Source organism: Lagenorhynchus albirostris, chromosome 11 (assembly GCF_949774975.1).
Source record: "Lagenorhynchus albirostris chromosome 11, mLagAlb1.1, whole genome shotgun sequence".
In the NCBI taxonomy this organism is placed as follows: Eukaryota; Metazoa; Chordata; class Mammalia; order Artiodactyla; family Delphinidae; genus Lagenorhynchus; species Lagenorhynchus albirostris.
The window spans coordinates 17,275,552-17,519,344 of record NC_083105.1 but is presented as its reverse complement, the minus strand read 5'-3'; the positions used below and the strand labels follow the sequence as shown (position 1 = coordinate 17,519,344).

The window sequence follows — 243,793 nt, the reverse complement described above, 5'->3', positions numbered from 1 at the left end:
CGACATGGTTCCTCTTCTTAAGAAGCTGTCGTCTAACCTTATTTGCCAAGCAGAAATAGAGACACAGACGTAGAGGACAAATTTATGGATACCAAGGGGGTAAGGGGTGGGGTGGGAGGAATCGGGAGATTGGGATTGACACATATACACTATTGATACTATGTACAAAATAGACAACAGAGGGGAACATACTGTGTAGCACAGGGAACTCTACTTAATGCTCTGTGGTGACCTAAATAGAAGGGAAATCCAAAAGGGAGGGGATATATGTATATATATGGCTGATTCATTTTGCTGTGCAGTAGAAGTTAACACAACATTATAAAGCAACTAGACTCCAATAAAAATTAATTTTAAAAAGTTATAGAAATATTTTGAAAAAATTATAAAATGTAAAGTACTTTAAAAAAAGCAGCATGTCGTCTAGTTAGACACTAGCCTTCCATCAGTTTCTAGAGTAGAACAAGCTCATTCTCTCCTCAAGGACTTTGCATTTGCATCTCCTTTGTCTGAAATGCCAAGCCTCCGTAGGTTTTCACATGTGGCCCTTTCTAGAAACACAGATTGTAGCTCAAAGCCCTACTGAGGGCTTCTTCTCTGAACATCTCATGGAAGGTACTCTGCTTCCCTCTGCTCTACTGATATCATCATCATCTGACTGATTTTCAATCTCCACTCTAGAATATAGCTCCCATACAGACTTTATTATCTGAGTTGTTTACCAATGTGCCCCAGGTCCTAGAATAATGCCTAGCATAAAAGAGGTGCTCAATAAATATTTAAGTTAAATTGAATCAATCGGCTAGGTAGATTCAAATATTTGTTGAATTAAAAGGCTAGGATGAGTGATGTGGCCCACTGACACACAGCTAGGAAGGGGTAAAGCTGGGATGCGAGCTCTGCTTATATCCTGCCTGTCATTATATCTAGGAAACCAAAGTCATAAGTAAGAAAATCTTGGCACACCTGAGATGTAGCCCAGAGGTCAAAGAAGATGAGGAAACAGAAAAGGTCATGGGGTGTCAGGTGCAAAGCAGAGAGGAAATGGTGAGGGAGAGGGGGCAGGAACAGCCCACTGTACAGAGACATGGCAACTTGACAGGAGAGGGGACAGAGTCGCCAACTCTCTGGACAGCAGGCTTCTCCTCTTCCTCGCCATTTCCTCTTTGCACCTGACAGCCCATGATCTTTTTTTTTTCTTCTTTTTAAGAGACTAGATACTAGATAGTATCTAGTATCTAGATACTAGATAGTATCTAGATACTAGATAGTATCTAGATACTAGATACTAGACTAGACTAGATACTCATTAGAGATAGGAATTGATTGTCTAGAAAAGTAATAATTATGAAGGAACTCAAAAAATAATGAAAATTTGGACAATCCAGAAGAGTTCTAAAAAGAAAAAAGTATCTGTAATCATCTCATCCAGAGGAAAAAACATTTAAAATATTTTGATGATTTTAAAAATTGGAATCATTCCATCAGTCATTTTGTAAACAGTGCTGGTCGCACATTGTCACAAATATTTCTCTAACTCATCAAAGGATTTTTCAAATATGAATTCATTGACTGTATAACATACTGTATCTAATCTTTAAATATTTAATCTTTTTTTAACTTTTAGGCTGTTTGCAAATGAGAAATTTCAAGCTGAAAATTGCTGCAATGTACATTCTGATTATTCGCTTAGAACAGATTTCTAGAAGTGGGAACAGTAGGTCAAAGAATATATTTTTCAGGTAAAAATTTTGCATTATTATTATTATTATTTTTTGCGGTACATGGGCCTCTCACTGTTGTGGCCTCTCCCGTTGCGGAGCACAGGCTCCGGACGCGCAGGCTCAGCGGCCATGGCTAACGGGCCCAGCCGCTCCGCGGCATGTGGGATCTTCCCGGACCGGGGCAAGAACCCGTGTCCCCTGCATCGGCAGGCGGACTCTCAACCACTGTGCCACGAGGGAAGCCCTGCATTATTTTTTGAAGAAGTAATACCCACACGGTTCAAAAATCAAAATGACATAAAAGGTATGCACTGACAAGTCTTGCTCCTGTCCCTGTCCCTGAGCACCCTATTGCTTTGTCCCCATAGGTAACAATTCCCCCGCCCCCTTTTTCCCTTCCAGTGTTTCTTTCTCAAATATTTATCCTTATTTCCCTCATTCTTACAAAAAAGGAGAATATTTTACACACTTTTCCATGCCTTGCTTTTTTCACCTCATTCTTTCTCCTGGATGTCTCCCCCTATCAGTTTGTAGAGATAATTCTCACTCCTTTTGTCTCCCAGTTGTGCTATGTGCAGTGGTGTGATTGTACCACAATTTATTCCACCAGGACCCTGAGTTGTTTTCCTTTGCTATTATAAACAAAGCTACAATGAATAACTTTGAAGTACACCATTACATAGATATTTGGGAATATCTGTATTTAGATTCCAAAAATTGGATGTCGCGTGACCTCTAGGGTGTGCGAGGCTCCAGGAAAAGTTTTGCAAGGCCCTGGACCTCATAAGCAATTTGAATTTTAAACATTTTACAAAAGTCTTGGGCCCATGTGAGGTATAGCTATATTGATGAAAATTTGGTATAATGAGTAGAAAAGAGGTACTTACATCTTTGTTGATTGTTCAATGAATGCAAAGATTCTTCATAGGGTCCAGGCACTATCTTCTGTGTTCTTTATCGTCAAATGTGTCATTCCTGGCTAATGTCTCCCACTGTGAAGATAAAGAGAGTAAAACTGTTATTACTTGCAATGCGCTGGCTCTTCAGGACCTATTTGTATGGAAACAGTATAGATTTTCTGGCCTCTGCAGTTCCCTAATACCATTTATTTACTGCTGTTTGCGACATTCCTCGTGTTGCCGCATCATCCATCTTACCCCAGTGAATATGGACTTCCAACAGCTTTCTCAAAGGTCGTTCTCGTGCTTTGCTAATGGCAGCCACAAACACTCGTCTTACCAGAGGTGTGCAGGAAACCGTGAACGATAATTTGTTTTCTGATCATATAAAATTTGCCATTTGGAATTCTATAGTGTAAATGCAGAGCCAGACGTTTTCCAACCATGCCGTCTCTTGAACCCTTAGGCTGTGGTTACTGCATTTCTAGGTGTGATTTCTTTCAGTGTTGACTGCACCCTGACAAAGATTCAAATTTTTGTCAGGCTCTGGAAACTTCTCCTAGGTCCATCTATGCACTTCCTTGTAAAACCCAGTTTTAGCAAGAACTCTAAGTCAGTTTAACCAGAACCCCTTACCCTTGATATCTGATCACTCTCGATATCTGATGGGTTCTTCATCCTCCACCTTCTCCCAGGCAGTGTTTGATCACCCTGGCCTGTCTTCAGCAAAGAATCCCGTTAGGTCAGTTTAGCCAGAATTGCTATTATTCCTGATGTTTCCTCGTAGTAATTTTCCATCCACTCACACCCACCCTGCTCTTTTGCTTGTGCTGTATTTGGAGTTGAGCCCCACCTCTCTCCCTCACTGTAAAATCCCACTGCAGTTGTCCCTGTATCTATCACGATGGGCCTGAGTCAAGACGACACCTCACCATCTTTAACAAATGTCGTTGGATATTTTGTTAACAACCCCTGCCTTTCACACACTGTCACCAGTGGGGAGCCTAGGCGAGGGCCCAGGAGCATATTGAGAAGAATGGTCCCATCCACACAGTGAATGTCTGTCCAGTACAATTTAAGACTGACCTGGGAGAGCATGGCAGTACCACATCAACTGGAGGCAAGAAAGGACACCCATTGGAAGGGCCAATTGTGGAGCCTTCTGGGGAGAAAGCAGTGGCCAACCCCTGGAGGACTGCCTGATATACAGCATGGAGCCTGTAGGAGGGTGGGGAGACCCTCCTGGCTGCAAGCAGTGGGGGCAGAGAGTAAAGGATGCCTGCCACCACCTCCCCACATTTGGATGCTCTAGGCCAGAAATGATGCTGCAATCAGAATGCTGACGAAAGAGATCTGAGGTTCAAGTCCAAGGACTGTCTGTTTCTGGCAACTGGAGCCCATACAGGACCAGATTCAGGTTGGGCAGCCTACCCGGATGGCACTGCTGATCTTGGCTAGTCCAGGTACCGGAGGGGGACTTAGAAGTAAAATCTGAGGAAGCAGGGGTGGGGGAACTTTTTTGTGTGTAAGGCCCAGAGAGTAAATACTTTAGGTTTTGCAGGTTGTTTGGTCTCTGTCAGCTACTCAATTCTGCTGTTATAGAGGAAAAGCCGCCAAAAATATTTGGTTACAGTAAGCAAATGGGCATGGCAACAATCTAATAAAACTATTTACAAAAATAGGCAGTGAACTGGATTCAGCCCACTGGCCATACCTTTATAATCACTGCACGTGGCAGAGGGCTCAGGGCAGGGGCTTCACTTGCCTGGGTCTGATGGTGGGACTACAGGGTCAAATGGTAAGTGCATCTGTAATTTTACTAGATATGGCCAGATTCCCCTGTACAGAGTTATCATCTTATCATGGTAAATTTATCATTTACCACTAACAATTTTGTCTGTTTCCCTACAGCCTTGCCAAGAGAATGCTCTTTGTATTTTTGCCAATTTGATAGGTAAAAAGTGGTATCTCAGGGTGGTTTTTTTTTTTTAAGGGATTAGCTTGGGAAGAGTGAGGGGAAGAGCTTTCAAAGATATGGGTGCAGCACAGGCAAATGCCCTGGGGAAGTAAACAGGTTGTCCAGTTGAAGAAATTTTTTAAAATGTATTTATTTTTTATTTAATTTATTTTTTTGGCCCTGCTGTGCGGCATGCGGGATCTTCCCTGACCAGGGATGGAACGCATGCCCCCTGTAGTGGAAGTGCAGAGTCTTAACCACTGGACCACCAGGGAAGTCCCAGTGTGGTTTTAATTAGCACTTCTTTTATTTTGAGCAATTATTGAGCATCTATTTGGTTTTTACGATGAACAATCTGTCTTTGGGTATTATACTATTGGGTTGTTGGTCTTTTTCTTCCTGATTTACAGAAGTTCTTTATATATTAAGATTAGCCCTTAATGTGTATTCTGTAGTTGTTGGAATAGTGGTCTATACATGTCAATTAGGTCAAAGAGGTTGATACTGTTGTTCAAATGTTTAAGATACCTAGTAGTCAAGTGGAGTTGTTCAGCAGGCATTTGGAAATACAAATGTGTTTCCTTAATTTCTCTTTCTGAGCTTTCATTGTTAGTGTATAGAAATGCAAGAAATTTCTGTGTATTAATTTTGTATCCTGCAACCTTACCAAATTCATTGATGAGCTCTAGTAGTTTTCTGATAGCATCTTTAGGATTCTCTATGTATAGTATGTCATCTGCAAACAGTGACAGTTTTACTTCTTCTTTTCCGATTTGGATTCCTTTTTTCTTCTCTGATTGCTGTGGCCAGGACTTCCAAAACTATGTTGAATAAAAGTGGTGCAGAGTAGACATCCTTGTCTTGTTCCTGCTCTTAGAGGAAATGCTTTCAACTTTTCACCGTTGCGTATGATGTTAGCTGTGGGTTTGTCGTATATGGCCTTTATTATGTTGAGGTATGATAAAACCTGGAGATAAAAACTCTGGAGAGTTTATATCATAAATGGGTGTTGAATTTTGTCAAAAGCTTTTTCTGCATCTGTTGAGATGATCATATGGTTTTTATTCTTCAGTTTGTTAATGTGGTGTATCACACTGATTGATTTGCTGATATTGAAGAATACTTGCATCCTTGGGATAAAGCCCACTTGTCCTGATCCTACTTCATCAGGACTTCCTTGGTGGTCCAGTGGTTAAGACTTCACCTTCCAATGCAGGGGGTGTGGGTTCGATCCCTGGTTGGGGAGCTAAGATCCCACATGCCTCATGGCCAAAAACCCAAAACATAAAACAGAAGCAATATTGTAACAAATTCAATAAAAACTTAAAAAATTGTCCACATAAAAAAAAGTCTTTAAAATAAAATCCCAGTTGATCATGGTGTATGATCCTTTTAATGTATTGTTGGATTAGGTTTGGTAGTATTTTGTTGAGGATTTTTGCATCTATGTTCATCAGTGATACTGGCCTGTAATTTTCTTTTTTTATGGTATCTTTGTCTGGTTTTGGTATCAGGGTGATGGTGGCCTAATAGAATGAGTTTTGGAGTGTTCCCCTGTAATTTTTTGGAATAGTTTCAGAAGGATAGGGGTTAACTCTTCTCTAAATGTTTGACAGAATTCACCTGTGAAGCCATCCGGTCCTGGACTTTTGTTGGAAGTTTTTAAAATCAGTTTCAATTTCAGTGCTTGTGATTGGTCTGTTCATATTTTCTATTTCTTCCTGGTTCAGTCTTGGAAGATTGTACCTTTCTAAGAACTTGTCCATTTCTTCCAGGTTGTCTATTTTATTGGCACAAAGCTGCTTGCAGCAGTCTCTTATGATCCCTTGTATTTCTGTGGTTTCAGTTGTAACTTCTCCTTTTTCATTTCTAATTTTATTGATTTAAGCCATCTCCATTTTTTTTCTTCATGAGTCTGGCTAAAGGTTTATCAATTTTATTTTTTCAAAGAACCAGCTTTTAGTTTCATTGACCTTTTCTGTTGTTTTCATTTCTATTTCATTTATTTCTGCTCTGATATTTATGATTTCTTTCCTTCTACTAACTTTGGGTTTTGTTTGTTCTTTCTGTAACCTTAGGTGTTCTTTCTGTAACCTTAGGTGTATTCTGTAACATAACCTTAGGTGTAAGGTTATGTTTTTCTTGTTTCCTGAGGTAAGACTGTATTGCTATAAACTTTCCTTTTAGAACTGCTTTTGCTGCATCCCATAGGTTTTGGATCGTTGTGTTTTCATTTTCATTTGTCTCTAAGCATTTTTTGATTTCCTCTGTGATTTCTTCAGTGATCCATTGGTTGTTTAGTATGGAAATACAAATGTGGAACTCGGGTGAGAGTCTAGACTGAGAAATTTAGGAATAATAGGTATAGAGGGCATTTGAAACAATGAGATAGGTGAGGTCACCTAGGGATAAAAAATAGAGAAATGGTAATAAAAACTGAGCTGTAGGTCATTCCAACACTTAGAGATTGAGAGGTGGAGGAACCACCAGCAAGACAGAGAGGAGGCTTCCAGCGGTGCAGAAAAGAAAGCAAAAGGCAGATGTTTTTGTAAGCCAAGTGAAGAAAGTATTTCAAGGAGGAAGGAGACTCTGTCATATACCTTTAGAGGCTGAGTAAGATGAGGATTTTTATTGAGAACTGATCTCTGGATTTGCAACATGGAGACTGCTGGTGACCCTGACGGGGGTACTTTCAGTAAAGTGGTGGGGACAAAAGCCTGATCTCCCAGAGAGTGAAGTGATTAGAGAAATAGAGGAGGCTGCTGGGCAGTTGAGGGTTAACTTGATGTCTGAGGTTATGAATGTAAAGATCTGTCCTAGCAGTCATGGGTTCTTCATGAACCATATTCAGCTGTTCAAATGTAGGCAAAGGATAGGCAGAGAGCTGTATTTAACCAGACCTGTCCAGTAAGTATGAAGGAGGCAGTTGAGGATGTATTGGTTGATGGGCCAAAGAACCTAAGCTGAATAATGAGGAGAGAACCTAACAGTGAAAAACTGGTAAAGCAATGGAGTGGAGCTCTAGGTATGGTCAAAGCCCAATTTATTATGCTCATAAACACAACGTATATACACGGACCACCCAGTCTCTTCTGGGTGAGTTCCACACAGGCTCAGTGTTCATCTGGTTTATCAAGAAGTAAGTACAACAGGCTGGGTAAATACATCTTAAATTTTATTATTTGGTTTACAACAATTCAGAGATGGCAGATGCCTTTTATAAATGGGTATACTATACTAGAGCTATATTATAAGGCAAGGAAGCCCAATTACTGAAAGGCCCTTCAAAATGTACTTCACTTGGCTACATCATTGATAGTCTACGTCGTGGAATTTTTGATGTCTCCCAGAAGATACATTACCATCAGTTTCTATTGTATTAGGTTCTAAGAAACTTTATTTTTTAAAGAAAAAAATGATTGTAGGGAAAAATAAAAAATGTCTTTGAAAAGACTATCTGTATTTAAATAAAGTGCCTGATAAATTCGTGAAGGGAAGAAGTTCAGAAAGCAAACTTACGTTGTATAAAAATAAATATTGTGAATTCGCTGTATGTAAGACTGATAATAAATGATTTTTGTGGGTAGGCAAAGTTATCTTATTGGTTCCATACTTATGTGAAGGCTTTCAAAAAACCGGTAAAATTTTTTAAAAGGAATTTAAACCTCTTTTATAAATTAATTCAGCTGATTGGTGACTGATTTTTCCATGTCTTTATTTTTTTTCCCATTACATGTCTTTTAGACATTTTGTTGCTGTAACCAAGATTGGGTAGCAAAAGAGAGAGGGGACAGAACTCATATCAGTCATCCTAGTTATCTATTAGCATCTCATGGAAAATGGCTAGATCTGGGAAGGGTGGTGGCAATTAAATATTCTATGAAATAAGGCATTGTTTTTTTCTTCCAAAGTATTCATTTATCTTTGATTTCCTTGGTCTTAGGAACTTGAATAATTTAGAGTTGGCTATACTTACCATCAAGATATATTAAATGAAGATTTCCCTGTCTGAAATTGGAGAGATGTAGCAATACTCTATTCTACTTTAGAAAATCCTGTTTCTCTAGTTGATTTCCTCTCAGTTAATGAGTTAGGTACTCTTGGTACATTTGGAGGGTCACAGAAATAGCACTGGCTTAGGAGACTGGAGACCTGTACTTAATCACAATGTGGGTACTCTGTAGCTGTGCAACATTAAAAATGTACCTTCTCTGATTTTCAGTTTCTTCTGCTGTAAAATAGAGATAGGAATATCTACCTATTTCACATGTACTGTTGTGAGTACTAAATAATACATGTATTTGAATGTGTTTTGGAATATGTAATGCACTAAAGTTGTTGGTAAATGCTTTAAAAATGTGGTTTGCTGTGCACTTGTTTAGGTTAAAAAAATGAAAATAGAAATCACTGGGAAACATAAATCCTTCTGAATCATATAGCCCAAATGTAAATAAGTAATTTACAAATGCTTTACAATAAAATCAAATTATTCATGGATATTTTAAAAATAAAAAATCTTGCAGCTAAATATTCATCAACTTAATCATTCTTTCTTTTATAAGAATGTTCACTATGTGACAATATAACTCTCCAAAGGAGAAATTCTATAATTAGTTCAGTTCTCTGCCTCAGCAGCTTCATTATAAGGCAGAAGAGTGGAATAAAGTTTCAAAATAAGCAAAAATATATAACTCTAAACCACAGTCCCCTTATTTTAAAGAGCTTAATAGGAACACTTCCCCCAATATATTTATAAACAACCTACTACTTATATAATGTTAACACTAATTGACAACTTAAACCACACGATCAAAGTCAATGTGCATTTCTTCTTCCCTTTATCAGTTAAATTATTAAATATCTGACAGTCTTGAGAGATTCCACTGCATTTTTAAAAAAATGAACTATATGTAATATAAAAATGCTTACCTATTGAATGACTAAGGTGTTGGTCAAGTGTTCAGAATACAATCAGAGTTTTAGAAAAATATTTGAGAAACATAGCAGTGTACCTGATAGTCTCCCACGTAGAAATCAGCCTGTGCAAACAGATGATGTGCACAGGCATGAAAAATAACCAAAGTAACCCCACCGATTTCTCCTTTAAAATGGTAAGCCTACCAGTTTCAATCGAGTTCTTAAGAGGAGCGAATGAATCATTTGCTCATTCTAAATCTTATGATAGCTTGGTTATAGTAAATGGTACAGTTTTTTTTAATGAAAAGAAAGTATTAATTATAAGGTAGGTAACAAATACTAAATTCTGGCCAGTAGCAAAATTTTTGCACCGCATGACAAAAGCATACCAATAAAACACGCTAAAGAATAACCACAGAATGCTAATATCCCACTATGATCTTTGCTATCAACAATTTTTAGCAAAGATTTAGCTCTCCATCAAAAGCTTCTGTCTCTCTCTTTCACACCACACACACACACACACACACACACACACACACACATGCACACAAGCACGCACGATTTCTCACACCATCTTGTTTCTACAAACACAGCTCAGGTTATCTTATTTTGGACTATTAAGTCTTCAGAAAAAGATCAACATTCTTTCAACAAATCAATGATCAAAAATGACCCACTGATGGGACGTCCCTGGCGGTCCAGTGGTTAGCACTCTGAGCACGGGTTTGATCCTTGGTCGGGCAACTAAGAGCATGCCACATGGCATGGCCAAAAAAAAAAAAAGACCCATTGCTTTCATTAAAGGCCATTCTGTGTTTAAAGGGTAGCCTGCCGAGAACTTGCAGAGTTGAAATTAAATTAGCATCAGCACAGGGATTCATAAGAACAGGTAAAAGTGAGTTTATCTCACACTCAGCAGAACATACTGAGGTCAGGTTAGGAGCAAAGTAATTGATAAATGGATCCTCAGCTGGCAGAGAGGTGGGCATAGTTAGAACTGTTACAAGCTTGGTTGGGCTCCTTTCATTTTAAAGTCTGCTTTGCAGTACAACACATCTGTGAGACAAGAAAGGCTAAACCAGAACTCTGTTTCCTTTAACGTGGCATTATGAGTTAAACAGTAATACATTACATTTCTGCTACGTCTGTGGTCTTAAAATTATTCATTGTAAACATCCTATATTCTTTCCTATTTATTTCAGAGCTTGAGTCTATGTCTATGTCAAATTATCATTTATTCTATGAAAAGCAGCACAAATACTGTTCATTCTGGTTTCAGCACAAATTCTTTAAAAATAAAATGTTAAGGCCATTTAATGGAATCAGGGCCAACTGAAGATTACCCTCGCAGAAGACAAACTACTGAAATAAAATTTTTGAAAAAGAGCTATAAGTGGTTGTCTTTGTGTTTTCCTTCTTGGTAACTTGAGGGCGGTTTGTAGGATTTATTAGTCTCCAACATCTCCATCTCGATCTCCGATAAGCCAAAGAAAATGAAAACTTAAGGCTAACAAGGCTGTCCCGAGCAGATCACCCAGTGCCGTCAGATAGGGGATGGAGAAGCTATCCGGGTCCTTTCCTTTCCTCCAGAAATGATGGACCATCCAGTCAGCAATCCACAGCAAGGTAAACACCTAGAAGAGAGCACCAAAGATTACTCCTGTCGCCTGGACAGTCCTAGCCCAGTAAACACGGCCATAAGCCTAAGCCACTGCTCTCTGAAGGGAACAGAATGCGTCTAAGTCAAGAACCTCACTGGAAAAGAAGAAAGAGTTAATTGACAGTAACATTTTCTTTTCACAGGAAAATACTATGTATTGCTGCAATTAATATTTTTCTTCAACTTGTCACATATATCTTCTCATTTTCTTCTAGCCTTCCCCAAACCACCATGTTCCTTATATTTAATAGTATTGTGCATTTTGCCAAACCACTGTTGTTTCAACTTCTTCCTATATGATAAATCTGTGAAGAAGGAAGAAGACATACGAAGAAGGAAATAAAAATAAGGAATAACATTCTCCTATTGCAGGTACAATCAAATAAAATAAAGATGGAGAATCGACCATTTACTTACTAATTATAAGGCCATTGGTGGTCAAGGAAAACTTCGTTTCCATGGTAAGAACAGTCACCAGAAGGTAAGGGCACTGAGGAATGGCTTGTTGATACAGATACAGATATAGTTATAGATAGGTAGGGTCAAAATATTTCAAAGGGCTATTCAAACACTAAGGTGATATAAGTAAATATTTTCTAGGATATCAGGAGTATTAAGACCTTTGTAATGCTTTGAATTTTGGGATCAGATAAATGATTTTTTTCTTTCATCCATTTAGAGTAAGAGGATTCTCTAGTTTTCAAACACCTAAAGTATTAAAAGGGATTTGGGATTAGAGAGGTTACTATTCACTGGTTTGGGACAAGTTGGCAAATACAGGATACTGGTTAAGAGCATATTTCTATACCTGCTGGCTAACTATAGGCAAGTTACTTAACCTCTTTATGTCTCTAAATGAACATTAGAGATGATAATGGCATCTACTCTCATGAGCATGTTGTGAGGATTAAATAATAGACTGAGTAATTCAGTGCCTGGCACACAATACACTTTCAACAGACGTCTGCCATTAGTTGATTTTAACCGTGTCATTGCTATTACTTTGCTATTTGTGGTAGTGAGAACACTGGTACGTATAGGAGGAAGCCCGCCTAGGTCTAGCCGAGCCCAGGGTCTGTGACCTTTTACTACTCTGACAAGTAGGCCATGAAGGTGAGGTGTCTGCCTTGGGTTCCAAACTTCTGTGCTGTGGTTTAGCTCTGACACCTTTACCAGGAAGGACGGTGGCTTGTCCAAGCTGAGAGCCATATACTTAATCCAAAGGAGGGAACTTCACATGTCTTTGGACATCGGTCAGAGAGAGAGGTTGTACTTTAAGTCCTGTTTTCTTTTGTATGAGGCTGGTTCTTCCTTAGTGTTTCATGGCAAAGACTGTTTTGGAATCATATTGTCCTGTTCTTCAGGACAATCTGTTTTGCGTGTGGAGGAAGCATGGAATGTTAGAAATAATTCTGGATTTGGAAGTCATAAGATCTGGATTTGATTTCCACTTTGGCCATTTATCAGCTATATGACTCTGGGCAAGCTTCTTACCATTAACCCTCAATTTCCTCATTTGAGGAGAACAAAACCAAAACGGGCCTCATATCTGCCACACTTACTTTGAGATAATTAATAAGAGCATCAGTTTAGGAAGATGAAGAGAAATGTAAAAAGGCAGCACAGTCTCAAGTTACATTAATAAAAGCATAGTGTACAGACCGAGAGAGTGTCACCCACTGGACCCTGGATGGGTCAGGCCACAACTCGGCAGTGTGTTAGGAACTTGTTCACCCCTGTGCTTCCAGCACCTAGCAGAGTGACTAGCTCACAAAGTAGACCCTTGATATCTGATTGAGGGCATAAAAATCAGCGGGAGACACGGTCATTCATATAAGAGACTCCTATGAGAACAAGAACTGTTTGTCCTGGGCAAGGAGGGCAGGAGATGTAAACTTAAGAAGGTTATTGTGTCAAGAGACACTGGCTTATAACACACAGTGTCATAGGGTAGAGTTTTAGGGTAAAGGGTAAAAGTTACCAAAACAACTTAAAAAAAAAAAGCAATTTGGGCTGTCTATATCTGTAACAAATTATGTAGTAAACTCTGTATTACTGGAGTATATGAAGATTCAATAAAGAAATTTTTTGATTGTGTGAGTAATACGTGCTGGAGGAAACAAAATTTTTAAAGAGAATGAGGGTAGCTATTTTCTCTGGGATTGGCAGGAAATACAAACAAATCCATATTGTATATTTTTTATAACATTATGTATTTATATATTAATAATATGAGTATATTTATATAAATTTATATAACATACATCATACATATGTGATATATAATTTACTAATTCGTGGTATAACATTTACACTGAATGGGAGATTTGTCTAGAACGGGGGTTGGCAAACTATAGCCCATGGCCCAAATTCAACCTGCTGCCTGTTTTTTGTAAATAAAATTTTATTGGAACACAACTCTACCCGTTTGCTTACTTATTGTGTATTTAGTCTATTATTTAATCCTCACAACCTTCTTATTAAGTAGGTACTGTTATCATCTCTAATGTTCACTTGGAGAAGGTGAGTCAGAGAGGGTAAGAAACCTGTTTTAGTACTACGATGACAGAATTATGTAGTTGGGACAGAGACCATATGGTCCACAAACACAAAACAGAACTAAAATGGCATCCTTACCTCATACTCCCAAATAAATTCCAGGTAAAGACAAATATAAAAAGCAATACTTGGACTTCCCTTGTAGCACAGTGGTTAAGAATCCACCTGCTAATGCAGGGGACACAGGTTCGAGCCCTGGTCTGGGAAGATCTCACATGCCGTGGAGCAACTAAGCCCATGCACCACAACTACTGAGCCTGTGCTCTAGAGCCCACAAGCCACAACTACTGAGCCGGCGCACCTAAAGCCCGGGCTCTGCAGTAAGAGAAGCCACCATAATGAGAAGCCTGCGCACCGCAACGAAGAGTAGCCCCCACTCGCTGCAACTAGAGAAAGCCCGCGTGCAGCAATGAAGACTCAACGCAGCCAAAAATAGATAAATAAATTTATTAAAAAATAAAAACAATATCTGCCTAGGCATATCTTACCAAAAAAAAAGCAATACTCAAAAAGTTTTATAAGAAAATGTAAGAGAAGGTCTTTAAGACCTTGATGTAGGGAATGATTTCATAAATAAAATGCATAATATATTAAAGGAACTGTTTATAACTTACATTAAAGATTCCTGTGGTTCAATAAATACCATAAATAAAAGTTAAAAATCATGCCCCAGGCTTGGAAAAAAATCTCTTCACTACACATAACTGACAAAAAAATTAGTATTCAAATACTAAGAGAATATCCAGAGAACTCCTACAGTTCATTAGAAAAAGAAACAATTCAACAGAATAGAAGAGGAAACCTAAAGCTCTAATAAACATATGAAAAGATGCCCAACCTCACTAATAATATGGGGATGTACATTAAAACCACACTAAACTCCATTTCATATCCATCTGACTGACAGAAATCACCTTTTAAACAACAATAATAGTGAACATTGATTTTGAAATGGCCCTTTATGGGGCCATGCGGTATTCAAAGAGGTTAACGTGTATGAATTGATTTAATTTTCAAAACATCTCTGTAAAATGCTATCGATTTTTACTATCCCTCTTTGAGGTATGAGGAAACAAAGGCATTTATAGAGTATAAGAAGTCTGCCCAAGATCACGCAGCTCACAGGGAGTCAGGCTCAAACTCATCCACTCAAGTTTAGTCTCACACTAAAGCCCAAGTTCTCATCCATCAGTGAAGTACATTGTCTTGGTAAAAAAGAACTCCACATTGGCAACATGCACAATTATTAATACTTTGGAGAGCAATGTGGCACTGCGTGTTAAGTGTGAAGATGTGCAGCTCCTTAGTTCTGCAATTCCACTAGAAACAATGATTTTTTTCCCTCTTGCAACCCTAAAAGGATAAAACTATGTAGGCTAAAGGAGGCTAGCCTAAGGGGCTCTGCTGGGCCCAGGTCCCATGTGGCTACCCAAGGACCAGGAAGACCAATATCTTGGTGTACTGTATGCATGCATACTAAGAGAGATGTGCAAGGATATTCACTGCATCACTGTTGTAAAAGCCGAAAATTGGAAATAACCTGAAATGTCTATTGAAACAAGAAGGGCTAAGTTAACGCTTAGGTCATACAACTGAACACTTATATAGAAGCTAAAATGAATGAAAAAGAGGGACTTCCCTGGTGGCATAGTGGATAAGACTCTGCGCTCCCAATGCAGGGGGCACAGGTTCGACCCCTGGTCATGGAACTGGATCCCACATGCATGCCACAACTAAGAGTTCTCATGCCACAACTAAGGAGCTGGCAAGCTCCAACTAAGGAGCCCTGGAGCTGCAACTAAGGAGCCTGCCTGCCGCAACTAAGGAGCCCATGTGCTGCAACTAAGGAGCTGGCAAGCCACCACTAAGGAGTCTGCCTGCTGCAACTAACACCTGGTGCAACCAAATAAATATTTGAAAAATAAACAAAATGAATGAAAAAGAGCTACATGAATTAATATGAGTATGTCTCAAAAGCGTAAGGCTGAGTGAAAAAAGCAGTATAAATAAATGATTCTAATAAGGTTTATAAATATTAAAAACAATACGTTATTTATAGATACACACATCTGTAGCAATAGTATAAAAACATGCATGGCAACGATACATACCAATTTAGAATGCTAATAACTGCTAGGAAGAGAATGAAATAAGACCAGGAAGGGATATCTAGGAGGCACCAACCATAGGTATGATGTATTTTTATTGAGCATTTTGAAATAGTTGCTTAAATAATTTGCTAATGGTTGATAAAGCTGGGTGGTAATTACATGGTTATCTTATTTCCTATCATTTCCTGTACATTTGTGTTTCGTAATACAAAGTGTAAGCAGCTGGGGCAGTGGCAACTCACTGACCAGGGCTGCCCGGGCTACTACTTAAATACCTACCCAGGGGGATGCCTGAGAAAGGAAGGCAATAAGTGTGCCCTGTAGAATCCATGACAAGCTTGGACTTGTAAGGACCAAGTAGCGCTGAGGCTAACACCAAAGGATTATTTTAAAGTCTGTGAATGACTTTTCATGAAGATGGCGCCGCAGGGGAAGAAGGAAGCCCCTGACCTCCCAAAGCTGAAGCCAAAACAAAGGCTTTGAAGGCCAAGAAAGCAGTGTTGAAAGGCATCCACAGCAACAAAAAAAGATCTGGATGTCATCGGCCTTCTGATGGCCCAAAACACTGTGGCTCAGGAAGCAGCCCACATATCCTCAGAAGAGCGCCCCTAGGAGAAACAAGCTTGACCACTACGCCATCACCAAGTTGCCCCTCACCACTGAGTCAGCCATAAAGAAAACAGAAGACAGTAACACGCTGGGGTTCACTGTGGACGTCAAGGCCAACAAGCACCAAATTAAACAGGCTGTGAAGAAGCTCTATGACGCTGACGTGGCTAAGGTCAACACCCTGATCAGGCCTGACCGAGAGAAGAAGGCATATGTTTGACTGGCTCCTGACTATGATGCTTTGGATGTTGCCAACAAAACTGGGATCATTCAAACTGTGTCCAGCTGGCTAATTCTAAATATAAAAGTTTTGACTATAAAAAAAATAAAAGTCTGTGAATGGAGTAAGCAAATGTCTGCAATCTCTCATCATTCTTTCAACTGCCCTGCCCAGGTGGGAGAATAAAGGGATGTATTCTAGAGAAACTGAATGGGAACGACTCAGGTCTCAAGGATACCAGACACTACGAGGTACTGGCAGAGGATGAGGATGAATTGGAAGTCTGCACAGTTAACAGTGGGATTCTTTCAGACCTTTATTTTGTTCCAAGAACAGAGGCAGGCGGGAGTATAACTCCCCAGAGAGGAGGTTAGATGTTCAAACTTGGAGGGCTCCCCGTGAAATGGCCAACTACCCCAGATCCTCCAACAGTAAAGTGCCCAGTCAACAGCCTTCTCCCACCTCCAAGCTACTTAACCTCTCCATGCCTCAGCTGCCTTCCTGTACAATAGGGAAAACAATCCCTCTCTCATAGAGATGATGAGATGAGCATTAAACAGGGCAGAGCACTTAGAACAGTGCTGGACACATAGAAAGAACATAATAACTATTTGCTATGAATTAAAAGAAACCAGGTCATATATGAGTAACAAGAATCTGACTATTCAACAGCTGCACTAGTAGAAAAGGGAGCAATACCTTCAAAATCCTGAGAGAAGAGTATTTCCAGTCTATAAGTCTGTGCCCAATTTATCAACTGAGTGTTGAGGGTAAACTACAGTCAACTTAAGACATGCAGACACTCAGAAAAATTATCCCATGTTCTCTTTGGAACTTTCTTAAAAACGTTTTGATGCAAAATGAGGGAGAAAACCAAGAAAGAGAAAGACCTGAGATCCAGAAAATAGAAGTGCCAACCTAAGAGAGAGTGAGGGAAACCTCCAGGGGAAGAGCTGTGCAGTGGGCTGGCGACAGAGTCCAGACAGAGCTAGAGGGTGGACGGCTCTGGAAATGAAGTCCCAGGATAAAGGCAAATTGGTAAATTATCTGAAATAACAGAGTTCGGGGAAGGGACTAATTATAGGTGGGTGATAGTTGTGACGGAACACTTGAAAAAAATTAAGGATAGGGCTTCCCTGGTGGTGCAGTGGTTGAGAGTCCACCTGCCGATGCAGGGGACATGGGTTTGCGCCCCGGTCCGGGAAGGTCCCACATGCCGTGGAGCGGCTGGGCCCGTGAGCCATGGCCGCTGAGCCTGCGCGTCCGGAGCCTGTGCTCTGCAATGGGAGAGGCCACAACAGTGAGAGGCCCGTGTACCGCAAAAAAAAAAAAAAAAAAAAAGATACATGCACCCCTATGTTCACAGCAGCACTATTCACAATAGCCAAGACGTGGAAACAACCTAAATGTCCACTGACAGATGAATGATTAAATGCTCCAACCAAAAGACACAGACTGGCTGAATGGACATAAATACACGACCCATATATATGCTGTCTACAAGAGACCCACTTCAGACCTAGGAACACATACAGACTGAAAGTGAGGGGATGGAAAAAGATATTCCACGCAAATGGAAATCAAAAGAAAGCTGGAGCAGCAATTCTCATATCAGAGAAAATAGGCTTTAAAACAAAGGCTATTACAAGAGACAAAGAAGGACACTACATAATGATCAAGGGATGAATCCAAGAAGAAGATATAACAATTGTAAATATTTATGCACCCAACATAGGAGCACCTCAGTACATAAGGGAAATGCGAACAGCCATAAAAGGGGAAATCGACAGTAACACAATCATGGTAGGGGACTTTAACACCCCACTTTCACCAATGGACAGATCATCCAAAATGAAAATAAATAAGGAAACACAAGCTTCAAATGATACATTAAACAAGCTGGACTTAATTGATATTTATAGGACATTCCATCCAAAAACAGCAGATTACACTTTCCTCTGAAGTGCTCATGGAACATTCACCAGGATCAATCATATCTTGGGTCACAAATCAAGCCTTGGTAAATTTAAGAAAATCGAAAGAGTATCAAGTATCTTTTCCAACCACAATGCTATGAGACTATATATCAATTACAGGAAACATACCTTTAAAAAATACAAACACATGGAGGCTAAACAATACACTACTTAATAACCAAGGGATTACTGAAGAAATCAAAGAGGAAAACAACAAATACCTAGAAACAAATGACAATGAAAACATGACGACCCAAAACCTATGGGATGCAGCAAAAGCAGTTCTAAGAGGGAAGTTTATAGCAATACAAGCCTACCTCAAGAAACAAGAAACATCTCAAATAAACAACCTAACCTTACACCTAAAGCAATTAGAGAAGGAAGAACGAAAAAACCCCAAGTTAGCAGAAGGAAAGAAATCATAAAGATCAGATCAGAAATAAATGAAAAACAAATGAAGAAAACAATAGCAAAGAACGATAAAACTAAAAGCTGGTTCTTTGAGAAGATAAACAAAATTGATAAACCATTAGCCAGACTCATCAAGAACAAAAGGGAGAAGACTCAAATCAATAGAATTAGAAATGAAAAAGCAGAAGTAACAACTGACACTGCAGAAATACAAAAGATCATAAGAGATTACTACAAACAACTATATGCCAATAAAATGGACTACCTGGAAGAAATGGACAAATTCTTAGAAAAGCACAACTTCTGAGACTGAATCAGGAAGAAATAGAAAATAGAAACAGACCAATCACAAGCACTGAAATTGAGACTGTGATTAAAAATTTTCCAACAAACAAAAGCCCTGGACCAGATGGCTTCACAGGTGAATTCTATCAAACATTTAGAGAACAGCTAACACCTATTCTTCTCAAACTCTTCCAAAATATAGCAGAGGGAGGAACACTCCCAAACTCATTCTACGAGGCCACCATCACCCTGATACCAAAACCAGACAAAGATGTCACAAAGAAAGCAAACTACAGGCCAATACAACTGATGAACACAGAAGCAAAAATCCTCAACAAAATACTAGCAAACAGAATCCAGCAGCACATAAAAAGGATCATACACCATGATCTAGTGGGGTTTATTCCAGGAATGCAAGAATTCTTCAATACACGCAAATCAATCGATGTGATACACCATATTAACAAATTGAAGGAGAAAAACCATATGATCATTTCAATAGATGCAGAAAAGGCTTTTGACAAAATTCAACACCCATTTATGATAAAAACCCTCCAGAAAGTAGGCACAGAGGGAACTTATCTCAACATAATAAAGGCCATATATGACAAACCCACAGCCAACATCATTCTCAGTGGTGAAAAACTGAAACCATTTCCATGAAGAACAGGAACAAGACACGGTTGCCCACTCTCACCACTATTATTCAACATAGTTTTGGAAGTTTTAGCCACAGCAATCAGAGTAAAAAAGGAAATAAAGGAATCCAAATCAGAAAAGAAGAAGTAAAGCTGTCACTGTTTGCAGATAACATGATACTATACATAGACAATTCTAAAGACTCTACCAGAAAACTACTAGAGCTAATCAATGAATTTGGCAAAGTAGCAGGATACAAAATGAATGCTCAGAAATCTTTTGCATTCCTATACACTAATGAGGAAAAATCTGAAAGAGAAATTAAGGAAACACTCCCATTTACCACTGCAACAAAAAGAATAAAATACCTAAGAAAAAACCTACCTAAGGAGAGAAAAGACCTGTATGCAGAAAACTATAAGACACTGATGAGAGAAATTAAAGATGATAAAAACAGATGGAGATATACCATGTTCTTGGATTGAAAAAATCAACATTGTGAAAATGACTATACTACCCAAAGCAATCTATAGATTCAGTGCAATCCCTATCAAACTACCAAAGTCATTTTTCACCAAACTAGAACAAAAAATTTCACAATTTGTATGGAAACACAAAAGATCCTGAATAGCCAAAGCAATCTTGAGAAAGAAAAACAAAGCTGGAGGAATCGGGCTCCCTGACTTCAGACTATACTCAAAGCTACAGTAATCAAGACAGTATGGTACTGGCACAAAAAAAGAAATACAGATCAATGGAACAGGATAGAAAGCCCAGAGGTAAACCCACACACATATGGTCACCTTATCTTTGATAAAGGAGGCAAGAACATACAATGGAGAAAAGACAGCCTCTTCAATAAGTGATGCTGGGAAGACTGGACAGCTACATGTAAAAGAATGAAATTAGAACACTTCCTAACACCATACACAAAAATAAGCTCAAAATGGATTAAAGATCTAAATGTAAGGCCAGACGCTATAAAACTCTTAGAGGAAAACATAGGCAGAACACTCTATGACATAAATCACAGCAAGATCCTTTTTGACCCACCTCCTAGAGGAATGGAAATAAAAACAAAAATAAACAAATGGGACCTAATGAAACTTAAAAGCTTTTGCACAGCAAAGGAAACTATAAACAGGATGAAAAGAATGGGAGAAAATATTTGCAAATGAAGCAACTGACAAAGGATTAATCTCCAAAATTTCAAGCAGCTCATGCAGCTCAATATCAAAAAAACAAACAATCCAATCCAAAAATGGGCAGAAGACCTAAATAGACATTTCTCCAAAGAAGATATACAGATTGCCAACAAACACATGAAAGAATGCTCAACATCACTAATCATTAGAGAAATGCAAACCAAAACTACAATGAGGTATCACCTCACACCAGTCAGAAGAGTCATCATCAAAAAAATCTACAAACAATAAATGCTAGAGAGGGTGTGGAGAAAAGGGAACACTCTTGCACTGTTGGTGGGAATGTAAACCGATACAGCCACTATGGAGAATAGTATGGAGGTTCCTTAAAAAAACAGAACTACCATACGACCCAGCAATCCCACTACTGGGCATATTCCCTGAGAAAGCCATAATTCAAAAAGAGTCAGGTACCACAATGTTCTTTGCAGCACTATTTACAATAGCCAGGACATGGAAGCAACCTAAGTGTCCACTGACATATGAATGGATAAAGAAGATGTGGCACATATATACAGTGGAATATTACTCAGCCATAAAAAGAAACGAAATTGAGTTATTTGTAGTGAGGTGGATGGACCTAGAGTCTGTCATACAGAGTGAAGTAAGTCATGAAGTAAAAAACAAATACCGTATGCTAACACATATACATGGAATCTAAGAAAGAAAGAAAAAAGGGTTCTGAAGAACCTAGGGGCAGGACAGGAATGAAGACACAGACGTAGAGAATGGACTTGAGGACATGGGGAGGGGGAAGGGTAAGCTGGGACGAAGTGAGAGAGTGGCATGGGCTTATATATACTACCAAATGTAAAATAGATAGCTAGTGGGAAGCAGCTGCATAGCACAGGGAGATCAGCTCGGTGCTCTGTGACCACCTAGAGGGGTGGGATAGGGAGGGTGGGAGGGAGACGCAAGAGGGAGGAGATATAGGGATATGCGTATATGTATAGCTGATTCACTTTGTTATAAAGCAGAAACTAACACACCATTGTAAAGCAATTATACTCCAATAAAGATGTTAAAAATAAATGGATGAATTGATGTCTCCACAGTCTGTTTTAGCTCTAAAGTACAAGGGTAAGAAATCTGTGGTCATAAACCACATAGTGATTGCTCTCCTTATCCCTGCATTTCTTCCTCCATCCCTCCCACATTCTTAGTCTCATAATTTAAGTTCCCTTCCCATGCAATTTCTTTTTAAAGGTATTGTGATGACTTAAAGGTCAAGCAGGTTTAAATTTATTAATTTTTTTACAAGTTAACAAGGATATCAGTGTTTCCTTGGAACACTGTATAAATGAATTATTAAAAGCACAGTAAGTATCAGATACTTCTTAATGAAACATGCTTTATTTTCAAACTAAAAGATTATTTAAGGAATGTATTCTTTTTTACTGGGAAAACACATCAAAAATCTAACCAAGCGTAGACTGTATTTTACATGGTCTGTTTGTTTTTTATGAAATATGCACAACTTCTTTGGGTAAATATACCTCCTTAAAAGGCAACTTTGTTGCCCCAGCTAATTATGCATGTTCTAGATGTATTACTTGGAATTTAAATAAATATATAAAACACACGAATATATATTTGCTTTGGATGATTGATTCTCTCGGCCAGCTCCTTCTCTGAGCTAGAATCAACATTCCCATCTACTAGCATCCCTTCAATGCCCCATTGCCAGTAACAGCCTTGTGTATCATGTGATGAAAGATGATTTCTTTGGGAGAGGAGTGCTTAGAAATATGATACAAATAAACACCAGGAATAGCAAATTAGTACATTTCTTCCTAAGCCTTACAAAAGCTGAATTCAGTTTCCCTATAAAAATATGCTTCCCTAATCCAGTTTCCAGACTGCTAATGCTACTCATTAAAATCTAATATTTAAATGTCAGCTAAGAATTTAGGATTATCAGTCAACAGGAAATCAGTCTACTCCTGATATACAGATAAAATGTCTTTTCTTTGGCCTGAATTATTTTTGTGAGGTGGCAGGTGGGGGAAGGTAGGAAACAAACAAACCTTATTTCGAGGAGTCCCTAATAATCACCAAACTTCCCAAGGAGTCCATGGCACAAAAATGGTTAAGACTTTCTGTCCGAAAGAAACCCTCAGAATGTGTTCAGGAGACAATATAACAATACTCACAGTCTTGATTTTTAATAGCAAAAAACTACAAACAACCTAAAAGTCCATTAAAAGAAGAATAGATGAAAAAATCATGGAATATCTACACAATGGAATACTATATAACTAAAATAGATGAACAACAGTTACCCATATGAATGAATCTCACATACAATGCTGAGCAAAAGAAGAAAGACACTTAAACACAAATGCATTGATTCCATTTATAAATTTCAAAACCACGCAAAACTAAAACCATATATTTTTAGGTATCCAAATAAATGCATAATCATAGGGAAGAGCAAAAACTTTTTAGCCATACAATTCTGAATCAATAGTTTGCTTTGGGGAGGAGGGAGGAGCAGATAGGTAGCTTTAGAAGGTATAGGTACTAGGGTATTGGTAGTGTTATAATTCTTAAGCTGACTGGTGAGTGTCCTGGTGGTCACTGTATTATTACTCTTTATACCTTGTACATGTCATTACTGTTTACCTATTCAATATTTAATATGCAATTAAAAATTTTTAAAGGGAATTCCCTGGTGGTCCAGTGGTTAGGACTTCACACTTCCTCTGCAAGGGGCACAGGTTCGATCCCTGGTCAGGGGACTAAGATCCTGCAAGCCGTGTGGTGTGGCCAAAAAAAAAATTTTTTTCTTAAATACAATAATTTTTGGCTGGGAGTTCATTAACCCTGGCCTAGTGATCCTCCCTCACGTGACCATATCATTCTGTTCCAATCATGCAAAGAACCAGTGATAGCCAATGTCACTTAGTATTATGAAATGACAACCTCAAAATCAAGAATAAAGTCAAACTGAAGACGTTTCTTAGTTTAGTAATAATAAGCAAAAAAGATGATAATAAAACATATACAAACTGCTAGAGGAAACTAACATTTATTGACTATCTCTTACATGCTAAATAAAATTACTTTAATGCTGTTAATATCCATAGAATATTAAGGAAAGATGCAATCAGCAGAGATCAGGCCCTGAACAACTTAGGTGTTCCCTCTTCACCCTCTGCCTGTAGCCCAAAGATGGCTCTGCTTCTAATACCATCCCTTTTCAAGTAGGAAGACTTCGTTGCCCAGCAGAACATTTCACTGGAAAAAAGAATATTCATTCATTTAAAACTATTTATTGAATGCCTTTCTAATATATTACTCAAATTTGAGAAATAATTTTTTGAAGTAGCACACCAAAATATTTGTGGTGGTGGTCTTGAGTATGGGGATTATGGACAATTTTACAATGATGAACATGTATTGCTTTATGATAAGAAACAAAACTCAATAAACTAAAAAAAATCCCCATAAAACAAGACCAAAAACCACTTCCTTGTCTAAGCTTAGCATGGAGGTCTGTTTTTTCCCTTTACTAGGTGAGGTATCATCTCAGAGAACAGATTTAAAAGGATAACTTTGACATCTATAGGAATTTAGTAATGGATATTGCTAGAAAATGAAACTACCTGAAAAAAATTTTAATTACAGGTAAAAGGAAAAGAGTCAGAAATACAGCTCTGAACTTCTTTGACATAAGTAAACAAACCCTGAAAAGAAGACAACTTATTTTTATGGGAGGGGATAAAAGTAAGGGGCAAAGAAATAACTGAGATATTTGAAACCTAGAAAATCAATCTTTTCTTGATATTAGAAGGGTCTACAGTCATTAGTTAGAGACAGAATATGGAGAAGAGCAGAGAATAGAACTGGATGTACAAAGGCAAGGAGCATGCTTAACTAATTAACATTTTAGAAGAAGCAGCTATGAGAAGTGACAAGTGTGAAAACCCAGATATGATCAACCTGGACTTCTGTAAGGTTTGAGATACAGTATCAGACAAGGATTCATAAATATAATTACTGCTGCTGTTGAAATGCTAGCACACTAAGAACTCTATGCTAAGCGTAGAGAATAAAAGGATGTTGATTTGGAATCACAGAGAGAAACACATCTACATTAGATTTGATTGTCTGGCATATTTATACCTGTAAAAGTACAAATACTCATGAAAGTGAGCTGAGATCTACATAAAGAAGAGAGTTTGCAATTAAAAATTTTTTAGAAAAGTTAAGGCTTAAAAGAGAAGAGCAGCAAAAGAATAGACATATAAATCTATGGAAAAGAATACAATTTAGAAATAGACCCACATATAGTAAATTGGTTTTCGACAAACATACTAAGGTCACTGAAGGTGAGGAGGACAGTTTTCCCAACAAATGGTGCTGCAACAGCTGGGTATTCACATGGAAAAATATAAACCTCAATCTGTATTTCACGCCATATACAAAAATTAACTCAAAATGGATCAGAGATACAAATAAAAGCTAAAACCAGAATATTTCTAAAATAAAATATCCCTAAAACTCTAGGGATTGGCAAACATTTCTTAGGACACAAAAAGCACTAACCATAAAGAAAAAATTGATAAACTGAACTTCATTAAAATTGAAACTTCTGCTATTAAAATACATGATTAAGAAAATGAAATGACAGTGCACAGATTGGGAGAAAGTATTTCCAATGCCTATATCTGACAAAGGACTTGTATCCAGAATATATAAAGAACTCTTACAACTCAATACCAATTAAAAAAATGGACCTAAGATTTGAACTTCACAGAAGAAAGCATGAATGGCCAATAAATCCATGAAAAGATACTCCATACTATTAGTCATCAGGTAGCTGGAAATTATGATCACCATGAGATTACCACCAATACACCCATGGGAATGGGTAAAGGTAAAAAGACTGACAATACTAAGCAGTGGTGAGGATGTGAGGCACATGAAACTCTCAAGCTAATGGTAAGGCAGATGGTATAATCACTTTGGAAAACAGCTTGGCAGTTTCTTATAAAGTTAAACAAGCATCTTCCACGCGATCCAGTAATTCTACTTCTGGGTATTTACTCAAGGAAAATAAAAACATATGTCTATACAGAGACTTGTACAGAGACTTGGATATACTCATCCAACAGAATGCTAAGGAGCAAAAATGAAACAAATTACTAATACATGTAACAATATGGATAAATTCCAAAAATATATGCTGAGTAAAACAAGGAAACAACAAAGAGTACATACCTAGGTTCATTTATATGAAATTCTAGAAAAGGGAAACCTAATTTATGGTGACAGAGAACTGATCAGTGGCTGCCTAGAGCCAGGGATGGATGGGAACTGACTGCAGAGAAGCAGGAGGGAGCTTCTTGGGGGTGAAGGTAACGTTCTATATGTTGACTGTGGTGGTGGTTATATGGTTGAACACATATGTCAAGACTCATCAAACTCCACACTTTACATGGGTGTATTTTACTGTATGTAAATTATATCTTAATGTTATTTTCCTTTAAATTGCTTTTGTAGGTTGGAGAGGTCATCTTTGTATGTCAAGTAGCAGTGGAGCACACAGGAAGGGTTTGACAAATATCTGTTGAGCTTTTGAACCTGTTTAGAAAGGGAATGCCTAAATATATACAAGGACTCTGGTAGAGTTTTCTTCCCAGCAAGAGCCTAGAGCAGGAGTCAGCAAACTACATACAGCCTGTAGGCCAAATTTGGCCCACCACCTGCATGGCCCATAAGCTAAGAACGATTTTTACATTTTTAAATGGTTGAAAAAAATCAAGGGAAGAATAGGATTTTGTAACCTGTGAACATGATACGAAATCCAATTTTCAGTGTCCATAAGTAAAGTTTTTTGGGGACACAGCCACGTTCATTTATTTACATATTGTTTATGGCTGCTTTTGTGCTGTCTTGACAGATTTGAGTATTTGTGACAGAGACCATATGGCCCGCAAGGGCTAAAATGTTGCTTACCTGGCCCATTACAGAAAAAGTTTGCTGATCCCTGCCCTAGTATAGAGCCTCTTCCCATCATCCTCCACTAATGAAATTACCAGGTTAAGTTCTTGACCCTTTTACTTACCCTGTGATGGAGTAGACATAACAAAGTCTTTGAAGTAATACAAATCTAAGTTCAAATTTTATCTACTACTTAACTACTTCTATTACTTGGGTAAATTTTTAACGCTTTCAGTTTTTATATTTGTCACTTGAGGAGTAGGGAAGACAATACATATCTCAGAGGACTGCTCAAAGGATTATATGAAATAATGTGAATAAAATACATATTGTCTGGCAGTTAACAGACATCATAAATATTAGTTCATATTGTTCTTCTAAATGAGCCATTTAAGAACAGTGGGTTGTCAAATGGGGCAGAGGAAGAAAAAGAATCTGATCACCCACCAGAAGTTACTGTTCCCTACTTTGCCTCAGTTCTACTCTGGCAGAAGTTAGTTATCAACCTTCCTTTACATTTTTTTTAAGCTCTTAATGCCTGTTTCTATACTTAATATAAATGCAATCCCGTATTATGTGCTCTTTTTGTGTCTGGCTCCAACCTTAGGTTTGTGGGATTCACAATATTGTTGTGAATATACTGTTGCATAAAGGTGTAGATCATTCATTACCCTTGCCCTATTCATTGTGAAATACATTTTATTTCATTGTGAAACTTTACTTTTTAAAATAACGTTAAAGTTTAGCATTCTGATCAAAAAGACTAAAATACCTAGGAATAAACCTACCTCAGGATGCAAAAGACCCGTACTCTGAACACTAAGATGCTGATGAAAGAAATCGAAGATGACACAAACAGAAGGAAAGATATATCATGTTCTTGGATTGCTTAGAGGAATCAATATTGTCAAAATGACTATACTACCCAAGGCAACCTTCAGATTCAATGCAATCCCTATCAAACTACCAATGTCATTTTTCATAGAGCTAGAACAAAAAATTTTTAAACTTGTATGGACATATAAAAGACCCCGAATAGGGCTTCCCTGGTACCAAAAAAAAAAAAAAGACCCCAAATAGACAAAGCAATCTTTTTTTTTTTTTCCTGTGGTACGCGGGCCTCTCACTGTTGTGGCCTCTCTCGTTGTGGAGCACAGGTTCCGGATGCGCAGGCTCAGCGGCCATGGCTCATGGGCTCAGCCGCTCTGCGGCATGTGGGATCTTCCCTGTCCGGGGCACGAACCCGTGTCCCCTGCATCGGCAGGCGGACTCTCAACCACTGTGCCACCAGGGAAGCCCCAGACAAAGCAATCTTGAGAAAGAAAAATGGAGCTGGAGGAATCAGGTTTCCTGACTTCAGACTATACTACAAAGCTACAGTCATCAAAACAATATGGTACTGGCACAAAAACAGATGTTTAGATCAATGGAACAGTATAGAAAGACCAGAAATAAACCCACGCACCTATGGTCAATTAATCTAAACAAAGGAGGTACAAATACACAATGGAGAAAAAACAGTCTCTTCAATAAATGGTGCTGGGAAAACTGGACAACTATATGTAAAAGAATGAAATTAGAACATTTTCTAACACCATACATAAAAATAAACTCAAAATGGATTAAAGACCTAAATGTAAGGCCAGATACTATAAAACTCCTAGAGGAAAACATAAGCAGAACACTCTTTGACATAAATTGTAGCAATATTTTTTTGGATCCGTCTCCTAGAGGAATGGAAATAAAAACAAAATACACAAATGGGACCTAATTAAACTGAAAAGCTTTTGCACAGCAAAGGAAACCATAAACAAAATGAAAAGACAACCCACAGATAGGAGAAAATATTTGCAGTTATGCAACTTATAAGGGATTAGTCTCCAAAATGTACAAACAGCCATGCAGCTCAATATCAAGAAGGAAACAACCCAATCAGAAAATGGGGAGAAGATCTAAATAGACATTTCTCCAAGGAAGACACATGTGCTTCTCCAAGAAGCACATGAAAAGATGCTCAACATCACTAATTATTAGAGAAATGCAAATCAAAAGTACAATGAGGTTATCATCTCACACCAGTCAGAATGGCCATCATCAAAAAGTCTACAAACAATAAATGCTGGAGAGGATGTAGAGAAAAAGGAACCCTCCTACACTGTTGGTGAGAATGTAAATTGGTACAGCCACTATGGAGAACAGTATGGAGGTCCCTTTAAAAACTAAAAATAGAGCTACCATATGATCCAGCAATCCCAGCCCTGGGCATATATCTGGAGAAAAACATAATCCGATCAGATACAAGCACCCCAATGTTCACTGCAGCACTATTTACAATAGAAACAACCTAAATGTCCATCGACAGATGAATGGTAAAGAAGATGTGGGACATATATACAATGGAATATTACTCAGTCATAAAAAAGAATGAAATAATGCCATTTGCAGCAACATGGATGGACCTAGAGATTATCATACTAAGTGAAATAAGACAGAGAAAGAAAAATATCATATGATATCACTAATATGTGGAATCTTAAAAATTGATACAAATGAACTTATTTTCAAAAAGTAGAAACAGACTCACAGAATCAGAAAATAAACTTATGGTTACCAAAGGGGAAGGACAAATTAGGAGGTTGGGATTAACATATACACACTACTATATATAAAATAGATAATCAACAAGGACTACTGTATAGCACAGGGAACTCTACTCAATATTCTAATAACATCTATGGGGAAAAAATCTGAAAAAGAATAGATATATGTAAATGTATAATTGAATCACTTTGTTGTACACCTGAAACTAAAATAATATTGTAAATCAAGTATACTCCAAAATCAAAATTTTAAAAAATCCATTAAAAATAATAAAGTTTAGCATTCTGTTTAAGTGGTTAAGATGTTTAAAAAACCTACTGTTAAGTAGTCATTTATAGAATATTTTGTTTGTACTTGTTAAACATGTAATATTATGTTTTTAAAAAGCATCATCTTCAAATTGTTTTATGTATATGTTTCACCTCTCCATCAGATTTATTCTCTCTTTTAGATGAGAAATCTTGTCAAATATTTGCCCTATCACCCAAACAAAGTACACTCAATATATCTGGAATCCAATTTAACAAATATTTATCTTTATCTAACATAGAAAACACTGTGATAAGCTTTCTGGAGCATTTAGAGAAGAATAAGACACGGTTATTGCTTTCAGTGAGATCAGAATCTAAATGAAGAAATATAATTGAAATGCCAAAAATAATCCAAGAATAATATAAAGCTGAATATTCATTTTATAAATATTTACTGTACCAGGCAGGGGCTGAATGCTGAGTCTAAGATGATGAATAAAACATAATCCCTGAATGCGCCTGAACTGGCAACACAGTCTGCTGTCCTCTGGGAGAAAAACGGAAGAGATCTTCAGCAGAGCTGGAAAGTAACACCACAGGGAACCTAAACTGAAGTTCTCCAGAGCACTTCCCAAAGCAGATGACTCACGGAGGTCGATTATTAACCAAAGATTCTCAGAGCAAAGAGATGAGCCCACAAAGTAGACAGCTTCCACCTAAGACCAGCAAAGTAACAGTTATGGTTACAGATAAAAGAATGGTTTTGGACTTTCTTTTGGCCAACCAGAACCATTGCCAACACTTCATATTATACCTGAATTAATGTTACAGATGAAATAAAACAATCTGTATCTAAGCTAAAAGAAAAGGCAGTCTGGCTACCTAGGGAATCATTAGGACATGTTTTCTTGGTTAGGCCTGAAAAATCTTACGTTATGGTAGTGAAATATATTCCACTCCCTTCTTACAATACTTCTAATTATTCTTTATCTCACACTTAATGTTTATTGTCCAGTGTCTCAAATGTTTCAACCCAGCCACTGTCCCATCAGATGTTTCAATAAATAATTCAAAGACCCCTCCTCCCAAAAGGAATTACACTGATGGACTCAAACTGAAAATCAGATACCCCATCTTCAAGAAGAATCAACAACAGAGGTGAAGGTCTGGACAATCCTTAACGAAATCCTGCAGCTTTGACTGAGTGAGGAACAAGAGTGGAGACTGAGAAAGTAAGAAGTTCCCACACTCCCAGGAAAAGACTGATCTTTAGCCATGGTAACAAGAAGCCACCAGAACTGATTTTAAATTCATTCAATCAATAAACAACTTGCCGTACTGAATGCATTTAGAAGGCAGCCGATCAATGATAGTCCTTGCTTCTGAAGTAGGCAATTAGGAACAAATCCGGTCTAATAAATACACCTCTGAGGAGCAACTAACAACAGTAGTCACACCCAAGTATCCACATCTCTACAGATGACATAGGCCTACTCAAGCTTTTGAATATCTGCCCATCCCTGAACTCCAGGCATCCCTAAAACCCTACAAATGATCAGTAATTTGCGCTGCTTGGAGAGATTTCCCCTGATCCTTTACAACAGTGAGCAATAAATTCAATTTTGTTTATTTACTTTGGATATTGAATGACGGTCTCATCATCTTTTGACACCCTTTAAACACCCCTTTTAATAAATGCAAAAATCTTTAGAGACCTTTTGCTTTTACACATTTCCCTAGATGGTACAAAAAAATCACAACTTAGGTTAGCCTTGTTACGCGGAACTAACACAGACATTTAGCTTTAAAATAAAAAAGAAGTATGGAGCTAAACGTCTATTTTTTTAAATAGCAAAAAAATTTAAATTATCGAATCATTCAAGTCAGTATTTTCTGGCTGAATATTCTGGGGTCACAATCAACCAAGATTTTATTCTGGCAAATTTCTTGAAAAATAGTTTTTATGCTTTCCAAGTAAGTGCTTTCACATAGCTGTGTTATAAGATTTTTTTTTTTTTTTCCCAGATGATGTGAAAATTCCTCTAAGTCACGTCTGCAATTGCAGCAGAACTCGGAGCACAGGCAGTAACATCCTAACCAGCACGCTAGAAAAAGAGGACTCGGCTTCCCTGGTCCTAACTGCGTCCTTGTCAGGCTTGACAGGATGGAAGAAAGCTCCCTTTCTGAATGCCTTGCTCCACAGGGCTCTGGCATGCCGTGCCTCCAATGAGGCAGGCAATCATTTCATCTTCTGTGCTTACTGGCCTGGAGCCCAATCATACCTGTCCAGAGAACTAATCATAAATATGGATTTAGGAAAGTGTATCAATTTTAAGACCCTACAACCTAAGCTATAATAGCATAACACACTATTGTATCACAAAAAGACAATCCCAGGGCTAAAAAGGAATCTCAAAAAATCACCTGTTTCAACTTCCTTCCTTCACCATATTAATCAACTCCCAAAGTTAAAGTAGCTATTTTTACAACTAGAAAAAAAATTCTTAGAACTGTAGGTCCTCCCTTTACATTTCCTTTATCATTCTCTTCACACTTTCCATTCAATCCAAGCTGACAGACAGAAACCAATTAAGAGACAGAGGCAGAACAGTCACAGAAAGAATAAAGAGATCCTTACTTTCCCGTTGGAATCTGGTGGACTTAAATCCTGAGAAATGAGGAAAAAATGTGAGTGAAGTCAGGCAACCTGTTAAAATTTCCTGGTCGCTTAGCTCTTTCCTTTGAGATGCCATCCGGGAATAGGATTTGACTCAATGTCGTAATAAAAGAAAAGACATAACCACACCATTTAATAGGGGCCTACTATGTGCCAGGTATTACACCTGCTGTGCAAAGAGGAATCATTATCCTCATTTTACAGGCAAGAACAATAAGACCCCCCAAGGAATTAAGTAACTTGCCCAAGGCTAAGCCAATTAACTGGCTCAGCTATTGGGTGGGTATCCTGGGATTCCAATTATGGCCACATTACCACCATATGTCTACATTTTCCTTACATAGAAGAATGACTCCAAGGATTGAGTCGAGTATTAGAATCATGGTAGAGACTCAATGCTAGATTCCACAGGATCTGACCCACTCAGTGATACCCTAAGAGACTCACTGCGCCAGTAATCCACAGCTATTAGAGATGATGATATTAAAATGATAAGACAATAACAGCACCTTACATGCATTATCTCATTTCATCCTTATAACAACCCACAAAGCAGGTCTATTCGTAGCCTCTTTTTACAGCTGAGAAAACAGACGAGAGATTACCTTGATCAAGGTGACACAGGCAGTGAGTGGTGGCAGTGAGTGGTGGAAATCAAAGCTCAAGCCCTTCCACATTATATGACACTGCATCAGAGGAATGTGTCAGATCTCTCAAGTTTGTTGGGAGTGGGAAAAATGTTGAAAATCATCGTTCTATAGAATAAAATGAACTCTTCAGTCTGGTCTGCAAGACCCTTCATGATCTTGTCACAATCTGTAGTTTTCAACCTTATTTTCTATCACTCCCTTTCATAAACCCTATGCTCCGGAAATTTTCTTAGTATTTCTGTAAATACCCTGAGTCTTCTCAGTTACTTAATGCTACTTCCTTTCTGCTGAAGTGGCATTTTCTGTGGATTCCACAAAACAAAATTTTATCCGTTATAAAGGTTCCCTCCCTCCCTAGAAATATACTCTCCCACTACTGAACTTCCGTAGCACTTAGTCCTTCTCTCAGGACCTATTCACGTCCTTGACTGGACTCCTACTTGACTTCAGTAGGCACAGATTCCATATAAACTCTGTGGAACGAATGCAATTTGGAGGCAGAACACCTGGCTGGAAGAAATATGAAGATCTAATGAAACCAGAGAGAAGAGGCAGCTTTAAGCCTCCAAGAACTGCCATCCTGAAAACTATGACCCTCCCTAAGAGCAAAACAAAATGTCAAACTTGTTCTTGTAAAACACAATTGGTTAGGATTGTAGACTGGATCTGGACTCCGTCTTGCTGAGTGGACCTGGACCAGCTACTCAACTTCTCTCCAGGTCGAGTGCCTCATGTGTAAGTGGGAACTAATAGTATAACTTACCTCATTGGGCTGTGTTAAGTACTCAGTGAGTTCATACATGTAAAGTACCTAGAACAGTGCATGGCTCAGAATGAATGCTATATAAATATTTGCTATCACCATTTTGGAAACTCTTAAATATATATACTGAAAAAGTGGCTCAGAACACCAAACCTCAAGAAGGGATCTGTCAGAGACGGAAAATTTTCAGAATGAACAATTTAGGGGATAAGGAGATAAGCCGGCTTTTAATATAAGAGAGCCAGTACTCTTTTCCTCTCAAAAGTTGCAGATCAAGAGGAGATAAAGCTGAACACTATAAAATAACAAAAGTCAAATTATGGCAGAAAGAGGCAAATACAGACTTCCAGGTAAAATACAGAGATATTAGAACACAGAGGGCACCCAGGAACCTGAAAGAGACTGTTTTAGGCTGAACAAATGTAAAAATAGATAGCTTCTAACTTAAAAAGACTAATTCAAAATTAGCTGTTCGGACTTGAAATACAATTTTTAAGGAAAACAACATTTTATGTATTGCCTGGGTTCTCTGGCTAACCCATAAAAGCCAATTTAACTTAATATTACCTTAGCAGCAATTATAGATTTTAATATTAAAGACTGTTTTAGTTGCCAAATAATGTTAATATTAGCATATACATTATTAATTATGTACAACAATGCTTTGTAACAAATCATCTTTACTGTAGGAGTGGGAATTCACAAAGTCAACTATTAGAAATGCAGGAAGGGATCTGAGTGATAGCTAGGGCCACTCTACTTCCTGGTTTGCCCCGGATAGTCATGGTATGCTTGTGACTCTAATCATAATTATTAACAGCTCCCTTTCATTCTCAAAAGTGTCCTGGTTTGGACTAAAATTATATGGTTACCTTAGTGTTAGTATCTTCACCCTTGTGTTACAAGTGAGGAAACCAAGCCACAGAGCAGGGCTGTGACTTAGACAAACTTAGGGACTTAGGAAGGGACCAGACTTAGAACCCAGAAATATCTAGGAGTCTTCCTATTACACTGCCTGGACTCACCAGTAACAAGGTAATGGCAATGACTGAGATGGGCAGGATTTGGACACCAGCAATACACATGAGATATAAAGTCTATGCGAGCAAGGCTCTCCCCATCCTGGAGGAACTTTACAGGGTCAGATGCTGAGGGCTGAGAGATTTAGGGGATCTTTGTGTACCTAAGCCTGGCCTAGTTCTCTGTGCACTTGCGGCTTCTTGTCCACCACCCCTACTGATGTGGGAAAGATTATGAGAGAAATAAATTAGTTTTGGACATGTTAAATTTGAAACAACATTTCAACATTTAACTGGAGATGTAGAATAGGAAGCCAGACTGGAGATATCAGTTTGGGAGTTAGCAATGAAAGGGTGGTATCTGAAGCTTAGGGCACTCATGAGAAGAGCAGGAAAAAGAGTCCTGCAGTAAAGAACAGGGGTCAAAAGGAAGGTGAAGGGTGAGGAGATGAAAAAGGCCTTAGGACACTGAATAACCAGCTCCAATAATGAGAGGAAGACAAAAATAATGTCTACAACAATAATGATGATAAACTGCAGCTACTACCATTACTGGAAACTTTTTACGTTCCAGCAACTTTACCAAGTACTTTATATACATTAGCTTAGTTCTCATTACTATCCTCTGAGGTAGGGAAAAAAATAAGGCCAGAGATGTTAGGAAACTTGACTGAAGCCACAAAATAAGCAGCAGAGCAGAAATTCAGACTCAGCTCTGCCTCTAAAGAGCTCTGTGATCTTTCTACAATGTTCTGCATATTGGATCTTATCTTCCCTCTTTTCCACTTTGTCCTTTGTATGTGATGATTTATAAGGCTTATAAATATTTTTCTTCTGTGAAAACATTTATTTGTATGTCTTTGTAGTTAAAATAATGACACTGAGTCATTGTGAATGTGACTTCAGAACTAAGATGTTGCCAATGCTTCTGTTAGCAAGTACGTGGACCATATTTCTGCCCCAAGCATGTTCTACTAGATGAGAAATGGAAGCTGTTTGCTCTTAATTTGCACTATTTGTGCTGTGGGTGTGTTCATGGTACAAACATAGGTTTCAAAACAACCACGAACTATTATTTATAAAACAGAAACACTTCTTAGGAAATTCATATTCAATACCCAGATTATTAATTTTATTATGAGGGTCACTCATTTGCTCATTTAAGTTTGGCTTGGGCTTTGCTGACAATAATTTTTCTTAAGAACACGAACTTGTTGGGAAATGTTAAGATGGTGCAATTTGCACATAAGTATAAAATGAAAAAACAAACACTGCCTACTGAAAGGCAGTAATAAAAACTAAGGAGACTTCTGCTTTCAAAATTATATTAGTAAGAAGTATAAGTATTACTATTTTGCTAAGAGCAGTTTCATATTTATTGATATTAATTCAAGTTTCTCATCAGCTACAGTATATATTCTGATCCTCCCCTCCAAAAAAAAAAAAAAACCTATTAAAGCACTTTTAAACAATGAAATCCAGGCATAAGCACAAAGTGTGATTCTGAAGTTACACAGGAAGATGCTTATAACTTACTGTTATAAGGAGGTAAGTCTTATTTAGGCTCCTCTCTAATTATTTTTTGCATTTAAGTCTCATCTCCCACAGCCAAGAGAAGATCCTAAAGGGCAGGGACAATATCTTCTATTTCTTTTGTACAGAGACTAGCAAGATGATGTGCACTATACAGTTGACAAAATCCCGATATTCATATTTTTAATTTTACGAAATGAGAATTTGTCATTCCACCATTTAAGGGAACCACTTTGTCTCTCCCAATTAAAAAACAGATACAGCCAGGTTTTCCACAAGCTTTCACATGAATTTCCCATGGAATTTGGTGCTGCTAGAAGTTTAGAAAAGTTCTTAGTAAACTAATTTTCTATATGAAACAATCAGTGCCTAAAAGAGGGAATTAAAATTTTCATTTAGAAGTGTTTTTGAGTCATTCTTTATGAATTATATTAACGAACACTATGTTGGAATTTAGTAGGCCTCTAGGGCTAGAAAAGTCTCATTTTTCTTTCCCACTGAAATAGTTTATAGCAGAAAAAAAATTAATATACTCCATACGTGCCTATCTTTTTGCCTTTTGTAGGTTATGTCATCCAAAGTTTAAGCTTTTATCTCTTCACAGACAAAGGAAGCATATTTAGCAATTCAAACACAAAGGAGAACTAGCAGAGGGTTTAAATTAAGTAGGGAAATGAACGACAATGTACTGCTCTTCCTTCTTTGCTCAAGAGATCATCAGTCTGCTTATTTGATTGATAGTTATCATTGTACCTTCTCAGGTTTATTATGCGGTCCAGGTACTATGTCCTTGAAAAAAACTGCAGGGAATAAGGCAAATAAAAGAATTAGAAACAGAAAACCCTGAGGAAGATATCAAAATTCCCTTCTGTACATCTTACTTTTTTTCCGGTACACGGGCCTCTCACTGTTGTGGCCTCTCCCATTGTGGAGCGCAGGCTCCGGACGTGCAGGCTCAGCGGCCATGGCTCACGGGCCCAGCCGCTCCGCGGCATGTGGGATCTTCCCAGACCGGGGCACAAACCCGTGTCCCCTGCACCGGCAGGCGGACTCTCTACCACTGTGCCACCAGGGAAGCCCCTTCTGTACATCTTAGAAGGAAGGCCAGCAAGGTCCATCACAGCCTGGAATTCCTTATTACGCTTTTGATATCACAAATTAACAGGTTTTGAGCAGTCAATAGAGCATCTGAATAAGAAAGACGTGAAGGCAGAGGAAATGACTGCTTAGAGAGAAAGAACCCAATCATCTCTAAGTTTGTAGAAGAAAGTCTACTCTGGTTCTGTGAAATCAAAGTTGTGGGTTCAGTGGGCTAATCTGTTGACACAGATGAAAAATTCTGTTCTAAAGCCAGTGACTGTACCCTTAGCCACAGCTAGCAGTCTCACAAATGCTGACTCATGGCACAGAAGGAAGAATGGGTGATCAGCATGGTCAGCTTGGTGCTGACCCATCCTTAATGCTGAAAAAAAAAACCCTTAAAATGCAGTGTGGTTGGTGGTGTACTAAATATGGATGCCTTTTGCACATTACTCCAGCCTTGACATATTCCAACTACTCTGACTGCTCTTGGGCACCGGGCAGGAACAGGAGGAAGAGTATAATCCGTCACACCTACTGACTGTGGTTCAGTGGACTTAATGACACAACAAAAACACATTTGTTATGTTCCTTCTAATTTCAAGACACATAATAAATACCTAAACAATGAAATGTGTGACATGTAAGCAGATTTTTAAATTTAAAAAATAGCTTCAAAAAACGGAGTCAGTGTGCACTTAAGATGAACAAGACATGAACTCGACTATTCTAAGTCTCAAACAATTTCAAACTCAAGTTTACTTTTTACTTTTCACTTTAAGTAAGAAATAGTCAGCTACAGGACCAAAATTAGGAAGTCAATATGCTCTGAAAGGGCTTCCCTAGTGGTGCCGTGGTTGAGAGTCCGCCTGCCGGTGCAGGGGACACGGGTTCGTGCCCCGGTCCGGGAAGATCCCACATGCCGCGGAGCGGCTGGGCCTGTGAGCCATGGCCGCTGAGCCTGCGCGTCCGGAGCCTGTGCTCCGCAACAGGAGAGGCCACGACAGTGAGAGGCCCGCGTACTGCAAAAAAAAAATGCTCTGAAAAACCTTAATTTAAAAAACTCCTTACTATGTAAAAATTCAAACATACACAAAAGTACACAGAATACTACACATTATCCCCACAGCAGTCTCACATTCCATCCTTCAGCTTCATCAATTTTCAACTCATTTCCAATTCCCTTTATCTAAAGCCAACCTTGCACTTTCCCTGGATATCAAGTCATGTCATCTCTAAACATTTCAGTAAATCCTTGTAATTTTGACTGAACCCTGATACAATTTGTGATATTTTGTGTTTTACTTTTCATTGCCTTTTATTTCCTTTCTTTTTTTTTTTAATTTTAAATACCTAGGTCAGTGAAAGAGAGAAAATTTGAGCAAGAGAAGAAAATTCAGATTTTTCAGTTTTTCTGGAATTTCTAGTACCTAAATACAGTTGTAAACTTTCTTCTTCCTGAAGGGGGTGACAGAGCTAGCAAGATACAGTCATTCAGTTTAACAAATACTAATTGAGCACTAGGAATGGGGCTGGGTGCTAGAGATTAAAAAAATGTGTAAAACAAAGACCCTTTCTCTAGAATGGGTGAGACAGACACAGGAACAGATTATGTTAATGTGAAGTAGAAAAGCTAGGATAATGGTATTCACAAGGTACCATGGGAACAGAGAATAAAGGCACCAAATTAGGTATTCAAGAAAGGCTTCCAGGAAGATGACATCTGAGTAAATGCAAAAATACTGCAAAGAACTGTCATGATGTCATTATAATAAATTCAATATAAAGTTTCTTCCAAATGGATTTCCTTCATTCAGTTGGCTGGGGAAATTAGGTGGTGTGGGGAAATTTCCTTAAAGAACATTAGTCTGGGAAGAGAGTGAAATATCAAGAATTCAAAAAACAACGACTCTATCATGTCTTGTGGAGAATATCAAAAGAAAAAAGTCTTGGTCTCTCCCCTCAAGGAGGTAGGAATCTAGGCGGAGAGAAATTAAACAGGCATTAGAAAATTTTACTATATAATATTCAATCAAAATATAGAGTCTAGTGATGGGAAGACTGGTGTGGACTGAAATATTTGAATAAGGGCTGGGACTTAAACCAAGGTTTTGAATATAAATTTAATCCACATCCAAAAAGGAAGTCAGTCAAGTAAAGGATATTAAAAGATGAGTCTTAAGTGGTGAAGGAGTCTTTGTCTTTAAAAAGTACATATTTAGGGACTTCCCTGGCAGTCCAGTGGTTGAGACTTCGTCTTCCAATGCTGAGGGTGCGGGTCGATCCCTTGTCGGAAAACTAAGATCCCACATGCCTCATGGCCAAAGAAACCCAAAAAAAACATAAAACAGAAGCAATATTGTAACAAATTCAATAAAGACTTTAAAAAATGGTCCACATCAAAAAGAAAAAAGTCTTAAAAAAAAAGTACTTATTTATTCTGTCCATCTTTGGACTGAGTGAAGTAGGCAGGGAAAGGTCAAGATTTTTTATCTCAACCTCAGTCTCTAAAGAGATGTGTGAATGTGTGTGCTCATGTATGTGTTATATATGTTAGTCTCAGAGCATGAAGATTTGATTTGACAATTTACAATCTCATTCTAAGCTATTGCATTGAAATAATGCACAATGTCAGGTGCAAAACCAAAGATCTACTCTGGCAGATTATCTGATTCTTAGGGAGAAAATAAAAACTAAAACCCATAAAAATGAAAGTTGTAAAAGACACATAAGAAAATTCAGTCAATACTATAAAATTAAAAAAAAATCCAACTGTTATTCAGAGATTAATGGCTCACCATTTACAATTCCATGTTAAAACAACAACAATAGTGTCAGCTAACACACATATAGCATCTACTATGAAGCAAGCTTTATGTAATTAATTCATTTAATCCTCAAAAGTGACTATGAGGTAGGTAACACTATAGATCTTCCTTGACTTATGATGAGGTTACATCCCAAAAAACCATGATAAGCTGAAAATACTGTAAGTCGAATATGCACTTAATACAACTACCCTACTGAATATTGTAGCTCAGCCTAGGCTGCCTTAAACATGCTCAGAACACTAACATTATCCTACAGTTAGATGGGCAAAACCATCTAACACAAAACCTATTTTATAATAAAGTGCTGAATAGCTCATGTAGTTTACTGAATCCTGTACTGAAAGTTAAAAACAGAATGGTTGGGTACAGAATGGTCTTAAGTGGATCGGTTTATCAGTTGGTTGCCCTCATGAGCACGTGGCTGACTGGGAGCTGTGGCTCGCTGCCACTGCCCAGCATCATAAGAGAGCATCATACCGAATATCACTAGCCCAGGAAACGATCAAAATTCAAAATTTGAACTACGGTTCCTACTGAATGCGTTATCGCTTTTGCACATCATAAAGTTGAAAAATCGTTAAGTCGGACTGTCTGTATCCCTCCCACTTTATAGAGGAGGTAACTGAGACACAGAGAGATTAATAATTACTCTCCTCAACTCTAGTTTTTCAAACTTTACTGGTCAGAATTTGGGTCAGAGGTTAACAGAAGACATATAGGAATACTGTGAGCATAAGGTTGAAATCTAATATTTTTATGAATTCAGAATAATTTCTTATATCCTTCATGAACTTAAGAGAAATGATGCATGATAGTATGTTGGCACAGAACCATAAACATAAACATCAAATCCATCCATGAAGTGAAGAGGGATAAGAAAATATATTTGAAATATTTGCTCTAAATAGGAACTTGCTCTAAAAATGGCATGCTTACAAACAGACCAAAGAATAGTCTCTTAAATATTTCCCATAGGATTGAGGAATGCATCTTTTTCATAATACTTACACACATGGAGAACATAAATTATAATAAATGGCCATATCATATGTAGCAATAAAGATAGCCAGTAGTAAAAATGCATTTGAAGTAACTGTTGTCCCTACTGAATAGTAGAAAAATATAACTCCCGAGGTGGAATTAGCTGCTTTTTCTTCCAAGCTCTGACAGCAAATTACGCGTAGCTATTCCCAGCGTTTATATTCTATTACAATATAATATAGTTATTTGTTCATGTAGTAGTCTTCCCTCCAGGCTGTGAGTCCTTGAGGATAGGGTCTGAATTTATTCATCCTGGGATTTAAAACCCATCCCTGCACCTAGTAGAATGAAGGTTTATTGAATGAATGAATGAATGATTTGATAAGTGACTTTTAACAAAATCTTGGGTGCTATAAAGCATTATAGAAAAGTTAAAAATATCAATTAAGTCATAAGCATTTTTGTTATTTTATGAGCGGATTCTTGTCTCCTCTGCCTGGCATTTAAAGCCTTTCTACATTGGCCCTAATCTACCTTCTTAACCTCATCTTCTCTTCTTTTAGTTATATCCTCTGTATGAATTACTTGCTCTTTCTGGCATAAGCTCTGTGCTTTCTCATCTCTATGCTTTTACTCAGTAACCTCCAAAAGTTTTAGCTTATGCAGCCCTTTCAATATAAATGAGTATACTTACGTAACACTGTGCTAACGTTTACTGTAAAGCGATCATAAAAATAGGAGAAAATAGACATTTTAAACAAATGAGGTAGACATATATAAATAGAAGTTTTAATCTTCTCTTTCTGCACACAATGCATTGTTTTGCACGTACTTCACTTTAAAAATCACTGATTTACACCAGGAGGACAAATCTCAGAGAGTATTTGTGAGAATGAAGTAAATCTGTACATGTAAAGCACTTAGAACAATGCTGGTCATACAGGAAACACAGTAAATGTCAGTTAATTTCATTAACATCATTATCATCAATGCAGTTTCTTTCCACATACTTACCCTCCAGCTCCACTCCTACAAACCCCCTGAAGGCCAAATTCAAATGTTATCTTTTCAAAGAATTATTTGAATGCATCTCTTAAATTAGGATTTCTCACTGTAGGAGGTACCAAATCCTACAAAGCTTAGCAAGAAGCCATGGCTAAGAAGCCAAAATAAAGCTGCAACAGTTGGAAAAAAAATTTAGGATGGGTTTATGGAAAATGAGGCAAATGGAAAAAGATGTGATTATTAACCCAAAGAAAAGTAAAATACACAAAAAGGAAATATAATACATTATCTGGCTCTATAGTAAACAATGTTTAGATAGACCCAATAATAGAAACACTGACTACTAATTTAACCAAAAACTGTTATATAACCATATGGGAAAGATGTGGCATTATAACAGCCCCCAAACCCTCAACTTTTATTAGCAAAAGTCTAAAGAAGATTAATCATGAACTAGAAATTTAGGCATATTACTTTAAAACTTATAGATAAATACCAGAAGAAATTTAAGAACAATAGGGAAAAAGAGAAGATTTTCTTTCTAGAAGCTTCTAGAAAGATAAAAGTAGTTCTGTACCATGAGATCAGCAGTGAGAATGGCATGTGTTGTTCTTTTCAATGGTAGCAGGAGAAGTTAAAAAGCAAGGAAGCAATGCCTTCAAAATTCTGAAAGAAACAATTCTATATCCAGTCAAGCTATTCATGTAAAAGCATTTTACAAAATGCAAAGACTCAAAAATTTTTCTCCTATGCAGCAGTCTTTCTCAGGAATTTATCTGAAGATGTGTTCATACAAAAGAAGAGAACAAATAAAAGGGAAGACACAGAGTCTAGGAAACAGGAAATTCAACGGTTCTATTGATCAAATCATATTAAAAGTTATTGGTTTTAAGAAGATCAAATCAATATGAAGGCATTCAGCTGATTTTTGAAATGTTAAAATATTTCTTATGCCTTTAGATTTACAGTTACACTTTTACATCAATCTGAGCATAAAAGAGATTGCAAGAGGTTTCAACTCTTACCTGTAACACAGCAGCAAATAAGTATACTACTACGAAGATTATAGTTAAAGAAGTGTGACCACTTTTCATCAAATGAATAGTGTAGAGGAAAATTAAATGCCCAGGTATCACTAAAAGCAGTAGAACTTGAGCAGACTTATTATTTACTCCTGTAATATAAAATGTAAAAGTTGTTAAAATCATATTTTGGTGAATAATAGGTCACAATTGTTAAAATTTGAGGATTACTTCTAGTTACTATAGTGCATAGAATCACATAAAATTCAGTTGCTAAAAATAAATTTTAACTATTTACAATTCACTTAATTTTTAAAAATTCTCCCGATACGTTATATATTAATTAAATAAAAGGTGGTTGATAAAAACATGCTATGAAGAACACTGGTCAAACTATAATATCTATTATAAAAACAAAGGAAAGACAAAAGAAAAAATATGAAGTTCTTAAAGTACTGAAATGTGGTTTTTTTCCCTACATCATTTAATTCCTTTTTATTGACCATTTTAATGACTAAATGACATCTTCTAATAGAGGATCTTTGGTTATGAAATAGAGGAAAAAACTAATAGAGGATCTTTGGTTATGATCTTCTAATAGAGGATCTTTGGTTATGAAATGTTTTAATTTTATTTTTCCTTTAGAATTCTTTCACTGCAATTAAAAGACTGGGCATTTCTGATCCTCATTCAAAAGTTACATTTAGAGGATCTTTGGTTATGAAATGTTTTAATTTTATTTTTCCTTTAGAATTCTTTCACTGCAATTAAAAGACTGGGCATTTCTGATCCTCATTCAAAAGTTACATTTATTACATTTATTTTCATCAGAAAAAAAAACTGTCAAGAATTTAAAATTGTGGTTTAGTTTTTTGGATATCATACGCCTGGGACAAAATAATGTCCTTGTAACTGAGGTTATCCCCTCTCATTCTGCTTGTTTGGAATCAAATGCCTACATTTAGAAAGGTCCATAAGATTAATATACAAAAGACAGATGGTATATCTGTCTCCCTAAATCACCTAACGGTGCTTTCTTACATGCACAAGGTTCCTCTTTCCTGACTCCTAAAGCAAGATATCCCAGAGAAAGAGAAAAACTATATAAAGCTCCTCAGCAACTGCAGAATTGATCCAAATTGTTTTTTTTTGTTGTTCACTGAGATTTAGTGAATACAATCTATTCTAGTATTTAAAATCTATTTAGCTCTCAGAAATGGAAAACTATGCAATATTCACAAACAAAATATGTATTCAACAAATGTTGCCTGCCTATACTCATAGAGAGCAATAGTTCCAGAAATAAAATATGCAAGAATCCACAAGCACCTACCTGGACCAAAAAAAGTTCTAAATGGGTAGTAACCACCTTTGGGTTCATCGGGCAGTTCTCCTGGAATGCTGTGTAAATGGAGGTAAGTAGAAATCCTGCTAGCCTGAATGGCTACCAAATTACCACCAATACCTGAAACATAAGGAAAAACAAACAAGGTAGTTATCTTCATATTTTAAATAATGTGCATACATTCAACTGAATACAAGCCTCTTTATGTCACATCCTGGGCCAAGAAAATAAACAAACAAAGAATTCTTCTGAAATGTTGATTTATTAAATGCTGAGGTAGATATTCCAAAGACAGAAAATCACTGCTGTGAAAGACTCATTCATTATTTTTTCAAATCTAACTCACTGTTTGGTCTGAAAGCAGAGTAATTAATTTTTAAAAATTACTATCACAACCAAGATATAAAACTAGGTAACAAGATATTCCATGTTTATCATCTTAATGACAGGGAAAACAAGCTAGATTTATTCAAATAGACAAGGCTTGATACATGTCTCTCAGGTTACTAAAGAAATGGGTATAAGACACTGAAAAAATTACTCAAGAAAGTCATCTTTTAACCTAGATTATCTTCTCATATACTCAGAGGAAGGGGAGTTGATGCCTAGAAGTGAAATGAATTCCAAAGGGTGGTAAGTGCCCCCAAGGTAAGTTAGGACACCCAAACTCTCCTTTGACAGATTATGGGGAGGAAGAGGTAGTAGTCATAAAAGCAAGTAGGAAGGAAACAACTGAAAATTTCAAATTCTTTAATGCTGAGTGTGGACTAACATAACCATCTAGAACACCTGGGAACCCTAGACACAAGGGGAGTCTACATTCACGGGTCAACTATTTCTGCAAGCCTCCCCTGGGCACTTGTGAGACAGACTGAGGTAGGACAGAACACTTGAGAGAGCCGACCTTGGTGGCACACAGCAAGAAATCACATCCATTTCTGACTCCCTCTCTCATATGAAACAAAAGCTGCTTGAGGTGATGAAGGAAACACTCCAGCTACCCGACCCCAGGCAAAGATCAACTGCCACTGGAGGAAAAGTAGAAGCAAAAGCTGTCTACTGCTGGAGAAGTGGAAGGAAATCTTCCTGCTTAAGACCAATCTGAGTAATTGATTGGTCTTAAGAAACACTGAGAAGGCCTCACCTCTGTGGACCAAGTGTATAAGAACTGCCTAAGATTGAAACTAGTGCAAGAGAATCCCAAATCCCATCCCATGCCTTGCACCATGTAACAAGCATCAACAACCTACTGTGAGAAGAGAAGCAAGAGCACAGATAGTTAAGCCTTTCATGCTCCAGGCATACAGTGCTCCAAGCTTCACACTGAGCATAAGGTAGCAGGCGCTCATTGATAAATCTGAAGTCAGTGGTGCACTGAAGGTAACTATAACAACCACAAAAACCAGACCCGGCTCAACTACTGATGAGACTCACACAGTCCTCCATACTAATGACCTAATAGAAGAAAAAGCCTGCCTTTAAGGTGTAAATAATATTTATCTCAATCTCCAATGTTCTTTTATACACAATGTCCAGCATTTGATAAAAAATTTCTGAGACAGTAAAAAGCAATAAAGAAAACAGACTACTGTCAGGAGTTAAGAAGTCAATAGGACCAGACTCAGGACTCAGGTGTTGAAACTATCTGACAAGAACTTTAAAATTACTATGATTAATATGTTAAAGGATCTAGTGGGAAAGAGGTTACAATATGCATTATTAAAAGATGGGAACATAAATAGGTTAAAAGTAAAGGTACGGAAAAAGATATACCATATAAACACTAGGGGAAAGAAAGCTAGAGTGGCTATATCAATATCAGAAAGATGAAAGAAAAGACTTTATAACAGGGGATATTACCAGAGAGAAAAACAAACATTGAATAATGGCTGAGGAGGTCAACTCATGAAAAAGACATAACAATCCTAAATGTAGTTGCACCTAAAAATAGATCTTCAGAATACCCACAGGAAAAACTGATGAAACTGAAAAACAAACAAACAAACAAAAACCAGACAAGTTGGTATTTATACTTGGAGACTTTATCACTCTTCTCTTATTAACTGGTAGAATACACAGATTTTTTAAAAATCAAAACTATACAGGAGATTTGAACAATAATAACAACCAACTTGATCTACAGGACATTTATAGAACACAACACCCAACAAAAGCAGAATACATATTCTTTACAAATATACACATGGAACATTCACGCAGATAGACCATACTATGAGCCATAAAACAAGTCTCAATCAATTTGAAAAAACTGGAACACATAACGTATGTTTTCTGGCTACAACAGAAAAGATAGATATCTGAGAATCCCCCCAAATGCTGGAAAGCAAACAATACACTTCTAAATAACCCACAGGTCAAAAAAGAAATCACAAAGGAAATTTTAAAATAGTCTGAATTTAATGAAAATGAAAACACAACATATTGAGATTTGTGCACACAACATATTGAGATAAGTACTGCACATAAAGTCGTCCTTAGAAGTTCACAGCATTAAATCTTATATTAGAAAAGATGATCTATTATCAATGATCTAAGGTTCCCATCTTAAGAACCTAAAAAAAAAATAAAAAATTAAACTGAAAGGAAGCATAAAGAAGGAATAAGAAGTATAAGAGCATAAATCAATGAAATAGAAAACAGAAACAATAGAGAAAAGAAATGATACCAAAAGCTGCTTCTTTGAATAGATCAAGAATAAAAGAAGACACAAATTTCAATATTAAGAATGAAAGAGGAGTCATTACTACAGACTATGCAGGATTAAAAGAATAATATGGTTATACCATGAACAGCTTTATGCCAAAAAATAATAGCTTGGGTGAAATTTTTAAATTCCTTGAAATATACAAACTGTAAAAACTCACTTGGCAAGAAATAGGTAACATGAATAGCCCTATATCTATGAAGCAGTAGTGCTCAGCTGGGGGTGATTTTGCCGCCAATAATCGACCCCCAATCCAAAAAAAAGAGATTTGGCAACATCTGGAGACATTTTTGGCTGTCGTAATTTGGGATGTTTCATTGGCATCAAGTGGGCAGAGGCCTGAGATGTTGCTAAACAACCCACAGTGCACAGGATCCCACCCCCCACAATATGAAATTATCTGGCCCCAAATATCACGAGTGTCAGGATTGAGAAACCCTATATTGAGGAAATTGAATTCATAGTTAAAAACTTATTCATGAAAAAAAACCTTCAGGGCCTGATGCCTTCACTATCTGGAAACTGAGAGAACATGCCTTTAAATAACTTGTGAATTAAAGAAGACATCATAATAGAAAATTTTAAACATTTGTATTTGAATGGAAATTAAATATTACATACAAAAGCAGGTGGGGTGCAGCTTAAGCAGTAGTGAGAAGCACACTTAAAGTCTTAAACGCACATACTTAAAAAAGAAGGAAGACTTACTGACCTAAGCATCCATCTCAAGAAGTTGGAAAAGATAGAAATATAAACACAAACTTGAATAAGAAAAGTAATGAAAGAGAAAAAAGTGAGAAGATCAATAAAGCTACATATCAGTTATCTGAAAAGAAAAAGAGAGTAGGGAAAAACAATAGGAAGAAAAAGGAAGCCATAATTCCAATTACTACCAATATCTTAAAAATAAGATTATGAACAACTTTATGCCAGTAAACTTGACAATTTAAATGGGAAAATATTCTAAAATATATATAACTTAACAAAATTAACTCAAGAAGAAATACAAAATCTGAATCATTCTATGACTAAAGAAATTAATCTAAAATTTTAAATCTTCTTCAAAAAATCACAAGGTCCACATAAGTTGTTTGCTTTGTTGTTGTTGTTTTTTTCAAGTGAGTTCTACCAAATATTTAAGTAACAAATAATAATAAAAAGAATAGATTACAAAATCTTACATTACTTTACAGTATAAAGTGTATGAGTAAGTATATCTAACTCACATAATGAGACTAGCATAACTCTGAGTTCAAAATCCAACAATGACAATATGAAAAAGGAAAATTATAAGCCAATCTTATGAATAAAAATAAATGTAAAAAAGATATCAAACTGTTGGCAAGCCAAACCCAGCAAAATGTTAAATGTGTAATACACCACAACAAAACTGCATTTATGCTAGGAATATAAGGCTGATTTAATAATTGAAAATATAATATGGTACATTAACAAATAAATGAAGGGAAAAATAATATGATTATATGAATAAATGCAGAAAATTTGATAAAATTCATCATTTTATTATTTATTATTAAAAACTCTTAGCAAACCAGGAATTGAGGGGTACTTTTTTGTTGTTGTTGTTGTTGTTGTTTTTGCGGTACGCGAGCCTCTCACTGCTGTGACCTCTCCCGTTGCGGAGCACAGGCTCCGGACGCGCAGGCTCAGCGGCCATAGCTCACGGGCCCAGCCGCTCCGCGGCATGTGGGATCTTCCCGGACCGGGGCACGAACCCGTGTCCCCTGCATCAGCAGGCGGACTCTCAACCACTGCGCCACCAGGGAAGCCCGAGGGGTACTTTTTTAACCTGGTAACTACACATGCACACACGCACGCATACACTTGAAATCTGTGATATACAAAAGAGGTACTGCAGATCAATAAAGAGTGGTATAGATTTTTCAATAAATAGTACCAAGACAGTTATTAATATGCCAAAAAAATACCATGAAATTGGACCCCTATTCTCATACTATACACAAAAATCAGTTCCAAGTAGATTAAAGGCATCATGTGAAAGACAAAATAATTAACATAACTAGTATAGAAACTTATTAAAGTTTTAACCGCTCATTAAGTTAAAACCCCATCATGATCTCATCATGATCACCGGTTATATTTTTAAACTATAGCAGAATTATTACCTTGAATAGCTTCCCTTAATGTCAGAAATGCTTTCTCGCTATCACAACATACTCTACATTTCTATTAAGAGCAAGTCTATCAGCATTTCTTTTTTTTTTAGCGGTACGCGGGCCTCTCACTGTTGTGGCCTCTCCCGTTGCGGAGCACAGGCTCCCCTGCATCGGCAGGCGGACTCAACCACTGTGCCACAAGGGAAGCCCCCAGCATTTCTTTTAAATTACTTAAATTCCTCACAGACTAACTGCACTACTAGAGCTAGTAGAGAGCTTTTAAAGATTGTCACATAAATTAATAACATTAATAAAAAACAGATTTTCAACATACTAATTAGTGAGAGCTTTCAGTATCCATAAGACCTAATTTCTAAGTGCCTTATTGCTAGAATGAGCTCCACTGATAACAGAAAGTTTGATAGTATGAACAAATTCAGAAGGTTCATCAAAGGACTGCTTTAAAATCCAACTTCATGTTTTATTAAATTTAGAAATATATGTTTCCAGCAAATGTTTAGCACAGAACAGATTTCACACCATAGAATATATTTCAAATTATGTCAATAATTCTTTTGGGCATTCCTAAGGGAACCTGAAATAAAAGTTCATTTTGTTCAAAAGCAAAGCCTTATAATCAACAGCACAGCAGATCTAGTATCTTCCATATATACCTACATATTTTGGCCATCTCCACACATCTCTGCATTTTCACCTCTCCTCCTTTCATGACTCCTTATCAGAACTCACACACAGGAACTGCTCTTTTAGTTTCAAGAAATGCAAAGGGATAGTGGAGATGTGTCTTCCATTTTTTTTTTTTTTTAAGAAGAAATACATGTAAGCCCCTCAGAGTGAAGACCCTTTCCTCTAAATGAGGGCAGGCACATTCACCTCTACCACTTCCTTCCAATGTACGTGTCGGCAACCTGATGAGTGACTTACGAGGTCTCCAAATTTTCTGCTTCCCTTACCCTAGATCATGCATTCTTAGTGGGGACAAAAATTTGTTCTTGGGGGGAGAAAAAAATTTTTCACTCATTTTATGTATAAAGCACGGATATACATACGGTATAGAAATGGATAAACTGGATATCTGTGATATTAAAATTTCATGGGTGGGAACATTTAGGGGAAAAAATGTTTTAAATGGTTCCCTCAGAGGGTCATAATGAAAAAAAGGTTGAGAAACACTGCCTCGATCGGAACTTCCCAAACCAGGATGCCTTGAATAGTTTACAGCTGTGTCAAGATACTGACCTTCGAAGCTCTGCAGGGGCAGGCTGGTTGCCTCTGGTTCCAAGTGGCCTCCTTCTTCTCCCTAGTGTGCCATCTAATATTACAATTTTCTGTGTGTGTCACGACATGAAACAGGTTGGGAAATCTATCTACCTTCTTGGGACAACTGAGAATGTCATTATAGGTAAGGCCCTTCACCTTAGTCTCTCTTCAGGACTCCTTTTCTTACCACATTGAAGTAATAAGGGGTATCCTTTCTTTCCAAGGCTACTTTGTAGCCCATCATTCTGTGGACTTTGCCCTTTCCTTCTTCACCATCTCTCATGCATCCTCCATCTTTCCTTTTCTATTATTCCTTTGCCTCCTTGTCAATAAACATACCTATATCCCTCCTACCTTGGAAATTCTTCATTTGGACACCTAGCTGTTATTCTAATTCTTTTCTTTTCATAGTCAACCATTTAATAAGAAATCTAAAAGTGCTACTTCCAGGATTTTTATTTTGTACTAAATATTTAATAGATACAGAAATATTTATAAAATACACATAAGCTATAAATAACCATATTGCAAAAACACCCATGTACCCATCACCCAATTTAAGAAAAGGAATATAGCATGATTTTTACATTTGAAGTACCCTATGTGCCTTCCCCAATCCCATGTCCTTCCTCGTCAATCAGAGTAACTATCCTGAATTGTGTTTTTCATTCTCTTGTTTTCTATGTTATGACCACATATATGTGTATTCCTAAACATGCTTTTGAACTTTATAGAAATGGAATAATTCACATATATTAAGTTCCTAAAATTCATCTTTGTTGTTATGTGAAATGTAATTTTTTAATTTTGATTGTTCATAACATTCTATCTAAGGCTATACCTTCATTTATTTAGCCATTGCTTCTACTCAACAAAAACTGAACTCTCAAATCCCTTCCAAAACACTGAAGAAATGGTTCCTTCTGCATCATTTCCCCTGGCTACACTAACTGAGCTCATCCCTCTTCTAACCAATTGATCTCTAGCTCAACTCTTTCTGTCCACAAAATATTCACTCCTGGGATTGCTAACTTCTTTCAGTGTCTAAAGAGCTCCTATCTAAATATTCACTCCGGGCATTCCTGGTGGCACAGTGGTTAAGAATCCACCTGCCAATGCAGGGGACAAGGGTTCGATCCCTGGTCCAGGAAGATCCCACATGCCGTGGAGCAACTAAGCCTGTGTGCCACAACTACCGAGCCTGCGCTCTAGAGCCCGTGTGCCACAACTACTGAGCCCGCAAGCCGCAACTACTGAGTCTGTGAGCCACAACTACTGAAGCCCACGCGCCTAGAGCCCGTGCTCCTCAACAAGAGAAGCCACTCAATGAGAAGCCCACACACCACAACGAAGAGTAGCACCCACTCGATGCAACTAGAGAAAGCCCGCGTGCAGCAACAAAGACCCAATGCAGCCAAAAATAAATAAATAAATAAATTTATAAATATTCACTCCTATCTAAAAAGCTTGTAGAATATACCAAAGAGGAGGAAATGCTGAGAAACCAATTTCTATGGTTACACGCAGGAGAAATTGTTAAGGAAAGTAATAAACGTTGCCATCACTGCTAAGTTTTTTATACAAATAGTAAGAACCATTTTTCTATTTATTTATTTATTTTTGCCTTTTTTTAATGCACTTCACCAGTTCCTAAGTATATGAAATGTTTCGGGTATAATCTAAGTTGTGTTATTTAATAAGATAACTTCAAATTCGGTGACATGTACTTTGCAGCAAAACAAAGCATGTTCCTTAAACTCATGCATTTATTCATCCAGCAATTACCAAATCCTAACATGCTAGGCACTATCTCTAGGCACTAGAGAGTCATACAAAAAAGAATCATCATATAAAATAATTATGTATGTTAAAAGTATGCTGTGGAAGCATAGAAAAGAGAACTTTTTTTTTTTTTTTTGGCCATGCCGCATGGCTTGCGGTATCTTAGGTCCCCAACTGGGGATCAAACCCATGCCCTCGGCAGTGAAAGTGCAGAGTCCTGACCACTGGACTGGCAGGGAATTCCCAAAGGGAACTATTTTGCAGAAGAGGTGACATTTTAATTGGGTCTGAATGAATGAGCAGAACTTGGTAAGTAAAAGAAGGGAAGTGAGACAGAGGGAACATCGGGTACAAAGGAATGGTATAGAGAAATGACATGATCTTTTTGAGAAAGCAACAAAAATTCAACAAGATGAGAGTTTTAAGAATTGGTGGAGTGGTGGAGAAATGAGATTAGAGAGGGTGATTTTAGGGCAGATTGGGCTTACTGAGATTGGGCTTACTGAGCTAGATAATTTGTACTTTATCTCCAGGAAACTTAACTGTGATCTTTAAGTAAGCAAGGGACAGGATCAGCTTTGTTGATCGGGAAGCTAACTCTAACAGCAGTATGGAGGACAGACAGGTTACAATGGGTGATAGTAGAGGCAGGGAGACAATTTATGCAGATGTACCCAGGGAAGATGAATGAACAAAAACCAGGGAGCACGGGGAGACAAAGGGTTGAGACTAACTCAGAAGTTATTTCAAGAGCAGATAAAAAGAGAGGGCATTTAGAGAAAGGGAGTATGTGACTTTGGGATGTTTTGTTTGTGTAGATAATAATACCACTAACTGACAGGAAACCCGGAAGGAAGAGCAGGTTTGGGGGGAAGATAATGAGTTCAATTTGGAGCTTTGGATCTTCCGTGTGGAAATATCTGTTTAAAGTATGGATCTGGAAGTGAATGAAGGTCGAGACAGGGGATAGAAAGCTGAAGTCACATAACTAAGACAAATGGTTCTCAAACATTTGCATGTGTCAGAATCAATTGCTGGGTTCTACACTAGACTTTCTGACATGGGAGGTCTGGGCTGAGGCCTGAGAATCTGCATTTCTAACAAGATCCCAGGTGATGCTGCTAGTCTGGGGACCACACTTTGAAAACCTCTGAACTAGACAATATCCCTCATAAAGAAGGTGAAAAGTGAGAATAGAATATGATCAAGAACAGAGTCTGGAAAAATACACATACTTAAAGAGGCAATTAGAAAGGAGGAGTTAGTGAAGGAAAATGGAGAAGAATTTTCAGAGAATGGGAGGAGAATTGGGAGAGTTGCAAAAGGGCAGATTAACTAGTATCAAACAGCTGAACAGAATGAAGACTGAAAACAAGTTACTGGATAAAGTAATTAGGGGGTCACTGTGGAGCTCAGTAAAAAAAGTTATGTAGAGTGAGAGGGATAGAAGACATTGTAAGAAATTTTACAAGTACAGGCTACACTTTGAAAAGTTTGGTTGTAAAGAGTAGATGGGAGAAAACAGAAGCTTGAGAAGGCAGAACACTGTGGGAAAGGTGATTTAGAACGAAAGAGTCGAGTACAATTGTAAACTAAAGAGGAAACATGAAAAAAAAAGAGGAAAGATGGAAGAGAGGAAGGTATGGAAGATACAGGAAAAGTTAAGATAACTGAGAGTAAGGATCCCATTGGAGGTGTAATGGTCTTAGATAAAAGAGTCTGCACTTCTTCTGAGATGGAGTGAAAAAGGTTAAGAGTAGACACTGTTAGAGCTGAAGGGAAAGGAAGGAGAAGGAAGCTGGGAGACACCTGCCTAAAGCCTCTGTTTTCTCTGCAGAGCTGCCCTGTAAGACACATTAAAGGTGCTTCTTCTGGAAGATGGAAGGCAGTGCCAGATGGAAATCTGAATCTACACAAAGGAAAGAAGAGTGCTGAAAATGTGAAAAATCTGGGGAAATGTACAAGATACCACCCCCTCATTTTTTATCTTTTTAAAAAATACTTGTTTAAAGCAAAAATAATGTTATAGGATTTATAGCAAAGTAAAATGTATGACAAAAAGAGCCCATAAGAAAGAGTGAAAATCCAAGTATACTAATATAAGGTTCTTATCCTTTATATAAAGTGGTATATTATTATTTGAAAGTAGGTGATAAGGATATAATAAGACCTAGATCAGTAGTTCTCAAAGTATGGTCTAGGGTTTAGAAAGAAGATTAGATCCAGAAATTCCAACCCCTCTCTAACAAAAGTTCCAGAAGGGGAGACTCACAGCATCCTGTGGAAAAGAAATCTTTTTAACCTAATGTTTCCAAAACTTAGCTGACCACAGAACTCACTTTTCAACACCTCAAGAACTATTGTTACATGAAATATATTTTTTAAAAATGTTACTGGTTCTGAGAGATGTTAATAAGCATTAAAAGATACCCTCATCACAGTATAAACACAGATACGCCTTTAAACAAAGTGTGTATTCCCGTATCTAATATAACAGATAAATTAGTAGCTGTTCATTTTGAAGGAAAGAAGTCACAGGCTTTGGGATATCAAGCAGATCTGGGTTTAAACCATCATTTGCTAGATATGAGACCTTATCTTTATTTGAGGATTAAATAACATGCATAAAAGAACTAAAAGTAATCTGCCACAGAGTAGGTACTCACTAAATAGCAAATGATGGGGACTTCCCTGGTGGTACAGTGGGTAAGACTCTGCGCTCCCAATGCAGGGGGCCTGGGTTCGGTCCCTGGTGGGAAACTAGATCCCGCATGCATGCCACAACTAAGAGTTCGCATGCAGCAACTAAAGAAAGTCCGCATGCCTCAACTAAGAAGCCCACATGCCGCAACTAAAGATCCTGCACGCTGCAACGAAGACCCAGTGCAGCCAAAATAAATTAATAAATAATAAATAAGTAAATAAATATGGAAAAAATAGCAGATGATGACGATGGTGATAAAACAGGGAGGGGTCTTTTAAATAGTACGTCTCAGCACACTTAAAACGAAATTCAGTTCTCAGAAGTTACAACTTTTTTGAGAAGCATGGAGTGAATCTTCTCAATCAATGTTTTTAAAGAGCATAATGTAACATAAAATGTGTTCACTGTGATACCCAACTAAGAGGTTTACTTACTGAGACAGAAAAAAGATTTTACCACTATGCCATGCCATGCACAGACTTCCAATGAGGGCACTTTAGCAAACTGTTTCTCGTAAAAGGCAAAATAACAGAGATACTCACTAAAATCTTACTAATAACGGGGTTGTAATTTAAGTTAAATTTCTCACTGAGATGCTGGGCAATACAGTTCTAACAGTCATTGTTGGGTAATATTCATGCTAGTGAATTCATCAAGTAATAGTCACTGAGAGGATTCGGACAGGGGGAAAGAAAGTGATAGTTATTCCAGGCAGTGAAAATTAGATCTCTGTATGGCCACAATGCAAGAAGCAAATCGCAATGATAAAGGATAAAGTTGTGTGCGTCCAAGAGCATATAGAGAGAGTCTTGATAGCTAGGCAGAAGAGTTCTAATTTGATTTGACAGGCAGGAGGAAACCACTGTCAAGTTCATCAGCTTAAAACTAATGCAATAAAAACGATGTTTAAGGTAGACCCATCTACTAGTGACGTTCAACTTGCATTGAATAGGGAGTGAGTCAGGAAGCCTACTTTATTACTTGAATGATGGTTGAACTGAGACATTAGTAGACTACAGTAGTAAGACATACTTGTTATATAAATAAATGAACAAGTGAATTATGTTAATGTACAAATAGACAAGACTTGGTCATTATCTATTCAAAGAGGATGAAAGAACCAGGTTGAATCAAATGGGTCCATGATGTTAAGGGCAGGTGATGGGGAGAATGGTGCTACCAGGAAAACTGGGAGGGGCATCTCTAGGGGAAATTTGTTCAGGTACCCCAAAATTAAAATGTTCAGTAAAAATTGTAGATATGAAATTAGATTTTAGAGAAGTTGCCTTTGTATAACATATTTCCTTATTCATAAATATACAAAAGTAATTTATATTAAATGTGTCATATATCCTGTGATACAGTTTTCCCCAGGTAGCATTATTTTAAATTTTATTGGCTTAGGCTATACCAAAATCCAATTTAGTGAATGTCAGCCCAAAAGCCAGTAGGACTGGATTAAATCTGTCTTTTTAAATGGAATTTATATAAAAACCCCTGTGAATTTAAGTATTATAATTCCCATTTTATAGATAAGAAAAAATATAAGGCAGATTTGAAAGGGATCAACAGAGGAGTGATAGATTTTAATGGAGTGAATTGACTCCAGCAGTGCTTAAACCTAGCTAACTCTAATTTATCCACAAAAATTGACAGGGACAGCAACACAGCAGCACAAGAAAGCAGGTCAGCCCAAAGTTAATGATAATATAGAATTGGAATATCCTATTTTGCCACAGGAATCTTAAAAATCAGGTATGTCTGATTCTCAAACTAATACCTAGAGATAAGATTAAGTGAGAGTTCTTTTCAAAAATGTGTTCTGCATACTGAGAACATACAGTGTAGTTTCCACCATGAGCAACAACCTGGGATTGAAAATCAAATGAATAGAATGGGAAGATAGACCTCTTAAAATCTGAACCCAAAGGTTCCTGTTTGTACCTAAGGATATAGAGAGATAGGATATCGTTATGAAACAGTATATCTAATTCTTACCATTAATAACTGGTGTGTAGACAACAATCCCAGCCAAGTTTGGATCAGATACAGTTGTGTCCAGAATAAGGCCCCCGATGCTGAAAGAAGCAAAAGCATATAATTTAGGGAAGAGGAAAGGAAATGGACTAATTGGAAGTTGTTCTTGATATACAAACACCCCTACTTTTAAACATAAAATATTTAGACATTTGAAAAATTGAATAAAAAGAAAAAATATTCAAAGTAAAAATCACTGTCAAAAGCAAAATGGTGAAAACAAAACATGGCATAAGCTGTAGCCCCACGTTTCAGGGCTCTCCTTCTGGTCTACGTGTTTACATACGTTACACGTAAAAAGGAAAAAAGCATAGACTGTAAGTGCATTAAAATGTCTGGAAGGACATGTAAGAAATTATTAACAATGTCCACCCCTACAGGTGACACTGACAGGAGACTCATGGTCATTTTGTATCCTTCTGTACTTATTAGTTTTTTAAAAACCATGTGCATTTATTACCCTTATAATTTAAAAGAAGGTTTAAAGAGTATCTTTTCATATTTGAAGTAAGCAAGCCATTAAAGAGATGACTTTTATTGTGTTAAAACTAGATATAGTAGATTACAGTGTCTGACCATTGGTAAATTAAAACAATGAGTTGCAGCCATAGAAAGAGCTGATCTGAAGAACAGAGGTCTGGAAAAATAACATACAGCTATACAGTGGCAAGATATACACTCTCAGTGTCTCAATGGAGCTTGGAGATTTTTTGTTTGTTTGTTTCCAAGACCATTAACAATTGGTTAACTTCAGTCTGTTGGTCTACGTACTATAAAACAGTGTCAGTCCCAGTATTTCATGGGATCCTGTTGCCAAATCTTCCAGGAAAATGCAATTCACATTACAGAAAAATGAACTATATGCTGTCAGAGAACAGGGTTGATGGTCAACTATCAGATCAAATGTTCTTACCACTACCTGATAGTTAATATTAGGAAATTATTAAATCTTTACTATTTTAATTCTTTAATAATATAAATGAATGGCTAAATATGCCTAAACTGCTAGGAGTTCCCATTAAAAGGTATACTATAAAGTCTAAAAACAGTCATCCTTAGAAATATTTTACTACATAATTTAAAAAACTATGTATTTCATAGAATAAACTAGTTATATGTCAAAGAATAAATCTCCATGCCAAAACACACAGATCATGCTGTGTATATAACATGAACACTTGCTAAAATACATTTTTAAATATTTTTATTACCCAGGTGATAAAAACTTATCATAGAAAAATTAGAAAATACAAACAAAAAGAAGAAAATAAAAATCAACCATAGGGCTTCCCTGGTGGCGCAGTGGTTGAGAGTCCGCCTGCCGATGCAGGGGACACGGGTTCGTGCCCCAGTCCAGGAAGATCCCACATGCCGTGGAGCGGCTGGGCCTGTGAGCTATGGCTGCTGAGCCTGCGCATCCGGAGCCTGTGCTCCGTGACGGGAGAGGCCACAACAGTGAGAGGCCCGCGTACCGCAAAAAAAAAAAAAAAAAATCAACCACAGTTACATCATTCAGGGTTATACTGTTACCATGTTGATATATAGCCTCCCAGACATTTTAAAACATATATATATATTTTTAAATAAATTTATTTATTTTTGGCTGTGTTGGGTCTTTGTTGCTGCACGCAGGCTTTCTCTAGTTGAGGTGAGCGGGGGCTACTCTTCATTGCAGTGTGCGGGCTTCTCATTGTAGTGGCTTCTCTTGCTGTGGAGCACGGGCTCCAGGTTCACGAGCTTCAGTAGTTGTGGCACGGGGGCTCAGTAGTTGTGGCTCGCGGGCTCTAGAGCGCAGGCTCAGTAGTTGTGGTGCACGGGCTTAGTTGCTCCGTGGCATGCAGGATCTTCCCAGACCAGGGCTCGAACTTGTGTCCCCTGCATTGGCAGGCGGATTCTTAACCATTGAGCCACGAGGGAAGTCCAAAACATGTATATTTTTAAAAATAAAAACTCAAATTGTAAAAGTAGTTTTCTTCACTTGTATTAAATTTGATTTTTATCAAACAAACATACATGCATCATTTAAAAGGCGAAAGTACCACAAAGCTTATAAAATAGCCCCTAGCCCTAACAACACATCCTGCTCTCCACTAGCAATTCTTTTTAACTTCTTTAACTGTTTCTTCTGGCATTTAATCCTCTATTTCTAAACAGCATATTTATACTATTTCTTGATTTTTAATTTTAGACATCTACCTAATGACGTCCACTATGGCAGGTGAGCATTTAGTCTCTCTTACCCTTCCCTCCCCACATTAGTCCCTTCACAATTCCCTTCCTTCCTCTATCCTGCCAATCTGGTTATATTATAATTTTTGGTGAAATATTTAGGTTTTACTTTAACAGTGAAATCATTATTCACAACTGGGCCACAAAGTGTGTTGAGATCTCCCCATTTGTACTGTTTTGCCTTGTTTCATATTTTTCTTAATTTTTTTAGGTACTTATTACTAATTCAGAATCAAATTTGGAACAAAGTTAATGAATGGCCTCTGAATACATACTTATTAGGTAACCAATCAGTTCCCTTTTTTTTCCCTTAGAGACATTCCTTCTTAAGGTCACTGTCTTGCCAACCTGGACAGTTGCTCTATAGGTCTGATGCTCAGCTGTCATTCTGTACCTTCCCTTCACCTCCCCACGATGGGTCTTGGTTTATGTACTATGACCAGGTCCCAACATTTCATGGGATCCTGTTGACCAAATCCTCCAGGAAAACACAATCTACATCATAGAAAAATGAACCACATGTTGTCACAGGTTTCCTCATTCCCGTGTCATCTTATTTCTTGATTATTTCCTCATTTTGATAGACATCTTCTCTCAGCTTTTATATGAGAGGGTATACGGGAAATAAATTTTTTGAGATCCTGCATGTCTGAAAGCTTCTTGAGTCTACGCTTATGTTTGCTTGATACAAACGTGAGCACGTTTTATGTTCAAAACAATTTTCCCTCAGAATTGTGAGGTAATTACTTGGTGTTGCAGCTGGACATCATTCCAATTCCCAATCCCTTATATGCAACTGGACTTTTCTCTCTGGAAGCTTTTGGGATTTATGATAATGTGCTTTGCTTGGGGTCCCTCCTACTCATTGTGCGAGGTACTCAGGGGGCCTTTTAAATCTGGAAGCCCATGTTCTTCAATTCTGGGGAATTTTCTTGTATTATTTCTTTGATAATTTCCTCTCCTTATTGTTTGCTCCAACTGTCCACCTCTTTGCTTTCTGGTCTACTTTCCAGGATAGTTCCTCAACTCTACCCTCAAGATTTTTCTTCTAATTCTTTTTGTTTCTACTATTTATACATTTTTATATTCCCAAGAGCTCTTCCAATTTTTCAAATCCTCCTTATTAGAAAATTCTGTTCTTACATTATAGATGCCATAACTGCTCTAATTTCTCTGAGGATACTGGTGATCGTTTTTGGAGACTTTTCAACTATGCCTGCAATTTTGGGGGAACGTTTTTGTTTTTTGTTTCTTGTCTCTGTCATGTTAAAAGCCTTAACCAAATGTCTGGCGACCGTTTACTGTCTGCTCCTCCTTAAGGGATACTGCAAAGCATATCTGGAGCTCTCTGTGCACAAGGGCAGAACTTGTCAGCAGGCGGGCCTCACTGAAGAATGATCAGATGGGCATGTAGCTCTTTCACTAAAGGATCCACAGGGTCAGTTTTCGCAGGTTTTTCTTTTGAGCTGATGAGTTTTCCCAGAAAGGAATTATCTAATTTTTTGCCTGGGGGTAAAAGCCAGAGTGCCAGCATTCTATGAGAAAAGAAAAGGAAGTGGGATCGGGTTTTCATTGTTCAGCATGTAGACTTTTCCTTAATTCTTGTTTTTTTATACAGTGTTTAATCCACAGCCTCACTGGTGCAGGTGATTCTAAATCCAGAGGATCTATGATTTACCCTCTCCAGGGTTAATTCTTGTCTTCTATAGAATGGGAGGGGGCAGTCACCTGGGTGGTCAAGCTAGCAAAGGGCTTTTAGGTTCTAATTGCTTCTTACTTTAACTTTCAACCAATCCCCTTCATTTCAGCTTTCAGAAGTTCTAAGTGCCTCTAAATCCTCCACCTTTTGGGGTTTCTGAGGCTCAGTTCAGCTTGCTTCTTATCGGTGTCCCCTTGTCCTGCAGACAGTTAGGTTTTAGCTTTTTTCATTCTGATAGTTCAGTTAACAACCATAGAATCGATTCCTATCTTACTGATTTTGGTAAATCTTTCACCTACTGTCCTCTCTGCTCCCCTTCTGTTTTTGTGGTTGTATAGCTTTTTTATTCTTTTACTGTCATTTTAATAGCTTCAATAAGGAAGAAGATAAACGTGTCAATCTACCATCTTTAATAGGAAATTCATATTCTTTTCTAGCTTTCTCCTTTCACCAAATGTATAATGAACACCTTTCCACATCAAAGGAATGTTGCAATGCTACTCTTGATGGCTGACTAATATTCCATTTTGTGACTGTGCCACAATTTATCCAATCAACATCTGATTGCTAGACATCTAAGGTGTTCTCTCTCTCTTTTTTGTTATTAAAAATTCCACTGTGATGAAGATTCTTACAACTTAATCACTTGAATAGATCCATAATTATATCTTTAAGTCCTGTCGGAGTCCTAGAAGTGGCGTAGTCAAATGGTATGTACATTTCTAAGGTTTTCTGATACTTATCTGAGCACTTACTGTTCAAAATAAGTAATGTCCTTGTCAGGTTAAAACTCACACAGACAAAGACAAACACCACTAAATTTTAATCATCAATCTGGTAAGGATTTGGTTGGGGAAAAGTTTGAAACTGGTAGCAAATGAGGTTCCATACATCCACTGATTTCAATAACTCTTGTCACTATATCCCTATTACTTGGGATAATAAAGAACCGACTGTATAAAATGATTGACCTAAGAAATAAAAACAGGCAATTGGTTTGTTTTAATATATACATAGATACATGCATATAGAATAACTGCCCCCCACATGCACGCACAAACACACACTTTAATACTAACCTACTTACAACCATAGCTGTTATCACAGGCTCCCAGCCTGAGTGCAGAACCGTCCTTGTGGCTGGATGTTTGGCAGCTATTATAATCCAGATAGGAGTTAGAGCCAAGAAAAAGACACCAACTAATGGAGGAATGTAGTAATAGGTCTCTAAAATTCAAAAAGAGACAACATTTCAATCTCTCTTATAACCATATAGCAAATGTAAGTATTAAAAGTTTACCAGAAGATATGTTATCAAACATACTCATGCTATATACTTTCTATAAATTTCAAACAAATTGAAAACTATAGATAAGGTAAAAATGTTAAATAATGTAACTGAAAGCTAACACATTAATTCAACATTTATTGAAATAGTTATGTGACCTAGATGTGAACAACAACAGTAATAATAACAAGAGTAACAACAGTAAAAAATCTAACATTACTTGGCTCCTACCATTTTCCAAATATTGTGCTAAATGCTTTATGTTCATTGTCTCACTTAATTGTCCTCACAAGTATGAGGTAGAAACTCATTCCTACCTTATGAAGAAACTGAGGCTTAGGAGCTTAAGAACACCACTAAGAAATAGCAAGAATTGGGAGAAAATGGCATCTGTCTGACACTGAAGTTAGTGCTCTTAACTCCAAACTATAAAGTCTAATAGGACATTGTTTTTACCCATCAGGATCTTATAGCACAAGCATTCCATGGAATATTGGCCAATGGATTGATAATAGATATCCTCCTAATTCTGAATAGTGTTCCAATATCCAAAATGAAATTGAAATACTAGGTTTAATAAACAGATTTCTCCACTGCAAAATTACTCAGAACCTTTAATATGCAAAAATATGCAAACCAGAGTTTGGCCAGACTACTTAGTTTCACATCTGATGTTACAACTTACCTTGGACGAGAAATTTAACTTCTAAAAAGAAAAACAAATATCGTATATTAACGCATATATGTGGAACCTAGAAAAATGGTACAGATGAACTGGTTTGCAGGGCAGAAATAGAGACACAGATGTAGAGAACAAACGTATGGACACCAAGAGGGGAAAGTGGCGGGGGCTGGTGGTATGGGGTGAATTGGGAGATTGGGATTGACATATATACACTAATATTGTATAAAACAGATCACTAGTAAGAACCTCCTGTATAAAAAAATAAATAAAATTTAAAAAGAAGAAATTTAACTTCTATAAATTTAAATTTCCTTATCTATAAAATGGTAAAAATTATTATAACTATTTCATGGGGTTATTGTGAGTCTTAAGAGAATTAACACATGTAATTTAACTAGAATAGCACCCAGGCACATAGCTAACATTTACGGAACACTTACTAGCAACATAATCATCATTGCCATTGTTATTAGCATCTTTCTATTTGTGATATACTCAGATAACAGAGTGCCAGGATATTTTTTTATACCTCTCTGTGGTAGATTGCCTTACTTGATCATAATTATTCATTCTCTCCCCATTCTTGTTAATGCTTTCCTATAGAGAGAGTTTAGGAAAGCTTATTGACTTTGGGCTTGGCTATTTGTCTAGCTTTGTAGACATGATGTATGCCATCTCTGAGCAAAATCTGAAATGTGCTTTTGGAAATTACTATAAGATTTATAAATATATGTAGATAGACAGATAGTAAAGTGTTTTCAGACACTGACAACTGGTATTGCAGGACTGTGATCCCTGAGAGAGGGGAAAGAAATGAGATAAGCCCTACAATAGCCTGAGCTTTCTGACTAAAGGCACATTCCAGACCACAGCTCAGGAAGGGAGAATTTCAGCAGAGTGAGTCTAAGGCAGCAGGAATTTACAGGGAAGAATACTGGAGAAGAGGAAGCTATTAGAGAGGGAGCTTGCAAACTGAATACCAAGCCATGCATGCATAGGGTGAATTCCACAAGGCTAAGCCAAGACAATTGGGGATTTGTAAACTACAAAAATTCCCAGAGTGTACAAAGGGCTAGAAGTCATTTGAGATCTAACCCCCTAGATAGGAGCACCTCTTTGAAAACTGAGAACATTCAGTGGAGACCAGAGAAGGGATACTTCTTAGTAGTAGGGCTAGCCCTATTGTAATGTCTACTCTAGATCTATTCCACAATGCAGGGTACTAGCCACTATATGATCACAGCTAGATCTAGTCCAGTGAAGCTTAAAACCAAGCCCTGTAAGGCTCAAACTAATCCACAAACAGCTGCCTACAAGAAAAAAGGCCATGAAAACTATAAGATGCTGATGAAAGAAACTGAAGACAACACAAACAGATGGAAAGATATACTGTATTCTTGGATTGGAAGAATCAATACTGTTAAAATGAGCATGCCACCCAAGGCAATCTACAGATTCAACACAATCCCTATCAAATTACCAATAGCATTTTCCACAGAACTAGAACAAAATTTTTTTTAATTTGTATGGAAACAGAAAAGACCCCAAATAGCCAAAGCAGTCCTGAGAAAGAAGAACAAAGCTGGAAAAATCACACTCCCTGACTTCAGACTATACTACAAAGCTACAGTAATCAAAAAAGTATGGTTCCAGCACAAAAACAGACATATAGATCAATGGAACAGAATAGAAAGCCCAGAAATAAAACCATGCACTTATGGTCAATTAATTTACAACAAAGGAGGCAAGAACATACAATAGAGAAGAGACAGTCTCTTCAATAAGTGGTGCTGGGAAAAGTGGACAGTTACATGTAAAAGAATGAAATTAGAACATTCTCTAACACCACATACAAAAACAAACTCAAATCGATTAAAGACCTAAATGTAAGACTGGATACTATAAATCTCCTAGAGGAAAATGTAGGCAGAACACTCTTTGACATAAATTGCAGCAATATTTTTTTGGATCTGTCTCCTAGAGTAATGGAAACAAAAACAAAAATAAACAAATGGGACCTATTAAATTTAAAAGGTTTTGCACAGCAAAGGAAACCATAAACAAAACAAAAAGACAACCCACAGAATGGGAGAAAATATTTGCAAATGATGTGACTGACAAGGGATTAATTTCCAAAATATACAAACAGCTCATATAGCTTAATATCCAAAAAACAAACAACCCAATCAAAATATAGTTAGAAGACCTAAATAAACATTTCTCCAAAGAAGACATACAAATGGTCAACAGGCACATGAAAAAATGCCCAACATCGCTAATTATTAGAGAAATGCAAATCAAAACTACAATGAGTTATCACCTCACACCAGTCAGAATGGCCATTATGAAAAAGTCTACAAATAATAAATGCTGGAGAGGGTGTGGAGAAAAAGGAACCCTCCTACACTGTTGGTGGGAATGTAAATTGGTACAGCCACTATAGAGTTACCACATGATCCAGCAATCCCACTCCTGGGCATATATCCGGAGAAAACCATATTTTGAACAGGTACATGCACCCTCAATGTTCATTGCAGCACTATTTACAATAGCCAAGACATGGAATCAACCTAAATGTCCATCAACAGATGAATGGATAAAGAAGATATGCAATGGAATATTATTCAACCATAAAAAGAATGAAATAATGTCATTTGCAGCAACATGGATGGATCTAGAGATTATTATACTAAGTGAAGTAAGTCAGAGAAAGACAAATATCATACTATATCACTTATATGTGGAATCTAAAAAAATGATACAAATGAACTTATTTACAAAACATAAATAGACTCACAGACACAGGAAACAAACTTATGGTTACCAAAGGGGATGGAGGGGGGAGGGGTGGGGGGATGGGGGGAGAGATAAATTAGGAGTTTGGGATTAACATATACACACTATTATATATAAAACAGGCAAACAACAAAGACCTACTGTATAGCACTGGAAACTATACTCAATATCTTGTAATGACCTATAATGGAAAAGAATCTGAAAAAGAGTATATATATATATATATATATGTATGTATGTATATGTATAACAATCACTTTGCTGTACACTTGAAACTAACACAACATTGTAAATTAACTATACTTCAATCTTTTAAAAAAAGCAAAGAGCAGAACAAATACTCTGTAAGGAAAAAACAAGTCAAGCACTTAACATTACATTCACTATGTCTAACATCCAATCAAAAATTATTTTTAAGAGTTTGAAATTATATTTGGTTGCATTTATAAACCTAGTTAAATACCAGGAAATATTCTATTTACTTTAGACATTTCACTTATCTCACAAAAGTTTCCTAGTACTTAAAGTAACCTTTCTAAATCTAATAAATTATATGTACAAATACGGTGAGTCTTATGTTTTCATAAATATTCATGCAATGTATATAAATTTGGTAAGATTTCTATTTCACAATCACAAGAATAAATTAATTACATAATCATTACTTTTAAAATGGAATCAGAAGACTGGCATGTTACTGTAATGGGCTAAGTAACAAGTATATTTAAAAATGTGTACTGCCTCTTTACCATAAAATCATTCATACCATAAATTTGATTCTCAAATATTTTTATACTTAGTTCTAAATCTCCCTAGGGTTAAAAGTTGCCTACCCATTCTTGAAACAGTTGCATCATCCCAAGACATTTTTGGTAATATCATTTTAGCTGATCGAGCTTTTATTATTGTCAGACATCTCAGCCAGGACATTCCTGCATTTTTCTCAAGGACTCTAATACACATTTTGTATGGTAGGGAATTCATAACTTAAACACAGAGTTGATCTCACAGTCTTTGTAGCCTACAGCCTTAGATTTAAGTTAAATGTTACTAAATTTTTCTGACGTCTCACAAAATTCTTCAACTGTTATTCACACCCTTCTCTTGGACTGAATTTTATATTTTATCATTTTAACATATTTAAAGATCTCCTCACCTATGATTAAGATGTTTAAATTAAATAGAAACTCAATTTTTTTCAAATTAGGTAGGAACAATTACTATAAATATTAAAATAATACCCAAACAAATTTTACACTCATGGCTTTAGCTGGATTTGCCAACACATCTTCAAAATAATTATGCTAACAAAATTCACTTAAATATTTCCTTCCATTTAAAGGGACATAACTAGTGCTACATATAGAGTCATTTTCTCCATAGCTTTTTAAAACATGAAGAAACTTTTATTGGATGGATTTCCAGTTCTCCTTGCTAAACCATTAGATAGGGATAAATAACATTCCAATTAGGAAGCATTCTTACCTCCTAAAACAACTAAGGTTACCAACAATCTCTTTATAGACTCAAACAGCAAACTAAAAGCATTAAAACCCACTAAACACAACTGAAAAGAACTATTCTGCTAGGTTGTCTTAGTATTTTCATCTTCAGGTAAAGAGAGGAGCACCATGCCAGGCTTTTAATTTATTCTCAACATCACATCTCTGGAAGGACATCTTAAGTTGAAGAAAACGCTCACCATCCTAACTCCAGAATCATTGCCCTGGACTGTCAAAGAGACAGTCAAAGAGGGAAAAATTTCTCAGGAAAGAAATAAAAAATAATGAGTGGGCAGTTCCTCAAAAAGTTAAAGAGTTATCATATGATCTAGAAATTCCACTCCTAGGTATATACCAATAGAGTTGAAAACATACGTTCACACAAAAACATGTACGACAATGTTCAAAGCAGCATTATTCGTAACAGCCAAAAAGTGGGTGCAACCCAAATGTCCAACTAATGGTAAATGGATAAACAAAATGTGATATATCCATACAATGGAATATTATTCAGCCATATTATTAACCCATACAATGAAATATTATTCAGTACTGCATGGTATTCAGAACTGATTTATGCTAAAGCATGAACCTTGAAAACGTACTAATTGAAGGAAACTGGATATAAAAGGTCACATATTGTATGATTCCATTTTTTGAAATGTCTAAAATAGGCAAAGACAGAAACTAGATTAGTGGTTGCCAGTGCTGGGGGGAGGGTGGAATGGGGAGTGACTGCTAAAGTTTCTTTTTGGGGTGATGAAAATGTTCTGGAATGAGATAATAGGTTTCACACTCTTATAACTATGCCAAAACTACTGAACTGTGCACTTTTAAAAGGTGAATTGTATGATGTAATTGAATTATACCTCAATTTTTTTAAATTCCCACAACGAAAAAAAAGGAGGGGGTACTATACTCTTTAAAAATGTCAACGTTATAAAAGATAAAGAACATACATATATTCATACAGACAGATGGACAGAATAAAAGAGAAAGTAAATGGACTAAAACGTTAACATTTGGTGAACATGGGTACAGGGTATACAGGGTTTTTTGTACTATTTTATTTTTGCAACTATTCTATAAGTTTAAAATTATCTCCAAATAAAATTTTTTAACATTAAAAAAAAAGAATGGGAAAACCATGGTAAAATCAAAATATCTAAAGTGATTTACTGCAAATGTATTCAATTTCCTGCAAATCTAACATGCCCACTCCCACCAAATTAAATCGTATGTTTAATTGTATAGGACCCTCTTACCTTTTCCCTGGCTAAATTCTAATCCAATAGTTAGGTGGAAATTACAAATATACAAAAAGAGAAAGGTGCTAAAATATTCCTCTTTTTAGGATATATTGGTGTTTTATAGATAATTAAAGAATTACTTTTAGAAAACCACTATGACACAATCAGTGAGGGAAACTGGTTGATTAAAAGCCAACCATGAACTTCTGCATTAATATCAAAACCTAAAAGTGTCTGCCTTCTAAATTAAATACATTTAAATGACCCTAGTCAAAATAATATTTTGTATTAATTTCTGGGGATATCATCTTGTGTAATGTGGTAGGATGAATAATGGTCCTCAAAGACATCCACATCCTAATCTCCAGAACCAGGGAATGTTACCTTATATGGCAAAAAGGGGCTTTGCAGATGTGATTAAGTCAAAGATTTTGAAATAGGGAGATTATCCTGGATTATTTGAGTAAGCCCTAAAGTAATCACAGGTGTGTACTTATAGGCAGGAAGTAGACAGGAATTTGACTACAGAAGACAAAATAATGTGACCACAGAAGCAGAGATCAGTAATGTGGCTGCAAGCCAAGGAATGCTAGCGGCTACCAGAAAATGAAACAAGTTAAGGAACGATTCCCCCTGAAACCTCCAGAAGGAACAAGCCCTGCCGACACCTTCATTTTAGCCCTGAATAACAAACTCATTTTGGACTTTGACCTCCAGAACTGTACAAAAATTAATTACTGTTGTTTTAAGCCACAAGGTTGTGGTAATTTGTTACAGCAGCAGTGGAAACGAATACAGGACTATAGATAAAACTGTAGAATTTTAAGCCTAATTAATGTCTGTGTACCTCGGTACTGATTCCATGATACAGGTAAACTACAGAAAGGTAAGGATTAACACGGTTAAAGTGGTTCAAACTGCTATGATTCCACTTAACTGCGAAACATAACTGCCATCTTTTTGATTCATGGCTTTCACATTTATCTAGATTGTTGGTGGCATTTTGTAACTGCTGTTACATAATTTCATTAATAGCATTCATTATTTTCACCCTAAATTCTTCTGAAATATGTAGCTGCTATGAGTGACATTTTTATATATTAGCTGTTTGTGTGCAAACAAGAAAGCAATGGGCATGGAAAGTTGTAAACACTTTTTAAAATGCCCTTTATAATAACCATCAGAATTTCCTCACTAGACTGACCTTCTAGGAATCACTCTAAACTGAGATCATATGGTGCTACAGAACTCTGTAGAAGAGTGACATGCACGATAATTTTACATTCTACTTACATCACCACATCAAGGCAGTGATACTCTAGAATGTTTTGTACATATCCCTGTTAGTCTCCACAGGACCCAAGTAACAATCTGAGGCGGACTGTTATTGCTCTTAGAGCTTATTGCTTCTTAGGCCATCTTTTTAAAGTTAACCTTGAGGAATGAGAAATGAATCAACATTTTGCTTCTCAGATCTTGCCTAAAGAGAGAAAAGCTGATAATTTTTCAAATCAGTATATATCATGTACATACAAGAATTACATAGCCATGTAGTTATAAAAAATTGAAAAAGAGTCTTTAAAAACCTCTTAAAATTATGCAAACAAGAAAAAGAAAAGGCAACAATCATTGCGTACAGGTATTTCAGTTACTGGCCCAACGTTAGATCCTTATAATAGTTTTTAAAAATAACTACATGTTTAAAGATTACCATATGGATGAATAAATGCCTTTATACTTTCTCTACAAGTCATACCTAAGCATATCATAATCTAGAGCTTAGATTACTCTCTAAACTGACTTTCTATTTCCTCTTCTATTTTCTTTTTTTTTAAGATTTTTTTTTTGATATGGACCATTTTTTTCTTTAAAGTCTTTATTGAATTTGTTAGAATATTGCTTCTGCTTTATGTTTTGGTTTTTTGGCTGTGAGTCATGTGGGATCTTAGCTCCCCAACCAGGGATTGAACCTGTGTCCCCTGCATTGGAAGTTGAAGTCTTAACCACTGGACTACCAAGGAAGTCCTTCCTCTTCTATTTTCATTTGAAATAGATTTTTTCTAGCCACATGTTGCCATTTTTATTTTTTTATGGTGATACTAATGTCTAAATACTTTCTGCTAAGGCAGTATACTCTATTTTCCTAATACTATGTCCTCATTGAAAGGATCATTTTTTCATTACAATCTATTATGTTATTGGACAGGTACTGTGGCAAAGTCATTTAGAGGGATAACTCTCCTTCATTTTCCATACATATGCCACTTCCTAAATAATTTCTATTCACATTAATTGGATAGCTTTCAAAAGGAATAAAACATTTGGTGAAGTGCTATTTATTTAACATCCACTATGTATATGGCACTATGGAGTCAACAAAACAAATAAATAAAATAAAGACACAGTTTTGTCCTCAAGAGGCTTAGACCATCATAAGGGAAGATACTACATTTACTTAAAAAGCTATAATGACTGGCCAAATATAAAGAATGACTTAAGAGAAGTGTCAATAAAGTGTTATAGGAATTCAGAGGAGAAAAAATTACCTAAGATTAGGGAAATATATGAATTTAGTTTTAAAAATTGAGGATTCTGACTGGGCTTCATGGAGGAGGGCAATGACATAAGAAAGAAAAGACAAAAATCACAGGTGGCGTATGAGAATCAGTAAATGGCTGAGTTTGGCTGGAGTACAAGAAAGGCAAGAGGTACAAGAAAGGAAGGAGCAGGCAGGAGCTTGAGAATGAAGACTCCAGGAGGCCTGAACACCAAGTTAAAACTTTAACCTTGTTCACTAAGCAATAAAGACTTCCTCTTTTGTAAAAGACTTTACAAAAATAAAGTCAGTAACCGTAAACAAAGCTTTGTTTCTTTTGTCCTTTTTTGGAGAACTGGAGAGGTGAGAAGGGGGGAAATTCCATATTTACTTCAGATATCAGAAATCAGCACATTTTATCAGGAGTGAAAGAAAGGTAGCACACTGAATGAATGTAGAGTGAGCTTGTACCGAAGCTAGCAGAACGCCAGCGGAGCTGTTCAGTCATTTCTGAATATCCAAAGCTCTACATGAGGAGTTAAGTGAGACTTTTCTCAATGTCCAATTCTTTGAGAGCCACATAATTCATGGCCTCTATTTATAACCAAAGTGTATGGCTGCCATGAAATCCTCTTTTTATCTCTAAAGACAGCTAAGTATTTCCAATATAGTTCAGGAATTGAACTCTGTCTCCAAGAGCTAGGCATCCCACTCAGCAGGATGAATGGGATCTTGGAATTTAAATATGCCCATGCCTAATCTCTGTGTTCAGAATACCTCCAATAAGAGGCTTCCAACTGCTGGTCCTATGAGGCCCCCTAGTGCTCAAAATGCAAACACTTTATTGTAGAAATCCAAAACTGGCACTTCAGAAACACCTTTAAATTAACTGAGGAATCAATCAGTAGCCCATTAAAAAATATTATTTTAGGGAAACAAATGATACAGACGAAATGTAAAAGACCCTGTTTTAATTAGTTCATCTTGAATTACTTTGAGTCAACTTTCAGAAGACAAGTAAAGGCCTAGAAAAGGCTAAGCAATATTTAATAATAAAATTATTTTACAAAATTATGGTCTCATTACACTTCACTTTTCAAATTTCCTGATCTAGTTAAACTACTAATATATCATCTGTAACACTCAAAATATTGAAAGCTTTAGACAATAACACATTAAGTCTTTTATAAGGAGTTTATCACTTGTGTAATTTTTAAAAATAAATTCCTCAGAAGTTGATTTATCTTATGGAATATCGTAATAGTCTGTATCATTATAACAATTGTCATATTTATTATGGTAACATTCTTCAATGGCTTCAACTTGTGGAGACATCCTGGTATTTGGCAGGCAGCTGACATCATGGTAATTTAAGTACCCAAGTCTGCAAATAATACACTTTTCTTTTTTATGGGAACAAGATCTTACATTTGGGCCATTGATCATTTACTGTCTTCCACCTTACTTCAACTAGACAAATCTTACTTCTATATGAGAATTTTCCTTTAACATACATATCAAGTCTTAATGAGTATTGTTTTTATGTCATTAAATAATTTATGGTAATTTTATATACTACATGAAACTTCTCTTGATATCTCCAAAAGTAGTAGAAAATGACTGCCTTTGACAGGTTAAAGCCCTCTCTTTAGTTCAAAAACATTTATCTGAGACTCTTACTTCTACAAACCAAATATACTTTAGATTTATTCTAAAGTATACCATAAATCTGTCTAGAATCCATGAAAATATATGAGGATATGTGATTAAATGTTTGCTTCTGGCTTGGCTTATAAACTCTCTCTCTCTTTCTGTCTCTCTCGCTCTTTTTTTTTTTTTTTTTTGTATTACTGTGGGTTTCTGTTTTCTTTTAATTTTTTAAAAATTTGGCATCAAAAAAGATGAAACTACAACCAACTTTTAGCACTAAACCTATGCTCACAAATCATATACATCTACATTGACAATAGCCACACAGTATAAATTTGCATTAAAACCATCCATTACATTCTCTAAATACCCTATTACTATTATCAGGAATCACATATATAAGATGACTCCAAATTCACACAGCACTCAGGCTCATTTTCATGGTGATTTTTGGTTGTTAGTATTAATTGCCACGTTGGTTTCTGAAAGGTGGAAAAATCACTAAATTTCAAACTCCACCATAACCTTATGTTTTGAAATAACAGTGCAACACACATATCAGAATCCTGTGGGTTGACCCATCAGTGGCTACACATTCAGAGGAAAGGGCAGAATTCATAGACTATGACAGATTTGTGTTCAACCTTCCTACCACCAGTGGGTAACACACATAACCTTTATGATCCTCAGTTTTCTCATCTGAAATTAGAAATGATAATCCTTATCTTTTGAGTTTTAAACTCTTTAAGAAGAGAAAAATATGTGAGGACCACAACACATAGTAGGTGTACAACAAGTAACACTTATTGTTCTAATCAGCCTCAACTACAGTTCTAACATAGATGAAGGCCACCACGGAGTCATGACATTGCTGCAACAATATTTATTTAAAGAGACTGAATAATGCATTATAGTTAATTTCAAGTCAACTTACCAAGACAGGAGTACAAACCCTGACTTATCCAAGCTAATATGGCAAGAGTTATAAGGTCGCCAAAACTAGCAGCAATGGGTGTAGCAACATTATCGGGATTTATCCCAGTCTTCTTTGAACCAACGATAACCCCAACCATTATTATTCCTAGAAAAAAATAAAGCTCATTACTTTTTTTGCTATAATTTAAAGAAAATCAATCCCCCGAAATATTGAAATACATAGGCTAGACAAACAGTTATCACTTCCGGTTAGACTGCTTAGATAAGCTGACTAAAGCAAACAAAACATTTTACTTGAATGCTTTGGCAAAATGTCTTTCAACAAATTCCAAGTGGGGATCACAAAAGATCTGAGAAGTTCAATGCTGCATTTAGAGACCTGAAGAGCTCCTGTAAAATAACATTAAAGTTCCAAATTTAGTAACATGCATGTCTTAGATGTAATGTATTCATGTGTATCAAAGTCAAAGATTTTATTTTAACCCTCAAAGTATGAAAATGTCAAAGAAAGGTGAGTCATACTTAAGGACTTCCCTGGTGGCACAGCGGTTAAGAATCCACCTGCCAACGCAGGAGACACGGGTGCAAGCTCTGGTCTGGGAAGATCCCACATGCCGCGGAGCAATGAAGCCCATGCGCCACAACTACTGAGCCTGAGAGCAACAACTACTGAAGCTCGCGCACCTAGAGCCCATGCTCCGCATCAAGAGAAGCCACCGCAATGAGAAGCCTGCACACGACAACGAAGACCCAATGTAGCCAAAAATAAATAAATTTAAAATAAATAAATAGGTGAGTCATATTTATACACATAGCAATTGGGAAGAAGGCCAACAAAACCAGATTTGTTTACATAGTGGTAGCCAGAAATGCTTGCTTCATTTTATTATTAAAAAGTGTTGAAGTATTAAGAAGAGGGAAGTAATTAAATTTTGAACACTGAAGGCCAGAATACAAGAAGCAGTCTTTGTAAAGGATATTCTTTAAACCCCAAGTTTCTGTCTATGAAGATGAAAATGTGACTGTGTACTTATACTTTTAAATCCTTATATATATATATATTTTTTAATTTATTTATTTATGGCTGTGTTGGGTCTTCATTTCTGTGCGAGGGCTTTCTCCTGTTGTGGCAAGCGGGGGCCACTCTTCATCGCGGTGCGCGGGCGTCTCATTATCGCGGCCTCTCTTGTTGCGGAGCACAGGCTCCAGACACGCAGGCTCAGTAGTTGTGGCTCACGGGCCTGACTGCTCCGCGGCATGTGGGAGCCTCCCAGACCGGGCTCGAACCCGTGTCCCCTGCATTGGCAGGCAGACTCTCAACCACTGCGCCACCAGGGAAGCCCTCCTTATATTCTTGAATACAGAAATGGGAGAAAAATGATAGCATTACAGCCATACCCGATTATATAGATTTTCTCATGCCAACACATTTAAGAGGATGCAGGGCAGAGAATATTTAAGATTAGTTCATTTATGTGCTAACCATAAATCAATATGGAAGCCTAAATATGGCTATAGACAAAAACCAGAATCTCACTGCATTTTTAGACTGAAAATGACTCTAAATGATTTTATTCTAACATACTCACTTTATAGATAATAAAACTGAGGTCCTAGGAGTAGGTTTAAATTCTTGCATAAGGTCCCATAGCTTGTAAGTAACTGTTTTTTCTAATACCCCGTAAAGCCAAATTATTGAAAGTAGAAGTTTTGTTCAACATCTCACGTCTTATATTCTGTAGGCTTTTTCAATCTATGGACTTACCTTTCCCATAATATCATTGTAAACAGAAAAAAACAATAGCAGGAAAAAAACTTAAACATATTATACAATAATCAGTCAAGATGTGATCATATAAATTTTTTTTTCAAAATCAGCACATTTAAAGATCAATGTGGAAAGTTCTCCTATGAAAGAATTCTGTCTATAACTTTTCAGCGGAAAACAAATATTTTGCCATTATGGACCAGTGGAAAGAGCTGGGAGGCAGGAAATGGGTTTTAATTATGATTTTTCTGTGAACAAGTTGATGAAATTGGACAAGTCACCTTACCTAAGTCAGTTTTCTCACCTACAAAAGGTGGTCAATAGTATCTGCTCTACATATATAAAGGTCAGATTATCATAAAATTAGAACACACATTATTAAAAGTAAGAAGGCTAACAAATATATTTTAAAAATCTGAATTTTTATGGTTTTAAAAATCACAGGCAATACAAATACTTGTTAGTCTGAAAAGTTTTAAACAATTTTTTCTAAATGAAACAATATTAGAGAGAAAACAGAAGCAAATGAGCCTAAAGAAACAGAGTGCTAATGCTTTAACACTTTTTTTTTTACCAGAAATTAGTTTCCCAATAGCATAACTTCACTATGCTTTCACCAGTGTTAACACCATTCAATTCTAGTAATTCTATTATAAAGACAAGAAACTACCCCTGGTACAATTTAAGTACTAAAATAAAATGCTTGAAAATATTTTGGTAGTCAGGTCTTAATTTTAATAAGAGTTTCTAAATTACCAGAACCTAGCCGAAAAAGTTAGCTTTGTTGTATGATCACCTGACAGTAGAGTGTTCCATTTTTAACCTTGCTGGTGATCTAAAATGAGAAGATGGCAATTATAAAATAAAAATTACCAAGTCTTTATGATTACTGTTCCATAATAAGCTAGTTCTCTAGTATAAAGTTGATATTAATAAATCAATATAAAGAATGATATCCCAACTAAAAAAATTATAATGTAGTTAAACGTTAAAACCTTCTGGCTCTTTAACATTCTATAGCCAACAATATGCTGTGTTAAGCATATGGTTATACTTGTATTGCCACAGAAACAGTAAAGGAATTTTTTTGAAATCTGAAACTTTAAAAAATTTCAAGAGGGACTGCTTTTTTTAAAAAAAAAAAAATTATTTATTTATTTTTGGCTGTGTTGGGTCTTCGTTGCTGCACGCGGGCTTTCTCTAGCTGCCGTGAGCGGGGCTACTCTTCGTTGTGGTGCATGGGCTTCTCATTGCGGTGGCTTCTCTTGTTGCGGAGCATGGGCTCTAGGCGCACAGTCTTCAGTAGCTGTGGCGCGCGGGCTCTAGAGCGCAGGCTCAGTAGTTGTGGCGCACAGGCTTAGTTGCTCCGCAGCATGTGGGATGTTCCTGGACCAGGGCTCGAACCAGTGTCCCCCGCATTGGCAGGTGGATTCTTAACCACTGCACCACCAGGGAAACCCAGAGGGACTGCTTTTAAAACTCAGAATTCCTGGAATACTTGTTACTCAAATGACAAGCTGGTAAATCCTCTGCACGATTTCCAGACAGGAGATTCTCAATTAATTTAAATTACAGAAACAAATGAATATCTAGACTATTTTCCTGATCTTGTCCGGGAGCTGCACCAGGGGACCTAAAGCTGGGACACAACCTCAGAAAGCTTGCTCTACACTAAGGATTACATATAATATATATAAATATATCTGAAATAATCTATTTAAAAAGTTTGTAGATAACTTTTCTCTGTTTTTTATAATGAACAAGTACCATTTAAATAAAAATAGTTAACATGGAAAATAAATAATTAGAAAGTAAAATATTATAGAGTAGACATTTATAAATTTACTTACCCTGCAGAAGAGATGCAATGAAGGCAGTTGCTACACTGCTAGAGCACAAAAGTATGGAATGATCAAGATAGTATTTTCCCTCTGGAATCCAGCCCAATATAATTGCTGCCACAGCTGCTAGAAAGCCAACTACTGTTGCTTGAACCTTAAAAAAGTTTTAATAAAATCCACCAGAATTATTCATTTTGAAAATGCATTTTTTATTTTATGATGTAAATATGCATACAAGGAGTCAGAAGAAAGTATTATATATGGTAATTGAGCTGCCTTACCTTTTGAAGAAGCTACTGTGTTTTATTTTACTATTCCCTAAGGTGATGGGTTCTCAAAGTGCCCTGATCTGGCAGCAGTAGGTATGGAATGGGATCTAGGAATCTATTTTTAACAAGCACCCTAAGTGACTTTGATGGTGTAACCCACAGATCACCTAAAAAAATACCAACCTGAAGACTGAAAAGTACCCAATCCACATAACTGAAGTCTGACTCTAGACACAGTATTGGCAAAAGATTGGATTCTACAACCAAATGATAAGAGTTTGATTCCTAGCTATACCACTTAATCTTGTGGCAAGCTATTTAAATTTATTAATCCAACAAGCATTAATTTAGGATCTACTATGTACAAGGTGCTATGCTTAGTGCTGGGCTACAACAGTGGTCAAAACAGATTTATTTCCTGCCCTCACAGAGCTCTTGGTCAATGGGAGGGACAGACATAAAAAAATAACCTCACAAATAGTCACAATTGTGATTAGTGCTATAGAAACCTTAGCTCCTAATCTGAAAAATGATAATGATCATATCGAACATGAAAGGGTTATTTTGATATTTAAATGAATTACATAAATATATAAAGTACTTCCCACAGTGGTGGCACAAAGCAACCCTCAGGAAAAAAAAAAAAAAGGCAACTACTTTTAGAATCCTATTAGTCGAATGCTAGAACTAAAAGAAACCCTGAAGGAATATCCAGTTCACTGATTCTTAACTGTGTTTGTGTCATAGACTCCTTTGACAATTTGGCAAAAATTTTATAGATTCTTCCCTCCGCGAAAACACAGATGCATTCAATATTTTGAGTAGAACTTCTGGGTGCTTAGACTCTTCTGAAGCCAATCCATGTACTGGAACCCAGGGCTCCAGGTGAAAAACCCAAGTAGTCTGATCTTGTCATAGAGCAAATTAATGGAAAAACCTGGGCCAGCAAGTCCAGATATCCTGGATTCCAGCCCCACATCTTTCATTACAGCAGATTCAGAGCTGAGAGTCAAGCTGTAAGCACCATTATGGTTGTACCAGTTGCTAAGATACTTCAGCATTCTCTTACTCGTTAGTAAATAATATGGTATGTAAAAGAAATAAAATTAATCAATAATTTAAATTCTAGCACTGTGATTCCAAGGTTTTTCTTAGAAATAAAATATAGTGCTTTACTTCTTGGAAATGAAATACAGAGCTAGGGAGCCTATGTAAGACTTACAGCATATGCGCGCGCGTGCACGCGCACACACACACACACACACACACACACACACACACCCCTGAGATAAATAAGTCCTATTCTGTAAACCTGCAAAGGAAATGCCCAGTTGTACACAAGAGGAGAGCAGAGTCTGGGTTAAGGAGTAGCTGGGGAAGTTAACAGGAGCCATAAATACATGTGAGCGCAAGGCACATCCCTCCTGGTGAGGTAATGATTCTTCAGTGGGATTGGGAACTTTGCTTTATTTGACAATTTATGGACAGGTTGAGGTGGCCGCTGTGTACAATTGTGAAGAAATCTGTGACAGATCATCTGCTTGGGATCCTATTTAATAGTCAGAAGAACACACCCCAGCTAATGCCAGCATAAGCCTCCTCTGTCCTTTCCATCACTCCCCACCTCTACCCTCCATAACTAGCCTCTAGTCGAAGGAACACTGCTAACCCATCCCATGCCCCTCCCCACGCCATCTACTCCCTCACGAGCTTTAGCGGATAAAGCTTCAGAGATAGCACAACCACCACCCCCCACCTGACCTTGTTTTCTTCTCCCCTCTGCTTCTGTCCACAGGTAACTGGGCTCCAACCAGTTGCTGCCTCACTGGCTGGCACCGACTATGTCCTGATGGGCCTGTGTGGGGTTCCCTGTTTCTCATGCATCCTTGGTGGAGTGAGACAAAGACACAGACTTCAGGCTGTGGCAACTAGGATCAGTGAATCCCCGGCCATCACTGGCTCCCATCCTGACCAACAGTTGTGGGGAGAGAGGATGACAAGGGAAGGGTGGAGACTAAGAGTGAAAGGAAAAATTAAAAGCAGAGATGGAAAATTATCAGAATAATTTGATGAATAATTTATAGTATAATTCATATAACTTAGTAAGAGTTTAAGGTATTTAAAGAAAAAAATGGAATATATTTTCAAATTTTAATTTATATATTAATTTATAGTTGTCTACTGGTTGTTAGATATTTTGGTTATTACTCCAGCATAGATTCCTACAGTTTTGAGTTGAAAAGGATCATGCATGTCTCTAGTGCAATACTGTGGAAAAGAAAAGGAAAATTAAGCACAGAAAGGTTACGTTAACAAAGGTTATATAGCTAGTTAATGTTAGAGCTGAGATTAGATACCAGATTTTCTTATTTCTAATCCTGTGATCTTAGAAGTAGTTGCACAGATATTTTTTTAAAGCCTATATTCCAAAATTTCCTTTATTTCTTTGTCTTTGAACATTACATGAAATAAATTGTTTGCCACATGTTCTCAACATTATGTCCTAGTTGAACTAACATTAAAATTAGTGAGCATTTCCTAAGCTTGCACTTGCTAAAGAGGTGCTAGGGGGCTGCAGTCTTGTGTCTTGGGGATAGGAGAGGGTAGTGGGAGAGAAAGAGATATTCCCCTGAGATTAGAAAGAACTGTAGGTAATCTATATATAATTCATGTATATGTAATTGACAATTTAATGTGCTCATTTATATTAACACTGATAACATTAACAAATTAAGGAAAATTCAGCTTAAACAAACATCTTACCATAATATATTTAAAAAGCTGAGTTTAATTAAATAGAGGATTTACTTTTAAAAAAATCAAAGTAGAAAAACAGCACCTAAGCCATGAAGTGCTAAATATTTATTTGTACAGATATTAACTGAAATTCTGGCTCTATTATATACTTATGGTAGAAGAGATTTCATATATTTATTCTATATTTTGCATGTCATACATTTTTCATATTTAGAAGAATCTGATCAGTTTCTAGGAAAAGAAAACTTTCAGAAGCCATGGGTATCCATTGATTCTATCACTTGTTCATAGTACCCAATTATTATTTTAGGTCCCCTGAAACAATTAAATGGTAGACTTAAGAGCACTAACATTTATTCCATTCTTACAGGTAAAGCTCAAGATCTGTAAACAAATATATGTATCACTTACCTGTTTTAAAGCCAAGTTGCCAATTATTAAGTTCCACTTTTCAATGGGTGAATCCATCTTCCCAATATTTACCTGTTAAGATGGACAGTTTCATGTATCACTGAATAATCCACATGCTCTGTACTCTGCTTAAACAGCACATGACGTCTTAAAGCCAAAAATAATCCTTTAGTATACTCGATGAGCTCACATTGCACGTTAAATATAATTTTAAATTCCCTACAAGTCTTGCATCTCACACTCAGCTTGCCTGGGACGTTTAGGAAAATAAAATTTTTTAACTTAATTACTAGCTCATAAGAACTAGTGGGCCAGTTAGTACTATCTACCTGCCCTCTGATGTTATTTTACAACTAACATCAAGTGTCATACTAACATGCCAAATTTTGTCTACTGAGGCCTAACATAAATAATTACATAATTTTTAGCTGCTAGCGTTTAATTCCACATCATGAAACTTATGTAATTTCAAGAATTATTGACCAAAAAACCCAGATATAAATAAATCATTCATATGTACATAATTTATATTTGAGTCATGACTAAAATTGTTATCAATAAAAAATTCATTCAGTTCACGTGAATTTTGATAATGTACTTCACTATTAAAATGTATACATCTGTTGGCTATATCAAAAAGCCTCCAAAAAATAATATTATTATTCACATATTCAATTGCTCTGTAAGCTAAATCATACTTCTCAACCACTTAGGATTCAAAAAAGGTATATCCCAAACTGATAAGTTTTTCTAATGCAGACATTTGGAAAGCAATAATCATTAAAAATATACTAAGCCAGGTTTCAATTACTCATTATATGGTTGTTCACTGAAGACAGATGAATGGGTAAAGTGGGAGATATATAAGGGTAATTATTTATGGGTAGTTAACCATGGACAAACTAGAGTTTAGTTCACTGGCTTCAAACCAACAGGTTAAGTGCTACATCAGCACTTCCTGTATCCATCTGGAAAACATTCTATTCTCTAACTTCACTCTCGACTGTAGTCTCAAAGTATCAAGCAAATGCACATATTAAGATTTCTCAGTGTTTCAGAATAATTATTCCTGCTGTCTTTACTTGTATTATTTCCTTCCTAAGCCTGAAAGTCTAAATTATTGATAAAATTTGTGTTTGCAGCTCTAGCAACCTGAGTCTCTGCTCTAGGGAACAAGGTGCAAGCAATGTTTAAAGAGTGAACCTATCTCGGGTTTAGTGTTCAAGAAATAGGTATGAGAGAAATTACTTTTTTATAACTTTTAGAAAGATGTCTGTAGGTACAGGAAGCAATCTAAAATGATTCTGTGAAAAAGTACAAGATGTCAAGACTCCTCGACTGCTTGATGATCAATGGAGACACACATTCATCACGGTCTAGGAAAAGATTAAGAAAGGTGAAGATGACAGAATGAATGAGCACCATGAATTAGGTAAGCAGCTGTGCCAGATTCACTTGCTATCATTACTACCAGTGATGCCTGCAGTGACATGCCTCAAAATCCCCTTCTCTAGAGCTTCAGCTTACAGTCTGCCAGTGAGAAGAACTTGCCTAAGATTTGAAAGGCAGAAGTGAAGGAGAGGCCATTCTTTTTGGAAGGTCTCATTGGTCAGATACAGTAGCATCCAGATCTCTTCACTACAACGCACCCATGGCTTTCTTCCCCTACTCCAGTGCTTCAGGTTGTTTCTCTGATCCTCCTACTTCAACTTCTCCCACATTTGTGTAAGCCCAGATTGGTCTATTAAACTCCTTATTACCACAATACATAACATGGCTCTGTTTTCCTGACCAAACCCAACTGACAGAGCAACTTCACACTATTCAGTTAATTGTATTATAAATGATGATGGTCACAATCTCTAAGTCCCTTCCAGTCTAGGAGTCTCTGAACCTGTAATTCTTTTAGTGTAAGATAAATAATAAATAGCAAGTTGATGTGAAATAAAATATATTTCATATTTATGAAATATAATTTATGATGTGAAACTTAAAAAGTAGAATATATTCACAAACAATAACTTTTTACAAAGAAAAGACTTTTAGAAGAATTTAAAAAAGAAAATAAAACTAGAGAAATGTTGACCCATTTCCATAGTTAGGAAAAACAGTTATGGTATGGGCATTAGGGTGGGGTATGGCAAGACACAGAAAATTGACCCTAGTTGCCTCCAACTTGTAAAAACTGCACCAAGACGCGGGCTAACCCACCCTACTGTCCAGAGCCTAGGATTAATGTGAACTATCTATATTTTTTCAGAGTAGCAAGGGAGAAGCATGAATGTTCTATCTAAAGGCCTTTGCTGGATCTTTTTTTTTTTTTTATTTTTGCGGTACGCGGGCCTCTCACTGTTGTGGCCTCTCCCGTTGCGGAGCACAGGCTCCGGACGCACAGGCTCAGCGGCCATGGCTCACGGGCCCAGCCGCTCCGCGGCATGTGGGATCCTCCCGGACCAGGGCACGAACCCGTGTCCCCTGCATTGGCAGGCAGACTCTCAACCACTGCGCCACCAGGGAAGCACTGTTGGATGTATTTTTATTAGATTAGTTGACCTGATGGTGCTCAGCTAGAGAAACTAAGAACTTGGAAGGTGATAAAGCACATTAGGGCAAGATCTGATAAAGACTTCTGTGCAATCCAGATTTATTTAAATTACATCTATCTTAAAGTATCAGAAACCAGGCCACTATTTCTGCAGATATACTAACTAGTCTTTTAGGAAAGAGTAGAGCTGAGATAGCCAACAGCCTGAAGATGTGCTCTGTTTGGCCAACACAGCGGTTTTAACTTTCTGAATCTGAATGCCTTTAGGTGGAGTCTGCAGTCTCTACTTTTTATAATCCCTACACCCTTCCCCTCCATAAATGTGTATGTTATTTGTCTGACCCTCAAGTATATGAGTTACGGGTAGGACCCAAGATTTACTGGGGCTAAAGATAAAAGTGAGTTGAGATGACTTTGAAATATAAATACAAATATAGTTATTATAATTGTTATATACACACAAATATAGTTATACATATACAAATATAGTTACTAAAATTGATACTAGAAAATGTACATTTAATATGTAAATACTTGAAACAAGGGCACTGAAAGTCTCCATTGAAGTATTAGTCTTTATTTTTAAATTTTTTAAAACATCTTTATTGGAGTATAATTGTTTTACAATGTTGCATTAGTTTCTGCTGTATAACAAAGTGAATCAGCTATACATGTACATATATCCCCATATCTCTTGCCTCTTGTGCCTCCCTCCCACCCTCCCTATCCCACCCCTCTAGGTGGTCACAAAGCACCTGAACTGATCCCCCTGTGCTATGCGGCTGCTTCCCACTAGCTATCTGTTTTACATTTGGTAGTGTATATATGTCAATGCTATTCTCTCGCTTCATCCCAGCTTACCCTTCCCCCTCCCCATGTCCTCAAGTCCATTCTCTACGTCTGAGCTCAAAAAATAGGTATATTAAAAAAAAAGCTATTGTTATTTCTGGGTGATGAGTCTATGGATGATTTTTATTTTCTTCTTTGTTCTTTAGGGAATTTTTCAAATTTTCATCACTGAAAAAATAGTACTGGTATAATGAGAAATTTTATTTAAAAACATTAATTGGTGAATTAAAACACTGGCAACTAGAAAAAGAAATAATCTCAGCTTTTTGTCTAAATGTAGGTCCTACAACATAAATAACATTAAAATTCAAAGAGTATTAAGATGAAAATCATAATATAAACTAAGACCACTCTAAAAATATAAGGAACTGGAGAGTAGCTAAAAAATGGCCCATATCCAGTAAGACACTAAACATTTGGAAGAGAATAACAGGAAGAATAAAAAAAAGTGGAAGGAGTAGAAGGAAAACAAAGAAATGGGAAGAAAGTGGGGCAAGGCTTTTAGGAAAGAAATGTTTCCCTTTAGAGAAGTGAGCATAAAATGCGTATAATCGTTGAGTGTTAGCCACTGATTATTGGTACGTTTTCCCCAGAGGCTGTAAAATCTGCTCTTCTGAAGTTTTAAGGTTGATTTAAGGTTGACTCTCATCTGTCTAGAAGGACACACTGGCCGTCTTGCACAAAGTATGAAGATTTGACTAAATGACCTCTCTCATGAAGACCACAAATCAAATTTAGAAATATGCAAACAGTCCTGTAAAATATTAGTGTTAGTGAAAATGGTACTTCTTGGGTAGTTATGATGTTAAACTTTATTACATAAAATAAATAAGGATAAAGTCCTTTAAAAATATCAGTTAAAATGATAGAAGAAAATACCATAAATGTGGAATCTAGAAGTAGTAAGGAACTACTCAGCTTAAAAAGCCTAAAATCTCTAAATACTATTCCCCACTAAAAGCAGGCTCCTTAGAGAAATGGCTGGTTCCAGGGCTGGGACAGGGAAGTATAAGATGAGCCTGGAATATCTTATGCCAGAAAGTAACAAAGTACTCAAAACATAATAAGGGCATGTCAAAACAACACAGGAACCAGTTTGAAAGGGCTTCCCCCTAGCCAAATCTGAGACAATCTGGGCATCAAAATGAATAACAGCAGTAATGGATTATGACTCATTGAATAAAATAAGAGTCTATTGAGTCCATACTGAGAGTGGATGGATGGATGCATGGATGGATAGATAGATAGATAGATAGGTAGATAGACAGATAGAGGTAAGGGAGGGGAGGGAGAGAGAGAGGGAGGGAGGAAGAGAGGGAGATAAGAAAGACAGGGAGATCTTTTCCTTAGTAGAATGCTAAGTAAAAAATGTAGAAGGAATAACAGTTAGAAAATGACAATTCAGCAGCCTTCAATGTAAAAATGGATTCAGACAAAAATCATTAATATATGCTAAGATAATTGGCTAAAGTTTGTTAAGTAACAGGATATGTCTGCAGTCTCAAAGTACCTTCCTACAGGTTATTTAGTAATATATCAAGAGGTAAAATGTAACTTTATAATGGAGAAACCTGGCAAACACTGTTATTCAAATAATGAATGAGAAAAATTATGATACTATTTATATCAAATCCTAAACTAGTGATTGAAAGGGCAGTGATTACCTGAGACCAGAGGGATTACCTGGCAGTGGGATTAACAGCAAAGGAGCATAAGGGAACTTTTTGGGGTGAGGGAAATATTCTATATCTTGTTTGTGGTGATAGTTACACATTTAATATATTTGTCAAAACTCATCAAACTGTACGCTTAATATGGGCATATATTATTACATGTAAATTATACTTCAATAAAGTTTAATTTTAAAAAGATAATTTCATTCAGCAGTAATTGCTTTTATGCTTTTAAAAAATAACATTTATATTCCCACTACCTGGTTTTGTCAAATACTAAAATTTTACCATATTTAGTATACCAATATATCACATATATGTTTAACATCATTATATTGTCAGATATCCAAGGCTTTATTTATATTTATTCAATTTTTTCCTCTGAATTTTTCATATTGAATAATTTCTATTGATCTATCTTCAAGTTCATGAATTCTTTCTTCTGCTATCACCAATCTGATACATTCACTCATTAAGACACGTTTGTTTAATTCTTTGAACATTTTTTCCCCTTAGTTATTTGAACATATTTCTACTAGTTGTTTTGGAAGATTTTGTTAAGTCCAACATCCAGGCCCAATTTGAGTCACTTTCCATTGACTGAATATGAATCACACTTTTGTGTTTCTTTCCACATCTAGTGATTTCAGTAGAAAACTAGACAGTGTAATAATATGTTATAATAACTCTGGATAATGCTATGTTCTTCTGAGGATAACTGGATTTTCCTTCTAATAGTCAGTTAATTTGCCTAGACTCAAACTACAAACTGTTGTCTCTTCCACAATGTGGAGCAGCTCATATCTCTGCTTGGTTCCTTCAGCTACTAACTTTTAGTCCAGCCTTTTGGGGATCTCCCCTGCACCTGTGTAGTTTAATGGTCAGCCAAAGATTTGGAGAGAATTAATACTCAGATTTTGGGGCTCATCCTCTCTGCAGTTCTCTGCTGCTGGGAATTCCCCATAAATTTCCACCTGCTCTGTCACCTCCAAGCTCTGTTATCTGATAATTCAAGCCAACAAAACTTCAATTTTCTGCCACTATAGCTGGGCATAGTAACAGAAGGCACTTAGTCAAAAATGCAAAAACTCGTAAGTTTTAGCCAGTGTGTTTGTCTTTCAAGTATGGGACCCTCTCACATCTCTGCCTACTTTTCTTCTTCTTCTTTTTTTTCATTTGCCAGACTCCCTGACCTTTACCACCTCAAGCTGGTAAGACTGTGGGTTTTCTACCACATGAGACCCAAGGATTGGGGAATTCCATCAAGCAAAACAAGCCACAAACTTTGCAACTCTTACCCACTGTAGTTATGGTCTTTAAGGGTAAACTCTAGTTTCTACCTGCTTTTGATCACCTTCCATTGCCTGCAAATAATATATTATCCAGATTTTGTAAATGTTATTCTCTGGGAAGTTTCACTCAACCACTTTATTAGAATTTTACACCCTTGAAATATTTGATAATAAAACAATATACTAAAACACGCGCGCGCGCACACACACACACACACACACACCCACCCACCCACACTAATATCTTTCTGAATGTACAGGGGTGATGCATCTGTTCACAGTCTTGATTGTGGTGATGGTTTCACAGGTACATACTGTGTACTGAAACTCATCAAATTAAGACTGAATTTGTGTGGTTTCTTGTATGTCAATTATACCTCAATAAAGCTTCAAAGAAGGGAGAAGGGAGAGAGCTAAATATCTAGTTGATTGAAACAGTTCTAGATTAAACTTAAGCAGTTCCACTCCACAAAGCTATGACTATGGGTTGGTATTCATAACTTAAGAAACATACCTCAAAATTAAGAACAATAGAAATATGCAATCTCATTTGTATTTAATCATCAGGATATGACAAGAACACATATAATTTAGAATTATGCCAAATTTAGGAAATAATACTGAGACTGTGATGGTACCTAAATTATGCCATAGTTATTAACATCATTATTGGGGGCTCTATTTTTTTCTTTATTTTAGAAGTTTCACAGTTTGAGTGGGAAGTCTAATGTAAAATTATTAGGGAAAGAGGGTGTTTCCAACTTCACATGCCTCCACTGGAATGTGAGCTCAATGAAGGCAGGAACATTTTCCGGTTTGTTTATCGCAGAGTCCCTAGCACACGGAGTAGTGCTTGGCATATAAAAAGGGCTCAAAAATATTTTTTCAATTAATGAATTAAAAAGGTAGAATGTTTCAAAGTAATTTCAAAGAATAAAGGTTTGAGGCAACAAAAATCACTTTTGCCTAGAGTGGAAAAGTGCTAGGCAATTTACTTCTGGAAAATAGTTTTAAAGACTTTTTAAAAAAATCCTGTCATTAGGACAGTGAGTATCATTCCTGACTCTTTTCTATCTAGCATTCAGAAGCAAAAAATTTTAGACCTCAGATAACAGATCTTAAATCCAGCAATTTACAGAGTCACTGTACCTCGTTTATTTTTCAATTATATACTACTGTTACATATCTGTAAGAATATCGACTATAACATAGTAGATAACATACTACTATAACATATATCTACAGTTGAAAAGATAAAAATCTAGGAGAAATTATTCAAGTTAATCATTATACCTTTAGAAATAAATTTTGACTGAAGTAAAAGAGGGAGAGATAAAGTTGATTTGGATTCGTCATTATTAAATCTCCCTTGTTAAAACAGGAAACATACTTTACTGGAATATCTTTTTTATCTGTGAACATCTAATCTTTAGCTTCACAGAATAACAAATTTGAAATACAACTGACCTTCAAAGGATTGGGTAAGTAGGCTGCATCTGATATCTTATGTCTTAAGTTCTCCATCTTTATAGGCCTTCCTTAAAATCCTATAAGCTTGTTTAACATGATTCTACTGCAGACAGTCATAAAAATGAGAAAAGACTTTAATGGAGCAAAAAGATTAAAGTAATCATAGACTGGCCTTCTATAGCTATAGTGATTTTTACTCCTAATTTCACAAATGAAAAAAAATTGTAAAATTTTTAAGAGAATTATCTTTTGACCATAGATGAAAGAGCTGACTTTCAAATTGTGCTTGTTTTAAGTTTAAAAAAAATTATACTCATCCATCCTTCTCCCTGGCACAAGGGAGTACAGTTAGAAATCTGCTACAGCATCCCAATTAGAGACAATAGGCAACTAAATTAAGGTGGTGGCAGGTGGGGCATAAGGGAAAGGGAAGAGGATTTCACAGGTGGAACTGACAGTCTAGAGAGTAACTAGATAGAGGGGAGGTGATTGGTAACATTAATAAACTGACAAAAATGATAGAAAGCACAGTTAGAGTGAGAGAAGATAATGAGTTTAATTTTGAAGGTAGAGAGTGGTGCAATCAGCTCCGGAGGACAGGAAAGAGATCGGAGATACAAATCTGAGAGTCAGCAATGTGCCAGGACATGAAATTACTGATGGAGAACATGTAAGACAAAGGTACTGAAACTTCAAGAAAACCTCAAATCAAGAGGATGAGCAAAGAAAAAAGTAAACTAAGCAGAAACCATGAAAGAGGTGAGTGAGGAGGGTGTGGGGTCTCAAAGTCAAGGGTAATAAAAATTTCAAGTAGAGAACAGCCAGAGAAGGTGAGGCTTTGGGGTTTTTGTTGTTGAGAAGTCATTAACCCAGAATTGCTTTAATAGCAAATAGAGCATCGGAGCTGGAATACAGCTGACAATGATTCTCCAGCACTCTATCAGAATGGTAGTACTCTGCCTAGGAAACTTGAGATCAAATTCTCTAAGTAATTAAAACACCACAAACTAGATGAATATACCATGTCATTTTAGCTTGATGCCACAAGTTACTAGCTTTCCATCTTCTAATTTGGTTACTTTTACCCCTCTCAGATCCAGAGAAAATTTCAAGTGACAACTCCTGGTCTTTAATTTCAGCTAATCAATCAGCCAATTCTGACAACTCTCTTTGAAAATGAGTTCTGGACTTCAACTATGTCTCACTACATCCCCTGTTACTACCCCACCCTGATCCAGGCCAACCTCAACTCTGGACTGCAGTATTATTCCAACAGACTCTCAACTTGCCTCCCTGCTTTGGTCTTTGGCCTCTTATAGCTCTGTCTCAACACAACAGTCAAAATAATCTGTTAAAAATATCTATCAAATCACATCACTCAACTGTTCAAAACTTTCCAAAGGCTTCCCATTTCACACAATGACCCACGTCCTCACAATGACCCACAGGTGATCTCACACCCTGTGATTTTCCCCCTCTCTCACTTGGTCCCAGCCCTATCGGCCTCCATGCTGTTCATGTGACACAGTGGTTCTCAAACTTTGATGTGTATCAGAATCATCTGGAAAGATTGTTAAAATACAGATGTTGAGCCACACCCCAGAGTTTCTGATTCAGTAGCCTTGGAGTGGGGCTGGGACCTTGCACTTCTAACAAGCTGCTGATGCCGCTGTTCAGAAGGACACATGTTGAGAACCACTAATATAACAAATCAACAACAGTTCTGTCTCTGGCCCTGGCAATAAAGGGGACATTCTTATCTCAAAGAGCCTCAAAAAATAAAAGTAAACAAATGAGTAGATGGAAAAGTAGTAACTCATGGCATCAAGCCATGATAACATGGTATATTCATCTAGTTTATGGTGTTTTAATTGCTTAGAGAACTGAGTAATTCCTTTAGTTTACGGCTCAGATATCTTATAATCAGTGACCCAATTCCTGACCTATGGAAAATAGCGACTCCATCCCATCTCCCCAAAGAAAGGTCCAGCTAGATGACCCTGCAGTGAGCTGAGCTGAGCTTCTAATCAGCTTTGGAGTTCTCCTGTCTTAAATATGAACAGACAAATAAATATAATCAGACATTTGATAAAAATATCTAATATAAAATATAGGCACCACAACAAATCAAGTTCAAATAATAAGATTAAATTCAGCTTTAATGGTAATACGTAATCAAATTAAACAATTTAACTTGCAGCATATTCTTTTTTAACCAGATTCCCTACAGCATGGCTTATTTCAAAATGGACTGGCATGTTTAATCTGTTATTTGAATCTAAACAAATGTTGGGTAATGCTCAAGAATGTTGCTTTTAGAAATATTTTCTTCGAGGTAAGTTAGCCAAAATTTCAGTTTTCCTGGCAAAGTTAGCAAGTTGCTTAAGTGTTGGTATGCCTAACTACATGTATCAGAACAAAGTTCATTTTCTAATAAAATGTACCTAAAGCCACCTTTTAACTCTCATTCTAATAACTTTCTTCTCCCTTAAATGTTGCCACTCTTGTTTTTCAAGACCTCTTCTTTATTCTCCTCTCCTGTCAAAAAGACTCTTGGATTGAGTTCTATCTAGGTAACCCATCAGCTCTTAAAACACAATGCAAGGGTAGACCACTGGGAAAAGATGGCAGATGGAACACATGCATGTAATTTCACTGACTTTGAAAACCTTAATAAAACTACATAAAAGTTTTTGTTTTGTTTTTGAAGACAAAAGCTAGAGGTATACTAGACACACATTCCAGTTGGATGCCAAGTGTTAAAATCAATATTCAGCTGACACCAAATGTCACCATTATATGATGAACGTCTAGGAGATTAGAACAAATGTGAAATTTAATCAAATTTTAAAAATCTTATTACCATCTTATTATTAAATTTTTGAGAAATAAGTTCTTAGCACTGAGGGCTGCTAGATTGATCCTGTGGTCACTATACTTCATATTTGTAATACTATATACATGCCCACTTTCAAATGAAGTCATTAAACAATCAAGAATGTTTTTGGCTACTTTTGCCAGTCTAGATACTGCTGAGAATGATGGTGTTATCAAATTATTAGGCTTTCTTTCCTAAATATTATATTAGGAAATAAATATAATTGATAAAGGACTTATATCCTCTTTAATTCCCAGGTTTGACATTTTGGTTAATAGTGATGATGCAATTTCATTGAAATAATTGCATAAACTGAAACTTTGTATATTGCTTGATGATGATGCTTTCTAAATATTTTCAGATGAGTCAAAGGGTGTTGTCCTAACACATTTTAAAATTTTAATGTTTTTACATGTACTTACTGCTTCACATGATCACTTGAGAAAAATTTGCATTTAAACCTCGGATCTAAAAGTGTCACAATGGAGCCATGTGACTGGCTTCCAAGACACCAAAAAGTAGTGGATTTCCATTTATATCTCAGCTTTTATTGCATTCACACTAATTTCAGTATCTTCTCAAGAGTAGAATGATAGGACAGATATCATGTAAGAGATACTTGTATACTTCAAGGTACAGCCATTTGGTTACTTAAGAAGCTTCCAATAAAAGAACTGCTTTCTCTGTAGGCAACCACTGGTTATTAGTAAGTCCTGTGACTGCTACCTTCAGAGTATAATATTACGGCTATTTTGTTCAAGCAACCCTTCTTAATATATAACTTTTCCATCCTGTTTTAATATCTTGCAGAAGTACATCACAAGGAAGCTTCTAAATCTCTTCTATGTCATATAATTTTCCTCAGGCCAAGAGAAGTTTTCACTCCTGGAATCTAGAATCGGTAGTTCTCTAATTCTGTAAGAGGGACTTCAGCTCTGAGACCCATGGCTTAGAAGGCCCCACTTTGGCCCTCCTTTAGCTACGCCCCATTCCTTAGGATGAAGAGTGCATAGGGCCCAAGCAGTGTGCCCACTCGAAGCCTGTGTCTCATCCCCTTCTAGGCCACACTCCAGATACCTGGGATCATAAAGCTCCCTGACTAAATGGCCTAGAGCCCAATGGCCTCTTCCTGAAGCCAATCTTCCTGAAGGCAGACCATGCCACCACTGGTGCATGCCCAAGCCAAGGAGCGCTCCAGGGCTGGCTGTTTGTTGGGGGTATAGATGAACGTGAGGTGTGAGGTATGTGTGAGGTCTTTCAAAGTGCAGGACATAGGGCCAAGGGTGGAGAAGGAAGGGGGCAGGCATCAGACCAGGGGCTGGCTCTCTCCATATCACTCTGTTCCAAAATAGAACCCAAGAAGTTCAAGAATTCTAAATTTGATCTTGGACTTCCAGATCATCAAAGGATATACTGTATTTGCCAAGGCAGAAAGATAGAGATTTAAAAAAAAATTATTTATTTTGGGCTGCACTGGGTCTCTGTTGCTGCATGCAGGCTTTCTCCCTAGCTGTGGCGAGCGGGGGCTACTCTTCGTTGCAGTGCACGGGCTTCTCATCGCAGTGGCTTCTTTTTGTTATGGAGCACGGGCTCTAGGTGCACGGGCTTCATTAGTTGTGGCATGGGGGCTCAGTAGTTGTGGCTCGTGGGCTCTAGAGCTCAGGCTCAGTAGATGTGGCGCATGGGCTTAGTTTCTCTGCGGCATGTGGGATCTTCCAGACCAGGTCTCGAACCCGTGTCCCCTGCCTTGGCAGGTGGATTCCTAACCACTACACCACCAGGAAAAGAAAGTCCCTAGAAGTTTTTTTTAATTTGTAAGCTTGTTGTTTAATGTTAAGCTACATAGATATACGGTTACATGGGCCTCTGTTTACTACATAGACATACAGTTACACAGGCTCAACTGTGAAAGTGAATCTGTACAGAACGCTTATAAATATTTGACATTATTACACTGACATCATTACACTGATTAGATACAATGTAACCTGGAATGGTCTTTTCCAAGATTTTGATATGGCTGACTCACTTTTATTATTCAGGCTCCAGCTTACACACCACCTCTCAGAGAAGTTTTCCCTAACCACCTAACATAAAACAGCTCTCAGGATTCACCCTTCATCACTCAACTGTTCAAAGCCACAGTTCCTCCTCTGTAAAACAGGAATAGTGTTTATCTCGTAGGGTTGTTAAGAGACATCCTTGTTAAGCAGTTAGCACAGCGCTGGCACATTATGAGAGCTCACTAACACCCAATACTTCATTATTGCCTGGGCAGAGTATGGCTATATGATCTTTTATATGTAAGGAAAGGGCTTAGAAATTTCCATAGGGCATATGTAGCATTTGCTCTTAACTGAGCAAGCCAATAATAATGTTAATAAAACATTACTTAATGCATTTCCTTTCCAAGCATCTGCTTCACCCAAGAAACCTTAGGGAACTCACAGCTGCCTGGGGAAAAATGGGGAGAGGGGAAGAGGAGTGAAAGAGGGCTCCCATCAACAACATGGTTGTTCAGCTTCCACATCTTGGTTACCTTTAGATACACAAATGTTTTTTCCTAGTTCATAGCTTCATTTGTTGTACCTTCTTTAAGGAAAGAAACAAACTTCATATACTAACAGCACTGCAATTAGTAATGATGACTTAGTTAATTTTTGGCTAACGTTCCGTGGGCTGATGGCTCATTGAAGTGAACCTCACTAGCTACATGGTTTTAATGATAACTTGGTTCCACAATGGTGAACCCCCAAAGAATGTTATAGTGAAAAAACAATGTCCTTTTCGGCTACTAAAAAACCTCAGAACCCTGCTGGTGGCAGTATTATCAAAAGTGTTTAACCTTTATGGATGACAATTCTGCAATATGTGGCTAAAGCCTTAAAAGTATACTTTTTTTTCCTGTACAGTAATTACAACCCTAGAATTTGCCCAAAAGAAATAAGAAAAGAATGTAAAACTGTATGTATAAGAATATTCATTACAACATTGTTTATAACAGCAAAACATTAAAAAGAACCTATATATTCAATAACGATGATGGATTAAACTGTGGTAGAGCTATACAACAGAAAAACACACAGCCAATAAAAATAATGAGATAGGTCTACATTTATTGATACGGAAAGATGATCATGATGTATCTACAAATGGATATCACAGATTATAAAAGAGAATATATATGATTCTTCTTTTTTTTAGAATATACAGTATGTATCTACATTATGATATACCTATGCATAGGCAGAGATGCCCAAGTATACAAGGATCTATATCAAAATATTAATAGTAATTATGTCTAGGTAAATAATTGGGGGTAGTTATAAACTTTCTTCTTGATACTTTTTTCCCTTTCCTGCAGTTTGTATAATAAACATGTATTACTTTTACAATCACAAAAAGTTTAAATAACAATTTACCAACCATCGAACCATAAAGAATCTCAATATCTGACTTGTGCCATGTTTTAAGCACTGATGATAATTGCTAGAACGCCCTGGAATGAAAGGGGGCAAGAATGCTACTTCTTCTCAGGAAAAAGGAAAGCCTATAATCCCCAGATTAGACAACCCAGGGAGCTTTCAGGGCATGATTAACAGGCGTAACTACTTAGCATAGCCCTGAGGTTCAGAAATTTACCAGTAGACAGAGGAGAAAATTATTTTCCTGGTGCAAGTTCTCCTCAATAGAGAGAAACAGTATATGTTTACGTATAGGAAAAAACTTACTGCGGTGGATAATCTGGATGCCAATGTCATTTCCAAGTTCCCTTTGAGACCAAGAAGTGCAGGAACTAAAATGAAAACTTCTGTTACTTTTTTGAACACCTCCCAGTGCTGTAAGAAAACAAAAAAATAGAATTTTCTGACACCCTTTAAAAAACACTTTAGAATAAAGATTTCTAAAAATCTCAGCCTTTTTTCCAATGTTGCATCTACATTTTGAATAACTACACAGGTCATTTAATCAATGAACATTTAGCTTAAGCCATTCTTCAGAGTTCTAAAACCTTGAGAGTTACTTTAGAAATTCAGTTAGAGTTGGAAGTAATAGCTGATACACTCACTATATCTCATAGTACATCTAGCTTGCTACACAACTCTGTTACTCTTAAAGTCTACTGTATCTCTTTATGATGGCAAGAGTCAGTGTAACTAGTGGTTAAAAACACAGATTCAAGAACCAGATAACCTGTATTTGAATCTTGGTTCCAACACTAATTACAACCAACCCACAGGAATATTACAGTAATATTATTAGCTCATTTCACAAATGAAGAAATAAGCATTCAAATAAGTTAAAATGATTTTCCCAAGATCAAAAACTGGGACCTAGAATTGACCCCAGGAGTTCTGAGTCATCCCATGTTCTGCTCCCCATTTTAGGGTGTGAGGCAAGAGGCTGCAGAGCACAGGATCATAAAAGAGTACTAAATTGGAAATAAGAAAATTTCTTATTCTAGGCACGCATCTGTCATAACCTGGCTGTGTGATCCTGGATGGAGTTACCTACCATTCTGATCTCAGTTTCTTCATCCATGAAATGAAGATACTACCTGCCCTGTCTAGCCTATGAGGAAATACCATAATAATGAAAACAAGAGATATTAAAGTACTTTATAAACTGAAAAGACCATACAAATGACTGAATAACACAAAATGCTACTTTACAAGTGTTATTAAGAGGTGATTGTCCCAAAGGAGACTTTAGGGACTAGGCATATTAATTTATGCCAAAAAATATCAAGAATACAGTCTTGTCACTAACACCAAGACAGGTGAGAAAAGTAAGGCAAATCCATCGGACAAATGAAAGAAAATTTCAATTTGTCCCCAAAGTTTCCCTAGAGGCTGTTCCAAATAGGTGCAGAACTAGGGCCTAAAGAAGCTTTAGGAAATGTTTATCAGACCAGCCTTTGGTAAAAACCTGGTTTAACAGTTTTACAAGGGAATCCCTCCAGGGTTCAAGTCAATTAAGGATGGGCCTAAAAACAGCACTCGGGGTCCAGTAGCCTCTCAGATTCCTTAACATGTCAAAAAACTAACAAACAATTCTGTCCATGTTTTATGATAGGTAAGAATTCTGCTGTGCTACTGGAATATGCATCCTCCACAGATGACGGTGATGATGATGATGATGAATAACAACAGATAATAATAATAATAAATATTAACAACAGTCAACATTCACTGATTGCTTGTTAGTGCCAGGCACTGTTCTAGGTTTAATCATTTAATCTTCACAACAAATTTACGAGATAGGTATTGTTTTTATCACATTAGACATAATTTGGGATTACCTAGGTCACAATATTAAGACACCTATCTACACAATTTTAGAAACACCAGAATATCCAAATTTCTCTATCAGTCACTGCCATCCCACTTTGGATCTGTTGGGATGCATTCCTTTGGGTTACTACCACCCTTTCCAAGTTCAATTCAAATCAAATGCTCCTGTGAGAATTACTATGAAAACACATCTTAGCATTGATAAAACAATAAGAATTATCACGTATTGATTCCCAACCTCATGCCCAATAAATTCTGCATTCTTCTCTCTACACCTGCAGAGGTGGGCTTTCAGAAGTTCTCAAACTTTCTCAGCTCATAGCACCTGTAGTATCTCAGAAATGTTTTCATGACAACCCTAGGCCGAAAGAAATATCTAACAGTCCTACTAAGTAGCTAGGTCCAAACAACTTAATAAGTATTTATTTCCTAACAATTTGGTAGCCATTTGAAGAAATAACACAAATAAATTGAAAGAATAAATCATATTTTTAAGTCATGTTACCACAAGTACTTACTAACAGGATGTGTGTATCTGTTGGGCACTGCACAGCGTCTCAAACCTTGGAATTTGGAAACTACTGCCTTCATTTCTTGTTCTGTATTGATTTTTGTGTGACACTTGCTTTTTTTCCCAGCACCGCTGAAAATGTAGCTTTGCAGAGGTATGTCAGATGGAGTGTGATCTAATGCTGATATGTTGAACCACCTCGAGTCAGTGGTCTGTAGAGTGTCCAAGAGATGTCACTGTGTTTCCCTCAAAACTTTAACATATCCCACAGCAACCCTGGGGTGTCCAGACACACAGTTTGGGAAATACGAGAATAGTGAGAAACAGTACAGCACGTTAGTCGAAGAAAAGGGCTCTGGAATCAGATTATATCTGAGTTGCAATTCTGATACAACTACTTTTACTGTATGACTTGAGCAAAACTATGCTTTACTTTATTCATCTAAAATAGGGTCATAAGTGTACCTACCTCATACAGTTGTGCTCAGGACCATGACTGTACATAGTAATAAATAACAATATTGAGCGTTTATTAGCTATAACACCAAGATATATCATCAGTTAATTTTCCTGTCAGGAAGAGGTAATGCCAAAAAAAAAAAAAAAAAGTCCAGAAAGGGGATGCTGAGGCAGCCAGTGCCCCAAATAAATTACACCTACTTATAAATTTTGCCACAATACAGACATGTCCTCTGAGGCTATGTAGATTATTATGCACTGCTAAACTTCTCCACAAGAATCCTCCCTACAGGAAATCAACTTCTAATCTTACCTAATTTTAGATGTCTGTCAATACCCAGAATCTTACGTAAGCACCCATACCTCAAACATAATGTCAGATTGCTTACATATGTCCTATACTCGAAACCTAAAAATCTATTAATGTCCAAAAGGACAAACAAAAATGAAACTTAAAAAAAAAAGAAAAAGAAATAAAATTAAAAAAAAAGAATACACAAGTTGAGGAATACATCCATAGAGTCCTAACTTAAAAATAAACAGAAAAAGTTTAAAAATAACTAATTGGTAAAAGAAGCTTATGCAATTTTAAAAAAACTTATATACCCCAGAGCTGGAGAAGATTTGTTTCTCATTTTAACTTAGTTTTAAAAAACTAAACCCATTCACTTTTAGACATATGACCCAGTGACCAACCTCACTCATAATTTTAAAAATGCAAATTAAAAGGTGATCAATTTTCTTCTGTGAGATTGGTAAAGTTCAGAAAGTTGGATAATACTGTCGGTAAGAGTATAAGGAAATAAGCACTCCATTACACTATTGGTTTAACTTCTTTGGGGGAATTCAGCAATATCTAACAAATGTAAAAGCACATAATTTTCAACTCAAAACTCTACTTCAAGGAATTTATCCTACAAATAAAGTTGAATGTGAGTTCAAACACATACATATAATGAGTCAACTTCATCACTGTTCATAATCACAAAAGATCTGAGGTACTTTAAATCTCCTTCATTAGCTCACTTGGTAGAAAAACAATGATACATCTTTGCAATAGAACATAACAATAGAGCTCTCCGGAGAAGAATTTGGTAAATCTGTGTGTATCTATAAGGAAGCTCCAAGATAAATTAAGAGCAGGGTGAAGAGCAGCATTATGGGATGTTTTTTGCTTGTGTTTTTTAGTGAATACACACACACACACACACACACACACACACACACACACATATATTAGCATATATATATATATATATATATATATATCTCAATGTACATGCATTTAATGTCAGTGGAAGGAGACAGAAAAAAATAATACCAGTAAATTCTAAAGAAGGGAATAGGGGAAGGGCACACAGAAAAGGAGACTTCTGGGAGCTTCAAGATGGTGGAAGAGTAAGACGCGGAGATCACTTTCCTTTCCAAAAATACATCAGAAATACATCTACATGTGGAATAGCTCCTACAGAACACCTACTGAACGTGGGCAGAAGACCTCAGACCTCCCAAAAGACAAGAAAGTCCCCACGTACCTGGGTAGGGCAAAAGAAAAAAGGAAAAACAGAGACAAAGAATAGGGACGGGACTTGCACCTCGGGGAGGGAGCTGTGAAGGAGGAAAGGTTTCCACACACTAGGAAGTCCCTTCGCGGGCGGAGACTGAGGGTGGCGGAGAGGGGAAGCTTCGGAGCTGCGTAGGAGAGCGCAGCAACAGAGGTGCGGAGGGCAGAGCAGAGAGATTCCCGCACAGAGGATCGGTGCCGACTGGCACTCACCAGCCCGAGAGACTTGTCTGCTCATCCACCGGGGCGGGCGGGGCTGGGAGCTGAGGCTTGGGCTTCCATCGGAGCGCAAGGAGAGGACTGGGGTTGGCGGTGTGAACACAGCCTGAAGGGGCTACTGCACCACGGCTAGCCAGGAGGGAGTCAGAGAAAAGGTCTGGACCTGCCGAAGAGGCAAGAGACTTTTTCTTCCCTCTTTGTTACCTGGTGCGTGAGAAGAGGGGATTAACAGCGCCGCTTCAGGGAGCTCCAGAGACGGGCACGAGCCGCGGGAATCAGCGTGGACACCAGAGACGGGCATGGGACGCTAAGGCTGCTGCTGCAGCCAACAAGAAACCTGTGTGCGAGCACAGGTCACTATCCACACCTGCCCTCCCGGGAGCCTATGCAGTCCGCCACTGCCAGGGTCCCGTGATCCAGGGACGACTTCCCGGGGAGAACACACGGCACGCCTCAGGCTAGTGCAACATCACGCTGGCCTCTGCCGCCGCAGGGTCGCCCCGCATCCGTACCCCTCCCTCCCCCCGGCCTGAGTGAGCCAAAGGCCCCGAATCAGGTGCTCCTTTAACCCCGTCCTGTATGAACGAAGAACTGATGCCCTCAGGCAACCTACACGCAGAGGCGGGTCCAAATCCAAAGCTAAACCCCGGGAGCTGTGCGAACAAAGAGAAAGGGAAATTTCTCCCAGCAGCCTCAGAAGCAGCGGATTAAATCTCCACAATCAACTTGATGTACCCTGCATCTGTTGAATACCTGAATAGACAACGAATCATCCCAAATTAAGGAGGTGGACTTTGGGAGCAAAGGTAAATATATTTTTTCCCTTTTTCTCTTTTTGTGAGTGTGTATATGTATGCTTCTGTGTGTGACTTTGTCTGTATAGCTTTGCTTTTACCATTTGTCCTAGGGTTCTGTCTGTCCGTTGTTTTTTTAAATTCTTTTCTTAATAATTATTTTTTATTTTAATAACTTTATTTCCTTTCTTTTTCTTTCTCTCTCTCTCTCTCTTTCTCTCTTTCTATTTTTTCTCCCTTTTATTCTGAGCCATGTGGATGAAAGGCTCTTGGTGCTCCAGCCAGGCGTCAGGGCTGTGCCTCTGAGGTGGGAGAGCCAACTTCAGGACACTGGTCCACAAGAGACCTCCCAGCTCCACATAATATCAAACGGCAAAAATCTCCCAGAGATCTCCATCTTAACACCAAGATCCAGCTTCACTCAACGACCAGCAAGCTACAGTGCTGGACACCCTATGCCAAACAACTAGCAAGACAAGAACACAACACAATCCGTTAGCAGAGAGGCTGCCTAAAATCATAATAAGGCCACAGACACCCTAAAACACACCACCAGACGTGGACCTGCCCACCAGAAAGACAAGATCCAGCCTCATCCACCAGAACACAGGCACTAGTCCCCTCCACCAGGAAGCCTACACAACCCACTGAACCAACCTTAGCCACTAGGGACAGACACCAAAAACAACAGGAACTACAAACTTGCAGCCTGAAAAAAGAAGACCCCAAACACAGTAAGATAAGCAAAATGAGAAGACAGAAAAACACACAGCAGATGAAGGAGCAAGGTAAAAGCCCACCAGACCTAACAAATGAAGAGGAAATAGGCAGTCTACCTGAAAAAGGATTCAGAATAATGATAGTAAAGATGATCCAAAATCTTGGAAATAGAATAGAGAAAATACAAGAAACGTTTAACAAGGACCTAGAAGAACTAAAGAGCAAACAAACAATGATGAACAACACAATAAATGAAATTAAAAATTCTCTAGAAGGGATCAATAGCAGAATAACTGAAGAAAGGATAAGTAACCTGGAAGATAAAATAGTGGAAATAACTACTGCAGAGCAGAATAAAGAAAAAAGAATGAAAAGAACTGAGGACAGTCTCAGAGACCTCTGGGACAACATTAAACGCACCAACATTCGAATTATAGGGGTCCCAGAAGAAGAAGAGAAAAAGAAAGGGACTGAGAAAATATTTGAAGAGATTATAGTTGAAAACTTCCCTAAAATGAGAAAGGAAATAATCAAGTCCAGGAAGCACAGAGAGTCCCATACAGGAAAAATCCAAGGAGAAACACGCCAAGACACATATTAATCAAACTATCAAAAATTGAATACAAAGAAAACATATTAAAAGCAGCAAGGGAAAGACAACAAATAACACACAAGGTAATCCCCATAAGGTTAACAGCTGATCTTTCAGCAGAAACTCTGCAAGCCAGAAGGGAGTGGCAGGACATATTTAAAGTGATGAAGGAGAAAAACCTACAACCAAGATTACTCTACCCAGCAAGGATCTCATTCAGATTCGATGGAGAAATTAAAACCTTTACAGACAAGCAAAAGCTAAGAGAATTCAGCACCACCAAACCAGCTTTACAACAAATGCTAAAGGAACTTATCTAGGCAGGAAACACAAGAGAAGGAAAAGACCTACAATAACAAACCCAAAACAATTAAGAAAATGGGAATAGGAACATACATATCAATAATTACCTTAAATGTAAATGAACTAAATGCTCCCACCAAAAGACACAGATTGGCTGAATGGATACAAAAACAAGACCCATATATATGCTGTCTACAAGAGACCCACTTCAGACCTAGGGACACATACAGACTGAAAGTGAGAGGATGGAAAAAGACATTTCATGCAAATGGAAATCAAAAGAAAGCTGAAGTAGCAATTCTCATATCAGACAAAATAGACTTTAAAATAAAGACTATTACAAGAGACAAAGAAGGACACTACATAATGATCAAGGGATTGATCCAAGAAGACGATATAACAATTGTAAATATTTATGCACACAACAAAGGAGCACCACCTCAATACATAAGGCAAATACAAAGAGCCATAAAAGGGGAAATCAGCAGTAACACAATCACAGTAGGGGACTTTAAAACACCCCACTTTCACCAATGGACATATCATCCAAAATGAAAATAAATAAGGAAACACAAGCTTTAAAAGATACATTAAACAAGATGGATTTAATGGATATTTATATGACATTCTATCCAAAAATAACAGAATACATATTCTTCTAAAGTGCTCATGAAACATTCTCCAGGACAGATCATATCTTGGGTCACAAATCAAGCCTTGGTAAATTTAAGAAAATTGAAATCGTATCAAGTATCTTTTCGGACCACAACGCTATAAGACTAGATATCAATTACAGGAAAAAATCTGTAAAAAATACAAGCACATGGAGGCTAAACAATACACTACTTAATAACCAAGAGATCACTGAAGAAGTCAAAGAGGAAATCAAAAAATACCTAGAAACAAATGACAATGAAAACATGATGACCCAAAACCTATGGAATGCAGCAAAAGCGGTTCTAAGAGGGAAGTTTATAGCAATACAGTCCTACCTTAAGAAACAAGAAACATCTCAAATAAACAACCTAACCTTACACCTAAAGCAATCAGAGAAAGAACAAAAAAACACCGAAAGTTTGCAGAAGGAAAGAAATCATAAAGATCAGATCAGAAATAAAGGAAAAAGAAATGAAGGAAACGATGGCAAAGATCAATAAAACTAAAAGCTGGTTCTTTGAGAAGATAAACAAAATTGATAAACTATTAGCCAGACTCATCAAGAACAAAAGGGAGGAGACTCAAATCAACAGAATTAGAAATGAAGAAGAAGTAACAACTGACACTGCAGAAATACAAAGGATCATAAGAGATTACTACAAGCAACTCTATGCCAATAAAATAGACAACCTGGAAGAAACGGACAAATTCTTAGAAATGTACAACCTTCCGAGACTGAAGCAGGAAGAAATATAAAATATAAACAGACCCATCACAAGCACTGAAATTAAAAGTGATTAAAAATCTTCCAACAAACAAAAGCGCAGGACCATCCCGGGAACCAGGGACAACTCCCCCGGGAGAACGCACGGCGTGCCTCAGGCTGCTGCAACGTCACGCTGGCCTCTGCCGCTGCAGGCTCGCCCTGCACTCCGTGTCCCTCCCTCCCCCTGGCCTGAGTGAGCCAGAGCCCCCGAATCAGCGGCTCCTTTAACCCCATCCTGTCTGAGCGAAGAACAGACGCTCTCCGGTGACCTACACGCAAAGGCGGGGCCAAATCCAAAGCTGAGTCCGTGGGAGCTGTGAGAACAAAGAAAAGTGAAATCTCTCCCAGCAGCCTCAGAAGCAGCAGATAAAGCTCCACAATCAACTTGATGTACCTGCATCTGTGGAATACATGAATAGACAACGAATCATCCCAAACTGAGGAGGTGGACTTTGAGAGCAAGATTTATGATTTTTTCCCCTTTTCCTTTCTTTTGTGTGTATGTGTATGCTTCTGTGTGAAATTTTTTCTTTATAGCTTTGCTTCCACCATTTGTCCGATGGTTTTATCCATCCGTTTTTTTGTTGTTGTTTTTTCGGGTTTTTTTTAACTTTTTTCTTAATAATTACTTTTAATTTTAATAATTTTATTTTCTTTTACTTTATCTTCGTTCTTTCTTTCCTTCCTTCCCTCCTTTAGACAACGAATCATCCCAAAATGAGGAGGTGGACTTTGAGAGCAAGATTTATGATTTTTTCCCCTTTTCCTCTTTTTGTGAGTGTGTATGGGTATGCTTCTATGTGAGATTTCGTCTGTATAGCTTTGCTTCCACCATTTGTCCTACGGCTCTATCCGCCCGTTTTTTTGTTTTGTTTTTTTTCTCTTAATAATTATTTTTTTATTTTAATAACTTTATCATATTTTATCTTACTTTATTTTATTTTACTTTATCTTCTTTTTTTCCTTCCTTCCCTCCTTCCTTCCTTCCTTCCTCCCTCCCTCCCTGCTTTCCTCCCTCCTTTCTTTCTTTCCTTCTTTCTTTCTTTCTACTTCTACTAATTCTTTCTTTCTACTTTTTCCCTTTTATTCTGAGCCGTGTGGATGAAAGGCTCTTGGTGCTGCAGCCAGAAGTCAGGGCTGTGCCTCTGAGGTGGGAGAGCCAACGTCATGACACTGGTCCACAAGAGACCTCCCAGCTCCACATAATATCAAACGGCAAAAATCTCCCAGAGATCTCCATCTCAACACCAGCACCCAGCTTCACTCAACGACCAGCAAGCTACAGTGCTGGACATCCTATGCCAAACAACTAGCAAGACAGGAACACAACCCCACCCATTAGCAGAGAGGCTGCCTAAAATCATAGTTAGTCCACAGACACCCCAAAACACACCACCAGACGTGGACCTGCCCACCAGAAAGAAAAGATCCAGCCTCATCCACCAGAACACAGGCACTAGTCCCCTCCACCAGGAAGCCTACACAACCCACTGAACCAACCTTAGCCACTGGGGACAGACACCAAAAACAACGGGAACTACAAACTTGCAGCCTGAAAAAAGGAGACCCCAAACACAGTAAGATAAGCAAAATGAGAAGACAGAAAAACACATAGCAGGTGAAGGAGCAAGATAAAAACCCACCAGACCTAACAAATGAAGAGGAAATAGGCAGTCTACCTGAAAAAGAATTCAGAATAATGATAGTAAAGATGATCCAAAATCTTGGAAACAGAAGACAAAATGCAAGAAACATTTAACAAGGACCTAAAAGAACTAAAGATGAAACAATGAGGAACAACACAATAAATGAAACGAAAAAAACTCTAGATGGGATCAATAGCAGAATAACTGAGGCAGAAGAACGGATAAGTGACCTGGAAGATAAAATAGTGGAAATAACTACTGCAGAGCAGAATAAAGAAAAAAGAATGAAAAGAACTGAGGACAGTCTCAGAGACCTCTGGGACAACATTAAACGCAATAACATTCAAATTATTGGGGTTCCAGAAGAAGAAGAGAAAAAGAAAGGGACTGAGAAAATATTTGAAGAGATTATAGTTGAAAACTTCCCTAATATGGGAAAGGAAATAGTTAATCAAGTCCTGGAAGCACAGAGAGTCCTATACAGGATAAATCCAAGGAGAAACACACCAAGACACATATTAATCAAACTGTCAAAAATCAAATACAAGAAAACATATTAAAAGCAGCAAGGGAAAGACAACAAATAACACACAAGGTAATCCCCAAAAGGTTAACCACTGATCTTTCAGCAGAAACTCTGCAAGCCAGAAGGGAGTGGCAGGACATATTTAAAGTGACGAAGGAGAAAAACCTGCAACCAAGATTACTCTACCCAGCAAGGATCTCATTCAGATTTGATGGAGAAATTAAAACCTTTACAGACAAGCAAAAGCTGAGAGAGTTCAGCACCACCAAACCAGCTCTACAACAACTGCTAAAGGAACTTCTCTAGGCAAGAAACACAAGAGAAGGAAAAGACCTACAATAACAAACCCAAAACAATTAAGAAAATGGGAATAGGAACATACATATCAATAATTACCTTAAATGTAAATGAACTAAATGCTCCCACCAAAAGACACAGACTGGCTGAATGGATACAAAAACAAGACCCATATATTTGCTGTCTACAAGAGACCCACTTCCGACCTAGAGACACATACCGACTGAAAGTAAGGGGATGGAAAAAGATATTTCATGCAAATGGAAACCAAAAGAAAGCTGGAGTAGCAATTCTCGTATCAGACAAAATAGACTTTAAAATAAAGACTATCAGAAGAGACAAAGAAGGACACTACATAATGATCAAGGGATCGATCCAAGAAGAAGATATAACAATTGTAAATATTTATGCACCCAACAAAGGGGCACCTCAATACATAAAGCAAATACTAAGAGCCATAAAAGGGGAAATTGACAGTAACACATTCATAGTAGGGGACTTTAATACCCCACTTTCACCAATGGACAGATCATCCAAAATGAAAATAAATAAGGAAACACAAGCTTTAAAAGATACATTAAACAAGATGGACTTAAATGATATTTATAGGACATTCCATCCAAAAAGAAGAGAATACACATTTTTCTCTATTGCTCATGGAACACTCTCTAGGATAGATCATATCTTGGGTCACAAATCAAGCCTTGGTAAATTTAAGAAAATCGAAATCGTATCAAGTATCTTTTCTGACCACAACGCTATGAGACTAGATGTCAATTACAGGAAAAGATCTGTAAAAAATACAAACACATGGAGGCTAAACAATACACTACTTAATAACGAAGTGACCACTGAAGAAATCAAAGAGGAAATTAAAAAATACCTAGAAACAAATGACAATGGAGACAAGACGACCCAAAATCTATGGGATGCAGCAAAAGCAGTTCTAAGAGGGAAGTCTATAGCAATACAATCCTACCTTAAGAAACAGGAAACATCTCGAATAAACAACCTAACCTTGCATCAAAAGCAATTAGAGAAAGAAGAACAAAAAAACCCTAAAGTTAACAGAAGGAAAGAAATCATAAAAATCAGATCAGAAATAAATGAAAAAGAAATGAAGGAAATGATAGCAAAGATCAATAAAACTAAAAGCTGGTTCTTTGAGAAGATAAACAAAATTGATAAACCATTAGCCAGACTCATCAAGAAAAGAAGGGAGAAGACTCAAATCAACAGAATTAGAAATGAAGAAGTAGAAGTAACAACTGACACTGCAGAAATACAAAGGATCATAAGAGATTACTACAAGCAACTCTATGCCAATATAATGGACAACCTGGAAGAAATGGACAAATTCTTAGAAATGCACAACTTGCCAAGACTGAATCAGGAAGAAATAGAAAATATGAACAGACCAATCACAAGCACTGAAATTGAGACTGAGATTAAAAATCTTCAAACCAACAAAAGCCCAGGACCAGATGGCTTCACAGGCGAATTCTATCAAACATTTAGAGAAGAGCTAACACCCACCCTTCTCAAACTCTTCCAAAATATAGCAGAGGGAAGAACACTCCCAAACTCATTCTATGAGGCCACCATCACCCTGATACCAAAACAAGACAAGGATGTCACAAAGAAAGAAAACTACAGGCCAATATCACTGATGAACATAGATACAAAAATCCTCAACAAAATACTAACAAACAGAATCCAACAGCACATTAGAAGGATCAGACACCATGATCAAGTGGGGTTCATTCCAGGAATGCAAGGATTCTTCAATATATGCAAATCAATCAATGTGATACACCATATTAACAAATTGAAGGAGAAAAACCATATGATCATCTCCATAGATGCAGAGAAAGCTTTCGACAAAATTCAACACCAATTTATGATAAAAACCCTGCAGAAAGGAGGCATAGAGGGAACTTCGCTCAACATAATAAAGGCCATATATGACAGACCCACAGCAAACATCGTCCTCAATGGTGAAAAACTGAAAGCATTTCCACTAAGATCAGGAACAAGACAAGGTTGCCCACTCTCACCACTCTTATTCAACATAGTTTAGGAAGTTTTAGCAGCAATCAGAGAAGAAAAGGAAATAAAAGGAATCCAAATCGGAAAAGAAGAAGTAAAGCTGTCGCTGTTTGCAGATGACAAGATACTATACATAGAGAATCCTAAAGATGCTACCAGAAAACTACTAGAGCTAATCAATGAATTTGGTAAAGTAGCAGGATACAAAATTAATGGACAGAAATCTCTAGCATTCCTATACACCAATGATGAAAAATCTGAAAGTGAAATTAAGGAAACACTCCCATTTACCACTACAACAGAAAGAATAAAATATCTAGGAATAAACCTACCTAAGGAGACAAAAGACCTGTATGCAGAAAATTATAAGACACTGATGAAAGAAATTAAAGACGATACAAATAGATGGAGACATATACCATGTTCTTGGATTGGAAGAATCAACATTGTGAAAATGACTCTACTACCCAAAGCAATCTACAGATTCAATGCAATCCCTATCAAACTACCACTGGCATTTTTCACAGAACTAGAACAAAAAATTTCAAAATTTGTATGGAAATAAAAACAAAAATAAACAAATGGAACTTAATGAAACTTAAAAGCTTTTGCACAGCAAAGGAAACCATAAACAAGACCAAAAGACAACCCTCAGAATGGGAGAAATTATTTGCAAATGAAGCAACTGACAAAGGATTAATCTCCAAAATTTATAAGCAGCTCATGCAGTTTAATAACAAAAAAACAAAAACCCCAGTCCAAAAACAGGCAGAAGACCTAAACAGACATTTCTCCAAAGAAGATATATGGACTGCCAACAAACACAAGAAAGAATGCTGAACATCACTAATCATTAGAGAAATGCAAGTCAAAACTACAATGAGATATCATCTCACACCAGTCAGAATGGCCATCATCAAAAAATCTAGAAACAATAAATGCTGGAGAGGGTGTGGAGAAAAGGGAACCCTCTTGCACTGTTGGTGGGAATGTAAATTGATACAGCCACTGTGGAGAACAGTATGGAAGTTCCTTAAAAAACTACAAATAGAACTACCATATGACCCAGCAATCCCACTACTGGGCATATACCCTGAGAAAACCATAATTCAAAAAGAGTCATGTACCAAAATGTTCACTGCAGCTCTATATACAATAGCCCGGAGATGGAAACAACCTAAGTGTCCATCATCGGATGAATGGATAAAGAAGATGTGGCACATATATACAATGGAATATTACTCAGCCATAAAAAGAAACGAAATTGAGCTATTTGTAATGAGGTGGATGGACCTAAAGTCTGTCATACAGAGTGAAGTAAGTCAGAAAGAGAGAGACAAATACCATATGCTAACACATATATATGGAATTTAAGGGGAAAAAATGTCATGAAGAGCCTAGGGGTAAGACAGGAATAAAGACACAGACCTACTAGAGAATGGACTTGAAGATATGGGGAGGGGAAGGGTAAGCTGTGACAAAGCGAGAGAGAGGCATGTACATATATACACTACCAAACGTAAAATAGATAGCTAGTGGGAAGCAGCCATATAGCACAGGGAGATAGCTCGGTGCTTTGTGATCGCCTGGAGGGGTGGGATAGGGAGGGTGGGAGGGAGGGAGACGCAAGAGGGATGAAATATGGGAACATATGTATATATATATAACTAATTCATTTTGTTGTAAAGCAGAAACTAACACACCATTGTAAAGCAATTATACTCCAATAAAGATGTTTAAAAAAAAAAAAAAGCCCAGGACCAGATGGCTTCACAGGCGAATTCTATCAAACATTTAGAGAAGAGCTAACACCCACCCTTCTCAAACTCTTCCAAAATATAGCAGAGGGAGGAACACTCCCAAACTCATTCTACCAGGCCACCATCACCCTGATACCAAAACAAGACAAAGATGTCACAAAGAAAGAAAACTACAGGCCAATATCACTGAGAAACATAGATGTAAAAATCCTCAACAAAATACTAGCAAACAGAATCCAACAGCACATTAAAAGGATCAGACACCATGATCAAGTGGGGTTTATTCCAGGAATGCAAGGATTCTTCAATATATGCAAATCAATCAATGTGATACACCATATTAACAAATTGAAGGAGAAAAACCATATGATCATCTCAATAGATGCAGAAAAAGCTTCGACAAAATTCAACACCTATTTATGATAAAAACCCTGCAGAAAGTAAGCATAGAGGGAACTTTGCTCAACATAATAAAGGCCATATATGAGAAACCCACAGCCAACATCGTCCTCAATGGTGAAAAACTGAAATCATTTCCACTAAGATCAGGAACAGGACAAGGGTGCCCACTCTCACCACTCTTATTCAGCATAGTTTTGGAAGTTTTAGCCACAGCAATCGGAGTAGAAAAAGAAATAAAAGGATCAAATCAGAGAAGAAGACGTAAAGCTGTCACTCTTTGCAGATGACATGATACTATACATAGAGAATCCTAAAGATGCTACCAGAAAACTACTAGAGCTAATCAATGAATTTGGTAAAGTAGCAGGATACAAAATTAATGGACAGAAATCTCTAGCATTCCTATACACCAATGATGAAAAATCTGAAAGTGAAATTAAGGAAACACTCCCATTTACCACTACAACAGAAAGAATAAAATATCTAGGAATAAACCTACCTAAGGAGACAAAAGACCTGTATGCAGAAAATTATAAGACATTGATGAAAGAAATTAAAGACGATACAAATAGATGGAGACATATACCATGTTCTTGGATTGGAAGAATCAACATTGTGAAAATGACTCTACTGCCCAAAGCAATCTACAGATTCAATGCAATCCCTATCAAACTACCACTGGCATTTTTCACAGAACTAGAACAAAAAATTTCAAAATTTGTATGGAAACACAAAAGACCCCGAATAGCCAAAGCAATCTTGAGAAAGAAAAACAGAGCTGGAGGAATCAGGCTCCCTGACTTCAGACCATACTACAAAGCTACAGTAATCAAGACAGTATGGTACTGGCACAAACACAGAAATATAGATCAATAGAACAGCATAGAAAGCCCAGAGATAAACCCACACACATATGGTCACCTTATCTTTGATAAAGGAGGCAAGAATATACAGTGGAGAAAAGATAGCCTCTTCAATAAGTGGTGCTGGGAAAACTGGAGAGGTCGATGTAAGAGTATGAAATTAGAACACTCCCTGACACCATACATGAAAATAAACTCAAAATGGATTAAAGACCTAAATGTAAGGCCAGACACTATAAAACTCTTAGAGGAAAACATAGGCAGAACAGTCTATGACATAAATCACAGCAAGATCCTTTTGACCCACCTCCCAGAGAAATGGAAATAAAAACAAAAATAAACATATGGGACCTAATGAAACTTAAAAGCTTTTGCACAGCAAAGAAAACCATAAATAAGACCAAAAGACAACCCTCAGAATGGGAGAAAATATTTGCAAATGAAGCAACTGACAAAGGATTAATCTACAAAATTTACAAGCAGCTCATGCAGTTCAATATCAAAAAAACAAACAACCCAATCCAAAAATGGGCAGAAGACCTAAACAGACATTTCTCCAAAGAAGATACACAGATTGCCAACAAACACATGAAAGGATGCTCAACATCACTAACCATTAGAGAAATGCAAATCAAAACTACAATGAGGGGCTTCCCTGGTGGCGCAGTGGTTGAGAGTCCGCCTGCCGATGCAGGGGACATGGGTTCATGCCCCAATCCAGGAAGATCCCACATGCCGCAGAGCGGCTAGGCCTGTGAGCCATGGCCGCTGAGCCAGCGTGTCCGGAGCCTATGCTCCACAACGGGAGAGGCCACAACAGTGAGGGACCTGCGTACCGCAAACAAACAATGAAAAAACTACAATAAGATATCATCTCACATTGGTCAGAATGGCCATGATCAAAAAATCAACAAACAATAAATGCTGGAGAGGGTGTGGAGAAAAGGGAACCGTCTTGCAGTGTTGGTGGGAATGTAAATTGATACAGCCACTATGGAGAATAGTATGGAGGTTCCCTAAAATACTAAAAATAGAACTACCATACGACACAGCAATCCCACTATTGGGCATATACCCAGAGAAAACCATAATTAAAAAAAAGTGTCATGTACCAAAAGGTTCATTGCAGCTCTATTTACAGTAGCCAGGACATGGAAGCAACCTAAGTGTCCATCAACAGATGAATGGATAAAGAAGATGTGGGACACATATACCGTGGAATATTACTCAGCCATAAAAAGAAACGAAATTGAGTTATCTGTAGTGGGGTGGATGGACCTAGAGTCTGTCATACAGAGTGAAGTAAGTCAGAAAGAGAAAAACAAATACCGTATGCTAACACATATATATCGACTCTAAGGGAAAAAAAAATGTCATGAAGAACCTAGGGGCAAGACAGGAATAAAGACACAGACCTACTAGAGAATGGACTTGAGGACATGGGGAGGGGGAAGGGCAAGCTGTGACAAAGTGAGAGAGTGGCATGGACATATATACACTACCAAACATAAAATAGATAGCTAGTGGGAAGCAGCCACATAGCACACGGAGATCAGCTCAGTGCTTTGTGACCACCTAGAGGGGTGGGATAGGGAGGGTGGGAGGGAGGGAGATGCAAGAGGGAAGAGATATGGGAACATATGTATATGTATAACTGATTCACTTTGTTATAAAGCAGAAACTAACACACCATTGTAAAGCAATTATACTCCAATAAAGATGTTAAAAAAAAAAAGGAGACTTCTTTCTCCATTATATATTGTTTCATACAGCTTAAATATGCTTTACCAGATACATACATTATGTTTTTTTAAACTTTTTGAAATAATTATATTCACTTGCAGTTATTAAAAATAATAGAGAGATCCCATGTATCCTTTATCCAGTTTCCCCCAATGCTAATATCTCGCAAAACTCTAGGACAATCTCACAACCAGGATATTGATATTGATATAGTCAAGATACAGAACATTTCCATCACCACAATGATTCCTCCTGTTGCCCTTTTATAGCCACGTCCACTTTTCTCCACTCCCAGCCCCTTCTTAATCCCTGGCAACTGCTAATCTGTTCTCCATTTCCATAAAATGTTGATTCAAGAATTTTTATAAATGAATATAATATGTATAACCTTTTGAGATTTGCTTTTTCCACTCAGCATAATTCTCTGGAGATTCATCTAGATTGTTGCATGTGTCAACAGTTCATTCTTTTTGTTGCTGAGTAGTATCCCATCATATGGATTTACCAGAGTTTGTTAAACCATTTGACTGTTGAAGGACTTCTGGCGTGTATCCCAGTTCTTGGCTATTATGAATAAGGCTGCTGTAAACATTCACGTACAGGAGTTGTGTTAGCGTAAGTCTTCATTCTCTGGAATAAATGCCCAGGAATGCAATTCCTAGGTTGTATGATAGTTAATGTTTAGGTTTTATTTTTTTTAAAGAAACTGTCGAAGTGTTTTCCAGAGTGGCTGTGTGATTTTAAATTCCCAACAGCAATATATGAGTGATACCTTTTCTCTACATGCTCAACAGCATTTGATACTACCACTCTTTTTTATTATAATCATTCTGATAGGTACACAGTGATATTTCATTGTGGTTTTCATTTGCGTTCCTCTAATGGCTAAAGATACTAAATATCTTTTCCAGTTTATTTGCCATCTGTACATATTCTTCTGTGAAACGTCTCTATGCTCTTTTTTTTTTTTTTTTTTGCCAATTTTCTAACTGGGCTGTTTTTGTTAAAATGTTGAGTTTTTGAGAGTTCTTTATTCTAGCCTTTTGCCAGATGTGTGGTTTGCAAATAATTTCTTTCTCTCTGTAACTTGGCTTTTCATCCTTTCAACAACGTCTTTCACAGAACAAAATTTTTATTTGATAAAGTCCAATTTATCCATTTTCCATTTTATGGATCACACTTTTGGTGTCAAAAGTTTAAGCGTGTCTATCCCTCCACCAAATACCACAGTCCTGATTACTGTGGTCATTTTAATAAGCTTGGAATCAAGTAGACTGATCCTTCCCACTTTGATTTTTAAAAAGAAAATTCTATTTTCTTTCCCTTTGCGTATACATTTTAATATTATTTATTCTATTAAAAAACCTTGTGGAGATTTTTAAAGTTCTGTTAAACATGTGTATCAGTTTGGGGAGGACTGACAACTTTATTATGTTGAGTCTTCTAAGCCATGAATATGGCAAGTCTCTCCATTTATTTAGATCTTCCTTGATTATTTTCATCAGTGTTTTGTAGCTTTCAGCGTACAAATCCTGTATGTGTTTTCTAAGATTTACATCTAGGTGTTTGTTTTTTGAGTAAATGTTATTGTATTTTTAATTTCAATGTCCACGTACTCATTGCTAGAAATAAAATTTATTTTTTGTATGTATTGTGTATCCTGGGCCTTACTGAACTCATTTATCAGTTCTTGGAGTTGTTTTTTGTTTCGGTTTTGGTAGATTCCTTGGGATTTTCTTAGTAGACAATCATGTCATCTGCAAATAGGAATAGTTTTATTTCATCCTTTCCCATCTGTATGTCTTTTATTTCCTTTTCTTGACTTACTGCACTATGCTGAATAAAGGTAATGAGTGTGGACATCCTTGCCTTGTACCTGATCTTAGGGGAAAACCGCATTCGGTATTTCATCATTAAGTATAATGTTGAGGAAGTTCCACTCTATTCCTATTTATTTGAGTTTTTTTTTTATCATGAATGGGTGTTGAATTTTGTCAAATGCTTTTTCTGTATCATTTGACATGGTCATGTGATTTTCTTCTTTAGCCTATTAATATGGTGAATTACATTGATTTTCAAATAGTGAACAAGATTTGCATCCCTGGAATAAACCTCATTTTTCATGGTGTATAATTCATTTTATATGCTGCTAAATTCTATTTGCCAATGTTTGTCAAGGATTTTTTTGGTCTATATTCAGGAGAAGTATTGGTCTGTAGGTTTTTTGGGTTTTTTGGTTTGTTTTTTGCATTGTCTTTGGTTTGGTATCTGGGTAATACCAGCTTCTTAAAATGAATTGATAAGTGTTCCCTCCTCTTCTATTTTCCAGAAACCCTTGTGTAGAATTAGTGTTGACTCTGCTTTAAACATGTGGTAGAATTTTCAGGTAAAACTATCTGTGTCTGAAGATTTCTTTTTTGGGAGTTTTTAAAATTATGAACTCAATTTCCTTAATAAGTATAGAGCTATTCAAGTTATCCACTTCATTTCCGGTGGATTGTGGTAATTGTGTTTTTTGAGGAAGTGGCCCACTTTAAGTTGTAAAATTTACGTGTGCAGAGCTGTTTGTAGTACTTCTTTACTATCCTTTTGATGTCTACAGGATCTGTAGTGATATCCCCTATTTCGTTCTGATATTGGTAATTTATGTCTTCTTTTTTTTTCATTGTCAGTCTTGCTACAAATTGTCAGATTTATTGATCTTTTCAAAGAACCAGATGTTCATTTCACTGACTTTTTTCTACTGTTTTCCTGCCTTCAATTTCATTGATTTTTGCTTTTATATTTATTATTTCCTTTCTTCCGCTTGCTTTTGGTATATTTTGCTCATTTTTTCTAAGTTTTACTGAGGTATAATTGACAAATAGAATTGTAATATATTTTAAGGGTACAGTATGATGACTTGATATACATATACATTATGAAAGGAATTCCACCAACAAGTTAATTAACATATCTATCACCTCACAGAGTTACTTTTTTTTTGGTGAGAATACTTAAGATCTACTCTCTTAGCAAATATCGAGTATACAATACAGTATTATCAACTACAGTCACCATGCTGTACATTAGATTCTCGGAGCATACTTACCTTGTAACTGAAAGTTTGTACCCTTTCACCAACTTCTCCCCATTTCCCTCACCCCCTCAGACCCTGGCAACCACCATTCTACTCTCTGTTTTTATGAGTTTGACTTTTTTTTTTAAGATTCCACATGTAAGTGATACAATGCAATATTTGTCTTTCTCTATCTGGCTTATTTCACTTAGCAGAATGCCCTCCAGGCTCCCCACTGGGCCTTTGCTGATGTGGATGTGGGTGAGGCCACGGTTTTTTTCCCGTAGTGTTTGGCTAGAGTAGAACAGTTTTTGTCTAAAACTGTTTTGTCTTGCTAGGGTGTCCCTTTCCTAGTCCTTCAGCTACAAAGAGCAGGCTTTTGTTGGTTTTGTTTTGTTTTGTCTGCCCTTGTTGGCATTTCTTGGTTGCCAGCTTCTTTAGCTCTGAGTCTGGGATATATGAAGCAAAATAAATAGAACTAACCCAACTAAAAATGTAAAAGACCTGTGTGTTCAGAAACTGTAAAATATCAATGAGGGGAATTAAAGATGACCTAAATAAATGGAGGCTATTATTCCACATACCTGTGTTGAGACTAAACAGTGTAGAGTCAATTCTCCCCCTTATTATATCTGAATCACAATCGCTACTACTTTTTTTGAAAACTGACAAGGTTTTATACTAAAACATACATAGAGATGCAAAGGGAAAAGAATAACCAAAGCACTCTTCAGGAAGAATAAAGAGAAAACATTCTCTAAGATATCAAGATTTATAAACTAGAGTAATGATGATGGTGTGGCATTCACGACAAGAGACATAAATACACCAAAGGAACAGAATTGAGAGCCCAGAAGTTGACTACACATAAATGGGAAAATATTTATAACAAATATTTTGGTTATATAACAGTGCAGAGATAATTGGAAATCCATGTGGAAAGGAAAAAATATAACCTCTACCTCACACTCTGTACAAAAACCGACTCCCGGTAGGGAATAATCTAAATGTAAAAGGCAAAACAAAGCTTCAAGGAGCTATTATAAGAGAATATCTTAATTCAAAGGGTATGGAAAGATTTCTTAAACAGGAGACGAAAAGCACAGACCATAGAAAAGTAGGGAAAAGGGGACTGTATAAAAATTAAGAACTTCTGGTCATCCAAACACACAACTGAGAGAGTAAAAAAGCAAGCCACAGAGGGGAAAAAATTTTGTAATACATATAACTAAAAGGCTTACATCCAGAATATGCAAATAACTCCTATAAATCAATAAGACAAAGATAAACGATCAAATAGAAAATGGGCAAAGAAACTTCACCAATGATATCCAAATGGTCAGTAAACATCATTAGTCATCAGGAAAATCCCAATTAAAACCTCAATGAGATGCCACCCCACATATGCCAAACTTTCTGAAATTAAGAAGACTTTTGATACCTTGTATAAATAATAATATAGAGCACTGGATCTCTCATATACTGCTATATTAGTCTGTAAATTGGTACAACCACTTTGGAAAACCATTTGACAAATGGTACATTTAAATATCTGCATATTCTAAGACCTAGAGATTCCATTTCTACATATATACCCAAGAGAAATGCATGCATACGTACAGCAAGAGCCTGGAAACACCATTAGGCCCAATGTCCATCAACAGTAGAATGGATTAAAAGAATAGTAGAATGGATTAAAAAAAATAGTAGAATGGATAAATTGTGATGTATTTATACACTGGATTACAACACAGCAATAAAAATAAATGAACAACAGTTTCCTAAAACTTACGTAATGTTGACCAAAAACACCCAAACATAAAAGAATATATACTCTATACTTCCACTGGATAAATTCTGAAAAGAATTAAGTAAAACCAAGCAGTGGTGCTTAATAATACATGCTTATAAAGACAAAAAAGTTCTCATAAAAGTCAGATTATTGATTATCTTTGGTGATGGAGGAAAAAAAGGAAGCTATTGGAAGGGAGCACTGATGAAGTATAGGTAAGAGTCTACTTCTTGACCCAGGTGATGGTTATATGGTTGTTTGTGTCATGAAAATTCACTGAGCTGTATGTTTTTGTTTTCACTGAGCTGTTTGTTTTCACCCTGTATGTTTTCAATTTCACAATTTAAAAGTTTTTAAAACCTCATTCAAATGAAATCTTTCAAAACATTTACATTAAGTCTTTATGATTTTTAACACTGAAGTTTAACACTATAAAGTCCTTAGGGCTAGCAGTATTAAAGTTCATAAAATCATAAAAGGAACTTTTCCCAATTACATATGTGCTCTTCTCTCAAATAGCATCAAGAAATAAGTGAACATGCACCAGAGGAAGGTACATAATGTACTACGTAAATATTCTGCTTAACAATCTATACTCTAACATATTTTTCCTATAGATGTTATCATCCTATAGCTAAATGATGAGTGTTTCTTCAGAATAACTGGTATATGAAGAAAAAAAAAGTCAACCCAAAACAGCATATTCATTGTAGCAGCTATGATACTATGGTAATAATTTGAAACAATTATATTTCAAGTGGACAGATAGGTTTGGTCTCCCTAGAGTATTACAGTCTATTCAAAAATTCAATATACTTAACACAGTATATCTTTTCATATCTTTTCTCCATCTGATGGTGGAAAAATTATGTTTCTATTTATGTACATTTTCCATTTAGATAAAAATGTTATCTGTTTAAAAGTGTCTTAGAGTCACAGATAACCTGAGGTTTCTTTTAGGGAGCAAACAATGAAAGACAAAGGCACATGAGGATAATGTTTCTAACCCTTTCCCAGAGCCAAGCTTTCTCTGACTGATGAATGAAAACTGATAGTAACAGAATGCCACCTTTTAACAATTTACTGCTTTAGAAAGGTAATTATATAATAGGTAATTTTGTAATTTTATATAATACTACATTAAGAACTCCTACAAGTCAATAAGTAATGTAGCCATTTTTTAAATGGATAAAAGATACAAAAAAGTATATAAGAAATAGTCACAGAAAAGGTAAGAATGGCCAATAAACACATGAAAAGATGCTAAGACATTAATAATAATTAAAGAATGTTAATTAAAATATGATAACATTTTCCTATCAATTGGCAAAAATGAAAAAGATCAAGAATATCCAATGTTGATAAGGGTACGGATAGATAAAAGTACTTATATACTGATGGCAGGACTACAAATTGGTACAAACTTTTTGAAAGGCAATTTGACAATACCTATAAAAATTTTAAACACATACAGCTGCCCTAATACCCAGCAATCCCATTTTTAAAATCTATCCTATGAAAAAATTAGTATGAGTGTGTAAAGATAAATTTATAAGGATATTTGTTATAGCACCAGCATGGGAGAATGAATAAGTAAATTTTGGTGTATATATACAATGGAAATATCAAGCACTCTTTTTTTTTTTGCGGTACGCGGGCCTCTCACTGTTGTGGCCTCTCCCGTTGCGGAGCACAGGCTCCAGACACGCAGGCTCAGCGGCCATGGCTCACGGGCTCAGCCGCTCCGTGGCATGTGGGATCTTCCCGGACCGGGGCACGAACCCGTGTCCCCTGCATCGGCAGGCGGACTCTCAACCATTACGCCACCAGGGAAGCCCTCAAGCACTCTTTTTAAAATGCTGAATATCTTTGTTACTAATTTGGAAAGATGTCCAAGATGCATTAATAAGCAATGCAAATAAGCTGCAGAAAAATATATATGGCATTTCATTTTTATTTTTGAAAAAAGACTGCACATATGCATGTATATAAGCATAGAAAAAAGTCTGCAACTACATACAGCAAACTCTTAACAATGGTAACCTCTGGAGGGGAAGAGAGTTTTGGTTTGGAGATGAGGAATAGGAAAGACTTATCTTTTATTTAATCCTCTGCATTGTCCGAATTCATTTTAATGAGCATATATTAATTTTTATTTTTAAAATAAGGATGTATTTAAATATAACATTTATTGAGTTATTCATTTAGCTGATTTACCCAATTGGGGATTAGTTTACTATTTAATATTTTATGAAAAGTTACTTTATGGTCAGAATGAGACAATTCTCTTAGAACTTCTAAAGGAAAACAAACAAAAAAACAGAAAGCAGATTCTTCACCAAAGTCAGCATCAGTTCATTTTAACTAAGGGATAAATTAAATCTAAATATAATGTTTGAGATTAGTAACCAACACAAAGCACTTTAAACAACAAAGACAGTGAAGTTAAACAAAGATGAAAACCCACCTGGACTATATCCAAAACCATGCCAGCTGAGACTGTTCCAAAGCCAGCTAACAAAAATGGCACAAGTATCTGCAGTGCCATGACACCACTGGACTCCTTTGGTAATTTCTGGTTTGCTTCCACAATGACATCTTCATCACCATCTCTAGATACATCTTCATCTTGTAACATGGCCGTAGTTTCTGAAGCCTCCCTTCCATCACAATAATTGTAGTTGGCGTAGTCATCATACTTCTGGCTACAGCTTGATGGCGTGTGCCCATTGTTGCCATGAAAAGATGGCTCTGAGAAACTGTGATATTCCATGTGTTGTTCAGATCTATTACTAAAAGTTTGTGCTGCGGTTGATAACCCATCTTGCCAAATGCTATTTCCTTTTTTGTGCCTGTCTTCCTGGTTTTTCTGGTAAATTACCGGAACCATACTCAACAGTAAGTTTAAAAACTTATCAGATTGAATTGTATTTAAACTTAAAGTCCAGTCTACAAAACCTCCTCCACTACTTGGACCACCACTTGTTCTGTTAGTAATAGATCTTCCTTTACTATTAGTCATATTGTCATCGCAAAAGACCCTGTACGCCTTAGATCTCAAGCTTCATGAACCACAGCAGATGAATCAGAACCACATGAATGCTGGTTTAAATTAAGATGTTGACTTCATTGTGTAGAAAACAACGTTTCCACTAACCGAAGATGTTTAGAAGTTCCACAGAGGGATTGGATCTGGAAAAACAAAATAAAATAGTTTTTAAAAGTCAGATTAACTATCTTGATACTTCATAATTAAAGGTATAAAATAACACGTGTTCTTAAACCAACCCTAATGTACTGACATTATACCCTTTAGGCTTAACACATAACTGCTTTGTACACAGAAATGTAGTATACAGCTTCTTTGTGTGTTCTATCTCGGTTAAAAATGTTTATCTTCGTATACTTTATGTAATTAATACCCATGTAAAGTCTTCAAATGTCTCTGAAATTCTACAATAGACAAAGTTATTAAATAAAGTAATGGCTTCCATTACTTATACTGAGGTCTCAGAATCAAACTGCTACAACCCTTTACATATGCAGGCACAACAAAGGTAAAGTATATGACATTATATTTTAAACATATTAAATAATAATCTGTGTTACTTTATTTACAACTTAATATACATTTTGTTATTAAAATATGAAGAAACGATGATAATGTTTGCCATGAAATTATTTGATAAATATCCTAAATAGTGTACATGGCATTTACTTCACATGTAAAATTAGGCTGATGTCATATTTGTAGTTTCTGACATACAAAAAATTCATTATAGTTGATTTAGGAATATAATCCCTCTGTTACCTAAGAAATAACCAAAATGAAAAGGGATTACAAATATTCACTTAATCCTATTTTGCAAGCCAACCAAAAGAAAGCTTGCAATGCACTTATCACTTAATGCCCTTCTCAAAGTCAGCTCTGACCCTTAATCCCAGAGTATGCTCCTGATTGGCTGGTTATGGACAAGATTCTCTCTAAAGATCCTGAACTAAAGACACAGATACATTGTGCAAGCTGGTTTGAGAGTGACAGGCACTGAAGTTGTGAGGTCATACATCACCTGCCCAGGTAGAGAGTCTGACTCTTGGGACAGCTGCCACCACAGGTACGTACGTTTTCAAAGTTATTAGGGTGGGTCTAAGGCCTCAGGTGTTTCTCAGGAATGCCCAGCCCCGTCTTACATTTATAAGAGCATCCAAGATCAACAAATTGGCTCTGATTTGGTAAGGGATAGATGGCCCACTGCCTAACTGGACTGCCCACCCACCAAGCTAGGCTAAGAATTGTTGCTACAATACTGCTGCTTTTAATGAAAACCATTCTATTCTTCAATATTTGTTTTCAATTTCTTAGAATATCGATCTCCTCTCCTTGGATAGGAAGATCAATAACAAGGAATGGCAAAGGGAAAAAGAAAAGGGACTATGTTGGGGACAAGTGGATGCTAGGATCTGGTTCATCTATTTCATCATTCACTCACTTTCCTTTCTTCCCTCTTATGATTATGGAGGGGTCTGGGAATTCCTGCTGGGGAATAGTCTTAAAATATAGATTCTAGGACTCTGGACCTACTGACTCAGAATATATTTGAGGCATATAAACCTTTTTTTTTTTTTTAAGCTCCCCAAGTGATTACAGTACAGACATCCTGTGGACCTGCAGAGAATCCGATGAGATTAAGTACTAGTTGCCATCTTTGCCACTTGCAGGCTGATCAGTATGCAGACAAAGGCAGTGTTTAAAGAAAATCAAAGGAATGGAAGCAATGTCCAGAGTGAAGCAAAGAAGAACTCAAGCAGTCCACAAAGAGGAAGAAAGCCAGAACAGCTGCCTGAGATGCCTGAGAACTTTCCATGTAAGAAGGGCTCAGCTGTATGTCTGGAACTTATGAGATTTCCAGCAGCCTTACATGAGTCAGATTGAGTGGGTTTCTGTTCCTTCAACCAATTCACCTCTTTTTAAGTAGTGAGCATTTCACTGCCCCAAAGAGATCTCTAATCAAACAAAAAAACAGAGCAAATCTCAAAGAGATAAAGCTTTAAGACAAGTCTGAAGGGCCAGTGATGGATATAGGCAATTTCTTCTTCCCCTTGAAGCAGAATTATAAGGGTAATCAAAATGGAAATGCAGAGAAATGTAGATAAACAATAAAGAGAGATGACAGTGTGTATATCACCATTCAGTCACCATTCAGCTCAAAAAGCATGCTCAGGAAAATTGACCAGCTAACACTAAACAGGAAAATGGAGTGAGGAGTGAGGAGAAGGTTAAAAAAAGAGGAATTTCCCAAAACAAGTCATCTCTCTTAGAGTATTTGCAGGACATGGTTAAGCACATAGTCCGCACTGAGTTGGCCAGCAGGATCCAGATGCAAAGACACATCCAGCTCTTACTTTTGCCCCTAGTATTCTTTCTTTAGAAGGTTAGATGGAGAGGTGGATATTCTGTACACAGGGCCACTGTGCGCAGAGACCAGATAGAGCCTTTGGGTAAATTTAAAACAGTACCTCCCGGAAAAAGGAAGCCACAGGAATGGAGTCTCCGGCTGGATTTCAGCCCCCCTCCACGCCCTCAGCCAAGCACCTTCAGGCACTGCAGGATCTGCACAACCTTGAACAACAAGACTGGGCAGCTGGGTGAAATGGTAAACTACGCTTAAAGAGCATAAAACAAACAAACAAAAAACCACATTTTTATTGTTGTTTTCCTCAGCATCTTTCCCCAGTTTTTCAGCTTATGGTATTTCCATCTCCCACGTAAAACCACACTTGCCCTGTTCCATGAGGTTCTGGTAGGACTAGCATCACAGTCCCCTCCCCTCCAGACCACATAATGACAAGTGCCTGGAGCAGGCCTGAGTCCTACCCTGGAATTTCACGTATTTGTTGGCTTATTATTTCCTGAATGGCTACTAGATCCTGGGGCTGCCCCATTAACAAAAGAGGCACTATTCTTGCTTCAAGGATTCTTCCTTGTAGTGGGGAGGAACAATAATCAGGTGAGCAAATAAATGAGATAATTTGTGGTAAAGGCAGTGAAGGAAACAGTTGATAGAGCAAAGAGTGAACGACTTGCAGGGCTACTTCAGAGGGGAAGGCCCCTGGAAGGGTGTTTTCTCACTTTCTTTTGGAAGGAAATAATTCTGAAGCTGTCACTCTGTCTTCCTCCTCAAAAAGCTCCCTCTACCACCACTACCACCACCACCACCACTAACACTTGGAGGAAAGCTCATGTGTGTTAGAAAAGGATCCACAGAAACAGAGAATCAGAGCTAGGAGATGATGAGAGGGTTCTGACATCATGATAAGAATGTCTATCTCATTTATTTAAAGCCCGTTCCATCTCTGTTCTTCCCAATTATATGGGCCAAGAAATCTCCACTGCTTAAGCTTGTCTGAGTGGTGTTTCTGTCCTAACATCTGTTTTTTAAATAATGCAATTTGGAAGTACTAGGAATTACCTTGCTACCAGTGCATGCCACGGACCACATACCACCGTCTTGCACTGAGGAAAATGTGTTTATTTTTATTTATCCTTCATTTTATCCAGTTAATGAGTGATCAGTTATTCTAATGCTTGCATATTGACAAGGTCTATTATCTCCCTTAAAGACTCCTTAAATTTTCTTCCTTTAAAGAAATCACTTAGAAACTCACTGAATAATGGTTACAATCAAAATACTTTGTGGTTGATTTAAAATAGGTAATGTACACATATGCCACTAAATAAAAAGTTGGTTGGGTTGCTCTATATTGTTATTCATCCATGAATGAGTAAAAACAACTAAAAATTTTAAAAGACAAGTGAATAGAACTGGGCAAAGTTTCCCCTGGTTTTAGGTGCTTTAAGTTAAAGAATACCAGTGGAGATATTTATGGGTTACTCTTTAGCTACCTAATAGGTAATTTTAATCTAGTACCAACATAGCCGAAAATAAACAGTGTCTTTAAAAGTTCAGGTTAGCTTAGGTTTAAATTCTCAATTCTCTTTGTAAGTTATAGAGCAAGCAATCTCTAGGAAAAAGGAATCCACTACTTTATTTGCTAATGGCCAATGTTTGCACAAAACAGGTTTCCAAAAAAAAAACAAAAAGCATCTGCAGCAGGTAAAACAGGTACAGTGATTAACATTGTGGCTTGATTTTTTTTTTCCAAATTACTACATGAAAAAGAAGTATTATCTATAGTGCTCACGTAAGGTCAATAAAAATATCAGGCATGATTCAAAAACCCTAGATTGAGTGGCTATATCAGATGCTGTTATGTAGCAATTTTGTTCCAAAGATTCTTTAGGTGTTATGTGGAGCCAACACAGGGGCAAGTCTATTCGAGTGCCTTAAACCCTTGTTACTCAAAGTATGGTCCACGGTGCAGCAGCACTGGTATCACCTGGGTGGTTATGAGAAATGCAGGATCTCAGCTCCCATGCATAACCCAACCTACTGAATCACAACTTGTGCTTTTAATACCATCTCCAAGTGATTTATGTACACATGGAAGTTTGAGAAGCACTTCCCTGAACATTCAAAAAGAATCTGATTTACACCCATTAGACTAAAAATTAGATGTTGTCAGACTTTCAAATGTGAACAAAGACATGAGAACTGGTAACACATACAACACCACTAGTGCAAGTGTAAACTGTACAACCACGTTGGAAAACAATTTGGTATTATCTACTAAAACTGAAGAGGCGGGCTTCCCTGGTGGCGCAGTGGTTGAGAGTCTGCCTGCCGATGCAGGGGACATGGGTTTGTGCCCCGGTCCGGGAAGATCCCACATGCCGCGGGGCGGCTGGGCCCGTGAGCCATGGCCGCTGGGCCTGCACGTCTGGAGCCTGTGCTCCGCAACGGGAGAGGCCACAACAGTGAGAGGCCCGCATACCAAAGAAAAAAAAAAAAAAAAAAACTGAAGAGGCATATGCCCCACATTCCAGCAATTCCACACCTAAGTACATACTCTGAAGCAACTCTTGCTTTGTACACCAGGAGACACATAAAAGAATATCCTTAGCAATATTTTCACACTAGCAAAAGAACTGGAATTAACTCAAGAAAAAAGATAAATGGCGGGACAGTCACACAATGGAATACATGAAGAAGGGGATGATAAGCAAGCACAAATTTCAAGAGAATGGTTACATTTGGGGAAGTAGTACAAAAGCACACAGGGAACTCCAAAAGTAGTGGTTATATTTTTTAAGCTTGATGGTATATACGTGTTTATTATTGTTTTTTAAACATTTTCATTACATCACATGAGTGCTTCAGTCACATGAGTGATATTGTGACAGATTTTCTTACTCCCATTTATTGCTCCCCTCCTATAAGATGATTGTTTTCTCCACCTGTTGCCATGTTACCTGCAGGGACTATGGGAGGATTATACTGCCTCACATCCCCTGACATCAGGTTTGGGCATCTGACTCATGATGGCAGCAACATCTACAAACAGAAATAGTTCAGCTATGGCTTCTTTTCCATCTGACATGGGAATGACATGTCCTAGGTAAGTGCTGCTTCTTCAGACTGGGTCCTGGGACAAAGATAACACACAGAGCTGCAGCAACCTACAAGCAACATGCAACACGAGAAAGCAAGCTTTGCTGATGAAAGCCACTGAGAGTGCGGAATTGTTTACCACCACAGCATGATCTAACAAAAGCTAACCAAAAAAGTAAATATTTTAAAGAAGAATCTGAACCACAGATTCCCATCTAGTTTAGTTTAAGAGAATCTCTCTGATATATGAGCACATAAGGATTCCATCTATGGTTAAAGAGTTTGAAAACAGTGTTTTCCAAACATTCAGATCTCATTAACCAAATTTCCCCCCAAATTTTACCAATTTAAAAATGATCTTTCCTTTAAAAATAAAAATGCAGAAAGGACAAATCTTGGACTAAAAGCCTTTCCATTGAGCACATTTAGATTTATCAAGAACTCACTTCATGCTCCCTGTGAAAGCTTTGTCATGGGCCAGCATTAATCTACAGAGTTGTGTCAGGGAACCACTGACTTAAAGGAAAACACACTAATACAAAACAATCCTGATGAATTCAACTGTAGTTACGAAAACAAAAAAACATTACTGCTAAAATTGCTTCTTTTTAGAAGAAAAAGAATTGTATTGTATGTGTGTTGATTTACTAAATCAGTATCTTGGAGAAAATCTGCCTCTCGTGCTGGAAGAGGCATTCTGTTCCATTGCAAAGGTTAAATAATACACTTGAAAAATTCATCAGAGCTGTGAGTTAGCAGGCCTAAGTCACGCCTCATTACTAAGAGAGGCAATAAATGGAAGTTTAACACTGTTATCTTCCCATAACAACAACAAAAAGATTATCGCACTTAGTCTAATATCTCAAAACTTGTTGGGGGGTGGGTATTTTACATTTGTATAAGCACACATAAAACCACAGCACTATCACACACACACACACACACTAACCTAGAAGTCAAGCCAGCTTATGGTTACTGTGTATTCTTAGTTTCACCACTCTGCAAGTGTGCATTCTGCTTTTTTTAAAATTTATTTATTTGTTTTGTTTATTTATTTTTGGCTGCGTTGGGTCTTCTTTGCTGCGCGTGGGCTTTCTCTAGTTGCGGCAAGTGGGAGCTACTCTTCATTGCGGTGCGTGGGCTTCTCATTGCGGTGACTTCTCTTGTGGAGTATGGGCTCTAGGCATGCGGGCTTCAGTAGTTGTGGCACACGGGCTTAGTTGCTCCGCAGCATGTGGGATCTTCCCGGCCCAGGGCTCAACCCGTGTCCCCTGCATTGGCAGGTGGATTCTTAACCACTGCGCCACCAGGGAAGTCCCCATTCTGCTTCTTTCATTTCCTCTGAATATATGTCTTCTGTTTCTGTTTGTTATGAAGATGTAGATAGTCACCAAACAGGATGTGTTATGTGGTCAGTTAAATCAGATTTCAGAGAGGTCATGCCAGCCAAAACTAGCTAGACCTTAGCCAATATTGCACAAATTATTTTCTTGTTTTATAAAAAATTTTGGTACATTCTTTTGAATAATATCCAGTAAGTACTTAATTGAATAGCAGGTTCACACAGAAGGATTATGTCTATTTAATTTGCTTTTTACAGCACTCAAACCGCAGGCTGCCTTTATGGCCGCTCAGTTTTCTTCCACCACGTTCATTTAAAGAATGAAACTTGGGCTTCCCTGGTGGCGCAGTGGTTGAGAATCCGCCTGCCGATGCAGGGGACACGGGTTCGTGCCCCGGTCCAGGAAGATCCTACATGCCGCAAAGCAGCTGGGCCCGTGAGCCATGGCCGCTGAGCCTGCGCGTTCGGAGCCTGTGCTCCGCAATGGGAGAGTCCACAACAGTGAGAGGCCTGCGTACCGCAAAAAAAAAACAAATAACTGCTACCTCACAAATACTGTCCTCCCCGATTAAAAGGCTCACCTCTAAACTGGAATCAATGTATCCCCCCCCCCCCCCCCGCCACACACACACACACACTTTTTTTGCTTTGGTTGAAATGCATAGAGTTAGCTCCTAGAAAAAAAATGCTGACTTTTTGGCTTAAACTGGAAACTGTCTAATTAAACTGAATTCAAGCACTCACACAGGTTTCATTTAGGTAACATTTAGGTAATTTAGGTAGTGATGTCAAGCTTTCTTGATCTGGTAGTCCTGATATTCTTTAACAAACACAGAAGCTTGAGAAATCATGGGCATGATTCAGCTCCTGATATCCCAAAGCTAAAGGACTCCATAAAACAATCACTCATTTCTAAGACTGCCCACTGATAGAACAGAGTAACATCATAAAATTTATCAATCCTAAAGTTTCTATAGGCCTAAAAGACAGCCAAACATTTGTAAAGAATTTGTTTGAGCCCAGAGAAAGAATCAGTGGGTATAATAAATCTTCGGTATGATAAATCCTCAATACATCTCAAATAATGTTCCAAAGGAAACCAGAACCAGACAACTGATTTGTTTTCAGAATCACAACCCTCAACCCCACTTAAAAACATAATTTTTAAAAAAGAATGATTTATTTGGAAGAAGGATACACCGAAGACAAGCCAATGAATCAACTAAAACAAAATCCGCAATTGAACCATTTCTGCTTATTGAGAAAATGTTGACAGAATAAATATAGTGTGTGTCCAAAGAACTAAGTGTATTGCATAAACAAAGTACAGTTCATTCTACCAAGTGCACTGACTGATACTTGGTAGAATGAACTTTGATTATATTTATCCCCTATCAAATCAACTGAAAAGTGAAAAAAAAACCCCAATCATTTAACTAGATTCTGATTAGATTAACAGCAATACAGATTTATAATACAGGTAGTAAACAATGACCAGAAATATCACTTAGTACTACTGTTTGAAACAACCCAGTGAATAGTTGGCAGCAAAGGAGCTAAATCAGAGAACTCTGTTTTGAAGCCGAGAAACTGCTTTTAAACAACAAAAGAGTATATTTCTCCCATTTTAAAACATTTCTTACATGTATCTTATTCAAAAAAACTACTTAACCACACTCTTGCAATTAACTTGCAACTGACATTCCTTAATTTCCTGCAAACTACTGCTGAGAACATCACCACCTTATCAATCACCCTAGATAGAGTCACATGAAACTTTACTTAGAAATTATAGCTACAGAAAGCCTTGCTACTGAAAACTGGTATTTTTCTTTTTCTTTAATGAAGATTGAGCGACCCTTTTATTTTACTTCAGCAACAAGGAAACTTACAGCTACATCTGAAACTCACATCTATGATCAATTTATTCATCTTAATGTTACACTCCTAGTTTTATTTTCTCTGGTAGTGGTTTCATAATTTTTTTAAAACCCAATATTTCTTGTAAATGTTATTTTTTATAAAGTGACTCAACACCTTTGTGTAAAAGGTAGTATACATGAGAATAAAACATAAATAATACATTTCCTTACTGGTTTTCCCTGGCACTTATAAATCTGAAATACCTAAATTTAGAGACTAGGTAACTGGAGTTCAGCATTTCAAATGAAGAGAAATTATTATTCAGAACTCACCAAAAAGTATACTTTCATACTTTTAGCCTTAATACATCCTTATACTCTTAAAGAGAATTCCATTTTTAAAACGCAAACGCACTTCTAGCGCCAACTTAAAAGTGCGCCAACGCACTTTATTCTTCGTACAATTAAAGTGAAAACTGAATATAAAATCTTCCAGAATTGTAAAGTGTAGAATGGATAACCATGTGTCAAAGTAAAAATCTTCTTTCTAAGAAAAGGAAAAGGGAAAAATGATTTGCCACGTGTAAGGTTAACATTTTTCTTCTACATTTGAAGACCAAGAGTGCCCCATAATTTTCATGGTGATCCCATTCCAAATATTTACTCAGAGCCATTCTACCCCTCCAGGGGCCCTTCTCCCTCCCCTATCCCTGAGGAAGCAGCACGCTATACCCTGCTGAGCAGGCCACATAGAATTACACTACCTTCTACTAGGTGACGAAACAGGACAGCTCCCAAACCCAGTGAGGTCTTCCTCAGGTGGTGGCCTACCATCACCTTCCCTCGCTGGGACACCTTCACAATGGTACCACCCAGGGAGATGACACCAATCTTCCCCCTTCCCAAACTGTACTTTCCCTCAATACTGCTCCCTGGTACACAGAGCTGTGAAGGCAGGGCAAGTGCACAAACTCACAGCAAGAGGCTCTATTAGATTAGGTGAACCACAGGTACACAGTGTTACCTTACTCAACTATTTTGGCATCAAACTGAAATAATGATCTAACTCTTTCAGTATCTTTACTCTCTGCAATCAAGTCTCTCCTCTACCCTTTGGTCAGAGCTGCGTACTTTTTAATTCAAATACCAGTTTAAAAAAAAAAAAAAAAAAAGGAGCCCGAGGGCTCTAAGTCCAACTTGAACTTCAAACTAAAACTACCCTCAAAGTCACCCCAGAACAACTTAGTTGCCACATACTGGCCTTTGCTCATAAAAATATCCTGACTACCTTTCTTTCCCAGCTCATTTGGAAATGGTGCTTCTAACATCCACTGGCATAGAGTTCTATTGTTTTTCTATTTTTCACAGAAGTGATATGTGTTCAATGCAAAATAAACAAATAAATCAAGGACAAACAAAGTTGTTTATTCTGGAAACCCAGCATCCAGAGATAATCACTGATGATATATTAGTGCGTATGATAACTTTATTGTTGATATATTTTTTTCTATATCTATGTTTAAAACAAAAATTGGTTCATATTACACACAGTTTGGCATCCTGCTTTTTGCACTTCATAAAATATCAAAAAAGAGTGTCTTATCAGTATCCTACAAAGTTATTTTTAATGGCTACTTAAAATTTCCTCTTTCTAAAACTCCCAGGGGCTCTAAAATTTCTTCTTTCCTACTTCTCCCCCTCCACGGTTTCCCAGTAGGAACACAACTAAAAGGCAACATTCATTCAATTAATACATCCTAAACACTTCCAGAAAACTAACATTCCACTGTATTCACAGCAATTATTTCATTTATATTTTATATTGTTAGATAATCATGAATAAACAACTGTATCTGTGCCACCAAGTTCCAAGGAAGGGCCAGGCTGCCATCAAGTCTACAGTGTGTCTCCCCCATGAGCCATGACATATAATTCAAAATAACTCCAAACAAAATAAGAGTCACAACAAGGTACAACTTTTCCTAGAAAGACTATTTCATTGTTTCTTTAAAAGTCACAAAACATTAACAGATGGCCAACAGGCACATGAAAAAATGCTCAACAACATATTAGAGAAATGCAAATCAAAACCACAATGAGGTATCATTTCACACTGGTCAGAACAGCCATAACCAAAAAGTCTACAAATAATAAAGGCTGGAGAGGGTGTGGAGAAAAGGGAGCCCTCCTACAGTGTTTTTTTGTGGGAATGTAAATTAGTGCAGCCACTATGTAAAACACTATGGAGGTTCCTTTAAAAAACTAAAAACAGAACCACCATATGACCCAGCATTACCACTCCTGAGCATATATCCAGAAAATATGAAAACTCTAGTTCACTCAGTGTTCACAGCAGCACTATTTACAAGAGCCAAGACACAGAAACAACCTAAATGTCCACTGACAGATGAATGGATAAAAAAGTGGTATATATATACAATGGAATATTACTCAGCCATAAAAACAAATGAAATATTGTCATTTGCAGCAACATGGATGGACCTAGAGATTATCAAACTAAGTCAGACAGAGAAAGACAAATATTATATGATATCACTTATATGTGGAATCTTAAAAAATAATACAAATGAATCTATATACAAAATAGAAACAGACTCACAGACATAGAAAACAAAATTATGGTTACCAAAGGGCAAAGGGAGGGAGGGGAAGGGATAAATTAGAAGTACGGGATTAACAGATACAAACCACTATACATAAAAGAGATAAGCAACAGGATTTACTGTTTAGCACAGGGAACTATATTCAATATCTTGTAATAACCCATAATGGAAAATAATCTGAAATATATATATTAAAAAAAACTGAAAAAAATTTCAAAATATTATTTAATTTTTTTTCTCTCTTTTGGTGCCCCCTTGCTAATGCTCAAACACATGCTTACATTGTCTATTAAGCATGTCTATTAAGCATGTCTATTAAGCTGTCTATTAAGCATGTCTATTAAGCTGCCTCCTGGGATTGAGAAAAGAATAGGTTTTGTTCCAAGGAATAATATGAGTTTAAACTCAGATGATAAAATCTATGCACAATCAAAATCCCAGACTTGAGCACACAGATTTCAGTCAAACACATTTTGAAACGGAGAATATTAACTGCTTGTTCAAAGTTGTATTATTCATGTGGAATCACTGGCAAATGCTTTATGCTGTGTTTGAAACTGTACAAAGCTTCCCGAGATACATGCAATGCTTTCATTATATGAATAAATGGATAACATGATTTGCATTGAGTGGCTTTACGGGGGAATTTCAAGTGACTTATTCAGCAAATCTCCACACTTCAATTAAAAGAGACGATTTGCTTCCAAAAAATTAAATGTGAAGAAGTGTCAACACACTAATGATATTGACAGTAGTTTAGAGGCTGGGTTCTAAAGTCAAACTGCTTTGGCTTAAATTCTGACTTTCACTAGCTATGGGACGTATGCCTCTATACTTTAGATTCCTCATGAAAAAATATCTCCTCCATTGGGTTACTGTGAGAATTAAATGACTTAATACATGTAAGGTGCTTAGAACAGTGTATTGAGCCTTCAATAAATATTAGCTAGTTACCATCATCCTTATTCATTATTATATATTTTTGTAAAAGGCTCAAAACCTACTTTCCACCTCTTTCTCCCCTTACTAAGGAACAGACTAGACCACAGAATCACAAAAATGTTATACAGTGCTGTATTAAACCCCTACCTTATAATTTTCAGATCAACTGTTTTGTTCCTACTTTCTTTAAAAAATAAACTGAAGTTTAATATTTACATTGTATACACTGCACTCATCCTATTTTTCATTTAACTGCTAGCATGCTATAAAATACTGTATATCTATAATGACCAGTATATACACAGAACAAATGGTACCTATATATACTGAACAACACAGGTCTTCAGGAAACCACAATGTTTTAAAAGGAAAAAAGAAGATGAAAGCTGGAATAGCTCTAATACTGTTGTTAAATTTAAATATCATATCTAATGTACTTTTTTACTTTTAAAAAGGTATCTAAATAACATTTTTACAATTTACAAGTAAAACAGACTACCTTAAACCATTAGTGTAAGGTTTACTCTAGACTAGAGAACTAAGTCTGCTCAACCAGAATGAGAAATATTACAAAGATAGAATCCATCATGAGTTTGCCTGGGGTTATTCTGAAACCTATAATCCAGAAATGACAGACAAGAATTCTCTGACTTTTTTTTTTTTCCAAAGAGTACTAGAACATTACCATAAAAATTCTTTACTGTTTGTTATGTAAAAGATAGAGGAAAGTGGGAGATAAAATGAAGAAAATAGGCCAGGCTTTGGACTCTGGGCCTACCTATTAATTTTGCTTTCTTGATCATAGATATAACAGTCTGCTTTAAATCTCAGGAGAATACACTGGTTAATAATGAAAAAGATTTATTTCCCCACTAAATGTTCTTTGGCCTGATTACTTTCCTATATTGTTTATTCATACCTTACCAGGAATATGAATAGCTTATCAAAAAGCCACTCTCAGAATTAAAAAAAACCACTTCTTCAAAAAACTAAAGTCTAGGGAATTCCCTGGAGGTCCAGTGGTTAGGGCTCCATGCTTCCAATGCAGGGGGCATGGGTTTGATACTTGGTCAGGGAACTAAGATCCTGCAAGCCATGTGGTGTGGCCAAAAAAAAAAAAAAAGAACTAGAGTCTAATCCATAAGTCCTCCCAAATATTTAAAAACTTAAACCCCAAAGAAAGGAGAACAATCACCCATTCTACAGAACATCAAAACCACTGAAAGCAAAAAGAATAGACTTTGCTTGTATGTACTTGTATAATCTTTTCTGAAAACCTAGGAGGTAGACATGTTCATACACTACAGTTCAGGAAACTGAGTCTCAGAGAGGTTAAGTAATATGCTCAAGTTACAAAGTCAGTAAAATAAAGACACAGGACTCAAATTCACAACTTTCTTACCAGCTAATGATAAAGCAGAAATGACAGGCATTCCCTGTACACCAGTGTGAGTGGCCACGGAGACGAGGATTACAGAACAAGTCCTTCAGTGCTCCCTCCCAACTCCATGCGCTACACCGGAATCTAGCAGGTTGGATTCAAGTTATTTTTGAACACGGTTGATTGCTCAAGAACGGAAACAGCTCCCTCCCAAGTCTCACCCCCTAATTCACAGGTGAATTATCTTCTGCCTTATCTTCTGTTAATAAATAAATGAGCAATTATTTACTGAAGACCCAGAAATGTAACCATACCATAAATTGCCCTTTTTATAAGTGCTATATAATGTGGTGTAGAAGGAAGAGACCACTTATATCTTTAGTATCTCAAACGCTCTTGTTTTATAATACATAATTGCACTTATTTACATGAAGGTTGCTCTTTACTAGTCTGTGAGCTTTTGATACAAAATTCTGCATATTCCCCACTCAGTATTAGTCAAAATGTAGGTGGTGTCCACTAAAAATGTTGAAAGAAGGAGTGAACGAAACATTGACGAGTTGAACCTTAAATAACAACATTTAGAGAGATGGAGAAAAAGAAGGGGAAGTACGTCCTAATGAGGTGGCTGGCAACCAGGCAGACAACTGCCGGGGAAATGGATAGGCAGGTCTGAGTAGAAGATCCGTATCACCAAGCAGCAAAAAAACGGTAAACTGGAAGATCTGGAATTCCTGACTGCAGGGTTAGGACTTCATTTTCTAAATTAGGCCAAAGGTTTCTGAACATTTATTTTTAATGCAGGGGAATGCTTTGTTTAAATTAAACCCTACTCGAAACCCCAATATAGAAAACAGGTAAAAGCAAAGCCGTACCGGTTGAAGCCCCACTCAGTCCCCATCTTACCTAATTGAGAAGCCCCCAAAGCCCCTCCTTGGAGCACAGTTTGAAAACCACTGGGTTAGAAAAAGGTCTGGAAGGACAGATACCAAAGTGCTCAGAGCACTGACTTCTGGAGAACTGGGTTGGCCTAGGTTGAGGGAGCAGGGTAAGGAAGGACTTGAAATACTATTTTCACTTTTTAAATCCTGCCTTTTTTTTATATTATTTGAACTTTTGTTTATATTGAGCACTTTTTACTTTTTAATTTCAAAAGAAATAAGATACCATTGATCTAAAAAAGCATTTTTAATGGTTAAATTTCTTCACGAGAATTGCCACATTTATTTATTTTTTTAAAGAAGATGTTGGGGGTAGGAGTTTATTAAATTATTTATTTATGGGGCTTCCCTGGTGGCGCAGTAGTTGAGAGTCCGCCTGCCGATGCAGGGGACACAGGTTCGTGCCCCGGTCCGGGAAGATCCCACATGCCGAGGAGCGGCTGGGCCCGTGAGCCATGGCCGCTGAGCCTGCGCGTCCGGAGCCTGTGCTCCACAACGGGAGAGGCCACAACAGTGAGAGGCCCGCGTAACGCAAATAAAAAAAAAAAAAAATTTACTTATTTTTGGGTCTTCGTTTTTGTGCCAGGGCTTTCTCTAGTTGTGGCAAGCGGGGGTCACCATGCATCGTGGTGCTTGGGCCTCTCACTATCGCGGCCTCTCTTGTTGCAGAGCACAGGCTCCAGATGCGCAGGCCCAGTAGTTGTGGCCCACGGGCCCAGCTGCTCCACGGCATGCGGGATCCTCCCAGCCCAGGGCTCAAACCAGTGTCCCCCGTATTAGCAGGCAGACTCCCAACCACTGCGCCACCAGGGATGCCCCGAGAATTGCCACATTTTAATGAATCATTTCCTTATAGCAGGATATTTTCTTGACTAAATTATACTGCAATGAAAATGAACATCTTTGTGCATAAGACTTTCTCATATTTAGAATGATTTTCTTAGGATAAATTTATACAAGTTAATGGTTCCCATTTAAGTTCAATTAGTATTTTTTAAGTCATCCTATAGGGACTTCCCTAGTGGTGCAGTCGTTAAGAATCCGCCTGCCAATGCAGGGGACACAGGTTCGAGCCCTGGTCGGGGAAGATCCCACATGCCGCGGAGCAACTAAGTCTGGCCGCCACAACTACTGAGCCTGCGCTCTAGAGCCCGTGAGCCACAACTACTGAAGCCCGCGTGCCTAGAGCCCGTGCTCCGCAACAAGAGAACCCACCGCAATGAGAAGCCTGAGCACCGCAACAAAGAGTAGCCCCCGCTCGCTGCAACTAGAGAAAATCCGTGTGCAGCAACCAAGAACCAACACAGCCAAAAATAAATAAATGAATAAATGTTTTTAAAAAGCCATCCTATAGTAGCAAGATTTGATGCTAGCATGCATGTTTAAGATATATAAAATCTAGGGCTTCCCTGGTGGCGCAGTGGTTGAGAGTCCGCCTGCCGATGGAGGGGACACAGGTTCGTGCCCCGGTCCGGGAAGATCCCACATGCCACGGAGCGGATAAGCCCATGAGCCATGGCAGGTAAGCCTGCGCATCCGGAGCCTGTGCTCCGCAACGGGAGAGGCCACAACAGTGAGAGGCCCTCATACCGCAAAAAAAAAAAAAAAAGATATATAAAATCTAATTTACAAAACTAATTAGCGAAGTTTCCATATCTCAAAAAATGTATTAAAGAAAAATCTGAAACAGAACTTGAAGCCTCTCTACCTTTCATGAATTTTTCATAACTTCTCTTGCCACTTATCAAAACCATACACTGAAACAATTTTCCTTCACAGTTGGGTTTCACTATCCAATTCTGTGAAGTCACAGTACTGTGACAGTACAATCATTCTCTGGCAACAAACTGACATCACTAAATTCTTAATTGTAAGTTCTGTTGGGTATATGGATGTTCTATTTTTACTTCTAAGATCAAAATCTATTTTCTGTTGCCTCTCCATTAAGCTCATATGATTGATACATTTTTTTTTCTTGGACAAGAAAGTAGGATTTATTGGTGGGCGTGAGTAAGGAGGGGGCAGCGCCAAGGCTCTCGCGAGTGCAGGGCCCGCCATCTGTCCAGGGGGCCACAACGAGGGATGCATTCGACTCCACAGCCATCCGGGATAAGCCACTTTCCTGCCACCATGTTTTCAAATTTGTCCGCATTAAACTTTGTAAATCCCCACTTCTTGCAGATGTGGATCTTCTGGCGGCCAGGGAACTTGAATTTGGCCCTGCTGTGGGCCTCAATCACATGTTCCTTGTTCTGCAGCTTGGTGCAGATGGACATCATGACGTGGCCAATGTGGACCCTGACCCCTGTGCCCTGGGGCTTTCCAAAGGCACCACCCATACCTGTCTGGAGCCTAGACTGGGGACAGCATGCCAGTCATTAATGTCCACTGGAAAGGGCTGTCTTCGAGGTCCCTTAGGGCAACCTATACAGGCAACAGGCTGCATACACTACCGAGGAGGCTGCTGTTTGCAACCATTGCGCACCAGGCCCCCATGGGGAAAAGAGCACAGTTGGCTGGATTGGCTGTAGATGATTGATACATTTTAATCAATGTATTCTCTTTGTCCCCAGCCATCTTTATAAAACTGCCTTTTGGTGAGTGCTCAGAGAATGCCTATCTGTTCAAACAAAATATAAATGGCTGCCCGATTGCCTCCTCCTGTGAACAGCCTGCAATGTCCTGTACTTCTTGAAAGCGGAAACCCCAGAGTCAGAAAGTCTGTTGTTCTTTTTCTTATCTCTACTACTGTTTTAGTATAACAAAAGTACTTTTTGTTAAATTAACTTTTTGTTAAATAAGTGAATGGAGTTCTATCACTAATGAATCCAACTGGGCAAAAAGAATTTCTAATAAAAACCTTTTTCCGGCTTCCCTGGTGGCGCAGTGGTTAGGAATCCACCTGCCAATGTGGGGGACACGGGATCGAGCCCTGGTCCGGAAGATCCCACATGCCGCGGAGCAACTAAGCCTGTGCACCACAACTACTGAGCCTGCTCTCTAGAGCCCACGAGCCACAACTACTGAGCCCATGTGCCACAACTACTGAAGCCTGTGCACCTAGAGCCTGTGCTCCACAACGAGAAGCCACCACAATGAGAAGCCTGCGCACCGCAATGAAGAGTAGCCCCCACTCACCGCGACTAGAGAAAGCCCGCGTACAGCAACGAAGACCCAACACATCCAAAAATAAAATAAAATAAATAAATAAGTAAATAAATAAAAAGTAAAACAACAACAAAAAAAAAAAACCTTTTTCTTTTTCCAAAAGCAAGTCTAGAAACATCAAGGTCACTTCTACTACTATGTAACAGTTCTAATAGTCAGGGTATTTAGACTCTATCAGCAAAGATTTGCCTAGTGCCTACTGGGCATGGGGCACCATGCTAAACGCCAGACGTTCAGTGTGAACAAGACAGAAGCAAGGCCTGCTCTCATAGATCTTTCCCTCTTGGTGCAAAGGCACTTTGGCAAACCATCAATCTTTATGAAACGAGAAGTTCCAGTACCAAAAATAGAAATATTCTTTAGAAGAAAGAGACCGGAACCAGACTTTGGAATACCCGTAACACTGGGCCGAGGAATGCAAAGTTTATATTTGAGTAGAGGAAAACGAGGCATTCAAAGGGATCCTTAGAAAATATTAATCTAATCAGGCTCTGATTAAACCTTTTCAATGGCTTCTCATTTCCTCTAAGATAAAGCCAAAATGTTTAAAAAGGGTAACTAAATCTTGCATCACCATTCCCACCTACCCAAGATCTTTGGCTGTGGTCATACTGTTCTTTTTCTCTGTTTCCTTTATTGTAGGGATTTTCAAACTTTATACATCACACTCTAGTAAAGTATCTATGTGTGACACGCTTATTTTCTATTTTATTTCTTTTTAAAAACATGCAGTTCACAACCACTAAATTAATTTTACAATCTCCTGGTAGGTGCCTAGGTGCCTGCAGCTTGAAAAATACCACCTTGGTATATACCACACTCTCTCTCTCACTTCTTGGCCTTTCCACACATTCTTTTTGCCGGAAACATTCTTGCTCATCCTCCTTCTTGCCTTTTTCTGGCTACTTCCTATGCTACTTTGTGACCTGAGCTCTTAAACATCACTTCCCTGACCCTCTTAGATTAGTTCCCCCTCCTCTGTGTTCCTGAAGTACTCTATGCTTTCTAACATTCATTAAGCTTTACTGTAATTGTATGTGTGCTAATTGTCTTTCTAGGCTGTAAACTCCATAAGCATCAGGACCCATTCTTGGTCTCTGCTGAATCCTGAGAGCCTAGCCCAGTGCCTGTTACTTATTAGGCACTCAGTCAATGAGGAGTAAAGCAAGTAAGGAAATGGACTTGAATAATCTATATATTTAACCGCACAATGAAATGAGCACCCACTTAAAAACTGTTAAGAGGTTTAGCCAGTTCAAAGGAAAATATATTCTCAGTTCCAATTATATAAATGGTGATTAAGTTCCTAAGCTAGCCTACAAAACGCTATTACCCACAAGCACTTAACTGATGAGAGGATGGCTGCTTATTTGCCTCTCTGCAAGGACAAGAGAACTTTCACTCCTCTAAGTAGGAGAAAACAGGATTAAAGGGACACCTTGCTTCCTCCCTACTCTATCAGTTCCTCCTAGAGCAAAGTGACTTATCTAATGGCTGAGATAAGACTAAAGGTCAATATTCCAGACAGGCCCCAGCCCTGAGCTCTCACTGGCTCTTGGATTTATCTGTCTTCAAGAAGAGAAGGTTCTCCTTTCCCTTCCAACTCCTATGAGGAAATTTCCCCAAGACAGGGCTTTCCCTGCCTGCAGGGGAGACCTGCAGTTTTTTAGGTGCTATAGAATCACGTGGGTAGATAAATTAAGAAGGAACAGAGGAAGTGTGGGTCTAAGCTAAATTCTCCAATCCAGCTTTACCAGAAATGAAAATTAAATTATATTTTAATAGTACTATAATCCTCATCTGGCTTCTTGAATCTGATCTCAATTTGCAGAATCTGGAGAGAGAAGAGATGTAATCAGCAAACTGAAAAGCTCCAAGAGGAATAACAGTCATCCCAGTCTGATTTCTGGGTCTGAGGAGAAGAGTAGCACAGAGCAACAAGGTGGAGCAAAAGGGAAGGGAATGAAATGAAGGAGAAAAGGGTTTCTTTCACTTTTCCTCGTTTGAATTTTTCTTGGGCAAAAATGTCTAAAGAAGTTGAACCTATCTTTGTGTCCTACAACCTTCCCCTCCAAATTGTTTCTCATTCTTGCTTCTCTTTTCTCATCTTCCAGACCTTTTATGCTGCCCATAGATCTCCATTTTCAACACCCACACTTGTAGAAATAGACCAAGTTTTCCCCAAACCTCCAAAATGTTCCATGATCCCATACCACTAACGTCTCCTATCCCTCCTCATGTCAAAACTCCCATTTCCTCAGTGCAGCTGATCTGGAGGAAAGCAATCTGATTAAATTCGTTCACATTAAGATAAAACAACTGGCTGACAGTCTAGCCAGCCTACTAGAGATACACATATTTTTTATTTTACACACACACACACACACACACACACACACAGACATTTTTAAGCTATAGAAATCTAACTACAGTAATTTCAGAGAAAAGATGAGGGGTGCCTAAAAATCTCCCATAAAGGAGGCAGGTCCGCTCTGATCAGCATTTCCCAGGGATCACATCCCCAAAGTTGTTCCCACATTTTCCCCAACTTTCAGTCCTTAAGCGACACTAAAAACCCCAGGGGGCAGAGAAAGCCAACTTGGGAAAGCATTTGTAACTACAGGATATTTAGTCATCCATTGGGTAAGTCAGTTACAATCAGTTACAAGTCAGTTACAATATTAGGTTGGATAGGTTATAATTTCAGTATGTTTGGCAATCATTCTATTAGGTAAAACATATACTCAGGTTATATATTGCAATTATTACCTCATTCTACTAATGAGGTCAATGAGGCATAAAGGGGTTAAATAACATTTCCATTGTTTAAAGTTTAGTAGTTGAAGAGCAGGACTGGACGGCTCTTCACCCACTTTGAATCAGTTGTTTATCCATTAATTCCACTTGAAAATCTCTAATTTTATTTTCCATAACGTTTCTGAAATTTGGTAGTGCACTTTAGAACAGTCATATTAGAGTAAAAGAAAAATGAGCTTGAATTCCTGGGAGGTAAACATCATGTCTTTTTCAGTGGTTTTTGTATGAAAGACCTGAGGCTGATGCTGAATTTGTGTGCGCTCAGAAATTAAGCACGGAATAGGCAAAGTAGCATTCATTCAGCTGCAAGTGGCTCTTAACTTCAGCGCCATAAAAGATACTTATTTGCCGCCCAAATATGAATATAGCTGTAATAAAGACTACACACACTTAGGATGACAAGATCTTCCACTTTGCCTGAGAAGTATATGAAATTTTAATTGAGTAATTGGTGTTTGCTATTTTTTATTAGTTTGCTTAGCTAGCCACCAAAATAAATTATTTGTAATTAAAGTGATAACTGGGACTTTCCAAACCAAGCATAGAATACATGAAAATGCTGTGTGTGTTCTCTCTTGACTTTGGTCATGAACACACTTTTTCTGGCTTTTCTCAAAATACCAGAAAGGGTAAAGGGGCAGTAAGGCACCCAAGAAATGACAGTTAGCATATTCTGACAGACTTAAACGGCACTTATTCACTTCCCCCAAGTAGAAGCATTATGTTGCTTGGTATCAGGTTGGTTGGGTTTTTCGGTCAGTACTCGTCCCCCAAACCTAGAATTTTTTAAATATAATTCAACAATAAAAAGACAACCCAATTAAAATATGGGCAAAAGATCTGAATAGACATTTCTCCACAGCAGATACACAAGTGGCCAATAAGCACATGAAAAGATGCTCAACATAATTAGTCATAAAGAAATGCAAATCAACACTACTTCATACTCACCAGAATGTCTGTAATAAAAACTAGCAAATAGTCAATAACAAGTGTTGGTGAGAATGTGAAGAACCTGGAACCCTCATACACTGATGAGAATGTCAAATGGTGCAGCTACTTTGGGAAAGTCTGACAGTTCCTGAAAAAGTTAAATCTACAGACCCAAAAGAATGGGAATCATATGCCCACATAAAAACTTGTACACAAATGTTCATAGCAGCATTATTCACAATGGCCAAAAAGCAGAAACATCCTTAATGTCCATCAACTGAAAATGGATAAACAAAATGTGATATTGTAGTACATCAATACGATGGAATACTATCCAGCCATAAAAAATAAGTACTGATACATGCTACACATGGATAAACCTTGAAAACATTATGCTGTGTGAAGGAAGCCAGACACTAAAAGCCACATAATGTATGATGCCACTTATATGAAACTTACAGAATAGTCAAATCAATAGAAACGGAAAGGAGGTTAGTGGTTGCCAGGGGGTGGGATAACGGGGGAATGAGGAGTGACTTTTAATGGGTATAGGGTTTCATTCTGGGGTGATGAAAATGTTCTGCATGGTGGTGATAGTTGCAAAACTCGGTGAAAATACTAAAGGCCGCGCTTTAAAAGGATGAATTTTGTGGTATGTGAACTATATCTCAATTTTTAAAAAAAATTCTTCATTTACAGAAAGAAATTACATAGACATGTAATATACCTACAAATGTATTACATACATATACGTATTCTCTTTCTATGAATCAACGTTTGGGGTTTTTTTTAGTTGAGATACATATCACATATATAAAGAAAGGAATGAAAGAACACGGTGACACGGAGCAATTGTGAGCCCTGAAGCCTTGGAGCTGGGGTGTGCCCCAGCCTGACTCGCAGGGTCTCCATCCGTGCTCACCTTCCACCCATCACTCAGCCACCACCCGCTGTCCGGTCCACTGTCAGGGCCGGGGACGACCCACCACGGCCGCCCGGCTCCGCTGCGGGCGCCCCAGGGCCGGTCAGCCCTCCCGCCCGAGGTGGGGCTGCCGCGGCGGGCCGGGCTCGGGCGCTGCCTGCGGGCCCGGAGGGGACACGGCGGCTCGGGCGGGCCCCGCCGCTCGGCCGCTCCCCCTGCCCTGGCCTCCCTACGCCCCGGCCGCCGGGTCTCAAGTCTCCCTCCAGTACCTGGGATGCGCCCGAACCCCGCGCCGCGGCCAAAGCCGAGACTTTCCCTCCATTATCACCTGCCCGGAAAGCGGTGCAAGGAGAGGGGACCCCGCCTCCTCAGACGCGACCGAGGCACCGTGGCAGGGGACGGAAGGGGCATTCACCTAGTTCCCCCGCGGCGGCGGCGGCGGCGGCTGCCCAGCGGCCGTGGCTCCTTCCTCTGGCGCGCCTCTTCGCGCCGTCGCAGCCCCACGGTGACAGCCCCGGAGCCGGCGCCCTCCGCCCGCGGGCTTCCAGCCGCCCGCCCCGCCCCCGCGCGGCCGCCCAGCGCAGGCGCAGGCGCGCCACCGCCCCGGGGGAAGCGAGAGCCTGGTGATGTGGCCGCTGGGTTGGCGATCGGGAGCGCGAGCGCCGCCTTCTCCCGGACCTTTGGCCGCAACCTGACGAACGCGGGCCGAGAACCCGATAGCAGAGCAAAAGGGGAATATTTCAAGGGATGCTACTCAGCAGAGAAGGGCTGTGGACTTCCTTGTTCGTCAGCCCCCTCCATCCCCACCGACCCACGCACATCCACATCGCTGGCTGCTCCTCGGTCCGAGCCCCCAAATCTATGACTCATGATTTCTGTTCTCAGACCAGGGACCTCCTGCTGGCCGTCTTCGTATTTCCTTCTCACAGACCGGGGTTAAAACTGTGTAAGCCTTTCTTAAGAGCAGTGCAGAATGGGCCATGCTTGATCCGAGGTAGGAGAGAAGGGGAGCGACCCCCAGAAGAATGAGATTTAGGGCAGCTCCCAGCAGTGGGAGAGAGGTGTACAGGCAAAGTGCATGGGCCCTGTGGAGGTGTCTGGAATGCCACACTTTTCAAGCTTGCCCGTGTTTGTTTTGTAGTCTATATAAAAGTGAGCCACAGTTTGCAACGTAAAGCCGAGAACTCGTGTATTTTATTTAACAACTATCTTTTGAGCATCTTTTGCAGGTAATGGGCAACGCCGCGGAGGTATTCCAGTGACCCAAACAAAGGTTTCCGTCCTCAGGCTCTTCTTCTAAAAGAGAGACTGTCATTTTAAAAATTACACAGCAAATGACACTTCCTCAAATCAAAGCTTCCACCAACTCTAAGTCACTCCAATGAATTAGTAGCAGATTTTCAGGTGCTAAAGGATATCAGAGCGTACATTTATCCCGTTTGTTTCTTTTGCTTTGCCATCAGAGTTTTGACCTTCACCTTCAGGGTGCTTCTGTATCAGTCTTGGCCATCTGGGGTAATGCTTTTTATAATGGCCCATGCAAGTGTTCTGAACATCATTATTAGGAAAGAAAGTATAATTGCAAGGAATATGGAAAAACAGTGTTTTGACTGCCTTTTCAAGTGGTTTCTGTTCTTAATGCTTTGAATTGCATATCACTCAGAGGTAATTAGCTGCTGTTGAAAGTTTGCCAGAAGTAAAAGTTCCAAACGGATGTGTTCCTCCTCTGGGTCCTGCAGTCTTTCAAGATTTCTGCGCAAAGCATACATAGGAGGGGCCACCCTCTACCGGCTTTGAAAATTCTACCAACATTTCTTCTCAGAGAGCTGATGGCTTCCATTGCCCTGAATTTCATTAGTCGCCATGTATGTAGCAACCTTCTGCTTATACAGCACCCTTCGTTCTGTATGCCACAACATAGAGTATATTTTTTTAGTTATTTTAAGCTTCGAGTTGGAATCCACATTTAAGTTTCAACCCTGAAAATAGCTCAGGGTGGAAGCTGGCGAAGAGCTACCCCCTTCTGAAAAGTTAGGTCCCGATGTGTGCAGGCAACACCACATTACTAGTTCATCTTCTACCTGACAGCTGGCAACCCTAAATGTGAAGCAAGTGACTTAGAGTTGAGGATATGTAGTAATCACTGTTGGATGATTGCTAGAGAAAAGGCTGGGAGTTATGAAAGTGTGTAACAAAGGAACCTGTCTGTTCTGGCGGATAAGAAAGATCTCTTTGAGGAAGTGACATTTAATCTGAGCCTTGAAGAATAAAGAGGAGGAGGCCTGGCAACAAAGGGAAGGGGGTGGGGTGGGGAGTGTGCCCTTGAAGCTACAGAAACTGCGGATTTGAAAGCCCTTTGGTAGGAAGGGGTTTCACCTGTGGAGGCCTTGGGACAGGGCCACTGTGGCCAGAGTGAGATGGCTCGTTCTGCAGGAGAGGCCGGCAGGAGCCTTGAGGATCACGCTGAGGACTTTGGATTTATTCCTAAAGACAAAAGGAAGCCACTGAAGAGTTGGAGAGGGTCCATTTGGACATGATCAGATTTGTCTTTATGAAAGACATTGCTGGTCATATGTGTGGACCAGGAATAGGAAGGGAGCAATGGAGGAGGCATGAAGGCCCGTTTGTGGGCAATGGGGATTTAGGAGGTAGTGGGTCAAAGAAGTAGATCAGGGTTAGAACTGCAAAGGCTTGATCTTTGACTGTGTGTGGAAGGTGAAGGAGAGAAAAGTGTCCAAAAATGACTCCCAGGTTTCTGGCTTGAGCTTATCCTACTTGCTGAGAGGGAGAATCTGGAGGAGGAAGGCTAAAGGGGACCATTTTGAGTTACTTTGGACATGCTGGGTTTGCAGCCTCTATGAGCTATCCAAGTGAAGATGCTGAGTATATATTTGGAAAATAAATCTGGAACTCAAAGTAGAGATCTGGACTGAAGATAAAGCTAAATTTTAAGAGAACAGGGAATATGACTTGTTTGTAAGAATTGAACCTCTAAGGTTTAGAGAAGATGAGTAGAAGCAAAGGGAATCTAAATTTACTACTTGTGAGATGCTTCACAGAGGTTATTTTATTTACTCCTCACCCCCTGTGAGGGCGGTGTTATAATGCCGTTTTTCAGATGAGGAAACTAAGGGTTAAATCCTTGCTCAAAATTACTTAAATCCCCAATTAAATAAGAATCTCTGCGGGTAGTTTTGATGATCACTGAGGTTCAAGAACCACCCTGTGGACTGTTTAAAAGTGCTCCCACAAACCATATAAAACACTCATAAAGAAAAGAGGATTAGAGGAAAGCATGATTCAGAGGACATGCAGCCCATGCAACCCATGTTTGCAGACATATGTCCCATTTCTTCCCCCTCCCCCGCATCCTACAATATTAACACTCCTCCCAGGAATCTCTAGAACATTCATTTGTTCATTCAATCAACAAGTAGTCATGGTAGACCTACTATGTGCCAAATAATAATAATAGTAGTCATTCATTCATTTACAAATATTTACTGAGCACTTACCTAATGCCATGCTCTCTCTGTTCTGTGTTCTGGGAATAGAGCAGTGACCAAAATAAACAAATTCCTGCCTTACAGAGTTCACATTCAAGTGGAGAAAGACAACAAACAAAGACATATGCTTGTACATGTATATTGATAGACAAATGTATATCCCATATGGTGGTAGCTACTATGAAGACAAAGAAAACATAGGAGTTGGAGAGTTCGGGGGCAGGTTGTGGGGATGTGCAGACAGAAAGGGAGACTTTCTGTCTATAGGGTGATCCAGGGAGGTCTTGCAGGTCTGAACAGAAAGGAGTGAGGGAAGAGCTCTGCTATCTGGGAAGTACAGCAAGCACAAAGGTCCTGAGACAGAAGTGTGTTTGTTGTGTTCAAGAGACAGCAGAGTCCTGTGTGGCTGGAGCGATGTGATCAAGGGAAGAGTGGTCCCAGGTGCGGGCAGAGCAGCGGCTGGAGGCAGGTCATGAGGCTTGTAGGCTATGGTGAGGTCTTTGGCTTTCACTCTGGATGAGACAGGAGCCACTGAAGGGCTCTGAGCAGAGAAGTGGTTTAGGGTTCAACGGGATTCCTGGTGGAGGACTGAATGAGACTCTGAGAAGAAAGTCAGGAGACAGGAATGAGGTCACCTGGTGAGGTCTCGCTGTTCTAATCGCCTTGTCGGAGTGAACTCACCCAGTCTTCGTGACAACTCTCTACGTTAAGTACTGCTGTTATTCCTACTTTATGGGTGAGTAACTGAGCCATTACAGTGTGCCTCAGATTCCACAGCTGTAAAATGGGGATGACAAGACTCCTGAGTTTACCACTGCATTGTTTGTCAGGGAAGACACACAACTCAATAAACAATTACAACAATCTCTGGGGCTGTGAGGGAGAGTCTGAGGGGCTGCAGTTGTACAAAGCAGCAGCATCTTCCAAAGTTTGTGGGGAGGGAAGACAGGCAGGAGTCAGGGAAGACTTACAAGAAGTGATAGTGAGCTGAAATCTAAAGGATCAATAGTTCAACTAAAAGCCATTTTAGGAGGTAGGATAGGAAAGGAAGGAGAGTATCCTAGGCAGACGGAACTACTTATGCAAAAAAGAGGGGGGTCAGGGATTTTAAGGAATTGAAGAATTTCAGTGTGACATTTGTATCTCCTTTAGAACACCTTGTTGATTGGTCCCTATTGAGAGTTTTCCTCCAAGAACTCATGGTAATGTTTCAAGGGTTCCCTATTCCTGGTGTCTTTAGAACGTGTCTCTGAGAAAGCAGAGGCCGGCTATCCTTGAATACTTATCAGGGCCCTGTCGTTCCTCAACCATGCCCATGGGTTCCTGCCTCCCAGCTTTGGGGCTTGGTGTTCTCATTAACTAGGACAGTCCATGCTCCCATAAGCCTTCCCGAGTCTGCACCCACCAGCTGAACTCAGGGTCTTCGCCCACCAGCTGAACTCAGGGTCTTCGCTCTTCGCTTCCATGATGGCCAGTGAAGGGCATGATCATGGCACTTAATTAAAATACCACGTTGGAAATGTTTACTTATCTGTCCATCGTTCTACTAGGTTGTCAGCAGGGCCTTTAAATCTCAGACTAGCACACTGTTGTTAGCCTTGAACAGATACTCAATAATTTTCACCCTGAAGTGAATAAATAAATACATTTTAATTGACCTTCCTTTACTTTTAGTGGTGCTGCTACCAGCATTTTGATTTTCTGTTCCAGTTCCACTCCCAGCAGAATTATTAATAGATTTTATTTTTTTTTAATTTTAAAATAAATTTATTTATTTATTTTTGGCTGTGTTGGGTCTTCATTGCTGTGCATGGGCTTTCTCTAGTTGCAGTGAGCGGGGGCTACTCTTCATTGCAGTGTGCGGGCTCTTGTTGCAGAGCACGGGCTCTAGGCGCGTGGTCTTCAGTAGTTGTGGCACGCAGGCTCAGTAGTTGTGGCTTGCGGGCTCTAGCGTGCAGGCTCAATAGTTGTGACGTATGGGCTTAGTTGCTCCGGGAATGTGGGATCTTCCCAGACCAGGGCTCGAACCCATGTACCCTGCATTGGCAGGCGGATTCTTAACAACTGCGCCACCAGGGAAGTCCCTTAATAGATTTAAAAATGTAATTATATATGGCATTGTTCTGGCTTCTTGAATCTGACTTTTCGGATTTTGTTGGGAGACAGGTTTTCTGTAACACTGGATGCTGATGGCTGAGATATTTTTCAGGGACATCTGGATATTGAATACTCTTCTGGGGATGAGGATGTGGCCTTGCTGATACTGTTTGGTTTAAGGACCTGGCAAACCCAATATTTGTTTTTGTTTTTTTTTTATTAATTTATTTGTTTATGGCTGTGTTGGGTCTTCATTGCTGCGCGCAGGCTTTCTCTAGTTGCGGCGAGTGGAGGCTACTCTTCATCGTGGTATGCGGGCTTCTCATTGTGGTGGCTTCTTTTGTTGCGGAGCACGGGCTCTAGGTGCACGAGCTTCAGTAGTTGTGGCATGAAGGCTCAGTAGTTGTGACTTGTGGGCTCTAGAACGCAGGCTCAGTAGTTGTGGTGCACGGGCTTAGTTGCTCCGTGGCATGTCAGATCTTCCCAGACCAGGGCTCGAACCGTGTCCCCTGCATTGGCAGGTGGATACTTAACCACTGTGCCACCAGGGAAGTCCAAACCCAATATTTGTGACCATTCCCTTAAATGGATGCTCATATATCCCCCCCACCCCGAAAAGACTGTATAAAACCATTCATAGAAACGGACTCACAGATCTAGAGAACAGACTTGTGGTTGCCAAGGGGGAGGTGGGGTAAGGGAGGGATGGAGTGGAAGTTTGGGGTTAGCAGATGCAAACTATTATATATAGAATGGATAAAAAACAAGATACTACTGTATAGCACAGGGAACTATATTCAATATCCTGTGATAAACCATAATGGAAAAGAATATGAAAAAGAATATATATGCATAACTGAATCAATCACTTTGCTGTACAGCAGAAATGAACACAGCATTGTAAATCAACTATACTTCAATAAAATAAATTTTTTAAAAAACTGTTCATAGCAGCTTTGTCATAGTTGTCTAAGACTAGAAATAATCAAAAGTTCATCACAGGAGAATGGAAAAACTAAGTTAATAATAGAATTACTCCACAATGAAATGAAACAAATTATGGATGTACTTAACAAAATGGATGAATCTCACTGACACTATGCTGAAAGAGAGAGAGCCTTGACAGAAAAAATATACATACTATGCATATTTGTTTTCCATTGCTACTGTGACAAATTACCACAAACTTAGTGCCTTAAAACAAAACATTTGTTATCTTACAGTTCTGTAAGTTAGAAGTCCAAAATGAATCTCACTGAACCAAAAGTAAGGGGTCAGCAGGGCTGCATTTCTTCTGGGGGCTCTCTTCCAGGGGAGAATCCTTTTCCAGCTTCTAGAGGCAGACCTCATTCATTGGCTTGTGGCCCCCTTCCATCTCTTCAAAGGCAGCAGTGTACACAATGTCTCTGACCCTCCTTCCATCCTCGCATCTCTTTGACTCTTTTCTGCCTCCTTCTTCCACTTTGAAGGACCCTTGTGAGTACATTGGGCCTACCCAGACAATCCAGGATTATCTCCCTATTTTAAAGTCAGTTGATTAGCAACCTTAATTCCCTTTTGCCACGTAATGTATTTTGAATAAATATATTGAGAATAATGAAAGTCAGATTTCCAGTGGTACTCTGCTAAACTGGTTCTCTTGATGGGGGGTAAAATAAAAACAAACTTGATTTGCAGCATTTGTCAATTGCAATGGTATAAATCCTCTCATGGATGATTTCAGACAACAACCAGCTCACAAAATTACAAATAGCTAGTAATCAGCGTTCTTGAGCTGGTTCATGCTGGTTCCAGCACGTTGCTGCAAGCTTCTCATTCTTGAAGCTTTTAAACATAGATAAATAGAGAAGTAAATATAGATATATTGTGGATAAGAGATTGTATGTGTGTGTTTCCTTGCCCTCTACAATGGGAAGGCCTAAAAGCTAGGACACATAATTAGCAATTAACACACCTAGCTAACTAACACATTCAGATCTTACTTTCTAAATCTCATTCTCAACATTAAAAGGAGCCAGTGCTCCTTGGAGAAAAGGTTAATTCCAGGGCTGGGACAGGGAAAGTACAAAATGAATCTGCAATAACTTGTACCAGAAATTAAAGAAGTGCTCAAAGAACGATGGGGATACATAAAAAGGAGAGATTTGCAAATTGAAAGGGCTCCTGCTGGGACAATTTTAGTATTAAAATAAATTATAATAGTAATGGATGAAAGCCCATTAAATAGAATAAAAATCCATGAGTCACACAGGTATACATAAGTGAATAAATAAGTAAATAGGAGAAGAGAAAGCTCTTTCTCACAATAGAATACCAACTAATACATAGAAAATCATCAATAGATGTAAAAATTAAGGAGTGAAAGTTTAATGAGACAATATATTTACATATCTCCCCACAAATACTTGTTAATTGAAAATAAATAACTAGTAATTTGACAGTGCAGAAATTTCACAAACACCTTAACCAAGTGATCAAAGTTAACATCACCAGTAATGAGACAAAACTACATCATGTGCTGCCTGATATAATGGACTGAGAAGGACCTAGTATGACCTCTGTGGTTTATTTGCGAAAAATATATAATTTGAGTCTAATTGCAAAGAAACAGGAGAGAGACCCAAATTGAGGGACAGCCTATGAAATCTCTGGTTTTTCCTCTTCAAAAATGTCAAAGTCATAAAAGAAAAAATGACTGAGAAACTGTCACAGATTGATAGAGAGGACTGAATGCAGTACATGATCTTGTGTTGGATCCTCGACTGGCAAAAAAAAAGTTATAAAGGACAGTATTGAGAAAATTAAAGTTTGAATACAAACAATGCGTTACATAGTGGTACTATATTCATGTTAAACTGTCTGATTTGTTCATTGTACTCTGGTTATGTAAGAAAATATCCTTAGGATTTATATACTGATGTATTTATAGGTTAAACAGAGTAGGAAGTCTACAATTTGCTCTTGAATTATTCAAAAAAAAAGGATTGTGTTGTATGGTGTGGGGAGAGAAAGAGAAAAATATGACAAAGCAAAAAACAAATGGAGCAAAATATATCCATTTTTGAATCTGGGTAAACGGTTTAAAGGGGTTATAATACTGTTGCAACTTGTCTATAAATCAGAAATGTTATCCCCCAAAAAGCGACAAAAAATTGAGATGGGGGAACAGGGACATAAAGGGTTATTTTGGTAACATCCCACCAGTGCAGAGGTAAAAGCCATACAAAAACGTGCTGGTTCTGCTTCTGCTCTCTGTAGCCACCCCTCTTTTGATACCTTCTGTATTCTTGGCTAAAAAAAAATCAGGAACTTCTAGCCAGTGTGTAGGTGGTCTGTTTGGGCAGCTTCAAAGGAAGACCGCTTCTGTGAAAATGAAAGTATTCATTTTAAAATAATAGAGATCTCTCTGTCCTGGATGGCAACTTGGGGGCCCTGTCATAGTTTATAATCAGAATGTCTAAACCTGCAAAGTGCTCTTAACATAAGATAGATGGAAGAGGTAGTGTAGGATGAGAAAAAGAGAACAGTACAAACTGTACACAATTTACGAATGTTTTAAAAAAAAGTGTTTCCTTCCAGTCCTCTCTCAGGATTTAACTCATGGGTGTTAGTTCTGGTTCATTAATATTTAGCAGAATTTAACACAGATCTCATTTGTTCCATACTATGGATGGAACTTTGACAAAGAAACGACACCTTGCACTGTATACAAAATTCAACCCTTCAAATATTTTTTTCTAAATTCCAGCAGGTGAGGCAGAGAATCAAGGTTTAAGCCAGTTTATTTAAGGCGGCTACTCTTCCGAACTAGAAATAAAATCCTGTTCCCCATGCCTCCCTACTACCTCCCCCTGCGTGAACATGTTATGTTGCTAGAAAATAAAGCATTTCTTTGACACAAATGTTTGATTTTATCCGTAGCATTAAATGGATGAATTATGAGGCTAACCAAAATAAATTATTTGCAATGTAATTACACCATAATTTTCAGCATTAAAATATCCATGTCTCTAGAGATAAAATAGTTTTGATTTGCAAAACTGGATAATTAGATTAAGTAGATAATTGTTCCTATGGGCCTGATAGGTAATAGCAACTTGAAAAGTTACCAACATAAATAATCAGTTTGGTGAGTCTGCTGAAGATAAAAAATGAGTAAAATTTACCTCTTAGGAAAAGACTCTCAAAATAATAAATCCCAAATATTATTGGCTGCAGTAAACATGTGGATGCCTCCCTAATTTCCTTTGCACCCTCTCCCTATAACAGCAGCTCTGCCTTCTGGGTGATACTGACACGCCTACCCCCAGCTGGAGGGGTAGGCCCTGATTTGCCTAAACCAATTAGGCTCATCCTAATTGTTTCAGCTAATTCAATGGCGGGCCCACAACCCAAGTTGTTTAGTTTTACATTTTAACTTTTGGATAGCAAATCTTTATTCCAATTTCTTGGAAAAGTTTTAAGGTAACACCCAATCAGCAATCGGGGGCTGCTTCCCTTCTCTCATGCTTAGAGCTTTTGCCCATGATAATAACTATAACCTATATGCAGGTCAACCAACAAGTTTCTTATATTTATATGTCTTTTAAGTATCTTAAAATTTAAAACAGCTCATCTTCTTTTTGTATGATTTTCCCTTTGAAGAAAACAGAAATTTAACCTGTAGAATTTTCTAGATTAGGCTGATTGCTTCCTCGAGTAGTTTCACTTATCCCTCTCTTCCTTATATTTCCTATAAAATGGTAGTTAGAACCAGGTGCTTGATTTAGAAAAGTTGTCATTATTTTACAAAACATATTAGGTGGTACTGTGCACTTCCTAATGCATTAAGGCAGCAGGGCACAAACTGGTTGGTCACACTTTTAGTGATGTCAGAATGGTTGGCAGATCCAGATTTTGTCAGTTTGGGCTAGTGGGAATTTTTGGAGTTAGTTCCAGATTCCTTTTGACATCACCCCAATAGTCTTTGAGAGCTTCCTTGTTTTCTGGCTCCACAGGTGTCCCAGGTTTATATTTCCTGACCCAGACTTGAAATCAGTCATTTATCTAAGAAGCTCTATTCCTTTTAGTGGGGAAAGGTATTTAACAGGCACCATCTGGGCTCAGGGATACTTGTATGGTGGGTTGCTATTGTTTCTAGACCTTCCAGTGGACCAAGCTAGGGAATAAGTAGTTTTTCAGAAAGAGAAAAGGAAACCATGAATTTATACAGATATTGCCAATTCAAATTTAAGATTACAGGAGGGTTTTGCTTTTATTTCTTTTCTCTTGAACAAAACATCTAAGCTGCAAATGGTGTTAATATAATTACTTATTTGCTCTATCTAAAATATTTACATAGCAGTTTCAAAATAACCATACCAGTAGTAGTATGAAAAATTAAGAGGATTGAATACAATTTAAGATTTCTCTGAGGGTGTGTAGCTATTGTCATTGTCCTTAAGATACATCTTACTAAGGATGTACCATCCAAATATTGAAGTTTAAAGTCGCCTAAAATAATTCTTTTCTGTGTTGTTAGGCCACAAACTTGATATATAGTTAAATTCAGTTATTTCAGTCTGTTTTCAGTTTTGGGTGCGTTTTCTTTCCTTTTGTATTTAATTTTTTTTAAAGTATAAAGTATTTACATGATTCTGAAGACAAAACTATAAAACAGCACATTCGGAGAAGTCTAATACCTTCCCTGTTTCTTCCTTTCCCCTATAGGTATCTATTTCATTCTTTTTTGGCTTATCCTCCATTGCTTCTTTTTGAAGACATAAGTATATGTGCATATGTATGTATGTGTGCATGTATATAAACATATATAGGTATTTCCCTCATTTTATTACACAAAAGGCTGCATATTATAAACACTCTTGCAATTTGCTTTTTATTCACTTATCAATATATCCAGAAAATCACTCCATAGCAGGATATACATATTTTTCTCATCTTTTACATTGCATAGTATTCCATTTTGCGTTTATTCAACTAGATCCCCAATGATAGACATCTGGGTTATTTTAATTTTTACTATTGCAAATAGTGCCACAGTGTGTATGTTATCTTGAATTTTTTCCCAGAGTATTGATAGGAATTTCTGGGTATAAAGGTAAATGCATATGTGTAATTTTACTAGATAATGCCTATTCCTTCCCATAGCTACTCGACCATTTTGCATTCCCAACATTAGTGTATGACAATGTCTGGATCCCCCCAACTTTGCCAGTAGGTATGTTGTAATTTTTTATTCTTGCCTTTCTGATAGATGAGAAATGGTTCTCCAGTGTCATTTTCTCTTGTGTGTTTGTTTGTTTAATATGAGTTTGAGCACCTTTTCTTTTAAATATGCTTGAGCATTATTTGTATTTCTATTTCTGTCTATTGTTGGTTCATTTCTCCAACCCGTTTTTCCGTGGAGTTATTGGTCTTTTTCTTCTCAGGTTTTAGAAGCTTTTAATGTTATGAGTATTGACCCTTTCCAGTGAGATAGGTTGGAAATCTTGTTTTCAAGTTTGTCATTTGCCTTTTTACATTGCTTATGCTGATTTTTGTTATATAAAGTTTATTTTTGAATTTTAATATAGTCAGATCATGGATCTTTTCTCTTACTGCTTCTATATTTTGAATGATAGTTAAGAAAAATTTCCCCATTGATTCCAGTTATAAAGAAAATGTTTTCTCCCTCCCTCCCTCCCTCCCTCTCTCCCTCCCTCCCTCTCTCTCTGTACTTTGAAGGTTTCATTTTTAAAATTTGAATCTTTAATACATTTTGAATTTATTTGGTTGCATAGTGTGTGGAATGGATGCAAATTTCCCTTTTTTTTCCAAATGGCTATTCTTTTGTTCCACTGCCACTTAGTAAAAAGCCCATCTTCTCCCTACTGATCTGAGATGCTCACCTTATCTACACCAAATTTCCCAGTGCTCTGGGATCTCCTTCTGAGTTTTCTTTTTTGTCCCCTCTTTTGTTTGTGTACCAATACTGTTTTTAATTATTATGCAGACTTTATGTTTTTACTATCTACCAGGGGTAGCTCCCCCTTCCCACTATAGCTTTTCCTTTTCAGAGTCTCCCTGCTGCTACTGTTTGTTCGTCTTTTTGTATGAACTTTATATAATCTCTCAAAGAGAAAAAAAATATCTTTTGGTATTTATATTAGGATTGGGAAAATTTCATAGTGTACTTTAGGAGATTAACATGTTTTGACGTTGAATCTTTCTATCCAAGATCATGGATTATCTATGTTATATCGTTCCATTTACTGAAATCTGTTTTTTTTTTTTTTTTTTTTTTGCGGTACGTGGGCCTCTCACTGTTGTGGTCTCTCCCATTGCGGAGCACAGGCTCCGGACGCGCAGGCCCAGCGGCCACGGCTCACGGGCCCAGCCGCTCTGCGGCATGTGAGATCCTCCCGGACAGGGGCACGAACCCGTGTCGCGCTGCATTGGCAGGCGGACTCTCAACCGCTGCGCCACCAGGGAAGCCCTGAAATCTGTTTTTTATATTTCCAGAATGTTTTATGGTTTTCTTCGTACATTTTTTGCAGATTTCTTGTTAAGCTTATGACGAGGTATTTTATCTTATTCCTCTTATAAATGGGTTTTCCCTTCCACTATATTTTCAGACTGGGTGGCATTTTTGTGTGTTTATTTTATTTCTTGCTACTTTACCAAATTCTCTTGTTAGTAGCAGTTTTTCTGATGCTTCCCCCACTCCCACCCCCAGGTATACCATCATAACATCTGCATCTAGAAATAGTCTTACTTCATGCTTTCGAATTCTTGTTTCTCACTGTTTTCTCTTATGTAACTGTTTTGGCTAACATTGCCAATTCAGTGTTTAGGTACTAGTGAAGACTCTGAACATCCTTGTATTTTGTCTGGAGACTTCAGCAGGAAAGCCCTGTATTTCCCCATTAAGTTAAATGCTGATTTTGGGGCAGAGTTATACACATTTTATCATGCATAATGGGTATCAATTTTCATCTTACTGAATGTTGAATTTTCTCAAATATCTTTTTAACATCTATAGAGATGATTATGTGATTTTTCTTCTTAATTCTGTTAAACTGATGTATTATATTAATGACTATACTATTTTAATAAATATACTAATTTCTCCTGGAATCAGCATCTCTTGTATGGCATCTATTTTTTAATGTGCTCTTGGATTCTGTTTGCTAATATTTAATTTGTTGCATCAATATTCATAATTAAGACTGGTCTTGAGTAAAGGCTGTCAGTGCCTCACCCATACCACGTTGGCACTTACTATTTGTGTACACATCTGCCCAGTTTTCAATGACCAGCATTTACAACTCTTTGCCTGAAGATTTTCTCTGGCCAGTGGAGCCCACTTAACTAGAGAGCAAGGAGCAGGCCAGAAATGCTGGGAAATTTGCACCCCGTTGGAGCAGCCCTCAACCAATGACTAACATGAGCTGGTGGATAAATACCAAGGCTCACCCAGGATAACTCTGGGAATTCCCCAGCAGGATTAAGTTCCAGTTGCCCTTAGCCACAATTTGCTTGATAGTAACACATTATTGGTTCCCTTCCTTCCTCGTTTCTCTTTCCCCCTCTGACTCCCAAGCTACTAGCACTTGAACCTCGTCTCTATATTGGCTTTTTAGGGAAACCCAATTAAGCCAGGTGTATAATTTTCTTCTTCTTTTCTTTAAACTTTATTTATTTTATTTATTTATTTTTGGCTGCATTGGGTCTTCGTTGCTGTGCACAGGCTTTCTCTAGTTGCGGTGAGCGGGGGCTACTCTTCATTGCGGTGCGTGGGCTTCTCATTGCAGTGGCTTCTCCTGATGCGGAGCACGGGCTCTAGGTGCGCGGGCTTCAGTAGTTGTGGTGCACAGGCTTAGTTGCTCCACGGCATGTGGGATCTTCCCGGACCAGGGTTAGAACCCAGGTCGCCTGCATTGGCAGGCGGATTCTTAACCACTGCACCACCAGGGAAGTCCCTAATTTTCTTTTTTGTACAATCATTGTGAAGTTTGGGTATCAATGCTATATTCATTTCTTAGAACCTGGGAAAATTCCTTTTATTTCCCATACTCTGAAATAGTTTAAGTAGCATTAGATTTATCTGATCTTTAAAAGTTTGATAGAAAGCCCCTTGTAAAACCAACTGGGCATGGTGTTTTTATGTGGGAGCTCTGAAAACCTTCTCTGTAATGTCTGTAGAAATTGCTCTCTTTAGACTTGCTATTGATTCTGGGGAAATTTTGTAAATTATATATTTATGGAACATTAACCATTTCAAATGGTTTCATACAGGTTTTCAGTTTTATTTGCATAGAGTTGTGCAAAGTAGTGTTTATAAGTTTTTATATATTTCCTCTGATTTTATGGTTATTGTTCCATTACCTTTTATTTCATATGTTTATACCTTCAAACCTTCCTCCACTCCCTATCTTGGTTTAGGTTAGCTAGTGGTTTGTCATTTTCTTGACTTTTTCAGTACTTAGCTTTTGGGGGGCACAGTTTCATTTCACTATTTCCTCTTGATGCAAGGATTGATTAACAGTGTGTTTTTACAGTTTTAGTTGGAAGAGATTTTTTTAATGTCATTATTTGCTAGTTATATAGAATTGTGATCACAGAAGGCCCCTTATATCATTTACATTTTTGGAATGTATTGAAATTTTCTTTGTGGACTATAATACGTCAATTTGGTGAATTTTCCATGTGATTTAGAAGAAAGTTTAATCTCTATTATCAGTATTCAGTGTTTACATTTATTAGATCTACTTTGTTTACAATTTTGTTCAGGTCTTCTGTATCCATACACATTTTTTTGTCCAGTTAGGTCTATTCTGTTATGAAAGCGTGTTAAAATTTCCAATTATTAGAGTTTCTGCTTATTTATCTTTGCATTCCTTTTCAGTTTGCTTTATAATACTCGTTGCTGTTTTATTGGGCACATGGATATTAATGATAGTTTCCTCTTTGCAAATTGCAGTATTTAGCATTATAAAGTGTCTTTTTGTTTCCTTTAGGGGGAACAAGGCTGAATTCTTGCTTGTCTAATAATAAAGTCATGACCCTGTTTACTTTTTTTAAAATTGAGATATAATTGGTATATAACATTGTATTAGTTTTAGGTGTAGAACATAATGATTTGATATATGTATGTACTGCAAAATGATTGCCAGAATAAGTTAACATCCATCACCTCACACACCTAAAATTATTTTTCTTGTGATGAGAACTTTTAAGATCTATTCTCTTAGCAACTTTCAAATATACAAGACAGTATAGTTAACTATAGTCACCATGCTGTACATTACATCTCCAGGAATTATTTATCTTACTAGAAGTTCACCCATTTCACCCACTGCCACGCCTATCCTCTGGCAACCACCAATCTGTACCTATGTGTTCTATTGGTTTTTTTTTTTTTTAGATTCCACATATAAGTGAGAACACACAGTATTTGTCTTTCTCTGTCTGACTTATTTTGCTTAGCATAATAACCTTGAGGTCCATGCACGTTGTTACAAATGGGAAGATTTCCTTCTTTATATTGCTGAATTTATATAAGTATCACATTTTCTTTATCCATTCACCTGTTGATAGACACTTAGGTTGTTTCCATGTCTTGGCTATTGGAAATAATGCTGCAAAATATGGAGGTGCCAATATGTTTTTGAGATAGTGATTTCATTTCCTTCAGATAAACACCCAGAAGTGAACTTGGTGGATTATATGATAGTTCTATTTTTAATTCTCTGAGGAACCTCCATACTGTTTTCCACAGTGGCTGCACCGATTTATATTTCCATAAACAGTGTTCAAGTGTTCCCTTTTTTCCACATCCTCTCCAACACTTGCTGTTTCTTGTCTTTTTCATAATAGCCATTCTATCAGGTGTGAGGTGATATCTCATTGTGGCTTTGATCCCCCCCACCCTTTTTAAAATTTAGGTTTTATTTAGAATGGTTATAGATATACCAGGTACACTTAAATTTTTAAAAACACCATCCTTTTATTTTTACCATTTTAATCTTATATTTTAGGTAAGTCTCTTTTATCCAGCATAGAGTTGGATATTGACTTTTTATCCAATCTGAAAATTCTTTTCTTTTTATAGGTCACTTAAGCCCTATTGCATGTATTAATACAATTGATATGCTTTGCTTCAGTTTTGTCATAATCATATAAAGTCTTTCCTATGAAGTCTGTTTTATTTCTTTCTCTCTCTCTTTCTATCTCATTAATTTGGGTATTTAGGAATATTTTAATTTTGTTCTAATATCTTTACTCAATACCATTCAGTACGCCCCCTTTTTTATATTGTCTTCCCACTATGAACAATATTGTAATTTGCAAGTCATCTCCTCTTTCTCTTCTCTCCTTTACCCCCAGCATCTAACTTAAAGTATTACCCTTTTAGTCCCAGTTTTTAAAAAGTCAGCTTTTCTCTTCATATATAGTCTCTGCTTCCTCCCCATTTTTCATATTTGTGTTATATCCATATTATCAAAACCTATATAAATTAAATACTATTCTTTCAACCTTATTCTTACTGTTTCTCTCCAATTCTACTGTAAAATGCTCATCACCAAAACTTAAGTTGAATTTCTCCAATTATTTTCTGAATCGTATTCTCTAGTAAATTCTTTAAAAGGGGTATGGGAACAATATTTCCTGAGTCCTTGTATGTTCATAATGGTCTATGTCTCCAAAACGTTATCATATATCTGATAAGAATATGTAAATAACTCATACAATCTGAGTTAAAATGGGCAATGGATGTGAATACACATTTCTTCAAAGTAGATATACAAACGATCAGTGAACACATGAAAAGATGCTCAACATCACTCATCATTAGAGAAATGCAAATCAAAACTACAATGAGTTATCACCTCGCACTGACTAGGATGGCCACTGTAAAAAAAAAAAAAAGAAAGAAAGAAAGAAAGAAAAAGAAAATAAGCATTAGTGAGGATGTGGAGAAATTGGAACGCTTATGCTCTACTGGTGGGAATAGGATAGTGCAGTCACTATGGAAACCAGTACAAAAGTTCTTAAAAAGTTAAAAATAGAATTACCATATAGTCAGTAATCACACTTCTGGGTATAAATCCAAAAGAATTGAAAGCAGTACCTCAAAGATATATTTGCATACCTATGTTCATTGCAGCATTATTCACAATATCCGGGAGGAAGCAACCCAGCTATCAAGGGACGAATGGGTAAAGGAAATGTGGTATGTGCATGGAATGGATTATTATTCAGCCTTTATTTTATTTTATTATTATTATCATTTTTTGCGGTATGCGGGCCTCTTACTGTTGTGGCCTCTCCCGCTGCGGAGCACAGGCTCCGGACGCGCAGGCTCCGCGGCCATGGCTCACGGGCCCAGCCGCTCCACAGCATGTGGGATCTTCTCGGACCGGGACACGAACCCGTGTCCCCTCCATCGGCCGGCGGACTCTCAACCACTGCGCCACCAGGGAAGCCCCTATTCAGCTTTTAAAAAGAAGGGAATACTATTACTTGCCACAGCGTGGATAAACTTTGAGAACATTATACTAAGTGAAATCTGCCAGTTGCGAAAAGACAAATATTCTATGATTCCACTTATATGAAGTATCTGAAATAGTTAAACTCATAGAAACACAAGTTAAAATGGTGATTGTCAGGGTTTCCCTGGTGGCGCTGTGGTTGAGAGGGGAGAGGCCACAACAGTGAGAGGCCCGCGTACCGCAAAAAAAATAATAATAAAATAAAATAAAAAATGGTGATTGTCAGGGAGAAATGGGGAGGTTGCTCAATGGATATGGAGTTTCAGTTTTGCAAAAAATTCTACAGATCTGTTACATAAGAATGTAGAGTTAACACTTCTGAACTGTACCCCTAAAAACAGTTAAGATGGTACGTTCTGTGTTATGTGTTTTTTTTTAACCACAATTAAAAACAAAAAAAAGAAAGAAAAGGAAGGCAGCCTTACCGTGCGCTCTTCAGGTTTAGCTAAAAAGCCAGGCTTGCCAGCTCTTTCATCCAATCACAGGGTCCCCAGACCCTCCTCCTTCCTTTTCCCACGATAGGAATGGCCTACTCACTCCGCTAGGGGCCGCCCTCGCCGCAGGCCACCCTCGCTCCGCCCTCGCCCCGCCCCTCCGACTTTCCTCTAATTGTAGTCCTGGCCCCGCCCCCTTCCCCAGCCTTTTTCCGGCATCCGGACCTGGAGGGGCTGCTCTGAAGACGGGCGAGCAGCATGGAGGCCCACGGCGAATCCCAGCCCGACGCGAGCTGTTCCTCGTTTTCCCGGGACGGCTCCGGGGTCTCGGTGTCCAGGGAGCTGCTGACGGCGGGCAGCGGCGGCCGCGGAGGTGACCGGCGGGTGGCGACGGCGTGGGGCGCGCACGTGCGGCAGGGGTCGCGCTGCCGGAGCAGCCGGGGACCGGTCGGCGGCTCCCTGCCCAGGCCCGGCCCCACCGAGGGACCCCCGGGGTGGCCGCAGGACTCGGTGTGGGACCGGGCGGCTGGGGGCGCGCACCCGGCCTCGGGCCTGGGCGTGGTTCTTGTATCCCGCACCGCGGTGAGCGCCCACTGATGTGCGCCACAGCAAGACACCTCCCCTAAGGGGACGGCCTTATGGTCGGCTCTGGGTCCCAGCAGTTGACTGGTAAGGGGAGCGGATGAGTATTAACCACCCTTCCTCGGCAGATGCCCACACAGCCACCCTTAGTGCCTCTCTCTAGAGGAAGACGGGTACAGGAAATCCGCACAGGATTTCAGACACCATAATAGAGAATTAAAAAGCAAGGATTCGAATCCCAGCCCCACGAGTTATTCGCTATGGAACTTTAGGAGAGTTGTTTACATTCCCAACGCCTCAGTTTTTACATTGGGAAAATAGAAGTAGTAGTATCTATAGAATTTGTTTTTTTTTTTTTCTAAGAAGAATACACCTAAAAGTCTTGGGCATATTCTCCTTAAATACTATTTTGAAGAAAACATTCTATGAGAATCCAGAGCATCCAGAGAAGTTGTCATAATAATAGCCGAAGCTTTCTTAGTGCCTGCTTTGACCCAGGAATTAATTCACTAATTTAAGCCTCACAACCACCCTGTGTAGAAGGCTTTGTTATCGCCATTTATAGATGAGGAAACTGAGACCTGGTGTATCATGCAGATGATAACTTGCTGGAGATGGTGTGGCTGGGAAGTGGCAAAGTTGAGATTTGAATCCAGTCAGCGTGGCTCTAGAGCCCGTGCTCTTTGCACTAGTCCAATTGCCAGGTCTAAGGTAGTAAGCAAGGAATGTTGAGCTGCTGCTCTGAGGGTGAACGGGATTTTTACACCAGAGTGAAGAGATTTTCGAGGTGTTGGAAACACGGTGCGCAAAGCCTTGGGTTTTGAAAGACGAGTCCTGTTCTCTGAGCTCTGATGAGCTGGAGAGTGGGGTTGATTTGAGGTGTGAATGTAAGGCTGAATAGATGGAGTTGGGAGTGGGGAGGTTTAAAGAGCCGTTTTGTCTAGGTTGGACATCTTTACTGAGGGGGAACTAATCTGGCAGGCATGTTTTATAAATGAAGAAATTCATGCTCAGAAAGCTTAGGTAATTTGTCCGATATAATGCAGCTGGTAAACAATTTCTGGCTTCACTTAACCCTTATGGTACTTTGTATTGCTTCTTGTGTTCTGTCATTGCCGACCCACATTTGTTATTGATGGGTTTCTGACCCAGAAAGGTGCAGTTCAGTGTTCTTTTATTACCTGGCATGGGTAACGCAGAGATGTAGGAGACAGATTTAAGAAAGGGGAGATCTGTGTGCAGAACTAAAATGTTGTAATGGAACTTGGAGTGCTTCTTTTTTTTAAAAATGTGTTGGGAAGTGAGGAACAAATGGTCAAAACCTGAGGGCTTGAGGGTGGTCTTGGAAAGTTTGCTGATGGGCTCCTGTCTCTTTACGCTATAGTAAATGAAGTGTGTGTGTTTGCAGGTATATGGGACAGGTTGCTCATCAACTCCAAGCCTAATTCCAGAAAGAATTCCACTCTTCAAACAGTTCGAATAGAGAGGAGTCCCCGTAAGTACTCTTCCCTCTCTCTCTCTTCCTTTCTCTCTCTCTCAAGAACCCTCTGTGATATGAAATTCTGCCTAATTAAACGCTTATTTGATGGGACAGTATCTGCCTTTGTTGTCAGATATCAAACCACAGAGGGTGAAGCAGAGCAAGTCTTACTTGGGAATTACGTTGTGAATTCAGTGCACAGGGATAATACATTATTCCCCTGCTTTAAGAGGGTAACCTTGCCCAGAAAAAATCCTTGTGGGATGGAGTTTTGGAAATCAAAACCAATTATTGTTACTCTCCATGGGAAATTTTTCTAGAGGTTACTGAGTCCCGAGTTCAATATTCATGTGTGGGAAAACACTATCAGATCCCATTAAATTGGACATAATTACTTAAATAGTAAATGTTACTCATAACATAACAGGGCTAGTTCTCTTCATTAATTACTGTGTCATATTGCTGTACGGCACGCTCATAGACCACTCAGACTTTGTTCAGGTAGCATTCATGTAATACTCAGGTGCTGTGTAATTCACTCTGAATGTTTAAAAAAAAAAAAGAAGAAAGACAAGAAGTAGTAAAAACAATGTAAATGATGCATGAAGTTATCATGTCTATAAACTAAGAAATGATGAGTATTCCGAGAGGGGAACTTAACTATAGTATGCACTAAATCTACAACAGCTAAAATGACTGCATGGCGGCTCCCCGTTCAAATCCAAGCTTTTGTGTGGACATAGGTTTTTATTTTGGGGGGGTACATATCTCTGAGTGGAATTTGTGGGTCATATGAAAAGTATTCTTTAATAAAGAAAAAATTGCCAAACTCTTTTCCAAGTTGGGTATGCCATCTGGAATCCTTCCAGCCGTCCTGTTTCACAATTAAAGGCCATTTCTTGACCTTCACCTCGACTTTCTTGTCTTCTTCCGTACTCTGGACATTTCAGTCAGCTGTTCTGTGGTTGTGTCAGTGACTTAAGGAGTTCTGAGAGCCCATGATGTGCATAGTTATGTGCCGGGCCTCTTTTTAGAGCTAAAGAAATTAGAAATTCCTTGTTTATTGACTCCCCTGTGCTTACCATAGTGCCTTTCAGTTATCATCCCTGTTTTACAGGTGAGTAAACAGGTTTTGATTGATTAAACTAAACGTATTAGTTAGACTTCTGTGGTAAATGACTGAAACCCAGTTCACACTGCCTTCAGCCAAACGATGTTGGCTCATTTTGTTGGGGAAAAATACCCCAGTGATTTCAGGTACATCTGCATCCAGGTGTTTGGCATCATCCGGGATCTTCTGCTCTGTATCTCTTAGTTCTGCTTTCCTAGGTGTTGACTTCATCTAGAACAAGCTCGTCCAGGACGGGTGGCAGGTGGGCCAGTTTATCAGCAGCTCCAGGCTTACATTCAGCAGCTCACTTAGTCATTTACTTGGAAAGAAGGGACATTTCTCTCAACAGTTCCAACCAGAGTCCCAGGGTGATCTCTGATTGGCCTGACAGATCACAGTGTTGTTAAACCAAATCATAGTGGCCAAGGTTGTGGAACACGTCGGCATGAATGGGGTAGGGACAAGAGTGACTAAGAGTGACAGAGCTTAAAAGGAAAGTCATCGTTACATTATCAGAAGAAAGGGGAACAGATGTTGGGCAGGTGAAAACAGCCATTGCTTCATTAACATGCCCAAGATAACTCAGATAGTAAGAGGTGGTACTGGGGTTCTATTATCATCGTCGGTGTGACTCCAAAGCCTCGAAGCCTCGTGCATTTAACTATTAAGTCCTACTGCCGACTTACTCAGTTACTGTTTGTGGAATGCCAGCCTTCTAGGAATTTCCAGTCCTGGGCATATATGAGAAACACAAAACATTGAGAAATAATTGCAGAATTGTGTAGTCCTGCCGTTTTAAGAATTCAGGAGAGGATGGGAGTTTGTAAAATGGAAGGAACTTGAAAGATTTTATTATAATTATTGTTATTCCTGTCAAATTTAGAAGTGTTTTTACAGGAAATTCTGGATTTAAAAATTTGAAGTTTGGCCAAATACTAACATAAATATTGATAAACTATATTTTCCCTCCTTAGTATTGGACCAAGTACAGAGCTTTCTCCCACAGATGGCTCAGGCAAACGAAAAGCTAAGGAAAGAAATGGCAGCTGCACCACCTGGTCACTTCAATATTGAAAATACTGACGAGACTGTCGGAAAAGTTATACAAATGGTAACTATGCTTTGTTTTCATTTCATGATGTAAAATTACCAGTATGCCTCGTCACCTGAAAAAGAGAACTTTAAAATTTTAATTCTGCGTGTTTTTTTCCTTCTTTCAAAGTCAGCTCATGTTTCCAGTACTGCATAGATACTCGGTCATTTGATGATTAAGGATCTCATAGGTCAGTAAGCTTCCCTGGGTGAAGTTTAGGAATTTAGTAATTCAGCATCATAGGAAGGCCTTTTTCAAGTCAAATAGTACATTTGTTATCTTGAAGCATTTATTTACTAAGTGTTCTAACTGGATTTTTTTCTTATTTTCCCGTCTAAGGCCCAAAAGAGGTAATCATAGTCTGATTCATTGAGAATGCAAAAGTAAATGATGTGTATAACAGAATAACTGATCACATAAGCCACACGTGAAAACTGTCTCTCAATTTAGGCTCATATCTTATTTCTACACTGGAATTCCCTGTATAACACTCGTGTCTGGACAGCGCTGACACCATTGTTGAGAATCATATCTGATTCATCAGCAGATCTGGCAGCTCTACGTCCAGAACACATCCCAAATCCAGCCATTTCCACATGGCATCCACCACCCTTTCTCTAGGTGACTACGGTCTCCCCTCTGGATTATCCCGGTCATTTCCCAACCAGTCTTCCTGCTTCTACCCTTTCTTCCCAGAGTCTGTTCTTCACCCAGTGTGTGTGGCCTGCAGTTTGGGAACCAGGGGGCTTGCCGTCATGTTTCTAATTAATTCAGAGTCCTTCGTGGGCCTGTATGATCCTGCCTCCAGCTCTCTGTTGACCTTGTCTCCCACCAAGGACCCTCAGTGACTGCACTGCAGTCTCCATCTCCTTGCTCCGGGCCTTTTCCCTCCTTGCAGAATGCCCCTCCCCAGATTCCTGCGTCTTGACTCCTTCCATCTCTCATCACTTGTCACCTTGAGAGGCCTTCTCGGTGGCTCTATTATTAGCTTTTATTTTTTTAAATTTTCACTGCCCTACACTATGCTTTCTGTGTAATTGTTTATTGTCTTTCTTTCCCAACTAGAACAGAAGTCAGCAAACATTTTCTGTTGGGGGCCAGATAGTGAATACATTAGGCTTTGTGGGCCCTACTGTGTCCGTTGTGACTACTCATTTCTGCCATTTCGGTGTCTAAGCAGCTGCAGGTGATATGTAATGAATAGGCAAGTTTTATAAGCTTTATTTATGGACACCGAAATTTGAATTTCATATAATTTTCATGTTTCATGAAATATTACTCTTTTGATTAGCTTTTTCTACCACTGAAAAGTGTAAAAACCATTCTCAGCTCAGAGCTGCACGAAAACAGGCAGTGGGCTGGGTCTGCCCTGCAGGCCGTGATTTGCCAACTCCTCCTCAAAAACATAAGTTCCACAAAGGCCAGGATTTTGTTGTTGTTGAGCCACTAGTGTGGTACCTGGTTCATGTTGATACTTGTTAATATTTGTTGAGTGAATTGTGTTGAATATAATCAGGATATATAGAATTCGGTTGTGGGGGACTTTTTAGACTTGCAGTAAATATAAATCATTATGGTGGACTCTGGCAACTGAAAGAATACTAGTGCCATATTGTATTAAGAACTTTTCTTGTCCGGGGGAATTCCCTGGCGGTCCAGGGGTTGGGGCTCCATGCTTTCAATGCTGAGGGCCTGGGTTTGAGCCCTGGTCAAGGAACTAAGATCTTGCAAGCCATGTGGCACAGCCAAAAAAAAAGAATGTTTTCTGTCCTGCGTGCCTCTTGGGCCAAAGGTTGGTCCCTTCCCAAAGTTGTTACTGTAACTTTTTAGGGAACTGCCCTGAAATAAATTTCCCACATGGTGGTGTTTTGCAGGATGTGGCCTTGTTTGAGATGAATCAGTCTGATTCAAAAGAAGAGGACAGTTCAGAAGAGAATTCACAAGACTGTTCAGAGGACAGTTCAGAATTTGAGGATGAAGATGATAGCACCTCTTCTGAAGGTGAAGTTACCATCGATACCATTAAGCTTCCTCATTCAGAAGATGGAAAAGGCAAAATAGAGGTTCTGGACCATCCTGCCAGTGAAAAAAAAGAAACAGGGAAATAAACAATCTGAGAAACAGGTGATAGATGCCTGCTAATTCTGTGAAAAAGAATGTGGCTTGCCGGTTATTTTGCATTTCAGATACCTATGGTGCTTTTTTGCAATATTGAATGTATTTTGCTTCTTGGAGAAACAGAAGCTGGCTTTTAAAGAGTTGGAAGAGATAGCATTTGGGCATCTTCTAAGAGCAGACTGTTTTTGATCTCGTGCTAAAGAGATTTAGTTTAGAAAGCTTAACTTTATGTATGGTGATGAGTGAATTTGTTGGCATCTTCTTTCATCAGCATAGACTTCAGAAATCTCAAACTTATTTTAAAGTAAAAATACAAGTTACCCATTTGTTTTTGTTTTAAATTGGCCTCTTGGGGCTTCCCTGGTGGCACAGTGGTTGAGAGTCCGCCTGCCGATGCAGGGGACGCGGATTCGTGCCCCGGTCTGGGAGGGTCCCACATGCGCGGAGCGGCTGGGCCCGTGAGCCTTGGCCGCTGAGCCTGCGCGTCCAGAGCCTGTGCTCCACAACGGGAGAGGCCATGTACTGCAAAAAAAAAAAAAAAAAAATTGGCCTCTTGGATAAAACAACCTAGGTTGGGTTTTTTTTTAGGTTATTATAAAGTCATATCAAAATGGGTCCAGTGAGGGGGAACTTTTTAACATCTTTATTGGAGTATAGTTTCTTCACAATGTTGTATTAGTTTCTGCTCTATAACAAAGTGAATCAGCTATATGTATACATATATACCCATATCCCTTCCCTCTCGCGTCTCCCTTCCACGCTCCCTATCCCACCCCGAGGGAGAAATTTTTTACAAAGAAAAGAATTACTTATATTTAGATGCCCTCAGACATATCTACTTTAATTTAAAAAAAAAATCCTTTCCAGTTTGTGCTGGAAAACTGGTGCTCTGTGGTTGAATCACTGTCAGTGACTCTGTAGCCTCTCAATGCATGTAGAATTTGCTGGTTGGAAAAATTTGTGGTTTTTTTGGTTTTGTTTTTTCTTTTTCTCATAAAGGAATTTTTTTGTTTGTTTCAGCTATTAAAATTATTCCTCCCAGTTGCCCACAGTTTTGAAACCTATTAATTGTAGAGAATAGGGACACCCCAGGAAAATAGGGCACAGTACATAAAAAGGTAGTAACAGGTTTTCCCTTTCAAAAGGCAAAATGATCCTGCATTGGAGTTGCCTTTCTGCCACATTCTTGATCTTATTTAACTTGTTTGGGATCTCATCTGCCGTGGGACTGGCTTTGCTCAGGATATAGACCTGAGAATTTAAAGGACTGTCTCCAAGCGCATTGAGCTGATGGGACTTTGTTGCCTAATATTTTAGGGGTTTGTTTTAACTGTTTTTTCCTACTCCTCTCATTAGCCTACGACATCTTGTAAATACTCTGAAGATAATTCTCCAAGTTCCTTCTGGTATTTTTCATTGGGAATTGGAAATTGGCTGTGCACTCAAAGTATGCAGAAGTGAACAGATCTGGAAAGGAGACTTCTCAGCTGCAAAGGGTATTATGCTGTACTTTGTAGCACCAAACACAGGTGTGATGAATTATTGGTGTGAATATTTAAGGATCGTCTTCTACTAGATAATATTTATGCCACATTGTGGGAAGAGTTGCATTTGTCTGGTTCACTCCTTAGCTTGGTGCATGGTACACAGTAGGCACCGAATGATGTAGATAAATGAATTTACAGGTATACTGAGGATGTACAGGGCATTTTAAGCCATGGTATCCATGCGGATATGAAAGTGTAACTTCACCGGAAATAAAAAGCCTAGTAGAAATAGTCTGATGGTCAGTGAAAGAGACTAGTCAGTCTAGAAATATATACTAGTGTGTAGAATTATATTTCTCTCCTGCCATGGCCTTCTCATATAATACAACTAGGTATTCTATACAGTTAAAGAAGTCAACTAAATTCAGTTCCTCTGGACATTCTTATGACATAGGAGGAAAAGGAAAAACAAAAATTTAATATGTGATAGGGATGTCGTTTTAAGTAAGTGTAAAATGGTTGAATTATTTAATATACAGAGTCAGGGATGGCTGTTTTTAAACAAAGTTGGATACTAAGATAAATTATGTATGTCTTAAAGGTTTAAATATAAAGAAATTATAAGTTTCATACTAAAATATAGGTGAATATTTAATAACATAGTTGGGCAAAAGTTGTTTTTTTTTTTTTTAAAGCAGAACATCAAAGCTTGAAATTACAAAGGAAAAGAGCATAGAGTCAAGTTTGAGAATCACTGGTCTAGGTCTTAGGTCCTCTTGACTTCACTTTACCCACCGGATCCCAGGAATACTTCCACCACACTCTCATGGCAACATATTACTTCACTTGACCTACCAAGATCTCTCATTCTGTCACACCCCAACCATCCCATCTGTTTCCATCATTTGTCCCAAAGCTGCTTTAGAGTAGTCTATACCGTCTGCTTAAACTCCTAACTTTTCAGCCCTCTGCAATTTGGCTTTTGAAACTGTTTCCCTAAAGTCTTCCATTACTGAGTATTCATTTGGCTGCCATCTGAACTAGACTGTGATTGGAACTCAATTTCTTCCTCTTCAGATCATCCCCTAAAAAAAAAGATCATCCCCTGTTTTCATCCTCCCAGTGAATGATACCACTAAACTAAAGCCTGGAGTTTTGGGGGCTCTGAAATATGAACTAGAATGGAATTTCCACAAGGCTGGTGACTTTGTCTGGAACATGGCTATACTGTGCGGCATGCGGGATCTTAGTTCCCCAACCAGGGATTGAACCCAGGCCCCCTGCATTGGGAGCGCAGAGTCTTAACCACTGGAGCGCCAGGGAAGTAAGTCCCCTCTAGCCCTTTTTTGGTTGTTGTTGAATTTTATTTTATTTGTTTATTTTTTGTACGGCAGGTTCTTATTAGTTATCCATTTTATACATATTAGTGTATATATGTCAATCCCAATCTCCCAGTTCATCCCACCCCACCACCCCCATAGCCCTTTTAAAATTAGTGTATCATTTAAGAATGTTTATATCATGTAAATCATATCTCTGATAAGGGGTTAACATCCAGAATATATAAAGAACTCCCACAACTCATCAAAAAACCCAGTTTAAAAATGGGCAAAGGACTTGAATAGACATTTCTCCAGAGAAGAAATACAAATGTCCAATAAGCACATGAAAAGATGTGCTTTTATATCATTAACATTAGAGAAATGCAAATAAAAACCACAATGAGATACTATCACATCCATTGGGATGGCTATTATAAAAATAAACAAAACAGAAAATAGCAACTGTTGACTAGGATGTGGAGAAATTGGAATCCTTGTGAATTGCTGGTGGGAATGTAAAATGGTGCAGGCCCTCAAACCAAAAAATGTAGGGACTTCCCTAGTGGCACAGTGGTTAAGAATCCGTCTGCCAATGCAGGGGACACAGGTTCAATCCCTGGTCCAGGAAGTTACCACATGTTGCAGAGCAGCTAAGCCTGCGAGCCACAACTACTGAGCCCACGTGCTGCAGCTACTAAAACCTGCATGCCTAGAGTCCGTGCTCCACAACAAGAGAAGCCACTGCAATGAGAAGCCTGTGCACTGCGACGAAGAGTAGCCCTCCACTCAGCTTAACTAGAGAAAGCCCGTGCACAGCAATGAAGACCCAATGCAGCCAAAATAAATAAATAAAATTGAAAAAAAAATGTAGAATTACAAAAAAAAGCATAAAATTCATAAATATTTAAAACTAGTGGGTGGCAAAGAAGTTTAAAAGTCAAGGGACAAATTGGGAAAAATAATTTCATTGTAAGGCAAGAGTGAGTGTTATATAATGGGCTCTTTCAAATTAGTAAAAAAAAAAAAAGACTAGTATCTCAATAGTGAAAAGGCCTTAGGACTTGAACAGGTAATTCACAGGAAAAAAATGTTCGGCCCCATTTCTCAAAGAAATGCAAATGAAACCAATGTTGTATTTTTTACCTCTCAAAGTGGCAGATCAAACAACAGCTAGTACTTAACTGAGCCCTTTTTATGTGTCAGCCACTATTCTGAGTGTTTTATGTTTAAGAGTTGCTGCCACTCACACACAAAAATTTCTCGAGTTATACATTTAACATCGGTGCACTTTATGTATGTTATACCTTAATTAAAAAGCTGTTTTGTTTGTAAGCAGTGTGCTCTACAGTCTCTTGGAAATTAAATCACCATCGTGCTTTGGTTGGTCTGACCCTGTGGGTTCTCTGCCTGATGCTTTGGTGTGAGGTGATGGCCGCCATTTGGAGAACAGTTCTGTTCCTGCTAAGGCTGATGAAATGTTCTCTTCAACCTTGTGTATTATCTTTCTATAGCTCTTTGACAGTCATAAATCAGAAAATTAGGTGTAATGGTCTTTGAAGCAAAAATATTCTTAATGAATCTCCTCTATCTATTCTCCTAATACTTTAACTGTGCATCAGATATGGTACTTATAAAAAAAACTGCCTTGCAAAGCAGCTCGTATTCCTGTGCCTGAGTCCACTACTATGGTAGGAAAGACAAGTAAAGAGGTTGAGTCTTTCATCTGTATTTTCCTCAGTGCCTGGCATGGTGCCTTTCACTCGGAATGTACGATAAACGTTCGTGAAACTTTTTTTTCCTCTTGATGCCAATAAAGTAATACATCTTAAACATCAGTGGTTCACAATCCTGAGGAAAGAAAGACAGGTTTACTATCTTTTGATTGGTAGACTTTTCCCAGAAGTTTAATGGTGGAATCTTTTGGTTGATTCCTCACCATATGTTCATGGAAGATCCTTGCCAGTGATTGGCTTGGGGATGGGCATGTGACAACCTTCCCAAAGAGGCACAAGCCAAGTCTTGTCAGTAGGCTTTTGGAAAGAAGATTTCTCATTCTAAAAAAGAGGTACGTGAAAAGATGGCTGCTTTCTTTTGGAACATGGATATCTTGTGACTGGATATGATTCCTGGAACTCTGGCCTAGTGGCCATAAATGGAGCCAGCTCTTGAGGGTACAGTTGGCACGTCAAGGATAGCAAAGAGAAGCAAGGAACATCACTGAATTACTGCATCAAATAACTGTAGACCAGACTACCGCTGGATTTCTTGTTTTGTGACACAATAAATTTCCTTTTTGTTAAAAAAAAAAAGGCCACCATCTTATGAGATATTCTCTTGTACCTACTTCACAGATTTAAGAAAAAAGAAAGTGGAAGGGAGACACTAAGCAAATTTTTTTAAAGCCTTACAATAGGTAACTGGTGGAGCCAACTTTTAAGTTCAGTCAGCCACATCCTGCCATTGTGGGCCTACCAGTCACTATGCCACAAGCATGGGCTCTGAAGCTGGATCGATCCCAGCCCAGCCACTTTCCATCTGTAAAACGGGGATAAGAGTATCTCCCTTATGAGGTTTCAGTAAGAAATTAATGAGTTAATACTCGTCATGTGCTTAGAACAGTGTTTGGTAAGTGTGAGGTATTATGATGCTGTAAGAATAATGCACATGGCTTCCCTGGTGGCGCAGTGGTTCACAATCTGCCTGCCAGTGCAGGGGACACGGGTTCAAGCCCTGGTCCGGGAAGATCCCACATGCCGCGGAGCAACGAAGCCCGTGTGCCACAACTACTGAGCCTGCGCTCTAGAGCCTGCGAGCCACAACTACTGAAGCCTGCATGCCACAACTACCGAAGCCTGTGCGCCTAGAGCCGGTGCTCCGCAACAAGAGAGAAGCCACTGCAATGAGAAGCCCGCGCACACCACAACAAAGAGTAGCCCCAGCTCACCGCAACTAGAGAAAGCCTGCGTGCAGCAACGAAGACCCAACGCAGCCAAAAATAAATCAATAAATTAAATTTTTTTAAAAAAGAATAATGCACAGTGGTGGCAAAACTTTGGAGAAACTGTTGGTAAGATTACAGATTGCTATATCCTTTTAATCAGATTCCACCTCTAGGAATTTATTCTAATTAAGCAAATAAGTTTTGTTCACAAATTTCTATCTAAGATTGACTGTGACATTTAAAATAGCAGAAAGCAAATACAGATGTCCAACAGTAGAGAACAAGTTGAATTAAAGCCACTGAACATATGCAGAGGTATGTTTATTGACATAGAAAGATGCTTACATATTGTTAATTGAAAAAAGCAGGTAAAGTTATGTACAGTATTATACTAGTTCTAAAAAAAAGTGTATTCATAGAAAAAATCTGGAACATCTCAAATATCATCTGTGGTTATTTGTGGAGAGTTTATGGTTGAATCTTACCTTCCCATTTTATTATTTTTACAAAATTAGGTATTAATCATTTTAAAAATCTGCTTGGGTGTTATTTGCATAATAGGTATAATAATAATAACCCACCCTATCCATCATGTCTCATGTCTGATAATCTACTTATAGCCCAGGTTTCCCTTGATAGCTTCTATTGTCTTAGAAGGGAGGTATGGGGGAACCAGTTTAGTTCCTTGCCCTGTCTCTAGTCATTTCCACAAAAGCTCTTGCAGTTAATGTTCACTCTGCTTAGCTTTTTACTTTGACAAATATTTAACATTTGCCTACTATTCATTACTGAGGGCCTGATTCAGGCATCGGCAGTAACAGCATCTTAGCTTGGTTAAGACTACCAGTTTCATTGCTTGAGTGCCTGTTCTGCCACTGAATAGCTGTGTGATCTGGGCAGGTTTCTTAACCTCTTTCATTTGAAAGCAAATATTTATTGAGCTCCTCCTACGTGTTAGACACTGGAGATATGTCCTTGAATGAAAGAAGCACCTGTTCACGAAGCTGACATTCTAATGGGAAGAAATTGATGATAATAACTATGCCAGGTGGTGGTAAGTGCTACAACAATAATGCAGGAGAAGGAGACTAAAGAACGAGGACAGATGAGGTGTGAATATGGGGATCTATGTGCTATTTTAGGAAGAGTGGTCAGCAAATGGATCTCTACTAAGATGATGTTTGAGCAGAGACTTGGAGGAAGTAAGGCAGCCACCAGCTGAGGGTGGTGTGTGGGGAAAGAGTTTGAGGAAGAGGCAGTGGTGTGCTGGCGCTGGCCCACACTTGTTCTAATTACACGCATCTCATCCCAACTCTGTGTTCAGTGAAGTCAAGTTGGTAGCTTGAAATCCGCCTTAGTGAGAGCATCTGTACACAGAAATCAGCAAATGCTACAAATCAGAGTTTTCTTTTCCTTTCAGAGAGCCACTTGTTAAATATCTACCAGCACACCACTAAGAAGAAAGAGCAGTAAGTGCAAAGGCCCTGAGGTAGGAGTGTGCTTGATCAGTTGGAGGAACATCAAGGCAGCCAGGGTGGCTAAAGAGAATGAGAGGGTAGTTGATAGGAGATGAAGCTAGAGGTAGCTGGGAACAGAATTGATAGGACTTTGCACAGTAAGTACACTGGACTTTATTCTAAGTGAAATGGGGGCCATTAGAAGGTTTTGAGCAGAGGAGTGACACCATCTGACTCAAGCTTTGAAGAGAGCCACACAGGGAGGAATCGGGAAGGCCAGTCAAGAGTCTGGCGATAACCTCTTGGTAGTGGTGGAGCCAGGAAAAAGAGCACCTTGATTTATTCATCTTTTCAGATGTTGTGAAGATTAAGTTGGCTTAGCATAGTGACTAGCGCACAGCAGCCCCTCAATAAATGATAGCTGTTGTTATTGATAGATGCCAATCCTGGGGGTGGGGGAGGGGTGCTCGTATCTAATTAGGAAGACCAGTAATTCCAGCACCAAGTGATAAGTACTATGTTCCAGACAAGTGAGAGGATAGAGGAGAGACACTTACAACCAAGTTGGGGGGTAGGAGAGGCCAGGGAGGGTGTATTTGAGCAAAAGACTAGGGGGGTGGGTGGGGGCTGGGGGCTGCTTTAGCAAAGGCACCAGGAAGTGGACTTGGAAGGAAAACAACTTTTAAAAGGGTCTACACCTCCCCAACTCCCCAGTTTGGGGGACAGATCACAGCTTTGTCCTTTAGATTAGCAAAATCAGTGATCTGAAGAAATGGTGATAAATTAATTACTCAGTGTGTTAATTAAATCACCTAGTAGGCTGTGCATCGTCAACGTTCCAATTCAGATTCACTGGTAATTTTATAAATTCCGTGGAGCCTTTGATTCTGGTCAGCAGTCGGATATAAAAACTCAAGCCGCTGAGAACTTTAGAACTCGCTATGGGAAAAGGGAGTTCTTAATCTGGAGGTCAAGCGTGGGTTTTAGGAGGTCTGTGAATCTCTTGAAGATATTTGCAGAACTAGGTGTGTACGTGTGAATTTGGGACAGAGGAGATCTAGCTTTTATCAGATTCTCAAAGAGGTTTATGGCCCAAAAACTATTAAAAGCACTGCTACTGAGAGTCATATTAGAGGGTAAAAGTCATTCTAGAAGAAATGGCCAGGTTTTTGTTTGCTATTTCATCTATCATTAAAATATCTGGTAAAGTGATACTTTAAATCACATGAAATCAGTTAAAACACTGCATTTAAAAAGCGGTTCCTTTCTATTAAGAACATTGTCATTTTATTCAAATATGAACTGTCAGTTTGAACCCAGCTGGGTCCACATTTAGAATTTCACCTGTGCCGAGCTCTGAATGAGCTGTGGTACAATACAAAATGCTTACAGGCAAAATTTGCTCTGTTGATCATCCAGGATCATACCTGATATTCTTCCTATTGAATGTTTTCTGCCCCTGATTTTTGTTATTGTTGTTTATTGATTACTGATTCCCTACATTCTTCTGACGTTAAGCTGCCGAGTTTCCGAAGTAACAAGTAATCCCTAAGGGCTTCTTCAAAGCCAATGAGATAGAGATGTTTACTGAAATTTTACTTTAAAAGGAGGATTCATGGAAATTAATTGCTCTGACCACCTGCCAAAGACTCTTCAATTCAGGATCTCACCTTCTTCTAGTCATACATGGATGGTTAGAATCTACCCACCTACTCTTGTCTGACAATGAGCAATTACGTGAGTACTACACGGGTTGTAATAATTCCTCTTTCTTGAGCACAGAGAATGGTCCAGACACCTTGTTGAGTGCGTTATGTATATTATCCCGCCGGATCCTTACAACACCTAATGAGATAGGGACTTTATCCCTGTGTTATAGATGCCAAATCTGGGCTTTGAGATACTAGGTCACTAATTTGCCCAAGATCACCCAGCTAGTGGGCAGCAGAACCCATTGGTAGGAGAATGGGAAACCAAATGTCCTAGAAGGACGAATGAGCTGTAGAAAGAAAAGCACCCTTTTCCTTGTACCATTTTTCACTACATGGTATTTTCCAGTGCTGCTGTATCAGGTGCTGGGTCAGACAATGGAGGAGAAAAGCAGCATAGGAATTGATGACTACTGGAAAGGGTTGTAGGGAAATTAATTCATTGAACTAATATATCTCACTATATTTTTAAAATAGTGACGGGGAAAGCACTTAACTTTTATTGAGTATTTGAGGATTTACCACAAACAAAGCCCAGTGCAAGGTGCTGTGCTAAGATTATTGCATTGAATCCTCACTATAAGGCTTCCGAGGGAGGCACTACTGTCCCCATTTTACATATAAGGAGACTGAGGCTCTGAGAAGTTGCATAAGTTTCCCAAAGTCACATAGATAGTAAGATGGTATGGTATGAACCAAGATCAGCCTCCAAAAGCTATGTACTTTATAATACATCATACTATAAAGTCCACTTTAAAAGCTATCGACTAGAATTTAAACTATTTGGGGCCAAAGATCATGTCATTAAATTTTGTATACTCCTCAGGACATAATATAGTACCTCGTACTTGGTAGGTACTCAAGAACCGTTTCTGGGTTGGTCACTCATCACAGTGGGTTGAAAAATAGAACATCAAAGGCACAAAGATGTATCTTATTTCCAAAAGGAAAAAAAAAAAAAAAAAGAACTTCCTTCACATTCCTTAGAGGATATACTGTTCCTTGAGAGCAAAATTACAGAAAATCTTTTTAACAACCCCATATGCCTGGTTCAGAGGTTAAAACCTGTACATATTACACAAGGGCTCCTAACAATGTGCTTTCTGTATTATAACTGCATGGTATTGACGTCTGCAAGATGAACAACCATGACGAGGTTAGTCTTGGTGGGGAACAAAAGCAGCTTGATATTTTAGAAATATGTGTGGTATATGACATAGTCAAAACCCAACAACTACACATCATTTTAAGGTATAAAAGGGGTATTAGAAAATACTCAGGAACGTGTGTAAATGCTTAGACACGTGGCCCGACCCTCTTTGTGGTCCTTGTGGTTTTTTTCGGCTGGTGGCTGACACCTCCTTCCTCAGCACAGCCCGGCTTCTTCAGTGTGGAGAGCTGCGGAGCGGTGCTGTCTGAGAGGGGTTCCTGATGACGGCACTGCTCTAATATTCCAGCGTCACGGTCTTGGTTTTGAGGTATTCGTTTAGAGCTTCCTCACCTAGGGAAGAGAAAAGCAGCCAATGGACCACGTTCACAGGTGGATGTGATGTCGCCAGATATTGGACACAGGTGCAGGCATATCGGTCACTAAGCGAATAGAATGGGGCTGAGGCAGTGCTTCTCACACTTTCAAGTTCATGTGAATCACCTGCAGATCTTGTGACACTGTAGATTCTGATTGGATTAGGTCCGGCAGAGGCCCCAAGATGATATGTTTCTAACCACTCCCCGATGATGCTGAGGCTTGTGGGGCACAGTTTGAGGAGCGAGGGTTTAGACCAGCTACCAGGCCTTCTAAGGACCAGAGTGTTGGCTTATCACTTTCTACCCCAAACCCTTCCTTTATTTCCCAGCTTGACGACAAATCTCCACGTCTATTCCTTGCCCGTTTAGGCTGAACAGAAGTGATCAGGATACTGTCCTTCTGATTACATTAAATGAAGCAGAATAGAGCAAAGAAAGTTTGAGATCATTTGGTCTTATCTTATTTTAAAGTTAAGGGAAAGGCAGTTTTCCTGACTTACATAGTATGTTAGAGACACAGGGGCATATCCAGGAAAAAATAAATAGGTCTGCCTTTCTGCTTCTATTCTGTTCCTATTTTGAGCTACCGCAATCATTGATTTCTACAACAGTTAAAGGGCATGAATACCACAGGTGAAACTAATGAGTATATGATTCTGGAAGTTGAGCTAAGCCCAGGTTTCTTAATGTTAAATTAGAATCACCTTAGGGAGCTTTTAAAATTCCTGATCCCAGGTCATACCCCAGACCAATTAGATCAGCATCTTTCCTTTTTTAAAAGCTCCCAGGTGATTCTAATCCAATGTGCACCTGGGAACCATTGGGCTGAGGGAGTTTCAAATTAGGAGAGGAAGAAACTGTTAGACAAAGTCTACTGTTTTATAATAAAACAGACATGAAGTGTGTCGATCATTCTCTATCAAAAGACAAGTGGAACACTGTTGTCTTACTTTATAAAAATAATTTCCCTAAGAAAATCTCCCCATGTGTTTTGGATCCAGGGATGAAAGCCAGATTGAAGACATGAAAAAAAAAAAAGACTTTACCTTCAACTCAATGGAATTTAAAACGAGAGCCACTTTTGTTGTTGCAAATACACTGCCAAAAGTCTTCAGGAAAGAGAAAATGTAAAAATACCCCAAATTAACCCAATTTATGTTAGCAGACTGTAATTGCAGTAAATCACAAGCATTTCAATTTTTGAAACAACCTGCCAGACTGACTATGGGGCGTGAGAACATGGGCTGCATAGCCAACTGTCTGGCTTTGCATTCTTTTTGCCAGTGGCTGTCTGGCTGACTTTGGGCAAGTTACCCCAAATCTCTGAGCCCCATTTTTCCCGTCTGTAAAATAAAGATAATAATGGCACCTACACTCCAATGGCTATTGTGAGGACTGCTCGTGCTATTACAGGTAGAGTATCAGAATAGGACCTGGTACATATTTAGTGTTCAAAGTGAGCTGTAACTGGAAATGTGATAGTGTTACTGCCCACGGTGAATTACATTTTGGGCTCTCTGCAGACTCTCAATCTGAGCTCCCAGATGCCCAGAAAACTCTGCCAGTTTCAATGTTGTCTCTGAAAGACTGCCAGGTGGCTCAGAGACAGGATTTATTCTTGGGGCTAGCCGGTTATTGCCTTCTACCCATTTTCCTTTCTTGGTTCCACTTGGTCCCATGACGTCTAAACCAAGTTCATGCTGAATGTCAGGTTAAAAAAAAAAACAAACCTAACATATTTTAGCTAAAAGATATTGTCAGGGTTTTCTTTTCAACACGAATCTTCTTTTTTAAAAGGAAACACTTTTCCACACAATTTGAGTACTTTTCTATATTTACGTTATGTTCAATAAAAATGTTTAACTTTGAAAAAAATGAGTACCCTTGAAAGCCCAGATCCAACTGCCATGTAGGAAATGCCCTTTAAAGCAATACAAGAGTGTTGCATGAAGCATGAAGCGGACTGTTCTGTGATGTGCAGTAGAAAGGTAAGGCATATTCATACCTAAGTCTTTTCCAAAGCCAGACTGCTTAACTCCACCAAAAGGGGCTGCCACATCCGTCTTGTTGTAGGTGTTAATGAAAACAGTTCCTGCGTCTAGCTTTTCACTCACATACATAGCTTTGTTTATGTCTCTCGTAAAAACCCCTGAGGCCAAGCCGTACTCTGTATTATTTGCTCGCTGCAACACTCCATCGATGTCCCTGCAAGATGTTTTTAGAAGACATAAAACCTCATTAAATGCAAAAGCAAAACACTTTCATTTTCTGTTCTAATGTTTTTCCCCTCCGTGCTAGAAACAGGAAAACATTACTGCCAATGTGCTTACATTTTTATAAAGGAAATATTCCAGGCTTACACCAAAAGAAACTCCCAATGAAATATTACAACTCTAGTATTATATTTTTCACATATATCATGAAACACCTTTTAAAATCTGAAGTCATCTTTTCAGCCTTCTTCATTGCTTCTCCTTCACGATTACCCCATTTGTTTTCCTCTCCCTTGAGCTCCATTTACAGACATATTCTCAGAGCACCCGCAGTGTCCCTCCATCTATTCAGATTTTACATGCACATTTCAAGGCTCATTCACCCGATGCCTCACCCTGAAGCCTTCCCAGATCCCACCAGTGCCACTGTTTAGGCAGTGTAGTGTAGCGGCGCGGTGAGAAGGCTCCACAGCCAGACTGCCTGGGTGACCTTGGGTGAATCATTTCATCTCCCCTGCTTTTGTTTATTCTTGTGAAAAAATGGAAATAATAATAATAGCACCTGTCTTCTTGTCATGAGCATTAAATGAGCTAATAGTGTCTGAAGCACAGGAAATGCTCAATGAAAGTTAGCTATAATAGGGTAGCACATATTCCTCCAATTCAGTATTTTGGTTTACCTTTTCGTGTATTTGGTGTTCACCCTCCAACTAGACTGGAACCTCCCCGAGGGCAGGGATAACATCTTGCTTTTCTGTATACTAGGGTGTTGCACCATCACGTGAGAGTGAACGCAGTTAATATGCCAATCCAATAAAAGGGTAGTAAATCATCCTTAAATGGGTCTGGTGACTTCCCTGCCTTTTGACTCAGTATGTGTACACACCAAGTAAGTGCAGATGTGAACCTGCTCTTCTCTCAGTTGGGTCCAGTTCCAACATGCCTGCCATAGTGTGAGTATCTCATCTTTATGAGTGTCATACTAATGTTAAAAAAATGCATGAACTACAACATGGCCAGCAAATGTAAGCCAAGATTTTATCTGGGGCTCCGGCAAAGAAACATGATTTCTTTTCCAAAACTGGAGCGAAAATTAGTTGTGCTGAATCCTTTGAGAGACAGCATAGGCTTCAATGTGGTGTCTTCCCAAGGGATTTTCAAAGGTAATCTTGACTATACACAATCTTCAACGCTCATGAGAAATGTGGACTCTAACTTGGAAAGGACTGAGGCTCTGCTAAAACTCTCACACTTGATGCATTGCACCTGATTGCACTGCGAATACTTACAGCCTGGACTAAGGCCGAAAGACGGCTGTATGCCATTGCCCATTGAGGACTACTGAGACGACATAGCTTCACAGCACACCTTGCCCACTTTTAGAATAATAATGAGCGTAATGACTGCAATGTCACCAACAGCAAACACTTGACTTATTTAACACTTAGAATGACCCAAAAAGGTAGATACTATTAATAACCCAACTTCACAAATAGATAAACTGCACAAATAGAGAAACTTAATAGAGGAATTAAGTGGCCCAAGCCCACAGAGGTGGTCAGTGCAGACTCTACCTACTACACCTCCCACCTAGGCCCTCTGGGGTTAATTGTCCGTCTCCTTGTCTGTCTCCCCTATTAGATGGTGACCTCCTTGAGGACAGGAACTGTGACTTATCTAGGCTTACATCCCCTAAAACTGGCTTATAATATCTGCATATTTAACACAAGGACCATCCTATGGGGAAACTTATAATAAGGAAAAGACGGTAACAGGGCATCCTTGGATCAGTATGTCAAAAGGTTACTCACTACAGCTTAGTGTCCCCAAAGGTCTCTCACAGTATGTCTGTTCAAGACCAAGAAGTCCTTCTGAACTCTGTATTCTGTTTTCTCATTGGTTAAAGGAAAACTAAAGCCAGAATTCTGAAGAATTGTGTGCAGTATACCATGAGAGTCTATTGTGTTAAATATTCTGATATGAGCTCAGTTACCATACGGCCCTCTTTGATATGCTAAACACTGAGCATATCAAAGTTTCAGGCACCATAACAAACCAGTATGTCATTCACGGTTGATTATATGGTGATTGTGGACATTTCTACAAAGAGTTGAGTATTAGGCTTTTGGGGGCATGATCCCCTATGGAGAAAACACTCTTTCTTTGGGAAAACCAGATTTCATAGATGCTGCCTTCCCTAGAAATGTAAATGAGAAAACCAGTTCTGTTACTCTCAGTTACTGACTTTATTCCAGAGACATTTCAAATGCTGACTGTACAAAAACTAAAACTTAGCGAACATCCCATAATGTCAGCCATTAGTTTAAACTAAGGAGCAAAAATATATTACAATCTACATTGGTTAGCATTCTCTTCTAATTATTAAGACAATTATTCTTATGGTAGAAAATTATATGTTCATTGATTTTATGCTCTGTACATACCACAATGACAGAAAAAAGAAAAGTATCTAGGCAATCCGGTCAAATTATGCCTGAGGAACATACCCATTTTGGAATTTAGAAATGACCATAATAGGCCCGAAGGATTCCTCTTTGGCAAGATACATGTGGTCTTCCACATCTGTGAAGACAGTAGGTTCCATAAAAAAGCCTATTTGAAAAATAGAAGAAAATAACATCAATTAAAGGGTAATTTTCAATTAGTAGTTCTCTCGTTTAATTACATTATAAATTTTTTTCTTCCGTTATGGGTCAGTAAAACCAAGAAGACTTTCATTTTCCTATTTGGTGTTAGCATTCCTAGGTTATTATATTTTTAATGTCCTTATTACAAAACTTTCAAACATATGTAAAAGTAGAGAAAATAGTATAATGAATAGTAAAATAAATCTTTATGCATATTTTGCCATATTTGATTTTTTTTCTTGCTGAAATAGCTTAAAGCAAATTCCAGAGATTACAATTTATACTCCACAAGTATTTCAGTACAAACCTGTAAAAAACAAGGACATTTTATTACACACCACAATACATTATCACACCTAACAAAATTAACGCCAATTCCTTATTCATAGTTTATATTTCAATTCCTTTTTTTAAGTTCCAATTTTTTAATTGAGATGCAATGACATAGAACATATTAGTTTCAGGTGTACACCGTAATGATTCCATACTTGTATTCAATTTCTGATTTCTGGAAAATATCTTTTTATAGTTGACTTGTTTGATTCAGAATTCAAATAAGTTCCATACTGCATTCGGTTGTTAGATAGCTTAAGGGTCCGTTAACTTTAGAATATTTCTCCCCTTTACCCTGCCCCTTATTTTTCATGCCATTGACTTGTTAAACAGACTGGTTCAGTTGTCCTGCAGAATATTTTATGCATTTCAGATTTGTCATTGCTTCCTTGGGATGATATTTAATTTGTTCCTCTATCCCCTGTATTTCTTGTAAATGGAAAATATGACCTAAAGGCATGATTAAATTCATGGTTAAACATTTTTGGCAAGAATACTTCATAGACGATGCTGTGTTACACACTGGATCCCACAGGGGGCACATCATAACCAGCTGTCCTGCTGGTGCTCAATCTACCTACAACAGTAAAACATGAGGTTTTCCAGTTGTTGTTTGTTTGTTTTTCTCTCCTTTTGGGTATCATGACATTGAGCCATTCACATACTTCTGTAACAAGTACTACCTTAGACAACAGGAATGAATCCTTCCCAGGCTAAGCTGGCTAAGATTAAATCTCACGTTGCCAGGAATGAAAATCACCAGTGCCTGAATAACACCGTATCCATTACACTTGTTTACTTACGCTGCTAAGGGCCTGTCACATCCATTTTATTTGATTTTAACGGCCTCGTAAAGCAGGATATGCACATTTCATCACATTTTACAACTGAGGCTCAGAAGAACTGTTGTTGAAGGTGTCACAGCTTATAAGTGGCCAAGCAGGATCTAGAAAGTAATTCTTATCATAACGTAAATGACACTACTTTTCAGGCAAGATGGTGCTGCAACGAAAACTGTTACCATTTATTCCGACTTAAGAAGCCAGGCCCCCAGCACACCTCCTATGGAGGTGGTCTTACCTGGCCTTTGGACTTGTCTTCCTCCGTACACCAAGGTGGCCCCCTCTTTCACTCCGGCTTCACAGTACTGCAGGAGCTTTTCCAGATGGGCCTTATGATTTTGGGGCCCGTGATCAGTAGATCTGTCAAGTGGATCACCAATTTTCATCTTTTTAATTTCTTCCACCTGTACGTCACCCAGTTCACAAAACACAATTGACTGTTAATAATAAGAATGGATACCCTTGACCGAGTTTCTACTGTGTGATAGGTGTTGTACTAAGCTGTTCAAAGATGTGTCCTCATTTAGTCTTCAGTAGCACTGGAGGTAGATATTTATTATTTCCATCTTATATGAGGAAACCGAGGATCAGAAAGGCTAAGTGACTCGCCCAAGGGCACACAGCCACTAAATACTGTAGAGTTTCCTTGCCTTGAAAGCCCAAGTTCGTAACCACTGAGTTTTAAAATTATCCCGAATGCTAATTCATTAAAATAGCAAACCTGATGTTCTGGAATTTTTGTTAATACAGCATACCTACACTCTTCATGGCAAAATAATTTCGAAAATGGCCACATTGTTGTCTTTTTCCTTTCCCCAAATGTGGAAGACTGCCCTTGTGAAATTCTCACAGTACAGCCACACCAGAGGATATACTAGAATGTTCCAATGAAAAACCATCTTTATCGAAGAATGTTCATCACTGATATGTGCTCCTTGGTTATCTTAATCATTTCTGCGTCTCCTGATGTTAAGTCCAATTCTACTAAGGAGAAAGAAAGGGAGTTACCATGACCCCACAGGGCCATGAATTTGAGTTTAGGTCTGGCAATAATCCCTCAGTAAGTGCTCAAGAAATACGTGCTGAATGAATAAATGAATACTGTTCATATGTGTGCAAAACATGTTTGTTGATGGACTGATACAGCAAATCCTTGACATTTCTGGTCTCAGCATTTTAAATTTCAACAAGTTGTTGTGAAAGCCCATGACGTGTAGTGCTGTACCTTGCATTTTACTAAGGCACAAAACTGAATTATGGGGATGTTCATGAGGCAGCCACTGCCCTCCAGCTGCCTCTCCATATGACTTCCTTGTTTTCCACTCTCATGAGGAAAGATGCCTTTGCTTCTTGCGGGGTGGGATGGGGGAATTGGCTCTGAAGGAAAAAAGGCTGGGTGCTGGTTTTTTAAATAGAAACAAATTCGTGATTACTATTACCATAATAATGATAGAGTGTAGTATGTTTTTTTTAATTAATTAATTAATTTTATTTTTGGCTGCATTGGGTCTTCGTTGCTGTGCACGGGCTTTCTCTAGTTGCGGCAAGCGGGTGCTACTCTTTGCTGTGGTGCGCGGGCTTCTCATTGCGGTGGCTTCTCCTGTTGTGGAGCACAGGCTCTAGGCGCGCAGGCTTCAGTAGTTGTGGCACATGGGCTCAGTAGTTGTGGCTCACAGGCTCTAGAGCGCAGGCTCAGTAGTTGTGGTGCACGGGTTTAGCTGTTCCCCGGCGTGTGGCATCTTCCTGGACAAGGGCTCGAACCCGTGTCCCCTGCATTGGTAGGCAGATTCTTAACCACTGAGCCACTGTGGAAGTCCCTGTGTAGTATGTTTAGAGTTCATTTTAGCCACAGAATTCATCTTAATGGTTCTATGAATGACGTTTAGTCTCATATTTATGGAATCATGCCCAACTACAGGGGGTATGTACGTATGTATATATATGTATCTGTCTATCTATCTATCTTAGTGGAGGAAATTATATACTATCATTTAACTGTAAATTCAGGATTTGTAAGAATCTAGTGGTATATATCTCATAGCCAATTTAGGGATTTATAATAATCTAGGAGTATATCTTCTACACATACCAAGGATCTAATATACTATAAATGCAGAGCAAGGTATGGGTAGTAATAGCTCTTAAGCATACCTTATCAAGTTTTCTAATGTAGACCTATAACTTTTTACTATGAAAAATCATAGGGACTTCCCTGGTGGCTCAGTGGTTAAGAATCCACCTGCCAATGCAGGGGACACGGGTTCGAGCCCTGGTCCAGGAAGATCCCACATGCCGCGGAGCAACTGAGCCCATGCACCACAACTGCTGAGCCTTCACTCTAGAGCCTGTGCTCTGCAACAAGAGAAGCCACCGCAGTGAGAAGCCCGCGCACCACAACAAAGAGTAGTCCCCACTCACTGCAACTACAGAAAGCCCACGCGCAGCAACGAAGACCCAATGCAGCCAAAAATAAATAAATAAAAAAAATTTTTTTTTAAAGAAAAATTATAAACATATAAAAGTAGGTAAATAATATAATGAAACTCCACATACCCATCAGTCAGCTTCCACAACTGCCAACTCATGACCAATTTATTCCCCCACTTACTTCCTTCCCTTTTGGATTATTTTGAAGCAAAGTCCAGATATCATAGTCTAATCTGTAAATATGTCAGAAACTACTTCTAAAAGATAAGGATTGTGTTCTTTTTAAAAAATATAACCATAGCACTATCATCACTATCATAACTATCATTAATAATCCCAGGAGTACTTTTAAAGTAAAGGCAATTTCTATACAAATCACAGAGCAAATTTGAAGATGCTTACCACTCTCGTCACAAATTCATCATGGATGGATTCTTCCACAAACAACCGACCAGCTGCAATACAGTTCTCTCCTTTGTTGAAAAATACTGCTCCCATGCCCTTCGGCAGCAAAAGAGAAAATACTGTTATTGCTTGGGAAGTCAAGATTGCCGTAAAATTGCGCACACTGAGAATTAGATGTTATTGGAAGACAGCAGACAACACAGAGAAGACAGAGAAAAACACAAGCCCTTGGCCAAGTTAGTGTTGCTTGGAGGTTCTTGGTTTTGATATTTTTAGGAATTTTGCTTCTCCTTTCCCCCTTTTGGTCCATGAGTACTTAAAAAAAAATGTACATAACATGAAGGACATAGTGATAAAAACAGATTTTGTGTTGCAAGAAAATTTAGATTATTCTATACATTTAAATGTAATATTTCTATACCAAATTTTGCTTTTAAAAATCTCTACATCAGTTTAAATAAATCATGAATGTTTATAAATCTCTACATCAGTTTTAAAAACCTGGCCTCCAAGTTTCAAAAACATGTTTAATTATAATGACATTATTTTTTTAAATTAAGTGCCCTGAGCAGTCCCAAATCTAAACATAAAGAGAATGGTTTCTGTTTATGATTAGATAGAACCAAGCGTTGGGCTTCTCTGGTGGCGCAGTGGTTGAGAATCTGCCTGCCAATGCTGGGAACATGGGTTCGAGCCCTGGTCCGGGAAGACCCCACATGCCGTGGAGCAACAAGGCCCGTGCACCACAACTACTGAGCCTGTGCTATAGAGCCTGCGAGCCACAACTACTGAGCCCGCACACCACAACTACTGAAGCCCACACACTTAGAGCCTGTGCTCTGCAACAAGAGAAGCCACCACAATGAGAAGCCCGTGCACCACAACGAAAGTAGCGCTCACCGCAACTAGAGAAAGCCCATGTGCAGCAACGAAGACTCATCGCAGCCAAAAATAAAATCAATTAACTAATTAAGTAAAAAAAAAAAACGAAAAAAACACCCCAACCAAGCGTCATTCTAAGGTTCCTGATGAGAAGGAGGTAGAATGTGTTTCCGAAGTGGGCACCTAGTTAGGTGGACTTGACCTACTCTTACCATTCGTACGGCCTTGTCAAGTTCACAGTCACTGAATATTATAAGTGGGGATTTGCCACCAAGTTCAAGGGAAACTTTCTTCAAGTTGCTCATAGCACAGCTAGAGAAAAATAAAGGGAATATGAGCATTTAGTTTGTCTCTCAGTTTCTCTCTCTGTTTCTTCAACCATAAATTACTACTTAGCATGGGAAATATAACTGAGCCTCAGAAATATTAAGAAACTTATTCAAAGACAAAACATGAATGGTAGAATGGTGATAACAGTTGAAGCTGGGTGATGAGCACACAGGAGTTCATTACACTATTCTGTAAGCTCTGTGAATATTAGAAATCTTTTGTAATAGAAACGGGTTTCTTTTTAAATTCTGTGGTCAAGTGATTAGAGATTATCATATGTAAATTCAGATTCTTTAGGTGTAAGAATTTTGGTTACATAAAGACCTGGCAAAGAACTTAACCTTTAACCAGATTACTGGCACATCGGCGGAAAAAAATCAATTTTTAGAAGTATACTGTTTATTTCTCCCTGTTTGCAAAAGCATGGTTATTTAAAGTGTTTTAAAATACTCTTAAAAATTCAGAAAGAAGGGAAAAAAATCACAGAATTCCACTCCATGGCTCAATGGCAACTATTATTTTTTTTTTTAATAATTTTGATATACTTATTTCTGGTCTGTATCCAAGCACAGCCTTTGTCTTATTTAACATAGTTAGGATTACCCAATATATACAATTTTATACCTTATTTTTCTTTCTATTTACCGTTTAACACTCCAACGTTATTAAAATTCTACATGACTGCACAGTATTCTATTACATTAACAACCTTTAACCACTGCCATATTTTGGACATTTAGATGGTTTGCATTTTTTTGAACTAATGTTCCTGCTTTTTAGGAATTAATTTTATAAATAATCCAGATTTGATTTGTCTTTTATATGTCTTTTCAATTTCTTACTTATGCTCCAAAACCAATTTGGGCTCCAGCTTTAGTACTGAAAATGTTTTGTGCTTAATGATTGTTAAAGCTATCAGAACTTTCAGTACAACTCTGGTTTTGGTGACTCTGGGCTATACACTTTGGAAAGTATTTTATTGTATTCAAACATTTCAATACCCTACTGTGGTAAGATTTCTCTTCTAAATTCCATGTTATTTTTCTCCCTCCAAAAGCACCTTATTTAAAAAAGCAAAAACAAAGCCAAAGACCTGGTTTTACAGGATTTTTAGCAAATCAACACACTAAAACCAATACCTCTTCATGATCTGTTTGCCAATCAGAGTGGAACCAGTGAAACCGAGTTTCCGGATATCAGGATGTTCAGAAAGGCGCTGTCCTGCTATGCCACCTGTGGAATTACGGAATAAAACACAGACTAAAACATTATCGAGGTCTTATGGTAAAGGTGGCTTTGAATTCATTGAAGTAGATTTCTAAGCTCTCATTTAAATCTCAGTTTTACACTTTCTGTACTAATAACAAAGTGACAAAAATCTGAATAATATCCTCCATGCAACTATCAGTACCCCAAAGATGGGTATGCCTTGATTTTTTAATCTTCCAAAGCCATTTTTAAAAATTGAAATGGGCCACCGTAGGGTGGTTTTACAATGTTGTACAATTTCCACCCCTCCCACCCTACTCATCTGCCACTGTATTTCCACTTTCAGATTTTAGCACATGGTAAGTATGTTTATACTTAACTGTTTGGTAAACTGTATTTAGTTTTAATATAGTTATAAGTCAGGACAAAACACCAGTGGGAAAACTCAGCTACCCTTGAACCATTCATTAGTTACAGCAAAGTGGGTCCTTGCTGGCTTACCTGAGCCTGGAATGATGTTGATTACCCCCTTTGGAAAGCCTGCTTTAACAGAGAGCTCTGCAAACTTCAAAGCAGTCAAGGGCGTGACCTGAGCAGAAGCAGACAGCAATTACCTACTTCAGATTCTGTCCTGTCCTTTAGATCAGCACCCAGCTTTCCTGCTATGGCCGTACCAGAGTTCATTTTATTTTTTCTTTTATTGTGACGTAATTTCTGACTTACAGCAAAGTTGCAAAAAATAGTACAAACAATTCCTATGTATCCATCACCCAGATTCCTCAAATGTTAACATTTTACTACGTTTGCTTTATCCTCTTTCTCTCTCCCAATGTTTTTTGAACTGTTTAAGAAGTAAAATTTGATGTGTCCCTTTACCTCTAAATACTTTTGTGTACATTTCTTAAAAACAAAGGATTCTTTTACATAACCACAATACAATCACCAAAATCAGGAAATTAAACTGCTAGAATACCTAATTTACACTCTTTTTTCATTTTTCACCAATGGTCCCAATAATGTGCTTTATAGAAAAAGAAAATCCAAGATCATGCATTGCATTTAGTTACCACGTCTATAGTTTCCCTTCCTCTGAAAGAGGTTCTGAGTTTTCTTTTATATTTCATTACACTGACGTTTTCGATAAAAACAGACCAGTTATTTTGTACAATGTCCTTTTGTCTGGATTTGCTGTTTCCACGTGATTAGATTCAGGTTATGCACTTTTGGCAAGAACACCACAGGAGTGATGCTGAATTCTCCTCAGTGCATCATATCAAGAGGAACATGCTGTTGAATAGTCCCAATGTTGGAAAGGTTAACTTTGATCCTTTGGTAAAGGTGACCTGCCAGGTTTTATCACTCTAAGTTACTGTAAAAAGAAAGGGAGCTACTTTGAGACTTTACTCTTTGTAGTTAATAAATATTTTTTAGGGAGCTACTTTGAGGCTATTTAAATATTCAGTTACTCCTCAAATTTCCACTAGTTTTAGTATCCATTGATGATTCCTGCCTGAATCAATCATTATGATGATGGTTGCTAAGTGGTGGTTTTCTAATTCCATCATTCCTTCTACATATATTCATTAGTTGGCTTTCCACTATAAGAGCTTTCCTTTCTATTTAATCAATTAACATCAGTGTGAACTCATGGATTCTTACGTTATTCAAATGGTTATAATCTTTTACTACTGTTAATTTTTTTGAGGTTCAAATTGTTCCAGCTTTGGCTGATGGATCCTGGGTGGATCCTCTGCCTTTCTGACATGTCCCGATCATTCTCTGAGCATTTCCTTGCTTTTTGGCCCAACAAGATGTTCCAGGCACACCTTGTATTTTCCCTGTTCCAACCATTTTTTCAAGAGGCCCAGGTTTCTTTTAGTGCAGAATAGTATTTTAAAACTGTGATATAATGGGAAATATATATTTGGTCTTTGTCTCTGGGTCCTGGCCCAGAGTTCCTAAAACCTTGGAATCTCAAATGAAAAATGCCTTCCATATGTTAATGAAATGGCTGGTAGCTGGGAGCCCCTTAGGTAGCTTCAGGATGGGTTTTTGTAGCCAGAAAGATCGGGCCATGGTTAGAGAGTTGGAACTTTCAGCCCCAAACCAGGGGAGAGGGACTGAAGTTTGAGTTCAATCACCGACAGCCAATGATTTAATCAGTCGTACCTATGAAATGGAATTTCCATAAAGACCTCTCAACAGTGGGTTGAGGGCTCATTCTATCCTTCTTTCTGTTCATATCTGTAACTCTCTTCAACAGTGAAAAGCATAGCTCCCAATATCCACAATATATTTACTTGTTTGCTTAATCCTAAAATGTACAGAAAGTAATTTGAGAATTATTAAGCCATGTCCCTGTGAAAAAGAAGCCTACTAACTTCAATACTTATTTTCAGTGTTTTTGCCTCTAGTCTGAGGACATAGAGTGCAAGTGTCATTCACAAGTTACTTGAGTGAGTGCTTCCTCACTCCCTTCGGCGTGGTGATGTTGTTCATTTGAAATTTGGCTTGACTGATTTTTTTTGTATTCGATTTTGGCCTCATCTACGTTGATTGTGTTTCTTTTCTTTATTTGTTCATTTGCTGTCTTGTTGAGTATGGGAAACATGCTTCCCAAAATGAGGATTATACAAAAGCACATTCAGAGAAGTGTCGTTCTCCCGGCCAACCACCTCCCACCCCCAGTCCTTTCCACCACATCCTGCCCAAGTCTTGTAGTTAATCAACCTAATTAGTCTCCGGTTTATCCCTCGTATGTTTCTTTTTGCTCAGATGAAAACATACTTATTTTCCCTTTCTTTTTACAAAAAAATTGGTATAGTTATGGATCTCATTTTAAAGATCTATTACAGCAATGCATATCTCAGAAGCAAAATGAAAGTCATATTTTTACACTCTTAAAAAGCAATGCTGATCAAGGCTTAAATTAGTACTCGGTTACCTTGGTCTCAAAAAATGGAATGGGCAAAAATTGAGCTGTGAACAGAAAATAGTAGAGCTATTTTATTTTGTATATTTTAACGGAAGAAGATGTGAAATAAATCAAACATAACTAACATTTATTATGTGGCTGGATAATGGTACTCTCACTCCGTCTGAATGAAGGTCAGATGGTCACTGGTCACAGAGGTACGTGTGGTATCCTAGGAAAGAATAGGAGCTCACAAGGCCAAGGGAAAAACAGTGGTTTCCTCACTTGCTCCTGTGCTTTCAGAATATTGCCGTGTGTTGACGTTTACAGGCCAGGTTGCATGGGTTCATAGACTATGTTGTTGTTTTAACTAATGCAAACTTCATAAAATGATCAAGTGACTTAAAAAGAATCTACATAGAAACTGCATAATAAATAATACTAATAGAGCAAATATAAGTAAACAACAAGAAAAAAGCAGGGTTAACATTTTTCCTCCTTCTAGTAACAGGTCCATGACAATAACATTGTGAGGTTTAAAAAAAATGGCAATCTAGTTAGACTTGACAAGAAATTTCAAATGCCCAAATATTTGAAATTGTCAAGAAGATATTTCAAATAGTGGATTTATACCTACTATAGTTAAAGACAATCCTAGACCAAAGTGTATATTATTATGCCTTAGTATGAAGTCATCATGATTAGAAAGACTTTTTTAAAAACTATCCTAAATTAGTGATAAGATTTTTAAAGTAAGAATAAAAAGATTTTATGCCATTAATAAATAAAATAAAATGAATTGTTTCATCTTTATCTCATCCCTTTTCATTTTATTGATTTTCTTCCATTTGGCTAACCAACAGGAATATAGGTTTATATTATGGCAGGATTATAGGTTTAAATGATATATGCAAAAGCATTTAGCAGTGTTCTGGGCACGAGTAGGTCATTATTAAATATTAAATTAAAAAAGGTGTTAGAGCCTGACAGACCTGGACCAGTTCAGACCATGGGAATCTGTACTTCTTACTGGTAAAGGGGGGAAAGCCAACTGATTCAGCCCTCCTGCCATTTCCACAGGGCCTTAATACTATCAGTGGTTTCATATCATAATAAAAAGATATCTCCCACGTAACAATGGCAACTTTGGGTCTTTCATTCTCAGGATTAAAATTATAATCAATCATTAAACTATCAGTTTTAAATTGCAGATAGAGTTAGACTAATTTCCACAGGAACAGAAATTTTATGTCTTTGTCACTGATAATATGCCTGGCAAACAGTGGGCACTCAATACATGTTTGTAAATTTTGAACATTCTATGTAATCACTAGGGTTTTCCAATGCTTAGCACTCTCTCTGGATGCCATATAGTGGTTCTCAACCCTGACTGTACCTTAGAAACTAATGTGAAGATTTTAAGTAATACCGATGCCTGGCCTCTGACCCAGACCAATTAAATTAGAATCTCTGCCAATGGGGCCCAGATATCAGTATTTTTAAAAGAGAACTCCAGATGATTCTAATGTGCAGCCAGGATTGAGCACCACTGGGCTAGGTTATCTACCTTCTCTCTTCACTTTACTAGCTTCTTGCTGTTTAATGAGTGTTGCTGCTTGGGAGAAACAGCACTTATACAGAATGCTGGTGAACTGTTCCATTCCCAGGGAAGGATGAGCCAGCAGCTATCACACAAACACATGTATCTTTTAACTAAGTGATTCTGTTATTAGGAACATACCACCCTATAAAGGTAATTGCACATGTGCATGATGCCATATTTAAAAGGTTATTAACTGCAACATAGTTATAACAGCAAAAAGATGGGAAAATCTCAATATCTATTAATTAGGTATTGGTTAAATAAAATATTGTTTATCTACACACTGGAAACTGTTTTAAAGAAAGAAGTTTTGGGGACTTCCCTGGTGGTCCAGTGGGTAAGACTCCGAGCTCCCAGTGCAGGGGGCCCGGGTTCGATCTGTATTTGGGGAACTAGACCCTGCATGCATGCCGCAACTAAGAGTCCGCATGCTGCAAATAAAAGATCCCGCATGCTGCAACTAAGACCCGGCACGGCATAAATAAATAAATACATAAATACATACATACATACATATTTTAAAACTTTTTAAAATTAAAGAAAAAGTGCTTAACGCAGCATGTGGCACATACTAAGTGCTCAATAAATTTTTTTTAAAAAAGTTATTTTTCCCCCTTTGGTAGTATGTATAGAATGCTACTATTTTATTTTATTTTAATTTTGTATTGTATTATGGTTAGAACACTTAACATGACATCTACCCTCTTAAATTGTTAAGTGTACAATATAGTATAGTTAGCTACAGGCAAAATGATGTGTAGCAGATTTCTAGAACTTACTCATCTTGCATAATTGAAACTTTATGCCTGTTGATTAGCAATTTCCCATTTCCCCTTCTCCTCCTGTGTGTTTTTTAATTGGTTAAAAAATATATTTTTTAAATTATTTATTCATTTAATTTAAAAAATATGTTTGTATACACAGAGAATATTTCTGTAATACCTAAGAAACTAATAAATAACAATAACATTGGTGGCCTCTGGGAGGTAAATTGGTGGGCTGGGGGAATAAGATGGAGACTTTTCACTATCTACCTCTTGGTATCTTTTGAATTAAAAAAATTTTTGAATGTATACCTGTTTTTTTTACTGAAATTGTTTTTAATGAGGAAAACAAGATGGCTGTGGTCACATGACTATGTAGTTATGACAAACAAAATTGTATTTCTTTTAAATCCTAAAAGAAGAAATAAAAGAATAGTTAATAAGTAACAAACTATAAACTCTTCTTGAATAGAGACCAAGTTTTCTCCACAACTTGGGTACCTCAGAATGTCTACCAATGTGCACTGTCCGGAGTAAATGCTCAGCCAGGTGTTAAGTTGGCTACCATATTTTTTTCTTGAAAAGCTACTGTAGCATTAAAAAGATGTTTTTGAGAACTCTTATCATCTGAATTATTTTTAAAATTATTTCCTCATTTTCCACATGTATATATTTCCTCACAGCTGCCACAATTATATACATTCTTTTGCATTCTTTGCATGCATGTAAAGTTATCTTGCATAAGTTTACAATTTTTTTTTTTTTTTTTTTCAGTACGCGGGCCTCTCACTGTTGTGGCCTCTCCCGTTGCCGAGCACAGGCTCCAGATGCGCAGGCTCAGCGGCCATAGCTCACGGGCCCAGCCGCTCCGCGGCATGTGGGATCTTCCCAGACCGGGGCACGAACCCGTGTCCCCTGCATCGGCAGGCGGACTCTCAACCACTGCGCCACCAGGGAAGCCCTACAATATTTTTGATAATGAAAATTTGAATGCCTGCAAAAAACTTTTTCTTTTGATATGTCGTAGCTACTCTAAATCACTACTGGGCATGTGGCATTTTGCAAGAATTGAATTGGTTTGTAGAAATTTAATGGATTTCACTGACATACACTATGCCTGCTTCCGCTGTCATGGAAGTTCTAAATTTTGGAATCCTCATAGGATACACTGGGTAGCTATTAAAAATGAATATTTACTAATATGAAAAGATGCCCATGATATATGAAATGATGTTGTGATTTTTTGATGCCATTTTTGCTTAAAGACATAATATTTGTAAATGTACGTCTCTGGTTTTAAGTAAACGGGAGAGGAGGAGATGCTGTACCTTGCCCCGCGCACCTTACCTGCGCCGGCTTGAGCACTAAAGTGTTGCCTGCTGCCAAGCACGCGGCGCTCTTCCACGCCAGCATCATCAGCGGGTAGTTCCAGGGGATGATAATAGCACAGACACTGCCGGGGAAGAAAGAGACATCCTCAGTCCTCTCGAACTAACACAAGCCACTCAGAAGCGCTCTCCTTGTCTTACCCAAGTGGCTCCTTCCTGGTGAAGGTCAGATTGCGATTTGGACGGGCCTGGTTGATGGGAATTGTAGAACCCTAAAGAATGAAAAAGGTTGATACTATTTTACTAATTTCAGTGGGTAAACTTAACGAATCCATTTTCCGTCTGCCTCTCTTGCTTTTTCTTAGCTGCTATTAAAAAAGCAGTGTTCAATTGATGAGAAATACATCTACACCTAAAAAGGAACTGCTATGTCTTTCTCAAAAGAACTGAGACACAGGGAAAAAAAAACCATAATTCTAATTTAATCGCCTCCATTCCCAATTTCTTGGCATGGCAGAGAAGGTTAACTGCCTGAGCAATATCCATTCTCCCCTCCATTCTTAGTAACAGAAGCCCTATATTAATAATGGGAATGGCAACGTGCCCAGATAAACTACTACGTTCCCCAGTTTCCACAGCAGATAGGGATGGCCAATGGAAGACGTAAGCACAAAGCACTGAAAGGGGAACACGCTTTAAAGTAGGCTGACTCAGCTTGGACAAGTGCTCTTTTACTCTCTCCCTCACTCTCACTCTTTCCTTCTTCCTTCTCAGAATGTTGCTAAAAAGGCTGGCACTGCAGTGGTTATCATGAGACCAAGAGGCAGCCATGAGGGTAGAGATCATATGGTATAAGGACGCCCTGGCAAAGAAAGAGCAGGAATCTTTTATCTCACACACTGGACTTGAGTGCCTGCTTTGGACTCTTGAAAGTGAGATAAAAACAAACTTCTTAGTTGGGTTTTCTATTATACGCAGCCAAATTTGATCCCAACCGATTCATGACAGTAGTCTTTTAACTGAAGCTATACATCTGTTTTGCCACATAAAATATTATTGCTGTTACTAATACAAGTAAGTGTACAGTCTCTTATCTGAAACCCTCGGGGCCAGGTGTGTTTTGCGATTCAGAATTTTTTGACTTTAGAAACATAATATAATGTATATACCTTATACAATGTTATTATATCTATAACCTCCAATAAGGTCTGGGGAAGACCCCATAATCAAGCATATTAATATTTATTCAGTGAAATACATGAATATTCACTCTAAGTGATATGAATAGAGATTATAGACTCATCTTGGTTCAGGTCAGGTTTTGGCGCCAAAGGAGTCTGAACCAATCAAACAAATCAATTTTCAGGTTTCACAGCCATTTGGATTTCATAATTGAGGATGAAGGATGGACTTGAACTGCTCTTACTAAATACTTATATATGTATGATTTTGTGGCTGAACAATAATAAAAACGACATTTATGTGCAAGACCTACTATGGTGCAGACTTTAATCCTGTAGTATATAAACGCTTGTTTCTAATCCTCATAACATAACTTGCAAGGTATGGATTATTGTGACCATTTTACAGATGAGGAAAGTAAGGCACAGAGAGGTAAATAACTTTAACAACAATAGCTGGTAAGTGTCAAAGCTGAGGCGTGGAACCAGTTCTCTCTGACTCTATATTAATGGTGTTGGCGGCAATGTGCCCAGATAAAATATCATGTTTCCCAGTCTCCTCAGCAGAGACAGCCAGTGGGAGATGTAAGCACAAGGTATAGGAGGATCGGAAGGCTTTTTAAAGTCCTTTACCTTTCTCCCTCTTCCCCACTTCCTCCTTGCTGCTGGGAATGTGGCTGTGATGGCTCGTGCTTCAATGGCTACCATGAGTCTATGAGTGGCATGCATTCTTTTGTTTGCTGCAAGCCCTATTTCCCTCCTGTATCCCAATACCAAAGCCACGTATAGTTGCCATTTATCATCACACATGTAATATTTATTTTCTTGTAGAAAAAAGGAAATGGAAATTTTTATTGAACTCATGTCTTTAAAATCTTGTTCTTATAACCAGTCTGCATAGCCCATCTATGTTAGCTCTCTGACCTCTATCGGTATTTGAGTTTTCAATTCCTCCATGATACCAGGCTTCTCTCTATATGCCAACAAGACTGTTAGATGCTCTCAAGAGCATTAGATTTTAGGTTCAGAAAATCTTGAGTTCAAATCCTAGCTCTGTGGTTTACTTGCTATGTGACCATAGGTAAGTCATTCATTGTCCTCAAGCCTCCATTTCCTCACCTGTAATAAGAGTTAATAGATATCCACCTCCCTCAGATGATTGTTATAAGGATAAGATGAGAAAACCTACATAAGGGGTGGCTCTGACAAAGTGTCTTTATAGACTAATAAACATTCGTCCCTTTTCCTCTTGGAATGACCTACATGGAGACAAACAACGTTTGCACTTACTTGAATTTTGTCACACCAGCCAGCAAAATACCTGAATGTTTGCACAGACATTCCAATGTGAGTCTTCAGAGCCAAGGTGTAGACAGCCCCTGAATCGAGGGCTTCAATGGTCGCCAGCTCTTCTTGGTTCTCTTCCAGTAGGTCTGCTAGTCTGTATGCATAAAGAAATTCATTCAACAAATATTGAGTCTCTACTGCATTTAATGCGTCATCCTAAGGGCTGAGAACTCAGAGGTGAACACAAATGAACCAGGTCTCTGTCCTCATGGAGAACATGGTCTAGTAGGGAAGACAGACATTCAACAAAAAATTTCATTAATGATTTGTTTTAAGAGTTATAATGAAGAAGCAGAGGGTGTTGGAAGTCTGTATCATTTGCATCATAGATGTATAAGCAGTAACATAGTGATTGAGTCACAGTAATCCAAGGAGATCAATGACAGAAAACAGTGGGAATGTGGATAGTTCATGAATGTACTGGGAGATGTTAGGGGGCAAACCACACTCCTAGAGAACCCAGGAACACTTGAGGATTTCTGGTTGGGACAGAAATATTTCCAACACTAGACGAAAAGGACAAAGACAGAAAAACATGGAATGAATGATAAACACTGCAACAGGTTTCTGTTTGGTGTCTAGTTTCTTTGGGAAGATAAGTACAGGACTGTCTAATGACTATGAAATAGTCCAAGTTCATCTTTTGTGTTCACCTCTTCCATTTGTTTTCCTTCCTTCCTTTAGTGGTTCTGAAATGTTCCTTTTGGACCATTCCAAAGTCAGGCTTGAAATCCTCCTCCCTAATGTTTCTTTCAGATCCTGTTCCAAGAAATCTTTGGACAAAGTCAGCTATTTGGCTTTTAGTAAGTAGAAAACTGAATTTATGATCGAATCTGATTACTCTTGGCATACTCAGCTACCGATTTATAATACCCTTTTCAGGCCTTAGTGTTTTTCCTCCTTGTTTCTACTCCCTACACATGAAGTAGACTTAAAATGTCCCTTTGGAAACAGCAGGGTGCTGGATGTTCTCCATGTGCTCTCGTCTCCACCCTGCTCTGTGATCCCTGGAGGATGACCTTTATAGACTACATCACTGGCTCCCGTGCTCTCTCACTGGGCATAGCTAATGAGGTGCCAGAGACTGGCGAACTGGAGGATAAAATGGTCTGGGATTTGAATCCTCCGGTTGCCTCAGCGATGGGCTGTAGACCAGCAGATGCTGTGTACCTCTACCCAAACCCGCTGTAGTGTGGTCTTCTCCTACAGCTATAGATCTTACCTGATTCTAGTAACAGCTCCTTCCTCTGTCCCTTCAGGCCTTGGAGTAAGAGCACCTTCCCCCTGTTCTACCCCTGCCTGGGTGCTTCATTATCCTTTGACGGATTCCCTTGACTTTGCTCACATCTTTACAAATACATAGTCCTTTACTAAACTTCTTCTGGTACAGGGCCGCTGACTGAAACAAGCAACAGTACAAAAATCAGGAACTCATATATATGGGATTTTATAGGATGCAAGGAACAAAAGACGTGCTATATAACAGGTGCATGCTAGAATGTTTTGAAGAAAATTTTAAAATCTTGGCAATCTAGTCAGTATCCAAAGGCCACAGGCTGTGTCCTTAAAAATCGTACCTGTACATCAATATTCCTCTTTCTCGTGCATTCATTCTTCCCCATTCACCATTTTCAAAAGCATCTTTGGCTGCTGCCACTGCTTTATCAACATCCACCAAAGAGGCGTAGGATACTTTGCATATCGTCTATTTCAAGGTAGGAAAAAATAGGTTCTAGGTTATCTATATATGGACATATGCAATTATGTTTCTTGGGATTCATTATTATACTATAAAATTCAAAGAATTTTTATGATGGAAAATCAATACTTCCAGTAATATAGTAAAGAAAAAGAAACAATTTTAACATGAAAATTATGAGCCTAAAATTTAGTACTTCGCATGTCACACTACACTATGAGAAGACACATTTAGGAAACTGTATTTCTTCTCTTGCCTTGGGGAAGCGGAATTTCTCACCACGAGCTTGCAAAGTCTGAGATTTTTTTTCACACATATAGCTTTATGTGGAATTGTGCCTCTGATGTGTATAGGTATAGTGATCCATCTAAATTCATCATAAATATTCATTCTTTAAAGTTGGTTACTGTAGTTAACAGCAGCCAGTACCAGAAATGAATAGTTGAAAGAAATGCATGAAGTACATTTATATTAAGTGCTCAGGGTCAGAGTAATAGAATAAGTAACTTTTTAAGACTGTTTTATAACAGTGTATAGATGAAAAAAATCCATGATCGGTGGTCACTACACACGCTAAGAAATTACTCACAGATCCATCTGTTGGGTTGATGGTGTCATAAGTCTTTCCATCATCGGCATCTGTGAACTGTCCATTTATGAAGCACTGATGTGGCATTTTTACTGTCATTTCATTGACCTCCTTTGAAACCTAAGAGAGAGAATTATATTAATAGATTCAATGGATTTCTGTGCGTATGCATTTGATACCAAATAGCAATAAAGAAGCTTATTCACTAATGCAGAGGGAGGCGTTAAGTCAATGGGATTCTAGTGCTGACTGTCCAGGAGAGACAAGCATGTGTAATATTTAGGCCTCATGATGCTTAGATTGGCCATTGAGACAGGAGGTCAGCTTCTGGGATGACCGAAGTACTCTAGGGGGAGCTTTATAAAGATCTGTTTTCTTCCTCATAGAGATGAAATATGACTCAGAAGACCTCAAGATAATGGAAACACCACCATCTAGTGGCAACATCTGTGGAGTGCACCAACTACTGTCATTCAAAGTTTTGAAATTGCCTGTCAATAGGTTTCCTTTTACACTGGTGCCATTTTAAGTTTTCTTTCCAGTGTTCTTCCCCATTTTCACGTTCCCTCTCTTACATATGTGTTGCTTAGATTGTACTCTCTACTATTAGCTGGCAAGTGAATTTAGATTAGTCCATTAACCTCTATAAATCTCAGTTTTTTCAACAATAAAATGGGGATAATATACCTGCTTCATACAGTTATTAAGAGACATAATTAAAATTATATATGTGAAAGAGCATTATTGGCATAAGATCACACATCAATGAAGGCATTAAAAAGGAAATTTAATGATTTCAGAAATTATTTTACATAGAGAAATTGATGATGCCTAGAAAAGAAACAAAAAATAGCAAGAGGGTAGCTTGCTGCTCATCACCAGTAAGTAGAGAAATACAAATAAAAACTACAATCAGGTACCACCTCACACGGGTCAGAATGGCCATCATTAAACAGTCTACAAATAACAAATGCTGGAGAGGATGTGGAGAAAAGGGAACCCTCCTCCACTGTTGGTGGGAATTATATTGGTGCAGCCACTATGGAAAACGGTATGGAGGTTCCTTAAAAAACTAAAAATAGAGTTGCCATATGATCCAGCAATCCCACTCCTGGGCATATATCCAGACAAAACTCTAAATTTGAGAAGATACACGCACCCCAATGTTCATAGCAGCACTATTTACATAGCCAAGACATGGAAACAACCTAAATGTCCATCAACAGATGAATGGATAAAGAAGATGTGGCATATATATATACATATACATATAAACAATGGAATACTACTCAGCCATAAAAAAGCAATGTGCAATAACTGAAATTTTACAAGTCACTGGAGAGGTTCAACATAGATTCAAGTAGGCAGAAGAAAGAATTAGCAAGCCAGACAATGGGTCAATAGAGATATCCGGTCTGAAAATAGGAAGGAAAAAGAATTTTAAAAATGAATAGAGGGACTTCCCTGGTGGTCCAGTGGGTAAGATGCTGCACTGCCAATGGAGGGGGCCCGGGTTCAATCCCTGGTTGGGGAGCTAGATCCCACATGCATGCTGCAACTAAGAGTTCGCATGCCACAACTAAAGATCCCACGTGCCGCAACGAAGACCCAGCGCAGCCAAAATAAATTTTTAAAATAAATAAATATTAAAAAAAAATGAATAGAGCCTTAGAAGCCTGCAGGACACCATCAAATGTACCAACACATGCATAATGAGAGTCCCAGGAATGAGTGGAGAAGGGGAGAGGGGCAGAAAGAATATTTGAAGAAATAATGGCTGAAAATGTCCCAAATTTGATGAAAAACATTAGTCTGCACGTCCGAGAAGCTCAATAAACTCCAAGTAGAAAAATCTCAGAGATCCATCTTAAACACATCATATAAAAATGGTCAAGAGCCAAAGACAAAGAGGGAATCTTGAAAGCCGCAAGGGAGGAGCAACTCATCACATAAAATGGATCCTCAATAAAATTAACAGATGACTTATCCTCAGAAACCACGGAGTCCAGAAAGCAATAGGATGATATATTCATAGTGCTGAAAGAGACTGTCAACCGAAAATTCCACATACAGCAAAAACACCCTCCAAGAACAAAGGAGAAATTAAGTCATTCCCAAATGAATGAAACTAGCACATTGCTAGCACATGAACATTGCTTGCATATGAACGTTGCTAGCACACTGCCTTTCAAAAAGTACTGAAAAGTGTCCTTCTGGCAGAAATGGAAGGACACTAGACAGTAACTTAAATCTACATGAAGAAATAAAGAACACTGACAAAGGTAAATATAAGTCAGTATAAATGTATTTTTGTTTTTAAACCCTTTTCTTCTTCTATCTGATTTGAAAGACAACTGCATAAAGCAATAATTATAAAACTATGTTGGTGGGTTTATAATGTATAAATATGTATTTGTATGACAGTAATAGCACAAATAAGGGGGTAGGGAGCAGAGCTATACTGTAGCAAATTTTTTCTACACTATTGGTATTGAGTTGGTATTAATCTGAGCTAGAATGTTTCAAGAAAAACGTCTCTTGAAATCCTCAAGGCAACCATTAAGGAAATAAAAATATATAGCAAAAGAGATAAAACTGGCATACTAGACAATATCCATTTAACAAAAAAGAGAGCAGTAAAGGAGTAGAGGAGCAAAAAAGGCATAAAACAAGACATATAGAAGCCCAAGTGGCAAAAGAACAAACAGATTAATTGGACTTAATCAAATTTTAAAACTTTTGTGTGTTAAAGGACACTATCAAAAAAGTGAAAAGAAAACCCACAGAAAGGGACAAAATATTTACAAATAATAAATCTGATTAGGGTCTAGTATCCAAAATATACTAAGGTCTCCTACAACTCAAAAATTAAAAAGACAAATATCCCAGTTAAAAAAGAAGCAAAGGATTTGAGGGAATTCCCTGGTGGTCCAGTGGTTAGGACTGGGTGTCCTCACTTCCAGCGGCCTGGGTTCCATCCCTGGTCAGGGAACTAAGATCTTACAAGCTGCTTGGTGAGGCCAAAAAAACCAAACCAAAACAAAACAAAAGAGACAACAACAATGACAAAAAAAAAAAAAAACCCAAACAGGTGAAATATTTGAATAGGTATTTCTCTAAAGAAGACATACAAGTGGCCCATAAGCACATGAAAAGATGTTTATCATTAGTCATTAGGGAAATGTAAATCAAAACCAGAACAAGATGTCACTTCACACCTGCTAGAACAGCTGAAAGAGAAAAGACAGACAATAGCATATGTTGGTGAGGACATGAAGAAATTAGGAGCTTCCTACATTGCTACTGGCATTGTAAAATGGTGTAGTCACTTTGGAAAGCAGATGGGCAGTTCCTCAAAAAGTTAAACATAGAGTTACTATATGACTCATCAATTCCACTTCTAGATATTTACCCAAGAGAACTGAGAACATATGTTCACACAAAAACTTATACATGAATTTTCATAACAGCATTATTTATAATAGCCCAAAAGTAGAAACAGTCCAAATGTACATCAACTGAGGAAAGGATAAACAAAATGTAGTTTATCCACACAATGGACTATTACTTGGCTAGGAAAAAGGAATGAAGTGATAATCTACTCTACAATACGGATGAACCTTGAACACATTATGCTAAGTGAAAGAAGCCAGCTGCAAAAGGCCACTTATTACCTAATTCCATTTATATGAAATGTCTAGAATAGGCAAATCCACAGAAACTGAAAGTAAATTAGAGAGGAGAGCAGAGAATGACTGCCAAGGGATACAGGGTTTCTTTTTAGGAGGTGATAAAAATGTTCCATAAACAGATAGTGGTGATGGTTGTACAACTCGGTGAAATACTAAAAAACAATGAATTATACATTTTATTTTATTTTATTTTATTTATTTATTTTTTTTGCGGTATGTGGGCCTCTTACTGTTGTGGCGTCTCCCGTTGTGGAGCACAGGCTCCGGATGCGCAGGCTCAGCGGCCATGGCTCACGGGCCCAGCCGCTCCGCGGCACGTGGGATCCTCCCGGACCAGGGCACGAACCCGCGTCCCCTGCATTGGCAGGTGGACACTCAACCACTGTGCCACCAGTGAAGCCCGAATTATACATTTTAAAAGGGTGAAATGTATGGTATCTGAATTATGATCTCAATAAAACGGTCATTTTAAAAAGGTTGTAAATGTAAAAACAAATGGATGAAAGGTACAGCATTCTTTTACAGTACGAAGGTCTTAACGATTTAGGTTTTCAACACCATGGACAGGCTTACATAATCCACCACTAGCTCCGCTTCTTGATCTTCTCCTCTCAGTTTCCTCACGACTTTTTGGATGAAGTCTTCAAACTTGGTGGCCATATAAACATCCTCATTCTGTAACTGAAGTCCTCCACATTTCTGTCTTATCTCTTCAACCAGCCTGAAAGGAAGAACCAGCTCATGTTACTTACATTTTTAAAAGAGTTTAGAGGGACTGTGATTACATTTAACGTGCTTTGAAGTAGGATGTATGTCACATGCCTATTTATATCCCATGAGATCTTCTATGATAATAATCAGAGAAATTGATAAGATTGGGAGAAAAAAAATTTTAAAGCGGTCTTGAAGGACAGTGGCAATTATTAAACTTTTTATTTATGTTTTAAAAATTGTATTTGTTTTTGGCTGTATCGCATGGCACGTGGGATCTTAGTTCTCCGACCAGGGATCGATCCTGCAACCCCTGCATTGGAAGTGCGGAGTCTTAACCACTGGACTGCCAGGGAAGTCCTAGCAATTTTTTTTATACATGACTAGAAATACAAGAAATCAAGGCAAAGACATTTTAATTACTTGCAAGCAAGATGATAAAGGGCACATAAAATCAGTTTCTTTCCTTTCAAAATACTCAAGGAATAAGAAATAAGGAAATTTTCTGAACTATGACGATTATAAGAAACCAAAGTCATACCGTAGAATATTTTCTCTAGATCCTGTGAAACAATAAAACAAACATTTGTTTGTATTACATGGCTAAGATAGGTACTAAATAGAACCATCGGGAAGGTTAATATAATTTGTAAAGTCCTTTTCAACCCTTTGATTTTTCACTGTTAATTTTTCAAATCATAGCTCTAATTTGACATTTCTTGAGTAGCAAAGGTGTACCAGACAGAGGTGTACTAGAAAGCTCACCACAGGGGTTGCTCAGCCATTTATTCCCTAAGAGAGATGAGGTGCCTTGGTAGTCCAAGCTAATAATATCAGACGATTATGGTAAGTCAGACACTCAAACAGGAAATGGGTAACTCCTGCAGCAGTATCTTGTTAGCAAAAAACTAGTGTTAAAAGTACAATGTTGAAATCTTTAGTTGAGCAAATGAGAAGGTTCTGGGAACTCATGAACCATAGCTGAGAAATCTGTAACTTGAGGAACCAAAACTTTTAACTTCTGATAATGATATTTGCTCTTGAGAGGATTGTTTTTGATGATTGGAATAAAAAAGATCCACGAATGAAGGGACTTTGTCTTGTTCATGACTGTATCCCCAGTGCAAAAAACTGTTCCTGATGTCATAAATGTTCAATAAATTTTGTTAAATACATGAATGAATAAATAAATAAATAGAATGTTCATCAAGAACGCTTGCTTTGCTGACATGAAGGATTGTCAAGAGGAGTTTACCTTGTTTATTTAGTAAATGGCCTCAAAGAAAAAGCACCTCTGCAAGACTCGCCACTGTTAGGATCCTGGTCTGCTCTTCATGCCACAGAGGGTGGCTTTCTAGTCCTCTAGCCCTTTCTACTTGTTTGAAACCTCTGTAGAGAAATTCTGACTGTAGTGATCACCCTTACTCTTGCAAGAAGTCTGGCAATCCTCATTCTAGATATATCATACCGGGTAACTCAGGGAGATAGGAGAAAAAGATTAGGGGTAAGCATAATCAGTGTAAGGTATCCTTTTAGGTGAGACTATATAGAGAAATCCCTTTTAACATTCTCACTCAGAATTTCCCAATTCTAACTGGAGGAGAATCAACTAAGAAATATGAAGACAGATTTTTAAATGAAACAAATAATTAGAAGGGTTGCTTTCTAGGTGTAGAGTAAATATGAAAATAACTCCTGGTTAGCAACGAAGAGAAGGGAACAAATACATGTATTTGACCATGGAAACAAACAAACCAAAAAAGATGAAGAAAAGAGAAATACAGTAGATGGGTACAATAGAGTGATAACAACCAGTACAAAGGATTTCGATTTGATTTTCAAAGTCAAAGTCAAAGTCAAAATCCCTGGTGGAGGGGTATGAGTCAGTAAGGTGGTGGTTTTACCTGACAACATCCATTGAGCTTGCTCCAGATTTAAAGAAGTCTGTTGAATCTTCAATAATAGGGACGTTGCTTAAAATTCCAGCCCAGATGACCTGCACAAGGGAAACTTTTATGAGGGAGCTGCCATGTAGAACACTGTGGCAGAGACTAGTTAGCTTCTCACCAAACCTACTTCTTTTCCTGGATTGATTACAATTCTCAGCATCTCTTCAAGTTAGAGGCGGCCGTGTGACTGACTTCTAGCCGGTGAATATGAATATAAGTGACCTGTACTCCCAGACTCGTCCCATGAAAAACCTCCTTCACACAGTTCTCTGTGTTCTTGTGCTCTTCTTGGCTGTCTGGGATGGAGATGACCCCCAGCAGGACCTTGAAGATAGCCCAGCCTGGGTTCCTGCTTGACTCCACCCCTAACCTTCATGTTCCAGCTTCACCCCTAACCCCCAGGCCAACTTAGAACTGCCTTGGATTATTTATGTGAGTGACAAATAAATGTGCGTATAAATTTTGGCACTGATTTCCTTTTGCAGCTAATACGAAAAAGAGGAAATAAAAGTTCCATCCCAACTACTTTGAGGATTAATGGTACCAGTTAACAAAAACGGTTTCGTTTTCCAAGATAAGAGTAACATTAAGAACTTCCCGTGTTCACCTTGATGGTCTCTGCCACCTTCACCTCTTTGGCTGTAAGTTCCACCACTGATGTCTCACCCGCTGAAAAGTACTGAGAGGCAGGAATCATTTTTCCATCTTCAAACTGCAGATTTCTCACCATCAGCTATAAAATAACAACAAAACAAGCAGAAGAATTGAGGATTAGGACAATTCAAAAGTGAGACTGGTGGGAGGAGTCTTATATGGGTATAAGAAGCAGCTTATTTGACAAATATAAAAATATGGATTAGGGCTTCCCTGGTGGCGCAGTGGTTGAGAGTCCACCTGCCGATGCAGGGGACACGGGTTCGTGCCCCGGTCTGGGAAGATCCCACATGCCGCGGAGCGGCTGGGCCTGTGAGCCATGGCCGCTGAGCCTGGGCGTCTGGAGCCTGTGCTCCACAACAGGAAAAGCCACAGCAGTGAGAGGCCCGCGTACCGAAAAAATATATATATTTGGATTAAAAGCACTCACCGTTATGTGTAAAAGGACTGAAATGGTATTTCAGCCATGGCAGCAGAAAGGAGGAAGTTACGTCTATGGGTAGGTATATCTCAAAATGGATGATAAGCCCTCCCAAAATTGACATTCGGATATAGGTATTGGGTCTAAAGCCCACTGTAACTATCACTGCTACTAGTACAAGCACTACTACTGCCATCTTTGGAACACTTAACTCTGCAGCATGCACTGTGCTAAGTACGTACATGCTGAAGTATCTTATTCAATCCCATAAATCCTGATGGAGGCAGGTGTCCTTATTATCCCCATTTTACTGATGAGGAAATGGAGGCTCAATGAGATTAAGTACTTTGCCCAGTGCCACACAACGAGTAACAGAGCTGGGGTTACAGCCCAGGACCAGATGGACTCTGCAGCCTACAATCTTAGTAACTGATCTATCCTGTAAGCCATCAGAAAGTGTCTGCGAGGTGCAAATGCCCTTTTGCTTTCTTCACTGGGCAGCTGCCCAAGAGCCCAGAGAGGCCCAGAGTCCACGCTCCCAAGCACAGGCAGAGTGGGTGGGCGCCTGCCTGGTGAGGCAGAGGGGGGAGCCTCTGAAGAGGGCCACACCATCTGATCCTCCCAGACTCTGCCAGTGGGAAGGCAGACAGACAAGATCACTCTGTTTTACAGATGCGGAAACTGAGCCTCCGAGGGGAGAGGCATCCTGCCCAAGACCAGTAAGTGGCAGAGCAGGGATTCACGACCTGTTTCCTGACTAAACTCCCAAGATCTTTCTACTGTATCACAAACCAGGCTGTGCAGGTCCTCGGGGCCCGTCCTGAGAAGCCTTCTTCTCATCAAGGTACCTAGAGCCAGCTCATCCCCAGAGAGAAATGGAGCACAGACACCTTGAGCTCCCACATCCCACTGCAAAGCCAGACTACCCTGTGAAAGCTAGTCCCTCAATAGCTTGGGTTTATCAAAGGAAACCAAAAAAGTTATTTTAGAGGTAACCATGTTGAACACTCACTGCTTTTCCATCGTTACCAAAAAGAACAAGGCCGCTTTTGGTAACAAGACCGGGCTTCCTGGCACCTTTAATTTCCAGTGGTTCTCCAGGAGGGATGGAGCTATTCAGTAATGATGAGCCGTAGAAAGTGACCACCTAATAAAGAGATCAAACCCAGGTTGTGAAAGGGGGAAGTGGAGGCTGGTTACAAGGGTGTATGTGAGCAGCAGTCCTGGCAAAAAAGCTGAAGTTGCAATTCTCATCTATGACAAAATTTGGGACCCCCCCCACCCCCAATGATATCAAGCATCTATGGAAATGACACAAAGCAAGAGACGGTCTGTGAATGTGTGATTGAAGAGTTAAAAAAAATGCCGCACATCCAGGTGACACGAGCATACATTTATCATTTATGCACGTTGACACAAAGGTGAATGAGATAAAAGCTCTCACAGACTTTGCAGCCTGAAGGTAGGGTTTGTGGGGGAAGTGGAGGTGTCGGTGGGGTATCAGGGAGGGCAGATGCAGAGCAGTAAACAAACTATTATATTGCAGTGGGATGTACGATGGGAGGTACAGGTGCTTTGTGTGTCGGTTTATGGAAACAGGACTGGATCCAGACTGTAACTAAGAGAACTGGATACTAATTGATTTGTTGTTATAATTATTATTATAATTCTATGGCCATTAGCTATCATTTATTGAGCACTATAATATTTAATAGTTATTGAATACTCATTCTATGCCAGGGACTAAGTACTTCGATGAATTAACGTGTATTAACTCATTTCATCTTCACAACAACCCCAAACCTATAAAGGAGGCACTATTATTAGTCTCATTCTACAATGAGGAAACCAAGACACCCATTGGTTAAATAACCTGCACCCAATGGTTAAATAACCTGCCAAAGGTTACACGGCAAATAGTTGCAAAGCCAGAATTTTAATGGAAACATTCTGGTTTCAGATCCCACACTTTTTTGTGTGAGTATATCTGCTTTGAAAAACTGGTTATTATCAGTTGTGGTGAAATATATTCATATGCTATGATGATGTCACTCTAGTCTAAGATATACACCCAGTACTAACCATGTGATCAAGGGTACATGTGCAAGGATGTCCATGGTAGCATTCTTTATTTTTTTATTGAAGTATAGTTGATGTATAATATAAAGTTACAGGTGTACAATATAGTGACTCACAATTTTTAAAGGTTATACTCCATTTATATTTATAAAATATTGGCTATTTTCCCTGCATTGTACCATATATCCTTGTAGCTTAATTTATAAATAATAGTTTGTACCTCTTAATCCCCTACTCCTATCTTGCCCCCCAGCCCTTTCCCTCTCCCCACTGGTAACCACTAGTTTGTTTTCTGTATCTGTGAGTCTGCTTCTTTTATATTACATTCACTAGTTTGTTGTACTTTTTAGATTCCATATATAAGTGATATCATACAGTATTTGTCTTTCTCTGCCTGACTTATTTCACTTACCATAATGCCCTCCAATCCCACCCTTTAAGCATTGCACTAAACCTCTTCCCTTGGTCCTTCGTTGATCCCACATATTTTTATTGACACCTAATATGCACTAAGAACCCTGTGTAAGTGCTGAGAGTACCAAGACAATAACATGATGCTCTTGCCCCTGAGGGGTTCACAGTCTACAGGGGTAAGAGGGATAGATACATAAAAAGATGCTTATAGTATATAATATGCTGTGTCAGAGCTAGGCAGGGCGTTACGGGAACAGAGAGAAGGGACGCCCAGTCCCGCCAGGCTGGGCGTGTGAGGTCAGGAGACTTCCTACAAGAGGTAAAACCTGAGAAGCTGAGTTGAGTGGAGATCCCACAGGGATTAGAAGGCCTTTCCTGCCCCCCCCCCGCCCCTGCTGCATCCCTCCCCATGCCTCTTACACCTGATCCTCACACCTGGAGCTACAGCTTCACTGAACTCTACTGCGAGTCCCTGTCCAGGTAATATGCTCTCCTACCTCTGGGTCTTTAACTCTTTGACTCATTCTCTACCTGTTGACCTCTTCTCCAAGTGCAAGCGAAACAGTCAGCTTTTCTAGAAAGCCTTTCCTAAGACACCTGAGTCTGGGCCTCAGTTACATCATTTGTCTTACTTCATTGTGCGTGTTTATTCACTTCTCTGCCTTCTCCATAAAACTGCAGTCGCCCTGAGATCAGAGGCTGTGCCTAGTGTCTGCTTCACACCAAATGCTCAATACATGGGGAGTAAAGAGGGAGGTGGTCATGTGTACCTAGAGCTCTTTTAGCTGGTCACATGTACCTAGAACACAGACTCTCCTCACAACCAAAGGAAGAACCAGAGGAAGCCTAGACTTATGTGTAATACCTCTTACAAAGGTTATATGCAAAAAAAAAAAAAAAAAAAAGGTTCCTAGAACATACCTGTCCATTTATCTCTGTCCAAGCTCCAGGGACTTTATCATGACCTCGGATCCAGTTATGTAAAGCTTCAGCAGACTGATCCCAAGAGATCTAGAAATGCACAAAGCACAGGTTGAACTTCTAATGCTGCAAGTCTCAAAGGCAATAGAAATATTTCTCTCCATCAGTGGCGGACATGAGTAGGGATGGGGTAGCAGCCTCCCTTGGAGATCTACCTTTTGGTAGGAAATGGTAAACTGAGAACTGCTTAAAGGTGGATGACAATAAACTCTGAGATGTGTTACTGAGTTGATATAAATACCTCAGCGTTTTCCTTTTTCTGGATACCTTCATATGTTGCAGCTTCTTCTGACTGGGGCATACGAGCAGCTTTTCCATCGGCTATGAGCTGGACAGCTTCCACCTAAAGCCAAAAATATTAACTGTGTTAGAGCCCAGTGGTCAACAATGGCATGGCCTGTTTAACTGAAGTTTCTGTTGAACAGAATTACTACATATAAATCTGTCCAGAGAGTCAGACTTTGATAAAAATAACTACCATTTCTTTGGATCCATAATTATGCCAGGCAGTGTGGTGGCTACTTTATGTAAAATACCCCTTGCAGCATCATACCAGTCCTACAACATGGGTATTATTAGTCCTGTTTTACAGAGGAGGAAACTGAGGCCTGCAAAAAGCCTCAAGCTACTAGCTCGAGGAAAAGCAACTAGCTCAAGATCACAGAGATAGCTTGTAGGTGGTAGAAGCAGGATCTGCATCCAGGTCTATCTACTGCCAATATCCATCCTGTACTTTTTAAAATGACTCCTTTATTTAAGCAAATTTCAATCTCCCCTTGGTGTTTCAATGGAAATTTCAGGAATATAAGTGTAAAATAAGTCATTGTGGGTTATTTCTGCTCATCATGATGATTCTAGAAAGTCATATTTAAGGAATTCAACTGGCTTTCTAGCTTAGGACACCTGGAATTAAAAAACAATTAAAACTGTCCATGAGTTTGACTGCCTTTGGGATGTGTCCTACATCCCCTTCCATGCCATATTTATGTTTACCTTGAGTTGAGAGCCTCTCTCCTTCACTGGGAGACCTATGTGAGCTCAAGTTCTCAGTTTTCTCTCTAAGTACTCACAGCTGAGTACTCCAACCTCCACAAGAGCACGTGGTGGGAGCCACCTGGGAACAGGGCCAAGTTTACAGCTCATTCATTCCACCTATTTCTGGCTATTATAATATCACCAGGTACAGGATCCAGGCTTGCTCGAATGCTACTGAACACACAAAATACTATTTTGATTATAACGATCATTTTGAGCACCTGTGTGTGCCAGATGCTTTACACAAACGTCATTTAATTTTCACAACAACCCTGTAAGTCAGGCAGTATTATCCACATTTTATAGATGAGGAAACCAAGGCTGAAGAGGCTAAGTGACCTGCCTATTATACAGCAAATAAGTGGTAAAACGAGAACTACTCTCTTAATCGTTAAATGATACAAAGCACTGCTCTCCTCTCTCCTAAATCAATGGCTGCTTCTTTATATCGTCTTACTGTCCATCTCTGTGTTGTACTTCTACCATATCAAACTATAGAAGACATTAAATGACATGGAAATTATCTTTCAATGTTTTTACAGGTTAATGTATTTTTTCTTTGTGGTGCACATGTTTTGAGCCTTTAATCCAGAGCATATCTGAACAAATAAAGCAGCGTTAAATTTCACCCTTTTACATAGACTGATTTTAAATGTTTTTGAAGAAAGCCCAAATTACATATCAAAATTTCTTAAGATTCTGCCGCTTCTTTACAATTAGTCATTATAAACAGGGCTGGAGATTCAAATATTTGGTAAAATGAATGAAGGAGTTTGATTACTACTTTATCCACTTGATCACTGTTCTCAGAAGAACAAGTCAGATTCATAGACTAAGAAATTCTAAAGTGCAGATTTCCACCCGCAAAATACCATCCTACTGGCAAATATAAAATCTAATTTTATTTTGGGGCTTTTTATTTTTAGTACAAATTCACAGGAGCAAATTCTCAATAAAAGAAAAATTTTAAAGCATTACTAAAGTCTCCTTGATAGCATAAATATACTGACCATGGCCTTGATTCCTTCAGGAAAAAGAAATCGATTATAAAGTGCATCCACTGTATCATTGGGTTCGACATCACATGACCTCTGGAGGAGGATTGGTCCTGTGTCTAAACCATCATCAGCCCAGAAAACAGAAAACCCAGCTTTCTTATCTCCCATGATTAGAGTCCTGGGAAAAGAAGAGTTTCAACATAAAATGTTGGTTAACTGTATCATAAGGTGATAAATTAGTGACATTAAAGTACAAGGTGTTTACAATGGAAAATAGACAGTGAATGAAACTATTGTGAAAATTACAGCAGAGCTGGGAGATGTAAACACTCAAAAAAAGCAGAACTTAATGGTACTGCTACTTTATACAACCTCATCTCTGTAGTCTTTCTTGTTAACACATACTAATGACTTATAGTCTATTCAAAAAGCCATTAGAGACCATCAGTACTACCCCCCACTGATTCCCAGGTGTCGGCTTTCTACGGCAGCATCAAGTAATTTTGCCCACCCATGTCCAGTTCCTACATCGTACCTGACCCTGTATTAGGCAGAATAAGATAATGGAAGATAAAACAGAAGATGATCAGTGCAATGTGAAAAGGAGAACTGATTATTAATTTAGGTTGTGTAATTCAGGTACAAGCGTCACTTAGAGCTAGAATTAGTTCTAGATTAGCTATAAATTGTAGTAAAAGATGGTTGATTAATTCAACTATTTGTATTTTGTATTCTGTAAGTTTAGCCTAAGAGGAAATGCTGGCCCTACAGGCCTTATAATACATACAATAAGCCAGATATATGGAAATACATACATAAGAGAATATCAGAGAGCACGCTAATATCAACAGAGTATGAACTGGTAGGTCAGCCATGCTCTCCATCTAATCATTTTTACCTCTCTGAGCTACTAATCAAGCAAGACCTAAATCAATCAACCAACCAGTCAATCAACCACTCTTTTCAGAAATATTGAGGAATTAATTGGCATTGTGTTATCTAAGAGCCTTGAAAATATTCATGTATTTTGACCCAATGATTCTGCATGTGCAAGCAATGTGAACTGAGAAAAAAATACATGTTTAAGTACAAAGATATCCACTATAGTACTATTTACAAGAGCAAAAAAGAAATCAATTCATGTAATTGGCCTTAAAATACAATGAAATGCTTTTTTTTTTTTACCACATTTAAACTAAGTATAGATTTTCTGCCTATCTGATAACTTGACACTAAGAGACAGCTGGGAGATGTGCAGGTAAAGAAGAAAAGGTAGAGAAGGTGGGAAAGGCCCACCTTGACCCACAGTATAGTACACCTATAGGACTGGGCACCTACAGTATACCAGGCAGCATTCTTGATACTGGGACATACGGCAGTAAAAATGTTAGACCAGAGTCCTATTTCCCCTCAAGAGGCTTAAAGTAGAATGGGGGAAGTCACATCATGAGAAAGATAATTTCAGGTAATTCAATATTTCCTGAAATGTACTTGAGATATTCTATGCAAAAAGATGTTCTACGGCCAAATAAGTGCGGGAGCACTTTGTACTCAGATTCCCTCTTGGAGATTATGATGCCCACATTAAAGCACATATTAAAATTTCTGAGTCCTGAGATAAAGAAATCCAGCATAAACCAAACTTGTCTAACCACAGGACCTTTGCCTGCTCAATACCTAGTTACATCTAATAGAGCCAATACTCCATAGATTATTCTTGGGAAACACTGTTCTGGCTTATGCAGTACCTCTAGATCTCAGGGGAGTTTGTGCAACAGTAGCAGTCAATCGGGACCTCACAATTGTTCAAGCATACCTAGTTGCTTGATCACCTAGGTAAAACACAGAAAGATTACAAGCAATGGGAATGGGCCCATCTTGGTTATTTAAAAAAATCTCACCAGTTGATAGCAGAGGCTCCTCTGTGTCTGGGAAGGATAGATGGGTGATAAATGATGGAACCATGCTTAGGGCTGTCAATTACATCCATGGGGATGAACTGCGTGCAGAAGGGAAGCACGTTTAGCTCAGCACCCACAGATCTGTAGGCCTCCGCCACCTCCTTTATGGTCTTGCCCTTGACTCTCCATCTAGGGAACTTGAACACAGGGGTCCCATTTTTCTCTGCAGCCAAAGCTGAGCATGAAAGAGAAGATTATTTTCATCAAAAAAGTTTCAGCCATAATTTTGTATTACTATGGATCCACACATTGTAATTTCATGAAACATTTACAAATAAAACATGGTAAAGAACAATTTAGATTCTGACCAGGATTTGACATGATACAATTTTATCAAGATGCATCTATTTTTCTAATGTGATTTTTATCTATATAGTTAAGGCATAATATGATTCAACTCAGAAGTTTGTGGCTAGACAACGTTTTGAGATTTTAACTGAAGCTGCTTCTTTTATAGATCAAAAACTGTACCTTTATTACTGATACAGCCATTTAAAGGACATTTGTTTGTTTGTTTCTTATGATTTGGAGTCAAGTGCCAAAACATCACCACCCCAATTAGACGTAGCCTCTGGTACAGATGGAAAACCTTGATTCCCTTCCCACACCTGTTTCCTGGGGGGGAAGTCCCTTTTATCACAGGGAAAACTGTAGACTGGAACACACTCTCTCTGCCAAACAGGCAGATCCCAAAAGATAAATGGAGAAAGTGATAGGGATAGAATAAGATAGTTACACAGCTAGAAATCCCACTAGGGGAAGATAGATAGAGAGAGACTTCAGGAGATCACCATAAGCGAGACACCAACCAGAAAATGCCCAGACCATCGGGCAGCTAAGCAACAATCAGAACATTTTGAAACTAAACAGACTGACTTAGGCCAATACCACAGAAAAACAGATATAAGCCTGCATTCGGCCTTGGGAGGTCTATAAGATAACAGACCCTGAGAAAAACTGCATTCTTGCATGTAGCCAAGACAGGTAAACAGGTGAAAGGGGAAAGAAACTAGGTGGAAGGGGACATTATACCCAAACCTGAGACAAATTACCATATTTTAGTATATGTTACCATCCTTTTGCTAATATGCATATGATTTAAATAGCGCCATGACAGTCCCGGTTAGACCATGTAGGGTCAAAGGAGGAACTAATGATGTAAGCCTTGACATATACACAAAATGAAGAAGAAGGTGGTCTTCTCCCCTCCCATTTTTTCTTTGACTATAAAAATGTAGCCCTCTGGGGGCTTCCCTGGTGGTCCAGTGGTTAAGACTCGTGCTCCCAATGCAGGGGGCCCAGGTTCGATCCCTGGTAGGGGAACTAGATCCTGCATGCATGCCACGACTAAAGATCCCGCATGCCGCAACGAAGGTCCCGTACTCAGCAACGAAGATCCCCCGCGCCGCAAGCAGTGCTGCCAAATAAATAAATAAACATTAAAAAAAAAAAAAGTAGCCCTCTTTGTTCTTGGGGCCGCACTCCCTTGCCGGCCTGCTTGTATCCCTCAAGCCTCCTATGCTAATAAACTCAGTCTTTGCCTGCCACTTTGCCTCACCCTGAACTCTTTCTGTGCTGAGACAAAAGAACCTGAGCTTCAGTAAGTCCTGACACTAGGTAAGCGGTTTCAATGAAAAGAAAAGACAGCGGGTTCAAGTCCCCTCCTAGGTCAGGGATTGTGATTCAAGCCCTAGTCCGAGGTGTGGCTGGGTTTGAGTCCCATCTGAGGAGGAGTGTGGTTTCAAAAGTAGCTGAGTTGAGCTGCGTCTGTCTAGCTCCTTCTCCTAAATTTGCCCATAAAATAAGTTAGTGGAGGAGAGAGGCCAAGAGTGGAGAATCCATGCTCCCCGTAAGGGTTTGCCGTACTGAAGCAGATCCCAGACTCTTTGCTCAGGAAATGTTCTCCCTTCTGAAAGGAATGACTCCTTCCTACCTCTGTGTGAAATGGAATGGCCCTCCAAAGTACAGACAGCACAAGCCCATTTTTTCCATAATAAAATAGCACTTTTATTAACTATATACCTTACATATATTAAGTATATATATATTTATTCTCCATCAATAACACAAAGAAACTACATTTTCGGCAATATCCAGAAGTCTTAACTAAGGCATTGTACCTGCATGTTCGGGCTTCCTTTCCTTTCTCCCCATCTAATCATCAACATTCATAGACTCTGCAGGGGATGATGCCTCCATGAAGCCTAAAGGCCAAAGCCTAACAAGTCCTAAAATGGCCCTGGCCTTCAAGGTGATGCTTTAGTCAATCCAATTGGGAGAATCTGAGAGACCAGTATAATAATGTTTACAAAATGTAAACGTTCCTAAAATGTTCAAAAAGCTGTGAACAAAACAAAATGTCAGATGATAGGAAAATGGGTAAATGGTGGTGAAGAAAATGTGGTGAGGGCTTCCCTGGTGGCACAGTGGTTGAGAGTCCCCTGGCGGACACGGGATCGTGCCCCGGTCCGGGAAGATCCCGCATGCCGCAGAGCGGCTGGGCCCGTGAGCCATGGCCGCTGAGCCTGCGCGTCCGGAGCCTGTGCTCCGCAATGGGAGAGGCCACAACAGTAAGAGGCCCGTGTACTGCAAAAAAAAAAAAAAAAAGTGGTGAAATTGGGAGAAAATTGTGAAAGGTTAGACTGGGAAAGAAAAATGGGGTGGAAGAGACTTAGAAGTCTTCATTTGAAAAATCCACTCCACTGAGACAAACTTGAGCCATTCAGGTGTTGCTCCCCCATATTGATTTTTGGCTGCCCCAGGACTATTTTTTGTTGCTCTAGTTGACTATACTGACAACAAAAATCGCCGCTGTCATTATTGATCCTTTTTATGAATCAGGTGCCGTGCTGAGCCGTTTACATACATTATCTCATTTAATCCATGTGAGATGGGTATCACTGAACTAAGCTTAATGAGTTTAAGTGACTTGTCCAGGGTCACACAGCTATCAAGTGGCAGAGTCAGAACTAGTTTCATGATTCTAGAACATACACTGTTAACCATATGCTGGGACCAGGCACCAGGGAAAAGTTCATTTCCCAGGAAACAGTCTGAAAGGAGGTGTAAGAGTCACATGCTTGCAACTCTTCTGAAGTTCACTGTACATGGTAGAGACTCTTAGTTGCTCCTTTCCTCCTTTACCAAGGATTCCTCTACTTTAGCTGAACACATGGCCACCCCAAATAAAATCTGTATTTCTCAGCCTGTTCTGCAAATAGATTTGGCCTATGACTAAGTTCTAGCCAACAGGATACAAGTGGGAGTAATATGAAAACTTCTGGATTATGCCCTTAATAAAGGCTTGCCCTCTGCTTCCCATCTTGCCCTTTCTGCTTGCTGGAATGCAGAGTTGATAGTGGGGGCTGAAGCCACTACCTTGGACCATGAGATGGAAGCCCAGTGTTAATAATGGCAAGACAACAAACCGAAGGAGCCTTCATTGTGATAAACATCTGGCTGCCACAACAGCTGTGACGGTCAATCCAAACTTGAGAAAGGGACTTCTCTCTTATTTAAGCTAATATTATTTGAGGTCCTCCTGATTCAACAGCCAATCTGATACCTCAAATGTAAGTCCTTCCAAACATCCCACACACAAAGCTGGTGGGAATAGATAATGATGAGACAGGTAGTCCCGGTGATGGGAATCTGTCCCCTTCTGCCCTTGGAGCCAGGTATGAATTCATGAGGCAGATTCCCTCAGAATTTCCCAGGTTGAGATAATCTTTTTCTGAAACACGGATAATTTCTACATCAAGTGGTTAAATCCATGTGCATATGTGCTCTTGGCCCAACTCTGTTTTAGCTTGACTCTTTTTTTTTCTTCCAGTTTTACTGAGATATAATTGATATACAACACTGTACGTTTAAGGTGTACAGCATAATGATTTGACTTACATACATCATGAAATGATTATCACAATAAGTTTAGTGAACATCCATCCTCTCAGATAGATATAAAATTAAAGGAAAAGAAACAAATTTTTCCCTGTGCTGAGAACTCTAGGAATTTACTTTCTTAACTTTCACATATAACGTACAGCGGTGTGAATTATATTTATCATGCTATGCACTACATCCCTAGTCCTTATTTATCTTATAATGGGAAGTTTGTACCTTTTGACTGCCTTCATCCAACTACCCCAGTAACAAGAACTAGAATAAACCCCAGAGCTGATTCCTCCAAGAAAGAAAAGTAAAATTTTAGGGTTATCACAGATACTGTTTTCCAACCAATGTATTGCATCATACCAGTGATTTATAAAGATTCAAGTCACAAGTCACGATTTCTAGATGCTAGTTCTTATTCCCTACCTGTAGACTGTTTCTTGCACTCTTTCTCAACATAACTGTAGCATGCAAATCAGAATCACGCTGTAGGTTTGCTCTGAGGATGGCTATTTTCTTTACCTACCTTAATAACCAAGCAGTCATAGCTATAATTTGTTCTGAGATAAATGTATTCTTTATGACCCCACATCAATTGCTATTGTTGGGTGTGGCCTTCCCTGCATTCCTATCGGCACCTCTGCAACAGACATTACTCTAGATGTCCCATAGCACCTTTAGAAAGTCACAAGTGTAATTCAGGAAAAACACATGCTTGGAAATTCCTCTGAAGGACCTGGTGATTACCATGGAGGTAAGTTGAGAAACTTAGTAAAATAGGGGCCGGCATCTTTGTCTTGAGGCCCACAGAGAAGGGAGAGTTTCTGAGTCTGTATCTGCCACACAAATAGACTTGGCCTAAGAAGGCTTTCAACAGGCAGAGTGGAGGCCAGTGCAGTCCTTGATCCAGGTGTTCCAAGATACACTCACCCAGTGGGTCAGCTTTTCCATCCTTATCTGGAACTGTGAACACTCCCACAACTCGGTGGCCCTCTTTGCAGAGGTGGCTGTAGACTTCTTGTCCAAAGAGGCTCTGACCAATAAGTGCCACCTTCAGCTTGTTTTTGAAATAAACCTGCGAAGCAATTCAACAGTGACAGGTATTAGTATGGATAGAAGACATATGGATAATAAACACTCTTTTTTTCAATCATACAAGATGACTTGGGCATTACAAAAGGCTCAAAGATCTACACAGTAAAATAGTTATTGACATACACTGAACTCAGACTACATGCTATATAGGTAGTAGTGAAAATAATTTCACACCTAAGTATTCCTCATTTTCCCTTTGCTCTAACTCCCTTGATTATTCATTATAATCATTGGGATTGCATATATTTTTACAAGGCATTTCAACTCCTTGATGAAATGAGGCCAGATATTAACAAACAAGCATAAGTTTCATAGTTAAAAGGGGTGTAATTCTGAGCAAGATCTACTTCAATATGGACAATGCTTTTATGTCCTGCAATTTTTTATGCCCACCTCCAAAAGATGCCAAGAGCTAACATCTAGTATAACACAGGGGTCAAAAGCAGATCCTAGACTATCTGAGGTCAAACCTAGGGTCACCCACCCCTTGTTAGTTGTGTGACCTTTAGCAAGTAACTAACTTCCATTTGCCTTTTATTCTCCTCATCTGTAAAACTGGAATAACACCAACTCACACAATTCTGATTGAGGTAGATGACAATATGCATTAGGTTTACTGCAGTGTCTGACACAAAGCACTGTTTAAGTAAAAGCTTTAATAATGTTTTAAAGGGGCTTTCCTATATACTAGACAATTCTACGTTTTTTCACACGGTCCAGAATTCTACAGTCCTTGGTAAGTGGCATAAACTCATTTGGTCTTAAGACATGGACTGAACTAATGAAATGTTCTTTATAGCCCTTGTAGGTTTCTTATAAGTTAATGCAGTCATTTGGCTTCAAACTTGACCTGCACTGATAATGTCACTTACAGTCTTTACTTATAGTATATTGTAATTTGCTGCAGAAAAGTCAATGTGGGGCTTCCCTGGTGGCGCAGTGGTTGAGAGTCCGTCTGCCGATGCAGGGGACATGGGTTCATGCCCTGGTCCGGGAAGATCTCACATGCCGCGGAGCAGGTAGGCCCGTGAGCCATGACCGCTGAGCCTGCGCATCCGGAGCCTGTGCTCCGCAACGGGAGAGGCCAGAACAGTGAGAGCCCCACGTAACACAATTAAAAAAAAAAAAAATAGTCAATGTGCTTCATCACAGATACTATCCCAGACCCTGCTGTAAATTGTGCGTAAGGTCCTATATACCATATTGATCTTCTCAAATGTGAATGATTCTGAACCCCACATTTGGCCCCATAGATTTCAGATAAGGAATTGAGGGCTGCACATAATTTCATTTATTTTAATCCTCACAACTATCCTGTTTTCTTATCCCCCATTTTGTACCATTTTATGAATGAAGAAACCAAGACTTAGAAATATCAAGTATATCTCCAAGGTCATACTAGCAAAACAAGGGAGAGGTAGGATTTGAATCCAGGGCCATCTGACTCCAAAACCCACGAAGGTACTTAAAAATAAAATGACCCACTACTGCCCATCTCTTCCATCTCCTTTTTTAGAACTTTAACACTGATGCACAAAAATGCAGTGGTTGTCAATAAATATAAACACCACATACATAAGAGTGGCACTAAGGGAGTTAAAGTTTTTAAGGACTGTCTTTAAGCAATTATGCCTTCTGTAAATTCTCCCAAGATGAAACCTTTTCACAAAGCTTAAGGTAACATGTTGACATGATGATTGTTAAGATGGTGATGAAGAGCCACCAGGTGAAGCAGGCTAGCTGCAGGACTGTGCATGGAGAGGTAACCGGAGGGTCACCACCTCCTATGAGCTTCCCGTCTTGGCAAAGAACCAACCCCAGCTCCCCAGAGTTCTTTCCATCTTTCATTCCTCCACGTTAGAATACGTCTCCACAGGATTTGGATTTAGAATATTTTTCCTTCAATCTAAATGGAATTCATTAATGTTCCAGAAAGTCATTCTAACTTAGTAAAGCCTCACTGTTAAAATCTGACTATGAGGAAAACAATTTTCCCTTATTTCCCACTTTCTTAAGGGCATAGATGGCATCCCTTTTTAGGCATAAACTTAAAAGCCTACAGGTTCAGGGACTTCCCTGGTGGCGCAGTGGTTAAGAATCTGCCTGCTAATGCAGGGGACATGGGTTCAAGCCCTGGTCTGGGAAGATCCCACATGCCGTGGAGCAACAAAGCCCGTGCACCACAACTACTGAGCCTGCACTCTAGAGCCCACGAGCCACAACTACTGAAGCCCACGAGCCACAACTATTGAAGCCCACGCACCTAGAGCCCGTGCTCCGCAACGAGAAGCCACCGCAATGAGAAGCCCGCGCACCGCAATGAAGAGTAGCCCCTGCTCGCCACAACTAGAAAAAGCCCGCATGCAGCAGCAAAGACCCAACGCAGCCAAAAAAAAAAAAAAAAAAAAAAAAGCATATGGGTTCACATCTTCCCTGTGAGCTGATAATTAAACAATTAAGGTTTTGGTATAAAAATTCTTTTCCATGCCCAGCCAAAGTTTCTATCCCCAAAGAGCCTATAGCTTCAACATCTAATAGATTCTTGCAAACAAACAGATTAACTCTGTAAGAACAGCACAATTTGCCTGCAGATAATGCATGACTATTTCATTTCCTCTCATCAAAAATATCAAAATGTTCTCTAAGTATTCTATCTTAAAATCCTATAATTAATGCTGTTGCTTGAAATAGAACTGACCTGACGTGTTGGCTATCTTACAAAATTTGGCTTTACCTCATACCATTACCAACACCAAATATTTTAAGACTTCTAAAATTATTAGTCTTAAAACATACAAGAGCCAAGAGGATGAGCTGACTCAATTGTAATGTGCTCTCAGCTGTCATCTGGTTATTGGGAGTTCAATTCCAGAGTCAACACTGCCCCAGAAAGACAGTGTTTAAAGAAACCATGTCAGTATCTCCGGAAATTCTACATTCACTGAAACACTTTCTGAGCTTAGTGGTAAAACTGAAACTATAAAGGTGAGTTTCTAGCAGTGAGAAAAATTTCAGAGTTTAAGATTTTAAGTATTTATAATGAGTTAGTATAATTCCAAAGAACTGGACTGGGATATTTCACCTTAGTCTTATTTCTCCAAGTATGATCTGAGGGCTGACTGCCCGTGTTGGCAGAATCAGCTGGGAGGAAATGTTAAAAATGTGGTTTCCTGGGCCCCATCCCTGATCTACTGAGTCAGACCGTCAGGAAGCAGGCACTAACTCAAAAGCATATGAGGAAGTTTGGATCCTGCCTCTGCAGTTTATTAGCCCAGGAAGCTGCATTTGAACAAGCTCTCCATTGATTGACAGGCACACTAAAGTCTGCGAATCTCTGCTATACAGGGTGTATGTCCTCCCCCTACAAAAAAGATTTTGCCCTGGGGAGTTTGGGTCAAGGAAAAAGTGGTGGAAGTAGTAGCAAACAGTTTAACGAGACCCTGGTATGTGTCAGGTATTTAATATGTGTTACCTCATTTTGATTGCCCAATGACTCCCAAGAGGCAGACATTAATAAGCCATTTTACAGATGGCTTTACAGATGAAGAAACTAAAACAAAGAGAGGTTAAGATACAGGCTTCCCTGGTGGCGCAGTGGTTGGGAGTCCGCCTGCCAGTGCAGGGGACACGGGTTCCATCCCTGGTCCGGGAGGATCCCACATGCTGCAGAGCAACTAAGCCCGTGCACCACAACTACTGAGCCCACACGCCACAACTGCTGAAGCCCGTGCGCCTGGAGCCCATGCTCTGCAGCGGGAGGGGCCGCCGCAGTGAGGGGCCCGCGTGCCGTGGCAAGGAGTGACCCCTGAGAGGACCCAATGCAGTCAAAAATAAAATAAAATAAGTGAATAAAAAAAAAGAACGAAAGGGCTTCCCTGGTGATGTAGTGGTTAAGAATCCGCCTGCCAATGCAGGGGACGCGGGTTCAAGCCCTGGTCTGGGAAGATCCCACGTGTCGCAGAGCAACTGAGCCCATGTGCCACAACTACTGAGCCAGCACACCACAACTACTGAAGCCCGCGCACCTAGAGCCCGTGCTCCGCAACAAGAGAAGCCACCGCAATGAGAAGCCCGTGGGCAGCAGCAAAGACCCAACGCAGCCAAAAATAAATATAAATAAAATAAATAAATTTATAAAAAAAAAGAAAGAAAGAAAATGCATGGTATTTTAAAAAAAAAAGATACAGCCTGGAGTCAAATCACTACTCAGTGGCAGCTCTGAGATTCTAATCTAGTTATTACCCCAGTGCCATTGTTTTTCTGTAACACCAGCTGTGCTACTTTGAGCTCAGCCTCATCAATTAAAATCTGAATAATAATAGTACCTATCTCATAAGGTTGTTAGGAGGATTTAGTGGGATAAAGCGTAAAGCGTAATGCATTAGTGCAGTGGGTGGCAATAACAAAGGCTCAATAAATGTCAACTAGTATCATTATTATACCACAAGTAATGCCCAGGTAAATAAAAATGATGATAATGGATCTTTCCTACTGGGAGTGTGCCATAAGGCAGGCACTGTATTGAGCCTTTTTCACTGATTAAAAAAAATGTATCAGATCCTTATCATATGTCTTTAAGCCTTACTGTGATCCATTTTACAAATGAGAAAACATAGGGCTCGGGGAAGTTAAGTAACCTGTCCACGGACAGGGCTAATAAGGGGCAGAGGAAGGATTCAAACTCAGATCTGTTTCGCTTCAGCAGATGTGCTTCTCTGGCTTTCCTATGTTGATGGTTCCCCCACCCCTTCTTTTTTAAAAGGAAAATTTGGCGATAGTTTGACAGGTCAGTTACGGGAAATAGTTCCATCAGACTTTCTAAGGGAATATCATGGTGGTCCTGACATGGGAGACAGCACCATTCATTAAACGGTTAGGCTGATGACCAGAGAACATACTTTAAGGCACTATCAGTGCCTTGCTATATTGGTGAGAAAGAAGAAGGGGGCATAAAATGACCCACAGCATTTCTAAATCCAGGTGATAAGTGCTGTTATCTTGGGGTCCTCTAGAGATAACATTCTGCATTAGAAGAGGCTTTTGCAGGGAATAGAGCTTTTGTTTCTTAAGCTATCAACGATTGCATTCCCAGGCTATCCACATCCTGGTGAAATTCTTCAGGAAGCAAGTTAATATGGACTCTGATTATGTTCCAAGGGTTTCAAGAAAAATACACACAGTCTTCTCTGGAGAACTTAAAGGCACAGTGCTAAGAGTCTGTGCTGATCCGAAGCCCTTTTGTGAAGCAGATGTTACCTTAATAGAACCAACAGAGCAGGATGTAAAATAAGGTCAAAGCTGTCCACACGAGCAATTGTGAGAACTGGCAGTTTTCCCAATGAGAACTGGAAAGGAGAAAGGACCTTCCCACAAAAGAATAAAACAAAATAAATTTTTCTGAGACACTGAGATGCCTAACTCTTAATGGACCATTTGGCCCATGGTTCCCCAAATCGTGCCTGATGGTGCGCAAGATCTGTTCACCAAGCACGTTTTGAGCATTTGCCAAGCTCTGGGCACAGTGCATGGTGGGGTTGCAATCAGTGGCCTGGCAAAGAGGATTTTATTGGGCCCACAGAGCATCTGCAGAAGAACTGTGATAAGATTTTTAGGAGGTTTCACATTAGCAGGCTGAATTTCTGACTTCTCTTTAAAAATCAGGAGGTCTGTCAACCATGGTTGACATTCGCATGTGGAAACGGTTGGTTGCAGCTGAGCAGGGGCTGCCCCCTCTAACTCTGAACTTGGCCTTTCACTCCTTCCAGCCCAAATGCTACTTTTGTCTTATCTGTTTGGCCTCGGGGGGCGGGGGGGGGGGTTGTTTGGGATCCCTAAGCTGAAGGCACAAGAGTAGTCCCTGCCCTAGTTTGGTTGAGTGCCTTTTCATATTTTATTGTCCACTTGTATTTCCCTTCCGTTATTATCCTTTACCTAAAGGCAAGTTTAATCATCTGTCCCACTAATCTGTGGACTCCTTGAAAGCAGGGACTATTTATCTCTTGTTTATTGTTTTATCCTTTTTGGCTGTGAGACTCTAAAAAAATTATGTCACTTCTCTGGGTCTCAGTTTCCTGATTTGTAGAATGGGCATTATAATAGTACCCACTTCACTGAGATGTTATGAAGACTAAATGAGTATATGTAAAGCATTTATAACAGTGCCTGGTGCATACAAAGTCATATCAATGATACCTATTATTATTATTTCTTCAGGATTTAGATGAAGTGCTCAGTACATAATACACAATTTAATACGGTTTGAAGTTGAATCTGAAGGTCCTAAATCAAATTATATGCCAATGCCGAGGGTCAGGCAATAAGCAAACAAGTTAAGGACCTGGTTGCTAGAACTAGGGTATAAAGCCAGTACTTGGTTTCAAGAAGCAGGGAAGGGTCCAGCCTCTTGAATTGGATCGTAAAGTAACCTTAAGTCCTGGAACCAAGCTATGAATCCAGAGCAACAGCCAGGCTTGTCCCAGACGCTGGCAGAGGAAATGACAGCCAAAGAACAGAGTGCCAAGTAAATATTAAGGCTAAATAGCTCCCACCATCGGGAGAAATTACGAAGTAATGAGCCAGGCAAGATACCGGAAGTGGACAATAATAACTAACTGACAAAGGGCCTTATTGCTGTATATAGTTGCACTAGTTAATAAGATCCAGTCATATCATTAAGCTGAGATCATTAAATATTTCTAAGTCCATTTCTTTAAGACAGAGAATGGAAAAATTAATTAGATCAGGAAGTGTTATGAACTAATTTCCTCCTTGGATTTTGTTAAGTTCTGAGAGATTTTGTTTTCATTCCTCTTTCATTCTGCTTTAATACCAAACTCAAAAGCGCTGTGTGATTTAAAAAATTTTTTTCATACGAAGGTACAATTTACATACAATGAACACACCATTTTCAATGTAAAATTCTTTCAGTTTGGACAATCACACAGTCATGTAACCACTGTTACAATCAAGATAAAGAACAGTTCCATCACCCCCCCAAATCCCCTCCCATCCCTTTGCTGTCAATCCCTCCCCCTAACTCCAACCTGGCCTTATTTTCCCATCAGTTTAGGTTTACTCTTTCCAATGTGTCAGACAAATGGACTCATATACATATGCAGCCCTTTGAGTCTGTCTTCTTACACTTAGCATACATATTTGAGTTTCATCCATGTTGTTGTATATATCAGTAGTCCATTCCTTTTTTTTTTCTGAGTAAGATTCCACTATATGGATGGATATACCACAGTTTGCTTATCCTGCCACCAGCTGAAAGACATTTAAATTGGTGATTATGAATAATCCCTTTGTAAACATCCATAAATAGGTATTTGTGTGAACATAAGTTTTAATTTCTCTTGGGTAAATACCTATGAGGGCAACTGCTGGGTCATTTGATGGGTTTATGTTTAATTTTATTAAAAAAAAAGTCGGTTTTCCAAAGCAGCTGTACCATTTTACGCTCCCACCAGCCATGTCTGATTTTGAACAATTCTTATAGAACACGGTCCAAAGGATGAATCTCCATTTTCTATAGAGTAAAATATCCCAAATTCTTCACTTATTATTCCATGTCTTCCTTTGGCCATTGAAGAACCTGCCTCCTTCCCAGCCATGTGGCACTGCTCTCCCACATGTATTCCTGGAGATAAGACTCAGGCCCCTGACCCCTGACCATACCTGGCACTTCCCCACAAGAGTGTTTTTGTTTATGCCATTTGCCACCTGGGATGTTCATCTTTTATTACTGAAATCTTATATAACCCCATTATTGGTATTTTTTCATCCTTCAGGAATCCCTTCTGCTCTCCAAAAAAAGACAATTAAATGAAAGGTGTTGACAGAGGAGGCCAATAAAATAGACATGCACGAGCCCCTTGTTCTCTGTGCCATCCAACCCAGATTCCCGTGTGCCACGTGGCAGGAGAAAGCTAAGGAGGAGTCCAGAGCTCTGCATAGGAGAGCAAGCAAAATATCTGCCAGAGCAAGTTTCTTTTTGCTTATTTAAAAAAAGGTGAATACTCCCAAAATAACTAGAACTGACTGCATGGGATAAAGTGAATTCTCATTACTTGTGGCTGTCTGGGGGACAAAAGCTCTTCCATTTATGCAACTTTGGGCCAGTTCTTGATGCTACTCAAGACTTCTCTCTGCTCCAAGTTTTTTACATCTGGATATGTACACATGCGCATATGACTTTGGCAGAGAAGAGGAATCAAAAAGCAAATTCTTTTATAACACAGCAAACATGCACTTCCTATAAAAGAGATGATGTACATGGGGTGGACTTTTTCTTCCCTAAACAGCTTGGAGTCTGCCTAGATGCAGGGAGGCATCTCTCCTCAGGCCCCTGAAGTGCTGAAGGCAGCGCCCCATGCAACGTGTCCTCCCTCATTCCGTTTCTGGAGAGGCTGATGCAATTCCAAGGCGCGGGGCTGGGCCAGGGCTAGGTTTTTGCACCATAGTTTACTAATATTCCAGGGTGGCTGCTTCTGCAGCGCCCGGTGACCCTAGAAATCTTGCCGCCTGCAGCTCAGGAATAATGAGCTTGCGGTCACCGGCTCGGAGTGCCATTATCTGAATGGGCCCTGCGTGCCAGTCGGGAGCGCTCACACCTCTCAGGCCGCGGAGGAGGACCCGGTTGACTTGATACCCCTCTCCTCCAGGAGGTGGTCTCGGTCCTGTACCTCGGCTCCGTCTCGTAACCAGGCAGGGATCTCACAGTTGAAATGAAAACGGAAAGGGAACCGACTCTGTCCCTCTTGCCGAGCGACTGTTTCCACCCTGTCAATCCCAGCCAGACATCCTCAGCCCCGTCCCGGTAGAAGACAATGGCTCGCTCGACAAGCCCCATTCAGGACCCTCCCCGGACCCTTCTCTTCACTCTCCCGGTTTTAAAAACGTCGTCCTGGCCTTTAGCAAAGTAAACACTTTGCTCAAAGTAAACACTGCCCTCCCTCAGCCCCGCTGCCCGGCCCGCCCTCTCCGGATCTGGAAAGCAGCCCCCGGGTGAGAGCCGGGACGCTCGCCGGGGCCGGACTCACCTGGCCGGTGGAGAAGCGCCGGAGTGCCTGGTTGCCCTGCCACAACATGCTGGAAAGAAGCGCTCGTGCGGGCGGCGCGGGAGGCAAGCGGGAGGCACGCGGGGGCGGCTCAGCCTAGGCGCGGCCTGCAGCCTCGGAGTCCCCGGCGAGTCCCGGGACGCAGCTCGCGGCCCCGCCCCCTCATCTGTCAGGGCTCCCGCGGCCAATCCCGAACGACTGGGCGGGGCGTGCTCCAGCCTCCCGGAGCAGCGCTGGTGCCCAGCCCGAGCGACAGCTTCTGGCGGCTGCCTCGGTGCAGTCTCACTGTCTGTGGGATCTTCTCCCAGTTACTCACACACTCTGAAGTACATAAGGATCTGCCTTAAGAGTCAGTCTGACACCCCAGGTCATGTCCTTAACACAGTCCTGAGAAGACAACAGGCAAGTGCGTGGAGCCGCGAAAGATAAACGGGTGAGGGCACCTTCGCGACGTAAGGGTCCTCATTCCTATCTCGTAGTCTGACAAGAAGATTTAATGAGAGATTGTGTATAAAGCACCTGGCAAAGGGCTTGGCACAGAGTTGGTCCCGATAGATGATAGACAAATAGATGGGTTGATAGATGATAGACACCCGACAGCCTTTTCCCTCACCTCTCTGAAGAAACGCTCAAGACATGCTTTAGCTGAGCACTTGTCTCAAACAGAACTCCTTAGCCTGGCATTCAAGACCGTCTGTAGTTTGGCACTTACTCTTATTTCTCGCTGCTCTTTTGCACGTGTAATTCAGTGTGACCATAGTACTTGCCTACTCCTTCCTGGACAACGTTTCCCAGGAAAGCTTGCCACCTGTCACTTGTCACCATCTAGGCATGACCAAATTCCTTCTCTTCTTAAAGGTATAGCTCAAATGCTGCCTCCTACAGGTATTTTTCCTGATTCTTTCCTCCCTAAGCTCCTTACTTCCTCAAAGTAACCTTTCACTCCTCTGAACTAGGAAGGATTTTTGTCTATGCAGCTCTTATGAAGCCTCAGTCTGTTACTACTATTTATGTAGCAGTCATCTTCTCTACTGGAAGCTCTTTGCAGCTGACTCCATGCCTTATTTATCAAGATTTACAGTACTTAGCACTAAGCAGAGCTTAGAAAATACTTGTTGAGAAGGTAAGAAGGAAAGAAAAAGAACCACCCTTTAAAAAATTTTTTTTAATTGAAGTATAGTTGATTTACAATGTTGTGTTAATTTCTTCTGTACAGCAAAGTGACTCAGTTATACTCAGTTACATATATATACATATTCATTCTAGAAAAAGAACCATTCTTAAAGCCTGGAGAATTGCAGCAAACATCCAGGGTTTTGCTTAAGGAACTGCCCCTTGACAATTCACCCCATTTCTCTGACTGCATTTTTGTGAATTCTTGCATCTCTTAAACTTCCAAATATTGATATTCATTTTATTTGTTCTAAACCAGGGAGGATGGGCAAGGACTGTGGTTTTTCCTGAGTGAAGATTCCATAGTTATATACTCCAACTCCCAACTTTAGAAAATGAGCTTATGTTCACCCAAATATAAGAAAATATGCATGATGTCTAAGATTTTCATCTTTAAGAACCAAAAATGTAGTCCTCTTGATAATTGGAGGTTAGACCAGATACAACTAGAGAGTTTGACAAACAAAAAATTGCCTGCCAACCTAGACTTCTCTTGCTAGCAAAAATGGAGATGAAATAAACTTCAGAAACAAAAACTTGAGAGACTTTGTCATCAGCAGACATACAATAAAGGGAATATTAAAGTATCCTTCAAGCAGGAGGAAAATTACCTACTTGGGAGCCCGGAAATGCAGGAAGGAATAAAGACCAACAAAAAAGGCAAATATGTGAGTGAATTTAAGTAAACATTGACCATATGAACAATAATAATAAAATCTTGTAGATATATATATATCCACAAGGTATATATATATATATATATATCCATGAAAATATACAAACAGCAATAAAAAATTGTCGGATAGGGACTTCCCTGGTGGCCCAGTGGCTAAGGCTCCATGCTCCCAATGCAGGGGACCCAAGTTTGATCCCTGGTCGGGGAACTAGATCCCACATGCCGCAACTAAGAGTTCACGTGCCGCAAGTAAAGATCCCACACGCTGCAATGAAGATACTGGCGCAGCCAAATAAATAAATATTTTTAAAAAGTGTTGGACAGTTGGGAGGGCTGGGAGGAATGGAATATTCTTTAGGCAGAAAGATAATAATCCTAGATGGAAGCTCAGAAATGAAGGAATAAAGAACTTTAGAGAGGGTAAATACAAGGACAAGTTTTAATTAATATTGTCTAAAATGCTTCTAATAATGTTCTATGGAGTTCAAAAATATGTATAATTAAAACACATGACAACAATAGCATACGATTTTCAGGGAGAAAATGTTAAGTTAAAGGTTCTAAGCTTGCAGCATTGTCTTGGAAATAGTAAAAGTACTAATTTATGTTAGACTTAATAAGTTAAGGATGCATATTATAATCTCTAGTACAACCACTAAAAGGATTGTAATACAATGTATAACTACCAAGTTAATAGAGTGTAAAACTATTAAGACAATAAAATGATAAAAAACTCAATCCAAAAGAAGGCAAGAAAGGAGAGAAAAAGGAACATGCGTGAAAAATAGAAGGAAATTAGTAAGATGTTAGATTTAAGCCAGTAATTGCGGTAAATGAAAACGGACTAAATGTTTTGTTTTTTTGCGGTATGCGGGCCTCTCACTGTTGTGGCCCCTCTCGTTGCGGAGCACAGGCTCCGGACGCGCAGGCTCAGCGGCCATGGCTCACGGGCCCAGCTGCTCCGCGGCATGTGGGATCTTCCCGGACCGGGGCACGAACCCGTGTTCCCTGCATCGGCAGGCGGACTCTCAACCACTGCACCACCAGGGAAGCCCAAAAATGGACTAAATGTTTTAATGAAAAGACAAAGATCATCAGGTTGGTTAAAAAACAAAACTCTGATGAGAGAGACTCATAAAATATAAAGATTCCGAAAGCACTCATAAAATATAAAGATTCCAATTTTTTAAAAAAACACTCAAACACTAACCAAAAGAAAATGTTAATCTGACAGGAAGATAAAAATTCGAAGTTTGTATACACTTAATAACACAGCCTCAAATTTTATAAAGCAAAAATTACAGAACTTCAAGGAAAAATAGACAAACCTGTAACCATACTTGAAGATTTTTTAAACATTGTAATAATTTTTTATTGAACTATAGTTGATTTACAATGTTATGTTAATTTCTGCTGTATAGCAAAGTGATTCAGTTTTATATATATATATTTTTTAAATTTTCTTTTCTATTATGGTTTATCACAGAATATTGAATATAGTTTCCTGTGCTATACAGTAGGACCTTGTTGTTTACCCATTCTCTATATAATAGTTTGCATCTGCTAACCCCAAACTCCCACTCCGTCCCTCTCCCACCTCCCCCTACCCCATGGCAACCACAAGTCTGTTCTCTATGTCTGTGAGTCTGTTTCTGTTTCATAAAAGTTCATTTGTGTCATATTTTAGATTCCACATATAAGTGATATCATATGGTATTTGTCTTTCTCTTTGACTTACTTCATACTTGAAGATTTTTAACATACTTCTCTTAATAACTGATAGAAACAGGCAAAATATTAGCAATGATACAGAATATTTAAATGAGATGATTAATGCATTTGGCCTAATTAAAACATCTAGAAGCACCCAACTACCAAATATGCATTCTTTTTGTTTATTTATTTATTTTTTAAACTTTTATTTGCATTTATTTTTTGCGGCATTTATTCCCAGGCCATAAGTTTTTGTTTCTTCTGGGATGTCTTTTTCTTCTGGGCAACCTCCTCTTCTGGTTTAGGAACAATCTCTTCTTTTTCAGTAAGGATCATCTCAATGTGGCAGGGAGAGCTCATGCATGGGTTGATCCAACCATGAGCTCTGTTAAGTCCTGTGCCGCATCCTGGGGGCTTTGTTCACCTGGATGTGCTCTACATCTAAGCCCTTAAGTTCAGCATCACTCTCTGCATTTTTGAGCATGTGCAGTAAAAATTCAGCACTTTTTTTGGGCCACCGACCTGAGTCCAGCTCCACTGTTTGGCCTGGGCACACCTACCAGCTCCACCATTGTAAGGACAGAATGGCACACATTGCTTCTTTAAAGTGACATCTTGCAGATACTTGGTGGCTTTACGGATATGCATACACTTACTGGCCTGAGCAGTTTCACGAGTGTTCTGAGAGTGAACACGAAGATTTGAATCTCTTGACTTGCATGAGTTTGTGGTGTTTTCTGGGTCAAGTGAATAGCAAACCATGTTTTAGAGGTCACTGCGAGACACTGGACCTCCAGAGTCGTCACCGACCACAGGCTGCCTGTACCTCTGCCAGCCCCATTCCCAATCATCGAGCCCCTCTGCGGCCCGCAGAGGCCTGAGAGCACGGGGCGCCAAGCCAGGGACTCCGACACATCCCCCTGCATGGAACTCTGCTCCGGAGGGTCTCGAAATCAGCACCGCCAAGGCCAGGATGGCAGCGATAACCAGAGGATTCACCATTTGAGAGAGATGCCTCACATTCTTTCTCAATACATACAAAGCATTTTCAAAAATTCACCATATGCTAGCCTATAAAGAATGTAAGTCATAGAGTTTGACTCTGGCTATAGTGGAATGAAGCTAGAAATCAATAACAAGAAGATAATTAGTGTAATCGCCACTTTTTTGGAAATTATGAAATACACTTCTAAATAATCATAGGGGGAAGTCACTGGAAGAGATGGCATGTTCTTTGCTTTTCCCAGTGTCAGGTGTATGAGGGAGCCCTGGATCTGCAGACATTCCCACGACATCTTTGCTGAGATGAAGGAAATGAGAGAAAAAGTGCCTAGTCTAGAGAAAAATGAAGATGCAAAATTGAAAGCGAGCTATCTTCATCTGAGAAGAAAGTCCGGGGGCAGAGCTCTTGAGGAAATAGTTGCAAAAAAGCCTTTTAAAAAATTCTGAGAATTACAACATGGATAAAGAAAAAATTAAGATCAAGCAATTTCTTTTATTATTATTACTATCAAGGTATAGTTGATATACAATATTATATGTTTCAGGTGTACAAAAAAGTGATTCACAATTTTTAAAGGTTACACTCCATTTATAGTTATTATAAACTACTGGCTACATTCCCTGTGTCGTACAATATGTGCTTGCAGTTTATTTATTTTGTACACAGTAGTTTGTACCTCTTAATCCCCTGCCTCTATCTTGCCCCTCAAGCAACTTCTACTGCAGCCTCAGATGAGACATAGGTGTCTAGGGACCATGTCTCCTACTCGACGGGAACTTCCAAACAGAGACCATTGCTGTGGTTAGTGAACTGTTTGGCTGAGTAAAAGAACTGAATTGGGAATCTTCTCATTTTTATTGTTTCTTCTTAATGTATTACTTCTCAGCTATTTGTTTCCTTTCATACACTATGTCATTGGGACAGCTTGATAGGTAGCAGTGAGATGTGCTGTTTCTTGAAGGGGTATAATCTTAAAATTTGAATGTGTATAATTTTTGGATTAAACAATGCACCAATGAAAAATACACATCAGAGCAGTATAAAGTAATTTTCTGAAAACAACTGTATATATTTCCTATTTTCTAGTGTAGAACTAGTTCTAACAAGTAATAAGCAAATTTTATGATGTTAATGTTTTGGCTTTCTTCACTTAATTTTAAACTTTTAATATTTTTCTTATTTCATATAATCTCTATTGTTACTTTCCTCTGTCTTTTTCTTTTTGGATTTTGTAAAACATTAGTTTAAGACCACAGATTAGAAGACATCACGTATTTCAAGCAGATATGAAGGACTTGTGTCCCTGTAGCTGAACTTGATTTGCCTTAACCTTGTTTCATTTTTAAAAATAGAATTTTTCCTGGGCAATATTTGCCTATTCTGGTGTAACCTTGTGTGACCCTAATGCTTATGTAAGAGAGCCCATGGTACCTAGTGTTTTTCACTTCTGTAGTGTTAGAATATCTTTTTGTTTTTGTTGAAGAGGTGAATGAAGTATGTACACGCATAGACTGTTGAATTCACTTTTGTGCCATTTTTGTAAATACAGTAACTTGTACAACTTTTTGCATATGTCTGAACTGACTTCACACATTAGGTGATAGATGATGTGCAAAGTGGAAACCCAAGAATTCCCACAAAAAACTCTGTGTGTAGAGCTGTGTACAGTAAAAGTGATTTATAGTCTTGACCTTCTAGAATATCACACTGAAATCTTTACTCAGTCTGCCATGGATAAGTGTTTACTTTTGTGACTGATATCTGTGACATTCAGGGGCCTTGTTCAAATATGATACGTTGCTCAGGGATCTATTTTGTCCTTAGAGCATTCATTCAGAATTTTATGAAACTGCAAGTCATATAATTTATAAACTATTTTAAAATATAAATTTATTTATTTGTTTCTATTTTTGGCTGAGTTGGATCTTCGTTGCTGTGTGTGGGCTTTCTCTAGTTGCAGCGAGCCGGAGCTACTCTTCATTGCGGTGTTCGGGCTTCTCATTGTCATGGCTTCTCTTGTTGCAAGACACAGGCTCTAGGCGCGTGGGCTTCAGCAGTTGTGGCACACAGGCTCTAGAGCGCAGGCTCAGTAGTTGTGGTGCATGGGCTTAGTTGCTCCGCGGCATGTGGGATCTTCCTGGACCAGGGATCAAACCCGTGTCCCCTGTATTGGCAGGCGGATTCTTACCAGTGAGCCACCAGGGAAGCCCTAATTTATAAACTTTTTTAAACATAGAAAAATTTTACTTTCATAGTCAACTTCAGGATTTTAGAATAAAATTCTAGGAGTTTTCATACTCTTGTTTGGTTGCTTATTTGACTCAAACTGATGTGCAGCCATTTTTGCTATTTGGAAACAGAGCTGTGTGTATTTATTTATTTTGAATTTGTTCTACTGAATACTCTATGTTATTCATTTTCAGAATGGTGTTTCCTTTATAAATTCTCATTTTAATTAACACACTCTTGAACCTGTATTATTATTAATGTTTGATTATTGTTTAAGTGAAAATAACTTCATGATAAAACAAATACTTGAGAGCACTGGCCGAGGAATCTATAACAGGAAGAACTGGAGTAGGGGCCAAAAGGCAGAGCAACCAGCAGATTTCAGCAATCTCATGGCGGTACAGAGAACAAATGGAGTTTGAGCAGCCAGGACTTGAGTCAAGATCTTGGTAATAAGGGAGATACAGAGGTGAACTTAGCTCCTGACACTCACTTGATTTATGCTTTTTTTTTGGCTGCGTTTGGTCTTCGTTGCTGCGTGCAGGCTTTCTCTAGTTGCAGCGAGCGGGGGCTACTCTTCGTTGTGGTGCACGGGCTTCTCATTGCGGTGGCTTTTCTTCTTGCATAGCATGGGCTCTAGGCGCACGGGCTTCAGTAGTTGCAGTGTGTGGACTCAGTAGTTGTGGCACGTGGGCTCAGTAGTTGTGGCACGCAGGCCCTAGAGCACATGGGATCAGTAGTTGCAGTGTGCAGGCTCTAGGGCACATGGGCTTCAGTAGTTGTGGCACGTGGGTGCAGTAGTTGTGGTTTCCAGGCTCTAGAGCACAGGCTCAGTAGTTGTGGCGCACACAGGCTTAGTTGCTCCGCAGCATGTGGGATCTTTCCAGACCAGGGATCGAACCCGTGTCCCCTGCATTGTCAGGTGGATTCTTAACCACTGTGCCCCCAGGGGAGTCCCCTGACACTTGATTTCAGTTTGAGGTATGTACTGATTCTTAAGATACATGGATTAGAGGCTATAGAACAAAGCAGAAAATGGCTAAAAAGCAAAGCAGAGTTTCCAGTACCCAGAAGTTGGAGCTGAACATCTGCCAGAATGAGGTAATCCAGGAAACAACTCATCCCTCTCAACTGATACTCTTGGAAGGCATCCCCCGAGTGTAATCTAGAGGTAGAGCAACTGCTGTAAGACTGCAGCCCAGCCTCACATGAGCTCAGCCCTCACTGTAATGAACTGATCTGCCCTACTTTAGTTGCCTGCCAAAAAATAAGGTCAATCTCTTCTGTAGAAAGATAAGATCATCTAGAACCTCTGTAATTGTTTATTTTCCTGCATTCAATCAAAAGCCTTCAGGGACAGCCAGAAAAATGGCCCAAAGAAATAAACTGTATCATAGGAGAACTGCTAGGGTAGAAATGACCAGCACCGCTTTCATATTCCCACCAGTAATCTCTGTGCAATAAATAAATAATATATTGTTCCATCATGTCTGCCCCCACCAATTTGTGTCGACTTTAAGGACAAGGGTTCAATAAATAATTTTTGAGCACCTACCATGTTCTAGGCTCTGTGGTAGTTGGTGGGCATGGAGAGATGACGAGACAGAAGATTCGCTTCCCTCACGCTGTTTTATAGTCCAGCAGGGAATGGCAAAGAAGCGAAGTGTGATCAGTGCCATAAAACATGAAACAGAGTTTTATGGAAACACAAAGCAGGAGGACCTAACTCAGGGCTAGTCAGTGTGCTGATCAACCTTGCACCCCAGTTCTCAGCATAGTTCTTTTTTTTTTTTTTTGTGATTTTCAAACTATTTATTTGCTTATTATTCGTGGCAGAAACCTTTCTGAATGGAAATCTTAGGCAGAGGCTCAATCCATGAAAGAAATAAAAGAGATCCTGAGATGTTGAGTCAGGGCTTCCTTCTTACCCTCCCCTGAAGACCCCAGCAGCACAGCTGGAAAACCTAGCATTGGGGAGCTTAGCATAGTTTTTGACACATGGAATGTATGTTTATGGAACACAGAAATAAATGAATCTAGTGACTGGATAGAGGCTGAGGAACAGAGAAAGGAGTGACTAGCTCAGTTTCACATCATAAGGGAGGATTTCACAAAAGATTTACCACCCTGCCCACTCTGACCCCCCTCACTCTAAAAGGTAAGTTTTGAAGAGGAAGAGTTTACCAAAAGATAAAGGTGGAAACAGCATCAGAGGTACAAGAAACAGCAAGTAAAAGTTATGAAGGAGAGAAAGAGCACGGTAAGATCAGAAAATGCTTTCTTGATGGTAACTGGGATAACCACTTTTAAACCTTTAATTAGAAGCAAAATACATTTTTTAAAGGAAATATCATGAAAAAGCCCAATACATTAAGAAATAAAAGACAGGGGCAAGGGGATCCTCTGAGTGAAGGAGAGCCCTTAATCCCCTGCTGTGACCTCCAAGGCACTTCCAGGAAGAGACTTTGTTAAGCTCATTTTGTAAGCCACTGGTCTACAAAGAGTATTCACTGGAGTCAGGGGGAGTAGGCCAAGATGGAGAGGTGGTGTGGGGTCTCATAGGGCCTGTATACCATGCTAAGTAGGTGATGGAAAGCACTGAATCTTTTTCTTCCGCTCATTACTAAATATTGTAAAATGCCCAAATGTATAAGAACAAAAACATCAAATCATCAATCCCACGGTTCAAGGATAACTACTCAACATCTGGGTGTTTTTCCTCACTGAAGCATAGTTAAGCAATACAGGGAGGAAATTCCATTGCATTTTAGGAAAATGCTTTTCTTAACAGTATGCAAGGTGGTAAGTGACACCGGAGGCCGTTTAGGAGAAACTGTAATAGGCCAAACAAGTCATCCCCATTACAGTGGGAAGGACAGAAGGGATCAATTTGAAAGACGTTGTTAAAGTCAGCTGAACCCTGTGACTGACGGATGGAGGGAGAATGAGGGCTTCTGTGGGAAATGAAACCATTTACTAAGACATGGACTGCATACAGGATGAGAAGCAGGTTTTGGAGTGGAAGCTCATGAGTTCACTTGTAGGCGAATTGAATTGGATAAGATGCCTGTGGGAAGTTCCTGTGGAGATATCTAGCTGACTACAGAAAAATCATGAGGGATACACCTAACACCATTGTGAATCTCAAACTTTGGTGATAGAGAAAACTTTCCTTCACACTCCTGAGGTTCTCCAAACCATATTCCTGCCAAGAGAATTTCTTGTTTAAATCATCACCCTTCAAACTGATCACCTTTCAAATTTCCCCCCCAGTTTTTTCTCTCTTTTGATAATCTTCATTTTGATTAGAGAAAACAGTTAATTGCATAATTCCTTTGAGAACCTGTAATAAATTATTAAAATCTTAGAAGTTCTTTTATCCTGGAGCCTAAACATATGAAGCATCTAAATAATGAAATTGTTCTAAAAGGAATTTTGAAATGATCTTTTTTAAAAAAAATCATCCTACTGTAATAATCAAATAATTATTTGCTCTAGTACCTGGCAAATAGTGACAGTGTGGTCTGCTTGACTGCAAATGACCAAATTGCTGTTTAATGTAATGGCCATGTAATGCTTTTGCCTCCCGCCATCTAAGCCCTCATCTTGGGATAACAGTACTCTGGTTTTCATGTGAGGATCTATTTCTCCTCCTGTCTTAGGCCATGTGGTTTCTATGAAGTTACCTCTTCCCCTAAACCCCCTTGGAGCCAGGGGTGGAGCACATGATCTACACTAAGCCAATCAGGGCATCCCTCTCACCCTCTTAATTACAATGATTGGTTAAAAATGTGCAAAGTATCCTAGTAAGGCTAGTCAAGGCCTACAAGACAATTCTGGGACTTCTCTTTGAGCTATCAGTTAAGCATGCTCTTTATCTCTCCTTTGCTAGATGTGACATTGTGCTGATATGAGCCTGAAGTTGCCAAGGGCTAGCATATGCAACCTGAAGGATGTAGCAAAATCTGCAAGAGATGGAAGAGAAACTGAAAAGTCAAGACCTGACATCATTTGAATCCTAGAACCAGATGCACAAGAAGTCCCACCACTACATTTTAAAATTAACATACAGTAAAACTGACTTTATTTTTGGTATACAGTTCTATAAGTTTTAGCATATGTATAGATTTTGTATAAGGAACACCACAATCAGGATACAGAATAGTTCCATTCCCCTAACACCCCCCCCAACCAAATTCTTGCCCTATCCCTTTGTAGTCATGTCTACCAACCACCCCTGAACGCTGATAACCACTGACATGCTCTCTATCCCTGTTGTTTTATCTTTTCAAGAATGTCAAATAAATGGACTCATGTAGTATGTAAGTTATTAGACTGGTTTTCTTCATTCAGCATAATGCCCTTGAGATTCATGCTAATATTTAGAAATTTTCCATTGTGGTCAGAGAATATAACTGTAACATTTCAATCCATTTAAATGTACTGAGACTTGTTTTATGGCCTAGCATGTGGCCTGTCTTGCTGGGTATTCCTTGTATACTTGGAAAAAAAGTCTATTTTGCTGTTTTGGGGTGAAATGTTTTATAAATATCAATCAAGACAAGCTGGTTAAGAGTATTTTTCAGTTCTATATTCTGTCTACTTGTTATATCAAATACTGAGAGGGACATGTTAAAATTTGCAACTATAATTATTTTATCTATTTCTTCTTTCTAATTCTGTCAGATTTTAGTCAGTTAAAACTTACAACTTGTTGTAAAAAAAAAAGTAAGTTCACTGACCTTCTGGATTCTGTTACATTCTTAAGAAAATTATTGTGGCTTTAATTTAGAAAGAAGTGAATTTGCCTGGACTCAAACCCTGTAGAGTGTAGTAGCTTATATTTCTGCTTAGTTCTCCATTTAAACAAAGATTTGGCCAATGTTTTTGCTCAGATTATGGGGGGTTCACCCTCTTCGCTGTTCCCCTAATGATCAGTTTTCCCTTATAAATGTCAAGCTACTCTCTCTGCTAGCCCTGTCTCTGTTCTCTGCTATCTTAAACCCACAGGGCTTCAGCTTTTGCTGCCTGAGGTGCACATCTGTTGGGGAATATATGTTGTCAGAGGGCAGCAAACACACCTCTTACCCAATGCTATTGTTTTCCAAGGACTCCTGACTGCTATTGCTATATTTCAGCAGGTCCTGCGCATGTAGTTGAATGCAGCCAAGGATTCTGACAGAGTTTTTACTTGGATTTTGGATCTTTTCCCTTCTGTGGGTCCTTTGTTTCAGGACTCCCTCCCAAGTTTCCAGGTTCTCTTCTAACAACCTTGAACTTAGTTTGCTACCACCTTGAGCCAATAAGACTTCAGTGTTGGGACTTCCCTGGTGGTGCAGTGGTTAAGAATTCTCCTGCCAGTGCAGGGGACATGGGTTTGATCCCTGGTCCGGGAAGATCCCACATGCCGTAGAGCAGCTAAGCCCATGCACCACAACTACCGAGCCTGAGCTCTAGAGCCTGTGAGCCACAACTACTGAGCCCGTGAGCCACAACTACTGAGCCCCCATGCCATAACTACTGAAGCCTGCGCGCCTAGAGCCAATGCTCCATAACAAGAGAAGCCACCACAATGAGAAGCCCGCGCACCACAAGGAAGAGTAGCCCCTGCTTGCCGCAACTAGAGAAAGCCTGCATGCAGCAACAAAGATCCAACACAGCCAAAAATAAATAAATAAACATATATACATATTAAAAAAAAGACTGCAGTGTTTCACTCCTGTATTTGAAGGGGTGAGGGACACTGTCAGGTAAAAAGCCACAGATTCATAATTATCACCAGTTGCTGAGTAAATTCTGTGGTTTCTGCCTAAATTCATTGTCTTTCAGATCTTTAAAAAGTTATCTTTATTATATTTTGTCTAGTTTTCTTTGTTATTAGCTGCACGTGGGTTCATGTGACTGCTTTAGGCTGCCACCAGTGCCTCTTGAGAAGGACACAGAAGTATCTTTGTGGATTACTTTAATATGTTGATTATAAGATTTTTCTAAGGTAGTTATTTTTTTTAATTAGGTTATTTCAACCCAGTCTGTAAACTAAAACTTATGTAGAAAAACATATATATGTATGTGTGTATATGTATATTGTTCATTTTGCTCTTTTGGAGTTAAAACAAGGGTTGGCAAACTTTTTCTTAAAGGGCCAGATAGATATTTTAGGCTTGTGGGCCGTATGGTCACTGTTGCAACCACTCAACCCTGCCATTGTATTGTGAAGTAGCCATAGACAAAAATGCAAATAAATGGGCATGACTGTGTTCCAAAAAAAACTTTATTTACAAAAGCAGATAGTGGATCTGCTGACTGTACTTTGCCACTCCCTAACTAAAATTATCTTAATAATATATCTTATCAGACAACTGGGCTCTTTGGAAGATTTTAGTCACTATGGTGTATCAAACAGAGAAGGTCCTGATTAAATACTGGTGGAAGAAGTGACTAATTTAAAAAGCCACTTTATTAAGTGATTTTTTTTCCCACTTACACATTCTTTAACCAACAATGCCACCTCCTGACTAAGAGGAAATAATTTTCCTGTAAAATGAATATTATAGAGCAATTGAAAAAATAATTATTGGTTTACTCTTTCAACAAATATATATAAATATATATAGTATA

At 38.6% G+C, this 243,793-nt stretch overlaps 3 protein-coding genes, 2 non-coding genes and 3 pseudogenes across 7 annotated transcripts; 3 read left to right on the top strand and 5 right to left on the bottom strand.

Moving 5' to 3' along the window:
• Positions 1 to 7,738: 7,738 nt before the first annotated feature.
• SLC41A2 (solute carrier family 41 member 2) lies at positions 7,739 to 143,878 on the bottom strand. The gene is made up of 11 exons (XM_060164613.1): positions 143,746 to 143,878; positions 120,356 to 121,080; positions 95,605 to 95,712; positions 81,167 to 81,238; positions 77,739 to 77,883; positions 74,119 to 74,265; positions 62,557 to 62,704; positions 57,511 to 57,590; positions 44,871 to 45,002; positions 43,541 to 43,689; positions 7,739 to 11,134 (listed from the first exon to the last, which is right to left on the bottom strand). Exons 2-11 carry the CDS (start codon positions 120,908 to 120,910, stop codon positions 10,949 to 10,951), a joined length of 1,722 nt encoding a protein of 573 aa, XP_060020596.1. The 5' UTR covers positions 120,911 to 121,080; positions 143,746 to 143,878; the 3' UTR covers positions 7,739 to 10,948.
• Positions 16,248 to 16,845, top strand: LOC132529190 (large ribosomal subunit protein uL23-like; annotated as a pseudogene).
• Positions 137,485 to 137,936, bottom strand: LOC132528647 (large ribosomal subunit protein uL16-like; annotated as a pseudogene).
• On the bottom strand, positions 137,887 to 138,021 carry LOC132530097 (small nucleolar RNA SNORA70). Its single transcript, XR_009543656.1, has one exon. It is a non-coding gene; the product is annotated as a small nucleolar RNA SNORA70 (small nucleolar RNA).
• Positions 143,879 to 162,114: 18,236 nt separating the features above from the next.
• Positions 162,115 to 170,867, top strand: NOPCHAP1 (NOP protein chaperone 1). 2 transcript variants are annotated; one of them, XM_060166696.1, is made up of 5 exons: positions 162,115 to 162,273; positions 163,891 to 163,977; positions 166,048 to 166,184; positions 168,041 to 168,290; positions 169,641 to 170,867. In XM_060166696.1, the coding sequence occupies exons 1-4, from the start codon at positions 162,159 to 162,161 to the stop codon at positions 168,272 to 168,274; spliced, it is 573 nt and encodes a 190-aa protein (XP_060022679.1). In that variant the 5' UTR covers positions 162,115 to 162,158; the 3' UTR covers positions 168,275 to 168,290; positions 169,641 to 170,867. The 2 variants fall into 2 exon arrangements, with proteins under 2 accessions (XP_060022679.1, XP_060022678.1); XM_060166695.1 differs by lacking the exon at positions 169,641 to 170,867 and having other exon boundaries at positions 168,041 to 168,323.
• Positions 170,868 to 178,361: 7,494 nt separating this feature from the next.
• On the bottom strand, positions 178,362 to 230,497 carry ALDH1L2 (aldehyde dehydrogenase 1 family member L2). Of its 2 annotated transcripts, XM_060166693.1 has the most exons (23): positions 230,364 to 230,497; positions 221,158 to 221,302; positions 216,277 to 216,511; positions 214,388 to 214,553; positions 212,584 to 212,685; positions 212,283 to 212,372; positions 209,881 to 210,015; positions 208,401 to 208,526; positions 207,749 to 207,840; positions 205,707 to 205,854; positions 201,442 to 201,561; positions 200,731 to 200,858; positions 199,097 to 199,247; positions 196,827 to 196,897; positions 196,645 to 196,750; positions 190,518 to 190,605; positions 189,947 to 190,040; positions 188,690 to 188,789; positions 187,593 to 187,691; positions 185,002 to 185,167; positions 183,448 to 183,553; positions 180,733 to 180,932; positions 178,362 to 178,701 (listed from the first exon to the last, which is right to left on the bottom strand). In XM_060166693.1, the coding sequence occupies exons 1-23, from the start codon at positions 230,409 to 230,411 to the stop codon at positions 178,646 to 178,648; spliced, it is 2,772 nt and encodes a 923-aa protein (XP_060022676.1). In that variant the 5' UTR covers positions 230,412 to 230,497; the 3' UTR covers positions 178,362 to 178,645. The 2 variants fall into 2 exon arrangements, with proteins under 2 accessions (XP_060022676.1, XP_060022677.1); XM_060166694.1 differs by lacking the exons at positions 214,388 to 214,553; positions 216,277 to 216,511; positions 221,158 to 221,302; positions 230,364 to 230,497 and adding an exon at positions 213,336 to 213,348.
• On the top strand, positions 202,903 to 202,975 carry TRNAG-GCC (transfer RNA glycine (anticodon GCC)). The gene has a single exon. It is a non-coding gene; the product is annotated as a tRNA-Gly (tRNA).
• A 3,677-nt stretch (positions 230,498 to 234,174) lies between the features above and the next one.
• On the bottom strand, positions 234,175 to 234,705 carry LOC132528621 (large ribosomal subunit protein uL22-like; annotated as a pseudogene).
• Positions 234,706 to 243,793: the final 9,088 nt, after the last annotated feature.

Excerpts from the sequence above, each read along its gene's own strand:
- SLC41A2 (XM_060164613.1), bottom strand. The coding sequence starts at position 120,910 with ATGACTAATAGTAAAGGAAGATCTATTACTAACAGAACAAGTGGTGGT. Across the intron at positions 77,884-81,166 it reads GCAACTTGGCTTTAAAACAG|GTTCAAGCAACAGTAGTTGG; the intron begins GTAAGTGATACA and ends AACTTTTTTAAG. Across the intron at positions 43,690-44,870 it reads TAGAACTTTTTTTGGTCCAG|GAGTAAATAATAAGTCTGCT; the intron begins GTAGGTGCTTGT and ends TTTATATTACAG.
- NOPCHAP1 (XM_060166696.1), top strand. The coding sequence starts at position 162,159 with ATGGAGGCCCACGGCGAATCCCAGCCCGACGCGAGCTGTTCCTCGTTT. Across the intron at positions 162,274-163,890 it reads GGGCAGCGGCGGCCGCGGAG|GTATATGGGACAGGTTGCTC; the intron begins GTGACCGGCGGG and ends GTGTGTTTGCAG. Across the intron at positions 163,978-166,047 it reads TCGAATAGAGAGGAGTCCCC|TATTGGACCAAGTACAGAGC; the intron begins GTAAGTACTCTT and ends TTCCCTCCTTAG.
- ALDH1L2 (XM_060166693.1), bottom strand. The coding sequence starts at position 230,411 with ATGTTGTGGCAGGGCAACCAGGCACTCCGGCGCTTCTCCACCGGCCAG. Across the intron at positions 212,373-212,583 it reads AGAAAAAGGAAAACGCTGAG|ATCTCTTGGGATCAGTCTGC; the intron begins GTATTTATATCA and ends GTGCATTTCTAG. Across the intron at positions 180,933-183,447 it reads ATTTCTAAATTCCAAAATGG|GGACATCGATGGAGTGTTGC; the intron begins GTATGTTCCTCA and ends AACATCTTGCAG.